Genomic DNA, 249,638 nt, shown 5'->3' on the forward strand with positions numbered 1-249,638 from the left:
AACCAGCTCACTTGATGCTCAGGTCCACACAACATGTTGTGCAGATTCGAGAGGTTTGCGCTTCAGGTCCTTTGAGACCCATGACTACCCATAATACCCTTCTCTGTGTGGTGGGATTTTCTGTTGAAGGAGCATAATTCTATCTTAAGGCTATAATAAGAGTGACATTGGCAGTGTGTAAAAGAAAGCCGCCCTCCTCATTCATATCAATTCTACCACTGAATTAACATGGCAGGGGTTTCAACACAGAGGGCCCTACCAAAAAATGTAGGGTCGTCCACCGGTTGAATATGACTCTGTACCCTGATAGCAAAAATTATCTGGCCCAGAATAACAAGTTCTGGCCCAGATCTGTGAATCGGACCTGGGCCAGTGTTCATTGTAGTCATTCCCATGAGCCTGGCTCGCATCTATTTAGATTCTGCTGACTAAATGTGAGACCCAAATGTCACTGCCCCCTCCATAGTGTACACAGCCTGTACACAGGCCATGTCTGGAACAGGGGGCAGTAAAATTAACATGGATCTGCCGGTGTGGAGGCAGATCTGGGCCAGAGTCAGCTGCTATCTGGGTTGGGTCAAATTAATGTAACATCAGCACCATAATTCTACTTTGGTTGCAACTCTCAGGACCAAGGAGAAAACAATTGCTGTTGTGATAGCTTTCCAGAATTATGAATTCCTGTCACATAGTAATATAAATAAAGTAATAGATGTTTTATGTAAACTGAACTTTTTACCTTTGACCTTTTCAATTGAATATTATTTTTTTTGCATTTCCTGCAATCTGTACGTAGAGCTGCGTAATGATATGAGAACAGACGGACACACAGACGCACAGTCAGACACACAGAGGCACAGAAATTTACACACACGAAAAATTGCATATGGTTGACAGAAGCTCCACACAGTGTGGTCCACGTGTTTTGCCTTATGATTCTGAATATGGATAAGAAAATAAATGAATGGGGGGAACTACTGCTTCAGAGGTGGCCTTGTGGGGATGTGTATGTAATTTTGAAAGTGCTTGCTCTGTAGGTGCTGGGTATGTGGCTGTTCCATTGCCGCATGGTGGTGACAGTGTGAGTTGATGAAAACCACATGCATTGCCATGACTGTATGTGGTTCCGTTTCTGTGTGTGTGCCTGTGTGTGTGAGAGTGTTTCAACCGAGGCCCAAGTTAAAGTCGATTGTGGTCTAGGCTCGGCAGACATCACATTAATAGGCTCTGACAGTGAACTGCATTAATTCGACGTGATGACACATGTCTCCAAATTAATACTCACTGATATGTTTGTATGTGTGTGTGTTTTTTGAATGAGGACATACAGAAAATGGATCAGATGAAGTCATGTGCTGGACTGCTGCAAAGGAAACATTTGCTGCTGTGCTGGAATATTCTGAATGGTTACCAGGCAGGCTGTTCTACTGTGTACAGCACTTTGGAGAGTTGTAAATCTTTGTCATTTGGGAACCATAGGCAGCACATACTTAGCCTTTTTATGTGTCTGTGGCCTCTGGAACACACAGTCAGTCACACAGTCTCCATGAATGAGTCACAGATGAGTCTTTCTTCATTAGCTGGATCTCTGTGGTATATTTGTATCCCAGCACATCCTTTTCTCCACTGGGAGACATTCGCATCTGTGATGCTCCACCTTCACTCTTCATTCACTCCATACACCAGCCAACCTGTCCCTCTCTCTATCTTGTGCTGACTCTTTGCCAAATACCGTACTCTCCCGGGTTCCCCGCAGAGGCAGGCATCAGGCGGGCTTGCCCATTGCCAGCCCTTATCCTCCTTCGAGAGCGGCTGACGTCACTGCTCTTCTCCCAGGTGATTCTGTGAGACACATCAACACATTCACACATCAATATGGGTTTTCACATCAGACCAGTAACTAAGGAAGTAACTGTGCGTGTACGGACACACACAAACACAACTGTGTTTATGTTTGGAGGACAGACGGAGAGAGAGAGATAAGGAAAGAGAGATGCTAATGATCAGCAGTTGGCAGATGGTAGAGTGATGTAGTGAGGACTGATATTACTGCCCACTTAAACTCATCCGCTGTTACTCCAACCCCCAACACTACTTCAAGGCTGGACTCAATGCACACTCAACCACATGCTCTCTCTCTCTCTGTCTCTGTCTCTCTCTCCCTCTCACGCACCCAAAGGCGCTTGCTCTCATACTTACTCTTACAGATACACGGGACTCTATACAAACATCTATCTGGATTAATAAGTGTAAGTGTACACCCTTTTGTTTGTTTCAACAGCATTCTTCCAGGATTATTACCAGAGATTTGATATGCCTGTGTTGGGTAAGAGACAGGGGAGTTGTTGATAGTTATCCATAGAGAGGTCTATTGTCTTGTCATTGCTGATATCATGCTGTGAGGGTAAGCAGCTCAGTGATCGCATCGTTTGTCATGGCAATAAAATGAGTCTCATTTACAGTTTGTTGGTGTTGTTGGGCTGAGTAACAGATATGGATACTGAACCTGAAAGTCCACCCCGGGGGAAGAAAACATGCCATGTGATCTCATAACACAACCATTGTGTTTTTCAATGTGTGTACATCACATCAGCGTAGTAACCAGGAGAGCGAATCTGTGTGTGTGCTTGTGTGTGATTTATGATGGCAGCCCAGTTTATGGAATCCTGAAGTGTTCAATGTTCAATAATAAACTCCAGGCTTTTATGGAGTCTGTAGAGTCTCATAATTGGTGTATTGGTCTGGAGATATTCAGCAGATGAAAACACAAACACTCAAACACTCGTATTTGATTTAGGTGTGAAGCTGGAGGAAATCTCACATGACACTGGTTTTGCATTTCACATGCCATTTGCTTGTTTGCTGGTTTCTATGGAGCTGTGTTTTCAATTTGAGAAATTGAATTTTGAACTTTCAGAAATAAGTCCATCAGACGTTACATGATAGAATATACTAGTGTACTATAGAGGCGACAGGCCATGACTAAAGATAAAATTACTGCTTACTTTAGTTTTCATTGAGGAAGTTAGTGGCATGTGCACCCCCCTACCCAATACACTTACACACATACAAATCTGCGTACACACCCCACCTACTGTATCTCTTTAGTGGCTGAGGGTCTTTGATCCTATATCCTGACTCTGTAACCTGATGATGCATTAAAAATACCTCCAGCATGACTCAGTGCAGTTTGTCTTTACCCAACCATCAGTCCTGAGGGAAAAGGTTGCCCAGGCTCCTAAACATTTGCCTCTATGAAATACAGAATTCAAGCTATGCAATTAGAAAACTAATTAAAATCAATCCTTGGGGTGCCATGTGATGATGTAAGCTGTCACAAGTTAGTCAGAGGAATTAAATGTACCACAGAAAGCTACGAATAATTTGTGTAAAGCGCCATAATTCCTCATGTCTGTATGTGTTTACACTGATCTTTTAAGTCTCTAATTAAAAGCTATGCACAGGGATGTGTTCTCCTAAGTGAGTGGCTGAAAGGCGTGACGGCTTATTTACTGCCATGCTGCACTGTGGGGACTAGTTAAAGGTGCTGACAGTGGCTCATGCTGGTCCAAATACTGTAACACATACACACACACAGATATACACACCATTAGGGAGAGATAGATCGTGCACAGCTGCCCTGTCTCAGGGGAGAGAGAGTGGGAGAACAGACTCTACTCTCCTCGACAAGACCACTCCCTACCTCACATACAGTTTAATTACAAAGTAACATCAAGAGTGAAAGAAAAGATGAAAAGAGGGAGTGACAGATTTTCATACCAGCTATTACATGTTTAAATCAAAGTCCTGTCATTTCACAAACAGAGCTTAATGTCATTGTCCCTGTCCCAGCTCCTGCAAAGTTGCAGCTTGCTTTCTGGGATACACAGAGTGCTGAATCTCGGTCGAGGCATTATATGTGGGCCAGCTTGAACTGAAAATGCATTGTCTCCTGGCATTTAGTCTAAATTTTCCTCCTCACATGGTCAGCTGTTACAAAGCCAGAACCATGCGCATGGTTTTTGTTTCTCTGGGCACAATGCAACAGAATACCTCTCATTAAGTGAAGCTGACTGTTACCACATGGGGGTGAGGTTAAGAGGGGTTAGCATAACTTTTCTGCTACTGCTCAACCAGATCCCGTAAAATCAGAATGGTGTGTAGGAAAAAGAAGCTGACTGTTTAAATATGAAATGTGCAAAAACACAACTGTAGCAAGGCAAAACTTGCTCTTGCAAGCTTGGAAAGAACTGAGAGTTCAGTCAGAGAATGTTGTGCTTTGAAATTTCTCTGATTGCACTGTGTGAGAAGTTTAAAGAGCACAGCCTGAATGACTCCATATATAATATAATAATATCAATACCAAGTCCAGCTGCCAACAACACCTCTGTTGAAAACAAGGTTATACATGGGCTCCCCCAGTGTGTATTGTCATCACATAGAGTGGCAGAAAGCATGGAGTCACTTATGTTATTTCCTCTCATTACACCCTCTTCACACAATGTCAGCGACCAGAGGGCTAATTGAGCCTTAAGATAGCTCAAACGAAATGTGCTAGTAGTTTATTCTCGCCACAGTCTGTCACAGGCACGAACAGCAAATTGTAATGTACGTGGTTGTTATGGTTTCATTATTTAACAGGCATTCCTGTTGAGTGTTTGCTGGCAGTTAAATATTGAAATATTTCTCTCACCAGAGACTCTTTGTCAAGTTCAAGGATCCAGATGGAATCAGTCCTGTGTCAATAGTTTTTATAAAAGAGGTGAACAGAGGAATTCCCAAAGATTTGGGGTATTCATGTACTGTACATACAATATCTAAAGTTCTGGATATCTGAATGTTTTCTTTGGCATTAGCAGTATTGCCTTTAATAATTTCCAGTGATTGGAAAATTACCAAGATACAATTAAATTTAACAGGGCAATGAAATGCTTTCTGCATTTGTTTATTGTGGATTTTTGCATGTGTTTATGGCCAATAAAGTGCTAATTGATGTCAACTAAACACAATTTCAAGGTGGCATATTTTGTGATATTTCCTGATGACTGTAAGAATTGTAAGTGACTGAGCATTTTCTTATTCATTTGTTGGACAAACATCAAGAAGAAATGATGCAGATTGGAAATTTTTGTTTTTGATCTAATGCCATGAATTCATAACTCATAGCATGATAGCATATTGCAGAAACTGATGTCAGTATCGGTACCAATACGAACGATTACAGTGGCCCAGACAGGTCAACACAATGAAAAAGCCACAACTAAAATATAAAAGCCACGACATGAATGCAGAAGCTACAACATGAATGCAGAAGCTACAACATGAATGCAAAAGTATAACGGCATGAAATCAAATTAAGCCACAATGTAAGTTAAGCCACTATGATAGTGAGCTGTGGTCCGTCCATACTCACAATAATGTGAAAATGAAAAAGTATGACAAAAGTATATGAATATATAGATATAAATGAAAACCATTGCTACATCACATAGCGACATTAATCAGTTATCTAGCAACAACATTCCACTTACTCCTCAAACTGCCTCAGAAATATTCCCAGTCAAAATCACATATTTGGCTGCGAGTGTTCCCATAGCCAAGTGGTTGAGGTGCATACCATTTACTGAGCAGCAAGCCCATGGTTTGACTCCCGGCCGGCTGGACTTCTTACTGCATGTCATTCCCTTCTCTATCCCTGCATTGTCTTTCTCTCTACACTACTGTCAAATAAAGACATAAAATATCACAAAAAATAACAAAAACAATTGTTGTGGCTTTTGAATTTGTGTTGTGGCTTTTGCATTGTGTTGACCCGTCTGGGCCACTGTGAATGACTATAGATCTCATTAGAGATAACTTTTTAACTTTTAAAATTAGTTTTTGAGGAGCAAAGATGTTTATATGATGCACCAATAATAACAAGTAACAATACCATGTTTATATAAGGATACATTACAGGCTTTAGTCTGATATGTATGAAAAAGATCACAGCTACAGAAAACAGACTTTCCGAAAAAAAATCACATTTGGTGATATTTAATGTAACAAGTGAAAAACAAACAATAAAATGATGCTATGTTTTTAATGTGCCATTATGGGGACTGATTAAGGGCCGAGAATGTGACAAGGTGATTCGCTGAGTTGAAGGAAAGTGGTAAAAGGAAACAATGCATTTGATTGCTAATTTCCTGACAATACATGAAGAGATAATGCTATTAGGGTAATAATGAAGCAGCAAATTGAACAATAATCTGTATATTAACATAAGATGGTAGGAGGGAGCATTGTTCATATTTAGTCATTAGGATCACATTCCAGTGGGAATAGGATTAAGCTACAGTGCAGTTTTAATACTGATGCCTTTGGTCTTTGAAAGAGGAACCGCAGACATCATATATGTATTTTATATCTTCATATCATTTAATGTTCACAATATCCTGTATCTAAATACAACACAGATGTTTTCTTGTGATAGGTGATTGATAGATCTCTCAGCTACTGTTGAAACAAGATCCTACTTTTAGCTCACATCAAAGTGATTATGTATGCTAACTCTGTCTAAATCTCTGACACACCGTCACTTAGTATTTCCAAGGTTATCTTGGAAAAACTACCCCCTTCACCCCAGCTCAGATTTCCTTCAAGTCCCTCCTGAGCTAATGGGTCTGCTTCAAATTGTAGGCGACATAATAGCTCTTTTTTTTTTACAACAGCCTTTCAACTCGAAAATAACAGAAGTTTGATTTAGTGCAAACATGTGCTTCTGCCATTGTGTTCACAAAACTGGAGTTTGTTCAGAGCTCCTACTGTGTATTTTCTCAATTCAATTCAATTAATTCAGTTCAATTCAATTCAATTCAATTCAAAGGGGCTTCATTCATTTCATTTCTTTTCTTTTACTGCCATCTGTCCATTTCTCCCATCTATCCACCTCATCTCTCTCTTTTTAAAGTTATTTGCTCTCTGTTTTCTATCTGGACACACTTTTCTAAATTCACTCGTTTCATCATCTCTCTCCATCTTCTTCTTTATCCAGCACTCACCTCCTCTTATCTCAGCCACACATCATCATCCCCACCCGGAGCCTTCCTGGTGCTGACACAGATGGGTGCTCTGCTAGTTCATGCTAGTTGACCCATTAGATGAAGCCCTCTGCTCCGCCGGACGCTTCTGTTTGCAAACTGTGACAAAGTATCAGATTTACCCTTTTCTGTAGGTGCAGGCAGCGTGGAGGAACAGGGGATCGGGGCATGTTCCTCCATAATACCTATCACACCCCCACTACCCCACCCTGGTGCACGCATTCACTGACACATGTAGACATGCCTGCGCGTGCTCTCCGGTGTGCAGACACAGATGCCAAACACACATTCCAGGAAAACCAGGTGAGTAAAACCCTTTGTGGTTAGATGGCTGTTCTGAATAAAAGTCAGCCTGTGTCATTGAAGGACAAAGCCTTATTAAATTAACTTAAATGATTATTTTGCATTCGCTAAAGTTGCTCCAAGGCACAGAATTATAAAGTGTGGTCTGTTGTAGTCACACACAGATATCCTAATTAGCTAAATGACTCATTAATTTTAGCGGCGCGTTATTAAGATAAAGTTAATGAAGGTAAGACTAATTAAGACATGATGAATGGACATGTCTGTAACACCCATTAACACATTATCTACTGCTTCTCTGTTATCACTCTTATCTGCCTTTACTGCAGAACGCTGCCTGGGAGTTGGACATTAAAATGTCATCCAAATGGTTTATCTTTAAGATTGACATTAGCGGGGACTTAGAGGGAAGTTATTTTTCTTTAGCTTACCTCAGTACTTTTACAGATCATCATTATTATTTTCCTAGAGTAACACTTTCCTACAGGCCTGCAGACATAATATTGTGCAGCTTGTTGCTTTAGCTACATAATGTAGCAAAAAAAGAAGTGGATTCCTGGACCTACTGCTGCCAGAGCAAACACACAGACACACTGAGCACTTCTGTATCTGTCACACTTTTACAACTTTTATTGACTAAGCAGTGGATGTCAACTGTAGTTGTAACGATTACAGCATAAGGCCATGTTCAGATCTAACTACACTGAAAAACAAGGCTTCCTCATTCATGTTAATGAGACTACTGCACTGCCACGATGTTGGGGTCCTATGCACAGGGCTGTGGTTAAAAGGAAAAAGAAAATCCACAGCTTTCAGCAAAAGAGTTGAACGTGGCTCAACTTCATCCTTTCCAAATGCAGTGTCATTTGGTATTCTGAAGTCTGTAAATATGTACACGTTTACATTGTATTTCATCTTTTCAGTATAACTGCAATGAGACCAAATGAGTGCAATTACCTGGTAAACATGACATGGTCAAATGATAACATTAACGAACTGTGTGACATTGTAAAGATACCTTAAGTAAACAGCGTAGATACCAAAGCCTGAGGGATGTTTCATTTCCCTCAATCTTGTTTAGGAAGGGGGCGTGGCAGACTTTGTAGGGCAGAGTGTTATAATGACCCTGATATCCTGAGGTGAGTTTCACTTTGTTTTGACAAGACTCTTTAAGTGTGCCATTAATTCTCACTCCTCCCCCTTATGGGGCTGACCTTCCTCCCCATGGAGTGCAGGTGTTAAGAACTCAGAAGGGTCCCAAAAACGCAGGACGTAGACTGAGTGGGATTGGTAAGGAAAAAGATTTATTGAAGGGGGATTTGTTGTTCTTGGGGCTGACAGCAGGAATTGAGGGTCCGGTGGAAGCAGGGGGGTGTTTGGAAGGGTAGTGGTGAAGCGTGGCTGGGCATGAGCGTGCAGTGAGGGTGAAGCGTGATTGGCAGTCATCGGCGTGAATCTTGGAGTCAGCTGGCAGGCAGTCAGACAAGCAGGCTGGGAGACAGAAAGGTGAATGATGATACTGGACATGAGACGTCGGCCTGGAACGATTACTAACACTGTGGTTGAAACAGCGATCTGGCAAAGAATGGACGGAGAGCTGGGGTTAGATATATTGCAGATGATGAGCTGATGTAGCGCAGGTGTGCAGCTGATCGGGGAGCCAGAACCGGCAGAGTGAAGACGGGAAGCCACGCCCACGCCAACACACGCCACAGCTGTGACAACAGGGTGAGGGGGCGGGGCAGGGTCATGCAGATGTTAGAGACAACAGTCAAAAGGCCACTTATGTCTCCAAATCTCCACGATACCTCAGTTTCGTTTCGAAGTAGAGAGTAGGGTACAGTCAGTGTCAGGAAAGATAAAAGGAGCAATAATAGAAACCTCATGGGAAGGCTGTGGTAAAATATTGCAAATCATAAATATAAATCATAAATAAGCTTGTGTTTTGAGTTTGTTCATAACATTATTATTGTTCTGTGGTGTGATATGGTCCCATGAGCTGTACTTTTAATATAATATTGAGTTGGAGTTGGGTTGCTTTTTTTTTTTCTCGTTTCTCATTTACTGCTAACTCCAACATAACACAATATATTATGCAGCAGCATGGCAGACCACATACCAGAGAGAGAGAGAGAGAGAGAGAGAGAGAGAGAGAGAGAGAGAGAGAGAGAGAGGGAGCCAAGCATGATAATACACTGCTGCAGGTTTGGTTAATTACTCAATTTAACAATGTAGCTAACATTGTGTTCTCAATTATGCTTTGTTACATATTCAGGATGGGTCTAGTTCAGTGTGTCCTTTTTCCACTCAATTTGGTTGTTTTCAGCAAACAATGCAAAAAATATTCACTTCATGGTGGGAGGTTTGACACTGGGCTATTTTGTAATGCATCTCCAAAATATGGCATATCACTGGAGAGACTGCTGTGTTTTATACAGAGTGGTTGTTCGCATACACATGGATTTATAGCTACAGTATGTGGCAGAAACAGTAAACGCTGTACGAAACTAGATTAGAAAACTAAAGCCCTCATTAACAATCATTTAAACCCATGTTTACAACATTCGCATTGAATGGATCCACCATAATGATGCAAACAAAATCATGCATTTTCCCAAGTGGATGGACACATGAAAGATGCAGAGCGCTGTGGTATAATTGGAGATGACAGGTTGGACACTCTAACCCTCTGTGATCAGAGGCAGCGGGGCAGAGCCATTGAACAAAGGGGCACAGGCAGAAATAGAATGACTGTGCATGGCGGAAAGGTTTGCTGGGTTCCTTTGTTTGTGTTTGTATGCAATCAGCAGCATTACCAGAATGTGCCCACTCACTGTGACAGTGGTTGCCTTCATCTTCGTTCACCCATGGGTCACTTAAGAGTACACATCTATGGGTGCCATGATGAGGCACCCAACCAGAAGAACATGAGGGTTGGATGAGGATGAGATAAAGGGATTAGGGAAAGGAAGGGTGGATAAATGAGATTTTTAGACTGTGAGAGTAGTGGCTGTGTTGTGTTTGATGCCTTGGCAGAGACTGGTGTCTGACTAATGTGACGTGATACATTGGGTACTGAAACCAGGGCCAAGGGTTCCTTCCTGGGCATGAGTTTCTGGTTTGGAGCGTCTGTGTAATTGGACAGCTGTCCAATTACTGTACTCTTCTCTTCTTTTCTCTTCTCTTCTCTTCTCCTCTTTACTCCTCTCCCAGTTTGTTTGACAGCGCAGTAAGAGTGCTTGCTATCGGTGCTGTAATCAGAGATTGAGAGATGGATATGTGTTGTTTCTCTCTTCCCTCCAGGTAGCAGCCTTCCTCACTCAACCATGGCAAACCCAGCAGTTATTGATACTTTAGCTAAGGGGGCCATACAATAATACCCCGTTCTCTTTCTGCAGGTTGTAGAGGTTCTCCCCACCTAATTTGGAGCAGAAGCTCTTGATATTCAGCGAGGGCCCTGTATTAACTTACAGGAATGCAGGCTTTCTACTTAGAAGTGAAACTAAACACACCATCCTTTCAGGATGTTTTCGTCTGCAGAGCACTCATTCTGATAAATGCTTTTTTTTATGTGACATGATATTTGATCCATTGAAAACATTTAAAGAAAACATGTATGTGGTGTTTACAGGAATGAAATATTATGGTCAAAGCAAGACTCTGTGGTGAGCCATTATACAAATGGAACATTAATCCCGAATGCTTCTTGCCACATCATAAAGATTATTTATGAGCCACATGTTAAAAATCTTGTTAAAATTATACAGCTGCACCTGGCAGACAGCAGCAGAGGTTCAAGCATGTGCATATAATAACATACCTGTGGATGAGGGTAAATGTAGGAGGACAGAGGAGGAATGAGGGGTGGAGTGGTTAAAGCAAAAAAAAATGCAACAGGTTAATTCTAGTGAAAAATTTGCATTTTTTGTTAATTCTTTAAAAAATCGATAAGAGGAATGGAGGGACCGTGGTGGATTTAGAGTCAACACCTGGGTTGACTGGGCAGGATGAAAGACATGTTGTGTCACATTTCTGCTACGTGTCCAGCAATAAGCTAAAATGAGGTGCAATTTCCTCTTGACTAATTAGTGTGGAATTGCTGCTGTTTTATCAGCCTCCCCAGGGCCTCAGCAGAGTGAGCTTCTAGCTGGAGCTACAGAGCACTGGAAGTTGGGGGCAGAGAAGTGTGAACAAGAAAGGGAGGAGTGACAGAGGACATCAGCCAGAGGTGGTATCTGTTGGTTTTATCTGGGGTTATGTGGGCAAAAACACAAGCCCTTGTTTTGGCCTCATATCTGCTAAAGTAGCAGCTCCACATGACTTCAGAAGGAAGCCTCTCACATCAGGTGATGGTTTGCTGATGGAGCCTTCAAGCCATGCAGCAGGCCCATAATTACCCCTTCTCTGAGATGCTTTTTCGAAGGGTGAACTCAGTGTTGATTGGTGATCATCTGTGGACACTGATTATTCTCTTGCTTCAAGCTATCAAGTAATCATCTTGTTCTCTGATCATTTCTGATCAACTGCATTGAGTGATCTTGTATCATTTCTTTCTCATTTTTCAAAATTTTGCTTCCTCTTTTTCCTCAGTTTTGTTTCCGTCCATGTTTTATCCTCCCTTCATGCTTCTCCATCCATCCATCTTTTGTTGCTCTCAATGATTTAGAGTAGGTAGATTGCATTCACTAAGGACAGAACAGTCCAAGGCTGAATGAGGGTTATTGGGTTTATGTCAGAGTCAAGGTTCGGATTGAAGGTATAAATCTTGGAGGAAGGATGCAGGCTCATGGATCCTTTCTGTTTGACCTCAGCTTAACACCAGAAGCCCCATTAAAAGAGACGCCCCAGATCGATCGATCAAGCCCCTCCTACCCCCCCAGACTCCCCTGCTATTGACAAGGTCAGTTAATCCATCCTTAAATGTCAGAACGTACAATGTTTATGGGCTCAACTCACACTGCTGATGTGCACATTCAGGGGTCAGCTGTGGCAAACAAAGCGATTTGATTAAAATGCACAAGGGAGCATCACAAGGACATGCAACATGTATTTGGGAGGAACAATAAGTGGGGTAAACATTGGAGCATAACATTTTTAATTGGCAATTGTTTTGTTTTGTGGCACAACAGAAACAGTTGTACTGGTCATATGGGCCATTTTAAGGGAACAGACAACTGTTCTGATAGATCTGGCATCATTATATCAATTAATAGTTTTTACTGGAGATTTTCACAACATTGGTCCTTCTATTCACTTTTTGACTTCATTGATGAGAGATATTGTTTTCTGAAAACGGTGCTACATGTTTAGAGGTTATAGGCTTAACCCTTAGTGAGACAGACTCTCAGTTGATCCCCTTCTTCTCTGATCAAAGGCTCAGCATGGGTATAATCCCCAGACTTCTGTATTGATTTTTAATGAAGTCTAACCTTTAAACCTCAATAAGCCCCAGTGTAACATGACAATAGCAACGACCGAACTGGACCGTCACATCGAGGCAGTCAGAGAGTGAATGTAGCTCCTTTTTAACAGGCACATTTCTGCTCCTCGTGGAGCAAAACCATTAGAAAATATTGAATGTTGATTATTATTTCAAGACTCTGTATGAGTTGGCAGAGTTCAGCAAGTGGCGTAAGATGCCTCTGTCCTAAGAATAGTGTATCAGCAGGTTGGAACATTTTTGAAACAGTAGCTCCTGTGTGTCTCGCTAACCACTTTGCCATTGGCAGTGCCCGCAACGAGGGGAAAAAAGAGGTTTCAGTCAGTCACATGTTTGCCTAGCAGAGGTTATTGTTATGTCTACTTCCAGATGGTATACCATTACACGCTGGGCTATGGTTTAGTGCTTTTCGGTTCTTTCTCTCTTTGACTCTTTCCCAATCTTTTCCTCTTCACACCTCGAGCCACACAAGGCTTGCTGTGTAAACCACCAGGAGTACGAAAGTGAAATGCGCAGTCATGTCAATTCAGTTTGTTATAGCATGAACAAAGTGAGCTGTGTGATGTCTAGACTGCTGTCACTCTGAGCTGAGTCAATAAACAGCATGGGTGATGAGTTTCAGCTTGTCTGTCTCCACCATACAAACACACACACACACACACACACATGAAGCACATTATACCTGGCCTCCCTCTCGCTGAAGCGAAAGTGGAAAGGCAAGACTCCGCTCTGACACAGCAGCTTTGCAAATGTACATGTTTTATTCTCCAGTGATTTATTACTTTTGTACAGTAAATCTGCAAAACTGCAGCACTTTTACAAACCCTGTAAAATATACAATTCATGTGGCAGATGTTGGATTCAATGATGGATTAAAACAAACTAAACAGCATAAGTTATGGAAAAACAGTTTCCAGAAAGTTCGGACTGTGTTTCAGATTCGGTTTTGTGGGTCTAAGTGTTGTTGCTTTGCTTCTTGGCCATAAAGTACATTTGTTGTATATTTCTTATTTCTAGTAAAATATGGGGCCTGTCTGGTGTGATTGCACTGAATTTCTGAATGTTTTGGGAGACAATCACATTTTTTCGTGTAATGGAAATATTTTTTTGTGTATCAGTGCAGATAACCATCAGCAAGGTATTCAGTAAAAGGAATAGTTTACATTTTCCAAACACAGTTTATGAAAGGATATTTGGGAAAGTCCTACAAGATCGTAGAGCAAGTGTGATGGCTTCTTTCTAAGGCGGCAATAGCACTAATATTATTCTCCAGTTAATGCATTAATAGATAGCTAAGACAGAAATGGGACACGACTTTAACTGCACTGTGTGTCTGGTTTGTATCTCCCTCCCATAAAATCTCAGTTGGGACAAATAGAGTTTAAAACAGAAGCTGATTCACCATAAGAGCAGATCGCTATAAAGGGAACACCTCTGGAAGCCCAAGCTTGGAAAGACTGTTAAGGAAATTAAATGTCTGCCAAGTGTTGCTGTACAACTTCGCCAAAGAACATGGAACCACAAGTGGAAAGGTTTTGGTTTTAGCACCTCTGTGTATGTCCACATATCATTAATATAGCTGAGAGAAGATGAAGCTTTAGGTGTCATAAGAAAACATATCACATGACACTAACACTGTGTAGCGTTTCATCGCCATCAAACGTTCTGCTCACAAATATCACAAGGCTCACTGCTATTCATATATCACCCACACTTCTCTATGCACTGTTTAACACAGGGTTTCTCATGTGACACAATCACATGGTTAAAAGATGTTTTATTATACACACCATAGCTTGAAGAATTTTCCATACAGTGTGACTTTATTTGTAGGAGTACCTGACCCATAAACTGGGACCAGTTTATGGGCTACCGGTGCTGTCACACTCTGTACGGCTACATGAGTCAGAGAGAGAGGCTGTGTGTTTTTGTTGTTCCCTGTGGAGGTGAGAAGCAGGTAGCCTGGAGGTTGAAATATTGATGGATGATGATAAATTCATGTGGCTGGTGAAAAAGTGAAGCGCATCCAAACAGACACTGCATCCTCTGATCCTCGTGTTAATGCCCGTCTGTGGCCAACTGGTATTGTCCTGTAGAGAAGTTGTCGTGAATGAAAATGTAATGACATTTGAGATTGTTGTACAACTATGCTTCCAATTTGAATGTGCTCACAGAATGCACATGTCTGACTATATGAGCTGGTTAAACGCACGCTCTCAGTTTCACCATAGTGGACTTGTGATTGCCACAATAAGGGTGTGGTTGCTTTGGTGTTGAAGACGATACACTGTTCCCAGTAATTTATTCATAGCTCTGAGGTTTTTGCTGTATTTGTCATCCATTTTTCATTAAGAAAGAGTAAATCACCAACAGCATGTGGTTTATTCAGTCATGAATAGTGCATGGCATACTCTGTCTATTTATGCCATACTCTCATGAGTCTGCTCACATAGAAGAGTCAGAGTGGAAAAGAGGTTTTTTTTTTTTCCACACTTTTGTTTGATGACAGCGATGACAGATATGCTAAAATATAATTTGACTCTTTCCCAACTACTGTTCTAAATAATGCTACTAGTGTTCAGCAGTGGTCAGATTAGATGTGCTTTTTTTGTAGGCTACATAGTCTTGCAGTTGCCCCTGGGGTAAGTTGTTGAGGACCTGAGCTGATCCCAATAGCTCCCAGGGTGAAGAAAGGCCTCACCCTTTTCCTTGATACCAGGACCTGGCGGCTAACACAGCTGGCTTCCATCACTGCATGTTTGTGTGTGTGTGTGTGTGTGTGTTTTATGCCCACAATAACTTCACTGCCAATACGCCAGTCCTGTCATAGACAGCAACCCAATATCTATGGCGTCACTGCATCATATATTTCTCCTCGTCTGGGGCACGCCAATTAAATTTCATACAATAGTATTTTAAATCTCTTGTAGTCATTTATTCCACTCAGAGGAACTGAAAGGCAGATGGGATGTGAATGTCTTGACGAATCATTAAAAAAAAAACATTCCCAACACTGTTCTGTGTTTTAACCTTTAATATTACTCCTGATAGCTTTTATTCATGTACCTTTTTGCAGATGTGAACCTTGTTTTTTGGGTTTTTTAAATTTTTTTTTTTTTTTTTGCATGCTGCCTGTTCTAATCCGTCACTGCTGCGTCGTGAAGCTACTCTTAACTACAGCTGGGTGGGTGGATGCAGGGGTGAAATATGCAGGCTGGTATTGTAAAGGGTAGGTGGGCGGCACATGTGGTTAATTTGCTTGTCTTGGGCTTGTGGTTCATTTTGCTGAGCCAAATCCTCCCATTTAGGCGATTATATTCACAAGGCTTGTGGAGAGTAGGTGGAGGTCAGAGTGGATGAAACAGAGAAAAAGACAGAATGGACAGAGGAATGGAGACATTGATCGAAAGAGTTTTTCGGTGGGGGGGTGGGGTGGGGGGGTATAGGTGCGGAAAGATGGGGAGACATGGAAGCAGATGGGGGTTAATGTATGTACTCGTGTGGAGTGGGGGGAGGTGATACTCAGAGAAAGGCAGAAGAGGAAAGCAGCTTGTATGTGGAGAGATCTGAGGGTTGGGGGTGTGCTTGTGTGGGCAGGAGGTGGGGAGAGTATTGTTTAAGGAAGCCAGAGTGAACGGGTGGTGGGGGGGGGGTAGTGGTGGGGCTCCAGCTCTCAGTGGGTATCGACAGATCTCCACTGCTGTCCCTACTTCACAGCCCTCATCAACTGCACTTCCAAACATACCATGGCTCTCCACAAGTTAAAGACACCCCCCTCACACACACACCCCCACCCCCTGCTGCACTCACACATATGAGTTGATGAACTCTGAGATGGCCAGAGTACTTCAGGCCCTCTGTCTTAGTGAATAGGAGAGTTTAGACCATGAGGCTGAATTGGTGCTTCAAAAGGGGGCATTCTCCTTCAAACCTTGAAACACACAACTCCCTTTGGGCTCAGTAAAAACCCACACATAAACAAGGACGTGCCCCTCTATTTTTTATAGGACCAGTGTTATTCAGTGTATTTTCGAACCCAAGTTTGGCCGAGAGGTGAGGGGCAAAGGAGGATAAGATTCAACAATTTTACAAGACTGTAAAGCTTAAGAAAGTTCTCAGTTTGCAAGGTTACACACACACAGAAAATTTGTCTCCAGGCCATTCAAAAGTAACTAAAAATTTTAAGGGTTTTTAAAGAGGCTAAAGTAGAGAAAAGAAAAAGATCAGGAGAAAAGGTTGGGTAAAGCGTACAAAATGGATGCGTTAAGATGAGATGTGAATTCAAAGGGTTCAGTGGAGAAGTGGAGAACTCTTGAGTTGGAAGCTCTGAATGCCCCTCCTGTGTCAGGAACTGGGGCATTCTCACCACTGTCTTTTTTGTCCTCGAGGAAGGGGCAGGAGGATTTAACAGCCAATTTTCAAGTTTGCATATGTATTTTTGATGAAAATCAAACAGAATCATAAGTGACAGTACTTCAACTAAGAGCTTAGATGTCATTCTTGATGTGACATGTAGCACAAGGAGCTAATAGTTACTGTTATCCACTTCAGACTTGAGCATCAATTGCATGAAAACACTTTGCAGTTATCAACATGCAAGGAGTATGGCCCGAAGAAGTGTGGAGTAACATTCTCAAGTGGGCCATTCACTCCTAATTCACCTCAAACAATCACTCGTCTGGCCTTAGTTATGGCAGATTGTGTTACATGTTTCTTGGAATAATGAACTGGTACGTCAACACTGCCAATCCCACATAGCAAAGAAAAGGATCTGTCTGTTCCAGCCCTTAATCCAGTCTGTTTGGGAAGCAGAGACTGTGGCGTGACACTTGTTCCTCATAGTCTCCAGTGTTCTCCCTGGAACCTCCGAGCGCCGGTTAACATTAGCATAACCGTGAGGCCCATCCACTCACTGCAGGATTAGTTCAGCTCTCCTCCCACTGTCTGATGGCTCTTTATCCAGATGGATACAGCCAGTTAGAGGTCTTAACCACACCATTGCCACTAAAGTCATTATCATTCACCACGAGAAGGAATCAGCTCACTGAGGGTCTGCTGTTTAGAGTGAGATTGACATCTCATTTGGGATGGTTTAAAACAAAAGATAGGGAACTCCCCTTCAGACTATGATGGAGTGGCCAATAAATGCCCAGTCAATCTGTCTTTATGCTAAAGTGACTATTAAACATTGTTAATCTGGTCTTGTAATGTTTTTGGAGCGCCGTATTTATGTGACGTGGATTATTTTTTGCGAGACACAAACTTTTTTCACCAAGACCAGCTTCAGCTGTCCATAGAGAGATCGATTGTTGCTAATAGAGATTTTTACATGATGTAAGAATTTTTAAACTTTTTCATGCCCGTGTCCAAATTTGGTAAACTTACTGTATTTCATTCTGGGAATTATGTTTTTTGCTCTGTACTAAAACTTTCTTGTTATACCCCAGATTGACATTTGTCACACTTTAAATCATAAGACAGAATGTACAGCTTGAAAATTAAATTAAGCTTGAAAACAACTTCCTTCTAGGAGCTTCTTTGTTCACCCATGAGATTGTTAAAACTTAAGTGGCGCCATCACCAGTTAGATGGGTCTGACTAGATGTCTGTATGTCTGTTGTTCTCATTTTCTATATAAACCATGAGCAACCACACTGTGACGGCAGCTTTGCCACTAATCCATCAGACTCAGGTTAGACACATTGCTGATGTTTTACATTACAGGGGAGAAACTCAACTAGCATGCAGTTGGTATCTTCTCTTTGCAGCCTCACTGTCTGGCTTCTTCACCCAGCAAAGAAAAACTATATCTGCTGTAATTTGTAATGGGATTACTGATAATCCTTCCTGATACATTAAATAACAGTCAACTCAAACTAGTAAACTTTTAACCACTTAACAAACCGAGTCCTTTGAGGTGACTTAAGAGCATAATACATTTGAGCCACACGTGAGATTATAAATTAAGTATAACTTCATTTAAGTATAACTTAATTTATGATACAATTTATAAATCATTAGGAAGTGGATACCACTCAGTATGATGCAGGTCTTCAGAAAAAAAGAAGACAGAACAATGCAAGATATGGAAAAACAGAGGCGATTCAACTGATTGAGGAAGAAGTTAAAAGGAAGCTTGGACATAGATATTGACATATTTGATCAGCAGACAAAACATATTAATTGGGTACAAATTTAGTGTATGTTTCATTGGAACTAGGAGTTTTATTTACCTTCTCTGTGTTATTATACCTGATAAAAGCGACATCTTTATGTTAATCAATTGTAGAAGTGATAAAATGTCATTTAAAAAAAAATAATTAGCTGTATCTAAAAGTTTCATCTACATTAAAAAGAATGAGTTTCCTCAAAGCGTTCAACTTTCATGTTCCGCTGTGTTTTCCCGTTTTCACACTCTTTCTAACCTCTTGCCTTGCCCTAACCTTTCCTCTCCTACTACTTTTGCTTTCACAGTTTTCTTTTCTCTCATGCTTTCTATGCTCTCTCTCTCACCCTCTCTCCCGCCTACACTGCACTCTCTTCTTTTCTCAGTCCTTCTCTCTCTCTTCCCCTCTCTCTCACGCTCTCTCTCTCTGTCTCTCTCACTCTCACTCTCTCTCTCTCTCTCTCACTGACTATGCTGTCTGCCTCAGCTGTTCTCAGTTGCACTGTGTGCCTTGTGCTGTGGGGACAGGGCAGAGCTGCGTACTAGTCCAGACCAATGTTAAGTAGAGAGAGAGGCAGATAGAAAAACAGGGGAAAAAGGGTGAGAGAGAGGGAGAGTCAGTGCAGATTGTGTTTATCAGGCAGACTGGATTAACAGCTGAAACAAACTGGACCTGTTTTTCTTTCTTTAGCTAAAGGTAGAGACTCGGCGATAACGTGGATTGCTGTTCAGACAGAGCTTCATGCTGGTTAGAGTCCAGGACAGAAAACTATGGCAGATGTAACTAGACCCTCTCACTCTTCTTTGCATTTAGTATGATGAAGATCTCATATTTGTGCTTAGTTTGGTTTAAGTTTACCTTGGACTTGTGGACTGGTGTGGGAGGTTCACTTGCATTGACATTGACCCATAACCCCCAACTCTGCTTTGCAGGTTCTGTCACCCCTGGAGTTGGACTCTAATTTTGGCTTTTGACCTCTGGAACAGGAAAGGGTTTTTTCGATTTGGCAGGGGGTGAGACCTGGTGAAAGCCAGTCTGGACTGACCCACCAGTGTTTATTCATAATCACTGGACAACAGGAACATATCTGTTCCCAGCATTTTTCTTCTATACGAGATCTGAGACGGACTGCGCTGGAGTTGTGTATTTAAAGGACCTGTCTGGCCTCTCTTGCCCCAAGACCATGGGCTTTCTCTGGGGCAGCATTGTGCTGCTGTTTGGGATGGCTCTGCTCGGGATAGACGGCAGCGGAGCCCAAGAGACCAAGACCAAGAACAACGTCCCCCGGCTAAAACTCTCCTATAAAGGTGAGTTCCTTGCATTTGTTTTGTATTTGTTTGACAAATCACTACGCTTAACTATTTTCTCTGAGGTACGTCCTAGAACTTCACCTCTCACGACTATGAAGATTTAAATTCCCAATCCACATAGTATGTTTTGCTGATGAAATGATTGAAGTTGTAGTAACTGCGAGATCCTAGACATCCTTATGAGGCAGAGAGATTCTTTTTTTCTGTTTACTTGTAAAAATACCAACAAAGTAAACCGAGTTCAAACAGGTTTGAATGAATTCTGTACAAGCATTATTCTTTATCAGGTGAATGCTCTGGTTGTGTGACAGAGTAATGCATATCTGTTGTAGATGATTTCAGTCAGGTAGTTGAGGTTCACTTTTGAACATTAAAACTGTCATCTGCAGACCTCTAAAGCAAATTCTCATTTCACGTTCATGCAGATAACACTTCCAAATATAGTATCTATGTCCATCACTATCCATTACACTTAATTTATGATGATAAAAGCAAAAAAAATAAAATAAAAGTGTTATTCTCATGGAAAGCTTGTGGCAGTGTTAAAAATAGTACTGTACTGGTTTGGTAAAATGGTTGACTGGGAGTAATAAGTAGGAATTAATGAGAGGAATTCTTATATTTACTTTCAGCCAAGAAGAGAGCAGTTTAGTGGGATTTAGGAAAGTAACTCCACTTGCCAAATCAGAAGTGTTCCTGTCAAATGTATCTCTATGGTATAACTAAGCAGTTTATTACAGAAATCTGTCACTGATGTACTCTCTCTGCCTGTCTTTCTGCCACTGTTTTGATCAAGTGCTGTTGTCACTTTTGCAATGAAAAGTGGTGCCAGACATAGACTCCCAGGCAGTTTAGTGTCATTTATCCCTCTCTCCCTTTCTTTTTTCCTGGATGTCATTTTTCCGCTCCGTTCTTTTTTCCTGCATGGTAATTATACTCAGGATGAATGGTGCAGGTCTGTTTCAGCAGATGGCTTTCCCAAAGAGAAATGTTTCTCGCTCAGCACTGGGAGATCCATAATTATACACACAAGCATGCGCATACTCACACACACACACGCGCACACACATAAATACATGGCCATCTGTAGATAGCTAATGATACCTGTGAGCATATCAGTCATTTAAAACCACATGCTGTCAGTTTGGTGAAACACGCCCATTCAGTGATATCTCTATTACAAGCCAGGCCTTCAGGTAGCAGCCTGGCCAGCCTGGTTATTTGGCTGCCATCTCCACATTCAATATTTCCATTAGACCTCATTCGCATTTTGGCTGGTGGTATACAATATTTGGCACCGTCCCTGGCACAGGAGTTCTAGCCAGAGGATAGTGAGCAGGTATAATTTTCATGCCTGCAATGTGGTGGAAATATTATTCATATATTACTGTGGAATTTCATCCAACGTTATCCACTGTAGGTCCCATTAGGCAAGTGACATGGGATTATTGCATTATGAATCATTTACATCATCATATAAATTATTTATTACCCCTGTGAAAGGTGAAGCTGACTCATATTTGCTCATGTAGAGGAGGAAATCAGATGAGCCACTGTAGTGAATTACAGAACACTATCTCAATAGTCTGCGAAGCTGTGCAGTCCTGGGGAAGTAACGTCTGATCAGTGACACACGGGACTGCGGGATGAGGGAACTCTGACCCCTACAGGTCACTCGGAATACTGGGGAAACCTGTGTGTGTGTGGGTCCAAATTAGTGTGTCTTGTGTGGGTGCAGGCGACTGCACACTTGCAGATGTTTTTAACTCTACTGAAGGCTTGACTCATATGAACTCAGCAGGGAAGGGTTTATCTCGAAAGCATGAATCCGAGCAGCAGCCTGCTCCTCCACAGTATGAGCTCCTCAATGAACACAGCTAGGCTCTGTGAGGCACACATACCAACTTCCCTGATCAACCACCACCACACACACACGCACATCCCCAATCTCCCTGCTAAACCCCAGGAGATTCCAACAGATCTTTGAAAGTGAGGGTCGAGGGGCAGGAGGGCAGTGGAGTAGGGGGAAGGATAACAATGGTACCCCATGGCTACCTAAACATGAGCTAAGGTCCAACTGTATCAACAACCAAGTGACTGGGTGATGATGAGGTAGTCGGAGGCCATGGATTTACAGTGCACTGCAGCACAATGAATGGAGTCGTTTCACATATGTTCTGCTTCGACATAAGTTGATACGTGATCGATTCACACCCTAGGGGTAAATGGATCCTCTGGGGAGTAAACAGAGATCCATATGGTTTGCAGGTTTATGGGCCAGAAGAAGTACATCACATGTTGTTTACTGTCCAGTGAAGGAAAGAGAGGGTACTTTAGTTTTATAGGACATGGGTGTACTGCCAAAAGTACTCCTTCTCTCTGACCTGTCCACCCCTTTCCTGAGTAGAGCCAGGGGCTTGCACAAGCGCATACACACACACACACACACACGCATGTAGGCAAATACATTCACACCAGTGCAACTAAATTCTCACTCTTCAATACTGAAAAAAGAAAAAGGGCCAAGAATTTAAAAATGAAACTCCAGTGAAAAGTCTTTTTTTTCTGTTCGCAAAATTCTTCTCGTAGTTGTCACACATACAGCTGTTTTTGTTTTTGTGTTAATCTTGTTTTCATCATGGTGTGAAATGACTTTCAATCAGAGTTGGAGAACGGAGAAGTTCTCTTAAAGACTCTTTAATCCATAAGCACGTTAAGAATCTTCGGAGCGGAGTTGGGTTTCTAGGGGTGTGTACAATATAAACTCAGAATGGCCCTGAATGGCCAGGGGAAGGTATCCTATACGCTGAGAGTTCTGGATGTTCGGAAGCTTTCTCAGGTTCCAAATAGTCTGCTCCCCTCCAACTGGAGGCTTGTTCAGGATTTTGTTCGGTAGTGTTCCTCTCAGAGGAATCTTTATAGTCAATTGAATTAGTCATCATCCGTACCAGCAGCAAAGTCAGATACTTTAAGGAAGTAAATTCACCTTGTTTGGTACGTCTACTGTAATCTTCGCTGCTCATGGGTATTGGCTGACAAACAGACATAGCGTCATGTACAAGGCTGAAATCAATATCACAATATAAATAAGATCAATTTTCCAATATCGGTGTCACATTATGCATTATAATGTATGCAAATGCAGTTATCAAACTGCTGTTAATGCAATTAAGTCAATTTCACTGAAAACTATTAACTTCAAACCACAGTTTTAATGTAACTAAGAATTGCTGATACCCTATTGGCTGAAAAATTAATAAAATAACTTCCGTGAATACCCTTTCATTTACCACCACGATCACCTCAAACCAGGCTGTAAGATTCCTAAGAGAGTTTCTATCCGACACTGAACAAATTACTTGCTAGCTTTGTGGTATTTTGTTTCAGTGACTGTATACAGTATGAGTGGCGCAGTGATACACTGTGTTTTGTCAGTGTGCAATCATACACTCAGCCATGTGAACGGTGAATCTCAGTCAAGCTACTGAACCAGGGCCAAGCATCAGTGTTCCCATGTACAGTGCATGGGAACATATGGGTTATTGTCAAGATGTGTTTCTGCTTTTTCTTAGGAAGCACTTAGATAACACTCTCTGTGCCCTCCAGTTGAGAAAGAGAAAGACGGAGTGAATGTAGGGTAAAAGAGTTTATTTTTATCAGTCTCACAAGGGACTGTTGATTCTTTGCATCCATTCCATCTGCCCCCTTCTCTCTCGCTCTCTCTCTCTCTGTCTCTCTCTGTCTCCGTCTCTTTCTCTCCCATTTCTGCCTCTCGCTGTGCTGCTGTCTCTGTCTGTCGCTCACAAATTCATTGTAACAGAGCATGCGAGAGGGAGTAAAACAGTGAGAACAGGACAAGAGGTGCTCAAGCTCAAAGGAAGATAGGTAGTTAGATGGTTTTTATCAAAACAACAAGGGGAGTGTGCAAAGGATGTGAAGAGACACAGTGAAAGAGAAAGTAGGCAACAAAAACAAACAAAAAAGCAGCTGGTAAAAAGTAACATTTGCAGGAGTCTTGACAGGCTCACTTTGTCAATTGTAGGGTAGAGAGAAAATTAGTAAAATATGGCAGGGTAGCAGCTGACACCTGTTACAGGCCACACATTTGCCCATCCACCTGTCTGTCTGTCTGTCTGTCTGTCTGTCTCTCTGTCTCTGGACTCCGAATCCGGACAAAATGAAAACATTATTATTATTGTTAAACTTTGTGATGCAGCTTGCAGTGTATGAAAACCAATTTACAGGTTTTTTGGGGGCTTCCTGGTTTGAAGTTGCAGATGAATACTTCATGCATGCACAGACACACAGATCTGTTATAGTTAACCAGAGTTACCAGTTCAGACATAGGCCACCACCACTCTGGCGTGGCTTTGAAACATCCTCTTTCCAATAACACACATCACAACATGCTACATAAATGCACACACACACACACACACACACACACACACACACACACACACACACACACACACACACACACACAGATTCACACACAATACCCATAGAGTCTCTGTCTCTGGGTGATTAGCTTTTAATAACTTAGTAGTCGTCTCTGTTGAATGGTCTGTTGCCATGGACACCACTCCCATAGAAAATTTTCATAAACCAGGGATGTGTGTATGTGTATGGTGGGTGGATGTGGTGATGCTGTTCTCCATTCTGTCACACAGGACTGTGTTTTGAGAAGAAGTGAGGTGCAGTCACGTCTCTGTAGTTTCCCTACAGCTCCTTGACACTTTGCTGTTAATCAAACAAATATTCAATATTCAAAATTCTGCCTCATGACTTATTTCCTTTAGATAAACACATGATTCAAATTACACAGTCACATTGTTCGTGTTGTTGGTTGTTTATTTTAAGGACCAGAAGGGATATTTCCTATTTGCTTTTGCGCATTGTGTTTCAATGCTGGATGTCAGATAACGTTAACCCTAACAATCTGTAGAACCAAAGATATTTTCTTGTTATGCAGCAAAAGTAAAAATATTACATGTGGAGGAAGGTCTCTCTCTCTCTCTCTCTCTCTCTCTCTCTCTCTCTCCCTCCCTCTGACTTTCTCTCCCACACACAAACACAGCCTTAGTGCAGGTGAAAAAGGGTCGGAGGTAGCAGGCGGGTGATACTGTGCTGTCAGTGAAGGGCTTACACTGGATCTACTAATGATTGATCACCATGGCTACAGAGGAACATAAATCTGGGACGCAGCTTTGGACCGGGCTGAGTAAAACTTTTACAGCAACTTTTTCTTCTTTAATGACCTTGAGCTTCTTTCCATTCTTAAGACAGTGGTTGTGTTACGAGGAGCCCGATAATCCCCAAATTAAATAAAATTACTCTTATTCCAAATTAATTTATCCAATAGCTTTTTATGAATCATGAATCCTAATTTAAATTGTGTATGGTATTCATGGATAAAACCATTAACCATGAACCAGCTTTTTGGTTTGGAAGCAGTCCCATTAAGCATCTTGAGTGGCTACAGACTAGATCTGTTCTTTACGACTTCAAGAGTACTTTCAAATCCTTGTGGACTTATTAAGTCAGGTTTAGATGTCAAGTTTTCAGAAGACTTTGGAGTGGGGTCAGGGAGCCTGAGGGCTGGGTCACACAGCGGCGTGAGTTTATATATAGGAGACTGTCTAAATCTCTCCCCATCAGCGCTGAGGCACAGGAAACCAACTAAATCACCAAGACAATAACAATAAAGACAGGGTGTCAACTCATTGTGTGTACAGTAGTGTGCATGTGTGTGTGTGTGTGTGTACATTTGAGTGAGGCAAACACATGTGTGTACATGTGTTTATGTAAGTGAAAAATGAAGAGGAGGTAGTTTGTAACCAGACCCAAGACCTCCTTTTTTTTCCATTCCCTCTCACAGCTGTATTTCTTCAACTTTTAACGTTTTCCTTTTTGACTAACCAACTTTTTTTTTTCATTTATCTCATCTCTCATGACCCATGTTTAAACTGTGAAATTCTTATGAAAATGAAAGTGTATGAAAGCAGTCAGCGTGGTGCTAACTCTTCTCCAATTTCCTTTTCTTTTGTACCAGCTTTGCTTTAGGTTGTCTTCTCACTCTCTTGGGTTCTGACACACTTCAGAGAGGGGGCATTTTCCCTGCTAAAACATTCATGAGCGTTTTTGTTATTTACTCCCCGAGAAAGAGTGAGTGAGAGAGAGAGAGAGAGAGAAAGAGAGCACCAAAGTAACCAGTTCCCCTCTGGTCCATAACTCTCCACCCTTTTGTGTGGGTGGTCAATGGGAGGGGGTCATAGTGTGGTTAGACTTTGCGGGTGAGAACAAAATGTGAGAAGGACATGAATGTGTGTGTGTGTGTGTGTGTGTGTATGTCTGCACGTTACACAAAAGGTGTTATAATGCCATAGTCATAATGCCACCTTTAGAGGTCGTTACGGTAATGAGATCTTCAATATCTGTTAGTGACAAGTTCAGCTTTCTGCTGTGAAAGCAAATGTCGCTTCTTTGCCAGACTTGGCAGAGCGTTGCATTACACTGCAAAACGTGAGCTGTAGCCCATAGTAACGCACCCTAATAGCTGATGTGGTTTAAAGTTATCCTGCAGTTTGGATTATGAAATATTAGCAGAGTAATGTGATATTATGTAGTCCTCCCAGTTTTCCACTGTGAGTGTACCAAGTTCTGCTTGGCTGCTCTGGTCAAGGTCACTTCCCCTTGCAGACAGTTTGATCACTGGCTGCCAGTGCTGGCATTACCTGCCCAGTCCAATTTGGCAATTTGGCAGATAGTGAAGAGAATCTGTCAGTTGCCTTGCTTGGCCAAGCTGTACAATGTCCAGTCGTGAGGACAATTTGTAAAGGGAAGGAACAACATTTATGCAAAAATAAAACCACATAAAAAATGGAGCAGGGTGAGGAAGGAGGTATGGGCTTAAAAAAAGAACATCAGTGTATTGGGGCATGACAACCCTGTGTACGTTCTTTGATTTATCCACCATCCCCTCAAGACATTGAATAGTGATTGATAGTGAAACCTTAATTGTTTGTGGTACATTATAACAGAGCAGGCAGACCAGTGAATGTCGAGGTGAACCTGTGGTCGCAGGAATTGTAGGTGGCTGGAAATGTTGAAGGTGAAGCTATATCTTTCAAACAGCACCTGGAAATTGAATAAAACAAATGAAATAAATATCAACCTGATGGATTTTCTTGAGCTTTCATTGTACCCACAGTTACTGTGATTTTCATGAAGCGATTATCATATTATGCTGATCACCACTTTTCTTTCCATTTTTCTCTACAGACATGCTGGAGTCTAACAACCTTGTGACGTTTGAAGGCCTGGCCAGCAGTTCGGCTTACCACACCTTCCTGTTGGACGAGGAGAAAGGAAGACTTGTAGTGGGAGCCAAGGACCACATCTTCTCCTTTAACCTCCTCAATATCAGCAAAGACTACGCACAGGTAAAAGCAATTTTTGATTTCCAGTCAGTCTGTCTGGTGGTTTAAACCATTCATGAAGTCTGTTTGCGTTTCTGGCTGACTTAATACTTGCCCTGAGGATGCATCTGCATCCAGAATGCCATTCAGGGGCTCAGGTATCTCTGGACTCCCTTTTCTGTTTCTACAGAAAAGTGCCTCATGAATATTTCAGACCAGTGCTGTCACACACGATCACACGCTGTGCCAGGCCTGTTAGCTGCTCACTGCACACCTGGATGAATAATGGAATAAACTGAAACAAAGTGGATAACAAATCGCATTGTGACCCATTCAACCCTCATATCTACACATGCATGCACACAAGCTGTAGCTGTATCGACTCACTCTGTTAAACTGATTCGAGGATCAGGTGATTCTTGTCTAACATGTACAGGAATTGTGTTTGTGTTTGCAGATCCCTTGGCCAGCTTCTCCCACCAGGAGAGATGAATGCAAGTGGGCAGGGAAAGATCTCTCGGTAAGAGCTAAAACCAACCATCTTGCAAGTGGGTGTTCGCATTTTGCCCCTCCACTCCCACAGATGTTTTTGAAAACGTCTTTGTTCTCTCGTATTATGAACAACGTGCAACTCTGCAGGTCTCAAAGTAAATCTCACATTTTGCACTTGCAGTTGCACTCTGGGATTACACTGGATATATACAAATATATATATTTATATATGTATATATATATTTTAATCACAGACAATATAAGATTTGTTTTAATCTTTCAGCTTGTTTTATACCAGTGTGTTGACATGTCCAATCTGTCATATGGACAACACATCACGTTGCGAACCATAGGTCTGATTATAATCTCAGAGCAAAGATTGAGACCATCATGTGACCTTAATCACTTATCAAGCCTCTGGGCACTACATTTAATAGAGCAAAGCCTTGGAAATCATTGTACTTTCCACCAGATCCACTGGTATAACAGTATGGCATGAATAATAACCACTGTCATATATTCAGGGATCACAGGCATTAGTGTTCCCATGTTATTAAACTTACATTTTTCCATGTTCTCCCTATATGCCCCACAAGTTTAAAGAGTGTGTGTGTGTGTGTGTGTGTGTGTGTGTGTGTGTGTTCCTAGAGTCACAGTCAGAGAACATTTTTGTGGCTTGCCTGCCTGTAAGGACATTAGTCTTTAGTTTAACTGATGAAGTTAAACCTTTACTTGAACAGCACATTGAAGGGCATTGATCTTATCTGGAGCTCTCCAGTATTGTAATTGAGAACAATTCATAAACGCTTAAGCACCTGCACTCTGTTTGTTTGTTTAGGATAAGAATGTTTTATTACATTTGATGAGCTGACGTTAAAGCTGGATCCAAATCGTCCTATGCGGTGACGTTGAGATCCAGGGATTTCTCAGCCCCCTTACCTTACTCAACCCTTGCATGACAAGCCAAGCATCACATCTCCCTGAGTCTGGCCAAGTGCAGTTTTAGAGCAGCTTGTGTGGTGTGGTGAAACTCTGTGTAAACACGCTGAGAGGTTGTCTCTCCTCTCTGCAAGCTGTGTTATGAATTCTATCTTCGATATGGCCTCGGGCAAAAGGCTGGAATGTAAAATCGTGGCGATGCTGTTTATGCGTCAGTTCACATTGGCCAGAACAGGGCAAGCTCTCCTGCCCTTCTACCCTTCTGTGTGGCTGATTTGAAGTGCCATGAAGCCCTTTGTGTGTTTTCTGTAAACACTGTGGCGTGGATGAATAAGGTGCCCCGAGGGGTGGTCTTTCTGTTATAGAGTCAGAGAAAAGTGAGAATTAAAGGGAGGTGGAGAGAGATGGAGGGTGAGTCCGCCGATGCCCCCCTGATGTACTGTAAGCAGTCAATTGTGGAGATGAAGCAGAAAGGAAAGGGATGGATAGATGAGTGCGAGAGGTGTGACTGTGCTCCCACAAGAAAGAGGAAAGCTGCTGCTACTTCCTGCATTTCCTAACAAGCAATAAAAAGAAACATGAGGGAAAAAAAGAACAGCTATTTAGGTTCTGTATTTTTGAATCTGCTAAATATTCAGAGGTGTTACCACAGTGCAAATATAATAAGTAGATATTTACAGTGCTGTGATGTTGCTTTCAACATTTATTACTCACAAGTTGTAAATCCCAGGAAAGACAGCTGCTTAAATGACAACAGGAGCTTACACAAACAGAGGCTGCTGTCTGCTGATGACCTAGTAAAGCCAGATGAACTTAGTCATGCATAATTTGTGGTGCTATTCTTTTTTTTTTTTACTGCATTTTTTTTCTTTCCTTTCATGAGTATGTGATGACATCTTTAGTTTTATTCGAGGCCAGGTTTGCTCAGGGACGTGCTGCCATTTACGAGGATAAATGCCATATGGCACAGAGACACATGCCTGTTGTGCTTCACATACACACACACACACATACACACACACACGGGAATTGTTGAAGATCTGCATATGCAATGTTATTTTTACAATAAATTTATGGGGAATTACACAGCTCATGAAGCCAGCAGGGACAAATGTCACTGAGTTAGGAAACATGTATATGTGTCATGGTTGAAATAGATTGTGGAGTACTGTATGTAGAGGAGGTGAAAAATATACAGAGTCATGGATGATAATGATCAGTCTGGTCATAATATTATTTCCAGATTTATTACTCAGCCCTCTGTGAGAGTTTGTTGGTCATTTTCAGAGGAATTACAGCAGATTACCATGGGCTTTACTTGCTGTTATCATTGCAGATCTCTTTATTTAAGTAATAGATTTTCCTCTGTGACTTGTGTGCTTAGTGAAGTCTGACCTGTTTATTTATCCAGCTGTTTCACCATGTTTTTAATGACTCAGATGTCCTGGGTGCTATGGCAACAAGCTTGTGGATAACCATGGCACTAATAGCCATCGTCAGAGAAGACTGTAAAAAAAAAAAAAAAAAAAAAATTATGGCTTTAAAATGGTTTTGCATTGATTGTCAATTACTCATCCTGATTCACATGCTCTCTGTCTCTGCTTCATCAGAGGGAGTGCTCGAATTTCATTAAGGTGTTGCAGCCGTTCAACCAGACCCATCTCTATGTGTGTGGGACAGGAGCCTTCCACCCTGTGTGTTCCTACCTGGAGGTGGGCAAGAAACCAGAGGTACAGGCACACGCTACATTTCCAGGACTGCATCCATTTGCTGTGCAGGCATATCATAGCAAAGTTTAAGCATTTAAAGTTGTGAGGGACCATGTCTAGTCGGGTGTGAGCTCTCTTCCTAATAAATGATTTGCTAAGTACGTAAAAATGGTTTCATTTAGCAAAATGAGGTGGAAAATTAAACACAGGGTTTCATAGTCTGCAGGATTTCCAATTCATCACTCTAATACGTAACTGCTGTATGTGTATGTGTGTGTTCATTTGAGTATGAGAGAAGGAAATTGCTCTCTTCTCCTCCAAATGTCACTGAGTCAGACTTATAAATGTGTGTTTCCTATTCATTGGACAGCTATTTACAGACAATTAGAGGCAGGAAATATCGCCAGGAGAAAAGCCATTTACTGTATATAGATCAGAAGCTTGAAATGTAATTCATCTGATGGGTTTCCTATGAGGGTCGAGGTCACCAAGTCATAAGTGAGTGATGAGATTTATTGTTTTCATTCTCAATCCCTCTCTTTTGCAGTGTGTGCTGGGGGGAAACATGATTTTAAACATCTGCACTGGTCTCGCAAATTTCTCCTCATGCTTTGAAATATGTTTTTTTCTGTATCCGCTGATTAAAATAACAATTTGTCTTTTCTTTACCTGCTTGTTAAAAGAGCCATTCATCATTTGTCGATGGCTGCACTTTTTTCTGTGATTCAGGATGACATTTTGCAGCATCATGGTTTAGAGCAAAATTTGAATGATGAACAATGTTCATCTTCTCTCCACCTGAATGTCTTGAAGTGTTGACAGCAAAATGGGTGTCCCAGAGAGAATTCCAATTATACTGAAGCACCTTTTTTTCCCTCAGCAATTTTATCCTCCTCAGAAAATAACGTGAACCTCTGTATTTGATAGTACACTACAACTCATGGGCCTTTCTGTCTCTCCACATTCAGGACAGTGTGTTCAGACTGGAGCCTCACATAGAAAACGGCCGGGGGAAGAGTCCCTATGATCCCAAGTTGCTTACTGCCTCCATGCTAATTGGTGAGTTTAAGAGCAGATGCACAGCGCTGCACCTCTGTGTGTTAGAGCGACATCATATAAAAACCTGGGAGTCCTGAAAACACCCTCTGCCTTGCTCTTTCATTTCAGCAGATATAGGGTGTAAAGTAAATGTGAATAACAGAACAGGGCATTCCTGTCATTCATTACAAGTGGATCTGCTCTGTAGTTTGTATTTAAACCCTGGGAACCCTTCATTGACAGCACTGTAAACTCTATTTCAATCTGGATATACCTCTTTTAAGTGCTGGGTGTGCATGGCAGATGATACTTTACTGAGTTTTCTTCACACTGAATTCTCAATTTTTTGCCAGATAAAGCAGGACTGTGTGTGAGCATGTTTTTCCTCTCTACCCCCAATCATCGCTAGTCATATTGTGTTATATCACACCGTTAAAGCCAGCAGATGGCCATTTTCCAGCCCATCACTCCTCATCTCCTCTCCCCTTTCTCTGTCCCCTCTCACCAGCATTATTATGTACTCCCCCTGTCTCACACCTCTGTCCTGTCCCTCCTCATCTGTCCCTCCAGCCATTCATTCTTCCCTCGCCTCCCCCTCTCAGCCCTTCCCACTGTGCTAATGTCAATTTCACACTCCTGATGTTCATCATGTCCATCACTGTCTGTGTTCCCTGAGGACTCCAAGTCTACCTGTACTGCTAAGCCCCTGAACGATTCCTCAGACTTTTACACCTGCATCACCAAGGAAAAATCACTACAGACTGTTTTCTCATCCAGTGTTACTATGCTAACACAATTTATTCCCTGTGGTCTCAGACAGAGAATTGTATGCTGGAACATCAGCCGACTTCATGGGGCGGGACTTTGCCATTTTTCGCACTCTTGGCAAGCATCACCCAATCAGGACTGAGCAACATGACTCCCGGTGGCTAAATGGTGAGAGAGAAGAGAAGAATCACTGACCATCTCTTTGATCATATTTATGAATAGTTTGGTTTTGCTGGATGTGAGCTCAGCTTTCCACACACTTGATCATGGATCCTAATTGAGATCCTTATGAACAGGCTAAGAGAGTGGGTTGGCCTACCTGCGTCTGCTCATGGTTGGCTTATGTCCTATTTATTAAAATGAAAAACTGCTTATCAAACAGAAAAAAAATCTTGCCATATGTGACCTTTGGAGGACCTTGTTCTTACTCTTATTTTATTTCCTATCTATATTCTACCATTAGGCCTTTAATCAGTAGTTGCAATATAGCTTTCCACTTTTACACAGATGACACTCGGCTGTACTTGTCTGTCAAACACAATTGAAATGTCAGTGTGAAACTTGAGAATGAAGCTAACTAACCTAAAGGAACATATTGACTCTACAAGACATGGTGCCCCAATTTAAGTGAGGATAAAACAAAAGTATGTATCATTAGCCACAGTGTGAACAAATAACCATGCAGCAGTTTCTGGGACTTAAATCATCTATTATCATGCTGTTATGTCACATTTTACCCTTTCTCTTTTTGCTTAATAACAAAAAAAAAACTTTATCTTTTCAAAGGGCCGAGAAATGAATCCACAACTTTATGTCTTCTGAGCTATTTTATTGTAATTCATTACACTGTTGCTTCAGCCAAGGAGCTGTAGCTCATGTGCAGATGGCTGAAAATATTTCGGCCCATCTTCTGACAAAGACAAAGTGCAAAGAGCGTACTATTCTTTGTATTGGCCGCCAGTGGAGTTTAGAATTCAATAAAAACATTCTTGAATTGATGTGACTATATAGTAAATTAAAATCTGTCTTTTGGATGTTTCCAGTGCTTGGTTTAAAATTAAACTGAGCATTTTCTGTCTTGGTTGCTATTGCGTTTACCAAGCTCCCTGTTTGATATTTTTGTATTGAATACTTTTATTCTGAAGCAATTTTATCCCTTTATCACTTTTTTTTAAGTACTAAATTAATAAAAACTCTTTACTTAATTACTTGCAATCTTGAATTCATCTATCTCTGTATGTGTCTGTGTGTGTGTTGCAGATCCCAGGTTTGTGAGCATTCATCTGATTCCAGAGAGTGACAACCCAGAAGATGATAAAATCTACCTGTTCTTCAGAGAGAATGCCATGGATGGAGAGCATGCTGGGAAGGCCACACATGCTCGCATCGGACAGCTCTGCAAAGTACGCATACGCACATTAACACACAGTCACACGAGCTTGCTCTCACAAAGGAACATACACAAAAGATGAGAGACAATGACACACAAACACGCTCATGCCGACATTATGTGAAATAGCTTCTGTATCTGGAAAAACACTTGACGGGTGTCTGAGTGGCTTTCATCATGGCAGCTTTCAGGCGCTGTTATCTGTGATTATTTTTAGCCCGGAGAAGAGTGGGCTTTGTTGTGCTTAGCGCAATCGCCCCTGAAGACGGAAACCTGAGAGAAACGTTAAATGTCACCAGAACCTGAGAGGAAAAGCCGCCGCCAGTGGCATCACTCTTATCCTAATGCCAGGCTTTGGCACTGATTGGGTTTGCGACACCCTCCAGCTCCAGGGAATGGTTGTAAAATCACTGGCCTTGAAACAGCGTTCACGTTCCAAATCCCATTCTCATTCATTGAGCAGGAATTCACCAATCTGACTGCAGATCAGTGAGTGAGCCTCAGCCTTCCGTGTAGTTGCGTTTCGTGCATCTTTCATAATAGCCTGATTACCCAGAATGTCAGGAATCTGCTCTCCTCATCACAAGACAAGCCATCCATTATGCAAGATGTGGTATTAATTTGGGCCTATGCCTATTTGGACACATTCTAATTTGCTGTCATAAATCAACACCAAGTGGGATACATTTTTATGAGCCAGCACTTTGTGCTTCTGTGTTTGTGTGCAATGTTCTGGAAAACAAACACTACACTGTGAGACACACAGATGCATATTTTTAGGGTGTGTAGTGGAACATACTGTACTTTAGAGTCTTCTTTTGGCACAACATCAAAAAAGAAAAAAAAGAATCCACTCTTCATCTAATGTCATAGAGTATATTTTAAACAGTGAGTTATTAATGTGTCAGATGTGTAAGTTTCAAAGAAACTCCATGAAAGATAGTTCACAATTTTCCCATGGGCTACATTCAACCGGCAAGAGAGTGTCTCACCTCACTCAACCAGAAGCTAATGAGCCATATACTCCCACCTCAGTAGTAGTGTATGAAATTACCACACACACACACACACACACACACACACACACACACACGCACACACACTTATTGATGATGAATGATAATTGCTAGAAACCTGTGGAAAATAAATAATAAATAATGGAAAGCGTCATGGACAGTATTCCTGTAATTTATGAGTAATTGAACTTCCCTGCTGAACTTCTGTCTGTGATCTGTCAAACAGAACGACTTGGGAGGTCACAGGAGTCTGGTTAATAAGTGGACCACCTTCTTGAAAGCTCGACTTATTTGTTCTGTGCCTGGCAGTAATGGAATAGACACCCACTTTGATGAGCTACGTGAGTGATTGCTCCAGTACCTTAAAACATGTTTCGCATGTTATCTCCTGAAGTTAGAATATTATCTTTTCAGTGGGGAATATGTCTGTAATGTATAGTGTCTTCTCTTTGGGTTTTAGAGGATGTTTTTCTCATGAGCACAAAGGATCCCAAGAGCCCCATGATCTACGCGGTCTTCACCACTTCCAGGTACTGTGACTGACATTGGAATAGTTTTGACCATAATCCCTGATTGCATGGCCTGTATTTTCAACGGGGACCAAGCTTTTCCTTATCTGCCTCACTCTTTCTGCCCATTAGCAACATCTTCAAAGGTTCAGCTGTGTGTATGTACAGCATGACAGACATCAGGAGAGTGTTTCTGGGTCCTTATGCTCACAGAGATGGACCCAACTATCAGTGGGTGCCCTTCCAAGGACGTGTTCCCTACCCACGGCCGGGCACAGTGAGTACTGTATGCTTTTAATTGGACTGGTCGTGTGGGATGCACTTGGAGGGATCCAAAAGCTATTTCTCCTTTATGTCCTACAGCGTAACGGTTAAAACAATTATCTTTCTCCACAGTGTCCAAGCAAGACATTTGGAGGATTTGATACAACTAAGGACCTTCCTGATGAAGTTGTGACCTTTGCCAGAAGCCATCCAGCCATGTTTAATCCTGTCTACCCCATTAACAATCGACCAATCATAGTCAAAACAGATGTGGACTACCAGTTCACCCAGATAGTGGTGGATAAAGTAGAAGCAGAAGATGGCCAGTATGATGTTATGTTCATAGGCACAGGTATACAAATTTGCATACATTGCATACATACTGCAAACTGAACCATCGTAACAGCAATTGATAGATGAGCATATACTGTAGAGTAGATATCAACTCAGGATGTGTGCTTCCATTGTGTGCTAGACATGGGGACGATTCTGAAGGTGGTATCCATCCCCAGAGGCTCGTGGCATGACCTGGAGGAAGTCCTGTTGGAAGAAATGACAGTGTTTAGAGTAAGTTATTCTCTCATCACCTAGTATATTACTTTAGGCACCAGGTATGACTAGATGTTCAATAAGTGTTGTCTGATCTTTTTTTTTTTTTCTTCTGTTGGTTTTATTTCTTACAGGAGCCAACAGCCATTAAAGCCATGGAACTTTCAACAAAACAGGTATTGACTAGTTCTTATTGCAAGACGCAGTCATATTAATCCACTAAAGCAACATGGTTGGTAGCGGCGCATTTCTGAAAAAGAATGTTACCTCAGTAAATGAGTTTGGTGAAAGCAGTAGATAAGCTCACTGGATTGCAGTGGGGAGAAACGTTAAATAAAAAAAATAATTAAAAGTGACCACTGTATCTTCGTGTGTGTGAAAAAACCTGTCTCTTAGAGTGAAAGCTTTTCCTCATAGATGACACACCTTGCTGCAGGGCTGAAAGACGGAACAAAGACACGATTGTCTGCACATTTTAAAACACTTAGAGATGAACATGTTTTCACACAAAGATCTCACTTAGGCCTTTCAGCCTAACAATTAGGTCATCAACTTGAATGACAGGGAGAAACAAAACGAGTCAGCTAATTGACAGGTAGGAGGTGCTGAGCACCTGTAGTAAGATGGTCTGTCCACATTCCTGACTTCTATTTTTGTTTCACTGAAAAACACAAGCCGGGTAGACCACAGCAACACTTAGAAACCTAAATAGTAGCTCCTATAAGACATAAAATATCTAACATTTAAAACAGAGTCTTTTTCTCTTCTACCTGCACAGCAACAACTGTACCTGGGCTCAGACATCGGTGTGTCCCAGATGCCTTTGCACCGGTGTGAGGTTTATGGGAAGGCCTGTGCTGAGTGCTGCCTTGCGAGGGACCCTTACTGTGCATGGGATGGCACTGAATGCTCCAGATACTTTCCCATGGCCAAAAGGTACTGAATGTATAATCCACACTCACGCTTGTTATGTTGCCATCCTGTCATTGTGTTTTACAAGCTGCTTAAGACCTTGTACACAGCAAATAATCAGCACTTCAAAACACTATGCAAGTGTTGAAGTTTTCCTACAATGCAATATTTTACATCCAACAACAGATAATTAAAGGAGCTGTTTGTAAGTTTTTTGCTATTGCTACATAGCCAATGTTAGCATTTACAGCTGTTTACTTACCAGTCTAGAAGAAATGTTGTGAAGTCAGCATTAGCCTGCATTCCTTTACTCACTACTAAGAGCTGTTTCCTGCAGTGGAAAGTCCAATCTGCCCTGTAGAAGTGCCGCCACTCAGAGGGCGTATTACAACCTCTTGTCTTGTAAATGCAATGATGGCTGAAGCTCTCTGCAAATCTGGCAAGTAAACAGCTGTTAATGCTGAAGTTGGCTATGTAGCAATATAAAAATTTACAAAAAGCTCTTTTAATACATATGATCAGATATATTCTCTGAATTTGATGCGTGCCCACACTGTCGAAGTGAGTTGGAAGTACCACAGTCAGGACGTGTGCTACATATGAAAAAAGCCCACATTTCAGTTGACATACATTAATGGAAAAGCACACTTCCAAGAGTAACCTGCTTTAGATTAAAGATGCCAAATGCACAACAGATGTTTGAGTGCTGTTTGTTTAAGAATTAGTTTTGTTTAATATATAGACTATTCTTCACTGAGGTAAACCCAGATTATATAGAAGGGTTTTCATGTTCAGATTGAGGGCATATGCAGTCAGACTGCGATTTAGGGCTGGAGCGAGGGCACACTTATAGTGCAGGCTTTGTATATTTGCCAAAAAACCCTAAAGGTATGGGGTCGTATTTCTACCAGAAAGCTAGAAATATAACCTGCCTCATGTGTTTACTGTAAATGAGAACCCATGTCAGCAATGTCTGGAGGCTGTCTGGGTGAACCAGGGGTGAGGTAGGTGTTAGAGGTTCGGTGGTTGTGTGGTTGTATTAGTGGACTGATCTGTATGTGTTCATGTGTGTGTACTTGTGTGTGCAGCCTCCCACTCATAGCTCCATGGGGCTTATTGATTTGAATGTTAGCTGCACAGTATCCTTTTCTTGCGCTGTTAGTTGGACTCCAGAGCCTGACATTCAAAAATAAGGCAGCCAGAGCAAACTCTTATACTTCCAATTACCAGCACACCAGTGCTGGGTTAGAACAATGGGAAGCAGAGAGTGTGAAGTTTCCAGTTTGCTTTGGTGTCTCCATGGTTTCTGCAATTATTGTTTACAGTAAAAGAAAAGTTCTGTTTGACACTGTTCGTGAAACTCCATCTCCTTTGCATCTGCAAGTCAGGGAGATGACAGGCTGGAGTGATTTATTAGGTTCGAATACCTCTGTTGTACACACCCTATAATTAAAGCTTTTACTTTAGTTTATCTATTTGTGTTGGCCTCCACTAACGCTGCACATCTCAGTCACATTCAAATAAAAACCTACGAACACACAGATACAACCTCTCAGTACAAACATATTCTCACACATACACGCACACACGCACACACACACACACACACAGACACACACACACACACAGACACACAGACACACACACACACACACACACAAACAAAGAAGTCGGTGTCTGTGTTGACTCATCAAGGTGTGTATATTTGTGTTTCTGCAGGAGAACTCGGAGACAAGATATCAGGAATGGAGACCCACTCACACAATGCTCGGATCTGCAACACCACGGTACATACAAAATAATATACTTGTAAAGATGTTCAATGATTACATTATTACTATGTAGTTATTACTCTGTCCAATAACATATATATTTTATATATTTCTAAATGATGTATTAAAGCAGATAAAAAAATCCAGCACATCAGCTTCCCAACTGCACAACTAAAGAAGCTTTTGTTTTGAGGATTTAGTCGTACTTTGAACATAGAAATGGTCTCAAATCAGCTGCTGGCCTTTCCCGAGGCAATCAAAGGAGGAGCGAATCCAGCTGAGTGTGTGCGGTGTTGTGTCTGTGTTTTTTATGTGTTTCTGGTGGTGAAGATTAGAGTTGGTCTATGTGAAACTTATAATTAAAATGGTCAGGATTCCTCCAACCCTCCTCTGTGTCGCCAAGCCCTCCACTCTACTGCCCCGTTTATGGGCTCAGTCCAAAAACAGGACTCGCTTTTCTTAATTATACATTTCTTTCATAAAGAAAAGAAAGAAAGAAAGCGTGACAAAAGAAAAAAAACTGTCATCAAAATCTATTAGAAGTTGAGGTGGAAGTGTTCAGACACACACACAAAAAAATACCGATACATGTTGCTCCCCACTTGGTTGGCAGCAACACTTTTGATTGTTCACTTTGGCGAAGAATCCCAGACTTGGTGCTCTGTAAAGAAAATGATCAAAGATTTTGAAAATGATGATTGGATAACAATGAATTCAATGGAATCTGAATTGTTGAATTTACCACAGGATACAACAGGAGATCTGTCAGAGGAACACAACCTTACTGTGCAAAAAGTCCCTGACTGAAAAACACACACTGCACATACTTGACTGAATAAAACCCAGATTTTATTTGGAGCCAGTCTCCTCCAGTGACTGCGTCTGTGGTGGGATCTGCATATTCAGCACATGATTGAGTGTGATAAGAAAAGAGACAGGATAATGTGACAAAATAATAAAAAAATGCAGTCATTGTTCGCTCTGAGAGTACTTACAGAACAGAGTTTTGTACTTTTCAGCTTGAGAAAAACAGAGAAGCAGAGAGTTTTATACAGAAAATCACAAACACTCTCAAAAGCTGGCTGTAGAGAGCTGTTTTTTTTTTTTGCTTTGCCTGTAAAAGAAATCGCAGAATATTCAGCCATAACCACAACCAGTATTATCAGCAAGAAATAATAGAAAACATTTGCTTTAACAAACTTGTGTGACTACATTTTCTAATTTTTTTATCCAGATGAACTAAGTGGGCAGACGACTCTCCTGGATAAAACTGTGTACGGAGTGGAGAACAGCAGCACTTTCCTTGAGTGCAGCCCCAAGTCTCAGAGAGCACTGACGTACTGGCAGTATCAGCGCTCCACCGATGACCGCAAACAAGAGGTTGGTACAAGCTCAGCATACACTTAATCCAATTTGTTGAAATATACTCAGATACAATCTAGCGGCAGAGCAGATAAATAATGATAGATGGCTGGCTGACTGATGGATTGTTTTAGATAATAATATAGTGTTATATTTGATTAGTATTTAATTCCATAGTTGACTCAAGTGAAATAAATTCTGTGTAATTAAAACAGCCATGAGGCATAGTAATCATTATATCATAATAGCTTATAATAAAATGCTGAATCTCATTTTCTGACTTTATAGATCATATCAGAGGATCGTTTCATCCGCACAGACCAGGGCCTGCTGATTCGCACACTTAACAAGAAGGATTCAGGCATCTATCTGTGTCAGGCGGTGGAGCACGGCTTCATGCAGACACTTCTGAAGGTGACTTTAGAGGTCATTGACACTGAGCGTCTGGAGGATCTGCTACATCGAGACGAAGAAGCCGCAGCCAGCGCCCCTGCCCAGGACCTTTCTTCGCCTCGAGAAACTCCAAATCAGAAGCTTTGGTACAGAGACTTCCTGTCTTTGGTGAATCACCCGACTCTGAACACCATGGACGAGTTCTGCGAGCAGGTTTGGAAAAGGGAGCGGAAGCACAGGAGGCAGAAAGCCCACCTGGTGCAGCAGGTACAGCACCAGCAGCAGCAGCAGCAGCAGCAGCAGCAGAAGGTTGTGGTGATCCCTCACACCCACATGCATGCTCAAGGGCTGGCAGCCAAGTGGAAACACCTGCAAGAGAGGCAGAAGGGGCGCAACCGCAGGACCCATGAACTGGAGAGGGCCCCCCGCAGTGTCTGACCTATAAACCTTAACTTTAAACACCCAAACCTGAAACCACACCCAGTTCTCATTCTGTAACCCTGATTAACTTACCCAGTTTTACTTCTTCATACTGAGATACAGACTTCTTCCGCAAAGACTGGATAGAAAAGTCAAACTGGAAAAAAAAAAAGGTAATACTTCCCTGATCTGCTAGCTGTTGTGTTCTGTGCGTGGGCAGCCATGTTTACAGTACGCCGGTACAGAGGACTGCAGGAAACAGGATGTTGTATTACGCCAGACCACTGGAGCATATTATCTCAGCTGGCCTCTGTGACCTGAGCACAGCAGAGGGACAATGTCAACCAGCACAAGAACTGGATACATATATCCACTATAGCTATGACTGACTCCATGTTGAGATGGCTGTATCAATGGCATTGTCTCATGGCATGCTAGTTAGGTGTCTTTGTCAATGTGAAACTAAATAGATACCTTGAAATTCCTGATAATTACTTTTCTACTACACAAATATAAAAGATGAGGAGGTGGGATTGTATAAAAAAAACAAAAAAAAAAACAGCGTGGAGGGTAAATGGATGTGCAGTGGAATTGCAAGCAGTGAAGCTCACTGAAAGCACAAGATGGGATATTTAGTCATGTTTTGGTATTATAGCTTGTTAAATCAGTCAACATGAGAGAGAGAAATGCCCGAGCACTGCAAGAAACTGGGAGCAACATTCTCCATTTGTCGGCAAATTCAATTATGTAGCTAAACTGTGTAAATACTGTGTTCTATGACGTCTCCTCAAACGAAAGGGAATGGCTTGCAGTTGTCGTGTTGCTTTATGTTGTTTCCCCAGACAGAAATTTATTTAAGAAAAAGTCTTTTGAAAGCAGCTGTAAAACAGGGAGATTTTCTACTAGTCTGCGTGTCTACACCCTAGATAAGCTTCCCATACAAAAACAGTTTTATTATTCTGTTGTGTTTATCTTTCTTTCTTTTTTTTCGAATCATCAAATTCCTTCCAGTGTCAACAGTTGTTAAGTTGACAGTTGGTGAATGTCACTTTATAGGGATGTCTGCCAGCTGCATCATCTCAGTGCACAAAATGTCATACTGAGTTCTTCCACGTTGATTTGATTATGCTTTGTATACACTTTGTTTCCACTACACGTGTATTTATTGATATACAATAATGTACATTGTGAAAATATTTTTCAGTGTGCAGGCTTTTTTTCTTGCATTTTATCATTTGAATTGATTTATTTGATTTACAGGACCAATCTCTTAAAATAACTGTATTATCACGAATACTGTAGTAAGACTGGAAGTTATTTGTCAATATTGGTCAATATTACATGCATTACATATCAAATGCACTGAGCAATAAGCCAGTCTCCATACTGTATTTTTCTTCCACATTTATTGCCTCATATCCATATTCTTCACAGGCTACGCAGTGTGACAACTTCATTTCACTGCATGTAACATGGATATAACAATCCACTATTATACAATGCACACACACACAAACACAAACCTGGAATGTAGCTGTGAACATTATGTAAATATAAATACTATGGTCTATGTTTGACAAGTATGACACTGTGTACTAGTGCATGTGAATACTATTGTAGTGTTCCTGTTTTGCTATAGCAATGATATACTAGTCTGATGTTGTCACCGTTATTCTGTTGTTTGCTAATGCAGTACACAATATTAACTATTTCAAAGATGTACATACTATTTCTGTTAGGACTCTAAACTGTAAAACTGATAATTCCTGAGGTAGGTATTCACAAAAGATATAAACAAGACCTAAACCGGATCCGACTGTGGACTGCAATGTCTACAGACTAGTTAACAACAACGAACAATGACAGTGGAGCATTGCAACACATCAGAATGTCAGATGAACTTTGTCTAGTGAGTGTTTGCAAGCTTCATCTGCTCTTGGAATCCATGACAGAGGAAGATGAGAAACAGCTGGAGCCAGGAAGAGATTTTAGGCTAACAAAACAAGTTGAAGACCAGAGTTGTGGGACTTTCAGTGGAGAAGGGCATATGATAAAATCATCATTATTGAGAGAAAATATAGGGCACCTCACTGCATCTGTCTTGGACGTACGGTGGAGGTGAGGAAATGAAGTGCTGCTGCTGCTGCTGCTGCTGCTGCTGCTGCTGCTTTTTGGCATGGTGATGATGATGATGATGATGATGATGATGATGATGATGATGTATTCTACTGATCTAATAAATGTCTCTCTTCATAAAGTGCTGGTTTCATTAAATCTATTTTTAATGTACAATGTCCTGCTGCTATCATGGTATGTGGTAAGTTTCCTTTAGCAGAGATGATCAGATTAGATGTTAAATTCTTCGTACATTTCCATATTAATGAGGAAAACTTCTATAACTAAGCCTTAATATTGAGGTTCATTTAATGCTCTACTTGTCTATTATGTCCAGACAACTACTGTATACTGACATAGAAAAACTGGGCTTTATTAATAAGCTGAAGTAATTAACATAACATATACTAAAAATCAAAGTGGATAAGCAAGAATGTCAGTCAGCTCGATTGGCTGTTATTTTATAATGTGTAGTGAAAAGTGGAGCTGTGTACTATGCTGTGCCTCGGGCAGCAGAGGAATTACTGTAAGTTGTTATTAGGACCTTGATGTGAGATGTGATGTGAATAATGTATGAGGTCCCCTACAGTTTTCAGCCGAAGCCCAGCTGTTCTATTTGCATACCAACAGGAGATGGCGGTTAAAGATACAGTATAACATTGGTTTTCAGTGTTTGCAACTCAAGTAGAAAACAGAAAACCAACATTGATCAAAAATCAGTTCTCAAGGGCTTGACAGAGCTTAGAAATGATGTGTTGTACTTTGTTCGACTACTGCCCTCTGGTGGTTATAATAGAAAAGCACATATTCATCCATACATTTGAAAAAGTGATGTCTAATGTTCCATCTGTTTCTATAGCATATAGTGATCACCACGGTGTCTGATATATATATATACTGTATATATGGCAATCCTGAAGCTGCAGAACATAACATGACAATGCAACTTTTGTTGACACTTTTGGTCGCCTTTGATCCAAGGTGAAAAGGTCAGTCAGCATATGTGTCACCTTGACTTTGACCTTGACCTCTGTAGCCAATTCAACTGCTGCTGTGGGAGCTCACAAGTTTCAGTCCAAATTGCCTCAGGCACTTCAAAGAGAAAATTACTGAGAGGTTCTACTTTGTGTAGTGTCAGCGGGGGGAACACACACACACACACACACACACACACACACACACATACTTCGCTAAGCGTATTTATAGGACCCTGTCATTAAGATGACGCATAGCCCCTAACCTAAACCTAACCCTAAAGTCTTAACCCTCATTCAGCTATTGAAACCTTTTGCATTTTGGTTTCTATGAAGCTGTTGGAAAGTTATGGAGACATTAGCATGAACATTTGAAATGTGCCACTGTTCTTATCGCCACATGTAAACTTACAGACTGCATTTGCTAGTGTGTGAATGGCTCAGATGGAAAGAGAGAAGTTTCCACTTATGGACTCGCGGAGACACCCAAAATGAACTCAAGTTAGTTGTCGGTCAGGGTCATGACTTGGCTTTCTGACCTTGCTCTTGACTATGGTTTGACATTTCTAAACTTTGGTATGAAGGGGTGAACACAAGTGCGTCTACAAAAGCATCCCAAGTAATACTATAATAGTCTAGTATAGGATATTAAATGACATAAAATAACATTAAATTGGATTTTGGCAGTAACACTCAGCCCTCTAAACTCAAAAGAGAAACTCAATCCCAGCATCCACTGCATACTTTGTTCACATCATCACAGGGTCTGAGTGAAGTAGATGAGGCAGAGCTTTCTTACACTTTGTGCCCTTTTCCCATCTGTCTCCGAAGGTGTTTGAAAGGACTGCTCTTTGGCATTGCAGTCATACCTGTAACTACAGAGCGTGACTGCCCTCCAGTGGCTGAGGGGGACCTCTTTCATTCCAGTTCAGCTCCACCATCCCACTCAGCCTGATGGAAAATTGCTGCTCCCCCTTTCTGACTCGGAGCCAAGGTCATGGATGATTGAGAAGGACCGCCCCGACACTCACACAAAGGGCCACTGCACTCAACGGAAAAACTGACACATGAGTGACAGAGTGAGAGAGAGTGAGAATGCAGAGATTAGGCAGAAGTTAATAACCCTCTTGCTGCTGATTTTATTGCACTGAAACTGCTCTGGTATTGAGTAAAGCAGTCTCCGTTTTGTAACAGAATCTCTGGTAACAATTTCATTTAGTCACAAATACATCTTGACACTTTCAGTAATTGTACTTCTTAATTGTCTCTATTCTTCTTTATTTGTAGATGTGACAAGGCAATTAAAACATAGTACACTCTATGTCCGTACAAGAGCACTCAAAAGAAAGCTGTAACACAATAATGTATGATCTAATAAATGCAAAGAGGAAGAAATCTTACAAGATTGCAGAAATGGAATAATTGACAGAGAGTTTCAAAGAAACTTTAGTGTGATTAGTCACCTAGTCTATTTCATCATGTGAAACTCATCTCTCAAAGGTGTGGTTTCAGAGTCATCTGGCACACAGCTGAGTGAATAAGTAAGAGTACAGGTTTGCATGCGCTGTGCATTGGACTCTTTTCCTCAGACCCTCATCTCCTATTCCTGCAGCTGCATTCTTTACTGCAGCAGTGGGGAAGACGCATCAGTCTATTCCCTCCTATCAGGAGGCTTGGAAAAAGTGAAATGGAGCAGAGATCAAAACGTTTTTATTTTACACTAGTGACAATAGACTGGGTCGATGCTTCACTAGGCCCAGGGGGATTCTAGTGGAGACATGAACACACACGCACAGATCACTGGTGCGTGCTGGCTGGTCTGTTCTGGGTCAACTCGAGAGACAACGCATTGGTTTGTCGGGAAGATGGATGGAAAATTGTAAAAACAGAAGATTCTGCACCATGCTGTAGTAAATACATCCACACATTTGTTGCTTTTTGGATCGTGAGGCAAACCACAGACATTCACTCCCAGCATTTTAGGTATATTCCAAACAGAGGACACACGACACAGCTGTGAGCTGTGGAGAGAACTGCATCAGTCTGAGAGCTCCATTGCAGCCAAACACGACCTACTCAGCCACAACATGTCTGACATTCGCTCAACTAAAGAATGACCCCTGACAGCATCCAGCCCATTAGCCAGGCGAGAAATAACATTCATGTGTCATACCGAAGTTCTGCCACCATATAGCACAGTATGGTATATCACAGCGGTCTCCGAGTGAGGTAATGATCTATTCTTTTCCCTCCAGCTGTCACTTATCAAAGGCTTGTAGATTTCTGGCACTGTCCCTGTCTGCGTCATAGAGTCAATACTGCTGGTGTTAGTATGTGTGTATGTGAGTTTGAGTGTGAGGGAGTAAAGTTATTTTCTGGAAAACCTAATTTTGCAGGCCAGGGGGGTGGGGGGTGGGGTCGGTGCGGTGGTTGACTAGATCATCGACGGATAATGCTTTGAAGCACGGTCAGGTTCGCGTGTATCTGTGTGTGCTGCTCTCCATCAGATTTTGGTATAGCGTGTTGTGTTAGCATGCAGGGGCACATCCCTTGCCTGGGGTAAAACAGAGGACAGAGTGTTAAGCTGTGGCAGCTGTGGCAGCTTGGCAGTGGTGGAGCTGGTGGTGTGCAGTCGAGTTGGCAAGAACCTCAAGTGCCTCTCTGCTATGAGTGACAGCATGGCACAAGAGGTTTAGACTGGAGGTATGACAAGACCTTTAGCTCATTTCCTGTGTGGAAAAGATCTGCTCCAATGTTATTTTTATGACTGTCACATACTTATAGTGTAGTCTACTTACTGTTATGTGTATATAACACATATTTTATACCATTCATGGCAATAATATTATAACTTATATTAGAAAACATAAATACCTGTTTCTTTATATTCAGATACTTAACATTAATGGCAAATATATGCAAAGAAGTGTACATGAAAAGGACACACAAGTTGAGTATACACCACATAAACACACACCTCCACCTTATATACGTAAATTGCGTAAAAATGTCACATACAATATAACTGTGAATATGACAAGTGTTTTATTGGTTCCCCATAGCAGGAAAAAATGACTATAATTTGTAGGCTGTCATCTAAGTGCTGCCCTCACAATTTTGACAGTTCACAAGTATAAACCCATTTTTTTTAAATTAGATGTTTAGGTCATTTCTTTTCCGTCCATGCACTTTTTCAGTTTTGGAATGGATCAAGTAAACAAAAGAAACGTGAAGTCTTTTTCTTCCTTCACCTTTCACACTTGACTCATGCACTTGAAATCAAACAATTACACTGGAATAAACTTCACCGTCAATGGTGCCATCTTCCCAGGTGTGTTTGTAAGCTCCTTTGTAAGTAAGGTAATTGTCTAGACAGTCCAATATTAGAACTGGCACGTATCTCAGTGTGGGTGAATCTAAATATGAATGTGAGTGTTTATTCAACGCAGCTGGGTCCGATTGATTGATGGACAACAATGTGTGACTCTGAAGAATGCAAGAAAAAAAAAAAAAAAAAAAAAAAACATGTCGAATCTAAGAAAAAAAAAAGATTATTGTTGATTATCTTCCAAGACTTCAAGGAAAAGGCTGTTGGCTAAAGCTGATATCAGACTAAAGGCATGAGAGGGGGCAATGAAAACAGAAGCTGCTGAAAGGAGCTAATGAGATAGGATCAAACAATGGATGAATGAGGCCTCGGGCTTGACCTCAGGTGACCCTGAGATGGGTCAAAGGTCTGCGCACCAAAGAGCAGAAGTCAATTTGTAGGGAGAAATGTGTCTAGGTTAGCCTGCTGTGTGTCTTACTGTTGCCTGCCTTCTCCCTTCCACACTTCTAATCTGTAACTGATTGAGGTCTGCTTAAGCGAGGTTTGGCTGCAGCTCCTGGAACACATCACCCCATCGAAGGCTTAGCTCTGTGTCACTCTGGCTCAGCCCTGCTCACTGAATGTCAGAGGGAATAAGAAAGAATAAATATTCTGACTCCTCATTTGAAAGAAACAAAGACTGACATAAATTTATCATGTCTGATTCTGATTTCTTTGTGTTAAAATAACCATGAGCAGCAAATATTTTCCCTAAACTTAACCTCATTCTTAAAACTGCCAAAACTTTGAAAGAATTTGGAAGTACTGTATACAGAAATAAATTCCGCTCTCTATCTCTGCTCCCTCTGGTGTGTAACCCCCTCCAAAAATATGTTGACGCAATTTATGATAAATTAGAAACATCGTAACTTAAACATTCACCACCAGAATTCATCTCTGTCAGCATGAACTACCCACTGCAGCCACATATTAGAGAGAATGTGCACAACACACTTAGTGCTCTCTCAGTCTAGTTGTAATTAAACAACAACAAATATTTCTCAGCATACATTTGCATTTCTGAGGCTACTGCATGCAGGACTTCATGTGCTTACAAAGCAGCACTAATCTGGTAAAAAATAAGAAATGCAGATTAATAATTAATTTTCGCTTTATTGATTTTTCTGTCTTTAATTTTCCTTTGCAGATGGAAAAAAAAACAGCACAGGAAGAAATACAAAACAGTCAGTGATCAAGTTTCACTCTTTTAGCTTTGAACAAACAAATTCCATACATTTCATGCAAAGCAACCTTGTGCTTGCTCAGTCTAGTTGTGACTGATTAATTCACCAGTAAAGTATTCTTCAAAAGTTTGAGCTAAACGGTGTATAATTAGATTTATGCCCCCTCTTCGGACACAACTGTTTTCTCAGTGCAGTTTGTGTATCAGGAGCAGCAAGATTTGTCCATATTTTATTGACAGGTAAAGATGGACAGATAGTAAATGCTTTATTAGTTCCAGTGTGAAATTGCCTTATAACAGCTGTCAAGTCATGTCAATCACAAAACCAAAAACAAGAGCAAAGAGGAGATGAGTGAGTAAAAATGTACAGTAAAAAATATAGCAGACACCTCACACAGCTCTTACTGGTTGTTACCATGAAGTTTTTGAATTTTGATTTATTGATAGCTGTCGTGTTATGAAGAGAGCTTGTTAGCAAAAGTGCTGTTTAACAATTGCAGGTCTTTCCGGTCTAAATTTATCCATTAGCTAACCTTTTCATGTGGTGAACCCGTGAAAATAGCGCATCTGTTTTGTGCGGTTGCCACATTATCCAATTAGTGGTGGAGAAGAGAAATTTTCTCAGTCACCACATAATCTACTTTTCACAGTTCATGCTGGTTGTGTGAGACTGTGCTGATGAGTATGCGCATGGTGACTCAAAGTTTGTGACCCAAAACAAGTGTGTTTTGTTCCGGGAAAAAGTGTTTGTCAGTTGACTGAAAGTGTTGATTATATTGACTTTGAAAACCCCAGTGTTTACCTCCAGTTCTCCTCATAGAGTCAAAGCGGATCTTGCCATGGTTTTTGCGGCATTGTAAGTCCAGTAATTATGGACACATGAAGTGACAAAGCCGGTGGAGTTTACAAAAGGCATGAAGCAGTCAGACAATGCAGACAACAGCCTTAATGGCATCACTCCCATTACAGCCACACTGGCGTCAGTCTGAACCTGTGACTTATTAGTAAGGTTATATGTCATGGGAGTTCCCTTTTCATTTGTAAGGATTCATTGGTGAGGAACATTTTATGGGACTGCTAATAAGTTGAAGTGAGGCACATAAAAAGAAATAGTACAACATCATAGGAAATACTTTTATTCACACTCTTGAAGAAAGTTGACTCCACTCTCATGTCTGTACAGTAAATATGAAGCTGCAGCCAACAACTGGAAACGGGAAACATAACACCATGTAAAACCGCAATGTGTTGTTTTTACACTTCAGCTTTGGTTTGGATTAATCAAACAACATATAATATGTCAATAAAACCACTTTTCCGCTCGTCAAAAAAACCTGCTGAGACCCGCTATAACTTCTGGCTTTTGTCTGCGACCGAAAAGGGTTCAATCAGCATCCACACTCGGGTCAAACGACTCTGCAGTAGACACGGGTATTTATCGACACCCTGGCATTGATGTAAACACCCGGGTGAACTTGATCATTTTCGCACCTTTTGCGTTCTGTGACATCTTTTAAGAGCCCAAACACTGTAAACACACCTGTCAACTGCCCAGCACGGTGCTGCTATACCAAAAACACAGCAGCTACACTGCAACTAAAACTAAAACTTTATTTTTCAAAGTTTAAGATACTGCCTACCACATTCTTGTACATACACCATGTGTGTGCATGTACATGTCTACACGTACGGTAGTATATCAGTGTGCTTGCGTTAAGAAATCTCTGAACTATGTCTCATTCCGGTCAAAATCACTGCCAATGGTTATTAATCAGAGCGAGGGAGAAAAGTAAACTAAGTGACATCTGCAGATGGATCTGCAGACGTTTTGACACAGGTCTCTGATATGGCCATTTAACGCAGTCAGTGTGATATAGTGGAGGTTAACAGGTTAACTGATAGTTCTGCCAGCAGTAACAACACATCTGGAACAAGCATTAGCCTTGATATCTTCCATCCGCTGTCATCTTCCCTCTCACATTCTTACTCATGTTTCACAATGACGAAGCAACACTGCGACTGAAGCACTGTGAAACTTGTTGGTATTGAAGTGTTGTCTCACAGCAACTTGAAGTGTTGTCTCACACAACCCTGCCCTCTTGATAAGCAAAGCTCGGGTTCAGACAAGGACGAGGTGTTGATTTGAAGAGTGCCTGGTGTTTGTTGGAAGCAGAGATGCGGGAAGCAAAACACACTACTAAGACATACCAGCTAAGTGACACACCCACCATATGACTCATACTCTTCATTTACGGATGTGGACATGTGCTACTTTTTCCAGCATTTGGTCTCAATTAAGCTCATTCTGTCTTTAGTTTATGTCTCCCTACATTAAACAGGGGTTTCTCTTTAATGCTGTTGGATGTTTATTTGTCAGATTGGTTGAGCAAGTAATGTCGGGGTCTAAACACGAGAGCTGGTCTTTATATGTCACAGATAATCATTCCATATAGGATTTTCAGGAACTATTACCTCTGCCGAACTACTTCAAAGAAAACTGTCAGAAACTTCCCCCTGCACAAGCGGTACATGGTGGTCCTGCCCTGAAGCAGGATGGCAGTACTCTGATTCAATTTACCTGTCACTATTCATATTTCATAAACAAAGAGGCATATGCATAAACACATCATAGAAGCATATGCATGTCATGCACTCACACATACACATCAAGTGGCACCGTATAGATTTACACCCACAGTCAGACTGAGAGGAGATGTTTTTCCACTTTGGTAATTTTTATGGGAAGAAGTTTTACTTCAGCAAACCCAAAAAAGTATGAATGGGTACATTTCAACAGTGATTGAAACTCAGCTGCTTTTCCATGTATCCATCCTTATATTTTAGTTCCGGTCCTGAATGAAATGTGTCCTACATTTCTCTGTGGGCAAAATTCAAAAACCAGTGAGCTAGAAAAAGCAGTAATAAGTACACGTTGAAGGCAGATGTTTGGTGTATGCATCATCATTATTACATCTGTCTCTATTTTGTCTCCCAACAGTGATCATAGCTAGGCAGGTTTAAGACAAATGGTTGAGACAAGAGATAAAACTACATTAAAAAAAACGCTTTTCAAGTGGCCTGGTTTTTCAATCTGGAACTTTTCTACATAAATACAGCCATGTCACTGTGCATGCATGACGGATGATAATGCACAGGGGGATTCCACGTCAGAGTGCTTTTTGGTGTTCTGCACATGTGCGGACACATGCCAGAATTCACCTGTAAGCACATAAACACAGGCACACAATACACATGCATTCACGAGGATTCACCCTCACCCACACACCTGTAGATTATGTGACGGTTACCATGATGATGGATGAGAATACACATGAGGACAGATGGTCGCTTCCACATGTCACTCCAGAGGTGTAACCCATTCCTCCTCTTCACCATCTGTGACTGCAGAGCATTGGCCTGGGCTGGGTTTTCCATTACTCACCCTATAACTAAGAAATATGTCCTGAGATCTAAATCACAGGAAGCGAGGGAAGCCAAAAATGGTGGCCCCATAGCTGCTGTAATAGTGGTCCTGTAACCAACTCAGGTTGGATGAGACATTGTGATCTGTGGTATCATATCTGACAAAGGGAGAGTGCATTTACCACACTTTGGTGCCATGGACATTCATGCGTGACATTCACCTACTTAGGGCCTCACCTGAGGGTTAGCCGCAATCAGCAGGAGAGATGTTTGGAAATAATGGAGGGTAACATAATATATATATACAGACCTCTTTCCACTTATCTACAGACATATGTTAAAAGTGGTTACATGTATGAATTCCTGCGTGTGAAGGTGTGTGCATAATGTTCACACTCAGCAGATCCAGCTAAGCCAACCATAACACACCTGGCTTCTCAGTCAGAGTACGTTTATGTCTCCTCTGCCACTGTCTGCCTCTCCGACAGGGACTCCCTCTCTCTCTGCATGCTATCACACACAGTGCAACATGAGCTCTCTGATAGAATCTGCAAACTGCAGACACAGGATAAGCATTTGTATGTCTTGGTGAAGTTGCATCATATACTGTATCACTGATGGAGACAAATACTGCTACCTACCTTCAAACTCTGACTGATGTCTTTCTGTGTGTGTGTCTGTGTGTCTGTGTGTGTGTGTGTGTCTGTGTGTGTGTCTTTGTGCTTTTGGGACAATCTTCACTGGCCATATGATAGCCACCTGTGTAAACGGTGGGAGTATCTCGTGGCTCTGAAACACTGGATCCTCTGAGCGCTGCTTCTGTTGCTGCGGGATACCAGAGGCCTGACCTCTCTTTAGCAGAGGAGGGACCCTGCAGGCAGTCAGTGGTGGACATACACTAACAACCACACAGTTTCATGCATAAATGCATGCACCCATACTCACTCAGTTAAGTTTATCTGGATTTGAATCTCTTTATTTCCTTTTCTCTCTCACTCTCTCTTACACTGTAACACATTGCAGCTGAATGCACACAGTTCTAGACACTTGCTTGGACATAAACAGAGTGTATGTGTATGTGAATGCTGAGGGGGAGGCAGGAGGAGTGCACATGTCTGTCTCTGCGGGTCAAACAGGAGGTGAGAGAGGCTTCTGTTGAACAGGGCGGATATTGACACAGCATTAACATGAATGAAAATATTTTCTGTGTTCAGAGAGCATGAAAGGAACACTGCCAGACGTTTGGACATGGCCTATTCAAACAAACGCTGGACACCAGCACTCAATCAAACAGTCTTTTCACACACACAGGCTTCCGAAAACAGCAGCTGAAGGAAGGAGTCATTTAGCAACATGTGACAGGCTACGTGTCAAGTTTTGTGACTACAGAAGTTACCATGTTTGAATTTTCAGCCACGAAATTGAGCCAGTATCTCTGCAGCGGACTACGTTCTGAATGAGAAATTCAAAGTGTTGGTGGAATCCCAGGGACGCATTTAAGAGGACAGATTTTAAATGGAGGTGCAAATGAAAGTGGGTGTACGGCTGCCATAGTTACTACGAACAGGAGTGCTGCATGGGAGGGCCCTCGGAACAAGCTACTAGCGCAGCCGGAATCACACTAATGGAAGTACAACACAAATCAAGAAAAGGGGAGGGAAGCAGAGACAAAGTGAGGGAGGGATGGTAAAAAAGCAGTGGAGGGGTGGGGGATTGAGCTGTTCCTGTTACTGTTTCTGACTGATTACTGCTATTATACTGGGCGAAGGAAGTAGAAACACATTCAGTCACAGAAGGGCCGATGCGAGTAAGTGGATGCTGTGCCCACTCGTCTGTGTGCATTAGCGTCTTTAAACGGCTATTAATCTGAGGCAGCGGCTTAAGAGATCGGAAATGAAAATCTTCCAGAGAACCTTTTATCAGGACGCAAGGCTAAAATATGCTCCCACATTAATGCTCGGGTTCAAACTGATGGAATCGTGTTCACAGTCAGTCAGATAGTGTCAGCTCCTGGGAAGCTGACGGTGAACAGTTGTTTCAGCCTCAACAACAGATGAGTCTATAATTGCACCAGGCAATGGCATAACAGAGATAGTGTACGTTACGAGACCTCCACACACACACACACACACACACACACACATACACAAACACAAAGTCCTTCTGTTCTGGCAGGGAACAGGTGCAATGTGGGAGTTGGAGTCATCAGATCCCAGGGTGGTGCAGAGGGGGGTGGGGGTGCAGCTGCTACAACCTAATGAAATCGCTTCCAATTCCATATCACTGTATATATTTTAATTCATAGGCTTGCCATTCGTGGATGGGTCGTCATTCACACTCAAATTCATGCTGTGCATATCTCTCTCTTTCGCCTTTCCGTCTCCCCGTCTACTTATTCATCCTGTTTATTCTGCTATATTTGTTTGCTTTGTCTTTGTATCATTTTGCGATGTTGGTGCAGTTTTATTTTTCGCTGTTAATTAATGTAGAGAGCTCAATTATGAATGAAGATTACCACAGGGTAACATTCCAATTAAATCCCTGTTTTGCAAAAGAAATGTTTTATATATTTATATACATACCATGTGAAACAGATTTGAGCACAACATAAGGAAACTTCTTCTTTTTTTTTTTTTGTCATTGCAGACTGATGGAATGTTTCCATATTATAGGGATCAGCATGACTTAATGTTGGTGTCACCACACAGCCGTGAGAAAGAGACAGAGACAGAGAAAGACAGATGTATTTCACAGAGCTTTACAGGAGACGGACAATGCTCCAGCACCAGTAACTGGACGCCTGTGGGACTTTCCTCTGGGATATGAACAAATTCAATAATGAAAATGTGTCATGTGTGTGTGTGTGTTTGCTGCATTCATATTCAGAAAACTGTAGACATTGAGACAAAAAGAAAATACTGCACAGACCCAGCGCAGTGAGCTCAACATGAATATTTTAAACAAACATGACAACACCATGAGTCAATGTACTTGCACACAGGTACACATACAAAGACTCGACTGGAAACAGAAGCTGATACTAATTAATTTAAAAAGAATATTGGTGCAAGGAAAAAGAAGAAGAAAGACAAAAAAAAAGCCAGGCATGGTATGAAACATCAAAGGAGAAAATGCTGGACACAAGGACAAGCTAATAACTAGGTTTTACAAAACTGAGGTGTGTGAGAGAGATGGGGAGACAGATAAACAGAAGGAGTGATTACAAAGGCAGGGAGGAGAAAATCACCATGAAAGGAACCTTGTACATGAAAATCCATGGTAACAGTGATAATGACTATCCACATGGAGACAAACACAAAGAGGGCAATAATTGAAAATGAAAAAAGTGTCAGAGTTAAGAGGCGGAAATCCTTGGCTGAGGTCCATGCTAATGCTGCAGAGGTGGGAGCAAAAAGAAGTGTGGTGAAGGAGGAGGGCGAGGGGAGAGGAGAAGTGAGGGGTGGTCTGTAGAGTGACATGAGAGGCAGTATTTCTTAGAGGGAGAGTCTTACAAAACCCGCCTGGGAGACACAGCGCACTTAATCCAGCTGCCTGGGAGGTGGGTAAGAGATCTCAAGACAATCTAGAGGAAGGAGCAGGCAATTTTCAGCCCGTCAAGCTGATACACACTCCCCACATTACCAACCACTCACAAGAGGCATTTCCTCACACACACACACACACACACACACACACACACACACACACACACACACACACACAGTGCCAGGTGGCCTCTGCCCAGATCAGTAGCTGTGGTAGAAACCATCTTAACAGACTCAGTGAGGTTTGAGCTGAGGTTTTGGACCCTCCCTTACTGTTCCAGCATGAGCAGAGTTAGGAGCTAGAGCTTCACTTTCTTCCTCAGTGCAGCGAGACCTCACGCCAGGCACGAGGCTCACCACTCCTCCCCTCTCCCACTCTGCCTTTTCCTGGGCTCCTGTCCAGAGAATGACTGGCTCCAGTGGACCCAAGAGGAGGAACGCAGCCTGAAGAGACAGTACAGCAGCTCCAGCCCTGCCTGCCTGCCGGAACAGACAAACACATGCAGTTTTTTAATTTTAATTTTATTTTTTAATCAAGCAGCTCCTACACCTTTGTGGGATCCATAGACTTGATTTTTATTTACATTTTTTTTAAAATCTTTTATCAAGTCAGAAAGACTGGATCTGAGCTTAGGCATAAAGACAGATAGATAAACAAACAGACGTACTGACATATGGACAGAGAGCAGTGGGCACTGCGGCGTGAATGTAGCAACTGGACTTCTCCCTGATTACTAAGACCAAGGAAGGATAATAGCCAGAACACTACCCTGTCCACGGAGGTAGTGGGTGGATGCAGCTTTCAGCAGGCGGCTATAGGGGAAAGCAGAGACTGTATAGAAGCTGCACAGATACATCTAGTTGATCAACATTGTGGTGATCATCAGAAAATGGATTGTTACCCTCATGTAGACTCCTGATGGATTGTTATTCCTGAGACTACCTCTCATTAAACACTGTTTGCAGGAACTTACTGAGCAAAGACCTGTGGACTTTTTTTTTTCTCTTTTCATTGACTTTGCTGCTCATGCTGAGCGGACTTAGATGCTTTCTGTGTAGATGAGCGTGAAGCGAGTGTTTCACTGATGATGGCAGAGTGCATGCAGACTGTGTATCTGACTCTGATGCTGCTGTATCTTGTTTTGCTGGGCACGACTCACACAGCCCAAAGCATCTACCCAAGGATACGGCTCTCCCACAAAGGTAAGAAGTACCTAAATAATACTTGCATTGTTTGTCAGTTCAAATGCTTTACTGTGTTGAACCATTATAAAGGTAAAGGCAGACTTCGGTTGAGGCAGCACGGTGTGTTAAACTGTCTGGAATAGTCAGTGCAGCCTCAGTTGAAACTGGCATTCCCTGCTGACAGTCGTCAATGCAGACTGAGCATAACACAAGTGGAACAGAACAGAATTCTTCACACATTAAAACACCTTCACTCCCAATGTTAAGCAGTAGTCATGCAGTCAAGCGAGCATGTTTGTTAGTGCTACTAAAATTAGCTGAATCAAAAGTTGAAAGTAGTTATTGTACTTATCTACATAGATTTAACATTTGTAGTTTATGGCATATTTTCTCTTGAAGACATATGTTCTGTAGAGATAGTGAAGAAGCGGCACCCTCTGTGAATGAGAAAAAGAAGCTGCAGGTTATCATTACCATGTAATGAGGCAGTCACTGAAGATTTATGTTTAAGCCTGACAGAAATAAAAAGTTGCCATGCAGGGTTGGATCCAAGGAGGATGGCTTCTGCCCTGACTTTATGAGGTGCATACTTGTTTCACTCACTGTTGATGCTCAGGGAGCCTCCTTGTAGTTTGTTTTGGTCCCCTTGGCCATGGTGGCTGAGAATGCACAATGTGGCTTTCTGTCATTCCATAGTGGCGGAACGATAAAGGGTTTTTTTTTTTTTTTTTTGAGCATGGGAATGGATGAAGCTGTGTATGTGTCTTAGAGAGAAAAAACTGTATGTGTGTGTGTGTGTGTTTGTCAGCCTGTTTATATGAGTGTGGGAGTGTGAGATGTGCATGCACTGGTATGCGGACTGACTGTCTTGTATCTCTTTGACAATAATGAGGGTTTTATCTTTGTAGATAAAACTCTTGAGTAAACACTGCCTTTTTTTTCTCACAGTTGCTTTGATCTCTATAGCAACAGGAGGTGACAATTCCTCATAAGCCTGTTAGTCATGGCTGAATATAGGTGTGGAATTTGGATGGTCAATAACTCATAAATACGCTGCTGTGAGTCTGTTATGAGAGATGACAAGTCTGGTTCATCATTTACAGTCATGAGGAGAGTTTGTTGTTTTACGATATGTACTGAATTTCTCTTCTTTTTGCACAGTGGAATTTGTTAGTAAGTTGTCAAAAAATAAATATACAGTAAAACACGGTTTTCCAGTGACAGGTAATGGAAATAAAAGAAGAAAATACAAAAAATTGAAAGTAAAACTTGGAGGAAAGGACAAGACTTTATACATCAACAAAAGTGAGTAGATCAGTGTTGATTTACTTAGTCATAAATGCCACATCAGTATCTGTTATGATTGTGCCTTTCATATATCACCCAATTCATTAACTGCCTGAGGGGAAAGCTGCTACAGTGATTGACATCCCACCTCTCTCTCACTCCCGCTCTCTCTCTCTTCTGATACATGTTCTGGCTAGCACAGAGCGCTGTGAAAAGGCTGCAGTTGGATCCTATCATTATGGAATGAAAAACATCTAAGCCTTAATATATGCCTCATGGGCTCTGCCAGTGATTTTTGCACACACCCTTAAGTCCACACACACACACACACACACACACACACACACACACACACACACACACAGACCGACGCATGCACAGAAATAGTGTGAATTCTTTGCGCGCCGATGACTTGGATGCAGTTCAGGAAGATGGAGAGCGATGTGGTTTTAACTACTCACCCTTAGGACTCAGAAAAATATTACCATAACATCTGGTATCAAAACAGGGTGGAAAAACAAGATTTTCCTTTTTGAAGGTAAGATTGATAATGGGAAGGAAAAGTTAAGACTGAAATATATTTAAACCCGCTTTGGTATGCCACACTTGATACCAAGTGTGGGATCAATAAAAGTCTCAATAAAATATCAGATCACCTTTCTCCTGGATTCTGGGAATGAATTCCTTTGGGCACATTATCATGCGTTCCAAGGACGACCTTACTACCATGCAGTATAGATCTCTTTGATGTTAGCCACATCTCACACACAGTGTGAAATTATCATTCAATCCGTCTTTCATCTACTTGTCTAGACTTCTGGACCAGTGAAGATTTTCCCAAATGCATTTGATTCACTTTTATCCCAGTCACCCTTTCATTTGCTTATGCCCCAATTAACTCCCGTTCCATAAGGTTGTTACCTAAATCGCATGGAGTATTGAGTTACAGTCACAGACTCTGCTGTCTATAGAGAGGACTGACCGTAATCTTTGTCTGCACAACTTCCAAAGACCTTAAACACAGGCTATACATAGATGGTAATACACCTCAATTGCTTGGATTCTGGGCCAATCAAACTCCTTAAATCCTGGATTATTATAGGTAGAAATGCCCTGCAGGGAGATGAGCTCACTATAGAACAGAAATGAGAACATATTGTGTGTTCTCTACTATTTTTTTATACCCTTGGACACAGTACCATGCGATTTGGATCTGCATCATCCAAGGCTCTTGGCAGCAGCTTCCCTTAGATCTCCAGGCCTGTGGAGTGAAATGATCTCTTCTCTTAGGACAACCATCATTTCTGCTGCTAATGAAGCTAGCAATGTGTCGTCATCATGGCAGGCTGCAGGTAGGTGGCCAGGCTTAGACGTATTTTGCTGCCTCTACAGCACCGTCATCATGCTTGGCTTGAGCTGCAGAAAGTGTGATACAGCAGTTTTCAAAATGGTGATGACCTAATCCAAAGTCACCTCCAAAAACTCTTCACTGCCGAATAGTTTACTGTGGTGGCTAATTTAGTCATCTTTGTGCCGATTTCTGAAGACGAGGGTGTGTTGAGCATTCAGTTCCTCTTAATTCCGTCATGTCAATTCATTTCAATTCAGAAGTGTTTTTTGGGCAAAATCAGGATAACACATTCCTGGTTTAGTGAAGCTTAAAATTTCACTCCACCCACATAATAGATACCTGTCCAGAACCGCTCTGGCAATGCGCATCCCCCGTACAAAAAGGAGATGAAAACAGCACTATAAAAACCTCAGTTCTTTGTAGATCTGAGAGTCTGCTGCTGTTTGCAAAAGATTTTCTTGGAAAATCTTTTGCAAAAAAAAAATTGTATCACACATTCCTGAAAAATGACTTGAGTTGGCTTGTTATTATTGCAGACAAGCTTGTCTGCCCCTGAAAGCATGTCTGATTTTAGTGAAGAAGAGACTTTATAGAAGCGTTCGTGAGAGCAGCTAGAGCAAACAGCTGGAACAAAAGTTTCACACCCTTTCACAATAATTAAATTGACCAGGTGTCAGGTCTGCAAAGGCTGTGTTTACTTAAAAGTCGTAGTGGTTTTGTGAGCTATAAATATTTTGCTTCAGCAGGTCTCAGAAGGTGAGAAATGATGTTAAGCTGTTCTGATGGGGTTACTGTATATATGTGGTCTTATACTAGATAAATAAATGCATGTCCACAAAGATGATTTAAAAGGGACGTAAGAGCTGAATATGCTCACATACATATATGTAAATGTGTGAGACATATCCTCCTCTAAATCTGAATGAATGAGAATATATGTGAGCACAATGCCAAACCTTATTTAGACACTTCTTTTCTTCAGCACATACTGTGAAATTGTAACATTTAAGCAAAAGGAGCTGAGGCCCATGCATGTGTGAATACAGGGATTACTCAGGTAGCAATTACTGCCGTATGAAACCCCCCTTTGAGCTGTAATTTTAGACCTTCCTCTCCAGACAAGAAAAAGCTTTCTCTTCATTTTACAACCTTGAAATGATGTGACTGTAGGTGACTTTGTTCTAAGGGGGAGACGGGGAATACCAGTATGGCCTAAAGTTGTGCCTGCCTGAAATTAATGACAGGGGGATTTTTTTCATTTTTTTCAATTTTTTTTATTTTTCCTATTTAAAGCTAATGTGTGAAGTGAGGAGTCCCATTAACTTTCTTCCGCCTACATGTGCAGAGACCTGTAATTAACATTTACCACATTGGATCATGGCCATAGGGCAGTAATAGACCTTATATCAAACCACTGGAAAACAGAGGGTATGGTGATGATTAGATAAATCACACCTTTAGGTCAGCAAAGGAAAAACAATATTTTTTCAAACCCCTTCCCTCCCCTCTGCACTCACCTCTCCCTCTCTCTCTCGCTCTCTCTCCCACTTTCTCATTTTGTCTGTGTACATCTCAGCGTCCCTTTTCTCTCCCATTGTGTTATGTGTGTGCTCTCCAGTTCATTAATGAGATGTCTAGAGGGGAAGGCAGCTGGTGAAAGTCTAATATCCTTTCTGACCTTTTCCTGGTGAAGGGACCAGGGAGAGGAGATGAGTTAAGTTTGTGACATGGGAAAAGGAGAGAAAGAACAAAGATTGTTTGAATCCACAGAGAGTGTGTTGCTATGATATTGCAGTGGGGAAAAAAAGTGGATGACGGATGACAAAGTGCAGTGAGCGCTTCAAGACACTTGCAGGGGACAGAGAATATATTGAGAGGAGAACCGTTCAACTGCAAATATATTTTGAGAGGAAATAAATGGAATAACTCTACCAACAAATATACAACTATATTCAAGTTTAGGTTTGTTGTATGTGTTCTTAAGCATACTTTTTCTGTGCTAAAGTTATTTTAGATATTCCATGCAAATGACGGTGCATATGAAAATCAGTTTATTGGTCTTTTGACATATGCTATGCATTGACATGCAGTAAGCCACATCAATAACTAATTCATTTTGGCTCCGAGGTCATATATGTAAATGCAGTGGCGTGCGGTGACTTTAACAGATGGGCAAGCAGAGCCGGAGAGCCAACAAAGCGTGCAGATCTGAACTGCAAATTATTCATTTGAACTGACAGTAAACATATCAAATGTGCAGTACAGCAGACTAATATCTAAAAAAAAAAACTCACTTCCATGGTAAACCACAAAATATTCACCATTAAATGACAATGACACACTCCACACTGCATTTTACTGCCTCATGACTGCTGTCACAAACTTCTCAAACTTATTGCAAATATTGCACAGAGAACCCTGCACTTTGATGTACAGCAAAGAAAAGATATTCATTTTATAACTAAAAAGCAGACAGATGTAAATTGAATAAATATGAAACAACAAGTCTAGACATAACTAATCTCAAAAGAGCTAAGTCAAGGGCAGTTTAAAAAGCAGACTGATCTGGTTGCCACTTGGTAGTTAGCTAGAGCGTGCAGCAGGAATGAGTCCTACAACTTGGAAATACTTTAAGTTAGCATTTCAGCACTGCTTGTTCCCTTGTACCACAGTCGATGGGTTTTTGGCTAGATGCTTGAAATAAGGCCTGTGGTGAAAACAAGTCATTGTAGCCTTTACCCCATTTGGGTTTTTTTTAAGCTTTTCTACGTCTTGAAAAAGGCAGTTGCAGAGGTTATCTGGGACATTCAACGCCATCACACCAAACACGACAGCCGATCTACTCACAAGTCCACCTTTACAGCTTCATTGTGTTTATACTTGCTCTATTGCACACTATCACTAACTTTTGTTAGAGAGGAGGAAGCAGCAGCGTTCTACATCAAATTACAAGTTGGAAGTTTTGCAGAGGAGACACTGAAGTCATGAGACTTTGGTGCGATTGTATTTAGGCTTCAAAAATCATAAAAGTGATTTTCATTTGTGAAGACTACCTTGCTGAACAAAATTGGTAAGTATAACCTTTTGTTTGTCACAATGGAAAAATCACCTTGGGTTTTTGTTGAAGGAACGAGGGTGATGCTAACTTCCAGATTGGCCGACAAAAATAGGTCCCTGCAGCACTCTATAGCTAATCACCCATCAAAGATCCCAGGATTATCCACACATGCACAAACATCCAAAAAATGCTGCTCCTTCTATGCTTGACAAGCCCCAGCCTTTGTCTACGGTACATGATCTCCCATGTCTCAGGTCATCGGAGCAGCATTTTTTGGATGTTTGAAAATGATGGAAATGATAGATGCAGCGCTTGGTACTCAACCTAGCATCCAGAGTCAACAGCCTATTGCAGCCACAAGAGAGCAGTAAATTACAAGATGAATGCGAACAGGTAATATCAGATCTTTAATGAGACAGAAAGCTGTTCTGACACGTAAGGAGAAATATCACTTCCACTTCGGCAGTTCTTCGGTTGACATCGTTCTAATTGAAGTCCATTTATTTTTAGCTTTAACTGGTCAGCACTGCTTGCCTTGCAGCAAGCCACTGTGCACATGTATGGACGTGGCAGCATAGTTTCGAACTGATGGGGATAAACTTTGATTAAATATCAGTCAAATCCAGCATGCTCATATATTTAGAAGGCATGAAAGATGACACGTACTGTATATGAATGCCTAAAATTTCTGATGAAGAGCTATACGTCTGTTCGGGCCATCAACAACATGAACTGTCAGTTGACAGGGATTCGCCTACATCAATCAGGTTAAAGACTTGCTCCCTGCCATTATTACAGAGAAACACACTTTGCTTCCTCTCTCTCTTCCTCCTCAGAAAACTCCATGTGGCTTTCATTTTGCGGAGTGACATCATTACCCTTTCACACAAGGGGACTCAGAAACACAAGGCCAAATACTGATAATGGCATAACACCCCAGTTCTCCAGCTCCTGACCCCACCCCCAAGAGCTCCACAGTCTCACCACAGCCTCAACAGCATAAGGAGAACAGACTCCCTCCTTATTCTTATTCGTCCTCTTTAACTCCGGCTCAGTCCAATAAATCTCTTTCTTTTTGTGCCAGCGTAAATCCCATTACTCAACAAGTAAACGTAGGCTTATTCCTCTGGAACTATGAGACCGCCTACCAAATGTAATTTTTGGCATAAAATGTGTGCTTAGAGCTGGCAATAGATCAAATTATGATAGCAAATTTAATTTGTGTTTTTAAGTTTCCTAGGGAATATTTTTTATAATGATCTCCTAGGTGCGTTTATCTCAGTTTTCTTTGACTAAACATGAATATTTCTCCCCATGCTGTTAGGAGACCTATAATGAAAAGTAGGTTGCAACTGCACACACACAGACCCGCACGAATAAACACATATTGTTTTCCCTGGTGCAGGAAAACAGTGTTTCTATACATGGATAAAGAGGAGATCACAAAGTTTATTTTGATTTCACTCCACCAAATCTTCTCAGGCATCTCTCAGCACTCCTCAGACAGCCGATGAAAGTGTCTGTCTCCGGGGAGTCCTTTTTCTCTGTGTTTTCCATTTGAAGTGGGATCACAGTAGGGCCATGTGTCTCCCTGGCTCAGTTGCTGATGGAGAAACACCCTCCTCCTTCTCTCGGCTCCTTATAGCTGACGGCCAAGGAGTCCTCTTTTGCTGCAGATGGGGAGAAAAACTTGGAGAGGAGGAGGGGGGCAGGGGGGAGAAGGGGAAATGCAGAAATCCCCTTTTTCCCTTCCTCAGTCTGAGTGGTGGCTGCATGTGTCTGGCGAACATAATGACAGAGGAGAAACCTTTTAAACAGCGTTGTGCACTCTGAGGCATCTCTCAGTGTGTCAACCACCAATTGCGTTTTATAGTCACTTTGTAAGTGTGTGTAATTAAGTGGATTAATCAACGCCTTCTTTTATTATAAACCTGATTATAGTTTCTTATCACTTGCATTTGTTTACTGGTGGGGAGAGAAGAGCTTCTTTTTTTATCTTTCTTTCTTTCTCTGTCTTTCTCATGGTTAGAATGGTGGCTACGGTTACAGTTTCCTCCTTTTGTTTAATCAAATGAGCATGGCATGGAAACATTCAAGTTCAGACTTGAACATGATAGATTTAGAATATCATATGTGCAATTCCACATATGTAAACACAATTATACCATGAAATGTATCTGTATTTGTGTGTAACAGTGCAAGAGAGTTTGTGTGTGTCTATGCATCTTGTTCTACACATCTGTCCACATAAATCAGCTCACATCATCATCATCATTGTTGGGCCTCAGTCCATTCCAAGCGTGGAGACCACATGTTCTTTTGTTCTAAAGACAAAAGAGAGTCATTTCAACTGAGTTAAACAACAGGCTTCTCTGCTGCTGCACTGCACTCTTTCTCAACAGCAGTGATCTTAGTCAGGAGTGAACAAGTTTAGCTTAGCGCCGGCTGCCAGCTGATTTTTTACAAACAACAGAAGCCACAGAGCAGAGTTAGAATTGAACAACTAACACTAAGGAGAACAAAAGGGCAACCAGTGACCTCTTCAGAGACACAGAAGCCAGACAGGCATGCACTCCACCAGGAAGTCGTACAAGCCTGCAGCATACTCGGCTTTACAAAGTAAATAACCTCTCTTTTTCCATGGACTGGTTAACACTGACTGAACCTAACCTAGCATAGCATAGTAGAGCACGGCTTAGCAGAGGACTGTTTAACCTTTGCCATTGTACATATATTGATTTGGTTAATTTATCCACCAAACTTTATTGATGTCTGCTAAGAATGTTGGTTAGCCGTACCGTTAAGTTGATATATATTTTACGCACATACCTGTAGCACATCCAGGAGTAGGTCTTGCATGCAGCTATACCTTCCTTTAGTCTACATGAATTGGCCTTAAAGAAACACATTCTCCCTACCCCACATTGCACATGGTCCCAGGAGCCATTTTGAACCAACCACCCCACACACACACACACACACACACACACACACACACACACACACACACACACACACACCTGTTTATAATACAATTCACTAAATGAAAATCGTGTGTTTTACTTTTGTGATATTGCAAATGAATGCCTTTGAGTATACCTGCTGGTGTATTAAATGTTGTTCAAGAGTGGATGGTGCCAACCTCTACTCCGCACAACTCCCACTCCTTCAACTTTTACCTACTATTGGTATGGTATTTTTGGTTGTAGATATTAAATTAATTATTAATTCCAAAGTTCCAAATTGATTTTGAGACTGTATCAATATTGACTGTTCTTCCCTGTGCAGTCTGGTGCCCCGAGGATAACTTTAATATTAATTGAAGTTTAATATTAATATTTAATATTGATATTTTTTAATATTAATATTTTGTTAATTTCTGAGAGCCAATAATCGCTAACCTACCCATGCCCAACATCATTATTACAAAAGACAAGTGAAAAGTAGATGGAAAAAAAGGGCTCATCTTAAACAGTGTTTACTCGATCACTTTAAATAGCCGTCTAAGTCTGTCATCTAAGTAAGTGGTAGCATGTTTGACTTCACATAAAGAAGGAGCTGATTGTTTGGGAGCCAGCCTGACACTTGTAGAAAAGCTAGAGTGGAATGTTTTAGAGGACTGTTCTTGATCCAAGTTCAGCTTAACTCGAGCGAACCGTGAGGAGATAGAGGGTAGAGAGACAGTGTGCGTGTGGTGAGTGAGAGAGAAAGAGAGAGAGAGAGTGTGTCGAGTGTGTGGATTAGATAATTACAGGAAGCATGTCTGAGCCCTGGCAGAACACCACTGCCACATCCCCTCTGTCTCTGCCACCCAACCACCCGAGATCTAACGCTGCTCAAACAAACAGCCGCTTGTCTCCAACGTAGAAATCTTAATGGCAACATAATGTACACAGTCACCCACTCCTCTGTGGATACCTAATCCCATTTTAAACAAATAAAACCTTCCACAGAATGTATGCTATTGCTATGAGTAATCTAGGAAAATGGGATAAACACTCTCACTATCTATCTGGGAGATCAAGTATCACTAAAAATATACAGATGCTAGAAAAACAAACCTTACAATTACCCCCTGCAACCCTAGCATGTAGAGACACCTCAGCATTATTTGAGGTAGTTGAAAGGATGGCATATAGTATTACAGCCATGTGTGTAGTGCTGATGGTAGTCAGTTTTCCTTTCTTCTATTAATTTAAAGGGAATTTAGTAGTGCTAGTGCTATAAATTTTATCACGAACCCTGGCTTGTTTGCTTGAAACTCTCTGATGTTTCAAAAGCCCTGCTAACACACACCAGATCCCTCTTTCTTCTTTTACAAGGACACCCGGTCCACCCCGGTCATGTGTTCACAAAAAGGTTTTTAAGGCCAGTGCAACCCAGAGGAAGTGCACACCTTTGGGGTTTCTGCACCTAGATTAAATCCTTCACTCTCAACCTTGCTCTAACAGAGAGCAGGTATAGAGGAGCAGCCTGTCAGGTTCAGTCAGCTAGATGAAACAGGGTGTGTTTGCACATGCATGTATATGTGCATGCAAATTATCTGGGATTCTGCTGTGAATTTGAAGAAGATATTTTCCAAGATCTGTGGTTGTTCTGATGAGTGTGTGTTTATATTTAATGACATGTCTTTCACGGTCCACTGCTTCCTTTTGAAAGTAGGATTTCAAATTACCTAAAGCAAGACTGACAGGGAGTGGCAACTGATCTCAAACTAATGACTGATAAAGAGATCGGTTCCGTTTCCTCTCAGATAAAACTGCATCCCAGTAAAAGAGACCATGAGCCGGACTGTCCACATCAAAAGCGCCTCCCTTTAATCAGAACATCTTTCCCAGGAATCATATCCTTCTACTTCCATGTTTCTGCTAAGTGCCTTTATGTTTGCCAAAGTGTCCTCTCAGTTGAAGTGTGTCAATGGTTAGCAGCAGACCTTAAAATAATTTATTGGTACATACCTGGGAGGTCGTGAAATTTGTGGTGATAAAAATTTTAGTGGTGATAAAAACAAGATGCATTGTCGATCTGTGATCCAACCAATGACACATGCAAGCATAGCTGAATTGGGTGAGAGGAGGCATAGGCTCGTGCCACAAAGGAGGGGGAGATGGATGGAAAGATAACCCTGCTGTTGCTCTCTGCCATTCTCTTGAGGAAGCTATGAATCAGAAACACATGCTGCAATGTGCCCTTGGCCATGGGAGCAATTGGGATGCAGACATACGTTACTGGAGCAGTTAGAAATCCCTTGAGGGAGGGGTTTGGTAAATTTGATCTTGCTGGTTGGTGCAGGCAAGAAGCAAAATGGAGAATCCACATGCACAATGAAAATCATATTTATCTATCTATCTATCTATCTATCTATCTATCTATCTATCTATCTATCTATCTATCTATCTATCTATCTATCTATCTATCTATCTATCTATCTATCTATCTATCTCTAAATATCGCTATCTATCTATATTTAGGTAGCTGACGAGTCCTAGCTAAACTGCAAGCTTCTGTTGTGTTGCTATATTTTTTTTGTCTTATCTGTGTGTGTGTGTGTGTGTGTGTGTGTTGTCTCTGCAGAGCTCTGGCAGCTTAACAGGACATGGGTGTTCCAGGGACATGGAGCGTCTCTTCAGCCCCAGACCATGCTGCTGGATGAGGGCCACGAGAGACTTTATGTTGGAGCCAAGAATATTCTGTTCTCCCTTAGCCTGGACCGGGTTAACACACACCACAGAGAGGTAGGCCTGTTTTCAACCCTCCCTGCCTGTCAGGAAGTGAGACATATGGAACTTTTAGACCCATGGGGCTAGAGGTTAGCCAGACTGAGTGTGTGTGTGTGTGTGTGTCTGTGTGTCTTTAGACGTCTGTGTTCAGTATAAAGTAGTATTTTGTCTGAGTTTTTGAATTTGAATCTGAATTAGCGGCATAAGAACCCTGTGAGATTATTTGAGAAATGCAGTCAATACTGACCAATACGGGTCACATTTTCAACACATAGACTCACAATTTCTGTTTTTTATTTTTTTATTTAGAGTGAAACAGCACTATTGTAAATATGGGTGTATCTGCACTTTCTTTCAGATCCAGTGGGCCAGTACAGAAGCTCAGATAGAGGAGTGTTTGATGAAGGGGAGGGAAAAGGTAAGGGGCACCCTTTACATACAAATATTTAGGGCATTGGTAGTATGACTGAGGTTAATTATCAAGGGTAAAGCATGAATATCCAGATGATAATGTGCATTACAGTGACTTGGAATTTGTATATATTGTATAATTTATTTATTCTATAAGTAGACAGATCCATTGTAGAGATAGATCCTGTCAGTATGGTTTGATTTACATATCCCTCTGTGCTCATTAACCTTTGTTTAACCTGAAGTATTGGTGTTATTGATGATGCAGTAAAGGCCTGGCATTTTTCCATTAAACCATTTTCACTGCATGACCTCAGTCCTCCCTGGCGACCACTGACTCACCCACCCCACTTTACCTTTCCCCTGCTTCATCTCTGTATCTCTTCCAACAGCCGGAGTGTGCAAACTACATTAAGGTCTTGCAGCAGTACAACCACACCCATTTGCTGGTCTGTGGAACAGGAGCGTTTAACCCCATCTGTGCCCTGGTCAGACTGGGACACACAGGGCAGGTGAGTCCCAAGGACAGAATTAGAGTTTGGTTTATCTAACAACTAAATATTCAAGCAGTATTTCTAGGGCTTCCCATTTCCTATTGGTCTATTCATTTATTCTGGATATTTCTAATTTCAGTTTTGTTCGTTTGGGTGCATCACATTTTCTGGCTATCTCCCTGGCTCAGTAAAAACTAGTACTCCAATGAAAATGTTGCAGGTTTCTTTGTTATACAGTCAGTCAGATTTCACATTTTGCTCCTCTACTCTACACTCTTTCTGCCTTTAGATGGCTATAGCCAGGACCTTCTTTTGATAATGTTTCGGCCAGGATCTTCTGGACTTGTTAGTACAGCTTCGACCGCTATGCTGTCAGTGTAAACACTTAGCACATGCTACTGTAGTTGAGTTTATCCTCCTAGCAACAAGGTGGAGACGGAAAAGTGAGCAAGAGAGGGTGGAGTTTTTATTTTCCTCTGAGGGAGAGAATAGTTTGATACAAGGTTCTCAGTTCTATTAGAAAAACAGATGACACCACTACTGATCAGGTAAACAGGGAGAGCGGGCCAGGTGCTGCTTTCTATAGCAGGGAGACTAAGGTCAGGGAAGACTAATGTTCTGTCTTCATACTCTGGGGTCAATTCAAGTGCGTATGTGGCAGCCCCCTATGAGGAGGATTTGGATGCACATGACTGTTTTGTATGCTCACTAATGTGCATGCAAAACGGCCTGCATACATCAGTGTTAACATATTTTTTTACATCATGACACATATCTCCCAGATGTCAAACACTGAACAGTCCTAGGGTGTATTTAGATATAGGAGGGGAGAAGGTTTTCACTCTGCATTCCAGAACTAGTCCAGTAGGTCGACCAGGGCAGTCACACCTTCCAAACATGAAACATGCTCAACCATCAGTTATATCTTTGGAATGGTCGGCGTGAGCAAAGCTGGATCAGCTAAGGCTGCTTGCTTTATGTTCAAGCTAACTAATATCTGTATGATGTTGACTCAAATAAATGGCATTGTTGTGGTAGATTACATCTAGTCTACAATTACCATTGAGCCTAATCTTATTGTAAGAATATTTACACAATGATCAACTATGATGGAAAATGCTATACCCATTAACCATCAAATCAACCACTGACTAACAAATCAAATATTTATGCACCAGGGGCCAAGGCGTTTTAATAAAAAGTCCACATTTCGGAGTAATACTGATTCAACCTATTTTACCAATTTTTCCGTTTGGTTTTGATAAACCACATTACATGATGGATGGGTTTAACCCAGAAACTGACTTCTGTTACAGTTATACGTAAGGCGGTAGTCACAGCACAGTAGGGCTCCATGGGCACTCATAAATCAATACATGACATCCTCTTTGATCTGCCAGTGACAATCATAAACACCGTGGTGGCCCAAAGCATATGAACTGTGGTCCTATAGGGAGTTAAGGTCTGTGTGTGTGTGTGTGTGTGTGTGTGTGTGTGTGTGTGTGTGTGTCTTTCTGCCAACTGCTGTGCAGGGCAGCAACATCAGACAACCAGAAGTAGTGAACTCACTGTGATATAAGAGCAGAGCATAGTCGGTGATGTTCAAGTCGTTCATTTGGTCATCCATCACTCCTTGTCTCATTTATCTTGCTTCCTCCTTCTCATCCATCACTTTCTGATCTCTCCTCTCTCTAATTGAACTCTATCTCTCTCTCTCGTTCCCTTTCACCATGGGTTTGTTTGGATGTTGTTGAAGCCTTTGTACAGGTAGAGCTTTGGATGGGCGTTTGCGACATTGTTTTGTGTGTGAATAACACCTGTGCCTTTCGTTTGTTGTCCTCAGGGCAGGCTATTTGCTGTTGAAGAGGACACTATTACAAGTGGCAGAGGACGCTGTCCGTATGACCCAAACAGTCCCTGCACGTCCACACTCTCCAGTAAGACACTGCTCAATCAATCACTCATCCCCCTCACCATCAGCTGAGCTAAAAGCACAGCTGTTACACTGTGATGTATGTTTTCATTCAGTTGAATATATATGAATACATACCATTTAATTTTACAATGAGGAGGGTTGCTTTGTTGACCTCAAACCAGTCAATACTGCCATCTTGTGGTCAATATTTTGATCACAGAAAAAGAAGGTTGCCGTTTTGATAATATGTTCATTGTTATTCATTCTTAGTTTTTGTTTGTGTGTGTGTGTGTGTGTGTGTGCGCGCGCGTGCGTGCGGCATTTAGGAGGAGAGCTGTATATTGGCCTGTACACTGACTACTGGGAGAATGATGGCGCTTTGTGTCGACTTAACAACCAAACCTACGCACGCACTGAAAGAGACGACAGGCAGCAGCTCAACGGTTGGTGTACATTACAGGAAAATCTCCCTTGAAATGCAGGGGAGTGCAAACAGATATCTGTTACCAAACATCATTTATGTTTTTAAAAATATGTCTAAATAATTTGACAGTTCAGGAAATGCAATGCTATTCATGTGAGATGTACTGATTCACAGTGTAAATGTTTTCCACATATGTTTCTAATAGTTTCATAGTAGTTTGATTGTCATATTAAATTAGAAAATAAGTCACTGGCCAAGATGTAGATGCTGTATACCTTCCACACGATGGCAATATAACTGTTCTCATTAGTACTGGTTCTGTCTGAAGATTCATGAACTCGTGTTGTTTAGTTTACTTTTTTACAATGTGTCCACATACAGAGATATATTTGCCAAATATACATTTTTTTTAAAGAAATTCCCACCATAAAACAAATAGGCTACAATAAACCTGCATTTGCTTTAATCGCTACCACTACCTTACTTTTTAACACTTTTACTTTTTTAATGCCTTTTGTTACAAATTCTTCTTCCTACAGAACCTAAATTTGTGGGGTCAGCAGTTATCCCCGACAACGATGACAGGGATGATGACAAAGTTTACTTCTTCTTCACTGAGCGAGAGATGGATGCTGAGGGAGCGAACAAGGCGGTATATACGCGCGTCGGGCGAGTCTGTGCGGTGAGAATGCAGATGCTGTAAATACATTTCTGGGCATAATCCAGCCAAAGTACTGACAGTGCAGTCATAATCCATATCTGCCTTCATCTCTCAGAATGACCAAGGAGGACAGAGGATGCTGGTGAATAGATGGAGCTCCTTCCTGAAAACTCGTCTCATCTGCTCTGTGGCTGGACCAAATGGCATTGATACACACTTTGATGAGCTCGGTACGGCTGCAAGGACACATTTTGTATTTATTAATTGTTAAACTGTATAGTAGATGCTGTCAAGCATCTACAATACAGTATATCCCACAAGCTTTGGAAAGTCACTATAGTCTATGCTTTTTCTTTTTTTTTTTTGTGAGTCTGACCTGCAGTATTGGTAACCAGTGTTTAGCTGTAAAGCAATACATTTCAACACTTCTGATTGTTTCCTCAAGATGCACAGCCAGTAATAATAGAGTGACAAAGTTGTAGCGTGCCCACAAACGCTGGTTAAATACTATGTTTCGTGTTTCAGAGGACGTGTTTGTGCTCAAGAACAAGGATGGGAAAAACCCTGAAATCTTTGGCCTCTTTAGCACAACAAGGTGAGTGGAGGATGACATCAGTCTTTCATTATACAGTCACAATTTTGCTATCAATCAAATAGCTAATAAAAACCTTTTATTGCAGTGCGGTGTTTAAAGGCTATGCTGTGTGTGTCTATCACATGGATGACATCAGAGCAGCCTTTAATGGTCCGTTTGCATACCGAGAGAGACCTGAGCATCACTGGACGCCTTATGAGGACAGAGTCCCCTACCCCCGACCTGGATCTGTGAGTTTTAAAGTCTGAATAAAGTCATGTTTATGTGACTTCATTCCCTGATGCACCAACATTATGCATTCACAGCACTCTCCACAAGTCTGTGTCCATGACAGACGTCCTCTGAGAGGGACAGTGTTGAGAGCATGTCGGACAGCTCTGGTGAATGTCAGCACTGTTGTAGCTACCTCAGCAGGTCATGCAGGGACACTCTGCGCCAGACTAAAGCATGTCAGCTTTTTTTTTTTTTTGTCTAGTGCCGGCACAATTAATGGCCCTCTTCTGTCTCTTTCCTTGCTCCTTTCCTTTTCTCTCTCTTTAACAGTGTGCCAGTAAAGTGAATGGTGGTGGCTTCTCCAGCTCTAAGGAGTTTCCGGATGAGGTTTTGCGGTTTGTGCGTTCTCATCCTGTGATGTATCGTCCAGTCCTTCCCCAGCACCGTAGACCTGTCCTGCTGCAGACAGAGCCGGGCAGGAGAAAGCTGACCCAGATCGCTGTGGACAGAGTCCAAGCTCAGGATGGACACTACAATGTTCTGTACATCGGCACTGGTATACACACTGTGAAGAATGAACACAGTACATATTGTTCTTAATCCAGAATGCCATGTATAATTCAAAATATGCATGTTACTATTTGCAAAATGAGAGATAAACAGGAGAAACTCTGAACATTTGGGTGCACAGACACATTTGACATGACATTCTAATAGCATATAGTCATATATTAAATGGTAGAGTATATTAGTGAAAGATTAAGGAACCTGAAATTTTACATTTGTGTAAATAAATAACTTTATGGCATTATCTCTCACACTTTTGTCAAAAGGAACAGTGTAACATTAATGCCTCCTTTTCATTAGATGACTCAGTGGTGTTGAAAGTTATCACCATCTACAACAAAGACACAGACACTATGGAGGAGGTGCTGCTGGAAGAACTGCAAGTATTCAAGGTACTTTATTTTTAGATACAAATTGTGAAAGCAAAGTAGACTTTGGAACCATGCAAATTCTCCATTTTATTGCATGCATATCAGATCCATTACTGCTTTCTTTCTGAATTTTTTTCCTTTCAATCATCAGAGGGACACAAGTATGATTGTGCAGCCAGCCTGCAGAGAAATCTTCAGAATGATCTGAACATAATCAATTCTACTTAGATCAGTTACATTTGAGAACTAGTCTGCAAGCAGTGGCTGCATTTTAATTAAAAACTGATTTGGGATGGATAGAAGCATGACGGGAAGCCTCCAGTGACAAAGAACTTTATTCTTTCAGGATATGATGAACCACTGATTCAACTTCATTTTTTAATAATATAAAAATCTTTCCTATTTCCAGGTGTCAGCACCAATAAGAGAGATCATTATATCACCTAAACGGGTATGAGGAGCACCTGAATCCCTAATATTCATTCCTGCAATTCTGTTGTTTAGCCACAAGAGGATAACATCGCAACACACTGCATTACTTTGTATTCACATAATTTAGATGTACTGTAGCCTACTTGTGGCTGACAACTGAGTGTATATCTCTCTATTTTTATCTTTATATATATGTTTTTTCCTCGGGGGGGTCCACAGCAACAGCTCTATGTTGGGTCGGAAGTAGGTGTGGCCCAGGTCAGACTGCATCAGTGTGACCTCTATGGCTCTGAATGTGCTGATTGTTGTCTGGCAAGAGACCCCTACTGTGCGTGGGATGGTCTCACCTGCTCCAGATACTACCCTGCCGGAGTCTACACCAAGAGGTAACAGGTTTATTTTATCCTGCAAAAGTATGTGTGTGTGATAATCAGCTGTTCACACCCTTAGTGGTTCACAGTGCTCTGAGGCTGGTTTACTAAGTCATTATCACAGGCACTGAGAGACATGACTCCCAGGTGTTATGTATTGCCTATCAGTATGCACTGATCACCTCCTTTCCTCTTTTTTTCTCATCTCTCGCACTTTCATCACATGTTCAAAATTGCTGTCTCTCTGCTTCCCTCTCTCCCATCTCAGCAGACGATTCAGGCGGCAGGATATTCGCCATGGCAACGCCGTCCAGCTGTGCAATGGGCTGCAAATTGATGGTTAGTGTATAAAATGACTGTGATGTGTGTGTGTGTGTGTGTGTGTGTGTGTGTGTGTGTGCATGCTTGTGTGTATTTCACAAAAAATTGTCCAGAAATGATGCTATTCTTCAGAAGCATTAGACTCAATATGAAAAAAATACAAACTCTTCATGTGTCATTGCAATAGCACAATGCAATGTACGTTGTGAACTAATATAAGGTCACGGCAGTTCCTTGCCATGTCTCTTGCCTCACTATCTTTTATTGTGTGTGTGTGTGTATATAGATGAAGGATCTGAGGAGAGGTTGGTGTACAGTGTTGAGAGTAACAGCACCTTACTGGAGTGTGTCCCTCGATCACTTCAGGCCAAAGTCCTCTGGTTCTTTCAGGAAGAAGAAAAACACGAGGTGAGTTTGATACACCTGTATATGTGAAACAAATACAAATGTAAACACACTTAACATATATTGTGCTACAAACAGATATGAAAAGATTCAATACACCAAAAAAAGAAAAGTAGCAGATCATATTTCACATGATCACATAACTCCTATTGTATTCTCTGTTTCCAAAAACATATTTTTCCTCTTACCCTTATAGTCATTTAAGTAATTTAGCCATGCAGACAGTGTTGGTTTGACTGAGACTAAGCTGAATTTCATTTGTGGTGCTCAAAACAACGAAAATGAACATTTACGTAGTGACACCTGTGAATTTTTGTGAGAAATCGGGACATTGTTTCAATTTTTCAATTTGTCGAGCACGAGAAACAAAATTCCATTCCCCTCCATCGCACTCAACGCCACATACACTATTTATCTCTGTCTAGACTTCGGGAAATACATCTGAATGTATCAGAGCAGATTTAAATGTTTATATCTTAAATGTTTAGATTCAAACGTTATATTCTAAGGCAAAAAAGAAAGCTGGAATATATAGTGTAGGTCACAGAACCTTAAATACAGAAGTCGCTGTATTGAGTGCACTATTGAAGTACCAGCGCTCCCTAATTTATCCTTTACTAGTTTTGCTGGTTTTTAATTAAAATTTGTCTTGAGAAAAGAGCTAATGCAGCAGCTGCCTGAATCACTAGACTTGAATAATGGCTACATCAATTACTTTTTTTTTTTCTTGTTTGTTTTTTTTTTCTTCATGTAGGTTCGAGGTGATGAGCGGGTTATCATGACCTCCCACGGGCTGCTGTTCTTACGTGTGAGAAGCTCAGACGCCGGCGTATACGTGTGCCAGACTGTGGAACATGGATACGTGAACACATTATTACGTATCACTCTACACGTGCTCAGAGGGGAGAGGGTCCAGTCAGCGATCCACAGGGCTAATGATGACGAGGGAGAGAAGGCTGCAGCTCCATGCCACTCCTCCATAGGCCCCCCACCAGGCCCCAGCATCAGCCCCAGGGCTCTGGTGCCATCATCAGTCCCAGGCCGCCACTCCAGGCTGTGGTACAAGGAGTTTCTCCAGCTGATTGGCTACGGGGATGCCCAGAGAGTAGAAGAGTACTGTGAGAGAGTGTGGTGCACTGATAAAAAACGTAAAAAGACCAAAAGGAGGTATGTTCCTCCAGGTGGTGAGAAGAGAGGGAAAGGAAGGGGAGAGGAGAATTCCAATAGAGCGCCCAGGCACACCTTGGACACCTGAGGAGAACAGAGACTGACTGCGCATACACACACGCACGCACGCACACAGTCTAAAGGTCAGACTCACTCAGTGTTTGCACCATGTAAAAGGTTTTCACTTTGCTTTCAACAAGAGCAGTAACAGAAAAAAAACAACGATAGCAGGCTGTCAAGCTACAGTCGCTGCATTTATCACTCAACATTTTGACTGTGTTGTTTCCACTTATTTTAAAAAGCAACATTTTGCCTTTTTGCATGGTATAAACTGACTATCTGGTGCAGACCTTGGGTAAATACTATGAACGTCGGTGTCAGTACAGTGCCCTGGGAAGAGATGGATGACTGATTAAACAACATTGCGTCTGATCTAAAGAGACAGAACATAATATATCAGCTCCTGTGGACTGACCCAGCCCAACCCAGCTGTCAATCCAAACGCACACAGCGACTGCTCCACCAAACCTCTGCTCAACCTCTCATTCAATTGCTAAATATGACAAACTCTTACTGTATCTATTGTGAGAGAAAACAACTATGTTAAAAGTAACAGCCTTCTTATCTTTTTTTGGTACTATGATAACTTATTTTCTTGGTTTCTACTGAGTTCTGTAGTTGTTTAGATGTCATAAACTGGAAAATATAGTGTTGTTTTTGTACAGTGAAAAATGCTTTTAGCTTTATGATACTGTTAATATGATTACAATGTGGTCATGGCTGTGGTGTGTGTGTGGTTATGGCCACTATGCATACGGTAAGATGTTGCCATTCCACTATTATGGATATCTGAGGCATGTTTTAATTATAATTATGCCTTCAATGAAAATAATTACTATTTAAGCACTTGTAAAACCTGTTACAGTAGATGAAAGTGGTCCTATCAGTGGATATAATTGTTATTGTAAGTGTCCACATTTACATCTAAAATTGTGATCAAATGTACGAGCAGTACTGTGTGAATTGTGTATTGTATCTATATCTGTATATTTGTATCTATAATTCAGGGTGGTCTTAGTGTGCATATCTGGTAACTATAACTGTATTCAGAAATTCATCCTTCAGTGCTGTCTCTTCCCTCCTCTCTCCCTTTCCCTCTTTCTCTTACTTTTCATCCTTTCCTCCCTCTGTCACCCCTTACTCCCCCGTCATTCTCACCCCCTTTTGTTTGTCTGCAGCAGCGTTGCAGATGACCACCACGAACAGTAATGTAGAACACCACTTTTCCCTCAGAAGGAAAAGGATAAGTAAATGTTAGGGTGACCATCTAAGCACATCATTAGCAAAACTGATGATTCAGCCTTATGAATATACAGTTAATCTTGAGATGACAGAAACATCAAACAATCTGGTGGTGCAATGAAATGCATTGTGGTGGTTATGCTAATAATGCAGTCTGGAGGATTGTGTACTTTTGTTATGTTGTGCCTTATTTATCTCTTACTTTTGTCACTTTATAGTTTTGACCCTCTTGACTTTATTGTATTCATAATCTGGTGAAAACAATTGCTCAGTCTTTGTCAAGGCCTTACATCGTCACTCATCCCTATCCTTGAATATTATTCAAGTCAAAAGGCTTGGATTGACTTGTTGTGCTTGCTACACCTCTTATAAATACACATGCCATTAAAAAAATATGGACCATCCTTCCCTGGTGTCACCTCTGTGGTTTGGCTATCAATAATGGCAAAATATAGCTACTCTTTACAAGCGTGCACACACACACATACGCGCACACACACACACACACACAAACACACACACTGCATTTAAAGAGAGTGAGTCAAAGTGGAAAGAAAGAGGTAGAAAAGAAAAAACATTTCAGGCTCAGGATTTTTTTTTTTTACTTTAAGCCCTGGGTAGAGATACACACATGCAATAGTCACATAAATAAAACTATATGAATTGAGATGTTATAATCATAATTATGTAATACTCTTTTTTCATTTCAACAGGTAAATAAACAATATGCTTTTCCTCAAGTTGTGGCGAAATACAGGTAACATTACTATTTTCTACGTAAAGATATAGTGGAGTAATGGCGTCCTGAGCAGAGAACAAAGTCACACCCCTTCTGTGTGTGTTGAAATCTAAGTTTCTCTGTTCTTTGTTTTTTTTTGGTTCATGTTAGTGCACATATGTGTGTGTGTCCCCATGTTTCTAAAACCACAGGCACTGCCCACACAAGAGATGGCACAGTACGCAGAATTAAGGTGAAAGCCCCCTTCCAGAATTTCCTCCACTGAAGAAACTATGTTTTCGAATGGGCTACCTCGTCAAATCCTGGTTGGCTGGTGAAACGTCCAGAAAGTAATTTGTTGGCTACATGATGTTACATGTCATTACTGACCGTCTACATGATACCATTAGCTAACTTGAGGTTAGGAATATTATAAATGTGTTCAGCAAATGTTGCTATCACTAACTGGCTAACTGTCAGCATCGCCCTTGAGGATATCACAGCAGTGCTAGCTCTGGCTAATGGTTGTGGCTAGATTGTAACAGGGTATCTTGATTCTATTGTGCTTCTTGTTGTGTGTTTGGTGGCCACTTTCACTGGGCTTCCTGACATCTTGCTGACTGAGGATGTGATGGGGGGGCTATGGCCAACGAAGCATTTGTTTTGGTCTGAGATACTGGTAATCTAGTGCAATATCTAGTTGCGAGGACGATAGCTTACAGAGCCTATAAGTCCCTCTATTTAGCATTCATAAACATGACGTAAACAATTAGAAGAATAGAAGACATATTTTATATTACCAAGGAATTTAACATAATGTTTTTCATTATCTATTTACACATCAGTCTCTACTTGTGGCTGCCCATAGGAGGAGTCATTCTTATTTACAAATACATCAATAAACACATATCAGCTTAGAAATACATTATAATATTCTATCAAACATGTATTCAATGCTTATGTACTGCTTATAAATATTAAACAGGGGCACTTGAAGTAAAGTGCTACTAAGATACAGAATCTAGAACATCCAGTAAGGCCTGGCTATGATTTTTTTTCTCACAGTGAGCTGCTCACTGGGACACCATATTCATTCAAATTCTGCCTAGGTCTACCTGAGTCAGTGGGGTGCTGAAGGCATTTGAGAATGGAATTCCTGCTGCTGATTTATTCCACATGGCTACCATAGCAACAGGCTCTGAACCAGTTCAGCTCCCCTCCTCATCAAAGCTCCCGCTTCTCTCTCTCTCTGCCAAGTTTTAACACTGTTACTCTGGCCCCTGGGACCCTCCAGCCAATCGTCACTGTAGCCACTCATTTATCACACGCTAATGTACAGTATCAGACCGGTCCTCATAGTTAAGCTCAAAAGTGTCCTCTTTTCTCCTGGGACTGAAGCTGGCATTTGCCTGCTGGATGGAGTTTCTGACCCCACAGATAGATTCCATCCGAGCAGCTTTGGGAATAGATACAGAAATAGAGTTCGTATCCGGAGCTGCACATATTTCCTCAAGAGATCATACATCTCAAGGTTCAAGAGGACAATTCAACGTAATGAAATGCTATAAATCCATTCATTGATCTACAAAGGGATCAAAAGGTCAAAGGTCATTATAATCAACAGGCTTCTGTACATGTTTCCACCACTGTGAGAACATGACAGTGTTTATCTTTTTCCTCTATTTGCACCCTCTCCCTTTTCTCTGCCATCTTTGTCGTCCCCACGCAGTGCTGTTTCTATCAGGAGCCAATGCACCAGAACGCTTTATTATGAGGGAGAATGTCAGAGGGGGATGGAGAGGTTATGAGGCACTGGCAAATAAAAATTGGCGGAAAAACAGTAAACCAGCTTCTACAGATAGTAACACTCCAAGTGTTGTCCATGTGTGCAGTATATTGTATGTGTGTATGTGTGCATGTTTTTACAAATTTTGATTGTGTTTGCTTTAATGTCTGTGTAAATAAGGAGTGGAGCTCATTAGATATGAACAGATGTCTCTTCTCTGTCTCTCTCTCTCTCTCCTTTGATTTAGCGTTATCAGTGAAAAGCAAAGCTAACCTCATACACACACCCCCATGGCAAAATGTTCTCTTCATATTCACTTCAAAAAATTGTCTTTTCTTTCAGTCACCCTGACCTGTAAGCTACAGATTTAAAATTCTGAGGAATAAATTGTTGTTCATGTTCTGGATTCAGTTCCTCAGACTTCATTTAGGTCTTCATTACAGCGCTCTGTTGCACCGCAGTGCTTTGAATATTTCCATTAAATTCACCTTTTTGGATTATGACAAAATTGTTTAGCATTTTAGTGTTTTGTTTAAGCATTCAGACGGAGTAAGCCTTCGTTTTTATCTTTAGATGTCCTCAACACATGGGCGCGACAAGTGAAGGTTAAACATCAAATACAATCCTCTCCACATTGATAAGTGAACTGATAAGCGGAGGGGATTTACTATCAGTGGTGCCACAGGCAGAAGCTTGCCCTGTATATCAGGCTAGGACAAAAGGGACCCCAGTTTTGAAGTGAGCTGTTTATTTGTCACCATTAACATGATGACGACATCCACACAGAGAGATGAACACAAATAAACAAAGGAACCTGAAATAATACAGACGTCAATGCACTGTACACACAAGCAGCGTGTCAACATGTATTATGTGTTATCTCACTGACACAGCTGTCACTGAAGTACAGTATTCCCCCTCAGCAGTCAGTGCATTAAATAACCAGCACCAGGAGAGGCTGGACAGACCCCTGCAAAATGTAATCTTGTGCACATGTCCATAATCTTTGTTTTTGTCCCATGTATGACTAAGAAAAGCATCTATGAGCCCATACAACCTAAGAAAAAAATGTATCTATTCATTCAGCATGAGTCTCTGGGCTGCACGTGTGTGTGTGTGTGTGTGTGTGTGTGTGTGTGTGCCTCTCCATGATCCCTGGGAGGAGATTGTACTGCATAAAAGATGACTACCACCCATCACTCTCTGATGTTTCCCACAGCACACATACCTCACAACCTCACAAAAGGCTTGGAGAGGACAGCAGAGGGAATGAGAAAGATGGGAGGCGTAGATCATCTAGCTTTTTCCTACTGCTGATGGCCAGGGGAAAGCCGAGAAGGCAGAGGGAGTCACTGATGGAGAGAAAGTATGAAGTGACAAGAAAAAGGAGAGGAAAAGGAAAGAAAGAACAGAGGAATATGAGGTGTGTGGTGTGAAGTTCTGCACTCTCATCACCTTGGGGTTTTGCCTCCAATGGTACCAACAAGTCTTTGAATTACATTACTGCCTAATCTTGCAACCTGAACTCTAAGTCTGCCAGAAGTGGGGCAGGTACCTGATGTAAGTGAGAATCCCAGGTGCCCAAAAATACAGTGAAATGAACATGTCAGACAGGTATAAATGAGTAACGCTGCTTAGTACAGCTAAAAAATAATGCAGCATCATGCGTTTTTGAACCGTGTTTCTAACAGAATGCCTAAAAATAAATCCATCTGCACAACTCTGTTTGGGTACATGTGTCTCCGTTTGCATGCATTAAAGTACATTATGTTCAGTGAAAGTAATTGCGCATGCCATGAGTGTGTGTGCGTGCATGTGGCGCAGTGAGTGCTGTGTCATTAATCTGGGTGTAATCGCTATATTTGTGTAACCGTGGGGGCTGTTCTCTCCTCTAATCCATCTCTTTATCCCTGCGACGTTCTCATTACATCACTCTGACCTTTGCACTGTGGCAGCCCCAACAGCTGGCCAAGGCTGTTAAACAACAAACAGCACGTGCAGTCAAGCAACACATCACATATTGGCTCTGCATGCGGGGGAAACCAGAGAGGAAGAACAGAGAGTGCAGCATTATTCGCAAAAAGCTATACCACAATACTGCAGTTTCACTTGATCACTTACTAAAGCTTGACTATAAACGTAGGGATATGAAATATGAATGCACTGAGCTCTTCTGTCAGACATTTGGTGTAGCAGTAAGGATTCCTTCATATCTATTGTATTGCTGGAGATCCTAGAAGATTTTCATAGCAGAAGAAATACAAGTATTCAAGGCCTTGTATTTCATTAGATAAACATATACTGTGGGGCTAACCTGTTCCAGTGGACTGAGTTAGGCCTTGACTGAGCTGCTCTACTTGTCTAATCAATATGTCTACCCTGATATGGGAATATCTCTCTCTCTCTCTCTCTCTCTCTGTCTATTTATCTTCATGTGAATGTGTGTGGTGGAACAAACTGCACTGGACCTAATGTTTTTGTATGAACATGGAGAGTTGAATCTTATATTGAACAGCTGTAATATTTTTGAAGAGACGAATCGTATGGCCTTCCCCCGCTGTAGAGATGAGATGAGAGATGAGGAAAACAAAGCACAATCAGTCATGGGCTGCAGACTCAAAGCTGCGCTGAAGGACACTGCTTGAGGCTGTAAGGTACCAACAGATGTTGCAACTGCAAAGACAAAATATTTTCCACAGGGAAGGATTTATATGAGTGATCTAATTAAAAGCATTAAGCAGATTGTTCACCCTTTATGACATTTTCAGAAACACTCTTCAAAGCGTCTTGTAGCACAGTAATACTTTGTAAGTGATTAAATTAGATTTTTCTCATATGTAATACATCCCTGATTAACTCAGAGCTTCTGCCATCCTGCAGTTCTTGCTACAAAGACTCATGCAGGTACAGTAGGTAGGGCTATCTGTCAAATGCAAGTTAAAATTTTCTTCAACAGTGCACAAGCAGAAGACATCAAATATCCATATTTGCAAATGATATCCTTGCAAATTGCTCATACTTGTGTGCATTAAAGTCTGACAGAGAATTGCACGAATTAATTTCGCCCACTGTCCCTGAACCAAAGCAGCTGTGTTTGTAGCACCAGTAGGCGCTGACAGCATTTCATGGTAACATGAGACAAGTCAGCTATGAAATTAATTCCACAGAGGGAATATTACTTTTTACAAAGGTAATAGATACTGAATACTGTGTATCTGTCTTTATGGCCTATTGCAACATTTTTTGACACTAAAAAAGAACAGACCTTTCAGTGGGGTTACCTGTTTTTCCATATCTACACAACTGAATTATTAATTATGGTTCAGCATGTGTAAGGGTGGGTAAGTCTAGACTTCCTTTAGCATTTTTCTGTTGTTGTCGCATTATAATAGTAGACAAATTCATTTTGAGGAAATTTTAATTAATTCAACTTAGAATAATCTATGATTGGCGCACTAGGCATGGCTGTTGTCTGTATTTTTATGCGTAAGATTGTCTGTTGCAAATATAATTTCAGATTTTCAGTGATATACCTCAAACATTACAGACGCGCATCTTTTCCAGCATTGCACTTCAGCCAAAGTTTCCATTTTGATTATGGAGTTCTTGATATTCATAATTTATAGGTTCACATTTGAGTCATATCAGTTTCAAGTCACATACGTTTTTTCCCCCTTCCAGGGAATGCATGCATTAAATGGAAATGGATCTTGTCACAGTGCTGCAGTGGAAATGAATAAGAAAGAGTGTTGGCAGAAACAAAGTAAATTCATACATGTACATTAATTATTTATTTCCGAGTTATAGGTCAGTGAATCAAACTCTTTACAAATCTTACATCAGCACTGACATTAAAAATGTGTGAAATGTTTTTAAAGCATACATGAATGATGATGCACAAACATGCATTTGAAACACGCATGCACATTAGGGTGGGATATCACACAAACAGCTGCATGATACATGGAAGTGCATGAGTGACGTACATGTTGAGTTGATCTAAACCTGGCAATTGATTTTTTTACTCACAATTTTGCAACCCAGCCAGCTTGCATTCAAGAGGGAGATTTACTGTATCCAGGTGTATGTGTATTGTAGTTACACTTGAAGTTGAGCTGCATTAAACTGAAAAATTATCCTCAAAACAAATTGCTCAAACATTTTATGGGACACTTTTTTTTCCAGTGAATGCATCAGGCACCAATAACACAGCAATGCGTGTGCATTATAGCAGCAGGCAGCTGGGAGCCTGTGGTTGCTGGTGAATATTTGATGAGAGAATGGATCCTCTCTCTAGGCAGGTTGAGTACAGTGTGCATACTCAATCGCACACAAGCACACACAGACACACACGCAGGTATACACATATGTACACACACTGCAGGTGGTACAGTTTCTCTGCTGTTCCACGGTCTTACGCCAAGCAGGTGCCAGTGAGGGTGATATTAGAGTGTGCTGCACAACTCCCTAATGAAAAGCACACCAGAAAGTGATGCCTCTTATTATCCATCTTTGAAATTGTCCGGACATACACTCACGCACACATGCAAGGTCATCCCCTCTTTTTCACCAGTAGCTTTCAAGTGGTAAGAGAGGAATACTAAGAAAGAGTCAAAAACAAAGATGTCTGGAATGAGCAGTTACAGATGCATTAGACCATTAATTTATATTCAACACTATTTGTAGTATTCCACACTTTGAGGACCATATTTTTCAGTGTTTATGCACATTTATTACAAACCTATTAAGAGGCTTTATTGATTATTTATTTATTTATTGCTGTGTGGTACTAAAGTGCAGACTTTTCAAATGAATGTGCACTTATAACCGCATTAGCATATTTTAGCATAGAGGGGGTAACACTTCTCTGTCAACAAAACAATCAGACACAGTGTTAACTTTGATGGATTTAAGCAAGTTTAAAGCCACTGCAAGCTGTTTTTCATACTGAAGTAAAATTCATGGAAACCAGCCAAAACTGGTAAACATAAATCAAGTTTTTGAAATGATATAGTTTACATAAAAAAAAAGGTTAGCAGTAAAAGTAAATATGATATGTAAATGCTGAACGGTAAATAGACTCGAGAGGTGTGGACACTTTCAGATATGATGGAAAGCTTAAATGAATTGATTCATAAATCACAGATGGCACCGAAATAGAGAGGTGAATTTGAACATTTGAAAAGTGCGCTCCTGTAGACCTTTATTAACAGTCCCATTGAAAGCATTTGGATTTCTTTGAAAGTAGAATATGTGTAAATCAGCTGTTCACTGAATAAAGTTTGCCTCTGACACTGTACACTGGAGAAGCCGGTAGGTAGTCTAAAACCCCATCTTCTTTTACACCTCTTTAATTATATACCGCCCGCCGTCTAGACCTTATCACCGCACCTCTGCAAACATTTTGATGTCCATCTACCTGCCGAACAGCAAACACAATTCACCAAACATCAATATACCTTGGACTGCATATGACCACCATTATAGGTTTGTCTGTACCAGTGGTAGGGTCTGTGTACTTCCCAATATTAGAGACAATGGCAACAAAATACAGTATCATTGATGCAAGAAAGATGGTGAGAACCAATGCAAGGCATTTTACAAGTTCCAGTAGAGGACATTACCACATGCAGCTTCAGCTCTGCTGTGTTTACCTTCCTTTTCTTTGCATTCAGACTGCTTTTCCTATCCTCACATCTGCCAATGATTTATTTCTCTTATCTTTACCATTTTTATCAATTGTGTCCTCATTTCCATTATCACACTAAATGTATTTTTATCCTACCCACTCTCATTTTTATTCTCTCCCACCCCTCTCTCCTTTGCCAGTCCGATCAGCAGTGATTTCCTGCTCACTGATTTGTAGGATTTGGGGGCGTGAACTGTGTTATCCTCAGAATTCTCCCATGACATGGCAGCGGAGGGAGGGGCTGGTGGGAAAAGCAAGATAAGAATAAGGGAAGCGGCGATAAGGGTGCACTCGTGCCTTGTGGACGCTGTTTCTTTAAGAGTATTTTTAGTATGGCAGATAGCAGTGGTCACTCGTCAGGAAAAAAAGACTGGGTGGCTGTAGAGACTTGTGCAGTGGCCTAGCACGATGCTGAGAGAGGAAGGGAGAAGGCAAAGCACAAACCATGCTCCCTAGTGACACATAGCAGACTGCCAAGGCCTGGTAACTCTACCTGCGTATCATGCACATTCTAATACAATCAAGTTACCAGTCAATTACATTGTTGGAACGTTTATAGCATGTGACAAAGCACTGGCTTGAATCGGTCTAGGTGTTCAAGAGGAAAACGGACCCACAATGAATACTGTCTAACTTAATTTTTTCTGTCCACTTTACTTTGCTTTTATTTAAGAGCCAATGACTCGGACATTGAGTCAATATATTCTGGCATTTGATAATATGATACAAATAATGTGGCATATCATGTGACACAAATTATACCTCGCCTTAAATGCCACTTTTAAACAAGTTTATAAACTGTTAACTTTAATTTACTATTTGTCATTTTTGTGCATTCCACCGGTCTTTTGGTTCCATTTAGAGAGTAGTGTCATGAGTCCATATTTTCCCCTCCTCGGGGCAGATATGTAAATTTAATGACACTGGCAAAGTGTGTGTGATCAGGTTACTGTATAGATTACATGGTGACCCTGCCAAACACACAGGCACAGAGACCTAGAGAGGACTACAATACACCTAAATGCAGGCTACTGCACAACACTGCTCCGGCTCCACTCCAGAGAAAAACATGCCGGGGAAAAACTGCTTTGCCTTCCTCAAGGGTCAACGTCAGAGGTGTGTGTTTTTGCAAACAATTATTTTTTACCAAAATACTTTTGGAAAAAGGAGACTGGAAGTGACTGTTTGGCTGTTGTTGTTGTTGTGAAAGCTGCAGTCTCATCCATGAGAATTACAGCTGTGGGAGTTAGAGACTGCTAGGCAGCATTATGCTCCAGTGTGCCGGCTTAATTAAAATGACAGCGAGATAAGTACTGCTTCTGAGCTCTGTTTGTTTGAGTTTGTTTGTGTATGAGAGAGCCAGAGAGGGAAAGAGAAAGAGAGGGAGAGAGAGAGAGAGAGAGAGAGAGAGAGAGAGAGAGAGAGAGAGAGAGAGAGAGAGAGAGAGAAAGAGAAAGATGGGTGTGTGGGTGCCGTGGATCAGGCTTGACTGTGTGGAGAAGAATACAAATGGTGTAAAAAATGTGATGTCTTTTTAATGGTGTGTGCCTGAGTGAGAAAAAAGGCAGTGCTGCTGAAAAGAGATCCACAGAGGCGTCTGGTCAGCTGTCAGACAGGACGTGCCCTCTTGTCTATAGTAATGTTGGGAAAATGGAAATCAGTGATAAGTACATTAATAGTTAGCATTAATGGACTCTAGGTTTGTCCCAGGGCAGCAAGGTGGCTTGATGGTTTGCACTGCTGCCTCTTAGTAAGCAGGTCCTAGTTTCAAACCTGTGTGAGTTTCCTCCCACAGTCAGTAGAGTTACAGGTTAGGTGCACTGCAAGCTCAAATACTAAAAGGCCAGATATATGTGTGTATGTATTTGTCTGGTGACCTGTCCCGGATGTATTCCTCCTCTCTCCCTAAAGGATAAGTAATAGGATATGTTTCTTCCCAAGGAGGTCAGCTTTCAGTTTAAGCTGCACAGTATGAACTGGCTTCACTCTGTGATTAATTAAAATGTAAACTAGAAGCACTAAAGGTTTTACACAAGCCTTAAGGCCTGTCGTTCAGCAGGTAACACTCTTTGTTAACACTCCTCATCATTAATAATAACTCATTATATCGAATGCTAGCCCAGCCTTTTCTAGAAGACTGTGTACCTTAACTTAAGACATTATGTGACATCAAGGGGTGAATGTTGATTGATACATATTTCCACAAGCTTCTGGTGAACCCAGCTTTGTGTCTCTATTAGCAGTGCTAAATCACACCACAGAGAGAGAAGCAGAGTGACTGATGCTATTTATCTTTTGAAGTTCCTGCTGGGAATTCTGTTTTTTTTTTTTAAATTTTGTTTGTTTGGTTTTTTGTTTTTTGTTTTTTAATGATTCTGCTTGAATGGACAAGAATTTTAAAAAAAATTATGTTAAAAAGGGTTTTAAAAGAAATTTGTATTTTTCACTACACAATGTGGTGAAGCAGATAAAAAAAACACGCAGGCGAATATTCAGGCTTTTTAAATCGTTCCCCATGACCCGAATTCCTTTCACTCCTCAGCACACACACAAGAGCAGACAATTCATTCGGGGTCCGTTTCCATATGTATAGGCGATGCTGTTTAAGTATATGATGCTTTAGCTTTGTGAGTGCAGGGTTTAAGTCTGGTCTGCTGTTATCAGAGAGTGCGTGGGCAAAAAAAAGAATGGTGACAGAGGATATTGTTGTTATGGCATTTTAACTGACAAGCGAGAAGAGATCAAAAGAAAAGAACATGATGGCGCCGCATCTGGTGATTGCCTGCTGTCTTACACTCTTACATAACAGTGTTGACTGACAAACATGACTCACTTGTGGAGCACGATGAAAACAGTTTAACAACATCAAAAACGTTAATGGCAAAGTGAGATTTTTTCGACAGCTGTTTGTGTACGGTCATGTGCTTTAAAATAACGAGCCAAACGACCCAGAGTTAATGCATTCCTCTCAAAATATGTAGCAGTCCATGGCTTAGACAAAACATACAGTTACATCTCCCACCGGATAATAAGTAATGACATATAAGGACATTAGCCTACACTGACACAAGTTCTATTCTGATACTTAACAACAGGAAGTGGATCATCACTTAATATGTCTGCCAAAAAGATTTTCATGTACCAGATTGTGAGGATGAGGTAGATATAGGCAGTCAAAGATTACTTAAAGGATCTCCTGCCCATGTATGAGCCCACAGCAAAGCTACAGCCTATGTCCCCAGATGGAGATTCTGCTGATGAATGTTTCCTGTGTGTGTGTGTGTGTGTGTGTGCGTATGTGTGCGTATGTGTGTCTGCAAGCCAAAACTGGCACTCTCCAAAACGAGACCATAGCTATTCTCCCGCTCTGCTCTCACATCACGCATGACGCAACTCTTCCACACGCCCACACTCCACTTGCTCTCCATCCTTCCCACACAGCTCACTCACGCTTACCACCTACTGAATAGGAGTTGATCTACTGTGTGTCGTGTGTAAATGTGCATGTGAGTGTGTGTGTGTGTGTCAGATTTCCTCTGATGATTAATAATCATAGCTAGTGAATTCTCTTTTTTATGGCAGAGGGGGGGATCTATTGAGGTGAAAACTTTTTCCCATTTTGTTGCTCCTGTTGATTTTAAATCAAGTTTATAAAGATTATATTCTGTAAACCAGTTTAAAGAAGTGTCGAAAGCAAATGCTTTATTCAATGCGTGGGGGGTATAAATTGTGCTGTTTACATGGAATGATTTTGTTTCAAGAGAATTTAAAATCTTAAAGGGTTAATATAAAGATATCAACCCCTCTCAAGGATCACGGTCAGTTCATGGTTGGACAGAGGGCTCAGTATGTCTAATCATCTGGCCTGAGCTGGAAGGAGAAAACGAAAACGCCAGCAAATTTTTTTATCACTCTGACAGCAACACAGGATAAGATTGCCCAGATTGTCTCTTCAAATCAAATCTGCTCTGCAGAAAAAAACTCTTGTGGGAGACAGAAGGCCAGTGCAGGAAGAGGAGACAGGTTACACATAGCGTTGCTTTGGGCCTGTGGGTGTTCACTTCCTATTACATACATCTCCATTCAACGTTCTAGAAACTAAAATGTAACCAACAGGAACAACCTTTAATTCAGGCCCAAGAAGAAATGTCTAGACAGGTTGCACAGTGGAATAATTAGTACACCCTGAAGAAAGGCGGCTGGTCCAAAAAGCATTTGTGTATGCTAAATAAAATGTGATAATATGTTATTACCTGTAGACAGTGAATGCAGGTGTATTTTTTCTTTACACATAATGTGATGTCCAAAACTAGGAGCTGTGTGGATTGTATTCAGCATATCCTGCATGAGGCAGCAGATCTGGAGGCAGGTCTATATGGATGGAACAATTAGATGTGCCGGGCTGACAAAGAGGAAGAAATATGAAAAGGCTATTTTAATGATAATTCTGAGACATATTGATTTCTGCTGAAATGAGTTGTGTAACTCTGGCTGCTCATAGACAGGGCTGAAAGACAGATGTTGTTTAAGATGTGTGAGATGGAGACAGATGATGGTGTCGATGTACTGATGACAATATTTCTTGTTTCATCACATCAGATATAGACAAATAGCTTCATTAAGACAAATGGGACACACGGTCAGCTCATTCTGAGTGATGACCTGGCATGCAGCTGCACACGAATATATTCGAATACATGGACATGCAACATGGAAATGTCTACAAGCATTGAAACACTATATGCTGCACCAGTCCTCACTATATCCAATGTAGATTATAAAACAGAGGAAATAGGTGAACGTCATAAAGGGAAATGGAATTTAAAGGGATTTTACTGTGCCTGACATCTTTCTCATGGCTCGACACACTTGAAGCTAAAATTACATTATCTCTCCAATCGCCTCCTACTCAAGATCACCACAGTGACATTTCAAATGTGTCAACAGTCGCTGATAAATTGTGCAACACATCCCCGCGTGTGGGTAAATCTTAAGGTCTTCGCCGCTCATCACACGTGACTTCGGGGGAAGTAAATCGCCCTGTCCCCTTTAATTTCAATTTCCGTGCGTGATATATATTGTGATCACCTGTCAGATGCGGCGCCTGCGCACTGGAGTGGGAGGCGGAGTGGATGCTGATCGCTCTCTATCTGCTGCCCTGTGCCCTCCATCCCTCGGCGATCAGACAGACACGGACAGGGGGGATATCCGAGGAGGTTTTGGGCGAGGATGGGGAGACAGATCTGCCGCTGATGAAGGTACAATTTCCGTCGGTTTCACCGGAATACCGCGCTTCAGTGTTTGACATTGTGACCGTGGAGGCTGAAGGATGCTTGGCTGCAGGATGGGAGGAGATGAGCAGGGGGGGGACACGGAGCGGATAACAGATGGTATTTCGGGAGATGCCGCCGATGACAGGGCTTTTGCTGGGTTTCCTTAGTCTGGTTTGGAATGATTCAGGATTGTAGCCTACAACATAGACTATATAGCCTACGAAATCTGAACAGGCTCCTGGTCAAGGGCACACAAATAGGTGATAATGTGTTTTTTAAATCTCCGCTCACCCCTGCGCTCGGAGCTGTCACCACCTCGTACCCTCTGCAGACTAATGTTGATGGCTTTAGAGTGGTCGGGCGTAATGCATGCTGCTTTTTCATTACGATAAAACGCTGTTGGATCCATCCGATCCACTCATTCACCAATGGGTGTACGGATGCTGCTGATGGGCTGAGCGTAGTAAACGTTAATCCAACTGGTAGCCTATATATATAAATATATATATAGAAAGACATTTGCTCATCACAGACCTACACTGCCCCTCATGCTGCTTTTATAGGCTAAATCAAAGTATCAGTATTCACTTCCTATGCATTATTCGATGGTCCCCCTCCCCTACCCGGATGTGCCTGCGGTTTCTCCAGAGAGAGCGCTAGATTTCCTGTGTTTACTCGCCTCGTTGCTGCTGTAAAACATGTCCTGCATGAGATTTCTCACTCCCCGACACTCGGTGCCATTTGCGTGATGTGAGCTACGTGGAAAACCCCGGAGGATGTGATAAGCAGAGGTTGTAGAATTCTTTAACGGTGGGAGGAGAACAGTCATTTGGACCTGTGAGTCCACCTTCACTGTTCAGGCGAATTGGGTTTGAAGTAGCCGGGTCTGTTGAGAGCGATATCAAGCCTCCTGTGTTTCACATTGGCCCGTGTTGTGGTGCTTGGCTGTAAGGGATCTCCGCGGTTTGTACACGCTGTGATCAACGGAGCGGCTCTGACCCTGTCCATGGTCCTGAAAGCAACAGTCGGAGCGGAGTAAATCAGAGTGAGGCTGAATCATTAATGGATTTCTCTGTATACAGGCGACGATTGCTATGCAAATGGTAATCGTTTCAGCCGGGATGAAAGTACATTTTTATTTATGAGGCACTGTGGTGTGCCACAGACGCAGTTTCTTTACATTTACACTGTATTAGAATATAAATCCCCCTATCGTAATATATGCAGTTTTGGGATTTAGATAAAGATGCGACCTTCTAAATGTGAGTTAACCACATGATATTATATAACAGACTGATGCTCTCCTAAGTTGATTACATTTGTGTCTTAATATGGATAAGGAGGATCAAGAACTTACCTTAGACAGTGAATCAGTGGATGAATGGTTTTATTTTATGTTTTTATCTGTGCCCATTATACTTCAGTATGCTCTTTTTATTTTGTTTACCAGATGGCACATTGGCACAGAGAGTACTGTTACATGTTGTTCACAAATTCTCACTCTCTCTCTTTCATTATCCTTCTCTTGTCACTTCACACTTCACTCTCTCTCTCTGTTTCTCATGCATTCAGGAAGTCTGATGTAGATGCTGAACCAGAGGAGAGCCCAGGGAGCAGCAGCAGCAGTAGCAGCAGCACTGGGGCTGTAGATGCCCTTTCCACGGCTCCAGCCCCAGTCCCCCCTCAGGCCTCTGTGGGAGAGCCAGGACAGAGAGGAGACAGCTCCTTCTCTGACTCTGACAGTCCTGTAGAGTCCAGCTCCTACGAGGAGGAGGAGGAGGAGGAGGAGGACGAGGACGAGGACGAGGACGAGGAGGACGAGGACGAGGAAGAGGAAGGGGAGGAAGACCCCAATATGTTCTCTTCAAAGTTCCTGAGCGGGGCCAACCCCCTCAATGCTGTGTCCTCTGCTGTGAATAAGTTTGGTTTATTTGGAGATGATGGGGAGGGGGATAAAAACCAGAAAGCTCCTCCCCAGCAGGGGGTGAAGCCACCTGGACAACAGCAGCCAGGAGCAGGCCCTGCCAAAGGCCCTCACCAGCAGCAGGGACCGCAAAAATCAGGCCATGGTCCCCCTATGCAAAATAGCCAGCCACCTCCTAAACATGGATCACCCCAGCTACATGGGAATGGACAGGCTGGCCCCCCAAACAAGCCTGGTGGGCAACAAGCTGTTCCAAAGGCAGGGACACAGCCTGAAGGCCAGCTTAAAGGAGAGCCACAAAAAAATCAACCTCAAGGTCCACTGAAGCAAGGTTCACCTAAGCCTGGAGCTCAACAACAGATTATGTCTAAGAGTGGAGCACAAGTAGAAACTCCAAAGGCATCAACTCGACAACAGGTTCCTCCGAAGACAGGGATGCAACAACAAGGGCCTGCTAAGACTGGTGCACAGCAGCAAGAACCTTCAAAGACTGGGGGGCAAGGGTCCACAAAGGTTGGGCCACAAAAAACTGGCTCACAGCCAGGGTCACCTCAAGTAGGACAGCAACAGCAGGGGTCACCAAAAGTTGCACAGCAACAACAGGGTTCACCTAAAGTTGCGCAGCAACAACAGGGCTCATCGAAGGTGGGACAACAGCAGCAAAGTCTCAGGACTTCAGCCCAGCTGCAGTCCTCTGACAAGCCTGGGCCTCAGCAACAAGGCCCTAAGGGACCTGGTACACCTGGCCTGTCCCGGACAGGGTGTTCATCACCAGGAGCAACCAAAGCCGTATCTCAGTCAAAAGCAGTAGCTAAGTCCCTTTGCCCAGTGTGTAACACAACAGAACTTAATATGCATACCAAGGAACCACCTAACCATAGGACCTGTACACAGTGTAAGACAGAGGTGTGCAGCTTGTGTGGCTTCAGCCCTCCAGACTCTGATGTAAGTAGTGGCTCAGCATTTTGCAGTTGCATCATTTCTTTTATATTTTCTTATGACTTTGTTCAAATTGAATGTGCATGCATTTTATGTCTGTGGTTCTGTTTGATTGACAATTGAATTTTTTTTTTTCGCTCTTCAGAGCAGTCTTAACTTCATTCAACATGAAGCTTTACTGCATATACAGTATGATTTAGATTTACTATTACGCAAAACACCATATCTACAGTATAATGTTATTCTAATTATTCAGTGTTTCCAACACCCTTCTCAGGCTGTTAAAATAAAATAAAATAAATTAAAGTTATATATAAGAGTTATTTTTGATGCCATTTAACTCTTTATGAGCTGTATAGATTCTTCTCTTGAACATTTATACATTAATATTTCATCATTGTCAAAATGTGCGTATCTCTTTATTTTTTGTATAGGGTCGTGAGTGGCTCTGTCTTACCTGTCAGATACAGAGAGCTCAAGGAACTTCTGAACCATTGGGGCCCCCCATGAAAAAGCCCACGCCCAGCAAAGCGTCTCCTGCTCAGAACCAGACGCCATCTTCTGCTGCACCTGTCAAAAAAGAGATGCCAGCACCAGGTTCACCTCAGAAAATGCAGTCTGCATTGGCCAAAGTGCCAGCCAAGAGTGAAGCTGCTAAAGGACCAGAAAGTCAAAAACAGGCCAGCCCGGCATCTGTTCAGAAAATGACACCTGAGACCCGGAGAGCATCAGGGTCTCAAAAACCAGATCAGGCTAGCCAAACTGGACGCAAGCAAAGCAGTGCCACCCCAGCTCCCCCGCAGGAGTCAGGAGGTTTATTTGGTTTTGGTGGTTCTAAAACTGAAGCTGCAAAACCACAAGAATCAGTGACTGGGAAGATGTTTGGTTTTGGTTCCTCCATTTTCAGTTCTGCATCTACTCTGATAACCTCAGCTGTTCAAGATGAGCCCAAAACCACACCGCCAGTTTCTCCCAAAATGCAGTCTGCAAAGATTTCCAAATCACCTTCTATACAAAAGTCAGAGCAAGTCAAGAAACAAGAGCAACCCCAGCAGGCAAGTGCATCTACAGCAGGACAGGCCAAAGTGGACAAAGCTCCATCAGAGACTCCAAAGGCAGCAGCAGCAGTTTCCCATAATGCTCCTAAAGCACGCCAATCCACATGTCCACTCTGTAAGGTTGTGCTCAACATGGGCTTGAAGGATCTTCCCAACTACAACACCTGCACTGAATGCAAAAGCACTGTCTGCAACCAGTGTGGATTTAACCCCCTGCCAAATGTTAAAGAGGTAAGATGTGTGATATTTATTGAATTAACTAATGAATGAAAGAAGGGCTGAAGACAGAGAGGAGGGAAAATTTTAAATTTGTACTAAAAAATGTAAAAATACATCACTATATAATTTTATAATTTTGGCTGATTGCTTTTGTTTCCTGGGTAGTCAGATTAGTCTCTACAGAACCTGTCAGGTGGTCCAATCTGGGTTGTTACATTATTGCCTCAGTATCTCAAAAGTGTTTACTGCTTTGATACAGTTCTGTAGCATGCCCATGATACTTGTGATTTAAGCTCTTTGAAGATGTTAAGTTCCCTTTTGATGTTCAAAGTGGCTGCTTAAATAGTTTTCATTTCATTGTTTGGAGAACATCTTCTCAAATGGGAAAATGCATCTAGATGAACAGCTTGTGGCAGAGGCATAATTTAGAAATAACATAATTGTGTGAGTGGATAAGTAACACCATGCCAATATAAACTACAATCACACTGAAGTGGTATTTGTCCTTCTTTTTTTTCTGTGCAAACCTGTTATAATGTCCAATCATTGGACTAAAGTTGCAATGTTGTGAAGCCATTTTAATTCCATATCCTACTCACAATGCCTTGAGTCTCTAAACAGTGAGAAGGCTGTGCTTCAGACCCTTTGGCAGACAAGGGTTTCACTCACATATAAAAGCAGCACGCTACATCTCTCTCTCGCTAAGTCTTTCCCTTTACTCTCACAGCATTTAAAATTAAAATTAAAGGAGTGCTATGACTAAGAGAGTATTGTTTTAATAATAATTGTTTTAAAAATGCCTAATAATATTTGTGTTATGTAGAATTTAAAGAAAATTCTTCATCAATGCTTTGAAAACTATTTATTATGCTATTTGTGGACACTGTTCACCACCATACTGTTGCTGGTGTCTTGTCAAAGAGACTGACTTTAAAAGCTGTATGCAAAAACAAACATAAACACACACCATGTACAGTACACACATATACACACACCCCGTGGGGATTAGCTTGTAGGGAATACCACATTCGGGGTAAATGGACATGGCATCTTTCAGGCTATCTGAAGCACAAAGGACTTGACACTTGACTCCGTAATTCAATGCACAGTTAGTAGGCTACCTCGCCAAGGACAGTGCGAGGCTACTTGATCTTGTGATACTGCTTAAACTAATGGCTAAAGCAGTGGTGAGCCAAGATCAGGATGGAGAGATCCTTCTGTGCATTTTGCAAGCACTCTGTGAAAGTGGATGTCATATAGTCTAAACCACCAAAACACTGTCATTACTGTCACTCGGCTTTATAATTTGTAAGTTAAACATGCAGCAGGTGGAGGGTGTTTAGTTTTTCATGTGCTTCGACTCGCACTTTTGTGATTATAGAATTAGTTGATTGAATTAAACTTTAAACACATTCAGTTAAATACATACATCTGGTATGCAGTTTTCTTAAATAGTGTTTTAAATAGTGGATGATAACCAAAAAACAGACAAGGACTAAGCTGGCTTATGGCTTCTCACATCATACAGCTTATCAAGATTACATATGCCTCATCAGGCGCAATATTTGGAACAACGGGATCCTGCCTTCATCTAAATTGCTGTATCTATCTAGAGGGTCTGCTCACTGTCTTCTGTATGCATGAGGCACTATTTCCATGTATATTTGTAGGTGTGTTTTTCTTTTCAACACAATTGCTCCTTTTTTTCTTTTGAGCTTTCATTGTGAATAGGATGTATGTGTATAATTTGTTTATTTGTTCTTTTTTTAAGGGAAAGGAGTGGCTTTGTCTAAACTGTCAGGTGAAACGAGCTAGTGGGGCAATTGAACATCAGAAAGACACATCTTTGGTCAATGCATCAGTAAAAAAGACAACAACTCCTGCACAGCCAACACTACAAAAAACTTCTGCACCAGGCTCTCCTCAGAGGAAAGGGTCTACACCAGCAGCACAACCAGCCAAGGCTGAGGCTGCTAAAGTACCAGACAGTCGAAAACAGTCGAGTCCAGCTCATGGTCAGAAAACACCTCAGGAGAACCGTAAAACTGGTCCTCAGAAACAACCAGACCAGACAAGCCAAACTGCACAAAAGCAGGGAAATGCCACTACAGTGTCACAACAAGATTCAGGGAGCTTCTTTGGTTTTGGTGGTTCTAAAAGTCAGAGCGATGCTGCGAAGCCTGCAGAGTCAGTGACTGGGAAGATGTTTGGTTTTGGTTCCTCCATCTTCAGTTCTGCATCCACGTTGGTAACATCAGCTGTTCAAGATCAGCCCAAAACTACACCACCGGTGTCTCCCAAACTGCCTACTGCAAAAGATTCAAAACCCCCCGCTACCAAGAAACCAGAGGAGGAAAAGAAACCAGAACAACCCCAGCAGGCCAAGGTTCTTCCATCAGCTCAGCCGGAAGCAGACAAACCTCCATCAGAGCCACCAAAGCAGGCATCAGCTTCCCCTGTCATTTTCAAAGCAGACCAGTCTACCTGTCCTCTCTGTAAACTGGAACTCAATGTGGGTTCTAGAGATCCTCCCAACTATAACACCTGTACAGAGTGCAAAAACACTGTCTGTAACCAGTGTGGATTTAATCCCATGCCAAACGTTAAGGAGGTAAGATAATAAGAATATTGTAGATTGTGGAAAAGTTACTTGAACTGTTATTGTTATGTTATATCGTTTTTATCAATAATGTAATAATCTGCCCTTAACTTATTGATTGTTTGCTCTGATATAGGTGAAGGAGTGGTTATGTCTCAACTGCCAGATGCAGAGAGCACTAGGAGCATCTGAGCCCCCAGGAACTCCCATGATGAAACCACAGGCCTCACCAAATAAAGTCATTGCACCTGCCAATGCCCTAAAGAAGGAAACTCCCCCAATAGATAAACCTCAAAAGAAAGACATTCCAACACCTGCTGAATCTAAAATAAAGGAAACCTCTGCACCAGGATCTCCTCAGAGGAAACCACCAACACCAGCACAGCAGCCAGCAAAGGCTGAAGTCTTGAAAGGACCAGAGAGTCAGAAACAGGTTAACCCATCTCCTGGTCAGAAAACTCCACAGGAGGGGCGGAAGACAGGTCCTCAGAAACCTCCAGAACAGACAAGTCAAGTTGGACGTAAGCAGAGCAATGCCACTGCAGCAACACAGCAGGAATCAGGAGGCTTCTTTGGCTTTGGTGGTCCTAAATCTCAACCTGATGCTGCAAAGCCTGCAGAGTCAGTGAGTGGGAAGATGTTTGGCTTTGGTTCTTCCATCTTCAGTTCTGCATCAACTCTAATAAACTCAGCCGTCCAAGATGAACCCAAACCACAAGTTTCTCCCAAGATGCCCACTGCAAAGGAAACCAAATCACCTGTTGCTCAGAAACAAGAGCAGGAGAAGAAGCCAGAGCAAGTCCAACAGCCCAAAGCTTCTCCACTGCTACAAACCAAAGTAGAAAAAGCTACATCAGGGCCTCCAAAGGATGTAGCTGCTTCCCCAGCTGTTCCCAAGGCAGGGCAATCAACCTGTCCACTCTGTAAGGTGGAAATCAATTTTGGCTCTAAGGAACCTCCCAACTACAACAACTGCACTGAATGCAAGAACACTGTCTGTAACCAATGTGGATTTAATCCAATGCCAAATGTTTCAGAGGTAATAATAGCAAATATTACCCAATTACTTTAAAATTATAGTAAAATACAAAACAATGAATTATAAAAGTAAAATATGACAAACCATAATTGAGCAGGAGTACACCATGAACTCTATAAAGCTGTAAATGTTGTAAATGTTTCATATTTTAATTTGACATATTTTTCTCATTGCAGGTAAAAGAATGGTTATGCCTGAATTGTCAGATGCAGAGGGCTCTTAGTTCGTCAGAACTCACTGGACATCCTATGAAACCTCACAGCGCAGCAAACAAAATCTCTCCATCTGCTGCAAATCAAAAAACCACAGCTCCAAATCAAGGGGAAACTGTTAAGACAGAATTATCTAAGTCTGATGCACCTCTAAAGAAGGAGACTCCATTGCCTGATACAGTTCAAAAGAAGGGGAGTCTCACACCAGGTTCTCCTCAGAAGACACAGACCACAGCAGTAACACATGCAGCAATGGCAGCTAAAGGACCAGAAAGTGGCAAACAGGCTAGTCCAACTCCTGGTCAGAAAACTCCTCTGGATATCCCAGGGGCATCAGGTTCTCAGAAACCAACTGACCTGGCAAGTCAGCCTGCACTAAAACAGAGTAAAGTGACCCCAGACACACAGCAGAAGTCAGGAAGCCTATTTGGCTTGAGTGCTTCTAAACCAGCACCTGATACTTCAAAAACAACAGAGTCCATGACTGGGAAGATGTTTGGCTTTGGTTCCTCCATTTTCAGCTCAGCATCCACTTTGATATCATCCGCTGTTCAGGAAGAGTCACATACTACACCTCCAGGCTCACGTAAGATGTCTGCACCAGCACAAGTCTCTCCCAAGTTATCTGCTGTTCCCAAGATTTCTCCAAAAAGCACACCCACAGTTTCTCCCAAAATGTCACCAGCAAGAGAGCCCAAAACTGTTGCTCAGAAGCCGGAGCAGGCGAAGAAACCAGAGAAATCCCAGCAGAGCAAAGAGGATAAAGCTCCAGCACAGCCACCAAAGGAAGCAACAGTTTCCCAAACACCTCCTAATGCAGGCCAGGCCACCTGTCCACTGTGTAAGGTTGAGCTCAACATCAGCTCCAAGGACCCTCCCAATTACAACAACTGCACTGAGTGCAAGACCACTGTCTGTAACCAATGTGGATTTACCCCCATGCCTATAGGAGAGGTAAGTGAAGGAAAGCATTAGCATCCTCTGGGACGAAAGAAGTTATTTCTTTTTATAGTGCACACATTTAGACAATATTTACTGTTGGCACATTTAAAATTGTATTTGTTCATTAATCTATGATCTGTGACCTTTTAACAATGATGTCATTGATGTGTAGTGCAGTTTTCAAGGAATTTGTTCTTCTAAATACTTCTTTTGTTGTGTGTAGTAATTCCCAATTCTAAGGCAACATATAACCAAGTGTCTACTGTATTCTAGGTAAAAGAGTGGCTATGTCTTAACTGTCAGATGAAAAGAGCAGTTGGCGCATCCGAGCCTTCAGAACCTCCCCCAATGAAATCCCAAGCATCACCTGGTAAAGTTCCTTTACCTGCTGCAGCCCAGCTGAAAGATTCCTCCAAAACTACACCTCAAAAGAACGACAATCGAGGCCCTGCTGTACAAAAGAAGGAGACCTCAGAACCAGGCTCACCACATAGAAAACAGTCCACACCATCCGTGCAGTCAGACAAACCTGTAGCTGCGACTGCACCATCGAAACAAGCCAGCCCAGCACCTGATCCTAAAACACCACAGGAAAAACAGAAGATGGGTCCAGAGAAGCATCCAAATCAGGCAAGCCAAGCTGGACGTAAGCAGAGTAATGCCACTGCAGCAACACAGCAGGAGTCAGGAGGCTTCTTTGGCTTTGGTGGTCCTAAATCTCAACCTGATGCTGCAAAGCCTGCAGAGTCAGTGAGTGGGAAGATGTTTGGCTTTGGTTCTTCCATCTTCAGTTCTGCATCCACTTTGATAACTTCAGCTGTTCAGGACCAGCCTAAGACCACTCCACCAGTTTCTCCTAAGATGTCTCCTGCAAAAGAGCTCAAATCCCCTGCTGCCCAGAAGAAAGACGACCAGAAGAAACCAGAACAACCCCAGCAGACCAAGACACCCCCAACGGTACAGGCCACAGTGGACAAAGCCCCATCAGAGCCTCCAAAGGCTGCAGCAGCTTCCCAATCCGCTGTCAAACCAGGCCAGTCTACCTGTCCACTCTGTAAGGTTGAACTCAACGTCGGGTCCAAGGATCTTCCAAACTACAATACCTGTACTGAATGCAAGAACACTGTCTGCAACCAGTGTGGGTTTAACCCCATGCCAAATGAAACAGCGGTAAGACTAAAGATAACAAATATTTTTTTTTTACTGTTTCATTTTACTGCTGACTGGCTGTAAAGAGTTATACCACATTTCCTCTCTTTTTAAAAGTGTCTCTCACTGGTTTTTTATTGTGTTCAAATTAGGCAAGCCTTTGGTCATTGTTTTCTTGGTATATCAAACATTGAAATCCCAATTTACTCCGTGTTACTAGCTTTAGTGTGTAACAGCTGCTGATATAAACATTGGGTAATCATAACTATACACAGATTACCAAACAGTATATAATGGAACCTTTTTTTGTTTTGTTTGTTAAGGTGAAGGAGTGGTTGTGTCTAACCTGCCAGATGCAGCGGGCTCTAGGAGTAACACAGCCCACGGGAACTGCTTCTGTCATCTCTCAGACACTCGCGAAACCTGAAAAGAAAGACAACATCAGCCCAGCTGAACGAGAAAAGAAAGAGTCAACAGAACCTCGTTCACCTCAGAGGAAACCGTCTGTAATAGTACAGCCAGTGACAGCTGAGGGTGCTAACAGGATAGAGGGCCAGAAACAGGCCAGCCCAAGTCCTTCTCAGACATTGCCACAGCAGTCCCAGAAAACACCCGATCTTAACAAATCACCAGACCACACAAGGCAAGCTGGGCGTAAGCAGAGTAATGCCACTGCAGCAACACAACAGGAGTCAGGAGGCTTCTTTGGCTTTGGTGGTCCTAAAACGCCAACGCCAAAACCTGCAGAGTCAGTGAGTGGGAAGATGTTTGGCTTTGGTTCTTCCATCTTCAGTTCTGCATCCACTTTGATAACCTCAGCTGTTCAGGACCAGCCCAAGACCACTCCACCAGTTTCTCCCAAGATGTCCCCAGCAAAAGACATCAAATCCCCTGCTGCCCAGAAGAAAGACGATCAGAAGAAGCCAGAACAACCTCAGCAGACCAAGACACCCCCAATGGTACAGGCCAAAGTTGAAAAAGCCCCATCAGAGCCTCCAAAGGCTGTAGCAGCTTCCCAAGCAGCTGTCAAACCAGGCCAGTCTACCTGTCCACTCTGTAAGGTTGAACTCAACAAGGACCTTCCAAACTACAATACCTGTACTGAATGCAAGAACACTGTCTGCAACGTGTGTGGATTTAACCCGTTGCCAAATGAGTCAGAAGTAAGTGAGATCCACTCACATTTACACACATCTACATTTTTCTATGGCATTTACTTCAAATCAAATATAGAAATACATTCTGCCTTTTGTTGTAGTGTGCTATTCTTTAATTTTACCATACAAACTTAAATGTTTTACAGACACACTTACTCATAATAATATGGTTTCCCCACAGATGAAGGAGTGGTTGTGTCTGACTTGCCAGACGCAAAGAGCTCTCGCAGCAGCCGAATCAGTAGAGCCTCCAATGATGAAACCCCAGGCATCACCTAGCAAAGTATCCACACCTGCTGCTGCCCAAAAAGAGGCCACTGACAATCAAAAGACTATTTCCACACAAAAAGCAGAAGTGCCAGACAAGAAACAAAAGGACACTCCAACACCAGGTGCCCCACAAAAGAAAGAAGAGAATAAAACCCCATCTCAAACAGATATCACCCCAACGTTAACCACTGCCTCACCACTTGCAAAAGAGACACCAGGTGCTGTTCCAGCTCCAAGAAAAGAGGAGAAAACTTGTTCACCACCTACCATGGAGGTTCCAACCTCCACTGCACCTCCCATGAAAGGGACAACAGCTGTAGTCTCAGACGTCAAAAAACAACTGCCTGCTGAAGCCCCCGCTGTCAGCTCAGATATAACTTCCATCGAGAAGAAGAAGAAGGATATCATTCTACCAAGTTCCCCTATAATTAAAGAAGTATCAGAAAAGAAAGAGGAGAAAGCTGAAATAGTTCAGAAATCAGCTGATCAACTAGTCAAATCCACCGATGAAGTAAAGCCCCAAAAAACCCTGAACAAAGAATCAAACCCTGTTGAAACATCTCCTGCCAAATCTGCTCCTCCAGCAGCACAGCCAGCACCTCAAGAATCAGGACGGTTCTTCAGTTTTGGTAGTCCTAAATCTCAGCGTGCTGCCTCGCAAACTACTGAGGCTGTGACTGGGAAGATGATGGGATTTGGTTCATCCCTTTTCAGCTCGGCATCCACCTTGATAACATCTGCCGTTAAGGAGGAGTCCCGCACAACACCACCAAGTTCCCGAAAAATGTCTGCCCCAGCGCAAGTCTCTGTCAAGATGTCAGCATCTCCAAAATCCAGCCCCCCAGTTTCTCCGAGGATGACTCCAGCAAAGGAAACCAAACCTCCTTCTGCCCAGACACTACGTCTAGAAAAGGCACTAGAACATGAGCAGGCCAAGGCTCCACCATCAGAACAGACCAAAGTGGACAAAGGACCATCAGAGCCTCCAAAACCTGACGCCTCCCAAGCTTCTGCTAAAGTGGGCCAGTCTTGTCCACTCTGCAAGGCAGAACTTAACCTGGGCTCCAAGGATCCACCCAACTACAACACCTGCACTGAATGTAGAACCAATGTCTGCAACAAATGTGGATTTAGTCCTATGCAAAATGTAACAGAGGTAGGTAAATTACTAAATATTTAACTTCCTATAGGATTGATTGTAGCATTTAGCTTTTTTGGTAATAATGCATTTATGTTTTAATTTCTTACATTTGCTATTAAATAACAGGTTTTATTTTTGGCTGGATTTTGATATAGAAAGGATTGTACCATTATTTAATTATACATTGATATTCTTTCTTTTAATTAATGGTATGTTGTTTTTTTTTCCAATATCTGTTGTCACTTCCATTTAAACATGTGTTTGAACCAATAGATCAAAATATTGTTTTGTGAATGTGTTATTAACAAATGCAAATAATGTCTCTTGTATTTTGTGTTTGTTTTTCAGGTGAAGGAATGGCTTTGTCTCAACTGCCAGATGCAGAGAGCACTTGGTGCTTCTGAACCTCCAGGCCTTCCCATGATAAAACCCCAAGTTTCCCCAAACAAAGATGTCCCTGCCACCACACAGAAGAAAGAACCCCCAATGTCAGCTTCTCAGGAAGACATCCCTAAACCAGCCACACCCAAAAATGAGCTTGTAAATGTTGCCTCAACCAAAGAGATTGAATCCCCAGCCCCTGATGCCCCAACAAAGAAAATTATCCCTACAGCTGCTTCATTGCCTGACAAGACTGTTACATCCACTGCCACAAAGACTGATGTTTCACCAGCTTCACAAAAGCCTTCTGGCGAGACACCCAAAGGACAACCTGATAAAACCCAACAGCAGCCTGCAAAAGCTGTGGTTTCTACTGCTAAGTCAGAAGCGGGAAAGCCATCCCCACAACAGCCTCCAAAAGCTGGGACCTCTCCAGCCACATCTGCACCACCGCCAGCTCAGCCTGCAAAACAGGAGTCAGGGGGCTTCTTTGGGTTTGGTAGTCCTAAAACAAAGCCTGCTGCAGCAAAGCCTGCTGAGTCAGTGACAGGAAAGATGTTTGGTTTTGGGTCATCTTTCTTAAGCTCTGCATCCACTTTGATAACCTCAGCTGTCCAGGATGAACCGAAACCTACACCACCAACTCCACGTAAGATGTCCACTACAGCCCATGTCTCTCCTAAAACTACACCGCCAGCCTCTCCTAAAACGGTACCTGCAAAGGACACTAAGCCACCTGCTATCCAGAAAACCGAGGAGAAGAAACCAGAGAAACCACAGCAGGACAAGACTCCTACAACAGTACAGGTCAAAGTGGATAAAGTTCCATCAGTTATCCCCAAGGCACCAGCAGACACCCAAGGTGCTCCAAAAGCAGATCAATCCACCTGTCCACTCTGCAAGGTTGAACTCAACATGGGGTCCAAAGATTCTCCCAACTACAATACCTGTACAGAATGCAAGATGACAGTGTGCAACCAATGTGGATTTAATCCAATGCCAAATGTCGCAGAGGTAAATCAGCATCCCCACAACTGCCTTTGCTTTCATTTGACTTACTGTTGTTATAAAAGGGAACTAAAGTAAGCATTCATTTGTTGAATTTTACATATTTGTCCATCATTGTTTATGGGCCAATATGACATTTTTATTGCTTAATGATCAATACGTGTAACACTAAAATTGATGTTGATAATTTTGAGTGCATTTTAACTGTTAAAACAATGAGTTTTAATTTGATACCACATAAAGTCTTTGCCACTGAAAAATAACTCCTTGACATACAATGGTTTTACTGTAGTCATGGTTTATTCAACAAGTTTATTCTGTCCATCTATACTATATAACTATTTGTAACTATAAAGACCCCAGACCCACATTAACAAAAATTACAAGATTGTATCTTTACAGTAGGCATGATTAGAGTTTACATAAACCAGTGATCCATGAATAAATACATGTGATGTGAGGATAAGCTCAGTGATGAAATAGCTCTAAATATATCCTGTAAAATATTTGCCCGTTGTAGTGATGTACGGATGGCAGTTATATCCGCAGGCACTGTGGTTAATCCCTGGATCGGGCGGGCCGGGTTATAAAAATTTAAATTCTGATTAACAGCGGATGGGTGAAATAATATATAGTGAATGAGGAAAATATGAATTACATTTTCTAACGTGAACATATTTTAAGCTTGATTTATAGAATTAGACTCTGTGTTTGACCTGCTGAACTGGTTATGATTTATTATTTATTTTGGGCAGCAGCCAAACTTAAATGTGAACTTTTAAATGGTTTGTGTTTGGGAAGTAACAGTGACATTCAGAATTTTAGCTTGAATAGATTAAAATTGTCAGCCTTTGTTCAGGCTATTGTGGAAATACCTGTTACCAGCATACTCCAGTGTAATGTTACTATATCATCATCATGCATAATATCCCTCTGAGAAATAATCGTAATGTGTGATCGGATACAAGTGGCTAAATCAGGGAAAATAATTAATTTGGGTGGGGGGTGGGTGGATTATTTATACATACACGTGGATTTGGGCTATATTAGAGTCGATCCGCGCATCACTAGCTCCTTGGTTTGTCGATGAAAGCACAGTGATGTTCTTTTATAATTTTCATTGTCCCTCTTTTCAGGTAAAGGAGTGGCTTTGTCTGAACTGCCAGATGCAGAGAGCTCTAGGAGCATCTGAGCCCACAGGACCTCCTGTAGTTAAACCACAGCCTTCCCCAAGCAAGGTTGAACAGAAGGATATGCCAATATTAGCCCCTAAGGAGAAATCTACAGAACTTACAGCAGTCAAAAAAGAGGTCACTGAACCAACTCCACCCAAAAAAGAAACCCCTAAAGTTGAGGCCCCACAGCCAACTGCAGTCCAAGCAACAGACACATCACGAAAATGTTCTATGCAAAAGACACAGGTCATTTCAGGTACTGAAAAAGGACAGGCCCAAGGTGTAGCCGGTCAGCAGCAGCCTGTTGGAAAACCTCTACAAGGGAAGCTTTCTCAAATTACAAAGCCAGAAGTGAAGGCCAGTCCAGCAAAACAAGAAGCTGTGAAACCACCATTACAGCCCCCAAAATCTCCAACTGCTCCAGCCAAATCTGCACCACCACCAGCTCAGCCTGGTAAACAGGAGTCAGGTGGCTTCTTTGGCTTTGGTGGTCCTAAAACACAGCCTGCTGCAGCAAAGCCTGCAGAGTCAGTGACAGGAAAGATGTTTGGTTTTGGGTCTTCTTTCTTAAGCTCTGCATCGACTTTGATAACCTCAGCTGTCCAGGATGAACCTAAACCTACACCACCAACTCCACGTAAGATGTCCACTACAGCCCATGTCTCTCCTACAACTACACCTCCAGTATCTCCCAAGCTGCCCCCAGCAAAGGAGACCAAACCACCTCCTGCACAGAAATCAGAGCCACCTCAACAGGCCAAGCCTGCTGCATCAGCACAGGCCAAAGTAGAGAAAGCTCTACCTGAGCCTTCAAAGTCCACAGAAGTGACCCAAGCTGCTCCTAAAGCAGATCTGTCCACCTGTCCACTCTGTAAAGTTGAACTCAACATGGGCTCCAAAGATCCTCCCAACTACAACACCTGCACAGAATGCAAGAACACTGTGTGCAATCTTTGTGGATTTAACCCCATGCCTCATACAGGAGAGGTAAGTGCTATAAATACTTACAAGTGTAATTTTCACATGCTTTATGTTATGTGCATGTTTCCACATCATTTACTTTGTATAATTCATCACATTTAGCAAACATATTAACAATGTTATCAAATACACATGACAGAGGGCATACAGTAGCAGTTATTTGAAGATAAAGTATTGGAGATTGAAGGTTTAGATCAATGAACTGGTGAATATTTAAAAGAATGAAAAATCATCCTTAATAATTATTGGTTTAATAGTGTCTAATGTCTACAAAGCTCCTCACTGGCGTTTACTCTTTCTACAAATTTCATATTCACCTGGACAAATTTGAACATGTTCAGTGTCAGTAAATCAAAATGTGTGGCTGATACATGGTTTTCTGTCATGTCAAAAGTAAAGCCTATCAAAGCTCTTTATATCATAATCAACTGCAATATGTCCTGTAATACGTAATGCAAGACCTTTGCTTGCCCGTCCATAAGCAATGCCACATGGGCATTTGAGCATATGATTGACATTTGTAGCATTACAGTTTATGAACGCTTATTTAATAGTTCAAGAGCAATATTTATTTTATTATCAGGTTACAACAGTATACTTGTTATTGTTCTTACTGTTTATTGTTGATTCTTGTGCAGTCAAGCACACCATCTTTCGGGTTGGAGTGTGCGAGCTACACAATTGAGTTTGAGGACTTTTTTGTCTTTCTTGCTTGTCTTTTGACTCTGTGGAATATTCTTCTGCAGTGTAAAGGGTGGGAAACTGAGGGACTGGCTGTCAAACATCCTTTTGTTCCTATTGAAAATACAGCTCACAATAGGCAAAATCTTGCTCCGTTGCTGACTTGATTTTCTTGACAAAGAATATGAATTACAAGTGTGATGGAATAATAGATGAAGGTGCCACATCAGAAAAACCTAAGGAGAGTGTGCTTGAATTGATTTTCAGACTGTGACTTTGAACAGTACTTTGTGTGCATTTAATTAACATCATCTATTATTGACTTACTTTGAGAGATCTCGAATAAAATTCAAAATATACTAAAATGCTGGCTATATGGTGGCGTGGCTCTCTCCACTCAAGTGGCCCGAGTTATTACATAACAGCTCATGAGAAGAGTGCTCTGGCAGACCAGCAGCACTGAAAATGTATTAAAGTGATTGAGGGTTGTGCAACAGTATTAGTGGGATGGGATCTGCTGCCACGGCAGACCAGGGACCAGGGAATCTCCAGTCCCTGTGAGCGATCTGAGATGGCAAAGCCCTGTGATATGCCAATAAGCAGAGGTGAAATGGATTAAGTCCAACACAACACGGTGCAGAACATTAAAGCAGCAGACATTTCCTTCAGGCCATCTGCTATCTCACAGATCAGTGGCTCCACGTAATTCAACAATTTCCCCTTCATTTTATGTGGGTGGTCATAATACACGTGTACTTGCTTTGTGACGTACCCACACATGCAGGTCATTGTTGAATACAAGGCTGTGAAACCTTGCCTTTTTAAGATCCTATATGTTAGGTGCGTTATTACTTCCCTCCCTACACCCCCCTTTTTCGGCTGAACAGCTCACATTTCCATGTGGGGTTAGTTCTATGGCAACAGTATCAACAGTTAATACCTGAAATAATTTGTTTTGTTTTGCCAGACCTGTCTAAAAAGATTTGGTGAAACTATTTAAAGCTTTTATTCTGCTCTCATAGTTATTTCAGTTGTTAGTTTAAAGAAGTTCAAATGATACAACAATGTACTGGAAGTGTTTAAAATGTGGATATAATTCAAAAATGTACCATGTCAGACCACAGTGTAAATCATTTTACTGGAGGTTTTTGAATAAGGTCATTTTCGATGGTAGTGCTTTTATAATGTGAGAGCCTATTAAACAGGAAAAACATTTGGTTCCATTAAATCATAAGAATACGTAACAGATGCATTTATCAAAATGATGTGAGCCTTTATTCAATTGGTGGTAATAGTAAAGTCTTTTTAGGAAAGACAAAGTATTTGTGGCTGACAGTTGTTTGCATGAGAATCTTATTTCTTTATTTCTGCCTTCAGTCTGGTTTCCAAGAGACACTTGAAGGGGGGAAGGGACAAGTATGGATGACTGCTGCTGTGTGTACAATTCATTCCTCATAATAGCTGAGGAAAACAGAAATAGCTTGGCCTTAACACAACGGGATAGGATGAGTCTCCATACTTATTGTTGTCCTATAACATGCTTTACCCAAAGGGGCTGTGCCTGCCTTGAATGTGTGTGGCTTTTTAGTTGAAGGCCAGAAATGCCTCCTTTTAAAATATGAAAAGCACTTGTAAGGTTTAAAAGAAGGGGAGGCCACTTTAGGTAAAGTGAGTGCTAGCAGCAAGTCTATCCATTTTTCCTTTTGCCTGTTCTGCTTCAGCTGATGCCATCAAAAGCCTGGGACTGACTGTTGTCTGATAAGTAGGACACACGTGTTCTTTGTGTGTGACAGCTGAAAAAGTATAAATGATTTTTTTTTAATGGAAATGTTTTCTTTAGTGTTTCTGATGCAAAGCAGTTGGCTTATATTTAAATTTCATTATATGTTTTCTTAAAATATTAGTTTATTATTATAACCTCCACTGGAATTGTACCTACCAATGAAAGGTAGAAAAACAACTGACAAACACATTGTAGAGCTTCCATGAGAGACTGATTTATGATGAGATGCATTATCTCTGACACACAGGCAGCAGGAATTCACCAGCATTAGCATTAACAGCTGTTTACTAGCAGTCTTAGCAAGAGTTTCAGTCATTGTTGCATTTATAAGACAAGAGGTTTAGCATTTGGTCAGAGCAGTATTACCTTTTCAGAGCAGAATGGATGCTACTGCAATTTGCTTTTCAGAAAGTGACATGAGACGGTGTGGCCAGACCGGGACTAGCTTGTTAGCATGCTAATTTCAGTAGAAGAAAAGAAGTCATAGAAATAGAAGCAAAAAAAAAATCAACAGTGACCAGCGCTGGAGACAGCTCTTAGGAAGTAAAGGAATGAAAATTGATGCTGAACAAGCAACATTTCCTTTAGACTGGTAAGAAAACAGCTGTTAACGCTAATGTTGGCTATGCAGCAATAGCTCCTTTAGACCTGCAGTGCAACACTTTTTAAGTTTTTTTAATCTAAGGTTTTGATATTCTTTACACACATCAGGTCTTTGTGTAAGAAGTTTTCTTCTGTAGGCCGGCAGCCACAGATTGTTGACACCCCCTTAGTGCACTTAGTGACAGTGTAAAAATAGTCACTGAGGAGAGACCAAGCACAACCTACCTGCTGCATCCTTGCTCTGTACTACTCTTTTCACAGCCTCCTTTAAAAGTTTCAACGAGGTTAGCAGTGCAGAAGTTAAGGATGCTTTGGTCTTTACGCTGCATTAAAACTTGAAATAGTCAAACATAAATGAACAAAGAAGTCATTGCCATTTATTGCCACTGCTCTCAGTAAAGATTATTATATTGCTCTATTTGCTTTTGACAGGATAGAGTATGCTTGATGTGTCATGACATTTTAAAGGCTGTGACACTTATCCCTCAAGCTACATTGAGTTCACTGAACACAAGAAAGGGATCTATGTTGCCATTTAATACATGCTGTGGTTTTCTGTCAGAGGAAAAGGAATAAGACCTCCCCTAAGAGGTTCAGCTTTGTCAGACTACCTCCCAGTCTTTATTTTCTGTGTATTTGCTTTCTATTTGCCACACCCTCTTACTCCCTCGTCTTCTCCAATCTTTGCCCCATTGCACGCTGCCGTCGAATGAAAGTTTGCTGATGCCCTATTTGTCGGACTGAAAAAAGCAGGGGGTGTATTTCCTTGTCTTTATAATGAAGCACTCTGCTTATTAGAGATTAGTAGGTCAACATTCTCTATTATCAGAGGGCTTGATTTATGAGGAGTTCTTCTCTGTGGGGGCTCCTGAAAGCCAAGTATATTAGCCAGCTACAGCTTGTGCCAAAGGCATTTGCCAGAAAATCAATAAGAAACGTAGCAGCTCCAGTATCAACAGCAGGAAAGCACTGAAGAGAGGCTGAGAAATAGTGATGTAGTCCACGGCTCCAAGGCCATCCCCTCAGTGTAGCTATCATAAAATGTAAATTAGAGGACCACTTTGATCCCCAGTTACTGTGTCTCATAAGAAGATGTGAGTTAGTGCAAAGAATACAAACTCAAATTACTGGGTTGATTCATTTGGGTGGAAATGCAAGAGTGACAGGTCTTTACTGATAATTTTACATTTGACTTACAATGTCTTTGTGGAACCACACACCTGTCATACCTAATGCTGATAGTGAACAAGATTTATTCCCCTTGTCAGTTATCCATAATACATGGTGGAATGTACCTAATGTGTATGTGGGAGATGAATACCAATATACACATTTGTGTAATTTGAATGAAAGTAAGCTTGATGTGGGTTCTTCTACTAAGGTGTTCCATAAATGCAGAATGTCTTTAGCTGTGAATAAAGTGAACTGGGCAGTTCGTTATAAAGCTTAGCAGATCCAGCCTAATGCAGCGCGCCTGTGTGTCAAGAGTATAATTTCCTGACTGCTGTCATTGTGAAGGTCTGGTAATCCAGCTCACAGGCTAATCGTGGGGAGCAGTCTTTCCCACAGCTCTCTGCTTGAGGCTCCTGCTCTTTACTCATAAAATAGATTTAATTAGACAAAAGGGTGATGGCGACTTTCCAAACCCTGTGGCTCTGATGCATGGCTTGGAGACTGTGTGGCTGTGACTGGCTCTGGAAGGGAGTGTGATGGGATTAGGTCTTTTTGATGACTGAGATGGTTTTTTTTTGCACTTTGGTTTACACAGACACATCTTTGCTGATTTGCTTGGCATTAATTTGGCTTATGATATACAGTGCAGATGCAAAAGTGCAACCCCTCCCTCATTTGCATACTTTTGTAATTGCTCTGTCCATCTGGTCTCCACTTGGGTTAAAAAAGGTCAGTTATCATGCTGAGACATGGACTTGTGCAATACCAGCACATGGAGAGGTGTGAGGGGCAGGGCCATATTTAGATTGGAGGACAGGGAGAATACAGTAGACCAGCAGAAAGATCAGGAATGCACTGCCATGGCTCAGCCATCTGTGAACACTGCTGTTTCATCCTTGGTTGTCTGTCTTAAATGATAGGTCCTCTCAAGTTTGTCCTGTCAGGGGGAAGTAGAATTAAAATGGGGACTACACCACAATATAAGTAGTTTAATGAATTATGCAAACATGTTTTTGGCAATCCTGCTGTTTATTGTTGATATGTGTTAATTTCATTTTACAATTATCCAGTTTTTTATTTATTAGTACAAGCTAGGACGCAACTGATGTTAGGAATGTGAAAGTCCTCTGTAATTATGTTTATTTACACACCACTATCTCTTGAGGAGAAAAAAATTATCTTGTTTGTCATTCAAGGGTATTTCTAAGTAAAATTGAATGATGAGTTGTTCATTTCATGCTTTTTTATATTTTCATATTGTCCCGAATTCAGACAGCTCAGGATTTCATCTACAGACAGAGGAATATATTTTTAAACATCTTTTCCATTTTACAGTTATAACTTAATTTCTTTCCATAGCTATAAATCGGTGGATATGAGCTGCCTCTGATGAGGTCTTTGTGCTGGGTCTATAAGATGATCAGAAAAATAGGAAGAGCTGAAGTATGTGATACTAATTTATCACCTGAATGGCCTCGGTAGTGACATGATTTTGCTGATTAGCATATGCATGCGACAGGAGTGCGTTCCTTGTTAGCTCTGATTACATCCTGCAAGCGTGACAGAGGAGAAGAAAGAGAAGTGGAGGGATGTGTGGGAATTATAGCTTCGACAGATGTTTAAGGCAGAATCCTTGCACATAATAATCAACTCTATTTTATCAACTCTATTTATTTAAGAAGTACTGATTTATGAGATATTCTGTACTCTAGATGAGCGAAGTGCTATAAATGGCAGTGTATTAAGTTTTTACAAAGAAAAATAAATTACCATCTTTAAGATTTTATGTGAACCCATATAACTTAGTAACTTCAAAGGTAAACGTCAGTGAGGCTGGGCTTGCAACAGATCCCAGGAAATTGAGGTTTAAGTGATTTATTGGTTTACGTGATTATCAGCATCATGCACTATGCTGATGAGGCTTTGTTTGATACTGTAGGGAACAAATAGGATTATCATATTCCTGACTGAACCCACAACTGACTGAACAAAAGCATATCAGTATCAATCAAGCTGGATGCATCAGTATCACTTTTCTCCAAAGTCAAGTGATGTTTTGCATTAATTATGACTTTAAGACTATATGTATTATGTTTTCATTAGCTCTAAGCTGTCAGTGAAAGCATTTTACAGCAATGCAGTTACCCATGCTTTTCTTGCAGTGTTGCTGCTGCACACTGTCTCAGGGTAGGATAGGAGAATTTATATTTTCAATGATGCTCTATTTGCAGCAGATCTATGTAAACACACTTTCTAAATATGTATTCTCTGTAAAGCAACTGCTTGGAAATTTGAGACAATAATAATAACCATTAGTAGGACAAAAAAGTTTCACATTAATTAAAGTGAACATATTTAAGTGATCTCTCTAGTCTTGTCTATATGTTTAGGAGTATGATCACAACAGGTCTTAGCAGTGTGATAATTTAGGCTTGTTTATGCGAACAAAGATGAAATGTCCGGCACAGCTGGATTGTAAGAGCAAGATTAAGCCAGGGTATGACTGAGGGCAAATTACATCACTTGCTAAAGCCCAACTCAGCACATGAGCCCATGAACTATGTTATTCATTACGTCACTGCATCCTGAACCAGTGCTAATCTCCTAGACAATGTGTGTGTTTGGAGACACATCCTAATACTTCTCTGGTTTATAAAGTGCATCAACATTAGTGGTTACATGTGCCCATTGCTGTTCCATATTTAAGATGTATTAAATGCGTACAGGTTAAAATACTTTATCTTATGCCTAAAGCAATTAACACTTACTGGTGTTTCACAAATAGGGTATGTGTGCGATATAATCTCCTCCTTTGCCCTGTGTATCTGAACTGCTCTCCCTGGCTCTGCAGAGGTAGGCGCATTGCTGTGATTTGGTCTGCTCGGCTGCTACAGACACACTGCTTTATCTGTTGACAGCTTACGCCTTTCCTCTCCTCCTTAACTGTTCATTAATGGAGCTTAGATGTGATAAGAAATGTGTCTTCAGAGGATTAAAATTTGAAAGTAGTAGCATTGCTTGTAAAATGTGATTAGTTCTTTTGGCAAGGTAAGCATTTTTATTGCTATCTTACAAGTGTCTTAAGTTCTAGTACAACAGCAGCAAGCATGATAATGTTAGAGACCAGAAGATTCTATTGAAAATGTTATGTTGAATATTCCCGTGTAAATGCTTTGGTTGTTTGAATTGTCCAGCAATTTTAATGTGTGGTTAAGGTTGTATTTATTTTACTTTGAGTGCTCTGGTATTACTCAGCATAAGAGATCGTTGTATTGTACTATGTTTATATTTTCAACAAATCAAAGATTTTCATCGTTGAAAATGTGAAAACTATGAGTTATTATCCACTGCAACACACGGCAGTACATCATGTAGTTAGTGTGTTTTTTTTTTTAACTAATATTTCACCTCTATATCATTTCAACTCTCAAGTTACAGTCTGAGACCTAAATGTGTCCCCACATAATTGGAGCCTGCTCTTACTCACAAATTTAATGATAGGCATTTTAATACTAAGACTAGACACTAAACAACTCGGTATAAATTTGCAATGTTTTTGCTGTATGTTTGTTTGTTTATTTAGTATTTATAAAAACTAGAGTAGAATTTAGAGGTATGTGACAAAGGGTTAAGGCAGTATGTGAGGCTTGTTTTCAGAAAGTCCCATCCACAAAGCCAGTTTTAGAAAACTAGAGCTATGTTAGAATGGCTATCATTACAGTTTTAAATGAGGCTTTACCAGTGTAATAAACTGTTAGACTAAAATGCTGGTTCTGTGTGAAAGTTGAGCTTCAGCCCTGCTACTCCCTCAGTGCTGTTATTATGGTCATAAATCAAAATAAAATGCAAAGTTAAAAAAAAGTTAAAAATACTGCACTGCAACAAATACATAAACTCTATTGGTTTAATGTATTTCAATTAAAAAAACATTTGCCCCATGTCGAGGATTTCACTAGTACAAAATAAATAGCACATGCACTTGCTTTTATTCTCAATCAGAGCTTACAAAAATTCTGCAAGGACTACAAACCCACCCTTAACAAATACATACCAGTTAAGTCAACAACACCAAACTTACAATATGAGGAGGGGGGTTGTAACAGTGGAGCAGCTAATGGCACTGGCATAAGTGTATCAGCTTTGTAATAGTGAAAAGTAGCAGGTTACAAAGCCACAGCTGTGCTGTTCACCTGTACGAATATAATTGTATGCTATTAGTTAGCTGATAGCCAAGCAGCTGATGAATGAGCCACTGATGGTAAAGCATGAATGAAGCAGCTGATGCTAATCAGCTAATGCAAGCATGACTTCAGTGCACTACAGTGCTAACACAATACTTAAGTTAAACCTGCAAAACAAATAAATTGCTTCAATAAAGGCTATAATTAGTCTGATCACATTATATCACATTCACATTTGCCTTTGTGGAATAACTTAGTGCTGGATCAGTTAGCTGAATTAGGGTCACTCAAGCCAATTGCCAGTTGGATATGTGATAGTCCACAAGGCTTAAACAAAATAATTGAGTCTGTAAGATGTTTTTATGTTAATATTGGTCCTAATCATAAAGTGTGTTTGCTTGTTTGATTACAGAAGGAATGGCTGTGTCTGAACTGCCAGACTCAAAGGGCTTTGTCGGGACAGCTGGGAGACTCAGAAAAAATGCCGAAGCCTTCACCCGTGTCTGCCAAGCCAGAGACCCAGGCCACACCTACAACCAAAACAGCAGAGCCCAAAACTGCCCTTCCAAAGGCAGAGCCCACACCTGCGGCCCCAAAAACACAGCCCACACCTGCGGCCATCAAGGCAGTACCAACAGATACAACCCCAAAGGTGCAACCTACATCTGTGAAGATGGAAACCACACCTACAGCAGCTTCCACACAAATCGAGCTCGAGACCGCACTTATACCCACAACAGCAAAGATTACACCTGTTACAGAGGAAAAAGAGCCTCAAGCAGCATCCACAGCAGAACCCACTATACCCACTATGGCCCCTGTGCAAAAGACAGTAGCACCACCAAAGGCTGACATGTTGAACACAGACGTTCTCAAAACTGTGACAGTGGAAACTAAAGAAGAGGCTGTGAAAATGGAGCACAGTGTGGCAGAAGTTCTCACAGCTGAAGAGTCTAAACCTGACCTTCCAAAAGTCAAAGTTGAATCCAGTGTAGCTGTAGCTTCATCTGTCCCAGTGAAAGAGGCACCAGTTGAACCCACCGCCCCTATTGCTGCAGAGGATGCTCTGGCTGGAGTTGTTCCAGAGACTGAAACAATGCCAGAGTTGTCTTCTGAAGAGACGATTATTAAAGAAGTGCAGCCCGATGATTACATCGAACTTACAGAAGCAACAAAATCTTTACAGCAAGAAGAGGTGCAACCAAAGACACAAGAAACACAGCTGGCATTGGAGATAGAACCAGTGATAGAAGCAGACAGCAAAGTGGAAGTGGCTGATAAGTTGGTTGAAAAGATTATTGATGCCACCTCACCTCCAGAGACACAAACAGTATCTACAGAGAGCATAATCATAAAAGTAAGAATGGCTCCTCTTTCTAAAAATTATTAATGTAATGACAAATATTCAATTAAAAATGATAAAATCAAAATTGTATATAAAAAAACTATATGCTAGGATGATCCTTCTGTTATCCCTTAAAGATTAAATTGTGCTTCAAGTGTAAATATGAATGTTGTCTTTAAAACATGTAGGCACCTAATTCATAGCTGTGCTGAAATTAATGTTTGGCTACAAAAATACTTGTAGTCTTCATATATTTCCTCTAACAGTGTTGGAAAAATTGCATTCGCTGCTTCATTAAATGCAAATGTGAAGCATTTGAAGTAATGACTTGTATTTATTAGTCATTACTATCTTACTGCATTGCATTGCAGATTTTTGTTAATGTCACTTTCATTATTTGCTCACCCATTAATAATTAGTTACTTTGTCCCTCATTTTCACCTTATGATGACATTAGTGTGGTAACACCAAAAACTATTGATGGAATTTTTATGACTGCTGTGGAAAGATGTGTCTTACAACTACACTCAGAGGTTTCAATGACACCAGTTAACTTGATACGTTCCGTTGAGCTTGTTTATGTGTCTTCTATAATATGTTGACCACATTGATTATTAATAGTTGTTACGATTTGAGTGAATGATACATCTTCCCACTGTATTACAAGTAAAAACATGGTAAAATATCTGGCAGTTTGTCTATTTTGGCCATTTCATCAAGAATGTATTTACTATTATCTTAACTTTTTTTGTTTGTTTGTTGTTTTTTCACATTTTAGGACCAAGATGAGACCAGAAAAGAGCCAATGAAAGAAAGAAAGGTTTCCTTACCTACTGGGCAGGTTTTCCCTGTGACAGCTACCGAGCCTAAATCCAAAGGAGAGGAGCATGAAGAAGATCAACCTCAGATTTTACCTATATCACGGGAATTAAAGGCTGAGCAGGTGGTTAGTGATACAAGGAAAAATGATATAAAGACGGAACCATCCATGCCAGTAAAAGAGGAACTCAAAGCTGAGAGAAGGCGCCTAAGTTTCCAAGCAATGAATGACAGCAGTGAAAGTGAGCTCACACCTTCACCCTCGCCTAAAGTCCAGAGAAGGAAGCTGGAGGTGACAAATATTTCATCCAGCAGTGAGGACATCAAAACTGAAAGTGCTGGCTCCTCTGTTGAAGATGAAGAGTTCATCCGCAAACAGATAATGGGTATGGGTGATGAAGAAGAAATGTCTCTTTCAGAAGATGAGAAAGAAAGGAATTTGGCCAATGAGGAAGCTATCAAGGAGGCTGAGCTTGATAATGCCTCAGTGACAGCAAAACCTCTTTCTAGAAAAGGTAGCACGGACAATGAAGACAGCCCAGCCAGGAAAAAAGACCTCCCAAAAACTGGCACTGCAACTGCTCAAGATGCTCCTGAAACAATGCCCAGCACTACTTTCAGGAAAGCCATTCCAGTCACAAGACAGAGACAAAGCACTGATGAAGAAGTAGAGAGCATTACAGAATCCCTGTCAAAGGGATCATCTAGTGTTCAGGCATCTAGCTTTACCCCAGGATCTTCACCTACATCAGCTTCATCTCTGGAGGAGGACAGTGATAGTAGTCCCAGTCACAGGAAAGTCAGTGGGGACAAACAGCATCGCAAAGGTAAGCACAGGCAGCCAACCCAGCCTCTCCCAACTATTGAAGACTCTTCTGAGGATGAGAAGAGAAAGGAAGAAGACAAGCCTAGGAAAGACAAAGATGAACTTAGAGCCCGTGGCCAACCACTGTCTCCAGCTGAAGATGCTTCCTCCACAGAGGATCTGAGACAGCTCACTGTAATGGATGAAACCAGTGGAACATCTGGCTCTGAGTACTCTGCCAGTATAGAATCAGAACCAGAGGCTAGGCAAGCTGTACAGAGAGGAGACAAGCCTTCACCAACAGTGATACCATACACTCCTACTGATCCATTTAAAGAAAAAGATACTGTGACAAAATCACTGAAGAGTGCCGAAGAAGCATATGAGGAAATAATTCAGAAGACAAAAGCTATTCCAGGGGAGAGTCCTCCTGATGTTGAGCCGCTCTATGGGGGAATGGCAATCGAGGACTATCTTTATGAATCCTTAGTTGAGGAGCCTGAAATTAAAATGAGTGAACGTCAAGTGGAAGAACCCAAACATGATACTGGCTCTGAATCTCTCAAGAAACTTAGGTCACCAGAGGAGGTTTATGAGGAGATGATGCAAAAAAAGAGAGAACTGATGATGATAGAGCAAGAGTTTCAGCAGGCTCAGACTGCCATGGAATCTTCCTCACCAGGGGCTTCAGTCACTGGGCCTCCATCAGTTGCTGAGACCTGTGTGGTAACCATGCCCACGGAGGAGACTTTCCTCACTGGGCAAAGTGATATGCCTCTTACAGAGACTGAAGCTTCCAGTGAAGTGCCAGTAAAGAAAAAGAAACGTCCAGCTCCACCACGCCCCTCTGAACCCCCTAAGCGACCGGAGGTGACTGTTGTTCCAAGTACTCCTAGTGGATCTATAGGTTTTGTTAGGCCTATGGTTCCTCAAGATCCTGCACTCAGAAAAGCATTGTTCCCCATACCAGACCTCAAAATTACCCAGTGTTCATCTGGGGAGGAAGAGGATGACAGTCTTGCAGATGAGTATGGTGTTGGTATTTCCTCTGACATTACCCCAAGTGATGACTCTGAGACTAAAGAAGATCCATCCATAAGCCCACCTTTGTCGGAAACTACTGAAATAGAGCCTATATGTGTGGTCTGTGAAATTCCAGAGCCAAAACCTATTCCAACTCCAATATCAGCCCCAGAACTCACTACTACACCTTCCCCTGTATCACCTATGTCACCTCCAACGTCACCGGCCACTCCAGATTCCAGTTTGGCTTCTAATGCTACATCTTCATTCTCATTCCAGGCTCAAACCCCTCTGTCATCAGATTCAACTCCACTGTCTACACCCACACCTCCAACTAAATTTGTAACCCAATCACCTCCAGAGGTCTCACCACCATCGCCTGCCACAATTGCAGCAGTACCGTCAAGTGTGGGCTCAGTCTCTCATCCCACTCCAACCACAGTTATAGTTACAATACCAGATGTGGTTTCCGACCCATCCAAAGCTCAAACAACTGCAGTAGTTCAGGTTAAGCCTTCTACAGTTGAATCCCCAAGTCAAGCCCCAGTGGAGATGTCTACTGCACCTGTTGTGGTCCAAATGCCAGACTTGGTTTCATCTCCATCTCAGGTGCCTATTGAGGCTCCAGCTGTTATACAGGTCTCAGCACCAAGTGCAGCACCTGCTGTTGTCTCAGCTCAACCTACAACCCTAGTTACAGCAACACCTGTTGCAGTCTCCACTCCAGCTTCAGCTCATGTTGTTTCTGCTTCTGTCACTCTGGCCTCATGCCCTGGGCCAGTCATAGTCCAGATGCCAGACCTGGTTTCAACTACATCTCCAATCTCTGCACAAACCCCACCATCGGTCTCAGCACTTGTAACAACTCCAGCTCAAGCCCAAGCCAAAGTGGTACATTCAGTCGCTGTACAGCCAGCTGTCCCATCAGTGACCCCAGTGGTAGTTCCAATTCCAGCTCAAACAGCCCAGTTGCCTGCACCAGCTCCGGCATCAACTACTATAGTCAAAAAGAAGGTTCCACCCCCTCCTCCCCCTCGGTCTACTTCAGTGTCATTACCTGAGCCGAACACTGAACTGCCACTTGAAAGAACTGTTCAGCATGTCACCCCTACTATGACCACTACCAAAGCTATGGGAACCACAGTATCTGGCCAGCCAATGCAGTCTGTAGTTGTGGATATACAGCCAAGAATGGAAGATATGCAACCAGATAGCGTGGCTGTACCTCATATAGTGACCCCAACCAGACAAGGGCATGTAGTCATTATAGTGCCGAGTGGGGAAAATATATCATTGCTTGGTACTCAAATAGCCACACACATTGCCTCCGATATACCCAGCCCAGATATAGCTTCACTGCCCACTAAGGTGTCAGCAGCGCCCGTAGCTTCAGCTCCACCACTTCAGCCTAAACCTATAACAGAGATAAAAGCTGCAGATACAGTAGAAATACCTGTGGCAGATACACCTCCACCACCTCCTCCTACATTACCCAAGACAATGTCACCAATTCCCACTGCAGTAACAATTGGCGCAGTAACAGTAGCACAAGTTTCTGTTACAACAACTGGCCCTTGTCAAACCACCAAGCCTCCGCCACCTATACCACCTAAGCCTATATCAATTCCAGCTGGACTGGTTTTCAGCCACAAGCCAGGAGAGACTGTCAAACCACCACCTCCTCCAGTGGCCCCTAAAGCTGCAACACTACCCAGGACTAAAGAACCTCCAAATGCTCTGACACTTAGCCTGACACGACCTGTGGAGTCAAAATTAGGTGCAACATCTCCTAAGTCACCTTTGTCTCCTAGACATGCCAAATGTTTGCAAACCTATGTGGTGATAACCCTTCCATCTGAGCCTGGCTCACCAACAGAGGGCATAACAGTCCAGGCACCTGTAAGACGAGGATCCATCCCATCTACCAAAGTGTCAGGGCTACGGACCACACCTTCAGAGCAGAAAACACCTACTGAGGCATTCTCAGCACAGGCTACAGTGAGGAGAGCCTCTGTCCCCACAGTAAGGCATCCACCTCCAATACCTGTACCTCCAACTGTGGCAGCAGAACAGGTCACACCCTCGGAGGTAATAGCTCCCAAAGTGCAAACCAGGAGAGACTCTGTGCCTTCTGTAGTGCAACCACCACCATCTGTGGCTGATGTCATCACAGTATCATCAGGCCAGGACACATCCATTCAGGTACATAGTGTACCGCTTCCAATTAAGAAACCATATGTGCAACAACAACAATCAATTGTGCCACCACCACCACCACCACCTAAAACAATATCTGAGGTCATCACAATGCCCTCAGAGCCAAAGGTTCTTATTCAACCACTAACGGTCCAAGCCACAGTAAAGACACAGTCTATACCATCTGCTGCTCAGCATCCGTATATAGCAGCAGATGTCATAACAGCTCCACCAGAGGTTATGACTGAACCACTAGCTCATCAGGCCCCAATACCAACTGTACATGTGCAGCCACAGCCACTGACAGAAGTTGTTGTTGTACCACTGCATCTACCACCATTAGATGCACTAGTTCTCCAAGATATACCCGCTGCAGTCTCCTCAACTATTTTTTATCCACAAGCTACAACTCAAATAGAAATGCTACAAAAAGAACAGGATATGCCTACTGATGTCATTGTCACTGAGGCAGTTATAACATCATTGATACCAGGAGTGAGTCAGCAAATTCCTGTTCAAGAGCAATTTGCAGAAGCTGAAGCAGTGACTCACTCTACAGAGCAAGAATTGTCAACAGATACTCACACCATTGCTGAACTTCCATCAGTATTACAAAATGTTCAGCCTTTTGAAGTTCTGCCTATAGTGACACAGAGGCTATCTACGCAGCAACCACAACTTATAGCTGAAGTGGTAACTTTCCCTACAAAGTTTGAATTACCTACTGAGGTTATTACAACTGATGCTGCTGTTAGAATACCAACAACAGTATCTCCAGTACCACATCCTCTAACTATAGCAACTGAAGTTACCCCAACACCTGAAGTAGTTAAGTTAATGCTACTACCTACAGTTGATAAGATGACAACTCCTACATTTTCTGAAGTAACAAGAACACCTCCTGTGATGCAAGTCCAAAAAATGGCAGTGCAGCCAGAAGTCCCTCCTGTTACTTATATACCACAGGTCTATGGAGCAATTACATCTTCAGTCAGTTCACATTCAACGATTCCACTGGAAGTTATAGCATTGCAGCCTGAACGTGAGACACCCACAGAGATTATGACAAAGGATGCTGATGTAAGCAGAGCTACAATACCATCGTCAGTAATGCAGCCTCAGGGAGTAACTGTGATGCCAGTTGGGGTTATTACAACTGAGGAAACCAGAAGTAGGAGAAGGACATCTATATCATCCGTAGTACAGCCAGCGTACACAACAAGTGAGATATTTACTTATCCCAAAGAGTATGAAATGCCCACACAGGTTGTTACAACTGAGGCCTTTGCTGCCACCAGGAGAGAATCCATAACCATGCAGCAAACATTACCACTGGCACAGGTAGTAAGCATGCCAGCTGAAAAAGACATTCCTATCGATGGTTATGGTGTTCAGGTCCCCTACAGGAGAGGATCTATTCCTTCAACAGAACAACAACCACAGGTGTTAAGTTATTCATCAGAATATGATCAGCCTCTGGAGATAATAACCACGGAAGCATACACCAGGAGAACCTCAGTGCCTGCTGCACAGGATATTCCACAGGGTGTGTCTGTGGCTCCAGTCACCATCACTAAAATTCAGCAAGAGTCTATTGAGAGCCAAGAGATTCGGGGACCAGAAAAGGTGGTCTCCAGTATGAGTCACATGTATTCTTCTTCAATTTCCACCTCAGGTCAACCCCCTGAAAGCCTGCCTAGTCTGGTCACTCAGGTGGTCACCACTGAGGTCCAGAGGACCACTGTTTCTGTTGTCCATGAAAGACTTCCACAGGTTCCTCCACCCAGTGTAGCAATCACTATACAACCAGATGTAGCTAAAGTACAACCTCTGCCAAAACAGAATGGGAAGACAATATATCCTGGTGATGTTATCGATTTACGTACTATGAAGGTTGGCGTAAGGATGACTGAACAAGGCATGGACCTAACACCACCTGAGTCATGTCGACAGTCTTTTTCAAGTGACTCTAGTGGGCGTCAAATCACAGCAGTGCAGCCTGAGATAGTAAATCTCAGTGCAGTGATCACCCCTGCAACCACACTGTCTGTTGTCACTGACAGCATCACAATAGTCACATGCACAGCCACCATTGCTTCATATAAGAACACTCCAGCAGAGAAACCACTCGATTTACAGGGCCCTGTTACATCATTACCTCTGCCTCTCACCACATGCAAACCATTCGAACCACTAGCACAGATTGTATACAGACCTGTGAACTCTCAGCCCATAGTCAGTGCTGTAGGATCCACAGCTCAGGACATACCCATTAATCTTTCCTTTGGAGCTCTCGTACCCTCAGGAGTCAAACAGCCATCAGCAGCCATCAGCAATGGAGGTCCTGTCCTTTCTCTAGAAACCACAGGGGCCATGGATCTGTCAAACTACAGACCAATGAGAGCAATGGTAGCTTTATCTGGCACAAGCCCAGGAGTGGTGACCACTGTTGTGGAAGAAGATGGGACACCAGTCGACCTTACAGCTGGTAGGAGGAGTGTGTGCTGTGATGTCATTTACAAGCTACCATTTACAGGAAGCTGCAGAACACAGCCTCCGGTTACAACCCAGCCTGACAACCGTTTTGGCTACAGAGATGACCACTACCAATATGATAATGCTGGAATTTATGGTATCAAAGGCATGAATGGTATAAAAGCATCAATGTCTGAGACCAACCTGACGGAGGCAGGACTTTTCTCCTATGATCCCAAGAATGATTATGACTATCTCAGTGGATCTTCAGATGGCGCTATAGACCTCACTGCTGCCAAACTTTCTGCTGGTGAGTATTGGGGTATTTCAGCATGTTTACTGCCATGCTCTGTTTGGTTTTTGGGCTTGCATTTGATTAGTTCAATAAATTGTAAACTTTTATTTACAGAGTGTCTTTTCTCTTTTTCTTATACTGTAACAGTTCAATACTTTGCTTGCTGAAGATATACATGATAGTTAATGTTTTCCCCCTCAAATTAGTTTTCTTTTTAAATTCATGTTTTCCTTAACTGTTACATTTGTTTTGGTGTTTAATTTGCATGTTTTCATCAAATATTAACACTTGCTTGTTTTTTTTCTGTTTTTTTTTGTCTTGTTACAGATGCATGTGTGTGCCTGCGTGTGCTCCCTCAGTATTTTGGTTTTGCTTCTTGCTAGCGAAAATGACTGCAGATATGCATGTGCAATAGGAGTCTTTTTAAATCCAAGCTGCATGACCTTCAACTTATATACAGAACCGTATGATTGTTTGTGAAACTATTATGTATTTGATTAAGTAAAATCTATATCTCTGGACTTATTATGACAGGTAAAGCTCTAGACTACACTAGCAAAGCTACTGGAGTCTACCCTGGGATGACTACTGCTCCATACTCCCAGGTCCCTGCCGCTGGGTTTGGTGTAAATAGTGTTCTAAGAACCTCAGATGGAATAGTTTACTCCTCTGTTTCTGCTCCAGTTCCATCTACATATGCAATTACAACTCAGCCAGGCTCCATCTTTAGCACTACCTTAACACCTACATCAACAGTCCAGAACCAGTCATTGCCACATCCATATGGCTTCATTCCCACAACAGACCCAGGACAGATAATTCCTTATGACACTGGGCTACCTAAGGAGCTTCTACCCACAGCTTTGGCTGACATTATAACAGGCTACCCAGACATGTACTCAGACACCACCCTGGAAGCAATTGCTGCCTCTTTGGATGCCTTGGCTTCTTCCCCAATATTCCCTGGCTTAGACAACACCAAGATGGCCCAGTATCAGATGGAGAGGGAGTTTTTAGAGCTAGAGAAGCTTAAGCAACTATGTCTTGCTGAGGAGCTGGAGTGGGAGAGGCAGGAGATCCAGCGTTACCGTGAACAGGAGCAGCTTATGGTCCAAAGGGAGCTTGAGGAACTTCAGGCTCTGAAACAGCAGCTTCTCCTGCAGCAAGAGGAAGAGCACCATGCCCACATGGTGGCCCAGCAGGAAACCTATGCCCAACAGAAAGAACAGCTGCAGCAAATCCAACAACTCCAACTGCAACTCCAACGCCAGCTAGACGAGCACTATGGTAGCACTGGTACCACAGGAAACCTCTTAGATGCTAAATATGCAGGTGTCGGGGACAGCGGCCAGTACTGGCCTGTCAAAGATGAGTCTACAACTCCATCTACTGGGATACAGTTAGAGGAAAGTCGGGACCAGCTTAGCTTAGTAAAGAAGCTTCAATCTGATCAGGACACAGGCAAAAAAATAATTGATAGTGGAGTACAGACAGATGATGAAGATTCAGCAGAGAAGCAGCATGTAGGAAGGAGAAAGAAGAATAAGAGAAATGTTGATAGCTCAGCTCAGACTGATGATGAGGACCAAGATGAATGGGATGCTCCCACAAAAGCTCGACGACGCTCTCGAAAACATAGCAGTGATGGGAAACATAGCTCCAAGGTCTCTAGCATTGCTATTCAGACAGTGGCAGAGATATCTGTCCAGACTGACCACTCTGGAACAATCAAACGACCCAATGTCCAGATGGACACTAAGGTGGAAATCATCAAGCATATCTCAGCTCCAGAAAACTCTCAGAGAGGGGGCAGTCTTAGCTGTCAGACAGACTCAGATAGAAGGCACACACCTATTGAGGTGGGATACAGCACACACTTAACAGCAGATGCCCCCTCTAAGTCTAAAAGCTTCTATACTGTAGTCTCCCCCCTGTCCCCGGAAAAGTCATCTGGAGGTCAGAGAATGTTGACTGCTGACCCAACCAGATTTTCTTCTGGCCCTCGGATATTAAAGGCTGGCCATAAGTCTCTGTCTGATCCTAAATCCCTTAGTCCTACCACAGAAGACAGGATGGGTGGATACAACGCAGACAGCTATTCTGTAAGTTATAGCAGAATATAAGTGGAAAAAATGTCTTATCATTGCCGATAATGATAATTACTGTGCTCATTATTTCAGAATTATGAAAATGCGTTATATACAAAAATGATAGTAAAGTATGCAACTGTAGTGAATAGGGAATTGCAATTCAAATTCATTGTGAAGTGTTTTAATCATCATTCAATGATAGACAGATTTATGATTTGTTTTTATGTTCTAGGGCCGCGGCTCTCCCTCTGGCACAGGTAAGAAGGTAAAACGGACACTACCAGACCCCCCTCCTGAGGATGACTCTCTGACAGGACGATCAGGCTACAGCACCAATTCTGCTCGTCGCCGTCTTGCCCGTAGTACAACAATGGCTCGGGCAAAGATCCTGCAGGACATTGATAAGGAGCTTGATCTGGTGGAGAGAGAATCCTCTAAACTTCGCAAGAAACAGGCTGAACTAGATGAAGAGGAAAAAGAGATTGACGCCAAGCTACGGTGAGATGCTACAGATTTAACATTAACAACACAGGATATATGCATTTGTTAGGGCCCTATGACATTAGTTCATTAACAAATAATTTTAGTAACTAAGTAATATGCCATAAATAGATTACAACCATTATCATTGCATTCGTCCCTCTCATGCAATCACTATTCCTAATTCATCTGCATGATTCCCCTCTTACCTTGATAGCTTATGGGCTAAAAGGCTGCCTTGACATCACTCAGTGAGACCTCTCCACACTCACACATAGTAAAAGGTACTAATGTGTGCGAACCTGGAACATTATTTGCCTCTCTGGTTGTAATGTTAAGTGTTAGTGTTGTTAGTGGTTAAATTGTAAAACAATATGTGTCTTTTTTTTGCTATCACTGTAGGTACCTGGAGATGGGTATCAACCGGCGTAAGGAGGCCCTGCTGAAGGAGAGAGAGAAGAGAGAGAGGGCCTATCTACAGGGGGTGGCAGAGGAAAGAGATTACATGTCAGACAGCGAGGTTAGCAACATCAGAGAGGCTAGGGGTGATGGCCTGGAAAGACCACGGACGGCTCCACAATCAGAGTTTGACCAATTCATCCCCCCACAGACAGAAGCTGATTCCCAGTACAACACACTAACTAGTCCCTACTCTCACTATGCCCAGTATGTTCCCCAGACCCAAACCACCAGCCACTATACCCAACAGAACCTATATCAGCAGCAGTCCCTTTACCACCAACAGGTGTCTCCTTACCCAACTCTGTCCCTCTCCCATGCTCAGGCTCAGTCTAACAGCTACCAACATGCTCTGCTCTTGCAGCAGGGAAAGCAGCGACAAACCACCCTGTCTGATTTAGAGCCTAAGATCACCACCAACTATGAAGTGATACGCAACCAGCCTCTGCTTATTGTACCAGCCTCCACTGAAAGTGGCTATGGAGTGGCTCACCTGGGGGGCAAATATGGCAACTTGGACTTGAGACTAGGACTAGAGGAGAGGAGCATGGCTTCAAGCCCCATGTCTAGTATTTCTGCTGATTCCTTCTATGCCGACATTGACCACCACAATGCCAGGAACTACGTGTTGATAGAGGACATAGGGGAGCTCACCAAGGCTTCAACGGGGCTGGGCAACACTGGCTTGGGTTCTGGATTCAACCTTCCTGATAAGGAGCTGTCCAAGGCAGACAGACTACTCAGGGCAGCAGAAGTTAGGCGCACAGCAGAGGTAAATACCTATTTATATACAGTACAGTATGTATATTTTTTGTTTGCTTTTTAGTTTCACTAATCTTTCACTGAACATCCAGAATTTCAAAATATTAGAACATTACTATGAATATATATACTATGCATTTTATAGCCTGTTAAAAATGAAACAAAATGTATGACAGCAAAATAGTGCTTTAGCTGTTGAGCTTATACTACATTTCTCACAAACAAATGTAGACACAATGGATCTGTCTGGTCACTTCTATACACCATTAATCACCTATTCTGGAGCTATATGTAACACATAGTATTTACTACTAAGTCACATTACTATTCAGGAAACACTAAATGTGTGTCATATTTCTCCCTTTTAGGTGGCAGATTTTTTAGGTTCATCTCGGCTTCAGGGTTATGGTAAAGGAGAAGACGACACTATGGAGGAGCCTTATGAGCTGAAACTATTGAAGCAGCAAATCAAGCAGGAGTTTAGGCGTGGAACTGAGGGGCTAGAACACTTAACAGGTCTGGGCCTACCCCAGTATCTCCCCAGTGACAGCAGTTTTCGCCACTTTCCTAAAGGAGAGAAATATAGCATTGGCAGGCTCACCCTTGAAAAACAGGCTGCGAAGCAACTCCCAGCAGCTGTGTTGTACCAGAAACAAATGAAAAACAAAAAGGCCCTAATAGACCCGAAGGCCGTCACTAAATTTTCTCCAATTCAGGAAAGTAGGGACCTGGAGCCTGACTTTGGCAGCTACATGGGATCTGGGGCCTCCTCTGTGACCAATCTGGCTGCTAGAGCTAGGTTGCTACAGGATGAGATTACATTTGGGCTAAGAAAGAACTTGTCAGAGCAGCAAAAATATTTAGGTTCCTCACTGGGGGCCAACCTAGCTGGTTCTCTTAATCTTGGACAGTCCCTTGGACTGGGATCCACTATCAGGGCCACTGGCCAGGATGATGGCACCTACCCAAGTGGTACTCGTTCCCGACCTTCATCACGACCCTCCTCCCGCCCCTCTTCTGTCTATGGCTTGGATCTATCCATCAAACGGGACCTATCCAGCTCTTCACTCAGACTTAAAACAGAGGGAGAGGTCCTGGATGCAGCATTTGCCCCTGGGGTGGCCAGAGCAAAGCCCACTAGTTTACCTATAAGCCAAAGCCGGGGCCGTATCCCCATTGTGGCTCAGAACTCTGAGGAAGAGAGCCCTCTGAGCCCAGTGGGGCAGCCTATGGGCATGGCTCGAGCCTCAGCTGGACCTCTCCCTCCCATTTCTGCTGACTCCAGGGACCAGTTTGGGTCTAGCCATTCCCTGCCAGAGGTGCAGCAACATATGAGGGAGGAATCTCGGACACGTGGCTATGATCGAGACATTGCGTTCATCATGGATGACTTGCAAGGTGCCATGTCTGACAGCGAAGGTAAATGGAGCCTCAGACTGTTTCAGCAACTCGACTGTGTGGACCTGCTTGTTATGCATGCTAATGCTGAGTGGTCTTACTGACTTTGTGCACTAACTGGTTCTTTCTCAATCATGATCGCTCCATATACTTGTTGTTGGTTGTTTGTCACTATATATTTTTCTCTGTCACAGTAAATATCACATTAGATGTTTGCATGCTATTTCTTTTCTCTTTAATTTGTTACTCACCGATACATAACACTCCTGGCCTGAGTTTATGTATGGCACTTATCAGTTCTATCCATGTTTGTTCTGTTATTTCATCAGCATGCTTTGTCTTTTTATTTTGCTAAAGCTTTAGTCCTTCACAGTAAAATGATGATCCTTAATATTATAACTCAGTGGTGACAGAATTGCTTTGCACAAACTCTATGGGCTTGAAAACATGTTGTCCACGTTATAGCTGCCTTATTCTTAGTGAGTCCAAAATTAACTGAAAATCCATAATTATGGTTATGATTATTATTATTATTGAAAAATCATATTTTGCAGTCACCCTAAACAGAATATCATTATCGCGCTGGGCATATAATGCATGGCAGATGTAATTATTATTATTGAGGATTCACTCCTGCATAAATATTCAGTTATGAGAGGTTGTGGCATATAGTGGCAGACACTGTTGCAGAGTTGTTTTTTCAGAAACTTACTGACAGAATGAATGAATGGTAGATTCTAATAAGAGTATTTTTTAATCTTTAAAAACGAGATACCAACTTTTAGTATTTTTTAGTAAGCTTTGTGTTATGAAAAAGCCCTAAAGTGTGTAATGTGTAAGTCATTGTTAAATAGCAGAAACAATCTTAAAACATAACAATGTAATATTTAATCATCTTCTCATATGCGAAGTGCCTCATAAACAGAAATAAAATGTTTGGTTAATGGCATTTAGAATGTCGGACGTGCTGTATAGACCATCTGGAAGCTGTGTTAGCTGCAGAGACCTGTGGTAGCAGACTTTTACATGAAGGTATGACAAGGAGTGTCTGGGGATTCTCAGCCCTCCTCCGACAATCTGCAGAGCAAAATAGTGGCTTTTCGAGAAGTAGGTCAGTAGGTCCCCAAAAGATGTATATATTTACTTTTCTAAGTCACCCTTCCTGCTATTTTGGAGAACAACTAGCAGCAGTAAGTTTAAAGGAATACTGCTGAATCATGGTGTGGTGTGAGTGTACTTTAGTATTCTGCACAATCAAGGCAATCACTTTGTGTAGATATTGCTCTTTAATTCTTGGCAAGTCAGTGATGAATCTACCAATTTAAGAATAATCCAATTTGCAGGGTTTTTTTTCCACATGTCAACCCTCACTGCAATGCAATGACCTTCTCTCATGGACTGTCATGCAGTTATGCGCACTATTAAAATTTACATTTTGCATCATATTATTATGTCTAATTTATGTTGTGTTGACTGTATGTCTTTGTTTCAATATGTCTTTAATTTTCTATCTGTATCTGATTTTGCATCCTTGCATGTTGTGCAACACATGTTCTCCATTTCCATCTAAATAAAAGTGAATGTTTTCTGCTTGTTGGTTGTTGCTGTGGATGTCTCATTGCTATGTGAGATGTCCATGTCCCCTCGTAATTGACAGAAAATATTGACATATATTATCTCCATCTTCGTAAGTGTGGAATTGGCAGTGTTCCATTAGGTTAGATAAATCAATATATGTAGATATCAATATGCAGTATGAAAAGTTAGGCAATTAGATACAGTGTGTTTTTCATTTCGTAGAAACAAGTAAACTTAGACAAAAAATACAATATTAAGGCCAGTGGCCCAAAAGTGAAAAGCACCTGCCTGATTAGGGATAAGTTTGAGAGGGTTTAATGTGATCCACATCGATTATCAGACAAGAATCACTATGCATAATAGTAACAACTATGTCTTGTCGAATTTAGCTTTATTCCTGGACCATTTACGAAGGATCAGTGTAGTTGAATTCTTGATGAGAAGGTGATATTTGTCCTGACCTCACATAAAAGTGTCCATCTGCCTTGATTACAGCACTAAGTGAGTCCATGCTGGCTCTGAACAGAGATGATGCCAGAATCTTTCATGAAAGTATCAGACACGGTAGAGTATCTCACAGTACTAGTTAAGAACCCCCTACACTCATGGTACTACTGTGGCTCAATCTTACATTAATTGATAGATGGCTTTTTCCCCCCTTAAACTGTATCATATATGTTTTTCATAATGCTTCTGCTTAAATTTGTAAACATCCGACAGTCTTCTAATGTCAGACTTGCAGTAATTTCAAGCATGCCTCTTACATTGACTGCTTTCAGTGCATGTGCTGAAGTATACTCACAATACATATCTAGTCTGAGCACAGTTCCTGTAGTTTGTTAGATTAATGAACGTATGTTGACGCATTTCTAAAAACAAATATACAACTTTGTACCCCAGCTGGAGGCCCAAACTGGAATATAGAAGGTGAGACAGCATTCAATTCCCATGTAGTTACATAGCGACTGTATGCCTCCATGCCGCACATCATGGTTCTGAATGATCCACTTCTCTGATTGATTTCTGTAAACATACCAGACTCATTCTGGAATGACCCATATCTCAATAGTATACAATACATGTCATTTAGCAGATCTCTAGTAGCTGACATGTCAGATCCATTCTGGAATGAAACCCATCTTAATGGCACTAGATGACTTTTATGTGTCACATATTGTAGTGATTTGAGTTACACATCATTTGGAATGACTGTGGTTCTGTAAGCATATCAGACCCATTTCCAGTATTCATGTTCATGCACTTTTGCAAAAAAAAAAAAAGAAAATCACGTGTATATTGTGTGATCATGCTTAAGTGTTACCACAAAAATATGTTTAAATCGCTTTTCATATACATGTACGGTATGTTAAGGCATATTATCCAAAATTCTGAAGGTCGATGCTGCCACTGTTTAATGATTCTAGATCAGAAAACTTTAACTCTGACAAGAACTGATAAGTGCTTTCTAACCCAAAATCACATGGGTAACAGGCAACATTTACCTTCAGTATAAATGGCCATCAGGCCATTTCTCTTCATCATTATTGGTGCATCTTCTTGGAGAAATTAGATCACTGATAATACAAAGAGACATTTGGCAGACCTGTGCACATTCTATCCTTAGTGACAATCTATTACATTGGACACCAAAGTGATGATGACTCATATTTCTAATGTAGAACATTAATCACCAACCTGACTTGTTACCATGGCTTTTAGATCATTTTTCAATTGAGCTGAAAGTTGAAAGTTTTCTGAGATTTGCAAAGATGCTGGTAAAATGTGGCACAAGGCATCCAAAATCTTTCAGATGTCACATATCATTGTTAAAGTTTGACAGCACACTGCACTTACAGTACTTACTAAATATATTTACATAGTACAATACCACTTCATTTAGAGTTATATGGTTTTTGATCCTAAACTACAGTGGAAGGTAAAGAATTAGATACATGTAGATATGTCTTCCCCTTGTCCGCTTAATTATTTTGTTAAGAAAAATTACATTACAAACAAGTGTTTGGAGATGGCTACATAAATTAGGTTTATCATCATTATCATTATTATTATTATTATTATTATTATTATTATCAATGGAGTAAAAACATACAATGGGACAACTCCAATCCACAGTGTTTTGACTGAAATTATTAAATATCGTAATAAATAATTTCCAAGGGCTTCTTTCAGTAACAATGTTTCATATACAGCAGCTATGAAAATGTGGACCAAAAAGAGCCCTCATACTCAGACGAGGAGCACTGCATGAGATCAAAAGCATGCCGAACTTAAAATGCTCTTGAAATGTATTCATCCTTCATTCAGTGCTTGCAGGGATCATTTGATCTCACAGACGGTATGGATACGATGGAGCAGAGTTTATACACCTATCCAGTCAGGACAGATCAGTGATCTTCCTGCATTTGTGCAAATGGGAGGATGGACAAACTCTGTGATGAATACTAGAAAAGATTCTCCAAAAGATTGATCTCTGCCCAAGTTGCCCAAGCAGAGATTTATTACATTATCAGGGGCACAGAGGATTTGTGATTGTGCTTATGTGAATTTTAACCTCCACCTCTCCCTGCCTAGCGTACCACCTGAGGAGAGAGGAGACAGATTGGTTTGATAAGCCAAGAGAAGGGCATCCGCAGGGTGGAAACATTTCAGACCGGAGACAGGTGAGATCCAAACAAACAACATTCAACTCAACACCACATCTTCTGTGTGGTTTTCTTACTGAAAATCTCTGGTATGTAGACCTGTTTTTTTTATGAAAGGAAACCTATTTTCTTCATGCTGTAAATTCTTTAAAATCTCTCTCAGATGAAACTGGTCCCTTATGCCTTCCCTCACACTCGCATCAGGCTTAAGAGAGACCTGAAGGACACCAGTGTGTCAGGTATAAGGCAAACACGGAGCACACAGACATACAAGAACTATGCACACAATCATTATTATCACTGTTTTGCTAATAAGGATTTGGTGTGTTTATTTTCCCCTCAGGGAATGGACTTGGGATCCGTGTAGTAGGTGGGAAGGACATTCCAGGGAGCAGAGGAGAGATTGGAGCCTACATTGCCAAGGTCATCCCTGGTGGTGTGGCAGAACAAACAGGAAAAGTTGTAGAAGGTGAGAGGAGAATAAGAAAAGGAAGCGATAAAAGTGCTCCTGTGGGCAGTCCCATGACTATTATCATAATTGGCCATCAGTGAATGTAAATCTTTAAACTATTATTAGCAAACTATTCTTATTCAGTGAAAATCCCTGCCTGAATCACTGAATTCCAGATGGAGATGCGAGAGGCTGCTGTAGCCTTCTGTGTTGTGGTCTGTCATGTCTCATTCTCTGAGACATCACTTCCAAACACAGAAAAAGCCTGTCAACTCACCCTCCGCAGCACTGGGCTGTGTTAGTCATTAGGCTATATTTAGCATCGCTATAGACACACGAATACATAAAAGCAGGCATACTCAAACACACACACAATAATTAGCTTTACAACCCTTCAAAAAGAAAAATCCTATCCAATTTGTATCTTAAATTATTTGAAATTACTGAAATTATTGATTTAACTGAGAAGAGATGGAATATTCATGAAAATTCCCACAGTTTGAGGATATTTTTAGGACAAAATTGGTTCTAGTTTCTCTCTTCACTGGCAACTCCACATTAGGGACTGCCATGACTTTGCTTATTTGCACAAGGGAGGGGCTGAAAGTCAGATCAGCGAATGTATTTTCTCTTCGTCTCATATATTTCATTCTTTTGTTTGTGTGTTTGTTCGTTTTCCATTTAAAGACTAAAAGAGACAAGGTTAGATTGGGTCCTTTCATGGCATTGTTAGTTGTAATAGAGGAATAGTAACAGTGGTCAGGCAGGAAATGTTTACTTTCTAGCATATGCCGAATTGTAATTATACAAATGCGATGCTTATGTTTCACTTGAAGAGAATAGCAGCGGAACATGGCTTTAGGTGTAAAGAGAAATAAAGCGGAGGAGGATACGGTGAATTATACAGAGAGAGCGGAGGGAATAATCTAAATGTGCACTGGCTCATGCAGAAGGCTATGGAGTTATTAATTCAAGCCTTTATTGTCACAGCAGCTGGTGAGTTGCTTCATAAGCAGAAGTCTAATCTGAAGACCAGGTTTCATTAATGTAAGTGAGGCCTCATACAGCTCTGGCCTTGGGGTGGACTTTTGAGTTTGCTGTGCACTGACTTTTGTCTATAATATATCATTAATATACTGGTTGCTGTGCTGTGTGTGTAATAATACAGTGTCATGTCAACACAAAAACTAAATAGAAAATAAATTTTCCCCTCTGTGTGCTACAAATTGAAGTGTTGCTTCTGTCATGTAAGCATGTACGTTGCTGCACTATCCAGACTGTAACATGTTTCATATGTAGAAATGGGGTGAAATGCATTTGGCCACCAGGCCATAAAACATACTATCCAGGAATTGATAACCCCCCCTTTTGTCTCTGAATCTGCCTGCTTGCCTTCCTCACACCACAGGAATGCAGGTGTTGGAGTGGAATGGGGTCCCTCTGACAGGAAAGACTTATGAAGAGGTGCAGTGCATCATGGGCCAGCCATGTGCAGAGGCGGAGCTCTGCGTGAGACTGTGAGTTACATCTGTCATCATTTATCCCCCCGTCCCACTGAAACTCCTACATGTTTAGTCGCAATATGGTGACTCCGCACACCTTCTCTCCTCCTTCCTCCCTCTATTCATTCCACACCCCTTCATCTGACAAATATCACTCGATGATTACTGCTAAGATACACTGGTTGATATTCCATTATAAATTTCCTGTATGGATCCAAACAGTGACCTTAACATGCTGTCTGACCCTGAGCACCCACAAGCCCTGGAGCACCATGTCCAGCTTAAGGCTGGTATGTACAAGGATTTGCTGTTATGTCTGCATGCATGCATGTATCTGTGTACCTATATCACAGAAACACAATGTGCATTACTATACACATTTGTCTCAATAGGCGGGCAGCGTTCCCCTGGTGTGGATCCTAAGCAGTTGGCTGCAGAGTTGCAGAAGGTGTCCCAGCAGCAGGCTCCTGGTGTGGCTGGGACAGGAATCGGGCCTGGAGGTTTGGGGGTCCTCTCTGCACTAGAGCGTTCAGCCCTCCTCCACTCGGGGACTGGATCGGCTGCCTCCAGCGGCGTGCCGAGCCCTGGTCAGCCTGCATCCCCTGCCATAAACAAAAAACAGCGACACAAGGTAGTGGATTTGACTTCTTCGCATACTTTCTGCTCAAACACACTCCTCAATTGTGAAGGAGTTCAGTTTACAACGTGACTAGAAGAAAAAATATAAATAGTCTACAACTATTTCATATGTCAGAGGTTGGTATTTTACGTAAAATAAAAGTCTAGACTGAATAAATAAAAAGATGGATCTGTATTAAGCAGCTGTCTCTGGAACCCTGTGTGATCTGTCATGCACCCTGGCTGCTGTGATTCCATCAGTATTACATCACACAACACTACAAAGGGGGAGGTTGCATGGGAAGGTCAAATGGTGTGACTGTGTTCATCAGAGAGTGACAGACCAATTATAATGGCTCAATAAAACAGTGTGACAGAGTGCATGGCCCCGGCTGCAGGTGTGCTTTACACATGACATGGGCAATATGTGCATAAGTGCATCATCATAAACAAATGTTTAAATGTTTGATTTCTTGAAACACATTTCACATTGACAGAAAAAAGAAGATGCATTATGTTACACAAATGTTGATGAATACCTAGTATAAAACATGAAATAGAAAGTAAAAATACGTTTGTACTTTGAAAATGGTCTAAACTGAATTAGACTTTTTTTTTCTATTAATGTTTAAGAAGCTCAAATAATTGATTAACCTTCTCAAACTTCACTGGAGGACTTTTCCAGTCAATTACACTGCAGACATAGTCAAATCTCTCCTGAGGCTCATAGATCTAGTGAGAAATCTTTACTCTGCATCTCAGCAAGGACAACCCTTTCATCTGTTAGCTGACAGCACATTATATATTTCAAGAGAGCACTATTTACTGCAAGCTATTGGCTGAAGTCTGTTAGGAACTTTTCTTTGTATATCAGGTCAGCGTCTATTTAACTAATCATGAAACAATCGATTCATAACCATCGCAACTTTTATTCTTTCCTGTTTCAGCCAACAGAGATTATGAAGATGCCTCATCCCATCACTGGAGACATTCAGGTAAAAGAACACTTTCAAAAAGCACTAGAGCAATTTTGGACAGCGACAAAATAAAGATGCAGCACAGTAGTTTGGTCCCTACAACCGCTCTTTTTTCCCCTCAGCTCCAGATCAACTATGACAGGAACCTAGGAAACCTGATCGTCCACGTCCTGCAGGCTAGAAACCTAGCCCCAAGGGACAACGACGGCTACTCTGACCCTTTTGTCAAGGTCTACCTCTTACCAGGGAGAGGGTGAGTTCTGAGTGTGTTCGAGTGTTCAGTGATGTCTGGTCTGTGTCTGCCTTTTTGCTTCTGTGTCTGTCTTATCCCCCCACCCTCCCCACCCCCCTCTATTTCTTTCTGACGTTGTACTGACTGTGCTGTATGGAACTGACTAACTACTGCAGTTTGTATGAGAGAGTGAGGCAGGACATGATGGTATGAGGCAGTCATTTGTAGTGTCATTTGATTCAGTCTCTATGAATCAATGGATGGGTGTTTTTGACGCAGTAACAAAGCAGTGAGAGGAGATCCTTTGCCATATTGCTACATTATAAAGTGTCAGATTACCTGGTCATACACAGCCTACATGTGTAAACATATACGTTGAATTCACAAGCCCTTCTTTCTCTTCCCACGTTTGACTAGAGGGAGTGCTTCAGCATTGTCCCCTTGTATTACAACCCAGGCTTCCTCCTCTTAGCCCTATCTGCTCCACTGTCTACCCAGGAGCCGAGTGAATAGCAAGAGAAAGGATCGATACAGCCTTTATCTGCTCTGTAGCAGTATCTGCTCTTGGATAATGACCCCATCAGACCTGTTTATGAGATTATAAACCCTTTCTACTTCTGCTCTATAGGTTAGAAATGAAAGCTCTGCAAGAGAGCACATTTGTTCCGCTGCTGTTTCATTTGAAGAATATTTTGAAATCCATTTGTCTGACATTAGCAGTGAAGTGCACAGCCAACAGTTCAGAATAGTGAATTATAAATTCACCCACGAGCCGATTGTAATCATTGTGAGTTTTTTTTTTCTTTTTTTTTTTTTTTTTGGTCTTGCGTCACATACATTGCTCCGGCACAAAAACAGTGATACACCCTGCATAGAATATTGATTGCCTCAGCTCTCTATCCTCTACTAGCTTTTCTTTGAGCTCTCTGGGCTTCTCTGACTGTTTTTTGTGTTTTTGCTTTTCTTGTTTGTGATATCTGCCCTCCTCTTCCTCTTCTGGACTCCCTCAGCCAAGTCATGGTTGTCCAGAATGCAAGGTAGTGTGGTGCTGATCTTTGCTTTTTAGTTGGTGTTATGTTTTTTCTTTCTGTAAATTACGTCTCCAAAGTGGTTTTTCCATCCTTTTGTTGTGGCCTTTGTTGTTTGTCCAATTATCTGCTGTATTTCATGGTGTTTAAGAACACTCCTATCATTGCTTTTTCTCTCTGTGCCTCTCACTTTTAACATTCCTCAGCTCCTATCTCTGAAGTAATGTGTGATTTTGTATCTTTGTAAAAACGGAAAAATCAAAAAAAAAAAGGAAATTTGAATTAGTTTCTTTTGTCTCCACAAAAGGACTCTGACCATTTTTACGAACATTTATTCAGTCCACATTTATTGAGTATATCACAGTTTGGTGAATGTTTGCCATGGGGTCAAGCAGGGAAGAGAATTTTTTAATTTATTACTGATAATCATTCTGAATATCATGACTTATCAGTGCTGATAACAAGAGAAGGACCAAGTATGCCCAGAAGACCATGAACCCGGAATGGAACCAGACTGTAATCTACAAGAACATTCATTTGGAGCAGGTACTGTGCAGAATAACATTAACCCACCCACACACACACCCACACACACACCCACACACGCACGCACGCACGCACGCACGCACGCACGCACGCACACACGCACACAGTCCTTCACTCTGTCTTGCTTGTGCAGTTACTGTATGTGCTGCGGGCCGCTTTAGGGCAAAGTGGATGTCTTATACTCTTATTACAATTCTGACCACATGCGTTGTCCCGTGGTTCAGCTCAACAGCCACAATTTCTGCTCTCACACACTCTCAACACAGAAAGCCTAACTGAGTGTCGTTTTAACTAAAAGAGTTACAGAAACTTGGTGATCATACACCTGTATCTGTCACTGTGCAAGCGTTACTGTGTATTTGGGTGTATGTGTTTTTTTATTCTTGGGTCTCTGTGTTTGTCGGAAGCAGTGTTGTTTATGACAGAGACACCACCCAGACACTAATTACAGCTGTGAGGGATGAGTGCAGATGCAGTGGCTTTTGTGGTCCGAGGAAAGAGGCCTTCTGTGAAGGCAATGGATTCATCAGTTCCTCTGGGGCTGGCTTCTGTTAATCATGACTCACTGCTGGCTTTAAAAATGCTGCTGCATCGCTCATTCACCCACTCCCCAACCCTTGAGATGTGTCCATCTCTTCCCACACAGTCCTATACAGACATACAGTATATAAACATTCCCAGGTATGTGCACACATGCATGTACATATATTTGAACAAACCAAATCGAGTGTAACCCCTCGCTTCTTTGCCCATTACAGTATCCCTCCTAGATTTGCGTTCATTCATGCACTGCACACAGTGTGCCTGAGCTGTTTTCTTTCACACTACTTCCACCCACATACACACAAACACAGGCACTCTCACACACTTATACACATTGCTCACACACATACATATTCACACAAGATCCCTCATCTTAATCCGTGCCCCTTTCTCCTCTTCTTCATTCTTTCTCTCCAGTTAAAGAAAAAGACGCTCGAGGTGACAGTGTGGGACTATGACAGATCCTCCTCCAATGACTTTCTTGGAGAAGTGAGTGCTTTTGGAATTTGAATCCTGTGTGTGAAAATGTCAAATGCATTTTGTATTTAAATCGCACAAAAGGTTTCTGGTGCTTTATTTTCTGTCCTTAAAACAACCTAATAATATTAGCCTGGTGTCTATCCTCTCACAAACTCTCATAAGCTCTGCTTCATGCCTGTAAATCTGTATAGTGAGCAGATCTATTTATCTTGTGCTAAATACATTCCTTTCCTTATTCCCCTGTATCATTTAATATTTATCTAGCTGATGTAGCTGATTGCTGGGCTTCGACTGAGAGTCATATCTTTTCTCTGTATCTCTTTGTGTGTGTATGTTCATTGTGTCTCAGGTGTTGATTGACTTGTCAAACACTGCCCAGCTGGACAACACTCCTCGCTGGCTGCCTCTGAAGGAGCAGAGTGAGAGTATTGAGCACAGCAGAACCCACCATGCTACTCAAGGCCCACCAGGGTCTGGGTCAGGTCAGGGTCACGGTCAGGGACACGGCCATAGCCTGGGCCATATGTCAGGGCCTGGGATGGGGCCTGGGCATGGTATGGGACAGGGTCAAGTGCCAGGACAGGGAGATGGGAGTCATGATTCACCTAAAAACTCTGTAATCAAGAGCAGAAGTCATGGAATCTTCCCTGATCCAGGCAAAGGTAAAAGAGTCCACCACACAAATCTGTTTTCAGCTTCATACACATCCTCAATTTCCATGAATCAGTTTATTCTATGAGACTATTCTGAATCATGACACTGATAGTATTATTCTCAGCTGTTTTTCATTTGTGAGAGGACCCATCATTTATAAGGTGGTCACTCGGTTGGCATACAGCTAGAGGCTGTTACCATAGAAATTGAAATACTAATAATTTCTTGAGACCTGTAAATGCACTCCATGTGCTTGTCAACTGCAACATGGCACAATCAGGGCTGCAACAGAGCAGAAAATATTAACTACACTTAACAGCAGATTAAATTCATGTACAGTTTGCTGTTGTCTCCTTAGCAGTCGTAAACCCACATTATGTCTTCCTCCAGACATGCAGATGTTGCCTTTGGAAAAGTCACACAGCAGCCCAGGCAGCTCCAAGTCTTCCTCTGACGGCCAACTGCGCTCCCACGGCCCCTCCCGAAGCCAAAGCAAGAGCAGCGTCACTCAGGCTCACCTTGAGGATGCTGGGATAGCCATTGCCGCCGCCGAGGCTGCCGTGCAACAGTCCCGCCTGCAACCAAGTAAATGCTGCCCCTACCCATGATTCAATTCCTCTGACATGCTTCCTTTTTTTTCCTGCGCATGCAACGAGATCGTTTGACGAAAACCTGAACTGCTGTGAGATCACCTCCTTAACATTTTACCTCTGCCTTCTGCTCTCCTCGTCTTACGTTTCTCTCTGACCACAAATTGATTTGATTTTTATCAACGATCTTATTTTAATTCAGCCTCCTCCAAGTTAGATCAGACTTAAAAATATAATCACTACACAAAAAATCCAAGGCATATGAATAATGCAATTAACTGAGGTACTGTATGTCAAAACCTAACTTGCTGTAAAAATCTAAAATCTAAAATTAAATATTTATGAATCTGGAATTCAGTGCACTAAATATTCCAAATATGGTATTTGACATTTTCCATTAACAATTTGCTACCTATTTGTTACTTACTTAAGTAGGATATAAAGTTGATATATTACTGTGAGTTACTAACACAGTTGAACAATTAATAACCAAACTAAGGAATAAATATATTTAATTAGCTCCAAAATTAGAGCCGCTAACCCCCTCTGTTTCTACATGGAGTGTGCATGTGCCAGTCCCAAGCATATGGTTTCTACAGACCCTGAGTGTGGAGACCTCCAATCCCGATATAGAAACCAAGCTGGGATGGCAATCCCTTACATGTCTTGCACCAGATTAAAATGACTTAAACAATATATATTCATGTTTAGGCGTAGTCTTTAGTGTGATGTCCTCAAGATGAAGGATTACAGTATGCTGTCGTCCCTCTCTGGGATAAGTTAGCCCAGTGTCAAGAGCTATTTCAGCATGCAGTTGCAGCTTCCCTGGCTACTGCTCCCTGGCCACTGAGGACTTTGTGATGCTGCCGTCTGTCTGTGTGTGTGCATGCGTGTGCCATATGAATGAACCCTTAGAAAAAGTCACAAAATACACACACAGACACGCACAGGTATGGCACACAGTCTCCCCTCCCTACCCGGTCCTTTCCCATTCCTGCCACTTAAAACAAAGGGGACTCAAATGTGAGACTGAACCAGTCAAACCAGGAAACACAGAAACACCAAGAGGTTCAAAAGTCAACAGGAGGCTCACTCTGCACTCACCGGCCATTGAGAGTAAAGCGGTCGAATAACCATGAGAGGAACAGAAGTGTCAAGGGAAGGTGAGACAACATAGGAAAAATGTAATAAATATTACTAATCCTACCTTATCAACCCTAATGCAATACATCTAAAAACTAAAAAACAGACAAGAAACAAAATTAAGTCCATATAACCAAATGTGTAAATAAGTGAAGTAATAAATTAATTCAGCTATCTCTCATTTAATGATTTTCATGTATGTAAGTCTGTCAATGTCTGCGTGTGCATATGCAAGTGTGCATTTTTTTTAATTTTTTTTTTGGCTATAGGAACAGAATTCCCAGCTTTTGCTTTTGAGTCACAGATTGTCTTTCAAACCTAACCACACATTTTTTTTAAATTATTGTAAAGCAGATGAGCACTGGACACTGTGACCATGAAGGCAAAGAATGTTTCCAATTTTAGTCTAGACAGAAACACTTCACATATTCCCTGAACTAATCTCACTCTTTCATACTGTACAGTATGTGCATAACTCAACAGCAGCCAAGAGCCAAGAACAAATAATTATTACAAGTCTACAAAAGGACATTGATATTGTCTCATACTAAATTCATTTTCATGTGTGAATTAAACTTGGTGACCTTTATTTCAAGTAAAGGGATTTGCCGTGTGTTAAATGAGGTCTCTCACACACACGCACGCGCGCGCATGCACGCACGCACGCACGCACGCACACACACACACACACACACACACACACACACACACACACACACACACACACACACACACACACACCACTGCTAAATTCAAGGACAAACTGTCATCTATGCTGATCTGTTCCTCCCTTGATATGCTGTTATGTGATGCTCAGTCAGTTATGTGTGACAGACAGCGTCACTGGCAATGAGTGATAGCTGAGTGTGAAGTGTTTCAGCTTATCTGTTGGACATGCATGTGTGTGTGGTCGACGCTGTGTCAGTGGAGGCGCTCTGTGTTCATGCAAATAATTTTTTTATTAGATAGATAGATAGATAGATAGATAGATAGATAGATAGATAGATAGATAGATAGATAGATAGATAGATATTTCCTGACCTGCATACTTGCTCTTCTTGCCCTCAGGACCAGGACACCGGCTGGCTGATGTCTCAGGTTCAGTGGTGCTGTCTGCCCCAAGTCTTGTAGGAGACGCCTACGGAGGTCTGGATGGGGAAGAGGGGGCGGGCACTGGAGTGGACAGTGCCATTTTCCAAGTGCCACGCATGTAAGACTATTTAATGACTGATTTCTAGCACAGATGTGATGTCTTACAAATAAAGTAATGCTTATATGTTTGTCTTTTTTTTTTTTTTTTTGTGCCACAGTGGTAAGACTATTCCCAACGGCACCGAAAAAAACCAACTAGGGACCCCAGAAAATGAAGGCAAGTTCCAGAAATGTCCTCCTTTACAGTAAAAATCTTGAGGCTATGTCCTGATGTTTTCTTACATGGTTGTAGGTCTCCACCTGCTGGGTACATTGTGTCATGACACTATTTTCTTTTTTTTTTTTTAAATGTACTTATTTACCCAGCCACTACAAAACTATCTCTATACTGCATTTTGATAATGGCACTATTCAATTGTGGAGTCAAATGCTGAGTTAAGTGCTTATTATAAATTAACAATATTTACCCAACATAATGACTTAATGCTTGGCTAAGAATAGTGGACGAGATGTGGCTGTCACACTATCCTACCCACTGTCATAACTATATCTATGTTTCATGTAGCTCAGGTGTCATGATGCCTCGCTTCCATCTCTAGTTTCAATTTGTAACAAAGAGCCCAAAGACATTTTAGGCTGCGACCTGAGAGCTGTTACACAGATGAGGGTCATGAGGTCATCTCCATGGTGCCTGATGAGTCATTTAACACATTTTACCATTTTAACACTGTCTTAGTAAAACCCTTTAACTTACAATAAAATAACGATGAGACCCATGTGAAGCTGAAGGGATGTTCTCTGACCTGGTTTCATTCTGCTGTGAGCCCAGGTTAAGTGATGCATCATTGTTAAATAATTCAAATAGGTTTGAGTGACACTAGGAGGAAATGCTTCTCTGTGCAACTGTAGGAATCTGCCTACAGGTACTTAGTGCAACCACCCACTCACCCTTGTCTCTCTTTCATTGTTGCTTTTAGCTGGTAAAACACAAGTGATGGGGGAGATCAAGGTCGCTCTCAAGAAGGAGGTGAAGACAGAAGGGGACCAACTGGTCTTGGAGATCCTTCAATGCAGAAACATCACGTACAAGTTCAAGAGCCCAGACCACCTACCAGGTCTGGAAGTAGTGTGTATTTGTGCACACCAAAATAGTTTGCATTTTCACCAACCTATATTCATATCTATTTAAACTTATCTAATTTGCCTTCAGATCTGTATGTGAAGTTGTATGTGGTGAATGTGGCCACTCAGAAGAGGATCATCAAGAAGAAGACCAGAGTTTGTCGACATGACAGGGAGCCCTCTTTCAATGAGACCTTCAGATTCCCTCTCAACCCAACTGGACACGCCATACAGGTACAACAGACACCCGACACTACAGATGTGGCTCCGTCTAACTGTCACACAGGATTTGTCATACTGCTCAAATTTTATCACATTAAATTCTTTTTTTTTTCAGATATTTTGGTGTTAAAATATACTTATTAACCTAATAATCATAGCATATAAATGGTTCTTCCCTTATGGTTGACAGAAACAACCTTAAATCTCTTAAATGGCTCATTGCAGCTAATTAAAGCTGGAGGCTTGTAACGTCTGACAAAACAAGCCTTAAACCTCATTAAGGGAAGATTTATAAACTGGTCTGCTGCCTCATGTAGCAGCTGGGAGACTGAAACACCTCCTGTGGGCTGCAGGATACGAACATCTAAAAGTAGCTGGTAGTGTCTTTAAAAAGATAATTCTACACAGACAGTTTTAGTTTAATAAATACTTACAAATTGCACAATTTAGTGCTCACTAACTTCTTTTTGAGTCAGTGTTAAATGGAAAATGAATGGAAATGTGTAACAAATATAAATGCATTTATTTATAGTTGTATATGTAATAAAGGATCACACAAATAAATCTATATTTCATCAAGATTTAAAGGTTAAACTTGTTTATTTCTTTCAAGATTGGTATATATTGATCAATAGGCCACACCCTGTCGCTTGGCCCAGTGGTGCTGCATTATTCATGCTGATAACATGCTTTTAAGGGTGCACTTTTCAAGATGGAATGGGTGCATGAGCTAACACTCACAAAGCAACAGAGTGAGCGATGACAAATGTGTTCCTCTCTCCACTGTATTTCCAGCTTTTCTTGGTGTCTAATGGAGGGAAGTTCATGAAGAAGACCCTGATAGGGGAAGCATACATCTGGCTGGACAAGGTGGACATGAGGAAGAGAGTGGTCAGTTGGCACAAGCTGTTCGTCAGCTCGACACAGACCAACCCCTGAACACCGCGCCAAAAAAAGGATTAGCGGGAGATCAACGAAAGGTGAAGCCAGACTGTATTAGTTCAGAGATCCAACTTGACTAAAATGGATGATGAAAAAAAAAAATTTTCAAGAAGGGGAAATAAAAAGATCCATTTAATTTACTTCCTCAGTTTATAAGTTAAAAGAAGGAGGGAATTATGTGCAAATACCATAATAAATGTATCAGTCCAACACTGCCAGCACATGTCCACCTCTTCCCATGTTCAGTCTCTGTTGGTTGTGGACTTTACTTGTAGGATGCAAATGTGCAAATGCCACAGCAGGCACTGAAACAGACTCAGCAGCCACATGGCTTTGAGAGCAGTGATGTCGTTCTTACCTTAGTTCCACTTCCATAAGCCACATGAGACATTGTTGTTTTGGTGTCCAACTGAGCTAACATATCTATCAAAGGGAAAGATTGGGATACAAAAAAAAAAAGAAGGTGAATTTCACTTTGATCACAAAACCATCAACTGAAATAGCATTGTGTTTTTTTGTCATGTGACAGTCATCGTCGTAATGCCTGAATGACGGTAGTGATGTGTGTGGACATCAGATGTCTTGAAATATTTAAAGATGAAGGAATGCATAATGTTTGTATGATAATCAATAAAGAAAAATCATATAACAAAGCCTTTATGTAGAACTGAGTCAAACAGCTGACCTTCGCCATGGGATGGAGATAAAATGTACAGCACTTCAGATGTAGATATCACACATGCAGATTACAGAACATATCAGAGTCACATTGTACAGTGTGATGTTTATGTAGTATACAAAGATTATCAGATATATCTAAAGACAATATGCTGTATAAGAGTTGTTCTCTTGTCATTAGATTATATATAGTAAGATATACACATAAGAACTCTGTTAGACTGAGGCTGTGGCTGGCGCACTGACAATCCAGTAGGCTACTTTAGTCTATGGTGTAGACAGTCTTAATAATTGTTATGTGAATATGGACCTATGTGAGCTCAAGGATCTTGTTGAAAAATGGCTCCTTTGGTCCACTGATCACACTGACGCACCACTAGATATTCAACAGGGCTGTGAAGGATCAAAATAAAGGTCAAGGTCAACATCCAGTGACATATTGGTATTTCACTGGCATGCTATTGTGTAGGGCAGATTAGAATTACAATAAAATGCATCTCGTGCTCTGAGGCCCAAAGCACATGCTGCGTGTTGAATGTTATAAACCCAACTGTAGAGGATGACAAGAGTTTATCACATCCGTGTCACATGTACAGCGTTTTACTTTAAGGCTGTTGTAGTTGCTGAGAGTATGCTGATTTCTCTTTCTGCGTAGCCCACCATGTCATTACACTGTTGGAATGGACATGTAATTCACACAAATTGTGTCAAAAATCATACGTAGATCTGCAACTGTCATCACTTCAGTATGACAGCTCTGCTTTCTGTGTATTAGTGAAGCCCCCTGGTCTGAGTTTCAACTAAAAATAAAATGAAGAAAAAAAACAAAATGTTCTTTTGTCCAGTCACATGTCAAGGTTCCTCTGTGTGTCTGGCTGTGCTGTAAAACTCATTGTTTTGTGACAGTAACTCCCTTTTGCAACACCAGTGAACCAGCCTCTTTCACTGCCTGTGACCAAAACACTCACTCAGGCCCACTGGGGTTCAGTCATATTTAAGGTTTAGAAGAATGCATGGGACCGAATCTCAGCACTAACGTGTGAGCAGGTGACCCATGTATACATCATGTTTTGCCACCATATCTACAGAATGACAAAAAAAAACAAAAAAAAACAAAAAAAAAACATGTACACTATCAAGTGACCCTTTGTCGGTGTATTTAGGCATATCACAGGGCCGATGCAATTTTTTTTAGAAATAAATATATATCAGAGGAAACAACAAATACACTTAGAACAAGATGTCACTTGAATCAAACAAAAAAAAGAGGATATAAAAAGGAAGGGAACATGGCTGATTTTTCAGATAATTATTTTGCTGTGCCAACCCTAATTTTTTTTTTTTTTTTTAGACCCATTGGTTCTTTTGAAGTACTTCTATGCAACATAGATGTGTTTGAATGCATTTGTTTTTTGGAATTAAATGTTGTCTGTGAACATATGGTCTTATAGAAAATGACTTTAATTTGTACATCACTGAGAGAAAATATTAAATAGAAATTAAATATATGATTTTTTTACTGATTTTAATATATATTGATGTTAACAGCCGTTAACATCTACATGGAGCTTGTGCACTTTATTATTACTACATTATTTATTTTCTTGTCTCATTTTAAACTCTCATGACATGCAAGACTATGTGTTTTGTGTTTCTGCACTGAAATGAACTGACTCATGGTGTATGTGGTGGCAGAAAATATTGTGGTGTACATTTTGTATCTATGTGGCAAAAGAAAAACATGCAGACATGTTGGGGTTCCTAAACACAATGCACAATCTGGGGAGAAATCACCCTTACTACATCATGCTTATAGTCCACTGAACAGTTGGTGTAAAAAAGACATATTCCCTCAATGCTCAGTCATGACTGTTTAGCCCCCCGTGTTTCATTAGACTTCCTTCAAGCTAATTACTGTTTGTTCAGATCAGCTGTTGCCTGTAATTGTGAAACCATCCATTTGTTGTTGTTCTGAGGGGTGTGAATGTGACTCAAGTCCTTTGACATGTGTACATAAAGTGTTTATTTTCTACAAAGATTGAATGTTTATATTGTCCGAAGTTTGAGCATGTGAGTGTCGAAAAAAATCACAAAAGACTTAATAACTGTACAGCAATGCGTGTCTATAGTTGTATAAGGGGAGTTGACTGTGTAATCAAAACATGTGCTGTCAACCAATGACTATCTGTGCAACCACGTCCTGTAAACGGCTGAAACAACACAAAGGGAAAAAAAAAAAAAATCTATTCAACTTCAATAGTTGTCTGAGACTTTATGTTTTGGATGTTGCATGTTTTGTTGATGGTTTGTCAGTATATTTTGCTTACAGATTATGTTTAAAAAGAGACAGAGTATGTATAGATTTATCTGTATGCTGACTGTAAAGAAATATGCTTGTAAAATTGTCTTGTTTTTCACTCAGTGTAAAAACAAAGAATCTAATGTCATGGTTTTGTGGTTGTACACAGGATGTGTTGAGATATTATGCAAATTGTGCTGTAAAAAAATCAGCTGTTTCCCCCCGAGTCTAAAGAATAAATATTAAGAAGAGCTATATTACACATGCAGAGTTGAGCTTGGTTTCATTTGTCATGATAATAGGTCTTGTTCAGACATTTTGGCTTGTCATAGCAAGAACAGCAACAAAGCTTTCTTTGATGCTGCCACCAGATGGTGCCAAAGTCATGCACTCTGTGGTTTTAATTTAAGAACATATTTGCAGTAAGAAAGTAACCCCTTCACAAAACCATTTCTTATCATCATAATTACTATTATTACAGTCTATTTTCATTTTTTGTAACTTGCCATTTTCTTTTTTCATTACCTTTTTTGATGAAATTATCCTCCACATTACCATCTCTATCTGGTTTAACTGAGAGTTCGTGCCAACATACTCTGTCTTCCTTTTTCTTGAGTTTAAAGTCAGGGCATTTACTGCAGTATAGCAGAACCTGGGACTAGTACATCCCAGATTTTATTTCTGCAACAACAGGCTGGGTCATGTCTTTAAAGCTTTATTTAGCTGCAATATGAAGACATGGCCACAGTGAGGCAGCACTGACTCAGTGTGTGGGGCAGAGCAGCTCTCCTGGTTCTACGGGTTCTAGAAGAAGTGCATGGTATTATACTACAAAATTTAAAAAAATTTCATTTATGATGTTTATCATGATCTTTGGGCTTTTCATGAGGAAAAAACAAAGAAATGTACAATTCTTTTATACAGAAGCAGTAAGACTCACATTGTTTAATCAGTGACATGTCGAGCAAAGCTGCCAAAGAAGTGACCATTGTTGGAATTCATTGATTATTTTTCCTGATCCTGATTTAACAAACGAGGGATGGATGAACCTTAAAAAAAGATGGGCCAAAGGCAGATAAAGTATACGTAATAATCATTTAAAACTAACTCCTACATTAATTAATTTTTTTAGAGAGTTGAATAAATGTAAATATGATACATTTTTTGTAGCTTTTGTAACCAGCCCAGAGCTTCTGTTCTTGTAGGTCATTGTAATAAATAGTGAAATATACTATTCCATTAAGTAGGAATTTAATGGAAATAAATAACACATGGAACAGAAATAAGAACAAATAACACTTTAGCAGTTACACAACACTGATGTGTAGCATCTTAAAGGCATCATATAATGCAGGCCCATGAAGATACTATAAGACATAAAACAGGTTCCCCCAACTTGGATTAGTTATACTTATTCATAATTATGTCAGACTGATTATTTAGCACTTTTTCTAAAGTTCCTTTTGTTTGCTGTTTAATCAAACAGATGATGAGTCCAATGAATTGCTCCAGTTCACTGTCATTGCACCACATTGGTCGTATCACAATCTAAAAGTGCTTGTGTGTGGTTTGGAGTTTGCTGCTGCTACGTTATGCTACAATTTCACAACAAAGCAACCAACTAGGCCTATTATACATCTTATAGGACAGACATAAAATTTGTTCTGCATTGATGAAAGTGAATTTGATTCCAATGAGTCTGTTGGGAAGAATGTGCCTTCTCCTGCTCATATGCTTTCTGGTGCCACTGAGGGCTCAATACTTTGAATCTAATGTAATTTGGCTTCTGCTCCTGCTGGGTATCATCTGTTATGCTGATGACAAAAATGAATGCTTCCTACTTTTCTCTATCAATAATTGGATATTTTTAATTTTGTTTCATTATTACATGCTTGATGTTGAGCGGTAAAAGCTCCATCATGGTTAGATAAATTCAGAGGAATAAAGAAGCAGATACTTGGCAGCTCCTGACTCTAAATATATATATATTTTTTACCTTTTGATTTTGTTTATTACACAGGTTTACTGCTTTCAAGTCAGGTCTTTGGATAGATATCTAAAGAAGTCTCTAGTTCCTGTTCTAAAGAGTATTCATTTATGTTTATATAAGCTTAGTAGATTCTATCTAACCAACACAAACACAGTTTAGAGTCATAGTGGGTCATGCCAAATAAAGACTCATGTGGCTGGGGTTTTGGAGACTGAAAAGGACTATTTAGTACTTCACAGGCACTATATATAATCATTTACATTTGGAGTATTGGTTTACATTGCTTGTTATACTGTTATTATGGGTATTCAGGTATGAATATGTACAACATGTAAATGTACAAAACGTGTGCGTGGATATGGGCATCTTTTATAAATATACAGTTTATGTTTATGTTTGTGAATTTTGAATATTGTTATAATACGTGCACTCTTCATACAGAAAATGAACACAACAAACATTAGGACTATGTAAAAAGACTATGTTCCAAATGAATAGTGCATTTGCTAAAGTATCTTTCTTGTGATTTTAATGCATCTCCTCCAGATGGCAGTATCCTCTATCAAATACCTCCAACTTTAACTGTACTGTGTAAGTGATCTTTAACTATTGGTGCTTTTACATGTTATAACATTAACATCATAACCAAGGATGTCCATGTCTACAGGTGGTTCTCTCTTCTGAAATCGGGATTAACTTGAGACAAAGACAAGTTGTCCGACATATGCCATGAGTTTTTTTTCTGCTCTTCTACTAATCTAACATCTGTTTCTTATAGAATGTCGGTTGGTATCTGTAAGAATGTGATGAGAGGAGTAGAAGTGCAGCTATTAGTCCGACACCACTCCCTTTTCAGGATGTAGTGTGAGATGTTCCCAAAAAAAAACTACTGAATGGGGATGTCTGCAGAGGAGGCCTCCTCCTCCTCATCCTCTCCACACTGCTCTTTGCTTTTATGTTCTCCACTCCACGCCACCTCTCCAGTTCTCACCATTCACTTACTTTTCTCCATCCCATCAGCAGGTGCATCTGTTCCTCTGCCAGGGGAAATGAGTGTGAGAAAGGTGCAGTGAGAAAGACTGTGGACAGGGTGATGTGACCAGGAGTGAGAGGATGAGAACACGGGAGAAAACTGAGGGGGGAAGACTCACAGCGTACAGTGAGAGGAGGGGGAGAGGTGGGGATGGGAGAGACAAAGAGAGAGAGGGAGGGAAGGGATGAGGGGAGGGTGAGAGGACACGAGAGATGGTGTGTGGTTGCCAAGCAACGATTGATAACCAAATCCCCAAGCATCCTGCTTGTGCTGCCCTGCCCTCCCTCCAGGCCTGAATTACAAACACATGCACACGCACACACAAACACATACACAGGTTTTATGTTATCGCTTTGTTATTCAGTTATTCAGTCAAATTGTTGATGCTCCTTTAATTTAAAATGATAACAGTGATTTTATATCCTGCAGTGGTGCAGGAGCTTGTATATGTTCTATAATTTATACATTCATGTTAGGATGCGCAGCACATAGCCACAAATTCAATCTTATAAAACAGATATGATTGATGGCACTGCGATTTATTGAGCTTTTACTCTACTTTGCTTCACACATGTGTGAAGTCAATACAGCTGTCAGTGTGGCAGTGATTCCCATGTGGGACAGTTTCTCTGCCTGCTGCCACTCATGCTACCAGGATGACTGGCAAAGACTATGCTATCAAAGCCAGTAAATTAACCCATCCCTCCTGGTTGTAGGCATTGCAAGGTTGTAGGGCATTTTAAAAAGCACAACCTGCATCTGTATTCTGTGTGCGTGCGCTTGTGTGTGTGTGGTACTTGTAGTCGGCAGACCCTCCTTTTATTGAGTGTTTTTTTATAGGGAGGTTAAAAAACAATTTGTTGCTCCCAATATGGAATGCTGTACACCTGGAGGGAAGGTAATATAGGCCATACTAATGGTTTTAAGATCAAAACAAATATCACTGCTTCTATTGAAATATCACATAAAATACTGTCACTATTAGACTGAATAATATACAAAAATATGGATAGTTTAAACTGCATTAGGTTAAGGCAGTAATGAGTAACACATAGAAGTCCCCATGAGAAGATCTGAGGAGCATGTGTTTTTTTTTTCACTAGATTGAACAGGAGGGGAGGCAAGGGGGGTGAGAGAGAGAGAGAGAGAGAGAGAGAGAGAGAAAGAGAGAGCGAGAGAGCGAGAGAGAGAGAGACTGAAATATCCGGCTCCAGTACCTGTTAGAGCGCTGGATTGCCGGGTGATCAGATTAGAGGTGTCAGGGTTCGTTAATCTGTGAGGGAGCGACAGACTGCCGCTCACGCTGCTGCTTCTGCACACCGCTCCCATTCATCGGCAGCGAAGGGGAGCGGAGCACATTTGGTGTTGACGCGCGTCGGGGAATTTCCCCCCTCTTTTTTTTTTACAATGGATACCTGCAGGGTACGAGCCTGGGTGTTTCTGGTCCTGTTATGGCAGGACATGTCTTTGGCATCGCAGTTTCCGACACAGCTCATGTAAGTACAGCAATTATAATCCTACTCTGGGCAGTAAATATTGTGATTTGCAGACTCCTTGTTTCAAGTGCTCGTCGTTTAGAGACAAGTGTTACATCTAATGAGCCACTCGCGGTGTGTAGGCTGCTCAATAGGTGCGCGCATGGAGGTGTGAGAGTGTGGTGGGCAGGTCGTTTCATTCATGCACCGGTGGTCATCTTTGAGAAGATGGGCCCCACGTTTAAGGGTAGACAATATTTCAGCTTTTCTCTGGCTGCCCGCCTCCAGGTGATGATTAATGTTGGCTAACATAATCAGCAGTTTGTCACTGCTGGGTGACTGTGGCCATGCCACACCGTGACAGCTCCTCTATGAAGTTGTTGAGGAGTTACAGTGGCCTCGTCTGTTCCTGTTCCTTTATGCAAAAGGACAAAAGTTGCATTCTTCACCTGAACACCTGATTCAGAGCCTCTCTACAGAGTTAAAGGCCACATAAATTTGAGGTAGGCTATATTCATTCAAGAGTTTGAATCATCGATGGAAAATCAACACATAGATAGATATTTAAAAAATGAACAGCATCAGAAAATATTTAACTGTTGTTAAAAGACAATTATAATAGCAGGTTTTAGTCATGTGTTTAGAATTCTGATGGGGATGCACCTTTATTTACATTAGAGTCAATGATTAATGCATTTAACTACAGATAAAAATACTTTGTTATTATTATTATTAATTTAACCAGGACATCTCTTAACACACATGACCTCTTTTTCAAAAGAGACCTAACCAAAAAAAATGTCACTGAAGGCTGAATAAATATTAGAATGCAATCCAATTGCACAACATCAAACGAATTAAGTTACAGAAACACTGCTGATATTCCAAAAATTACATATCACCAATTAAAGTTCTCTCTCCAATGGCATGTCCTCTGTAGGTTGTAGCATGAATCCTAAAAATGTTTTGGATTCAAGTGCTAAAAAAAGTTCCAGGCCCCAGTATCCATTATAATTGCACATTACATAGGAGGCTTTATTTCTATTAGAAATAGAGGAGGTTGTTGAAGGCACTCCCTTTCAGTCCCCAGCAGAAGAAAATCTATGGCCTGGATCGTTTGGCATATACTGTACTCCTTCATTACTGCTGCAGTCCACAAAAAAAACAAGATAATCTTTCTTGCCTAACAGATATTCATTAAAACTAACAAGCACTAAATATACATGATTGTGTCCAAATTAATCTTTTAAGTTAATGACCCTGCATGCTGCCTGCATGACTAGATACTGAGAGGGATATATCTAATGATGGCTCTAATACATCTTGAAGGAAAAGTGTGAATGCGTGTTTGAATATAGATAAAATGAAGAAATTAAAATGAACTAGTTACAACACCCAAGTTCATCGAGTGCATTCCCCCGGATTACACTGATCAAACCGATGGAGAGAAAAACACTGATTACGTAAAGGGAGTTTGGCAAACTGTAACCTGTAATTGTGTCTCGTCATGACCCTAAATATCTGTTGTTCCAGTAACTACTCAGGAGACTTAACATTTTGCACTAACTTAGATTCTCTAGAGCAACATTTCAGTGTGAATTAGAACAAGAATTAGATAAAAGCTTTCTTGAATGTAAGACGCCAAATCATGTGGGATTTTTTGAGTTTATCACTCACGTTGGCTGTGCCAGGAATATTTCAGAGTCACATCACCAACAAGCTGAACTGCACAGAAAGACAGAAGGCACTGGGCTGGTCAGAGCTTGATCCAAAAACCCTACACTTCATGTCATACCACTTTTTGGTATCTGAGCCAGTCTGAAGCAGGACTGAATTGGCCACTTGTGTGTTAGCGTATAGGCTACAGAGCTTGAGCAGAGCACTGTGGGTTGTTTTGGAGCGTTACTGTTGGTGTTTCCATGCCTCGCTCTGCTTTGCTGGCTGGACTGGACCACTTCTGTCTTTGCCTCGGTAATGATGTGTAATTAGACTGTAGTTTAACACAGCCTCCCACTGAGATACACACTACAGTCCAGCTCATTACTTTCTCTAGTTCCAAAGTGATGGTACCACAACATCTGTCTCTCTCCTTCTTGTATTGTCTCTCCGCCTCTCTTTCTGTTTTGCTCTCATTTGCTCTTCCTGTGTCTGAAAAACAATGTAGGGCAGTGTCTGACCCAGTTGCCATTTGTATGTGCATTTGTGTGTGCATGTGTGTGTGTGTGTGTTTAATTATCCAGTGTTGTACCAGAGGCTGCAGTAATCAAAGCCCAGCAACCAGAGCAGAAAAATTTTGCTACTTCAGCTCAACAACATTGACTTTATGACTATACAGGCCTCTCTAAATCATCATGTTATTTTAGCCATTGATAAGAGTTTACAATATGTGTGATAACAGTGTGACAGATTGCCATTAAACCAGGTTGGTACCTCAAGGGATGCTTGGAAATGCATAGTTTAAGGATAAGAATTAATGTGCAGAGACTTTCCATGCCTATGGATAATACATCTGATCGTTTAACACCTATTTAACAAGCAAATGTGACTGCGAATATTCATAATAAAGCAACAGGCTTATAGCTTTGGGGGGTAGCATAACTTTCTATTTTATGGTCCTTTACTGTATTAGCCAGGTGAGCACTTTACAGCCAAGACTTCTCTGTCTGAACATTGCAGTGTTTGGTATTTAAACTCACAGGCGCGCGCACACACACACACAAAGCAAATATACATACACAAGATTCAGTAACGTGAGGAATGGGCTGAGCTATTCTGAAGATCAGACAATTCTCTGAAGCCTTCAACAAAATATTCTAAATAGATTTTTTTTTAAAAAAGAGAAAAGTTCATGTAATCTATATTGGTTGTGCAGAAGAACACATGCACACATACTGCACCACAGCCTGTATTGTCTCATCCATTTGTCAGCACCTGAGAGTTTTTGTTATAGAGATTTACACTGGTAGCAGTTTATTTCACTAAACTCTGGAGAGATAGCCCTCTGCTTCTCTGAATGTCGAGCCCCTGGAAACACACACGCACACACACGCACACACACGCACACACACACACACACACACACACACACACACACACACACGACCCACAATTGTCTTGTCAATGCTTCAGGCTTTGAGAGCTTAGGGGTCCAAGGGTCCACTAAAACACCTTACAATCAGCTTGCTGTTAGGAGAGTTGGGGACACGGGAGAGAGGAGAGGATCAAGAGAGAATGTTAAAGAGAAGACAGTGAACAAGAGGCAAGAAGAGGACAAAAGAGGAGAGGCAGTTTCAAAACATCTTACTGTGTAGCAAAAATCATGAAGAGTTTGTTTTAGTGGCCAAGTATGTTCTCATGTAAGAAATCTAGATGGTCATGCTGCTCTCACATGCACATTGGACATAGATCTACAGTCCCTGTATCCCCACCAGAATTAGGGATTGGAATTGATAAGATTTATTGATATATAAGCCTATGGGCTATGACAGCAGCTTTAATTATGAACTTTATCAGCTGCATCAGGCTCCCCCAGATTTCCTTTTAGAAATGTTCAAATACAAAACACTATTTATTCTATGGCTTGTTAATACATAATGGTTATTGTTTACTAAGAGATGTGCATCCATATTGCCCAATATGCCTAACCAACAAGAATTTAAGTTCAATGTTGAATCAATAGTCAATGCCTATCCATCTTGCAAAGCTCGACTGAGAGACTAGATGGTCATTGCCTTGTTTTAAAATGATCTCCGCCATGTATTATGTGGACTAGTCCCCACAGGTTGCTGCTGCTGGAAAGTACAAGTTTTATTTGGTAGTCGCGCGATGTGGTTATCATTTCTGAGGCTGCAGTCTGTAAACACAGTTGCTAGTTGGCGTTCACTCTCACTTTTACCAGACACAAAGTCACAGAAAAGTCCTGGAAGTAGCAGGTAAGCAAGAAACAGACAAAACAAGAGACGCTCTGCCAAGCTAATTTAGCGGGGCAGACAGATTAGAGAGATGCACTGCAAGCTAGCACCTAAATATTAGCATACTGTTATTTGCTAACATAAAACTTGGAAAGCAGAGAACACGTTTACCTGTTGCTGTCCACGCAATTCACTCTCACGATGTTTTCTTTTCTTTTCTTGACCAGAAAGATAGTTCCTCTTCGTCCTCCCAAAGTTGTAAACATTGATTCCTGCTTTAACACACGGGGACCTTGCGTAATTTGCGGAGGCCTACGCAACTTTCGTAGTGAGCGTATGGGCCTTGAAAATTACGCAGGCATTGATACAAGGAATTGCTTGAAGTTAGTATTATAGTATTAGTATTATATTTCCATATGTTTCAATAAAGTTGGGGGCTCGTAAGAGAAAGAATGATCAGAGGTGGAGATAGTCTGGTGACTTTTAGTTGCTAGTTTGGTTCAAACTACAAAAACTCTCAATCCTAGACTTCCCATAATGCAACTCGATACAGTCTTTTCAAAAACAATGTGTAGAAGTTTCCAAGCCTGGCTGAGATGACTGGTGTCAGATGACATCACTGTTATTATCTGCTGACATTAGGTTATTACTGGTATGTCATTATTATGAAAAGTAACAAAAAGTTACAGTATATAAATACCAAAGACTTAATTAAGAAATGGTGATTTAATTAAGAAATACTATTGATGATACATTGTTTGTCCGTTACTATAAAATGTCGGTATAGTTTGGTCACAACTCTTTAACCAAATTAATTATTTATTATTTGGCAGCAAAACACCCAAACAACAGGAATGGTGCTCTAAATCACCAAAGCATACAGTATATGGACGAATGTTAATTTCCCTTCACATAGCCATAAGGCTCTGCCAAGTCTGACTCGGCAGTGTTGTTCACAACCCCTAAACCATCTGGCTTTGGGAATAACAGGATAGCAGCTGAATTATGCCTGACCCTGCTCTAATATCTCCACCTTCCTAAACAGATTCACATTGTACTATCCCCTGTGGTATTCTCTCTCTTGCAAAGTGTCTCATCTTTCTCCACAAGTGTTCTTGCTCTGAATTTTCCTCATCCACTGTGGATTTTGTGTCCCTGATGCGTCTTTGCCACTTCTTTTCTGGCTTCTTCATCTTCTGTACCTTTCTCTTTTTGTTTGTATCTCATCACCTCCCTCAGCTGGATATGTTTTTCATAACTTGCATGACTTTCATTGCTCTGCTGCAGTGACAATTTTTGGGGAATATTTTCTAGGGTATGCTTGCCTGTTTATTTTTTTATATGTTCATTTCTTATGTTTGAGTGGGGGTTGGGTGGAGGGTCACAGTTGAGTCTGTGTTAGTGTGAACAGATGATAATGACTGTATCCAGTGCCAACCTGTTATCATTCTCATGCAATATTAATGTCATTGTCTCGGTCCCTGTGTGTGTGTGTGTGTGTGTGTGTGTGTGTGTGTGTGTGCATGCATGGCGGCATATATGGTGAATTAATGCACCTACATGCACACAAGTATTTTGCTACTGCAAGCATCTCTTAGCAGGATTATTCTATCAAGTCATTGTGTCACTTAATGCATAGTGTCCTAGGTCTTTGCCATTCTCCTCTCATCTATCTCTTTCTAAAGCCACTTTGTTCAGGAGTCAAGGAGGGCTATACTATGTCAGTATATTATCATACATGCTGTGAGCTTATTGTGCTCTGACATGATGATTGGAGGAGGATGAGAGAAAGGTATAATCCAGTGTGTGGCACCAGCAGGCTGGACCTGATGTCCCTGGAGTTCTTTGATACACAGACAAGCACGTCGGTCCTGGCCACCTCCTACCTCTCACCTGTCCACTCACATCACCCTCACCAGTCACAACACTGGCTGACACTTATCTGATTGGTTGACTTCATGTTTGAACTCTGAGAGAGTAATGGTATTGGTTGACACCCAGTGACACATGTTGGATTAAAGGACATTGTATTTGTTCCTGGTCTGATTGGTTGACACTTTGCTTGACCTATCGGCGTGATTCTCTTTGGTCTTGTTTGTTTTGGCGCTGTGTGACTTGGATGGTCTCGTTAGATGATAGATGTCAGATAAGTTGATTGACAGTTTAATTGCACGGTGAAATGTCTGTGATGTGTCATCTAAACTGGTTACATCTGAGTTACAAGATTTATTGTGTGTATTGCTTTCTCCCGTAGGATTAAAGAATGGGTTGATCAGATGCAGAGAGAGCTTGTCACCCTAGCAGACACGGCCACAGCTGGGAAGAGCCTCACTCAGGTATAAACACCCAAACACTACACACACATGCACAAATAAGATGCATAATCCAAATTCAACATTGTACATATCGATGCACAAAGGACGTCACATTGCACATGTCCTTGTTTAAAATTTTAATTAAGCCCTAGAATTTTCCGAAAATCATATATTGTTTGTTTTCAAGCAAAATTGGATTCATCATCTAAATAGAAAACAACAAAAAATCTGACACACCAGGTTTTAATAAATCATCAAATGCATGTGTGATTGTATACTATCTCTACTCCCTGTATGTGTCTAGATTTTCCTGAGAAACCAGCACCTCTACTCTGTGGAACAAAACGACGCAGAGGAGCTGGTGGCCAGAGCAGCCAGGAACATTGAACAGCTGCTGCGGAAGAGGTCTGCTGCCTTGAAGGTACGACTCATCCCACTCAAAGGAACCAACTGTCAGTTTGTTAGTTTGAAAGCTGAGCAGGATGGGAGAGTTATTAACAAGGGCTGCGAGAGAGAGAAGTTTTCCAGCAGTTCTTGCTGTAGTCTTGACTATGTACATTCAGTAGCCAAAGTGTATGTGGTGAAAACTCTGAAGATTTAATGAAGCGCTGATGCAGCTACTACCTTTATTAAATTTGCATGATTAAATTTGACGTATGACATATTTGTGACATTTAATCATGCAAATTTCATAAAGGTAGCTGCTGCATCAAGCTGGAATGCACATATACGGATTCTTGTATTGAAGAAATAGTTTGCCATGATGCCTCCTGTATTGAAACGAACAAGCTCAGTGCATTTAGCTTACATGTGAAACTTGGTGGACAGATTATTTTAGCTTGATCATGGACTATGTTGATAGGCTGGCAGTCCAACCAAAGGGCTCTTGGAGAGATGGGATAGGGTTAACCAAGAAAAAAGATTTAGACTTGCCAGTGGAAAATAAGCTTGTTGTTCTTGGCTGTTTAACTTGGAGAGGATTGGATTGAACCACAACGCAGAGCCTGAGGGCTTTAGCTGCAGAGTACAACACCTCTTATAATTTAGTGTTGGTGGGAAGATTTAATGGTAGAAATGTAATCCTGACATCTAGTCAAAGTAAAAAGATTGAAAATACCATTTTAAATGTATAGTAACTTTATCTTTTTATTTTGTATTTCTATATTTTACATTTACAGGGCAAATTTAACACCCGTGTTGGACTACTAATTGCTATATTCCAATACATTAAATAAAGTTGAGTTGAATATCTGTCAGATATCTAATGATCTATGATCCTCCATTAACCAGCATAATTGACATAACAATAAAGATTTTGAAGAATGTTTTGGTGATCAATTATATATTATGTGCCTTTAGGCCAAATTGTTTTTGGCCAAAACATAAAGTATCCTATTGTACCACCATCTTGCTTTTATTTATTAATTTAAAAATTCATCTCACTGAGGTGTCTCGCTAGTTTTCCTCGTGTGATTGGTGTGAGTTTGGTTGAAGTGATCCTTTAAATGAGGAAGTCACATTCATAACATTTTTTTATGATTTTCTGGCAACAGGTTCTGGGACGTTTTTCCATAACAAAAGGTTTCCTCTGAGGGAAACAAATATTTGGAACAACAGCCTTCTAGAGGCCTCTACATTTTCACAAGTTACTATCTGAATGGTGTGTATTATTTATTTGTAGTTAAGGTCATTTTGTAACAGCATACCAGTGGTGATGTGATATGTATAGAATTGATGTACTTACTTGTGTGATGTTATAGGTCATAAATATAGATTGTATATGGGTAAAGCATGCTCACAGAAGAGTAGAAAGTGGGGACTGAGGTCTTCCTTTTGCCGGATTCAATGTGATAATGAGAGCTTTGACCCTAGGGAGATTCTCCTTTCTCCCCCTCCCCATTATGCCCAGAAGTGGGTCAGAGATGCTCATTTATATCAGGAGATTGAACTGTTTTTATACATTCAGAGTGGGTTCACAGCATCCCCTACTCTGCCTTTATAAGGCGTCATCATTGTTGTCTTACTTGGAATGGAGAGGGAGTATTTATGAATGTTCATAAACATATCTAGTGCCAAGTGTCTGTCTTGTGTATGTTAAGTAAACACCCCGGTGTTCTTATCATTTTTCCGAGTACTGGTGCCATGAGACACATAAGCAGCAAGGAGAAATTGGCTTCAGCGTGCAATCCAAGTGATAAAAGAAAGAGACGGTTAGGAGGTCAGGTGGTGTGTTGGTGTGTGTGTTTACAGTATGCGTATATTAAGGGTAGGTGGCCACGGGGGGTTGGGGGGTGGGGGGGTCAGCCAGCCTGACACTGACAGTGCATCGAACCTCCGGACATCAATCACTTCTCACTCTTTATTGCGTCTTTGTGTCTCATCTTCTCCCGAGTAACCTCAAGGCACACAGATATTTGATTCTCTGTCCTGAGATGTATGGATGCAGAGATAAATGGATAATGTGAAAGAAGGGCAAAATGCATGAACATGTTGGATGACTGGATTGATGGACAGATGAGCAAAGGAAGATGGGTGCACAGGATGGTAGAATGAGAGATGAGAGAAAAAAAGGCTTTGAGCTCAGAATGTAAAATGTTTTGGTTTTTTTTTCAAGTGTGACTCCATGTCTTTTCTAGGGCTTCTTGGATAAACCACAGTGAACATAAACCAAACAAAAAACACCAGCAAAGTCAAATCAGAACTTGATATACATAGACCGTTCCAGCAGACATAGTGGTTTTTCTTGGAGCTGATTTTTGCTGACCAATCTTCTAAGTTAAGTGAAGTGATTTGGCTGTAAAGTTTATCAGACAGAATACAGGAAGAGAACTTTCATTGTAGTTGGGACTTTCTTGTTCAATGCCTTTGATATGAGGTTGGGAGTGACTCTCAATGTCAATATAATTGGAGATAGCCCAAGGCACTTGAGCCACTTTCACTCAGTTGTCGACTGCTTTCAAACTTTCATCCTCCCTTTGCCTCCTTTCTTTCACTCTCTCTCCTCGTCCTCCCTGTCTCTCCGTCTCTGATCTCTAACTCTGTATGATGGATGACCTTTGAAAGGCCACAGTTTACCTAGCCACAGGTGTGTGACACAAGTGTGTGTCTATGTGTGTCTACTCATGCTTCCATAAATAAGTGTGTGGCAGAGTGTAACATGCATTATTAATGACTACTTGGCTGCACACTGTTAGGGAGAGATCGCTTTATCAAAGGTTTTACAACTTATACTGTGGCTTGATCTCAACAGGGAACACTCACACACTTAAACACACACACTTACTAGGAAACGTTCACACATAGTGGCTTTAGGGGCTCATTCTACTTCCCTTTTCACCTCTCTGAGTGAAGTGCCCTTTTTGACCAAGTAAATAATTATCACCTAATGGTTGCTTGTAGTTAGCTAGGGTAAGGTGGTGGTTTTGCTAAGGAGACAGTAATGATAAGTCTTTTAGCCCAATAATACTAAATGAGTTCAGATAGCTCTTTTGCTTTGCCATTTAGTTTAATTTACATATCCATATCCACTTATTTTATTATAGGTCACATATAGTATATGCACATCTACTTTACTTTTCTGGGATAAAATCCATTTACCTGAGTGTCCTCTCTGATTCTCTGGTCTGAGTCGCATTTATGTCTGTCAACTCAGCACACTTACAGTCAATTTCCAGAGGCCCCTAGCCTATATTATAGTTTTTATTAGACTGAATTAAGTAGCCAATGTTATTAAAGAGTATGAATAGGCAATGGTATAGACAGTGCAGTGCAAGTCCCTATACTCATATACACACGTACATTAACATGGACATGTTTACTTGTCCTAAAAAAGCATGGAACTATGCGGAGGTGAAGAGTCAATATTTACCACTTTGAGAGAGAGTGAGAGAGTGAGTCACCAAAAATGTTTGTCAAAAGCAGTTGACCACATTGTGAAAGTGTTTGATGTGCCTGGAGCTAGATCCAATTATTTCAACGCATCTCTCCCTCCCCTGTCCCCAGCCTGCTCTCTCTTTGTCTTGCTGTCTGTGTACACTGTAATTAAAAACTTAATTATTGATGCTGCAGAACTGCTAAAGTAAAAGGCGATCTGATAAAACACTGAAGACAGACATACAGAAGCTCATACATCAAGGTACCGTCCACAGTCCACCTCTTCCTCTCTCTCTTCCTCTCTCTCTCTCTCTCTTACTAACAACCAGGAGCCACATATCTGCCGCGGTTGTTTGCTTTTGTTGGAACAATCTGCATGAGATGAATGTGTGTGGGTGTGTGTGTACAGTATTTGTGTGTATATGTGTGTGTGTGTGCAGTTCCATTCTCCTGAGGTGAAGAGCTGCTCTACCCAGTGACTAATGAGCTGGTCTACAACATTACTTAGAGTAATACCTCAGCCACCACCACTAAAACTCTACAGGACACGGGTGGCTCACTACTCTCTGACTCTGTGTGTGTGTGTGTGTGTGTGTGTGTGTGTGTGTGTGTGTGCGCGCGCGCGCACTCACGCAAGCACATTACTGTGTGTGTGAAGTGGTGTGGCTATGTGTAGGTTAGTCTGTGTGTCTTGAAAATGATGTATTTTCCTTTTCCAGTGCTGGCATCATGATTACTGGTTACATTCATTATTGAAAATTATTGAAATCGTACATTTTCATGAGGCTGTCATTTTTGAACTAAACATTTTAATGGATGCAATCATCTGTGTATTAAAAGTGAACATCAAGTGATTGCTATTATTTCATAATGCCAGTCTTAGATACTTGCAAGCCTGCCATGGCTTGCATGTCCTGCAGCAGAATCCACTTCTCAACTCTTCATGAAATCAGTATGTAGCAAACAATGTTAGTCACCACAATATGCATCTGTGTTGCACTCCTTGAAGCTCTGAAGCTACCATAAGTAGTGCATTTAGAAAAATATTGGCCAGAAGATGGTTGTTTTTTCATCAATTTTAATCATTTCATCAATTTCAACAGTCACAGTACTGTGAGTCACAAACCATAACAAGGATTTTGCTGCAGAGATAGATTGATAGATATATAGATAGATGATGCGAGTAAGGTCTCATCATTTACAGTCAGTGGAAGCAGATACACTGTATGGCCTATTCTGTGAGAGATCTCGATGTTACCTAGTATGGCATGGGCATCACACACAGTGATCAAACTATAATATTGTGTCACACCCTTTGATAATACACAGCACATTTACAAGTACCTTTTTACTGGAGAGGGTAAGGTCATTATCACCATAAAACTGCTTTAAATAGCTTGCAAAAACAATTGTCAGAAATATCTGCAATGAAATGTTAATGTTCTGTTTAATTTCCTACTGTTACAGACAGTCTCAATGCCACTGCCCCAGTTAACGTTCAGTCTTACAACACTGACAAAGTCATCATACATAATGTTGTGAAATAGTGTTTCTCCTGCAGATGTTCAACCTTCGTTTTCACTGCAGTAGCTGATTCCCCAGCTTCATCAGACATTTTGTAGTAAAGAGCTCATGGCTTACAGGATCTGTCTCTTAAATGGGTGTCACAGTCACCACAAAGCTCTTCGGTGATGAAGCAATCCATTTTGTCACCAATAATGTCCCTGACACGCACATTACATGACATAACCAGACTTGTTGTCTGGTTATGTGCTTGTTGTCTTTCATAAGATTACCTCTCCCCAGGATTTCCTTTTTCTTTTTTTCTTTGTACAAAATCTACTTGGATTTCTGGTCATGATGCCACCTTAAGGTCTACATTAGAGAGGAAAATCTGGTAAAAAATTTGCTACCATTGTGTTTTGTACCTCTATGTAAACAACACATTTAGGATGTATAGTAGTTCTTCCAGCATATTTGAAATAATTCTGTATGAAATTAAAATATTTTACTTGGCAGACACTCTCCTTTTATTGTAAACAAGACACAGTTCAGCACTCGTTTCTTTGCGACTTGTAAGCATGTCAACAACTATATCCTCTAGTAGTTATTTGTAATGTAATCCTAATCAGTCCCCTCCCCTTAATCGGAAGTGTGTGTTTCGTGTGTAATTTGTGCATGTGTTTAATAGAGTCGTTGTGCCCCAGGTGTTGGGCCATATTTTTATTAATCTGTTGCCTGCTGTCACAATGTTATAATAATGAGCACAAGATGTGACTTTATGATGTTGTCATGTGTGTGTGTGTGTGTGTATGTGTGTGCGCTAACGTAAGGCAGTAATGAGCAGAGGCTATGATACGATCAGAGATGTTCCAGTCTCTAGAGCAGATGTTACTCAAACTCCCATCTCCGCTGTGTGCTGATCATACTAAGCAGACAAGAGGTGTCTGCATGTGTCTCTGTCTGTGTGCCAGCATTTGTGTTTATGAGTGTGTGTGTGATAGACAGAAAGAGAGAGAGTGGGAGGGAGGAGTGCAGATGGGGAATTCTAACTAGACTTATGGTAGGCCAGGGGCAAATGTCCAATACATTCATGGAGAAGAAATCCAAACTGTGTTGGTAGATCAGGATGTGCTCACGTTGAATACTTGATTTGGACACAGCTATGACCTTTTGCTCTCAAGAGATGAGGTTTTGTTTTTCATATCTGATAATAATCAACACAAATTAAATGTGACATGTAGCATTTTTCAGAATCAATATTGGGATACTCTGTTATAATTACAGTAATCGAGATGTAACAAGATAATTAGTAGTTTCTGTCTTACACCACTTTGAGATAATGTTTCTAAACCACAATCCATGTCAACTTTGTGGCTTTCTGACACTGTTTCTAAGCATTTCCTTTTGATTGGTTAGATTGTTTGAAAATTTAAAAAGGGATATCAAAAAAGGACTCAAATGGCTGTTTGAGGCTGGCTCCAAAAGTGAGAGTCAATCCTCATAGACTCGATATGATAATATGCAACTTTACAGCAGGAATAAACATGTTAACAGCCTGGGACAAAAAATATTTGTGGTCTCTATAACTAATTTCCTCCTTCATGGCAACTGTATAGAGTGTGAATTTTTATACAACCCAACCATTTTAATTTTATTAAGGCTTAAAGTTCTGTATAATTGAGGGTGTTCTGTTTTGAGCGACAGGTGGGTGAGCGTATGCTAAGTGTATGAGATGAACTTACAGAAAGTTTCAACTGAATCTGCAGCTCATCTTGGCTTTACACTTTAAAGTGAGTTTCAGACAATTTGAGTTTGGACAAGAAAACCGACTGTACACTACCTGCAGCATCAAACAACTAGCTGGTGAACATAGTTAGTGAGAGATCTCTGCCATTGCTCTGCCACCAGGAGATTTACTGTGGTTAGAGGAGCAAAACATCAATGACTTGTGGTCCCCAGCTGATGACCTGATCAGGCCCATCGAGGTGTTCATTCTGGCTTCCCCTAAGCGGAGGCCTCACTGGAAGAGCACTCCAAGGCACCAGTGGAGGTGCGGCAGACAGCAAAGCCCAGCAGGCAGTCATCAACTTGTATGGCAAACTGAGTGAAGCGTTTAGCAGCTAAGGAGTCAGATATTTCCCTTAGGAGACCAAACACACCGCAAACAGAAGGGTGAAAATTGAATTTACATTTGCTAGGGGGCCAGACATATGACTCCAAATGAATGCTAATGTTGCTCTGTAACTGCTGGATGAGTAAAACAACCAACTATTTGCTAACAATTTGACACCTTAAAAAGTGATGATATGTCAGTGTTGTGTTCACAACTTCCGCTGACCTCAAGTGGCCCAAAAAATCAGTTCCCGGCAGGTTTAAAGACATTTATAACTACCGACTCAATGCCTTATTAAAAAGGGAACAAAAAGCAGATGAGCATTTATTAGTGATTAATAACATTTAAAACTGCACTATTACCGAATAACAGAGCTAGTAGGATTTTTCACAACTTGGAAATACAAAAGTTGTTCCTATTAAAGGCTTATAACTGGTGAATAAAGTATCAGTAAATTGTCATAAACCATTGATGAATCCATTGGGTATAACTTTTTCAAGAATGCCTTTTTAAAAAGTGGCCTCTTCTTTTCATATTTTACATCAGAAGAACATTAGTCTCAGTGATTCAGTGTTGTTAACAAAGATTACCTGTGAAATTTGATCAGGTGACATACTATATGATATGCTGTTTGAACAGCAGGAGATACACACGTTTCTGACATACTCATGTGAAAGTAAAAGAGTCAAGGGGAGGGGATGAAACGGGGAGCAGCTGTAGATTTACTGTTCCCATCGGAGGGTTTGGCCTCTGAGAGAAGCCATGTGGAGCGGCACGGCTCTCCCCTGGGCTCTCACAGCTGCAGATACCTCTGCTCTTTCTCTCTGTCTGATGCTGTCTCTCTCTCTCTCTCTCTCTCTCCCTCCCTTTCGCTCATCTCTCCTCCTTCTCCTTCAATCCTTGCATCCCTTTCTTTCTGTCGCCCTCCTTCTCCAGTCTCCTATAACTCTCCTGTGTCCAGCTCTTGGCCTTTAGCCACAGTTCTCTGTCAAACTGGAATTTGAAATCAACCTTTCTTTATCTGTTCTGACCTCTGTGTCTCTCTTATCATGCTGCCTCCTTTCTCAAACGGAATATATCTTTCCTCTCCCTACAACTCTTTTCTCACCCAGGTTTCCCTCTTATTTCCTGCAGATCATTTTTCATCTCCATTGCTTCTGTTATTCGTCTTTACATGCGCACACTAATACAATGTATACATCAGACATTTGTTTGTCCTTCTCAAAAGCTAGATAAAGTCTCCATCATTTTGTCTTATAAACTCCCACCCACCCTTCTATATATATCTGTATCTCTCTCTCCATCATCCCTCTGTTCAGTCTCGTAAGCTAAGTTTTAATGAGAGCTACGAACACTGCAATCATGCTGAGTCTGAGTATTGTTTTTCTCTCTTTGGGCTGTCCTTTCCATTAATCCATCTGCTCATAATTTATGTCTTTCCCTCTTTCCTTTTCAGACTCCTCTATGTTCTGCTTCTTAGGCTGACCCTTCAAACCTCCCCCATTTTTTTAAAAACTTTTTTTTGCCATCCCTTTGAGTTTGGACTCATTATGGGGAAAAGATAACCGGCATTCATGAATGTGGACACGCTGTCAGAAAAGAAAAAGGGAAAGATAGGACTGGATGTGGGTGTTAATGATCTTTTAGACCGTTACAACTCTTGTGAGTATTGCTTTGTTGTCTGTGGGAGAAGGCAGTGTGCTCTGAATGGCCCATTGATTTCAGGTGTGTGGAACCTTTAGTCACACACACACGCACACGCACGCGCGCGCACACATACATGCACACGCGCACACACACACACAGGGAGTCTGGGAGGCTCTGTGAGGTTTAGCAGAGCCTGTCTCATCTTCCCTGTCTATCCTTTAAGCTGTGTTCTGCTTTCTCACTAAATGCATGGCGGGTTGCCCTGGCAGAATGAACTAAGACTGGTGAGAGCAGGGTTAGCAGGTAGGACCCCAATTGCATCCAACACTCAGGCCAGCTCCAAATGTTTCTGTGGCTCTCAGTGGCTGCAGCATAATGATCTCATACATCAGGCCACATGGAGAGTGGAAGGTGCATGAAATGAGAAATACTATATTATGGCTCTTGGAATATTGATAGGCACAACAGTTGTTGCGGTCATCATTTGGCCATTTTTATATCCAACTGGGATTAAGATATAGCTAACCAACTTGTATCAGCAATGCTGCCTGTGGATAGTATTGAAGGTTTTTGCCTCCTAGGATTAGATTTCATGATTCTTAATGAATTTCTTCTCCTCTTTGCTCTTTTTTCTCACTCAAGCACCTCATTCCTTTAACCGCTCCACCTCCCTACCTCACCAGAGCCAATTTCCTGGTCTCCAATCTATGAAGCCCTCTTTTCCCATTAAGGCTGTAGGGGAGTGGTGGCTCTCCTTGGGTCTCCAGTGGTCATCAAGTGACAGAGTGGGCTTATTATGGTGTGGAGCTTGGGTATCTATACTGTAGTAAGTGAGAGGAAGACTAATGAGCGGTTAGATCAAGCATGCTACAGGGAGTGTGTTATGTACTCCCATTAAATAAACCATTGTAGTGCTAAATTTGTGTGTTTCAATGAGGCAACTATGCCTTCTAATCAACTGGCAAAGACGGCAACTTGCAGTAGCTCTGTAATGAACTGGTGAACTGTCACTCAGGAAGCGGCCTCATCGAATCAAGACTCTGTAGTCTAGAGAGGATTTGATTGTGCTGTTGCTTTCTTTAGGTAGCCTGATAACCTATCTGTGTGTATGTGTTTGACAAAGAGAAAGACAGAGAGGGATGCAGAGAAAAAGAGAAGGGTAATTAGGTATCTTTCCTCACACACTCCTCCTCAACCTCCCCCATATCTCCCAGAGGGGAGAGGAGCCTCGTCAAAGCCCTGTCATGAATTTTTAACAACCCTGTCGGTCTGCTCTCATGTGTGTGTGTGTGTGTGTGTGTGTGTGTGTGTGTGTGTGTGTGCGTGTGTGTGCACAGATTTACATGTGCATAGATTTACATGTGCATGTTCATATACAGTGTGAAGGAGAAGGGCATTTTGACACAAAATACTATAGGCCGACATTGTCCTATAATGTATAGACATGTTCCGGTCCCTTTTTTTCCTTACCGATTAAAAACAATTTTAAGAGCTGTATACTACTAACCCTGTAGGGATGTGAGATGATTGCTGTCATTGCTGTATGACATGGCACCAAAGGTTAAACATGAATGCCAGATAATCTTTCTTGTTACAGTTGAAACTGCTCATAGTGATCACAGTTGCAGTGATCAGCTGCTTGTATGGATCAAAAAGCTTGGTATAGAATCATTCCTAGACAAATGCTGTTAAAATTCTTTGTTTGTAGTAATCAAGTATTCCACTTACAGTGTTCATTTTGGTTGTTTTCACACTTGACAAAATATGGAAAAAGAATTTAAAACTACTGCAAACTGTCATGTGCTCTTCGACTGTCTCTCATCTCACCACACGTTTCTCAGCCAGTAATTCGAACCCCAATGATTGGCTGAGTAACATCACGTGACCAGTGCCTATTAAAACAGACGCACACAGTCAACATTTAATAATTCTCAGTAATTTAAAGGTTATAGTCTGGATCCAGGACAGTATCTGGACCCAGACTGCTGTCTGTCCATTAGTGACCTCAGCCAATGGCTAATGTTACGCTATTTACCAGAAATCAATTATTTTTCGCAGCTCTATAACGGTAGCTGCCACTGGCTGCCCAGCTCAACTTCCTGTGTAGGCTACTGTTTTAGATCAGCGAGGAAGAATTTATTCCCAGGAAAACTGCTGTTTTATCTGGGTGTGAAACAATAAAGTTTATCATTACCTTACATGGTATTGGATCGGTGCATAGACTCCCTTACTTGCCAATTCCTGATCCAGTATTTTAGGCAGTATCAGAGGCATTTCTGATACTAGTATTGGAATTGGAACAACTCTATTAATGTCACATAAATTGTTAGACTGTATAATATATGAAGTATTGAACAGCAGTTGCTAACACTCATTTATCATATCACATACAACATGCCGAGAGAGAAGTCCTGAACCAAAGGAAAGATCTGTAATCAGTATTCATATGATCATGTGCCTCTCTGTTTCTGCATGCATTTGCCGTGGTACAGTGCTATAAACATATAACAACATATTGCAAGAGGTGGTCTTGATTTATACCCAGGTGATAACACTCATATGTGACATAATCATAATGTGATGTTACATTGACATTAGCTGACATTCGACATTAGCTCAATGACAAGACCTCCTGCAATTGGCCTTTTCAGCATTGATATGAACTGCTGCCCTCGCTCTCCCTCAGGTGGCACATAATTCCAGCCTTAAATCCCATCTTCTCTTTTTTCATGAAACCATTATTGAATAAATAAGAAAAATATGAAGAACCAGGGTTTTGTTTAGAAAGTTGTCAAACCTTGGGTGTATCTGCAGCTGAGGTGCCACTGAATTGAATTATAAACAAGAACAGAATGGGATTTTTATATGACCACCCAGTTCTATCTGGGTTCTTCTTCCATACACTGTAAACTGTAAAACATTGGTAAAGCAGTCTTGTACTGATACTTGTTCTTGCAAGGTTACATCTTGTTGGTGCAAAGTTATCATAGATGTGGAGATTCTAAAAGAACAAGATACTAAATATCTGTTGGAATTATGTGGCTCTACATCACACATGTTTTCAGATTACTTATAAAATTAAATATTTACTTATATATAAAATACAAAAATATTTCAATTACAGCAATGGATTCAGATCTGCAGACCAAGTCACTGAAATAGTTTTAACGCCATCTGTGTCGGGTAAAAACAACCGTCAGCGTCGTGCATTTGATGGACACACTTTGTAAGTGGAAATCATATGATTCAGTGCTTGACGCGGTGATAGAACACATTATTTTTGTGCATGGTGAACATGGTGTGTAATAATTTCATGATCACTATTTTGTGTTGGGATGTGTGTGTTTATGGCTGGAATAGGATGTATATTTAGCTGCTGACAGCCAGTGCAGAGGAGGTGGAGACAGGTCTGGAACAGAGCCCAGGACTCGAGGCCAAAGGGATGGGACTGTTGATCAAGAATGGAACCATTGCTGACAGCAGACACATGGTCACAGACTCACACATACACATTCATACCCACACTCAGTAAAAGCACAGAATTACATATACTATAAGCATCGCATCCAGGGTTTACTCCTGCACAGGTCTGGCATGCCTGATGTTATGCTTTCCTACTTTCAGAGTCCAACAGATGAATATCAGAATGACATTCAGCTGTAAATACAGTTTATCTTCATTAGTTCAAATAGCTTTGATTAATTCATAATACATCCCTCAGTGGAGTTTCTCTGACACCATCCCAACCTTGCTGTTGTGAAGGAAGGCAGTGTGTCACACAGGTTGATTTATTTAAGGGCAATCCTTTCCTCCACAGGCTTGTCATTACCCTGTAGAGTCTGAGCAGGGCAGGCCAGGGCCAGGCCAAGGTTTGATCACTGTGGATTTGCCTGGGTGAACATATATACAGTTGTGCAAAAGGGTTTGTTTTGGTTTGCTTCTTGGCCTTGCTGTCTTCCTTGGGAACATGCTGTTCTTTTATTCAAGCCCCTTACCTTTTCCATATCAATGTACCTGCCAATAAAAGTGAAGCTTTGAGGAGGAAATGCAATGATGGTTGAATTATTTCACCTGTCAACTATGTTTCATCATGTTCTTGTAAGGGTTATTCTTAATTTTGCAGTTACAATCACCATTTGTTCCCGCACTGATAAATACAGTATGTGCACTTTAGTTTGTGTGTTGTCCTTTTTATTGCTTGTACTGTGTAAGATATTTTCCAGTGCGATAAATCGTATCATTTCCCAGTACGAGTGTGTGTGTGTGTGTGTGCATGGTAGAGAGATAGAGCAAAGGTGAGGTCAATTACATTTATATCCCCTTGTTATTTAGAAGTATCCAATTTGATTGACAGCCTCTCAGTTAGTAATCCACTTGCTCTTTATTCAATGATCTGCCATTTCTTACACTGTTGACCCCCCTTTTTCTCTTAATTCCTCTCTCTTTCACCCTCTCCGTCTCTCACACACACACTAACACTATCCTCCTACAGTACAACCTTTTCATTCTGACATTATGACACTCTGCGGCGTGGCCTTTAGCGAACAGTGCTGTAAGACCGTGATAGCCCTGTGGTTTGAGCTGTGCGAGTGAGATCATCATCATTTCTCTGTCTCTGGGATGGTCTCCATCGTGCCTTTTAACGTACTCTCTTTTGCTCAGGTTTTCTATAATTAGACCGATGCAGTGAAGGAAGCATGCCTTGTGCAGTTTCCAATCTAAATCCCTGTCATATTTCTCTCCCCAGAAACTGGCCACAGCTGCTGAGAAATTCCAGATGGAGCATCAGTGGAAAGACGAGTTTGAGGTAACAGAAAGACACAAAAATACAGACAAATGCTCGCACAAGCATATAGGAATACCTATATAATATACATGTGTAGGTTTTATGTGTGTGTGTTATATATAGTATGGTGGTAAAACGGGGAGATACACAGATACACAAACATTACAGAGGGGCGTATTCTGGATTTACTGGCAATAAATTCATTTGATTGTCGTAGGTTTTATTATGTTTGCGTTTGTCATCAGCAGTGATTACAGCTCCATTAGTAAATAGGCTTATTGCATATTATACACTGTTATGACACACTATGCCTCTCATTTCAGATGGCAGATAATTTGCTTTCTAAGAACCACCGTGGCAGACTATTGTAACGGAGGTGGTCAGGAAAAATGCTTGTCAGAGAGACAGTTATATATGTGTTTAAGATGTGAATTACTATATTGCTTTCTCAATGGCAGGGAAATGCTTCCCTGGAGCATTGCAAATGGTTCCAGGCGCACAGACACAGATGTAAAAAGAGGAACACTCTGCACACTCAGCTTAACTCATACAGTATTCATTCGACTGGTGGTGCAGACCAGTGTCTATTAACATAAAACTGGAGAATTAACTAATGGAGTTGCCTGCCAACAAAATAAAGAACTGTTTAGAAATGTATTAAGCATTTCATCATTAGATAAATGTTACGTGTCTTTGTGCAACACCCTAAAGCACACACTGAGTGATATTTCTGCTTGTGTGTGTCTTGTTTACAGGATGATGAAATCTCCTATTACAACGCAAAGGACAATGTGAGTGTGCTTTTTTCCCCCTTCTGCCTATTTGCTCTCCTTCCATTTAAGCCCTTGCAAACACACAGGTCACACTTGGACATGGGCCAGTAATATGGTTTTGCTACAAAGCACCCTCTCTCTCGTGTCCTCCCTTTCACCCCCCCATCCTCCCTCCTCTCTTCCATTTTTCTTCCTCTATTCACGTCTTATTTTTTCTCACTCTCAGTTTCTATCATGGCCTCAGCCATTTACTGCAATTCCTCCCTCTTTTGCCTCCTCTCCATGCTTTTTTTTCCCCATGTAGCTTCCTCTCCGTCATCCCTCCTCCCTCCCTCTCTCAGGTGAAGAGGTTTCTGCCATGTTCTTCTCTAATTGACAGATGAGATGTATGAGCTGGCTACACTGCTGCTTTATTAGGAAGTAACTGTTCACACTCACTCCCCCTCCCCCCCGCTTGCTCTTTCCTCTCTCTCTCTTCCTTGCTACCTCACTCCCTCTCTACCATGCATTCTTTCCTCCATATCTCATCATGCTTTTCTTCATCCATCTCCTACATTTGTCTGCGCTGCTCTCATTGATGTAAATTGGTGAACGCACGGCAGGAGTTATAAATCTCCACAAGGTGCACAGACAATCTGGCTGTCTCCTGCTTCCCCTCCCCAATGAAGATGATGAAAAGAAAAAAAAGCAAGATTTCATCAAGCATACAGTTGATGATGCTATATTTTCTCAAACAAGTTTTGAGGGTGTGAAAAGTGCAGCGATGACATTATCACGTCAGACTTATCATTAAGGCATAAAGCTTTTAAACAAACCCACAAATTGTCGGTACGTCATAGCATGCCTCAGCAAATAGAACAAAGAGGCTCTGTATGATGTCTTAAACTCACGGTCAGCATTACTGTCTGCATCTTGATTTTTTTTTCTTTCCCTCCCAGCTGGATGCAAATGAGACAGAGGGAAGAAAATACAGGATTCGACCAGACTTTAAAGAGGACCCATCATTTAGGCGTTTGACTGATCACAATCACACAGCTGTCCACATCCCAACTGACATCTATGATGGCTGTGAGTACACATCCAACAACACACAACCCCAGTGGTAACCATGGATACAATTCACACACCGACCCATTATGAATTGTTGTTTACAGACTGCGCCTCTAGCAAATTTACCCGTAGCTAAATGATGGTTTAAAAAAAAAAAAGTGACACAGCATAATCGGATCTTCCCCTGTACTCTACTGTATCTTGGCTGAGTTGTGTATCCTTGGGATGTAAATGAACACCCTCTGTTCTTTTCTAATGAAAGAGATTGATGTGATGATGATGATGATGATGATGATGATGATGATTTCAGGCTTTGTTTCAGCAAACCTCCAAGCATGAGTGTGGGAATGCATTTTCTTTTCAGGAAAGGTTTTGATAATGAGTCCTTTGATTGAATCTGTTCATGTGTTCTGAGGTGTGTAATTAATAGCTTTTAAAGCATAATGCAATTATAAATAAAAGTTTTGTTTGATACAAACTCTAGCTGTGATCTCACATAATACCAATGGCTATATATTTTACATAGTCCTGTAGGTTTTCTACATTTTCCAAGAGTACAAGAGTAAAGGTTCTATTTAGAAATGTGTCTTTTCTTCACAGTATAATAAATATACCAAATTTTATACTTAGTTATAGATGGTGCTTACACTTTATTCTGTGAAATCAAATAAGGTGGCTGTACTATATTTTCCCTTGCTCTGTTAGCATTTTTATAACCAAGTAAGAGTAATTTCACTGTACTGTTATAAAATAGAATGTGGGCCATTTTATGTCCGATGGTCGTGTGTATGTGTGTAAGTGTGTTAAACAATCCAAGATTATATGAAACATATGTGCATCTGTTAAAGAGTGTATTTGCCCAGTTTTTTATAAAAGTACATTTCTGATCATTTCATCATCAGGTGCTGACATTTACCTTGAGTGGTTCAGAATAATTTGATACTCCAGAGTCCATCTGACATTAGCACAGCTCAAGTTGAATGTAAATGACTTAAGGATGGTCTGTCGAATATCTTAACTGTGGCCTGAATTATGTATTATATTTGAATGGCTTTCTTTTCTTCTATTTTTACATTTGAAGCACTTGGGTGATGCATTTATCATAGTGTGACAGGAGAGAGAAAGAAATTCAATGCCTTGCTTCAGGATACTTCACCAGGACACACAGTTCATGATAAGTTTAAACACGAGACCAATTACAGGAGAGTTTCTCTAACCACCAGCTTACACTGTGGCTGCTTGGCTTGTGTTTGTATATTCATGATGTGTGTGTGTGTGTGTGTGTGTGTCTGTGTGTGAGTGTGTGTGTGTGTGTGTGTGTGTGTGTGTGTTTAGATATTCAGTAATTAGCGTACAGTAGGATGTGGTGCGTCAGCAGTGACTTGGAGGGACAGCTGAATGGAGTGACGTCCTCAGCATGGCCCTCAGCCTGCTGGGGAACCGTCTGGCCCCAAGGTTACGTACTTCACCTTTCCAGTGACCCCAGACACAGGGGCAGAAATGAGGGCTGGGGATTGACACACACTGTTGGCAGGGTCTGCTATCTGTAAAAGTGCAAGCCTGCTTTATTAGCATGCTTTTGAACTCGTTGTGACTTTGTCATTTTTTTTCCCAGAGACACCTCTCTGGCCATATTCTGGGCTGGGTGCCATGATTGCTCACACTACCTTTCTTTCAAGGATGCTGTTTATTGGTAACCTGTAATGAGTATGCATAGATACACTGAGCTGCTAGTGTGTGTGTGTGTGTGTTTTGAGTTTGAGACCAGGTTAGAATTAGTTAGGCTAGAGCAGGAGTCTCCAGCCTCTCAAAGTGAAAGTGACTGAGAGCTACTCATGTCTATTATTAGTTACATTTATTCACATATTGTATCGAAACACTGATATCCAAACCAAACCATCTGCCTTTTAAACTCACATTAGTGTTAATTTTTGTGTCTAAAATCTGAGTCATAATTAATTCAAACCTGAACATACAGACATGATACACATAGTCTTAGATTCTGTGTGATTCACAATCTCCAGTAATACAATTATGTCTGATGTCCATTGCAAATAAACAGTTGATAAATCTGCTAATGGATCAGAGGAGAAAGAAGCTCCTTATAACCCCAGAATCCTCATGTTTTGAAGTTTTCTTCAATATTAAAGTAATCCAGTGATAGTTGTCACCGCATCCGATGGTGCATAGCAAACAGGAGCTTATAATAGCTAATTCAGCATGCTTATGTTGTACCTCAGAATGTAACTCACTTAATCCATGGCAACTTATTTCCTGTTCCTTGGAAAGGTTTAGTTAATATCTGTTCTGGAGGTGACTTTTAAGTTTTAATATAACATTATTCAAAAGAGTTGCTAACACTGGACGTCACCTGTGGTGTACCTCACGTGAACAAACTTGACAGCAGCATAACTACATTTTGCTAAACGCTGTTTAACAAATAATAATTTGCTGTCAGAGAGTGGTGAGGTGTCTGTGTATTTACTGCTGTACTATACATCCATGATTTGTACCGACTATATTCTCTGAACCTCTGGGTGAGCTACTCTAAGACAGGGCGCAAGTTACTGGTGGCTCACGAGTGACTTGTTGGAGACCCCTGGGCAACAGTTAGAGTAGGGGTTAAGATCTGGCATATAGTGCTGATAAAAAATGAATGTTCTCCGCATATGAACAGTGAGAAAGTGTGGACACACATGGAGGAGAATGTGTTTTGTATTCCTGGGAAAAAAAAAAAAGAGACAGAGGATTCATACGTTATTGAGGTTTCAACTCTTCAATTTGATCTCCACCCCATAAATGTTCCAGGAATAGCCTTTGCTCAGCTGGAGAAAATTGGATTTTCTGAGTAAAGTGGAAGGCAAGTTTATGAAATCACCTTCTATAGGCAGCAGCACATCACGTGTGTGGGACGAACGTAGGATATGAGATGGACCTTCAGATGACAGACAGATCACCACGAAAGCCGCATCTGGTGGTCCAGGGAAAGACAGAGTGTACGAGACAAAGAGACGGAGAGATACACTGTGCGACAGACAGACAAGAAAATGTTTGAATTCAGCAGTGTTGCTTATGGTTACAGAAGCCAAAAATGTATGTATACAATATATATGACACCTGATGGCTAGATACCGTTGAACAAAAAAATTGAAGAGTAGATATATGATATTTCTCTCCTTCCAGATACAATGCTAGCTAGCAGTTTTTGTCTTCCAGATGAACAGAAAAAAAACGGCCGACAAAAAAGACATCAACCCTCAAAGTGACAGAAAGAGAGATGGAGATAAAGAAGTATTCAGTCCAAAATGACACTTGTTTTTTAATGTAGGAAGAATGCAGTTTTTAAAATGTAATTTTATAGAAAAAAAAGACATATTCTTTTATTCAGGCTGAGACAGTCTGATATTCCCTAAATAATTTTTATTGTTAAAATATAATATAGTCTTTAATAGTCAGCATCCCCCTGTGGCCCAGTATACTGTACACACCAGCCTGTGCTGTGAGTGTTTTGTCACTACTCTACTTTGGCAGTGACATCACCTTGCCCAGTCTTCACTCTGCTCTGGTTTGCTATTGTGACCTTCTCATCACAATCATCTCAAGCTTTGGTTCTGTTTTTTAAATGGATTAAACAAATGAGATATAACATGTTCACTCTGAGCTTAAGAGGTGCTGGCAGTCAGGTACTGTTACCTTTGGACAGACTTTGGACAGTTTAAATGCTAAGCTAAGCAAACAAGCTGCTGGCTGTAGCTACACAGTAGCGTTGTGGATGACACATATCACTACATCAGAGTGAGTTTTTCTTTAGTGGACCTAGCATTCCTTTGTGAGTAATTTGATGACTGAGTGTATAGGAGATGTACTATTTATCCTTATTTAAAGCACTGGAAATAATGTACTATTTAATGTTAAAGAGAACCCATGTTGCATTTGTAAGTGAATTATACTGCACCTGTGATGTCCCAACTAGATGAAGTCATCACTGGGTGTAGATTCAGTGTGGCATCAAAGCCATGCCGAGTGGAGCCAGGGAATTCATTAGTGTCAGTGGCAATATGGGCGACTGGAGGATACTGTATCCACGATGAAGCAGCAGTGGAGTTTAGTTTATTAAATATTATGACTAACTCAGGAGCACTCAAAAGCACCTGAAATATATAAAAAAAACAAAACAACATACAGTATTCTATTGGTAGTATTACTACTGGGTTAGATGTTGGCATACTTGTGTAGCACTGTATTCTGTACGTACATGTATATGTGTATCTTCTGTATCTTACTATGTAGCTATAGTCAAATAGCTATTAGTGGGCCTGTGTGTAGGTAGCTATCTACCTGTCTGTCTTCATCAGTCTTTGTTTTAAATTCACAGGTACAGTTTGTAATTTTCTCATTACTTAACAAGGCATGTGGTGTTATTTTCTCTCCTTTTCCCTTTAAAACTACACTTAATGAGGAAAACACATTAGTGAGCGCACACACTGCATGTTCTCTCTTTCTCTCTCTCCCTTTCTATAATAAAAAAACATGCACTCCTGGCAACCGAGGCTTCATTAACTCTCCCCTCTAGAGGCATGCATGCAAATGAACAGTGTTTGCTTTGCACATCAATGAGCCACGTCACTCTCAACACAGGATACCAATCTATCTCACACATATGCACACTTACACATACGCACAGGCATTCTCATACAGAGTCACTTAAAACAAATACCTGTACAATATTATATACAATACTAGTATATACAAAAGAAGAAATGAAAGGAGGGGTAAAAGAAGAGCAGTAGGGAGACAGACAGAGCAAAGATAGAGTTGGGGCAGAATGCGCTGTGTCTCCATCCATCATAGTGAGTGTTATGTGGCTCTGAGCTGTCTGGGTGCTGTGTCATTACATCCATAATGCCTGTTGCCTCTCACAGCACACACCATCAATCACACACATGCACACATACAAACACGCACGCACGTGCACACACAGGTTATCGGGTGTTTCAGGTACCATTAAACACAGTTTAATTTTTGTCAGTGCAAACCTACTACTTGCCAGAATACTATTCCTCAGTAATTGTTCCTAAATATCACCAGTGGCTCTGACTGGGTGCTGCTGGCCTCATATTTGCTCATGTGTCCCGCTGGGCGAGTGGGCCAACACTGAGCGGGCCTGTGCGTGAATCTTAATGAATGTGTTAATCTAAGAAGTCCACATGTCTTTGCTGCAAGCTCACCTGCACTGCTTTGTCCTTTAGTCATTATTGGAGAATACACACACTGACATGTACCAGTGTGTCCAAGGGAATGATCTTCTTTCTAGTATATTGTCTTTTCACAAGTATGTTTATGTGTATGTTTTGTGATGTGTTATGTCTGTGTGGTTTTCCAGCCACCATTGTTCTGAATGAGCTGAACTGGACGGAGGCACTGGAGGAGGTGTTTAGAAAGAACAGAGAGGATGACCCGACTCTTCTCTGGCAGGTGTTTGGTAGCGCTGCAGGCCTGGCTCGCTACTACCCAGGTAAAAAAAGAAAAAAAAATCATATCTTCTATCATCCTATCTTCTATTTGATGCTGTGTGTGTCCTTCCTTATCAAATTGCAGCTTCACTCTTCAGCTGATTCTTATTTTGTTGACCTATGATACAGCATGTAGCTTTTAATCATAACTAGGGAATATATTCACAAGTTTGTTCACACATCACTGGGCAAATAACCTCAATAAGTAATCTCCATTGCTCAACTTGCACAGATTTTATATGTGATGCCATAGTGTCATACTATCTTTAACTGCATTAGTGCAGTGCTGCTCTCTGCCGTGATTGTTTCCTTTGCCAAGCTATTTCTATTCATGAGATTCCAGTCATCATTGACTCTATATCTTTATGGCAAAAGTTTATGTCTAATATTCAGGAATTTTCATTGGCCATGAATTTATTCCTCTCTGTTCCTTTTTTTTTTTTTTTTTTTTTTACCTTTTAGCATGCATGATAGGCAGTCACTCTCTCACACTGGTTTGTTTTCATGGTGCCCCTCACTGACAGCATACAGATAGAGAGCAACTGATCATTGTCAAAGCAAGTGAATCCAGTGCTCTGTGCTTTGAATCTCAGATGAATATTTTATCTTATTTCCCGGCTGTTTACCTCTTCAGGAATAATTTTAGCGAGCTGAAATGTGTTATAATATACATGGTGTAAGAAATGTAGGATTCTATCCCACAAACCAACTGTCATTATGGCAGATATGTAAGTGTTTTTTTTATATATCCTCCCAAAAAGTGGCGTTTCTTATCTACATAATGACTGACAGCGACTCCTCACTGCTGAGCTGAATGTGACGCTGCATATTGCCAGATATTTGCAAATCAGCGATGTGTCAGAAATCAGACCAAAATAGGAATGAATTTTATTCCCTTCAATTATCAAGACATTATGATCAACATACATTCAATCTCTTCCTAAAGCTTCTCCCTGGATGGATGCTCGTAAGACTCCCAGTAAAATTGACCTGTATGACGTCCGCAGGAGGCCATGGTAAGAAAACTGGCATAGTATAGAAGGAAGGAGCACAATATTAATTGAATTTGAATGCAACCCTAAAATTACTGTTGTTATGCATGTAACTATTTACTTTTATGTTGTGTTCTGTTTGATAGTTTCGATATAGTTGCTTATCACAGGAAATAAACGTAGCTTTTACTTACAAGTGTACTAAATATATGTTGCACCACTTTCAGCGGAATTGCATTATGACAATATAATTATTTTAAACAACTCTGATGTGTAATGAATAACACATCCAAGCAATATGTAATAATTTTATAATGTTATTTACAGCTCTGAAAAGGTTAGAAAGTAGAAAGAAAAGAAATGCATATCTGTAGAACACAGTTCATTGCATTGAACACCTTTTTGTTTACATTTGCCATATCATATATTGATGTCTGAAAAGTATTGTTATTAATACTGTTATATTGAATTCAGAGATATTGCCCAGCTCTATATGTATGTAACACTCTAATAAGAATGGCTCAAAGTGTATAAGTAATGTTGTGTTGTGTTAAAATGTAAATCACTGGCCTTCAACATATTTTAAACTACTGTTGTGCTGTGTTGTTGTGAGTGTGTGTCTCAGTCCAGCTTGTCTTTTCATTCATTAACGTCCATCTAGGTACATCCAGGGAGCTGCCTCACCCAAAGATATGCTAATCCTCGTAGACGCGTGAGTTACGTTATAACCTCATTGATCCATAACCTTCCCACATCTGTCATGATTTCCCTTGATTATAATGCATGGCATTTGCCTCATAATGTAATGTATTTCCCAAGGCAGAGGAATTTCTAATTACATTGAGTAAAATCTCACAGGACAAGAATTACAGAGACAGATTGCAGTGAGAAGCTGTCAGGTATGTTTTTTTTGTTTTTTTTCTTGCAGGAGCGGGAGTGTGTCAGGCTTGACTCTCAAACTGATCAGGACCTCCGTCAGTGAGATGCTAGAAACTCTGTCTGATGACGACTACGTCAATGTAGTTTATGTGAGTATTATTAAACCTTCCACTTGCTGAGCACTGGGTGGTCTGTTTGTGCGAGGCGGCGGGGAGCATGATGCACGCTGAGAAAAAGGACAGAGTGACAGACAGATTCAGAGTGTGCGCATGAATGGGCTTGTGCATTTACATGCCCATTCACGTACTTTCAGATACATTTAAATGACGGCACACACACGAAGACATTGCGCGCATACCCCCACACCCACACACACACGCACACACACACACACACACACACACGCACACACACGTACACACACACGCACACACACGTACACACACAAGAGAGATGGAAAGATGGATGACAAGTAATGAAATATGGATTTCTCTCCGGTCTGGCCACCCTGAAACAGACCTTTAATGAAATACCCACTGCTCTATTTGGTGTACGGGATTAAAACACTACATGCCCCCACCACACCTCTTCACCCATATGTGTGCGTGTGTGTGTGTGCACATGTGTGCACATTCCCACTGCCCCTAAATGAATTAAAACTGCACCTCTAACAGGAGTGACTCATCCATCACTCTCTTGATCTCGCCATCACTTTTTCCTTTCATCACTGAGCCATGCAATTCCTCTCAGCATTTTACCATATACCTCCATTCATCTCCTCGTGTCAATGAATGATCTCCCTGTACACTGTACGCCTCTCCACCTCTATACACAACACCACAACTTTCCTCTTTTCACTGCGCCCACTTTCTTTCCCTTCATTTTTACTTTTCACACCCACCAATCACTTCCGTCGCTCCCCCCCTCCACCTTTTCATTCCCTTACCATCTATTCTAGGCCTTCCATGCTTGCGATTACACTCGGAAAGAGCCAATCAGGGGACTGTGTGATACGTAGATGGCTGTCTGTGGAGGTGTTTATTGAGACGGGTCTTTATAGAGATTGGAGCTGTCTTCATTCTGCTCGCACAAAGACAACCATTCACACGCTGTTTCCTCTCCCCATGGGACCCTTTGTCTTGGACACAATGTATTCTGTTTCATGGTGGACTTGTGATTCAGCAAAGATGTGCAATTATTCGAATCTGTCGGGGACCTCAATGTGTGTGTGTGTGTGTTTGCGTGTGTGTGTGTGTGTGTGTGTGTGTGTGTGTGTGTGTGCTTAAGAAACTGAGACAAAATGAGAGAGATAAGTTCAAAGAGTAAAGTACAACTCACTTGGAACTTTTTTTGGTTTGTTTTTCTACTGTCCTCTAAAACAACAGTGCAGTGGCTGCCATGCGTCATTGGTGGGTCTTAAATTTGTAGCTTTTGCCAGTGTTTCTATGGGTTACAATAACAAATTCCTTACAAAAATAATTTCTGATATCTGGGAACACAGTGAAATCACTAGTGACGTACAAGAGCATAGAAAACATGAGCAGTTAGACTATCAAGTAGGAGTTAAACAAGCCTAATGTTTCGCCAGGATATCTAAAACACTTTATCTTCATAACATTCATTATATGTGTGCACAACTACAGCAAGTACAGAAGGTCAAAATTGACCAGTATGGTCCTGTGAATTGCATTGCATGTTTATAATAGACAGTCTGGTTCATAATTTTAATGTTCGTTTTTTGTTTTATTTTTTAAATAGGTTTGGTTAACCTGGTGGTTTGTTTACAACCTGTATGATCACATGATCGCTTTAGTTTTTAGTTTTTTTGCTCCATCCTGACTTCTATTTTTTTTTTCTTTTAGCTATATTGCCACATTTTCTGATGAGCAGGAATAATCCCTTAATTACCTTCATCCTGCCACTCAATATATCAGTGAGCAAACTATAAATCAGTGGAGGTCAATTTGCTCCTCCTCCACCAAAACTCATTATTCTTTCTCTCTGTCACCCTCTCTCCCTTTCCCTCTGTCATTGACTTACTTACTCATACACACACACACACACACACACACATACACAGCGCCCTATGTCTGGCCCTGAGGGTGTTGTAACCTGACACTAAATCATTAATCTCTGATATTACCCATAAATCCCTCCTCATTAACAGTAGCCCAGGGACTAAGTTGGCATTTGGTCATGGAAGATGCTCACAAACTTCCTCCACAGCTGCGGTAGGTCAGAAGAATGCTGATGGCTGTTCCTCTCTGCTCATTCTTTCCCTCTCCGTCCTCATCCTCTTTTTTTTTTCTTTTTTTTTTTCTCATTTGTGTTCTCGCTTTCCCTCACCCTCCCGCATCACCGAGCTGCCGTCACTTTGATCCGGCCTGTTCAGCCGTGTTAGCCGGTGTCAGTGCTGTTAGCCAGCGTCAGTCCACTTGGCAAGCCAGAGTACCAAACCAGAGTAGCAGAAAGTCCAGTGGGATTAGGGCTCGAAGATTAGCCTTCTCTCTTGTGTCTTCACTAATCCATTCCCAAGGCCTGGGCCATCACATACACACACACACACACACACACACACACACACACACACACACACACGCACAGACATACACACAGATACAAGAGCTGTTGTAATAGGATCACAAGGGAACAGTGGAATTTGTAGTAGATTATATTCACATTTGCATGCAAGGCCAATAACAATACTTTACAAAGCCATAATGTGTTTTCTCAGTAATATGCTCTTTCCTTTTTTGGACATAATGGGCCTATCTACAAAAATACTGCCTTTCTAATCAGTATATGGTTGATTTGTCACATGCAGCACGTGAGCTCATTATTTTCTATATGAGATACACCTTCTCACTTTCCTGCTATTGAATCCCGTATTCACATCCCCCACCTCACCCTTCTCTTTTTCTGTCCTCTTCCTCTCACTTTCTGCTCGTCGCCCTCCCACATTCCTGTCTCACCTTCCTCACTTCTCCTTTTAATAGATAATGTGATAAAAGATCCCCCGTGTGGTCTACGTGGGCAATTATGTGAACCTCCATTATGTTTGTGTGTGTATTTCTGTGCTGTCGCCTTGATTCAATCTTTTTGTTAATGCACAGCCATCGTGACATTGCCTTTCAGTGCAGAGAAGATGTGTATGTCTGTTACTGTCAAGGTAAAAGGAACTTCAAGGTTGGCACGCTCATTGGAAACACACACACATATGCGAAGGCATCACACAACCATGCATTCATATGGTCAGGGCTCTTTTTGCCTCCCTGCTTGTCTGTGCAGATCAGTGTTTTCAGCCTCCCTATACTGGCCATCTAACAGAGACACATTGATTAGTTGAGATCGATGAGGTGCAGTATTGTTTTAGAAGAGTTCTACAACACAATAGATGTGTGGGTTTACTACTCTGCTGTCTCGTGTCCTTCATGCACACTTATGACATATTATTTTCGAATTATATTATTCATTTTGTCATTTGTATTTATTATCATTGTGAGCTTTTTGAAAATGCCCTTTGTGTTCATTCCAACATTAATTAAAATTTTCAGCTCAGACATTTAACAAGAGGAAATACGGACCATCAGTTTGACTTGTAGCACAGCTCAGTGTATAAGGAGTCAAGCGTGTGCGTGCGTGTGTGTGTGTGTGTATGCGTATGTGTGCTGTGGGGTGAAAATGAGGAGGTCTCACCTTTAAAAAAAAAAAAAAAAAAAAAAAAAAAAAAAGATGGTGTTGCTGCCTAACCTCGTTCTTATATAGCAGAATCTTGTTTCCATGGGTACCAAATCGTTGAGCTCCAAGGATGTGAAGCAATTAGTGGGGTTTGATGAATGTGTCTGTTTACCACTGCCTGATAACAGCCAAGGCCAGGTGGGAGTGTTTGTGTGTGTGTGTGTGCGCGCGTGTGAGCTGCATTTATATCATTTGTTGCATATGCATACATGTTGTAGTTGTATGTATAATTTGTAGGTTATAACTCCTCGCCCTTGCTTTCCAGTTTAACACCAGGGTGAAGAAGACAGCGTGTTTCGATCATCTGGTTCAGGCCAATGTGAGGAACAAGAAGGTGCTGAAGGACGCTGTGCAGAACATCACAGCTAAAGGGATTACAAACTACACAAAAGGCTTTGAGTTTGCTTTTGAGCAGCTCTCTGCGGTGAGATTTTCTAGTTTTCTTTTTTTCCTTTTTTCTAATGAAAGAAGAAGTTATTTTGTGTAACTGAGTGCACCAGAGGCTTAAAACAAGTTTTAAATGAAAGTGATTTGTGATACCCTCACATTTTGAGCAGTAGCAGAGTATTGTCTTTTACTGCCATCTGCTGGTTAAATTTATTATCTCGACTCAACTGTCTAGACAATGAAAAAAATATTAGATTGTTACACCCTAAAATGGCAAAAAGAATGATAGCTGAGGTTATATAACAATACAGCTTTTAGAAACATGTGTGACCAACTCTAAACCTGGTCTGTGACTGAGTATTAGTGATAGAGTTAAATATGTTGCACAGTTGGGTATGGTTTGGTAAGAACTGCCTAAATCTGAAGCCCTGCAAATGGGTTCATGAGGCTGCAATGTTCATAGAAGTCTGTTTGTGTTGGACTGAACAAACAACAGTGGCAAAAGATGAAAGGCAGGTTTTATCTCTTGTGAGTGTGAATGTGTGTTTTACGCTTCATGGCAGTCTGCCCATTAAATTATGAGCAATGTTTTCATTTTAAGCTGGTTACGGAATAAAAGGAAAGTTGTTGAGGTCACCAAAATAACCAGGGTTCGTCCACTGGGGATTATACACATATTTAAATGGAAAATGATGGTGAATGTTGCCTTGAACCATTAGTTTTGGGGATATCATCATAATGGATTCTTTGACATGGAGTTTTGATCAAGCCAAAGTTTATGGCAGTAGGAAAAAGATATGTTTCAAATTTTAAGAAAAGGGCAGACTGACAGAAAGTGTCCTCCTCAGGCCATGCAGCTACATGGGCGAAGATATATAACATACAACAGCAATCATAAAATTCTTATGTATTTCCTTTGACTAGACAAATGTTAGCAGAGCAAACTGCAACAAGATCATCATGCTGTTTACTGATGGAGGAGAGGAAAGAGCTCAGGCTATACTGGAAAAATACAATGCTGACAAAAAGGTATGTAGATATCACACACACACACAGACACACACACACACACACACAGACACACACACACACACACACACACACACACACACAAACACACAAAGAGGCCATATGATACTGCAGTGTGAATTGTTTGCTTTTATCTACGTGGATATGCTCCCGTTGTAGTTTTTATTAGACTCAGCTTTTTGGAACTCCCTTTGGGTTGAAACTTCCGTGTGTATATCCTCTGTACCCAAAAGTTTATGCAGAAGGCAGATGAGGTTTTCTGCGTATTATGTGAAACAAAAATCTGCTCACACACACACTCACATACACACACACACACACTCCTGCACATGAATACCCACTAATGCGCACATGCACAAGGTAGAAAATATGAGCAGGTTACACACACATATGACACAGAATGTTAAAAGTTTTTTCAGGTTAAAATGTATCACATATTTTAATTGTGACTGATTGAATGTTAATTGTAGTTAATCGGAAGTGTATGATGCATCATAGTGTGTTAAAATAATCGAATAAATCTAAATTATCAGCATCAGCATCAGCGTATCTAATGACTTTATACTACTAAAATATGTCAGTTAACCTACAAGAGAGTATTTTTTTTAACATTGTGAGAGTTATGTCATGATAAATATTGTTGAATTTAATCTTCTGCTCCAGGTGAGGATCTTCACCTTCTCAGTAGGACAACACAACTATGATAAAGGACCCATTCAGTGGATGGCCTGCTCCAACAAAGGTACAGCACGGATCATAATACACATTGGTACTGAGTATTGTTGTCAGTTTGTTATGATCCAAGAATTAGATTAAGTTGATCAAGCTCAGGTTAGATCTCAGGAAATGGTTTCAAATACATTTTTATACATGTCTAATAATTCACCTATCACTATGGAAACAGTTGTGATGCGGTGGGCTGCACTAGACATTTGCATCATGCATCATTTGCTCGCATTTGGTCCCTTTCCTATTATGTATATTTGTTATCTGTCGCCTTCTAAACACTTTGTGTCTGTTCATTTTTCCAGGTTACTTCTATGAGATCCCGTCCATTGGGGCCATCAGAATAAACACGCAGGTGATTTTAGAAGATGATTTATTCATCTATACATTCATCGTCAGGCATTCAAGAGATGCATTCTTTCTGCACTGAAACATTAATCTGGGGACTAAGATAGTGTTGTTTTTCTAATGTAGGAGTACCTGGATGTCCTGGGGAGACCAATGGTTCTGGCAGACAAGCAGGCCAAACAAGTCCAATGGACTAATGTGTATCTTGATGCTTTGGTATGGCATCATTTATTTTTTTCATCTAATTAACAGTTAAATGATGCACAAGTGTTGTTCTTGCTTTAACATGATTCGATTCCTGAGCTGAAAAATGTGTCTCCATCAGGAACTGGGTCTGGTCATCACTGGAACACTCCCTGTCTTCAATAAAACCAAAACCAAAGATGACAGGAACGGCGAGGTGCAGTGAAAAAATGCCTGAACAACTGCTTGAAAAGTAGGCGGAGTCATCAGCATGACTTATATACTTATATTTGCCTCATTCTTTCTCCCTCATATTTTCAGCACCAGAATCAGTTGATTCTTGGCGTAATGGGGATTGATGTGTCTCTGGATGACATCAAGAAGCTCACACCACGCTTCACAGTGAGTTTAACACCCATATGTGATCACATGCACACAGACAAAAACATGTGTCAAACTAAAGTCTTGTGACTTCTTCACTTGAGAAGAAGATACTCAGAGTTTTCTCTCCAGGGCAGTTAGTGAGTGATGTGATTCCATTAGATGTGTTGTTCTTTCTAATGTCTGTATTAAATCACCCTCAAATAAAACTGTCCTTATCATTAAATACAGCCCGTTTGTTGCATCTTATAGTCTTGTTTTTTAGGAACAGTGACATCCTTCTTTTACACACTTTTTTACAGACATTCCCCATTTATACCATACAGCACAAGTACTAACATCATGTATGTTTCTGGATATCTAAATCCCCTCTCCTCTGTTCATCTTTTGCATCAGATTGGTCCAAATGGATACTACTTTGCCATTGATCCCAATGGATACGTCCTGTTGCACCCCAATCTCCAGCCAAAGGTATGGCAGCTGGCCCTGTGCATCACTTTCTGTGATCCATGGTCCATGTCTTGAAACATTATGTTATATGCTTACTATTCCACATGGTTGCGCAATCACCGCTTGCACTCAGTGAATAATACGCAGACTAGCAGATGGTGCAGACACTTTTCAAACTTTCTCCATGTGCCGTCACGCCATCAATCTTCATAAAGAGAATTGATTCCGCAGTTAGAGTATGACTTGATATCGTCAGTCCTCATATGTCGGCTAGAAGCTCACTCAGTTCCATGAGATAAAATATGTATGTAGACTGGGCAGCGAACTGGCATATATGTTTAAGAATGAAGGATAAAAAGAGGTACTGTGGCATATAGTAGAGATAATGTGTTTTAAATTGAAAATAGTATATCCCGCAATATAAATGAATTTGCTCCACCATGAAAATTTCTCATGCTGCTGCTGTTTGCAATTTCTCACAAACACAGTAATGTGTTTTTTTTTAGGGTAGCTTATACTGTACTTTCAGCTTACTTTTAACCACATCAGCTATTTAAACATTTTTAATAATGATATTAAATGTGTTTACAAGGCTCACATTTGAAATAATATCTGTGTTGACCTGCCAAAGGCCCCGATTAGTCTGACTTCTCATAAGAATGCAGCAGGACCTCTAGCCACTGGCAGGTTTTAAGATGCGACCCAGTAGAAATTAGCCATGACCCCACAAGAGGTTCCAACCCTTCTCTCTGTGAATCCCACCACAGCTCACTACCTTCAGCCCGAGGCAATGCGGGCTCTGACAGGCTGCATATTGGACATGTGCTGCCTAGGACTGAGTTCTGTGTCTGGGGTCATACTGTTAAGAGTGGCACCTCCCTGGATATAAAACACTGGATCCCTGAAGACACGCACTCACATCCCATCTATCAATCCACAAGTCCCCACAGTGTAATCCATCAAGACAAACACTTATGGATCCAATTATTTAATTCTCAGTTTATTAGGTTTTATTGGTGTGGTAATTCAGTTGTTGTAAAAGCACAATCAATTTAGTTTTAGTTTTAGTACAAACTTTGGCTCTATAATAATGATAAGGTAATGATGTTCTCGAGTAGATTATGGTAAATAGACGTGCAGGGAATTTATAAATGTCCATATGTTTATGTCCTTCTGATTTTCCCTTTTAATGGAGTGGTAAGAGATAGAGCATATAAACCTTTCTCTCTCCCAGATTGAGGAGGGATTTCCTCTCGGTTTTGTCCCCTCCATCAGTTCACCCAGACTGGAAAAATGAATTCTGATCAAAGCTGCATGTGTCTGTATGTGTAGAAATACTTTCCAAAATAGCTTTGAGTTACTGTTGGAAATGATACAGTGTACTGTATGTAGTACAGTAAACATGTTTTTTTTCCCTTTGGTTGACTTTTATTATTGTGATTATGGCAATTTCCCTCTCTGACAATGTGACATTCTGCAGACTTTCAAATGCATCACTATGAATCTGTCTATAATTTTCCTAGAAAAGGATTCGTAACAGGAATTTCAGGCTCAGTAATAAGTACGCTGTCACTTTTCATGAGGTGAGACAGTAGAAGTAGAAGGACAGTACTGTAGATTGAAATAGCAGTTCCTAAAGATAGCCAATGTAGTGTTTTGTGCATTGCAGTCCCATAGAAGTTTCAATAGATATAGTAGCAGTCACCTGAGGTAACCATCACTTTTTGCAGGGGCTATGGATTACGAGATCTGCAACCCTATGTCTGAATTCCCCTACTCTGAAGTGATGGTACTTTCTTTTGTTGCCTGTAATCATTGCTGTGATCATGGAAAATGTTACGAATGTGTGGGTTTTGTAATTGTGCACATGTGTTTGTGTGAGTATATTTTGTGACAGGGTTGATACTGAAAAGAATTACCAGACAAATCCTGGTGATGCATTCTTGTCACCTCCACAGGTCATACCTAAATGTCATTCTTAATGGTCTAAGACATTTGATGATAGCTTATGGCACTTTTTAAGGATTCACACTAAATGGTTTCAGCATTAAATTATTAAGATAGGAACTTATCATTGGTAAAGTCAAACTGAGAATGGGACCTCAAGATTTCCTCTCAAATTAGTATACAAAGTAATGTAATGTCAGCTTAGAGAAACTTTAGTATTCACGCATACACATGTGCACACATGAAGGCATGATCAGAATTATCTCAGTTTAATGTGGCATTCAAGCAAGACAGGATTGCTATTATTAATATTCTTCCATTAGCCCTGAGTACTGTGTGTGTGTGTGTGTGTGTGTGTGTGTGTGTGTGTGTGTGTGTGTGTGTGTGTGTGTGTGTGTGCGCGCCTGCCAATCACTCACTGAATCAGTCAAATGGGAGATTGTGTGAATGCTGATGGTGACCTTGGGCCCTTGCAACATTTTCCTCTCTCTCTCAATTCAATTCATTTCAAATTCAAATAGCTTTATTGGCATGAACAAAAACATGTTGTTTCCAAAGCAGTTTGGAGATTCAAGTACACATGTCACATACTGATGCTAATATCCTGATGCAGTCCATTGTTTGATTTCTGTCCAATATAACACGACACAATACAATATAATACAAAACAGTTTAATACAATCATTTAATATCATACAGATCTCTGAGTCAGGGGATGTTGTTGTGAGTCCCTCAGGCTGCAGCAGGCAGATACATATTTAGCTGTCATAGGAGCTGCTGGCCCTTCACCCAGGAGAACTGCTAGTTTCTCCTCCTCCTTTCCTCTCTCTCTTTCTGTTGAACAGTGGTTCTCTCTGTATTTGATTATGTTTGTACATATTTCTTATTCATCACATAAATCTCCCCTGTTGCAGCTGTGTTTTTATTTTAATCTCCCCTCAACAAATCTCTTCCTGACGTACAGTATTCTCTCTCTCACTAACTTTTTTTATTCTGTCTTTTTAATGTTATTATTATTATTTGATCTTTTGCTCTTCCTTCCTGTTTTTTTTTTTGTCCTTTTCATATTCTCTACTTTCTTGTTTATGTTTTTGATGTTTCATCCTGTATCGCCCAGTGTTGTTCCTCTTGATCTATTACTCTTTCTTTTCTTATTTTCATGTTGAGATACATCATCTACATCATCTTCCTTTGCTGCTCCATTTCATTTCACTTACCATCAAATGTAAGGAACTCAACTCATGCAATTTAACTGACTGAGTGTTTCATTTATTGCTTTTTTTGTCCGTGCACTGATTCACTCTTTATCTAGTGGTTGTTGATTTTAAAATTTAAGCTTTGCTGTGACAAAAGCTAAGCTTTATTCCTCATTCTTTCTCTTCCTTTATAACTGAAATACATTTTCATTTATTTTTGGAGCCACTGCTTGCATATGCCAACATAAAAACAAGAAACACAACTACTGCACAGCACGAATATGCGCTCACCACATCACCCCACGTTGTGAGAATGCTGTGGAGGACAGAGATGGTATCAGATTCCATGTACCGCTGTTTTATAGAGAAGCACTAGATTACTGCTACCATTTTATACCACCATAAAGCCACTCAGACGTATAGGGTTTTTAAGAGAGGACATTAATAGGGTCCAGTGTCACTTTGTATCAAATCTGATTCAGCTGTGTCTGGTGTCACAGATATGTTGTCAAAACGCTGCCATATGGTACCCTCTATTTCTCATACCCTGGATTTGATTAGAGTCATGTGTTAAGGACGATGATTGGCATTGCTCCTGAACTAAACACAAAAGAGCACTGTGGCCCAAATTATTGAAGTTGACTATTTTACGCAATGGAAGTACTGATATGTAGAGGGATATTCCTCTCTCTGGCTGATTGCCACAGTAAGAACCCATCTCTGAATAACAACTGTAAAATGGTCCGTTGCTTTTTATAATATTTTACTGTATTAACTCAGCAGGCTTTAGATAGAGTGATCTGAAAGTCGGTTATTACGTAATAAACTTTGATTCCAGCCTAACTCACAATAAACCTCAAGTACAGGGTTCTTCTCAGTTTTGTTCACTTCGATCCTGTTGTGTCACTTGATTTGCGTGTAGCATTTTTAAATTGTGTCACGCCTCAGACTGAAATATAATCCTTTCCACAGAATCCTAAATTCCAGGAACCTGTTACCCTCGACTTCCTTGATGCTGAGCTGGAGAATGACATCAAAGTGGAGGTAGAGTATGCAAATACATGAACACAGACACAAATTCGAGCAAAGAATCACATACAGACATACAGGAAGGAATCACGATCAGCCCCCGCCAGTGATTTACAGTGGTTAGTGTCCCTAAATCCTTAGTTTGACGGGATGATGCAGAATGTTTCCATATTAGCTGATACTCACTGAATCAGATCCAGTTTCACTTGAACGACATGTGCACATGTCTGCTTCTTCGTCCTCTCCCTGTAGATCAGGAGAATGATGATCGACGGTGAGATAGGCGAACGCACCATTCACACCTTGGTGAAAACTCAGGATGAGGTGAGAGAAAATACTTTAGGGGATTAACATATTACACTAGAGTATGTTCAGGAACTTAATACTAAATACAACTAAATACAACTAAATGTGTTTGGATCATTTTGTATAGGTCTGCTGTCATACAGTAATGCTGCAGAGTTGTTCTCGACAAACTGGGGCTGACATAGATATATAACAAAAATATTTTCAATGCAACATCACATTCATTGTATGAAAGAAAAAAGGACACAACTGTTAAGATAATATCAATATAATTTTGTCACTATAATAAAATCATTTAGCCAATTTATCAGCTTATTGTGTAGTATTTATTATCTGACATTTGTCTCTTAAACTGTTACATTTTAACGCTCTGCTTTCCACTTGCAATTTTTGTTTCTTCACGTTTAATTTAAACTTGTCATGTTCCCCGCTACAAGACATGGTTCACTGCTGTTTGTAGTAATTAAGCTCCTCTTGCAGTGAAGATAGTTTAGAGTGCCCATTAACTAATACAGAGGGAAGAGGAACAGAGAGAAAACAAAAATGAGCTGCTGATTATGAACCAGACTTCCTTCAAGAGTATTTATAAACTACAGTTTGAGCTGAAAATTGTTTCATTATAATCTAATTTTATCAGGATTTTCACATATTTTTACCATTTAAAATAAATACAGCTTCTGTCCTGGGTTGTTTTCTGAACACTAAATAATACAAATACTTCCACTTAAATTACAAAGCAGTTTTAAATGCCGGTTGTTGTGTGTATTATCTCTGGCAGAGGTACATAGATAGAGGAGTGAGGACCTACACGTGGGCACCAGTCAATGGAACAGATTACAGGTGAGCAAGCCATCTCAAAAATTAAATATTATTTTAGTGGTTCATTAAGCCTCCACTTCTGTCACTGAAGACTATTCACTGCCACTAAATACTGAAGAGTGCTCCACTTGATGGAGGACACAATTTAAGCCAACAGGGGTCACTCTCTTGTTTCTAACATCAGGCTCTGCTTGGGTACTGTGAGAGATTATGTTTTGCATTTCACTCATAGACTTCAGTTGTGTATCTTTTTTCTTTTGACTGATAGAAATTCCCTTTAATCACATGCAACTAAAGCTTTTTAAAAAGTGCTTCACTCAACATTTTGGAAAACACTGAATGCTTTGATCGACCTTTGATTCAGGACTTAGCTGAGTTTGAGTTTTCCAAAACAAATTATTGACTCAGATGACTTGCAGCCACAAATTTCTATCATCATCATCATCATCATCACTCTGACTGTGATTGCCTTCTCCGCAGCCTGGCTCTTGTTCTGCCTAAATACAGTGAACACTTCATTCAAGCTAAACTGGGGGATGACATGAAACAAGCGATGTGTGAGTATAGCATACACCCTCGTGATAAATGGTGCACAAACAAATCAGTGAGATTTAAATGTGTCTCACAACTCCCATGCATACTTTCTTTGGGTCGTACTCTTGAGTATCTCGCTTTGCTTTGTATTACTCGCTCCTCACTGGAACCACAACCACTCCTTTGTATTTGCTGTTCAGATCAGCAGATCCCCACGGTGCTTTCCTTTTGTAGTATAACCCACTGGTCAGTCGCCCTGCACTCCCACACACACTCATCCACATGCTTTCCCTCTCCCACACCCAGCCCTGAGCACTGGCTCTTTTGATCTTGTCTACATTTTGCTCTTCTCTCCTTCTTTCCCCTCGTCTGGCCCTCCTTCTGGCTAAGAAGAAGACAAACCCTCCCTCAACTCCTCTCCCTGCTCATTATCGCCTCTCCTACAGTACCAAACTTTTTTTCTTCTTTTACACTCTTCTACACCCTTTTCAGTATATTTCAGCGCTTAATTCTATCTCTATACGTCTGTGTCCTTACTGCATTTATATCCAAAGTAGACGTATTTAACTCTGGATTTTTTTTTCTGTCCATCCTTCTGTTTTTTTCTCTCTCTCTATCTAATCTGTAAACCTGTCCTCACCTCGTTTTCTTTATTCCTCCCAGCATCCCTCTTCACTCCCTCCTTTTTCTTTTTCTTCAGCTCATTTCTTTGCTCTGTGCTCTCAAGGCTGTCTCACTGTATGATACACTCTGGCTGCTTCTCCTCACAGCTCAGAAGATAACTAATATTTCCTTGTATATGCCTTGCTATACATGCAGCTGTCACTCTCTGTATAATTCTTAGCATTTTCTCATGCAACTTATTCCCTCCTCTCCCGCCTCTACGCTGGAATTTTACAGCTTCTACTTGGGGCAAGTACTCACTGTTCTGTGTCCTCTGTCTGATGCTCCTCCACAGCATGAACATGTTTGTTGTTTACATGTTTGCACGGTTATATTTCTCACAATATTTAGTAGAGTATGATTGCTTATAATGACTTTATAGAAACATGGGTGGATGAACGCTTCAACCAAGGGATGTAATTAAAAAAACACAGGATTCAGCACATAACCATCTGGCTTTAGAAGATTTTTCATAACTTTGATGTGGCGCCACAAAGCATAAACTCCTAATGGCACAGTTATTCCAACAGATGAGATTTTGACTGAGTGTTTCGGCCTCTGTATCACTCCCTCTCTGCCATAACGAGTCTGTCGCTGTGCCATAAAGGCTGTCAGAACGTTTACAGGCCTGTTAAAGAAAGTAACACACCATGCCTTGCTGCCACAGACTACTCCGATAGGGAGTCTGGGACTCTAAAGTTCTCTGTGCAGCCATATAGAGTTTCATACTGGAGCCAGACCACCAATACCTCGATCCATCTTACCACTTTCCTGCAGTAGGTGGTTCCTGCAGCCACCTGTCCTCCTAATACATTAGGGACGTTCCCAAGCCAAGGGTGTGATAGATGAACTTTGATTTTTTTTTTATTTTTTTTTTTTATCCATTTAGCAGGAATGTTGTATTTGTTGAATAAATGACCTAATACTTGGGCTGAAGAGATGGTGACGGAGAATGAGTGAGAAAGAAGAGAAGGAGTGTATGGTGTGGAAAGCAATTGCACAAAAGAGACACCCTGCCTAGTCTATAGTGACAGAAGGACAATGAATCTGCCTGTTACGTTTTATGTGAAGGACATTGTTTCATCCTGCACCAGATTTCCATGACCCCGAGGACACTCAGTGCTCAGTAATTGTTTTTGCAGACTGCACCACACGACTCAATATATTTTAAAGCCAATGTCCAAAATGTCTTCATTTTAAGAGACTAGTGAATGATGGCCATCGATGCCTGTCAAGTCATTTATGAGATAAGAATTACCAGACTGCATTTGAGATGAAATCCAGAGCCAGGGCAGACAACGCATAGAGTAGAAGAAATTTTCTTTATTACTACTGTGTGTTTACACGTTGCTTCCTTGCATGCCCATGCTGTAGTCCCTTTCTGATCATTTCATGTTCTGTGTTTCTAAAAAATGCACTCCTACTTTATATATACTTTATATTTCAACTTTGTCTATTAGATCCACTGCAGAATAGTACCTTATTACCTGCTGTGGGAAATATTCACAAATTCCAGCATATTTTTCCAAGGTATGACATCATTTGTCAGATGATGAATGAATTTTTATCACCCTTTGTCTTCCCTACTTCCTTCTCCCCTCATTTCTTTCTCCCTGGGGTCACAACAGGGCAAGAAGGCAAGTATTTCTCAGTCACTTATTCTCTTATGTCTCCCCATTGCCTCAACACTCTCTACCTTAATCCATCACCTCATATCTGTCCAATATTTTATGTGTCTGTGCGTGCGCGCGTGTGTGTGTGTGTCTATGCGTATGTGTTGGGGCATTTTAGCTTGTGTATGTGCACTACCTTGTCCATGTATCACACACTAGCATTTTTTATAATTTGATACGACCATCCACAGCACAAATAGCAGTGTATTTTCATAATTTCATCAATAAGAGTCACACTTTATTGCTCTTAATCTGCCTATTGTGATAATATATCGCAGAATGCATCACAATTTTGTCAGTTATGAGCCTGAACCAGGTTTTCTTTTTTTTTCTGTTTTCAAAAGCTATGGAGACCATACAGCTGGACAAGTTTGATGAGTTTGGTTACACCTATATCGCTCCAAGGTGAGTGATCCCCACGCTGCTGCACAAACCACTGTCACGATACAGGAACAAACAAGGGGCCCAGATTGAAACTGATCAATAATGTTTCTTCAGGGGGTACTGCAAAGAACTGAAGTTGTCACTCAACAACACCCAGTTTCTTCTCGACTTCAACCAGTACATTGATAGGAACACTCCAGATGCATGTGAGTCATGCATCTCTTTCACTTGACGCACTTGCACGGGTTGTAATGTCAAGTTTTTCTGCACTGTATGCGTTCATACGAGTATTGTAAGACCACTAACCCACACAGTTTCACCCAAATCAATATTCAGTATGTTGCATTCTGATGTGTGCAGAAATAAGAGTGGAAGTTTGTGAGTATGTACAGTATACATGCATGGTATGGTTTATTGTTTCCCATGATGGAGTTTTCCATTCTCCTGTCCTCACAATGGTCAACATCTGAAGGTCAGAGCATGACTTTGGTCATTGGATTAGTATGATCTAAGCACTGTGACATCAGCCAGACCGACTGAGTTTCCTAGAAGCGTGATGCTGTCATGCTACACAGTGACTCACAATGTTTGGTTTGTCATCATCTAATGGATCTCACCCCTAGTATGGTTTACCGCCATCATCCAGCTAATGGATCAAGGTATCCTTGATCCATTTTAACCCAAGGTCAAGTCATATCCTGAGGCATTAATGCTCTTCCTGCTGCTATTTGTGCAGCATGTTGAGTCTTCATCAAAAGTTATGGACATGATTCAAAGCAACACTCGAGAGGTTGTGTTGAAGCTGTGCACATACTTTGAACAAAATGTGCTCCCATGATTCCTTTTTAGAAAAGTACCTTTCTTGACAATAGCTTTTAAACTCAATACTTGCCTCCCTCTTATAGCTACAACAGCCAATCCTTCACAAAGTACCTCCTAATGTCTAATGATCACTCTGAGAGGAACTACAAAAGCATGTCTCCTGGCTCAATTATTTCCTGACATGTGCCATGAGATCCATTTTTTCCCCCTTATTTATTCAGGAAGAAGATTTGGCTGAACACACCTGCTCTTTTTCAGCCCCTGACTTTCACCTTCATAAACTTAATCACTGGTCTTCCTTTACTGCTGGGCTACGTGCATTGCTCAGTGGCACCAATTCTTGTGCATAGCTTATCCATTTTGCCGTGCCCAGATTTGTAAACAATAGGCTGCCATTGCTTCCATTACCATATTTTCATGTGAAGCACTGTTATTGTGGTGTTGTAATGTCTGCAATGTGTAAAATGTATCTTGTCTTTAAGGTAATGTGTCCCTTGTGAGTCGACTGATCCTGGATGCAGGTCTGACAGCTGAACTGGTTAAACTTTGGAACGATCAGGCAGTGTGAGTGCCAAACCTCTCTGCTCTTCTCTGCCTCACGCAATGCAAAAACATAACCTTCTCCTTTACTCTGTGCTATTTAACCGTACTTGTTCTACCATACAAACGTTTATTTCATGCACAATTTACTGATTGAGCAAGAGTCTCCTTTCTTTCTTTCTTTTCTACTCTGGGTGAATTGATCAGATCTAACTAGTGAAACATGATGAAAGCAAAGCACAAAATGCATATCACAGCAAACCATACTGAGCTCTGCCAAGACATGCTGTTTTACGAAGAAAATAAAATAATTACATCAGTGTGTTTCCTTTCATGGTATGCCAACTTGTCTGAAATAATGTGAACACACACTCGCACACACTGCAGGGTATCTGTTTAACATTAGGGACATACTGTATAGAGACAAGTGATTCTGTGCATAAAACAATTTGTGTCGTGTCTGCAGCTCGGTTTCACAGTTCACAAACACTTCTCCCTATAATCATGAGCGTGATTGACTTTGATGTGTGATTGGCTGTTGGTTTCCATGTTCTCAGGGATGGGATAGTGGCCAGGTTTGTAGCCACAGATGGAGGAATCACAAGAGTCTACCCCAGAAGGTACTCTCCCCTTGTTCTTCTCAGTTTCACTTCTAGCATTAGCTCTTGGGTTGTGAAACAGCACACAGCAAGCTTTGCCCAAATATGCAGTGGTGTAAATGTGTGAGATGGAAATGGATACAGACTATGATACTCTTAGGTTGAGCGCCTTTGGCTGCTTTATTCACCTGCTCCACTGGGTTATTTTCCAGAACATGGAGGATTAGACACTTTCAGCTGAACTCCCAGAGCTTGCCAGATCAGTACAGGACATGGGTCAAAGCCACAGACCCAGCAGCCAAATGTGGCTCATTTTCCTCAATTTCCTACTGCTACTTTTGTCTGAACTACATTTAGGGGTTCCACTTTGTCAGGATATAACATTCCAACTGTAGATTAATGTATATTCCTCCTGACTATAAAACATGAAATACAATCAGTTATTGCTTTTACTGGATCATGCCCTCGTCATATATCAGCTCCATTGGGTGTGACTCTCATTTCGATGACTAACATTTGGCTGCAGATTAAAATATAAATTGTTCAGATAGATCAAACACACTCACTCTGTGTTTTATGCTCATGATTGTCCATATGTAATATTACGTGACTGACTATATTAATGTTTTCAGCGCCGGGGAAGAGTGGACTGAGAATCCGGAGACATATGAGTCCAGCTTCTACAAGAGGACCCTGGACAATGAAATTTATATTTTCACAGCTCCGTCTTTCAACAGTAAGTTTTTTGAAAGGGTCACATGTGTGTATGTGTGCACACATTTCTGTGCACGGGGATCTTCAGTGTGGTCTGGCACCGAGCCTATCCTGCTCTCTGCCTTTGGACGTCATCCCAACCCTACTGGCAAAGATCACACTCTCAGGCCTCTGATATCACTCTCTTTATCCTTCTCCTCTTCCCACTGTGTCTTTCAGCGCTCATCCCCACCCTCCCCTCCCTCCTGCCCTATACACTTCCTGTTATCTCCACTGATCTCTCTAACACACACCAGGACAGGCAAATGTCAGTGTAATGTTGCGGTGCTTATAGCTACACTTGACTGGATTAACACATGTACTGGCTTTGCAGGCTACACTCCACTGGCATGAATTACAAGCAGCTAAATATGCGTGGAATTTCCCACAATGGATTGTGATTATTCCCATTTAGACTGTGGTTCACATTCTCTCCATGTACTTTTCAACATGATTTCAGCAAGATTGCCATGATTACTGTTTCTCTTCCCTTGTGTATCCCTTTCTCAACTGCAGCAGAGTGCAAGGAGCCTGTTTCTGAGTCAGGTATTCTAGTGAGCAAAGCAGTGGACCTCACAATTGACAAAGTCACACTCAAACCAGCAGGTCAGTCTTGCTAATGACAGATTGATTGTGTCTTGTCATGCAACGCAAATGAAAAGATTCAATTGCTATTCATCAGAGTTCTACCTCTGCCTGTTTTGTGGTTTGTTCTGTAGTGGTGGGAGTGAAACTCAATATCTCGTACTGGATGAACACTTTCATGAATGCCACTCTGAAACTGAATGTAAGTTGTTTTAAACATTTATTTGTATAAACTCTCTCTGACACCTTCGGCTATTGATGTGCGGTATTAATTTCTTCTTCGGCTCACTTTTAGTGCAAGGATGAGATCTGTGGCTGTCTGAGGAATGATAAGGTAACAGCCTTGATTATATTACCTTACAGGAGAAAACCATTATGATAAGACCATTGCCTGCAATGTAATTACATATTTAAGCTTGATTATTATCTCTTTTTGCCCTAATGGCAGATGATTTTCAACTTCCACATTATTACCACTTGGATTTATTGCATTTTTAAACAGTCGTTCTATTTTTTCACCCTGCAGCATGTGGATTGTGTGATCCTGGATGATGGAGGATTTCTTCTCATGTCCAATCAGGAAGAGTATATCACCCAGGTGAGCTACCAACAACCATTCGCTTTACCTCATCACAGCCATGTATGCATCAATCATCTGTCGTCTATCTTCATATTATCAGTAATGAATAAATCATCAGGCAATAAAAAATTAAGTCAGTCATAATCAAGACTTTCATATTGCGCATTCATATTTCATACTTTTCTCTACCTCTGGCTTCTCTTACCTTTGTCACGGGAATCCATCAATCTCATATAGAGGTCAAATAAAGGTCTTATGACTCAGCTAAGCTTATGAGAATGGCCTGTTAGCTCAGAACTGTTTGAAAGCTCCTGTAGCACAGCAGGACATCCATTTCTCCAGTAAAGTAAAGCACTAACCACTGGAGGAGGATCAAAGGGGAGGTTCTGATGGGTTTTAGTCAGTCAAGGAAGCTGCAGTGAAGTGAGTCCCCTGTGTTTCCAAGAAGTCAGCTCGGCTCTCTCAGGCTGCTATAGATCCCCTGTGTGTCAGTGGTAGAATATACAGTGAGTCTTGCAACATTTCATGTCAAGTCAAGACAGGACGTCTGCTTTCTTCGGTCCATTCGAACCATCACATGGTCTGGCATACATACATTTTATGTTATTCAAGCTTTTGAATAGGCAACCTCCTATCTTGTTTTCACAACTCGTGATATATTTGGTGTCCGTTGGGATCGTGTAGAATTTTTGGCTGACTGTGGTTCATTGTAGAACAACACTTACTGTATGTAGTTCAATTATCACAGCCACATTTTTACAAACTTTATGCTCAACCAGTTAGAATATGCTAATTCATCCCTATAAAGGCTGCCACAAACAGCAGATTGCTCATCCTCCTCCTGCTCTGTGCAAACAACATAACATCAACACATGTAACGGGTGACACTGGAGCACACCGCTCCACCCAACTTGCTTGATCCGTGGGTGAAAGGGAATGGCAGAGGCTCACTCCATGACATAAGCGTGACTGGTTGTCGAAAACAATTGAATGGGCTCATCCTGATTGGCTTGTAGATACAGATTTTCTGTGTGCTTTGGTGATTGTCAGAGGAAAATAGCACAGAGCTGTATTCTTTTTTTTTTTTTTTTTTACATTGCCTTTACTGACCGATTTTGTTTTTTGTGCACATGTGAACTCATGTAGATAGGTCAGTTCTTTGGCGAGGTGGATCCGGTGCTGATGATCAACCTAGTCAACACCTCCCTGTACTCCTTCAACAAGACCTATGACTACCAGTCTGTCTGTGACCCAGAGAAAGACAGCAAGGCTGCGGCAGGACCCCGCTCCGTCTTTGTGGTTAGATACTGACTCATACAAGCTTGTCATTCAGCAGTCTCTCTCTCTCTCTCTCTCTCTCTCTCTCACACACTCACATAAGTTTACACATTTATGCACTGAGAGTACCCCAGCCTTTATTCTGCATACTGGTAGGGCAAAAGAACTGTTCATACAAAACTATTAATTCTTGATTATTCTAGTTTGTAACATTGTGATTCTGTATCACACTTGTTTTAGATTTCTGGATTCATAATAGTAACATAAAACGGTCAAAATCACGATTCATGACTGATGTGATTGTTTTTTTTCCATCCCTACCTGCTTTATTTTGGAATTCACATTTGGACTTTCTTTTCCTGTCTCTCTCCAGCCTACCATTGCAGACTTGCTCAGTATTGGCTGGTGGGCCTCCAGTGCTGCCTGGTGAGTGAGCAGTGTTGTGAACCTGTGTCTTGTCTCTGTCACGTTTTGTGTTTGTGTGTGTGTTTTAGAGTGGGAGCACATTTGTAGTGTAGGGTAGGAGTTTGTTAGGGAGTGGGCTTGTATGCTGTTGAAGGATGAAGCTGGCTGGGTCATTGTGGGACAAGGGCAGTTACACAACATTATACTGCATCACCACCTGCATGACTTTCCAACTGCAATATAACCAGCTTTTGGAATAGAATGACTGATACTTCCCATGACATTTACATCACCAGTGACTCCAGCCTCTAGGTTTTTATTAAAAAGTGTTTGGATGCTCAACGTAAATAAGTTAAAGATGGTCTATTGACTCATACATGACTCATTGTGGGTTTTTGCTTTTCATTCTCTGTGTCTAGGTCAATACTCCAGCAGCTCTTCTTTGGTCTCATGTTCCCAAACCTTCTAGAGGCAGGTGAGCAATAAAAGCTGTGACTGTGTAAAAATGTAACCGTCAGCTTTATTTAGATAAGACAACAGTATTTGGCTACCCATCTCTTTTCAATGTTAATCCCACCACGTTCTCACTAATCCTCTCCTGTATTTTTCTTTATTAAACCTGTCTCATATTTTCAGTGGAGTCAGCAGATGAAGACATACCAGATGCCATGTTTAAGGAGAGCTGTATCACAGAGCAGACTCAGTACTTCTTTGACAATGATGAAAGATCCTACTCAGGTGTCCTGGACTGTGGAAACTGTTCCAGGTATGTGCACATTTTCTTCATGTGCAGTATACGCTCTCATATCAGTGGTTTTCCCTATTCATATCGGAAATGGGTTGTGTTATTAAAGATTTTCCACCCCTTACTGTATCTTCTTCCTGGACATCCTTCTGTTTAATGGTCTGTGGGGATGGCTCCAGAATAGTGTTAGTTTCCTGGCCTCTTCTGTTTTCCAGCCTGAAATCAGGCAGCTGTTTTCTGATGAGTTCTGATCAGACACAGATTACCTTGATCTGTCAGTGACCGGAATTACAGAGGGAAGCACAAAAGCCCTTTTATCTGTTTTTCTTCCTTCTCGCTCTGGCTGTACTTCAAACTCACAAATACACACATTCACGGACCACTGCACATTTGCTTTGCTCTAACCTCCTTTTGTGTCAATTTGGGCTGTCTGAGGGGGTTAAATATGGCTGTAATTACTGGGTATTATGAGTCCCACGTGTCTGGTGTTTTACTCCCCAATGTTAACGACTGCAGACACAGAAACTTTCATGACCACCATAAAAAGCCAATCCCAGAAGGAGGGAAGAGGTATGGATGTGTATATATGTGCACATCTGCACACATACCTGCATGCGTGTGCAGGCTACACTGTGTACTCTATATGTAAATGCAGTCTACTGTAAGGGGATTTATTATTGCATGTCAACTAGAGCTGCATGATACCCTTGCAGCACAGGTGTATTACTGTATGAATACAGACTAAATGTGTGTTTGGCTCTCTAGGATGTATCGTGCCGAGAAGCTGCCTAACACCAACCTGGTGTTCCTGATCACTGATGCCAAGGCAACGTGTTTGTCGTGTGACCCCAGACCGCTACGACAGGCTGAACAACCCTGTATCCTTTCACTCAACTCGTAAAAATCGAACACAGAGTTACACTTCCTTTTTACTCTCCAGCCCTCCATCCATCACTCGTATGACAGCAGCGCTTTTAACTCTCAATACAAGGACACACACCTAAGGAGTTTGCAGTAGGTCCCTCCTGAATGTTCACGGGTGAACAGTAAACCAGATGCACGGCATATGAAAGCCAGTCTCGAGTTACTCCCAGATTACATTTCTTTGTTCAAATTCATCTGGGCTGCATGCTGCCATCAGGATGAATTAAGGTTAAGAGCAGGGGTGTGTTTGTGTGTATGTGCAATGTGTGTGTGTGTGTATGTGTGTGTATATATTCAGGATATCTGTTTGACAGATGTGCCTTGAATGTAGCTTCCTGCTGGTGTAACAGTAAAGGTGTCATCATCAGAGGTTGCAATGATGTCACAACAGGGGTCTCCAGTTGCTAATAATGACACCACTCAATACACATAAACCCCTGACTTACATACAATACATCCATATGCCGCTTTAGCACGCTAAATATATATATATATATATATATATATATATATATTTAGTGTGCATATAAACACATATGACATGTCTTAAGCTTTATACTGCTTGACCACATAAAGTAGCATGTCTAATGATTTCTATGACTGCCCTTTTAAAGTTTATGTTAATCTTTTGTGTGTTAATAGAAGTTCAGCAAATATATGAAGAAAAAAATAATAATAATAACAATACATCAGGGTATTTTTAGCCAAGGCTGATGAGTTGGAACTTCATAAGACTTTCTGGCAGGGAGGTTAACAGACAGAACATCATTTAACTGTTGTTGTTAAAAGTGTTAAATGTGCACTGCTGATTGTACATTTTCCTGAGAGTCTGTGTTCAGCTGAAGGTCCAGATCCATGCGAGCTGGCTCAGAACCCCAGATACCGCAAAGGGCCGGACGTGTGTTTTGACAACAATGAAGACGTAAGAAACAACCACACATGTGCCGCTGTGCAGAGAGTATTGCTGGAAACAGCGTTATTAGTGAGGTTTTGCAGTTGGCCTCTGTCAATTTCTGTCTGGTTTTAATCAGCATTGGGCTTTCTGCATAGATTCAAAGCAGTGTCGGCTGCCTGCTCTTCCACTCTGATCCACACTTGATTTATTCATTTAATTTATTTATTTTCATCACTAGTTTGTCTTTATTTCCGTTGCTTTATATGATCTTTTCACTCATCACCTGTCATTCTTGTTTTATGATTATGCATCCCAATGGCTACTGCTCTTCTCTGGTAGGATGAGCCCTTGTGCCCAATCAGCAGAGGTTCTGCACTGAGCTCAACACCGCTCTTCTTGTTTCTGCTCCTGAGTTCTGGGTTGGTGTCTCTAAAAGCTTCACTCCTCACTGCCCTGACACTAAACACAGACCTTACACAGTTACATTGTGCCTGGCAGGGGCAAATCAGGCATTACAGTGACAAGTCAATCCTCACAGCTGGTTTGATGTCATGTAAATTTAATATTTATTTATTTATATTTGTTATGTAATATTTGCAAGGTAATATCTGGGTTATTACCCATTTAACCTAACCCATCCCAGTAACATGGACTCAGGCTTATCCACTTGAATAACTCTCACATACACATAGATATTTACTTACATTTACACATTACTTACATATGTTTATATAATTTATGTGGCATTTACCCTTTTGTATTTTTTTCATACACATTAAAATAATTCGAGAAGGAAATGGCCCACCATAATAAGTAAATAACACACTGTAATAACAAATGGTTTGGATTGATTTCTTTGTTACATGTTTATGTCCCTAACATGATGCTACGTCTTTTATTCTATTGGCATGTTGTTTTTTCTTTTTACCCTGACAGATGGAGAGCAGATTGAATCTTGGCAGTTAAACGTGTTAAATCGATATAATCATAGCACACCACCACCACTCGATAATAGCAGCACAAAACTATGTATAAATATATCTGCAGCCATCACTGTTTTATTCATCTCTTAAATGCTGTGTCAAACAAACATATTTCAGGAATATAAAAGCACATTCGGATATGTTTTGCCTTAAATGCGGAAGTATTTTAGAGTTTCAGGGATTGCGATGTAACATTAAGACCAGATAAAGTAGAAAATGAACTGATGTCGATTCCCTTGAAAAAATCTAATGGAAACTCGTGGCTAAATCAGTAAAACAAAGGATAAACGTGTGTGAGATCATTGCATCACCACCCAACTTTGAAGAGTTTATAAGACGTCTAAATATTTTGAAAAAATATTTCCCATATCTTTGTGAACTCAGCCTTTCATTGTGTTGTGAAGGCGTAGATCACACACATAACAGGCCACTAATTCATGTGCCTGTGTGTTTACATTGTGCGGAGGCTGTGCTAGGAAGCAAAGGGAAGGGTAGGAATAGCTCAGGAAGTAGATGAACAGAGTAAAAGTAGGCTGCGTCCCTTTTTCGCTTTCCATCTGTCCCATTACTTTTGGCTCAGCTCCTCATAGGAAGACAGTCTGTGTCCAGGCCGGTCCATTTTGTCACTGGGGTAAACAGAGGAAGCTTCACATGGCTTTCTTGCCCTTTGAGCACAGAAGACTCCCACCTCTCTCTCCTAGGCCTTTGGCATGCACGGATATCCTGAATACTCCCATCAAATACAGAACAGCCTCACACAGCCATAGCCAGGTGTATGTTCAAACATACACATGAACAAATAGCGAAATGAGGGCTTGAACACCTCTATTACTGCAAAAGAGCATTTAAATGAAGAGTTAATTTTGGAAAATATGCTTGTTGCTTTCTAGCAGAGAGTCTTTATGCTAAACTAAATAGACAATGTCCTGGCTCTAACTCTATTTCCCTAAAATGCCGAACTGTGCCATTAATGTGACAGGGAGGCTTATGTGTGTGATACAATACAGTAGGATATAATAGAATAAGTTATAAAATGATCTTGAACTGCTTCATAGAAGAAGTAGTGATGTTGTTGGCTTTGTAGTCGCAGTGTAGTTGTAGTAGAGCTATTGGATGCAGGAGAATCTTATCCAATGTATTGACTTACGTGATTTGTCCAACAGGAGGATGATTCTGATTGTGGAGGAGGGACCTGCCTAAGCCCGTGTCTTTGGCCAATGCTCGGACTCCAACTGCTGCTGCTGTGGCTCATCACATCTTTACAACACTCATGACCCCTACATACACACACACACACACACACACACACACACACATACATACATTCATACACTTACCCACACTGATGCACACGTCATCTCATTTCAGAAGAGGCCAGAAGACATTCCAGTTATACCATCCAGGATGTATGCAGAGTATTTGCGACAAGACTTTTTTTGATGACCAGCCCAGCATCAACATTTCCATTTTCCAATGCCAAAGGGTGCTCATTCATTTCCTACTCATCTTTTTCAAAAATAGAGACACATTTACTGTGCTCAGCTGCACTCATTTCCATGATATACTCATATATTCACTAAATACTCTCCAATGGTGCAAGAGTAAGAGCTAACCAAACCCTTTAATTCTGCCTCATTTGCTTCCCTGACTTATTTAGCGGAGGGTGAAGAGTTGTCCCACTATGCCAACAAAATATCATTCAAAGACTGTATGTTCACTGACAGCGTTGATTTGTGTAGTTGTCAATATCGTTTGTTGCTTATTATATTTATTGCGTATGAATCATTATGCTGTAATGATTGTTTATTTCAACAACCTGTGCAACTACAGTATGAAGAATATCCCTTTCGTTTGAGTGTTTTTGAAATGTACTGTACCTATCTATTTATCTATTTCTTTTTTTGTACTCCAGAATCAACAAGCATTTTGTGACTAGCTAGGTGTTGTATTGTAGCAGCATGTGCTCAGTACAGAGCTGAAGACAACACCAATACTCTGACACCAAAGCTCCACACAGTACCAAGGACCACAGATACACACAAACCTACAACAGAGAATCTGCAGGCTAGTTTATTTTAAGAGATTCCTCAGATGTGGGTGTACATCAGTATTCAACTTACAATGTTAGCTAGATAGATAGACACCTCACTGAGGAATAAGTGAGGTCAGGGAGCACTCGTGGGAATTGAATTCTGGTAGGATATTACAATTTCACATGTTTGTTCTTGGTCTGACAGCTTTGGTTGTCTTCAATTTGATGCATCAAATTCCCAGTGCCTAAATAGTAGCTCAAACAGTCTGTTATTTGAATGAAGCAAAGCATCAGAGTTGTATTCTTACCATGTATGCTTCTATGCTAATGCTTGCTGCAATATAGCAGAGAGGGTAGCCCTTGAAGTGATGTGTTGTGAAATGGGCTGAATCTGCTACAATTACTCTTCTTTATGTGGCCCAGACAACAGTAGAAACAACCAGTGATTTTGATTATGGAAGAGGAATATCATTTTCTTCCACGCTCAAAAGAAAACCAGACTTGAGCTCGCGTTCCAACATCTCTCATTATTAGTCCTGTTTCTGTTCCCTTTCTGGATCACCAGACTCAGGAGCCAAGATGACTTGTGAATGAGATCAGCATATCAAAATGACTGTTTCTTTGTTTTCTCCTCCTTGGCGTTCTCTTCCTTATGCTTGTTTCCTCTTTGTGTTGCTCTATAAGTGCTGTGAAGCAGATGCTGAAAGGCTCAGTGTCGAAACGCTGCAATGTCATGGGATGAGCTTGTTCTGTGTTTGAACACTGTATATGCCCCTGGTCAGCATCAGGGCCGGCTGGAGAGAATTTTGAAAATACACTACTACCAGTAGGAATTTTACATAGCTTTACTTTACCACGAGTCATAAAGATCACACATAAGTGTTTTAGTTTTCCTTTTGTCTTATGCTTTATGTTTTAACCAATTAAAAGTTGATTTCTCTCCCCCTCGCCTTCATGGTGACCTGCTGGTATTGAGTGGTCAGGTTATGCCTGTCTATCAAAGTCGCGTGTTGACTTGTGTTTTACCCCGGGGGTCCCGTGTCTATGTGCAGGCATGTGCGTGTCCCTCCGATATCTGATTGTGCTTTAATACTGTACATGAATTACTCTTTTGTGGAACTTGACTAGCCTGAATAAATTTTGTATACATTTGTACACTAATACTATTTACTGTATAAAAGAGAAAATGAAAGGGAAGAAAAATGTTTATAATATGGTGTTGATTATTGTGCAAATATAATATATTCACAATAAAAGTGTTGTATTGTTATGATCTGAGGTGCTCCTTTTTATGCTGTCACATCTGGCCAGTTGCTTTGGCTCCACTGGGAGTAGACCAAACATGTCGTCCTTCCTGCAGAGAGAGACAGCTGTTGAGAAAGGGACAAGCATCTGTATTTCACAGTGTCTGTGTTTATGTTTGTGTATAAAATAAAAGTGTGGGTGATTGTCAAGATAGTTTTGTACATTCTGATAGTTTATCACAATATCAGATAATAAAAAATAAGATTAGGGTATAACCTGACATCAGGCTGAAAAGCAGAGTTTCACTACCATCTCTGAAAGTTCCGGGACTTGGTCACATCTGCCCACATCCAGCATCACTGAGAGGTGATGGTAATTAGTGAATAGGTGTGATCAGAAATGTGCTACATTGCATCTGTAACCACACCCAACAGTGATGTCACTGTGTACTGACACACCCTGGGGTACACTTTACATCACTGCAGGAAGGTGAGCAATTAAACCAATCAGCAAAAATAGGAACTCCAGGGGTTGTTAAGTTACACTTTAAAGCTAAGTATTCATATAGATCATGTGCTTACTGCTGAGGGTTCAGGAAATGAATGGAAATGTTTGCAGTTTCAAAGAAGTTGCTATTGTTCTTTTTGTCCCTATGTTATATAATCAGTCTACAACCCACTTGGACTCACACATGAGTGCATACAGTACATACACACATTAGTGTACAGTAGAAATGGACTCCCAGGAGAATACCTAATTGCTCTTTAAAAGAAAATCCATGAACTGGTTACTTCCTGTTTGCTGAGCTCCGCGACCTCCATCCTGGAGCACAAACTGATTCACACAGACACACATGCATGTTTTTGCACATGATACAGAGTGAGAGGGACACCCAGAGCTCCCTCCAAATTAAAAGCAATTAACTGCATGTATGATGACACACAGCACAGCAGTGTGTCCCATTGAGTTCTGCCTGAGGACTTATCCCAATGTTTTTAATTTAGTGACGCCTCTGGTAACATTATTGACACAGACAGCTCTGCCATCTCCTGCCTGGAGCGGCAGTGGAAAGCCAGATGCTAACACCAGAGGTTCAGGGTAGTTGTACATAATGTGCGCTTCACTTGATGGTATTTGTGTTTATCTGATGGTAATCTAAGAATCAATATGGCCACAGTTTGGGGTGGAGAGTATAAAGACGTTTGTTTTTCTTGGAGATGTGTCAGACTGGGAGGTCTTCGTATATGTGCTACATAGCAATGATCTAGAAGGGAGGTTGTAACGGGATACTCTTGTAAATGGGGACGAGGTCGTACCCTTTAACATGCCTGGTTTAAGAAGTTACAGATGCAGGAAAAAGCAGGGACAAGTTCTACAGCTCTTTTCAATTTGTTATTTTGAATACTTCATACATCAAAAAACCACAATAAGAGATTTAACTCCACTTAAAATAATAATTGCATTGTAAAAATTAAAATTCAGAGCTTTTTTTACGACTAATGCCTTATTTTTGTAGGTTGAGGAAAGGCCGGCCCAAGGCGTAAGCTAACTAAGCGGCTGCTTAGGAACCCCTGTGGCCACCAGGGGGGTGTCCAAGAGCACTTGATATATATATATATATATATATATATATATATATATGTACTGTAGATATGTATTCAAACACATTGCAGAATAAAAATGATCAACAAAGAAATAATAAAAACATTTTAATTGACGCAGCACCACCCGACACAAATGGCGCACACGCCCATACCTATGACACACAGCTGCATCTGGAGACAGTGCACACTCTCATTCCAAGAGCCTCTCTTACTGTTCGCTCTGAGACTTATTGGATTGTTATTTTTTGTTTATTGTACATTGGTGTTTGCATTTTACAATTGTTCTGCCTGGAGATTACGAACAAGATCTGAGAGACAAACTCCACATATAAGCTCCACCCTTTCTGGTTGGAGTTTGTATGTTCTCCCTCTGCCTGAGTGGGTCCTTCAGTTTCTCCAGCTTCCTCCCACAATCCAAAACATGCATGTTAGAATAATTGGCGACTCTTATGTCTTAATATACTATGACATTTTTATACCTTACTATAATATGCCGTTTTTATGCATTACTATACTATGATTTTTTTATGCCATAATATACTATGACATTCTTACATGTTACTATAATATGACTTACTATACTATACATTTTTATGCCTTACTATGGAATGACTTTTTATGCCTTATATGATTTTATGCCTTACTATACTATCATGTTATTATGATAGCTATACATTTTTATGCCTTACTATAGAATGACTTTTATGCCTTACTATACTATGGCATTTTTTCCTGACTTACTATACTATGACTTTTTATGCCTTAATATACTATGACTTTTTTATAACTTATTATACCATGCATTTTTATTCCTAGTATGATGTTTTTATGGCTTACTATACAATTACTTTTTTATGCCCTACTATACTATGACGTTTTTCTTTGCCATACTATACTATGACTTTTTATGCCTAACTATAGAATTACTTTTTATGCCTTACTATACTATGATTTTATGCCTAAATATACTATGACATTTTCATGCCTTACTATACTATGACGTTTTTGTTTGCCATACTATAGTATGATGTTTTTATGCCTAACTAAATGATAACATTGTTATGCCTTACTATACTATGTAATTTTTTTATGCGTCACTACACTATGATGTTTTTATGCCTTACTGTACCATGACGTTTTTATGCTTTACTAAACTGTGACATTTTTTTTAATTTTTTTATGCCTTACTATATTATTACCTTTTTATACCTCACTATACCATGATGTTTTGATGTTTTATATAACCTTACTATACTATGAAGTTTTTATTACATTTTGTGCCTTATTACACATATAATGTTTTTATGCCTTACAATACTGTGACTTTATGACTTACTATACTATGATTTTTATGCCTTGCTACACTATGGGTTTTTGTGCCTTACTATACTATGACTGTTTATGCCTTATTAAATTATGATTTTTTTATGCCTTATTAAATTATGATTTTTTAATGCCTTACTATACTATGACTTTTTATACCTTACTATACTATGACATTTCTATGCCTTTATGCCTTCTGGTGGGCAAGCAGGAGTTATTTGGACTAGTGACTGGGGATCAGGAGGCAGCCAGACCACCAACAGGAGATCAGGAGCAGGAGGTAGCTGAACTGCTGACTGAAAATTGAAAAAGGATTTGATGTAGGCTAGGCCACTAACTGGGGATCAGGTGCTGTGGACATCTGGACCGCCAGCACGAGATCAGGAACAACAGGTGGCCAATATCATATATATATGTCAATATTTGATATTGTTCCAATTTCTATCAGGTTTCACATGTAATTTCAACATATATAGGCTATACTGTATAAACATATGATTTTACTTCATATGTACATGTATTTCATATATGTAGATTTATCACATGTACATATATTACATTTGCATATGGGCATTTCTGAATGTAAATTCAGACTTTATATGTTAATGAACCGTTTGGTTGACAGCATTAAAAAGTCAATCTCTTCGTTTTGGAGGGGTGGCGGGGTTGTTGCGTCCCTACCAATGTTGAGACCAAACCTGCGCCTTTGGCCAAATCAAATTCTGCTTAGGGCCCCATAAAGGCTTGGGCCGGCTCTGGCTATAGGCATCAATCTTCTTAATTATGACAACTTTTCAATTTAATTTTTGACATATGGGAGCTCAGTGGGTTAGGGTTAGGGTTAGGGTTAGGGTAATAATGATATTTACAGCTTAACTGAGGCAATTTAGCACAGACTACAACTGCCCTTTTTCTCCATTTTCTACTCTCTTTTATTATTATTCCTTTATTAGATAGTTGACAGTGAAAAGTAACAGGAGACTTGGTTGAAGAGCAAGGGTAGACATGCAATTAAGGTTGCAAGCCAGAATCAAACTGTGGGATCATAGTTATGGAATGTGACTTAGACACAAAACACAAACCAATTCCATGTTTTTTGAATGATTTTTTAAACCATTTGTATGGAAAAGAAAACAAAGTTGAACATTAAAGTCTAATCTCATCATTTTTTCTTTTTTTTGATTTTCTATTATTGTTTTATCTTCTGGTTTGAATTACAGCACAACAAACCACAGCTTTCCAAATTCCAAATGAATGGTTTAGATGATTGCGTTAAATCAGGGATTTTGTTTAAAACCTTTCTGCTTGGAAACTCTGGTCTGACTTCAATCAAGCTGTTGATGCAGTTGTTCTGATATTGATGTGATGTCAAACAGAAAAGTAACTGAAACAATAGAGACATTTTAATTTGAGTGACATGAAGATTTTTCAAAACATCATTACTAAAACCCCCTTTTTGCAAAAACTGTTTTGATGTTTTTATTCTGCCCCAGCAGCTGTTCTATACAACTGTTGATCCAATATACCTATTTCTGCAAAACACCATTAGTGTTAGGTTCCCCAAGGAAGAGCATTTCACCCAGTCTAAACCCTTCAAAGCAGGAACTGTATGACTCATTGGTGGTTAAGTTAAGGTCTGAGAGTGGCTTTTTGGGTTTGTTCCACTAATTGCAGGAAGTGACACATGAGACTGATGCTGCATCAACAACTTGACCCGTGACTGGATCTGAAAGGATCAGCATTAGTAAACCCCTCCAAAGTTCATTAACATTACTTTGATAGTAGCCTATTATAATATCCATTTGCGTAGACTTTTACCAGCAGATGCTATTTTTGGAACAGTATAGCAACTCAATGACACCATGATTCTACCATTAGCTCTAAAGTTAGCCACAACACTCTCAGCAGCCTCTGGGTCATGACACTCTCGGGGCAATCAACCCAAGTCTGAATAAACTTCCCCGAATCTGGTAACTATAATGTGGTTTACATCAACTGCAACATTTTTAATTGGCACCATTTGTTTTGTTTTTTTCTATTTATGAAAAATAAATAAATAAAAAAAACTTCCTGTAAGTTGCGACAGAGGGGTCACAGTTTTCCGTCACCATAAAACACAGCAGGGCCGGGGCATCAGGGTCACTATGGTTCTGTAGTGGAGCTCTGATGTCCCATAAAAAAAACTAAACCAATCCCTAACAGTGCACTGAAGTCCTCCAGCATTGTCAGTGACTGCTGCCGGACTGAGTGCTTGGGCACATCTACTGTGTGTTTTCCTGTATGAGGCAGACTCCTTCTCCCCACGCTTGGATCAAACAGTGTTTGTAGATAAATCTTAATGTTTTTACTAACCATTATGGAACTCTGAATGGGTTTTGATTGCCACAAAAGGAAAATACTGATAGCGTCAAATAACTTGTTAATCACAGAAAAGGATTCTAAATAATCTTCAAATATTTTCCTGTGATTGTTCAGACTTTTTGGCATCTGTTCTTATAAACCCCCACCCAACAACGTAAGCCAAAGAAAACCTTTAAATATATTAGCAAAATGAAAGAGAGAGTGAGTGAGAGAGGGGGTGTTAGACAAAGTGAGGGTAGAAAAGAACACCAAACACACATTTGGCACGGGTTATCAGGAAATGCCACGGGCTTTAAACATGACCACACACTTGTCTGTTCTCATTACCTTGGTTTCTCTCTCTTCCCCTCTCCTCTCCTCTCCTCTCTTCTATCAGTTGGTAAGCATGCTGTGCATGCTTCTGAGTGTGTGTGTGTGCTTAGTGTGATTGGCAGGCGTGACACTGGAAAACTCTGTCCAGGTGAACAGTCTCAACGGGACACATACCACTACAGTCCAGATCGGGGATTGATTTGTGGATTTTCTCCGTCTTTAGAGCGGGGCCAAACATGCATTAGCTGGTAACATGAGGTGTTAGATTTGTGGTTGGCATGCGCATTCACCAAGGTTTAGGAGTAGTAGGTAATATGTTCAGTCACTTTATATAATAGCTTACATGTTTGTGAATGACATTAAAACTGTAAGTTGTTTTGATGATGCCCTGGAGCAATTAGTGGACCCCCATGTTGATGGGACTGTGCATACGCATGAAGACGTTCCTGCCACTGATTTCAAATTATTCCACTTATCGATAACTGGCGGCGGTAAGAAACATAGATGTGCCAACAACAGCCTAAAGAATAAGACTTCATACTTCTAAATATACATGTAAACAATGCAGCTTTTCAACTATTCAAAAAACCAAAAAAACAAAACTATCTTTAATAAGGAGGAAAAAGTAGTCAAACTTTTGTTAGAGCTCAAAGGTACACAGTGTGTGTTTGGTGAGTGACAGTGGTTGTAAACTGAAAACTGTAAATTTGTTGACTTGAAACTTCACAGAGGCAACTTGATCAAACAGCGACGAAGAGCAAAGTGGGGTAAAGCTTCTAATACCGGATAATTTATTATTATTATTATTAAGTGTTTAAAAGTTATAAGTAACCATTTTGATGATATTGGAAAAATCATTTATTAATACCTTGTACATCAGTAATAATCCATTTCATTGTAAAAATTAATTTTGGCATACTGTACTTTATAACAACTAGCATAAACAGTTTTGTTGTTTTTACTCATTTTAGTTCATCAAGATTTTCTTCTCCTGCCACAGGACGACAGTTAAGTTGACCAGTTAACCTCTGGAAAAGCTCTGTAGCTTAATTGCTTCTCAAAAAGTGAGTATATGTTCAGTCAATGGTCACAAATTTGAATGTTCACAAAGCAGTTATATAATGAACCAATGAGTTTGCACTGGAGGAGGATATACACCAGCTAAAGGGATTTGTGAGTCTGGCAACTCAAATGTTACTCTTATGGTTTTCCACTGATTTATAAAGTATTAATAAATCATTTGTCAACATTAATTAAGTCATTATTCAAAACTTACAGACACTCATAAGTATTTCTTATAGAAATAGTGAAAACCAATCTGTTTATATTTTTGATTTTTGTTTGTTTTGTTTTCAATGTCCCACACACACACACACACACACACACACACACACACACACACCACCAAGAAAAGAGTTATAAAGCGAAACAAGTTAAATCAATAGAAAGAGAGAGGGAGTAAAAAAGGTCATCTGGTTAGAGACACTTTGGTGAGTGGAGTGGTAAAACTTTAGCAGCTGTCTCCAAAAGCAGGTTTGTGTGTGTGTATGTGTGTGTGGGTGTGTATGTGTGCATGTTTCCATGCACGTTTCTGTGTGTGTTCATGCTTCAAGTTACCTGTGTGCGTGTCTGGCGAATCACTCAGGTGGGCTCTGAAGACCCAGGCTGCATGCAGTCCTGCCTGCCCTACGCCATGTTCACCATCAACACGTAAATTACACGTATGAGGTCTGACACAGACACATGTGGGATGAAATGTACCTGCTGCCCCAGAGCAGCTTTTTTTCCCCCTGCGTTCTTTAATTTTACCGACCACCGTCCCTCCCCTGTGTGTCTCCAGTTCTACGTGAGTCATGTGGGGGTAAATTAGCAGTGAGCAGCAGACAACACAAGCTGACTGTTAGCAGATGTGTAAGAAATGAGGAAACACAGGTTTAGGCACTATTTTAAGACCTTTCCCCTTGTCCTCGGGCAGTGTTTGGTTTCCTATCTTGGCTGTATGTTGCGACGTTGCAGTAGTTCTTTGTAGTTACACATGCTTGGAGTTTCAGTTGAGGCCAAATTCCAGGTTTTGGTCAACTGAAATTTTAAAAACTGTATAAACTCTGTATTGCATATCTTCAGTGATTACACTGGATGATCGAGTGGAGCTCATTTCATAATGAGCGGTTAGCACCAAATTTTATTTTGAAAAGTTCTAAATTTCAAGCTCTAATTAACAGGTCCCAAAGGGAACTACAAGTATTATAGTAGACCACGGTGTTCAGGAAGGTTGCTTCAGAAATAAACATTTGTATCTGAAAAGCAACACAATAGCAGAAAATAGTCCTTCCTTTACAATATAGGTTGTGTGTGTAAACATGACCTATTTGTGTGTATTTTCCAGCTTGTTTCAGTGTTGTGCATTTTTGAATGACTGACATCTACCGTCAAAGGGCTGGCACAATAGTGTGCGTGTGGGATGTTGATGTGTTTGCGCGACATGCTTCATGTGTAGCATGCTAAAGGATGTGTCATTTAAACAGTTATGGTTTGTGTGCATATACAAACTCAACAGGCCATTTTGTCCATGAATTGTTCCAAGGTTCTGTCTCAAATGTTCACATCAACACCCATAAACACAGGAGGAGGGACAGACAAAAGGCTGAATGGGGACTGTGCACTGAAGTGGGCATGCTCTGTTGAATTGAAGTGGTTTGTGTGGCTTAAGGCTCAATATCTCTCAACATAAGAATCATCTTGTTAAAGTTTGTCAATTTGAAAAGTTGCTGTCTGAGGTGAAAATGTGCAGACACAGAATATTCATTATTCAAGTTTTACTCAGAAATCCCATGAAATTTCCAAGACACGACTGCAGACATGACAACTTTGTTAAATCTATAAATGATTCAGCACTTTAGCGATGAGTCATCAGTCTCTACTTTCTCTGATCGATTGAGTAAGTTTCAATATGTCAGTGGCAATGACAAAAGCAGTTGTTCGCTGTTAGGGAGTGAATTATCTGAGAGAAAAATCAATGGCATATTGAGTGGTTGATATCTGTTAGGGTCCTCTTTAAAGCTATTTTTGGGGACGTGTTGGTGACTCAGTCTGCTAATGTGCATGATAATGAACTGATGTGTTGAAACTCCACTTTTGCGTTTCCGTCCTGCTGCCCACTCTCCAGCTTCCTTTCACTGTCACAATCTGAAAAATCAAATTAAACTTCAACTGACTTGAAGGCAGACCACAGGGCTGCCATGAAAACGTTTTATCTGAGATGCCATATTTTTTGAACTGTTTGTACAGACAGACTGTCCGTATGTGTAGTTTATTTGTGTTGCCCGTTACTGTCAGCAGATCTCAATTACGAGCAGTGACTACACTCGCATGCACTGACAACAGGAAGTGTGTGTTTGTTTAAAGGAGGATCTCTTGACACAGTATCTGTGTTTACAGCGTCTATCCACACCACTGTCATCACTAACCTCAACACAAACACACACACATACACACACACACACACACACACACACACACACACACACACACACAAACACACACACAGACACACACACAGCCCTAAATGTCTCTCTTTCCTCTTTACAGTGAAATACCTGAGCCCCCTCTGCTCTGTGCTCCCACGCTTCCTCAGTCGGAGTCCCTTTCCACTTTTCTTATCTCACCCTGTCTCATTCAAACTATCACACCGTCTGTCCCTTATTCCTGTCATCCCTCCTTCCCATTTTCCACTTCACTCCATCCCCTTGTACATAAGGTCATATGGATGATGTCTGGAAGAGAGGCTGGAATGATTAGAGGTCACAATGAGGTCCGGCTAATTTGCTGCAGCTGAAAACTTGCACACATGCACACGCACTTACACACACGGACACACACACACAAGCACGGGGAAATAATAGCATACAACACATGACTCACACACAATGCACACATTGCAACTTCCAAACAAATCTGCAGGAAGTCTATTAATACTCCGCACACTCCACAAATATGCACTCAGACAGAGCAGCCCTCACCACACTGCTCTGTATTGTACTTCCCTGCTTACAGTCAATCCATTTTTCTCAATTTGCTCTTCATCTACACTCTCTGTGTATCAACTTATTCATTCTCCATATCATCTCCATCTCCCACTGAACTTCCTGCCTCCATTACCAGCTGCAAGAAGATATGAAGTTTCTGGCAATAACCGAGCACAGATGTGAGGAGTCTTGAATGGTGACGGCACTCATGTGAGCGAGGCAGTGGGCTACTGGGTTTCTCTAATTTCCATCTTATAGCAGAAGCCGTGGCTCTCAGACGCAGTGAAAACACCCACTGGATTCTTGCTGGGAGAGTCAGTAATGAGATTGTGGTGATGAGGGCTTTTTGTTGCGAGCTCAAACTGGTGGTGAAGGTTATCCAGTCATCTGCTGCTCATTAAGTGTGAGCATGCGTGTTTGCGACTGCGAGTGTATGTGTATTTTGTGGGGGGGGGCAGGAGTCTGAATGCATGTTTTCCTGTAACGGACAGCGTATGTGGCTTTGTTGCGTGTGTATGCAGATGAGGGAAGGTAGAGAGAGAGAAAGAGAAAAGAAAGAGAGACGCAGAGATTTGCGCTCTGCTCCAGTGAAAGTATCTGACTCATGGCCGATTGTTTATAATTGCGAATGACTCTGTGGTCTTCTCAGGAAGCCGCAGGGGCATTACTCACTGAACCAGAGAGAAGATAGAGGTGGACTCTGCCTCCTACATATTTATCCATCTGTCCCTGTGTTTTGTTTTGCGCACATGGTGTGAATTTAAAGAAAATACTGGGAATCCCCACGATGCAGTGACTCTCAATCTGCACTGTGATAACTATTGTGATTCCTGTTTACTGTGCACCCACTCGCACAGTAACTGGAGGACAGGAGTGCTGCTGTGTGACTGCCGCATCAGACAAAATGCTAAGGCCAGCTACGTGTCACGTCTCCTATCTCATGCTGTCATCGCTGGAAATAGAGATGACACTCAGGAGATGGATAGGGATGTCTTGTCTTTTTCCTCCTCCCTCCCGACCAGTAACTTCACTCCTTATCTAACACAGGAAGAAGGAAAGTAGCACAAACAAGCCCACACGCTCCTCGCTGACAAGTGCCTGCTGATAGCTGTTTCATTTTGCTCACTGTGCTGCTTGGTGATCTTAGAAATTAAAAAAAATTGAAAAAATTGAAAAAAAGATAATACAGGACTGAGTGGGATGCTGCTGTGTGACAGAGAGGGGTGGACACAGAATCTGGTGAATAAATAATCTAATTTCCCCGCAGGGACATATGCAGTATGTATAGCTCAGTCAGACGTAATCGTAAGTGTAGGCCTATATGTGGCATCCTCATTGTGTTTTGTGAGATTTGTAAATGTAATAGCTAAAAGCTTTCCTGTTGGTTCTGGAACAGAATAAGTGTTGCACAGGGTGTGGATGCTGTCCCCATAGTTATACATTGAATCTCAGCTTGAGCATCTCCAACAAGCAATTTGTTTTTCTACTGCTATGATAATAATCCTAAATGTCGACAAAGGTTTATAAGTTGCTTTGTTTTTGAAAAGTGCTTTTTCTAAGGTTTTGTTTTAGCCAATGTAAAAAGGAAGAAATTGAGGCAGGGGGACTAAAATGAAGATGGAAAAAAGAAAGAAAGAAAGAAAGAAAGAAAGAAAGAAAGAGAGAGAGAAAGAAAGAAAGAAAGATAGAAATAAAGAAAGAACCACAATTTGCACGCACATGTTCTCATAATAGGGGTTGGTTATGGGGTCTGAATACACAAACAAGAATTAAGACATTTTCACTGAAACTTTGTCAATAATATTTTCAGGCCATTAAATAACACAGAGAGAGGGGGTGATACAGACAGAAAGAGAAAGAGATAAAAGAAAGGGAGAGATAAAGTCATACACACACTCAGAGAGGGAGGGGGGAGGGAGGGAGGCGAGGAAGTACTTAGAGAGGAGACGCATCATCTGTGCAGTGGTGGAGGCAACATCTCCTGGTTGCGGTCCGACAGCAACAGTAAAGCAGCATTTCCAATTTGTTTCCCCCCCCCCCGAAACTGTTGTTGTTGTTGTTGTGTGACAAGGCGATGTGGATTTACAAGCTCATTTTCGGATTCTTCGTCGTTTCTTGTTCTGGTAAGTTTTTGTGAGAAAACTATTTACAACTGCTCGAATAGCTGCCTGTCGTCTGCCAGTGGGCTGGAGCTGCTTGTTTGAACGCACTAGTCTGCGCTCCACAGCCTCTCAAACACTGGCTTCATTAATACAACTTTATTATTATCGGTTGTAATATTCACATAACAGCTCTGCAGTGCAGTAGCCTATTTACACTTTACAGTGTGTGGGCTACTGTTTCTTTGTTTGTTTGTTTTTTAACTGGGATGTTTCCTCCTGGGAAATTCTTAGTTATTTTCGCATCTATTTCTATAAGGGTAATGCAGAGTCAGTGCTTCTTACTTTGCGAAAACATTTCTCTAACTGGTCGTTCCTGGAAAACATAATCAGCTTTTGGACACAGATGAAAATGATGCTGTTGCCATTATTCTGACGATCCAGCACGTTTTTTTTTATTTTTTTTTTTAATCTCAACTCTTGCAACCGCGCGCGTTTCACCGCATAGGGACGCATTAAGACAGAGGTGATCAGACCACGAGATAAATCAATCCTATGATAAAGCGACTAGATAAAACTCACTGTCCCACAAAATGACCCATATTAAAATCAAATTAGTGAATCAGTCATCCAGGAGTCCTGACAGAGTGCGATTTCGCGGCTCATTGCTCTTCGGCACTCAGGCAGAGAAACTGCCGAGCCGGTGAAGTCAAGTTGGGGATTGGACAAACATGATGGGGCCGGGTCCTCTGCGATCCTCAGGTTGCTCACCCACGTCCCCCAAACACCCAGATCTACTGACTCTGAAACACGGGCCACTGATATCTGATGATAAGTCTAAGAATCGACAGCTTTTCATGCAACTATCCAACACAAACACCGCATGATTCCTGTGTTGATGGAAGCTCTTGTAGACTGAAGTGCAAATAGGTAAAAAGTTGAAATAGGTATGAGGGGGAGAAAAGAGGAGGTGAGTTTTCTCTCTGAATGTAAATGTCTTAACTGGCTCATGAGAAGTAGAGAACCTGACAACCGAAGAAACATACAGACACTGTGTGTGTGTGTGTGTGTGTGTGTGTGTGAGAGAGAGAGAGAGAGAGAGAGAGAGAGAGCCTTGGTTTCACTGAGGGCAGTGATAAATGACTGTGCATCCTATTAGGTCCTGTAGATTAATAACTGTTGAAGCAGACTAATTCACACATTGTAATGCTGTTGCCTGGTGTTCTCAGTCTGGCCGGGCTCATTAGCAGATCAACCACTGTGTCTCCCAGGCCACAGAGTAAGGTTTGCTAGTGTGCATGTGTGCATTTTCAATGATGAATAAATAAGAAAATAAAACTAACCGAACAGTAAGCATACTTGCCTGTTGCAATGAGGAGGCTTGCATGCATTATGCCCATCAGAGCCATAAGCTTAGTGGTAGAGTTATGTAGTCAAGTTATTAGACTGTCATATTGTCCACCATGTCTCTGGTTTGATGCAAACAACAGCTTGTCTCCTGCCTGACTTGGCCTTGAGCAGTGCATATCTCTAATTTACACTATGTGTAGATAAGTGTCAGCTAAATGTGCATATAGAATGTAAAATAAACACTGCTGAATAACGATGTTATGTAACTGTGTATCAGAGGGCAGACGAAATGCACTCCAGGACTATCAGAAGACTGATGGTGTTCGACTGGTTGTCGCATCTCCTGATTCTTCCCATCTGACCAAAAGCAGGAAGCTGAACATGGTCAGGTGCGCCAGATCCTGCAGCCGCAACAAAAGGCTCCCCTTCACCTGCAGGTATGTCTCGTGTGTCTCATGGCGTTACCCTTCCAGCTTCATGGTAAAGTAACTCTCCTACAAAATGAATGGCTGTCGAGAGTAACGTGGTGGTTCCTCAAGTTCCTTAATTATGCTTTTCAAAGGTACAATCCAGTGCTGTCCGTCTGGTCTGGCGGGCCTCCTAAGTGCTTTGCATACTTATGTAGCAGTTGTTTTAATTGCCCTCTGTTGCTTTTCGTTCTAAGAATTTAAAGAAAACCGACTATTTCCCTCATCCTCTTTCTCTCTGCCTCCTTTCCTTTCCTCCATATTCCCCAGAGCGTTCCTCTATGATCATAAAAACAGGAAATGCCAGTGGCTGTCATTCGACAGGAACTCACCAGGAGCTCAGATCCAACAGGACTTCAACTACCAACTCTATCAAAAGAAAGGTGACCTTTACTCTTCCACCTTGTCTCTCTACCAGCTGATACCAAAGCAGTGTCTCCCCCTATCGCCATATCTTTCCATCAGAAAAAAACTTCTTTACAGAGTCTCACTTGTAATCAGCAACACTGCCTCAGTATATACAGTATACTCTTTGTTGCTATTTTATAACTAGAAATAAAAAAATTTTTCCAGAGTGATTTAGCTTTGTACTGATGGCAGTCCTCAAGAGGAAGCCGAGGAAGGGCAAGGACCATTGTCATGTTTATGGTGTTGCGGCACATTATGGTTCATTTTCTGTCATTAAGCGGTGTTTGTGTAAACGGTGGAAACCCCCGCCCCACTTGACTCTGGACTGACCACAACACTGAATACACAGGCTGTGTAGCCTATTTCACTTGATCCAAATGTTTTGCAGAAGATTAGGAAAACAGATTTGGCTTTTGGCACCGTCAAGTCCTTGTTAAGCTCAGTGTTATAGCTGAACATCTTCTGTCTGTTTTCTTCATCATCCACGCTGGCTCTTTGTACAAAACAAATGCTCTCAGGTTGTTGGCTCATCACGCCCACTCACGCTCTTGTACTGTCATTTTGTCTCTCGGTCTGTATCTCTCCTCATCCTCGCTCTTTCTGCCTCTCTTTCAGACTACGTGAGAGAGTGCATTGTTGGTACAGGTCAGAGCTACAGGGGGCGGAGGTCGGTGACAGTGAGCGGGATCCTGTGCCAGGCCTGGGCCTCTCCCATTCCTCATGAACACAAGTAAGACTCCCCACCAACGTCAAACAAAATAGTGTTAAAGGTGCCTCTTACTGTTAGTGTTGGCCAGTTAGTGATGCAATTAGCTAGTAGCTAGAGGCTAGTCAGTATGTGTTTTTATGTGTATATGAGTATGATATATTAGGGGTTGATTAGGCTCCTGGGAGCAGTCATTCATCAGAACTGACATCATTGTAAGGCTTTACACAGTCACAGATCATTTCCTGCTACGGCTCTACTGTTTATCAAAGCATGTGTGTGCGCACACGTGTTAGTGTGTTTTACCGGGATTAGCATCATATCTAATATGCAGCCTTTGGTTAAACTCTAGGTACATTCGGCTAAATTAATTCCCAGATAAAGCTAATTTTTCGACAGGCAGACTTCCTGATACAGCGTAGCTCCGTATACCAAAATGAACCAACTGAGTGGAGTCTGAAAACATAAGATGCAAGTAAAACAATGTTTTCTATAGGATTATGAAAGTGAAAGTAAAACTTTTCTTGAAAAACTACCTGGTAAGTAAGAAAGGATTTTATACTCAGTCTACTACTACTACTAGTTTATCTTGAGTGTAAAAAAGTCCCATTATGGTTTCTGAAAGATGACAATCTGACACAAATGACTCCATTAGTAAAAAGAAAACATATTACATGACATTTAATTAAACTGATTCAAAGATATTCCTTTCCTATCCCTTGCATCTTTACACTGTTCTACTGTGGCCATGTTTGCAGTACAATATTTTGTGTAAAGGGAGGACAATCTTGGAAAAACAACACTCAGGAGAAAATAGCAGTAAAATAAGGACAAAGTTTTTCTTGTGGCAGATATTTATAATTATTAGAGAGCCTTAAACACAACACACACACCTCTTCTTAGAACTTTATTATCTTTGAATCTCATGCTATCTCCCTCCGTCTGCATCCCCCTCTCCTCAGAGGTATTAAATGGCTTTGAAAGGCTTTGTAGTGAGTTGTCACTGCAGATGAATAAAAGAGGGCAGTGTACGTTTGTTCCTCCAGTGAACCTGCTTTATCAGACTACTGTTAATGTCTCTAGATCAGGTAATTAAACCCAGGCGCTTTGTTTTATCAGTCGGCTTACAGGCATGGGAAACTCTCTCTCACACACACACACACACACACACACACACACACACACACACACACACACACACAAGAACAAATTGCATTTTTATCAGTAAAAGGTTTCTCCTCTTTAGTGATTGCCCTGCAATGGCCATCTCATTTCTGTCCCCGTCATTACCCACTCCACTGAAAAAACTACTTCAGAACCTCATCTTTTCATCATCATGTGGAAAAACACAGCTTGACTCAAAGATTACACTATGCCCATCATCACAACTGGTGACCACAGCCATGTGCTTGCCTGATGTAGAAGATGTGAGTCATTTGTCAATGTGTTTACGCTACATTCAGAACCTGCTTCATGGAAAACCAAACATTTTCCCCCCATATTAATGTGTTTTCTCCCATTAATAACATTGTGTCACCAACAGCTTGATCCTTCAGCATTAGCATCAATTAATTTTGCACTTGTTAATTTCCAGTGGTCATGTTTACTGGCAGGTTTCAGCCATCAGAGTTACGCAGCAGGATTTGTCATTCTGTCAGAGATTAAAAAACTACAGCAGAAACCGTGGCCTTGGGTGTTTTTCAAAAAGAGGTTGCTCTGCATGCTAGCTGAAATATTTGGCAACCGGTCTTGGTACATGTGTGTCTGTTTGTGTAACTGCAGCTCTGTTTCTGACAGATTCATGTCTAAGAGGTTCAGGAAGAAGGACCTCAGAGAAAACTACTGTCGTAACCCGGACAACTCCACCGTTGGCCCGTGGTGTTTTACCACTGACCCCAGGCCACACCTCAGACACCAGGAGTGTGGCATACCACAGTGTTCACAGGGTAGGCTACATAAACACACACACACACACACACACACACACACACACACACACACACAAACTATGTCTGCATATATACGAGCAGACATTCATCTTAAGATAATGCCCATTCCACATTGCAAATTGCCTCACCAATTCAGGCTTGATAGTCTGAAATGAGCTGCAGCAAATTAGGCAATCACATAGTACCTTGGACTAAGCATCGCTGGCTGTGCTCCGCTCCACAGCTGTGTGTGTGTGTGTGTGTGTGTGTGTGTGTGTGTATGTATGTGTGTGGGTGCACAGGTTTTCTTTATTTACTGAGACCAGCTGCAGCTGTTTCCAGGTGTGTGGTTCAGTTTATGCTGTCCTCTCTCATTCCATCAGTTTCAGGTTTTGTAAATGGTTCGACCTAAAGAGCCTGGTGTTGGAATGCAAGAGGATATTAATCCCTCTGTTGTCTCCTATACATAAAATGTTAGGTGTTTTTTGTCCCTGTGCTGCACATAGAAGGAAACCCGTTGAGTTCCAGTTGAGAGTCTGTATAAACAAAACTTTGATATTTATCCGGTTGTGATGAGAGAAAAGCACTTTCCCACCGGCGTTTCAGCCTCTATGTTATATCACACAATATTACTGTCAGAAACTGATGTCTCCCTGAAGAAAGGGATGATAATGACCTCTGTTATCTAATCCCTGGGGATTCATGCTGTCAGATGGGGTGTTTCCACTGCATGTATGACACTGGATCATGTTAATGAGGAAGCAGGCTGTGGTTCGATAAGACAGGGCGGGAATCCTTCTTGCTCTGCGGCTCACATATGGTGTCCCACTGGGTTATCACAAGTTGTATAACAGAGATAATGACTTTTTATTGTGATAGAAAGCCTGCATTCGTTCAGAAGAAAATGACTGGAAGGGTTTGTCGAGAAATTAGCCGGTCCTAATAGGAAACATACACACAGACACGCAAACGTGGCTTGCGCAAGCACACATACACATGCAGCCAGTGGTATTAAATGTGCTCTGTAATGACAGCAGTGGACTCATAAACATCTGTTTCTAATCTGCATGCTCTCTGTTGTTTACACTAGTCAGGGTGTTCTACTCACCATGCACCCAATGGTGTCTTCTCTACAACAAAGAGAGCTTCACCTTCATTATAATATGTGCTTCCATACTTTAAGTGCTGTGTATATAATGTCTGAACCTAAGGGAGATCTATTAAATATTTATGAAAGGGTTTATTGCAAAATGTTGCATAACTATTTTGGGGCAAAATCATCACATAAAAAATTTTGTGAATGGTGCACTTTATTCGAGTTTATTGCTTTGTCAACCCATTGCTATGCTACTAAAAAATCATCCTGATTTATTTTTGTGTGTCAAGTGTCTCTTTGTGAAAACAAAACCCTTCCTGCTGATAGTTTCAGTCAGTGTTTCTCTAAACGGTTTGTTCTGGGTGTTTGTGTGTGTGTGTGTGTGTGTGTGTGTGTGTGTGTGTGTGTGTCTCATTTCTCCATAGTGGAGTGTATGAACTGTAATGGGGAAGATTACAGAGGACCCATGGACCACACAGAGAGTGGAAAGGAATGTCAGCGCTGGGACCTGGATGAACCACACAAACACCTGTACCACCCCAAGAGGTAACACACACACACACACACACACACACACACACACACACCCGTATCTGCATCACTCTTCATCACACTAGATTGTGCATGCTCAATCACACTTAAGCCCGTGGATATATATATATATATATATATATATATATAATGTAATAGCAAAAAGCATAAGAATACTTTATGTAATAATAGGTTCAAAGAATAATTTCATATGGTCGTGGTGCACTAACTCTGGAGATGAAGTGATCTTTCTGTGCCTTTCCCTGAATGAATGTCACCAGAGCTCAGTGTGTAATTTTGTGTTTTTAGCAGCGCTATGCTGGGAAAACTCTTCTTTCTGACTTAATTGGCCCAAATTCCTTTAAGCTCTCAGCAGATTATGAAGCAGACTCCAGCCATGAGATAAGCTTATACCTATTTTAAAGAGGCCATATATTTTAGTCTGAATTAATATTCCTTGCATGCTCTTTGTTTAGGTGTGTGTGTGTGTGTGTGTGTGTGTGTGTGTGTGTGTGTGCACGCCAGCGGTGTGCGTCTGTGTCAAGAGAGTGTTCCAGCTAGTTGGTTGGCAGGTGGTCTGGATTAGTGGGGACTCGTTAACACATCCTTAATCATCCCAGTGTTTGTGTAAACGAGGTCCCAGACTGCTCATAGCACTAATGTAATGAGAGGGTCCCACAGCCTGATACTGCACCGCCTGGAGGCTGCAGGCCTGGAGGAGATGTGGGACTTGGGGATTACTTACTGTAGAACACCGGCAGTGGTGCAGCTTATTATCTTCCTCGCACCCCTGAGCTCTGAACAGATTCACAGATGGAGTCCTTGCACCATTCCAGTTATTAATGCTTCAGTTGCATGCAATGCGGTGAATTGTCTCCCCGCCTCTACATCTTCTCATAAGGATTCAGTAGGACAATGGAAACATGATTCTCTTTTCAGGTACCGCTGGGCTTTAAGAATGATGTGACGATTAGCGTTTTGTGCCAATGTTACTCAACTTCAAGTCCGAGAGTTGTGCTGTGGGCCGTGCAGCAATGTGATTTTCTGATGTGCTTTTCACTCTTATATATACTGAGGTTGTATTATACTGCATGTTTTGTATTAGGTACCCTGACAAGGGCCTGGATGACAACTACTGTAGGAACCCAGATGGACGCCACAGGCCCTGGTGCTTTACCACAGACCCAAACAAACCCTGGGAGTACTGCAACATCAAAGTTTGTGGTGAGAATGCATGCATGTTTGTTTGTGCGTGGTCGAATGCATTAGCATTTGTCATGCATGTTAAGTGGGATCTATACATGTCTGTGCGTGGGTTTGTTTGTGTTCTGATGTGTGATTGACTGCACAAGAATTTACAACTTCCTGTACCTTTCGTTTTACCACTGTTCTCCATCTCATTCGCTGCTAGAATTAAATACACACAAACAGACACACCCACACACACACACACACACACACACACACACATACACACACACACACACAGAGTAGTTCCCCTCTTAGGTTTGGCTCTCTGTTATGTCTTCTCTAATAGCCAGAATGTTTATTTTTCTCCTGTGCCACTGGCCTGCTGTTTATTGCTCTATGCCAGCTCTTACGTGTAGTGTTCAAACCGCAGAGGGCTCAGTTACTGCTCCACATTAACTTCCTGTTACACACCCAGACACTACATAAGGCTCATTCACACTACAAGCAGATCACTTTCATCACAACTTATACACTTAGCACAAGCAGTGTGATTGATGTGTAAGAGCAAGGTGTATGTGTCATGTCTGGCTTCGCGTTGTATGTGTGTCTATAACCAACAGATACTGTATGCTCAGAGTTGAGCCTGCAATCAGTGACGATGCACTGAGACAGCCACTGTGGTCCTCGAGAACATAAAACAGACAGAGCAGTGGTGTTATTGTTGGACTCAGCTGCTTTCTCCTGGGTCTGTGACTGGCCTGTTTGCCTGCTAGAATCATCAGCAGTCCTGGCACCATGTTTACTAGATGGCACTCCTCCATATGGACCCAGTGATTCACTGTTCCCCCCTGCTTTTTTCCCTTCTAAAAAACCATCTCCCACCCTCCGCATTCTCCATCTTTCTCGGTCCCTCATTCTTTCTCTCTCTCTCTCTCTCTCCCTCTCTCTGATATGGGAGTTTGTTGGGAACAGACCAAGTTTACGACCCAGTTAGCCTTAATCAAAACAAGGCAGAGAGGAGAGAGCAAGAGACAGAGAGACAAAGTGTTCTTTTGTCAAGGCCTGCTCTTTTGTTTACTGTCACAACTAGTGCATATCTATTTTTAGACGTATTGTATGTGCAGAAAACGTCTGTTTTAGAGTCTTGAAGATCTGCAGTTTTACACATTGTTGGATACAATCAGGCACAATGTTAAGGCTAATGAACTTGTGTTGCTTGTGTGTAATGAGCTGCTTTTCTGTAAATAAAAGTAGAGCAGATAAGATTTCCTGCCTCGTTTTTCCTATGTTGGCCATATTAGCCTCATTATACTGCAGATCTTTTAAACCCGTAGAGGGAGCTGCTCTGAGGAAAGCAGGTGGCCAAAACATTGAGGCTGTTCAGCTATTCATCATGTCAAAGGCACTGTCACACTGAATATTTCCTGAGTTCTAAATCATTTCCAATTCATTATTCTTTATAACTGTTTGTACATGTACTACAACAATATGAATAGAACCAGATAAAGGGAAATATTAGCAACTCTCATGTTAACACTGGAAGGCCTGAAGGTGCACACACACTGGAATATTTGGGCCAAATGATTTGGCCGTCACTCCCGATCGGAACAAATTGTCTGTAACGGTCTAAACCATTTGGTTCTGACAGTCGAGAGATAAAATCCTGCATTGTGCGATTGTTAGAACTGGAAAGTGGGAGTTGGGAGAAATAATAATTAACTATCTACAAATCTACAAACGACAGGCGAATGAGGAAACTGTGTGGTGTGCCATGAGTGTTATTTTTTTTTTTACAAATCTACAATCTAGTTCATCAAGGTTTCATTGTAGTGCCACAGTTCATTTGTCTCGCGCTTACAAAGTTCACTTACCTCCACCTCTCTCTGCAGTTCACACTCATTGTTTTCCACATCTCCCCATCCAACATTTCACCCATGTTTGAATTTTAACCACTTCTTTGCCTTTTTTTTGTACAAATCGCAGGATAAACTAGCAAGCCAAATTTTCTTTGATGGATTTCCTTATTTATGTTGGTACGGCCACATGTAAAATTTTATCCTGATGTGGAATTTGGGGGTGGTCTATAACAAGACGAGTGTATTTAAAGGCTACTTGTTGTTTAGTGTGGATGGTTTGGTGTTTGTAAGTTTCAATCATCTTAATTGACTGTTTCCATCATGAGATCTCCTCAGTTGTCTCAAGCATGAATTGTCTTTTAACGAGTATCCCCCAATTACAATACCCCAAGACCTAGAGTCATAACTGCTACACACTATATATATATTATATATACTATATACTACATTATTTTCTTCAGCCTTTTCCAACAACCCAAGCTTACACAGTCTTACGTGGGTTGTTGGAAAAGGCTGAATAACTATGTCACACATATTGTATGCTACCTTGACCAACCTAAACCACCCCTTGATTTGTTTTGCTCTTTCACAGAAACACCTCCCAAAAGTAACCTGGTGGAAACACCCGAGTGTTATAAGGGCAGAGGAGAAGGTTATAGGGGGATCGTGGACGTGACGCCCACTGGACTCACCTGCCAACGCTGGGACTCCCAGTATCCCCATAACCACACATTCTTACCTCAAGCCTACCTCTGCAAGTGAGTCAGACACTCGCATAAGACAACCATCCACTCACTCACCCACCTGCATGCACTTATATTCAAGCAGACTAGAGGAGAACTTTCTCTCTGTTTTCCAGGGACCTAAGAGAAAACTACTGTCGAAATCCAGATGGCCAAGAATTCCCCTGGTGCTTCACTACGGACCCAAGAGTCCGCACAATGTTCTGCACCAACATCCCTCAGTGTGGCACCCAGAACAAGCCTGTCAGCGGTGAGAGACTCAACAGCTTTAGCTAACACTCAAAACAACAAGGGAAAAGCTGATTTTCCCCACATCGGAAGCAGAGAAATATTTGGCATTTTCATATTTTGTGGACCGTGGAGTTCACATGAGACCCTGTAACCACACTTATCATTTTGTAACCACGTTCACTCCGTCCCTGTGGAAAACTGTAGCCCTATAGGACTGTGGGAAGGACTGACCACCGCGCATCACATAAACGATTTCTGACAGCAGCTCAGGATCGTCAGGTCTCACTGGACAGTGAAAGATGGAGTGGAAGGATTAGTGCTGGATGGGATTCTTTCTGGGGTAGCAAGTGATTTGGAAGTAAAAGATGTAGATCTATGGCTGAGCACACAAATTCAAATTTCCCAAGGGATCTGAGGGGTATTTCTTTGAGATTTTGCGGCCTTGCTTTGGGATTAGAAACCCTCTCTGAGGTTGTGTTGTGGTCTGCCCCAGAGGGTTGAATACGTTCCCATATAGAAATGAGATGCAGGGTGACAGAGAGCTTCAAAACCTTATTTATGACCCATGTTTTTCTAAGATATCATTGTGCATGGCTTTTTTGTGTTCCCAGCTCTAGATCCAATGACAACCATAATAGCTACGAAACTAAGGGTTGTTTTGATTCTTCTGCTTATAACTGATGAGTACCTAGATTTTTTTTTTTAGTAGTGAAACAATACTGTGTGGCAAATAATGCACAAAGACGATTGTGCTCATGCAGGTTTTGTTGTGTTATGTGTCAAGAATGTCTTTCTAATTTTATTTCTTTTACTTCTTTCTTCTTTTTTTGTCCAAATCCAGACTGCTATGAAAGCTTTGGAGAGAATTACCAAGGAGAACAGTCAAGGACTAGATCAAACCTGCCCTGTGCTCCCTGGACAGACCACAGCAACAGGTCGGCTCGTTGGATCCGTGTTACTTTTTCACCTAATAACTTTCCCAAACTCAAACCATGATGTGCAAAACAGACATGCACCATCAATAAACTGCAGACAAGAGTGTCTGCCCTAAAAATAGAGATCAAGATGTCACACAGCTCTTGTACGTATGTAACCCACAAGAGTCTATCAAAGTGTAGAGGTTTTTTTTTTAAGAGCTCAGTGGGATCAAAGGAAACTGCTGATAATGAGCAGAAAACATTTTATGGGTTTCAACAGGAGAAAGAGCTTGAGAAATTAGCTCTCTGTGATACAGGCTTGTCCATGACACTGTGCTGGAGAATGCCTTTGTGTTTTCAGGAACCATGTGTGCGAACCTGATACGTGCTGGTTAGTGCGGGGAGGTGCCCGAATATTGACCTCTAGTTAAGTCTTATTGTTGTTAGCAGATCAAGTCGGGCCTCTTTATTCTCAGAGGAGAAAACAGCTCCTGCGGGTGCCATGACTAGCTTCTCCAGCATCTCCCGGTGGCTAGAGAAGTGTTTCCCTGAAGATGACCTAACTCAGCAGGAATGACTCCCAGTGATAACTTGGCTGGGGGATATACACTTCACTCCTCACCTTTGACCCCAAACCCCTCCTATGTAGGAACACCTCAAAGCCAATCAGCTCTACCGCTTGGCTCCTGCCCAGAGTCAAAAGTCAGGGTTAGGTAGTCAGAGTGAGAGACGGCAGTTACTGCTAGAAATACAACACAGACAAACACAGATCTGAAAGTCTGGATTGCTTTCATTTGGTATCCATACTCCTGACCTCTTGTGGTCTCCCTTTTCTTTTGACAAATTCCCACTTTATCAGTTGAGGAATTGAAGAATTTTGTTTGTGGTTTTAAAATTCACATGAAAATACCCTCAAGTGTGGGATATGTTTGCATGAGCATGCATTAGGTATGTTTCTGTAGGTGGGTGTATGCTGTCTCAGTGAGTAATTCCTTTGCAGATCACCTCCTTATCTTGTCCAGAGGGAGAGAGCCTACACAGCTGTGTAGTTTGGCTTTCCAGATCCTTTCTGGCTAAATTTGTTCAGCTTTTACTAATAGTTATAAATCACCGGCAAATCCTTTTTACTTTCATCAACAGCTGACTTATCTGCTTAACGGGGGGGAAAAGAAATTCTGTTTGTTTTGAAAATTGTCTTCATGGCTTACTGAATGTTGATGAAAGATTAGTTATTGGATCTTTTGTGTTTGTCCAGTGGCGAGAGGGGCATGCTGATGACTGGCCTGGAGCGAAACTACTGCAGAAATCCTGACAAAGACAAACATGGTCCCTGGTGTTACACCAACAACTCTGCCATACTCTGGGACTACTGCACTGTAAAACCATGTGAGTGCATCACCGACACACAATCACACAGAAAGACACACCATTAGGAGGAAAACAATCTGTGACAGTGTGTAAAATTCAAAGTTTGCTATACCTCTGGTTCTAAGAGCGTAGAGTAGATTTGTTTGCACTCTGTCTGGTTTTCCTTCTCACTTACACACACACGCACATTATTTGCAGCGTGTAGATCTGTCTACACTCACGGGTCAGTGTGTGTCAGAGGAGATTCACAACTCATCAGGAAGACAGAGGAGGGTCCTTTCTAACGATTCCCACATGGACCCAAGAGGCATCATCACTGTGTCTTTTTTTATATGTTAGTGTTTATATGAAAACCATGCAGGTATCTACTGTGCTTCTGGCTAATAAAAATCTACTTTATATATATACACACACACACACACACACACACACACACACACACACACACACACACACACACACACACACACGCTTTTACTTATACTTTACATCACAAATCATTTGTTGGCCGGGAACTATGGGAAAAGAACACTGAAAAATCCAAACCTGTTTATCTTGTATTTGGAAATGGTCAGCATAAACGTTAAATTGCTGCAACTTGCAGCCACACGAGGCTTGTTACATTCAGTGAAAGCACTCCAGATTCTGGAAACAAAAAGAGACCGTGACAGGAGAGACAAATACAAGGGCCCTGGCGGCTGTGGCTGTACTGTCACAGTGAAATTTACACCCCTGTGTGAGGTTGCCTCTTATCTTGTATCGGTTAATACTCGTTTGTCTCCTCTCCTCTCTTCAGGTGATGCTTCACAGAACACCATTCCACTGGGTGAGTGTCTCTGTCAGCTCGTCTGTCTCTCTCTGTCCGTCTGTCTCTGTGTGCGAAGTGGCTCAGCTGCTGATCTGTGTGTGATAGCCTCCAAGGCAAGTGGTGATGTTTCCAGAACCTGATGGAGTCCTTTTTATGTGCAGCTATTATGGTACATGATGCAGGACATTATGTTGTCACGGTAGCATCTGTTTCTGTGTACGTGTGTAAGATAGTGGGAGAGGTGTGTGCGTATGAGTTGGTCTGTGTGTGACTCATTCATCTCTACATAATACAACTCGAGAGCGGAGGATGAACCTAAGTCTCTTGACATACAGAGTTTAAATTACACTCATGTGTTATGTGAACACATCCAATAATTACATTAACTAATGGCCTCATCAGCATAACTCTTTATGTTTCAAATATAATGATGATTATGGTGGATCATTAGGCAGCTCAAGTGCCTCTTGTATTGAAATAGCGTAAACAACATTTCACCATTAACAACAGTATGTTTGTTAATGTGTATTTATGTCTTGAATTAAATATGTATTACATGACATGAGGTATTAAATGATCTGCCTGCGTGTTTCTGCTTCCAGGTGAGCTGTCCTCTGTGGGGTGTTTTGTCCATAAGAGAACCAGGATCGTGGGAGGAGGTCCAGTGAACATATCAGAGGGAAGCTGGATGGTCAGCATACAGAAAGGGTACAGCGCTGCATTTAATATTCTACACATCTTCTTCCACCACTGAAGAAGAACAGGAGGCCATCCTGCCCAGACGGCCCTTGAATTCATAAAAAATGTAGTGGAGTTGTTCTTTTTTTTGGTTTTTGGAGCTCTCTAATGCTGTTTCAGTGGCCTTCCCGCTATGCTCAGCAACCACATGCATGCCAACATTTGAACAGGGATTTTTTTTTTTTTTTTTGTATGGGTTTAGGAGCCTGGATGCCATACATTTATGAGCCACCAGTAGCTTCACAGAGAAACAGAACTCACCTCACTTGTAAGGGTTAGAGTCCTTCAAAGCTGACGTTCAGATATAATATAATATATAAAACTCTTTTCTTCTTCAGAATGCTCAAATACGCTTATCTGATAGTTAGCATGACTGTCTACACAGTAAATGCTATACAACATTATACCCACTATACGCCAGGAATATACGCACCACTACCTCTGTAAAGCTTGAATTCTCACGCACACTTGTTTAAAATGACAGCATTAGTCCAAGTACTGCTGCTGATGTGTTAGATGAAGCTTTTATGTGCCATTTGTATTTTGTGCTCTTTCCAGTTCGGTGCACTGGTGTGGGGGTTCACTAATACGAGAGGAGTGGGTACTCACCGACAGACAGTGCTTCTCCTCATGGTAACGCTCGCTGTCTGTATATGTGAATTCTCTCCTTTCATCTGAACCTTGAACTGTCGGTGTATTCCTCTGTGTATTCATCGCAGGATTTATTTGTTCAGTCCATATGTGTCTCTCTATATTCAAGCATAACTGACTCTTTTCATTTGCTACTGTGTGCCCTGATCAGTCTGAGCGAGCTGCTCAGCGGAGAGTAATAAATGTGGAATATTTTACGAAGTATTAACTCTGTCTTCTGCCTCTCCAGTGTTCCAGACCTCAGTGAGTATCGGGTGTGGCTGGGAGTCTCTGATATTCGAGATGGTGCTCCTGACTGGTCCAAGAGACAGGAAGTCAGAATAGCTCATGTGATATGTGGCCCTGAGGGCTCCAGTTTAGCTCTTATAAGGCTGTCCAAGTGAGTGCCTGGAAAAATGATCTCAAAGATATATTGATATATTTTTGTGTGTGTATGTATGTGTGTGCTTGATGTTGATCATGCTTTGTATTTTCTGTGTTCATTAAATGTGTCCAGGCCTGCCCTTCCTGCAGACAATGTCCATACGATTCAGCTGCCTGTGGCTGGGTGCTCCATCCCAGAAGGAACGATATGTAAAATGTACGGGTGGGGCGAGACCAAAGGTACTGATATTATATATTCTACATTCACTACCGCTGTTGTATACATAAATATGCTGCATGTCTCCCAGGTTTGCAATATATTGCATTTATAATGCATTTTTCCTGCAGCGATCCGGATTTATTTTCTATATCCTTTTTTATTTTGAAATGGTATAAGGTGGAGGAGCAAAGGAATATTGTAACACTGCCTTCAATAATTGGTTACTTTATATCTTTGGCCATATGTCTCTAAACCTTGGATGAGTACTGCTTGTTGGGCGGCCTGATGTACAGATGGGTTCACGAACAACTGATATTTTTAATAAAAGTTAAAATGTGCCATGAATTCTGTATAAATTATTCAGCATTTCCTACATGCACTTGAAAACAAGTATATGGTCAATACGATATATCACGATATGTATGTTATATTACAGGGGTTCTACAGTACATAGGCAGCATTTGTATTGCATATGCTACAACTGAACAGAAGCAATTAAGTGCAACTTTTAACTCTTTCAGGCACTGGCCATGACGACATGCTAAAGGCCGTTGACCTGCCCATTGTCAGCAATGAGAGGTGTAGAGAGATGCACAGAGGGAACTTCCACATCACCAACACCAAGATCTGTGCAGGGGGCAAGAGGAACGAGGGAGTGTGTGAGGTAAACTGTTACTTGTGCATATTATTTTCCTAGCAAGGTGTTTTACCGACGAACTGTTTCAGTGACGAGAAAAAATCCACTCTAGAATTCATATGGTGTATTCAGTCCCCGTTAGTAAACAAGAACAAGCCTTTGGACCTTTGGATAAAGTAATTGTTCCCAGTGTGAATTTACGAGGATATTAGCGCCTTGGTTCTACATGACGCTTTGAAAGCTCAGTTTGATCTAAATCTCAAACAAATGTTCTTTCAATCTGTAGGCTTAGTATTCAGTCTGTTGTAAATAGAGCAGCTGGAGACTGTTGCACTAAATTTCATCAGCGATTAAAGCCTTGGTTTTGTGGTTTCTAGCTTGGAAAAGATCTGTCCATATTCAGAAATACTGGTGGCAGTGTTTGTCAATGAGAGTGTAGAAATACATTTTGCTTTCATTTAACCCTGTCAAATATGTAAACAGTGACGACAGCCATTTCTTAACCACTGACGCAGAAAAATGTGCTATCTATTTCTTCTATTGCAGAGGGATTATGGCGGCCCTCTTGTGTGCCAGGATGGTGAGATAAAGGTTATTGTTGGAGTGAGCGTCCATGGCAGAGGCTGTGCTCGGGCCAATCAGCCTGGCATCTTCATCAACGTGCCCTTTTACACGCAGTGGATCTACAAGGTCTTCAAATATTACCCCAACCCTGAGAATGTTTAGCCAGACAGAGACAGAGAATAAACCAGAACCAGGGGACAAAATCAAGCCTAGAGCCTCTACTTCTGTAAATCCCGCGGTGCACTCAGGACACCTGGTTTCTATGTTGTCCATACTTACATAGCCCACGGATCAATAGGAGACTGGTCTGAGGATAGATGAATGGATGGTAATACTGTTCATATCTTAGAAATAAGAAATGAACTGCTGAAGCAGCTAATAGTAAAAGAAATCTGTCTTCGACTGAGTTCGAAGCAAACCAGGCAAACAATATTTGGTTTTCATCCATTTTTCATGGTTTTCTCTTGGTAGCAAATCCACCAGAGTGGTATGCGAGCATGTGAATACTCTTGATTCCTGGCGTTACTTGAATGTTTTAAAACACCAAAGAGCAGTGGTTCAGCAGCTCCCTCTTTAGAGTACATCAATGGGCCACTTAGAAAACTATCCAGTGGTAGAGCAATGTTAAGGGCACTCTTACCAAGCTCCATGCATCCCGAGGGGCTTAAATAAAGTGGCCCTTACTGTACATAGTATTTTAATGAGTGTATTTGTGACACTCTAAAGGTGATTTGGGTCTTATAGATCTATGACGAGGGAAAATGAATGTCGTGTTAGGCAGATAAATGATGTACAGTGTGTTATCTACATTTCAGCTTTCAGTCATGTTTCTTGTCTCATACTGATGTCAGCTGTATGGTAACACCAAAATAAAATCCATTGTCAGTATTGTAATGTTATCATGATACCACTGACTGTATATAGAAGGATGCTCTTTGCATCCTGTGTAGATAAAAGGAATGTAAGGCTGGTCAGCCTTTATACAATTTGAAAAAAAGCAGAAAATGTAACATGCATGTGTACACACAAGCTCTTTCTATACAAAATCTCATATTTCTCTAAACCTATGTGTTAATTCATCATGGGTGTGTGTGTGTGTGTACATCTGCTTTTGTACATTTTTTCTGCAGCAGTGTCTGTATGCAAAAAGACAACCGCAGAAGGAGAGTGCATGCGTGTGTGTGTGTGTGTGTGTGTGTGTGTGTGTGTGTGTGTGTGCGTGCGTGCGCGTGCATGAGCTCGTGCATGTTTGAGCCAGAGCTGAATGAATTATCCTCTCCCCACACTCAGGACTTGGCAGTCCTCCAACACCAATCCACTCTGGATATTAGCGTCACAAAGTCTGTCACTTCAAACTTTGTCGTAGAAAGGAAGGGATGGTCTTTGTAACTGCATTGTCTGTCTGAGACGACTGAGAGGCCTTTGAAACAAATTAACACGCCTCTTTTACCCGTGTTAATGATTGAGATCACTTTATATTATAACTACATTATGTTTGTGTAAAAGTGAGAAAATTGTTGCGTGTGTGCGCGCGTGTGTGTGTGTGTGTGTGTGTGTGCACTGAAAGATGCTGCAAGCTGCTATCCTCTCCAGGTTGTACAGTACTGTCTTTTGTTCTCTGCATAATGTAGATTCACTATAAATGTCATGTCATCTTACCCAGTATGTTAAATGTTAAACCTAGTTTCAGCAATTATTTGAAAAGTTTTATGATGTCTGTCACTATAATAAATGTTTTTTTAATCTTTGAGTTTCTTTTCTCATTTGTCGCATTCTTTGAAGGCGCTGTTTGAGTGTTCTGAATGCAAATGTGTTTAGTCTCAGTCACTTTTCTTGCCTGCCGTATAATTAAGTCAAGGCTGTTGAGCTCCCCGGCCAGAAGATGGCACCACAGTAGCACACAGACTATAAAGACGTCTCGCTAATCTTACTAATCTCTCACTCTCCCTGTCTCTCTCTCCCTCACACACAGACACACAAACATATTCCCACATCTAAGGTCACACTCTCATCCACACACCACCCATTTCAGCCTTGTAGCTGCTCTTGATCAAATACTATAACAGAATGGCAATATTCTGCTGTCACCCTATTGAGAGCTTAATAGACAGAGTGAGAGATAGGTGTGAGGGGTGTAAGTGTGTGTGTGTGTGTGTGTGTGTGTGTGTGTGTGTGTGTGCGAAGGTGAAAGAGCGCAGGAGAGCGGGGACTGAGAGCTGGAGATTAAACGCTGAATCCATTGATGCTGTATTAAGGAACTTATGGAGCAAGCAGAAAATACACAGGGATCGACATTTTCTGTTGCTATGCACATTGTGTGTGCTGTGCACCGATGCTGACACAACACACACGTATATATTATATACACAGACACACACACACACACACTCACAAACATAGAGAGACACACAAACAGAGCATTCTGTGATAACAGATACTGTAGAAGCATCAAAGGGAGATGAAGCGTAAGATGTTTGCTTTCATCTGCAGGTCAGCTGCATGGACAGAAAGATGGAAAACGTAGACATAAACAAGAAGACAGACTGAAGGACAACTGCACGCACGCACACACGCACACACACACATACACACACACACACACATTCATACAAACACACACACACACACACTGAGACTGAGTGGCTGACTTGACCCTGGCTCAGTGCACCGTGAGATCTACAGCATACATGAGGCTAATGATCCAGAGAACATGGCTTGTGTCAGGGCTGTTCATGCTGGCATGAAAGCACTTGTGCACTGCGAGTGTGTGTGTGTGTGTATCTGTGTGTGTGAGTGTGTGTGTATTATAAAGAGAACAGACTAAGAAATGAACATTCATTCATGGTTCTAAAATGCTCTGTCTTTCATAGTGTTCCCCAATTCACCAAAGTGGTTTGATTACAAATAGATTTAGGATAAACCCCTCATCTCATCTCATTCAAAGGAGCTCCCAAAATAAAGCAAATAATTATGCTATGATTAAGAATAATAATCCATTTACAAACTATTTATACTAAACAACTTCATCAAAGCAGTTACTGGCAAATCTTGCAGAGACAAAATGAATTTGTAGTGCTGCACTATGACAAATTAAGAAGTACAGGGAAACAGGTACAGATGCATTTTCTGCACCATCACAGCTGTGAGTTTTCAGTACGTTGACACATTTTTCTTTCCTCATTTAAACCTGTAATGTGGTTTGTTACAGAAGGAACAAGTACAGCCTGTACCGGAGATGTAAGGGTGCATGAGCAGATCCAGACTGAGTTGGTGTAATGGATAAATGTGGCATTTCCTGATAAATTTCAAACTGAATATGTAGCTGGCTGGCCATTGCATTTCAAACACAGTACCAGGGAACTCTCACATGCTGCCGTACTTTAGCTGATGACTGCATGCAGAGATCTGAGTGCGACTGCTGGCGTCTCTATCCCTCTGTATATGTGTGTGTTACATGTGTGTGAGTGAGTGACGGAGAGAGAGAAAGAGAGAGTGAGAGAGAGAGTGGTTAAAAAAGAGAGAGAGGAAAAATGAGTGGGACTGATTATTGCAGGGAAATGCTTTTATAAGCCACAGGACTCCCATTACAGATCATTGGGTTTCAGACTTAGTTAAGAATATCTTTCATAATTTAATTGGGCTGTCTTCATAATGTCATTTAACTTCTTTTTAGGCACTTTCTCTCCTCTCTGTGGACTCTTTTAGGAATCTGTTGTATTTAAGTGTGTGTGTGTGTGTGTGTGTGTGTGTGTGTGTGTGTGTCACGTGTACGACAGTTGAGGAAGATGGGAGTGTGTGTGAGATGATAGGAAACCTTTTTAAATTATCCTTCCTGTATCAGCGTTTCATCCTGCAGCTTGACACACCATCCTACCGTCACACTTAGTTTACCATCAAGAGGAGTCTCACTTTTCACAGTGTGTTCAGATGAAAAAAAGAAAGCATATGCCCTTTCATACACACTGTACACTGTTTGACTTAGACAATAGCATCAACTTCATTACATTGTAGGTATAAGGAATTTTCTCGCAGCTTAAAATATATTGTTTGAGCCTGCTAGAAATTGTAACTCAAACAAACTCGGTAATAAATCACAACGCTCATGAAATTAACTGTCCAAGTCAAACAAAGTGTTCAATAAACGTCTGGACCACTACAGACTGACTAACTGCCTGACTGATGTTTCATTGTAGAAATGCTCATGTGAGAGATGGTGCGTGCTGCGAGCAAGCTCTCGAAGAAAATACACGACCAATTGTCATTTATCAGATGTGGTGAAAGCTTTTACTTCGGAAATCAATAGTGCATGAGCTTATTATACTCTTTTAATACTTTCTTTTCCCTGCTCTCAACGACCTTGTTTTCAGACGCAGGAGGAAAGTGTTTTCAGTGACAAAGCTCTGCCTTACCTCTCCAGCACAAAACAGCAGACACCACAAAAACTACTGGTGATAATAGTGGAGCATCCGGCAGCTGAAGAGCCAGATACTTCTGTCAGCATCTGGTGGAGGCCAAAACAGAGCTACAAGTAGAGTGGTTTTTGAAATTAGGCGGCCAGAAACACGACTTCTAATGATGCCAGTGTGTCTATTGCTGAACATGTAAACTGTTCTCCATAGAAACTTTATGTAGCAGCACTATGTGAACTGTTTTCAATGTAAAGTTCCCTATTATTTTTATTTTTATCCCTAACTTGTGGCGTGACTTTTGTAAGGAAGATGTTGGCTCCTCTGATGGTCTGTTGTTCCAGTTTGGGGTAGCGTGACTTTAGCAACTATAGCCTTTTAGCATGTAATGCTAGCGTCACCGTGTTAGCATGACAGTGTTAGGCAACATTATCATGAGTACAGCTGACTTTAGGGCTGGCAAACAACAACTGCTGCAGATAAATAATAATAACATAGGGATATGTGACTCCTGACAAAGTGCAGCCTGATAAAAGTCTGATAATGAGGAGGTTAGCCTGATGAGCTGAGTCTGATCTCCTAAAATAGCTACTGTACAGGGGACAGATCTTTGTGATTTAGGTCAACTCTGGAAGAACCTTTAGGGAGAACTACAAGAGTTCACCTCAATCGCAAAGTTGTCTCTACATTTTCATCCATACAATAATTTTGTGTCCTGTTGTGTAATCACATTTTAATATAATTGTCATGGACAGATTGGACTGACAGAAGGGTTTATGCCTAGACACATGTTGGAGATATGCAGCTATTGACTCATCATTTTCTACTTAATACAACAGTGCAGACAATATTTGATAAGCTAAGACAGGCAGAAGGAAGAAAAGGGAAGGACAAGAGAGAGTCAATTATGTCTGCAGAGATGAAACGTGAGCAATAATTTGCTCTCAACAATCAGATGTGTAGTCACAAACACAAAAACTATCTTTGCTCAGCAACTGCTTTGCAAACACCCTGGAGAAAAGCAGTTAATCCCCAGCAGCAAATGAAGCTGCTCATCGGCCAACAAATTGACATTATATTCATACTGGGCAGCAATCAGGTGTGAGTACATACACAATCCAGGAATTAGGCTTTATTTTTCATAGCACACCTGGTCAAATAAAGGATTTGATTTCTAATGCTTAGAACAGGGAAAGAAAAGTTCTGTCCTGGGCATCGTTTTTACCAATGCACACAGAATTTTGCTTGTCAAGCTCAGATAATTTAGTCTCACAAAACCTTGCTTGTGGTTAAAGCTGTGCCTTTTTTTGTGACATCTCAAGGTCCAGATCAATGGCTGTGGTAAATCAGTCGCCGTGTCAGTGGCTGTGTTGATATTAATCATTAGTTATTCAATCTGGGGCCCTGGGAGCAGCACGACAAGCTGAGAGAGACAGACCGCCAGGCAGGCATACACACAGCAGGGTGAATCATCAGAGGTGTGTGTGTGGGGGGGGGGCAGGCTGGGGGACATTAAACAGCATTGACTGGAAGATCACTAAATCCCAAAGTGACAACCAACTTCCAAGTTTATGCCCAGAAGTCTTTTTCACATCAAAAATTACTTTCCATATGGAAAACTAGATGTGTTTTGGATTTGACGATGATGAGATTCCCCCTGACTGCTGCACACTAAAATTATGAATCTAAAATTATGATTTGGTGTGTAAATACATATAAATAAACAAAAATGTACACAAAATACTGTATATGTGCACATGTGCTATACCGAGCTTCCTAAATTCAAAATTTCATGCATTTGGATTTTCTTGTTTACTGTACACACATGTTGAAACTATTTTCAGACTTCATATTATACACTTGTGTGTTCGATTTCTGCTGGGTCAACATGCTACCAATGCCTGCTCTGTCATGTAATGCGACGTTTGACATTAGGATTTGCCAAATGATACATTCTGCGTAATCGTATCCATTATGCTGTTACATGCATTTTTAAAAGGGAAGTGACAAGCTATTCCACCCGTCTTTTGTCTGTCAATCTGTCTGACAGTCTTTCTGCCTCTTTCCCTTTCACCTTGCCATTATCTGTCTGAGTCTTTCTATCAGAGACGCAGGGATGTTTTATCTGGGTAAAGTACACCACAGTGCAGTAATATCTCCCGAGACAGCCAGGGAGCTGATAGGTATCACTCTACAAACAGGCTGTTCCTCCCAGGACGCTACACAGAGATAATGTGCTGCTTTCTCTTTCTCCTATTTTCCCTTCTGTCTGTCTCTGTCTTTGACTCCGTCTCAGACCTTTTTTTCTTTTTCTTTCTCTGTCTATCTGCGTCTCTCTGTATGTGTCTCTCCCTCTGTCTCCATCTTTCTATCTATCTCTCTCCGTCAGAGTGATCTCATGGGGATAGAGGTGTGTTACCTCTCCCAGTTGGAGATTCTGCAGATATTAGCCTTCTGTGTTCTCTCTAACCCAGGATGGAATTAGAAACACCACCCCCTGTGTGAGCGAGACGTCAGTTCTGTATTCAGGTACAGTGGAATTGCACTGGTGTGGGTATAGGTGTGTTTGCGTGCATTTGTATTGGGTGCCAGCTGTCCTGTAGTGTGTGTGTGTGTCTAGTGCGTCACCCTGCTTTCTCCGGCCCAGGTTCCCAGTGGTGTTCGGCATATGGTAACCATGGGACACGGGCTACAGATAAGGCTATGTATGCCACCAACTCTCCTTTAACGTCATAGGCCGACTCTTCTCTCCTCCATCAACCATAGTTTTTTTTTCTTTAACCCTTTTATTGTGTCGAAAGAAAATTACATCCATTATGTTTTGGGTCAAATTGGCTGGCATTATTAAATATACTCAATCAGATTATCATTTTAAATTAGTACAATTTTATTGTGGCTTCTCTGAAAGCCTAATGAGGAAATATCAAATATAGCAACTATTTGGTGAACATTTCTCATTTTACAAACTATGACATTTTGACTACTCTTCTATTCACATATTGCATGGATTTTCTGAATAGCAGCATATTATCTTATTTGTTTGTGGTACATATCAACAGTATGTTGTGTGGAGTGAGTTAGTGTCAAGCAACCTGATTAGTTGATCCAACTTCTGTCAGGAGACGATTCGAAACAGACTTAAAGATGAGGCTGAGAGGAATCTACAGTCAATGTTTAGCATCTTTATAGTTTAGTGTCTTAGTTACGTAAGTTCTGCAGATATTTGATCATAAATCAAAGTATTGGACAAAATTAAAACTGTGATCTAATAATGGTGCGAAGAGGGTGAAGGTTACTTACATACTTAACATATTTACTTGACATCTTTTTTTTTATCACTTTGATTAAGCTAAATCCTTGATAATAAAAATTTTTTCATTTGGTGTACAGAGAAATTCTGTTATGTATTTAAACCAAATAGAAACTGCATCATATTAAACAGGAAAAAAAACAGAAAGAAAATAGAAATAAATAAACCATACAAAAAAAAAGAAATCATAACAAAACAAAATATGAAAGGGCACTTCAGGGACATCACAGGGCAAAGGGGCAGGACCCTCTGCACGTGCATGTTTACGAGTATGTGTTCTCTCTGCAAACATTTTTAATTCACTAATCGCTCCTTTTATATAAGGTCGAAGAGTGCTGGCCCTGTGAATTGGCTCAGGGCAACACACTTTTGTCTTCTGCTCATTTATCGAATGGTGGCACAGAAAAAAATTATTTTTATTCTCCTCTCTATCGCTCACTTTGTGGATTTCGCTGTATATTGGTGTGTGACCTTTGAACTTGAGTAAAGAGATCAGTGCTGCATGATGATTGTGTTCCTCATGTACTTTTGTATATAACATGTGACCACAAACAAAGGGGACAAGCTATGGATCCAACTGCTCAAAAGCCATTGTGCACCTTGTCTATCCCCACAGCCTCAGAAAAAAATGAGCCGAATGATTTTAGCTGTTAATATGATAATCAATTATACATGTGTCAGAACTAATGGCCTCAGCCAACACAAAAGGACATCAATGTTGAATTGAAAGACCAAAGGAATTATTAGAGGAAGCATTATTTCCCTAGGATGCAAGAGAGGATTAAACTCCAGAGCTTGTGGGAGCCTGGAATTGTTTTTCGTCTCCCTGGGGTTATCTCAGGTAACAACTATTCAAGTATTATTAAAGAGCTAAAAATGGCCCATACTGTTATAGCAACCTGAATTCAGGTGCCATGGGGTATTTGCCTGTGTGTATGTGTGTATGTGTGTGTGTGTGTGGGTGGTGTGTGTGTCTCTGTGCAGATGCCATGATTGTGCATGTGCCTTTGCATGAATGTGTGAAAATACCCTTGGAGACCTGTGAGTGTGTATGTGTGTGTATGTTTGTGGGGGGATGTGTGTGCTGACGGAGGCAGTTGGTAGCTGGGATATGTGTCTAAGAAGAAAGCGGGGTGAGAAGACCTCCTTAAATGTGCACAGCTCTGCAGAAAACAACTTTGGCATTTGTGCTGGAGCACTGCAAACACGCACCCGATAAGTAGGTCTATTTTGTCACCGCAAACACTGCATATATTCCACTGTGTTGAGCAGTATTTTTCAATGATATTGTGTTTGTTTTTGCATTCGGAATGTGCAATCTGCTCCAGATTGTGGTTTGTGTCTGTCACAGCACATGTTATCAAATCAAGTCTTTTATCTCTCCCTCTGCAGTTTTTCCAAAAGCCTAACTGATCTTATTACATGTTTATGTTTTAAATGTAGGTGCTAACAGACATGTATATAAACACACAGCCCCCCCAACACACACATACACACACGCACACTCACACATAGACCACATGCACTAAGAGACAGTTTTAGCAGTACTCCACTGGAGTGGTGGATTGACCTCTTTCTTTTCCTCTCTGCTCTGCTCTCTCTTTTATCAGCCTCCACTTCCATCCAGCCACT

General features: G+C 41.2%; 5 protein-coding genes across 7 annotated transcripts; all 5 read left to right on the forward strand.

Annotated features, from left to right (window-relative positions):
• The first annotated feature begins 19,493 nt into the window (after positions 1 to 19,493).
• sema3ab (sema domain, immunoglobulin domain (Ig), short basic domain, secreted, (semaphorin) 3Ab) lies at positions 19,494 to 43,513 on the forward strand. Its single transcript, XM_023403966.2, has 17 exons — positions 19,494 to 20,299; positions 27,587 to 27,747; positions 28,181 to 28,243; positions 30,765 to 30,884; positions 31,832 to 31,922; positions 32,718 to 32,837; positions 33,930 to 34,072; positions 35,302 to 35,416; positions 35,536 to 35,605; positions 35,717 to 35,861; positions 35,981 to 36,200; positions 36,324 to 36,415; positions 36,532 to 36,573; positions 37,176 to 37,333; positions 39,029 to 39,096; positions 40,316 to 40,461; positions 40,732 to 43,513. Exons 1-17 carry the CDS (start codon positions 20,176 to 20,178, stop codon positions 41,272 to 41,274), a joined length of 2,421 nt encoding a protein of 806 aa, XP_023259734.1. The 5' UTR covers positions 19,494 to 20,175; the 3' UTR covers positions 41,275 to 43,513.
• Positions 43,514 to 56,001: 12,488 nt separating this feature from the next.
• On the forward strand, positions 56,002 to 78,517 carry sema3e (sema domain, immunoglobulin domain (Ig), short basic domain, secreted, (semaphorin) 3E). 2 transcript variants are annotated; one of them, XM_023403977.2, is made up of 17 exons: positions 56,002 to 57,066; positions 68,319 to 68,479; positions 68,823 to 68,882; positions 69,268 to 69,387; positions 71,213 to 71,306; positions 71,611 to 71,727; positions 72,248 to 72,390; positions 72,485 to 72,599; positions 72,895 to 72,964; positions 73,050 to 73,194; positions 73,508 to 73,733; positions 74,045 to 74,136; positions 74,525 to 74,566; positions 74,767 to 74,933; positions 75,187 to 75,257; positions 75,526 to 75,647; positions 76,399 to 78,517. In XM_023403977.2, exons 1-17 carry the CDS (start codon positions 56,949 to 56,951, stop codon positions 76,897 to 76,899), a joined length of 2,364 nt encoding a protein of 787 aa, XP_023259745.1. In that variant the 5' UTR covers positions 56,002 to 56,948; the 3' UTR covers positions 76,900 to 78,517. The 2 variants fall into 2 exon arrangements, with proteins under 2 accessions (XP_023259745.1, XP_023259747.1); XM_023403979.2 differs by having other exon boundaries at positions 75,190 to 75,257.
• Positions 78,518 to 93,322: 14,805 nt separating this feature from the next.
• pclob (piccolo presynaptic cytomatrix protein b) lies at positions 93,323 to 150,023 on the forward strand. The gene is made up of 36 exons (XM_023403986.2): positions 93,323 to 94,448; positions 94,877 to 95,731; positions 97,491 to 98,330; positions 98,455 to 99,357; positions 99,534 to 100,523; positions 100,785 to 101,681; positions 101,984 to 102,823; positions 102,999 to 104,243; positions 104,577 to 105,623; positions 106,754 to 107,779; positions 116,607 to 117,551; positions 118,318 to 125,167; positions 125,687 to 127,254; positions 127,475 to 127,740; positions 128,125 to 128,953; positions 129,312 to 130,362; positions 132,415 to 132,483; positions 132,820 to 132,846; positions 134,512 to 134,600; positions 134,746 to 134,821; positions 134,926 to 135,051; positions 136,442 to 136,550; positions 136,758 to 136,825; positions 136,928 to 137,166; positions 138,101 to 138,148; positions 138,253 to 138,383; positions 139,373 to 139,399; positions 139,843 to 139,936; positions 140,897 to 140,968; positions 141,309 to 141,621; positions 142,004 to 142,198; positions 144,415 to 144,556; positions 144,657 to 144,715; positions 145,476 to 145,613; positions 145,709 to 145,854; positions 146,638 to 150,023. The coding sequence occupies exons 1-36, from the start codon at positions 93,435 to 93,437 to the stop codon at positions 146,779 to 146,781; spliced, it is 23,478 nt and encodes a 7,825-aa protein (XP_023259754.1). The 5' UTR covers positions 93,323 to 93,434; the 3' UTR covers positions 146,782 to 150,023.
• Positions 150,024 to 153,963: 3,940 nt separating this feature from the next.
• On the forward strand, positions 153,964 to 212,002 carry LOC111653379 (voltage-dependent calcium channel subunit alpha-2/delta-1). 2 transcript variants are annotated; one of them, XM_023403975.2, is made up of 39 exons: positions 153,964 to 154,280; positions 160,425 to 160,506; positions 160,790 to 160,906; positions 174,369 to 174,428; positions 175,163 to 175,198; positions 176,119 to 176,248; positions 181,614 to 181,745; positions 182,690 to 182,759; positions 183,397 to 183,447; positions 183,664 to 183,763; positions 187,618 to 187,776; positions 188,664 to 188,768; positions 189,432 to 189,510; positions 189,800 to 189,849; positions 189,969 to 190,058; positions 190,168 to 190,242; positions 190,347 to 190,427; positions 190,803 to 190,877; positions 194,972 to 195,043; positions 195,281 to 195,352; positions 196,113 to 196,174; positions 196,634 to 196,710; positions 199,368 to 199,428; positions 199,522 to 199,613; positions 200,712 to 200,793; positions 201,327 to 201,389; positions 202,001 to 202,104; positions 202,638 to 202,727; positions 202,841 to 202,908; positions 203,002 to 203,040; positions 203,233 to 203,304; positions 204,433 to 204,585; positions 204,938 to 204,990; positions 205,389 to 205,444; positions 205,606 to 205,735; positions 206,480 to 206,592; positions 207,478 to 207,560; positions 207,873 to 207,952; positions 209,680 to 212,002. In XM_023403975.2, the coding sequence occupies exons 1-39, from the start codon at positions 154,192 to 154,194 to the stop codon at positions 209,714 to 209,716; spliced, it is 3,240 nt and encodes a 1,079-aa protein (XP_023259743.1). In that variant the 5' UTR covers positions 153,964 to 154,191; the 3' UTR covers positions 209,717 to 212,002. The 2 variants fall into 2 exon arrangements, with proteins under 2 accessions (XP_023259743.1, XP_087029514.1); XM_087173388.1 differs by lacking the exon at positions 207,873 to 207,952.
• Positions 212,003 to 223,361: 11,359 nt separating this feature from the next.
• Positions 223,362 to 242,040, forward strand: hgfb (hepatocyte growth factor b). The gene is made up of 18 exons (XM_023403987.2): positions 223,362 to 223,541; positions 225,145 to 225,304; positions 225,605 to 225,717; positions 226,358 to 226,472; positions 228,246 to 228,394; positions 229,898 to 230,018; positions 231,109 to 231,227; positions 233,643 to 233,808; positions 233,910 to 234,043; positions 234,866 to 234,959; positions 236,197 to 236,327; positions 237,106 to 237,135; positions 237,720 to 237,825; positions 238,414 to 238,488; positions 238,736 to 238,885; positions 239,003 to 239,109; positions 239,611 to 239,753; positions 240,273 to 242,040. The coding sequence occupies exons 1-18, from the start codon at positions 223,493 to 223,495 to the stop codon at positions 240,450 to 240,452; spliced, it is 2,142 nt and encodes a 713-aa protein (XP_023259755.1). The 5' UTR covers positions 223,362 to 223,492; the 3' UTR covers positions 240,453 to 242,040.
• Positions 242,041 to 249,638: the final 7,598 nt, after the last annotated feature.

Source organism: Seriola lalandi, unplaced genomic scaffold (assembly GCF_002814215.2).
Source record: "Seriola lalandi dorsalis isolate HSWRI2012SDOR001 ecotype SW California unplaced genomic scaffold, Sedor1 jcf7180002054188, whole genome shotgun sequence".
NCBI classification, from domain to species: domain Eukaryota; kingdom Metazoa; phylum Chordata; class Actinopteri; order Carangiformes; family Carangidae; genus Seriola; species Seriola lalandi.

Coding starts and splice junctions, on each gene's coding strand:
- sema3ab (XM_023403966.2), top strand. CDS start 20,176: ATGGGCTTTCTCTGGGGCAGCATTGTGCTGCTGTTTGGGATGGCTCTG. Junction 27,748..28,180: donor TCAGCAAAGACTACGCACAG/GTAAAAGCAATT, acceptor TTGTGTTTGCAG/ATCCCTTGGCCAGCTTCTCC. Junction 32,838..33,929: donor TGACTCCCGGTGGCTAAATG/GTGAGAGAGAAG, acceptor TGTGTGTTGCAG/ATCCCAGGTTTGTGAGCATT.
- sema3e (XM_023403977.2), top strand. CDS start 56,949: ATGATGGCAGAGTGCATGCAGACTGTGTATCTGACTCTGATGCTGCTG. Junction 71,307..71,610: donor CTGCACGTCCACACTCTCCA/GTAAGACACTGC, acceptor TGCGGCATTTAG/GAGGAGAGCTGTATATTGGC. Junction 74,137..74,524: donor AAGAACTGCAAGTATTCAAG/GTACTTTATTTT, acceptor TCCTATTTCCAG/GTGTCAGCACCAATAAGAGA.
- pclob (XM_023403986.2), top strand. CDS start 93,435: ATGTTCTCTTCAAAGTTCCTGAGCGGGGCCAACCCCCTCAATGCTGTG. Junction 107,780..116,606: donor CCATGCCTCATACAGGAGAG/GTAAGTGCTATA, acceptor GTTTGATTACAG/AAGGAATGGCTGTGTCTGAA. Junction 145,855..146,637: donor CAACTGGACACGCCATACAG/GTACAACAGACA, acceptor CTGTATTTCCAG/CTTTTCTTGGTGTCTAATGG.
- LOC111653379 (XM_023403975.2), top strand. CDS start 154,192: ATGGATACCTGCAGGGTACGAGCCTGGGTGTTTCTGGTCCTGTTATGG. Junction 187,777..188,663: donor CTTTTGAGCAGCTCTCTGCG/GTGAGATTTTCT, acceptor TCCTTTGACTAG/ACAAATGTTAGCAGAGCAAA. Junction 200,794..201,326: donor CTTTGGAACGATCAGGCAGT/GTGAGTGCCAAA, acceptor CCATGTTCTCAG/GGATGGGATAGTGGCCAGGT.
- hgfb (XM_023403987.2), top strand. CDS start 223,493: ATGTGGATTTACAAGCTCATTTTCGGATTCTTCGTCGTTTCTTGTTCT. Junction 230,019..231,108: donor CACCTGTACCACCCCAAGAG/GTAACACACACA, acceptor GTTTTGTATTAG/GTACCCTGACAAGGGCCTGG. Junction 234,044..234,865: donor CCAGAACAAGCCTGTCAGCG/GTGAGAGACTCA, acceptor GTCCAAATCCAG/ACTGCTATGAAAGCTTTGGA.